General features: G+C 38.8%; 3 protein-coding genes across 3 annotated transcripts; 2 read left to right on the forward strand and 1 right to left on the reverse strand.

Moving 5' to 3' along the window:
* Window positions 1–13,639: 13,639 nt before the first annotated feature.
* Window positions 13,640–33,411, reverse strand: DDIAS (DNA damage induced apoptosis suppressor). The gene is made up of 5 exons (XM_063095910.1): window positions 33,357–33,411; window positions 25,268–25,396; window positions 18,668–18,829; window positions 17,582–17,699; window positions 13,640–16,459 (listed from the first exon to the last, which is right to left on the reverse strand). The coding sequence occupies exons 2-5, from the start codon at window positions 25,378–25,380 to the stop codon at window positions 13,853–13,855; spliced, it is 3,000 nt and encodes a 999-aa protein (XP_062951980.1). The 5' UTR covers window positions 25,381–25,396; window positions 33,357–33,411; the 3' UTR covers window positions 13,640–13,852.
* A 1,302-nt stretch (window positions 33,412–34,713) lies between these two features.
* On the forward strand, window positions 34,714–116,933 carry PRCP (prolylcarboxypeptidase). Its single transcript, XM_063095576.1, has 9 exons — window positions 34,714–34,881; window positions 82,501–82,641; window positions 85,749–85,850; window positions 93,454–93,635; window positions 93,861–94,018; window positions 95,178–95,347; window positions 106,151–106,315; window positions 106,988–107,175; window positions 116,584–116,933. Exons 1-9 carry the CDS (start codon window positions 34,714–34,716, stop codon window positions 116,798–116,800), a joined length of 1,491 nt encoding a protein of 496 aa, XP_062951646.1. The 3' UTR covers window positions 116,801–116,933.
* Window positions 116,934–220,354: 103,421 nt separating this feature from the next.
* On the forward strand, window positions 220,355–221,647 carry FAM181B (family with sequence similarity 181 member B). Its single transcript, XM_063092804.1, has one exon. It carries the CDS (start codon window positions 220,355–220,357, stop codon window positions 221,645–221,647), a length of 1,293 nt encoding a protein of 430 aa, XP_062948874.1.
* The last annotated feature ends 66,711 nt before the right edge of the window (window positions 221,648–288,358 follow it).

The raw sequence follows: 288,358 nt of genomic DNA on the forward strand, positions 1-288,358 counted from the left end.
TTTTATTATTTATTTACTTTTTAACTTTTATTTTGTTGATATACATTGTGGTTGATTATTGTGGCCCATCACCAAAACCTTCCTCCCTCCTCCCTCTCCTCCCTCCCCCCAACAATGTCCTTTCTGTTTGCTTGTCGTATCAACTTCAAGTAATTGTGGTTGTTATATCTTCTCCCCACCCCCATTTTTTTTTTGTGTGTGTGTGTGTGTGAATTGATATATTAATTTTTAGCTCCCACCAATAAGTGAGAACATGTGGTATTTCTCTTTCTGTGCCTGACTCGTTTCACTTAATATAATTCTCTCAAGGTCCATCCATGTTGTTGCAAATGGCAGTATTTCATTCGTTTTTATAGCTGAGTAGTATTCCATTGTGTAGATGTACCACATTTTCCGTATCCACTCATGTGATGATGGACATTTGGGCTGGTTCCAACTCTTGGCTATTGTAAAGAGTGCTGCGATGAACATTGGGGAACAGGAATACCTTCAACTTGATGATTTCCATTCCTCTGGGTATATTCCCAGCAGTGGGATAGCTGGGTCATAAGGTAGATCTATCTGCAACTGTTTGAGGAACCTCCATACCATTTTCCATAGAGGCTGCACCATTTTGCAGTCCCACCAACAATGTATGAGAGTTCCTTTTTCTCCGCAACCTCGCCAGCATTTATCGTTCAGAGTCCTTTGCATTTTAGCCATCCTAACTGGGGTTAGATGGTATCTCAGTGTGGTCTTGATTTGCATTTCCCGGATGCTGAGTGATGTTAAGCATTTTTTCATATGTCTGTTGGCCATTTGTATATCTTCCTTAGAGAAATGCCTACTTAGCTCTTTTGCCCATTTTTTAAATTGGGTTGCTTGTTTTTTTCTTGTAAAGTTGTCAGAGTTTCTTATATATTCTGGATATTAACTCTGTTAATTTTTTCTTTTGTTGTGCAGAAGCTTTTTAGTTTGATATAATCCCATTTGTTTATTTTTCCTTTGGTTGCCTGTGCTTTGGGGGTCGTATTCATGAAGTCTGTGTCTAGTCCTATTTCCTGAAGTGTTTCTCCTATGTTTTCTTTAAGAAGTTTTATTGTTTCAGGGTGTATATTTAAATCCTTAATCCATTTTGAGTTGATTTTAGTATATGGTGAGAGGTATGGGTATAGTTTCATTCTCCTGCATATGGATATCCAGTTATCCCAGCACAATTTGCTGAAGAGGCAGTCCCTTCCCCAATGAATAGGCTTGGTGCCTTTGTCAAAGATCAGATGGCAGTAAGTGTGTGGGTTGATTTCTGGATTCTCTATTCTATTCCATTGATCAGTGTGTCTGTTTTTATGCCAGTACCATACTGTTTTGGTTATTATAGCTTTGTGGTATAGCTTACAGTTGGGTAGTGTTATGCCTCCAGGTTTATTTTTTTTTTGCTCAGCATTGCTTTGGCTACACATGGTCTTTTAGTATTCCATATAAATGTCTGGATAGTTCTTTCCATTTCTGAGAAAAATGTCATTGGAATTTTGATGGGGATTGCATTGAATTTGTATATCACTTTGGGTAGTATGGACATTTTCACTATGTTGATTCTTCCAATCCAAGAGCATGGGATATCTTTCCATCTTCTTGTATCATCTCTAATTTCTCTCAGCAGTGGCTTGTAGTTCTCATTATAGAGATTTTTCACCTCCTTGGTTAACTCAATTCCTAAGTATTTTATTTTTTTGGTGGCTATTGTAAATGGGCAGGCTTTCTTGATTTCTCGTTCTGCATGTTCACTATTGGAGAAAAGAAATGCTACTGATTTTTGTGTGTTGATTTTGTATCCTGCTACTGTGCTGGAATTATTTATTAATTCCAAGAGTTTTTTTGTAGAGGTTTTAGGCTGTTTGATATATAGGATCATGTCATCTGCAAACAGGGACAGTTTGACTTCATCTTTTCCAATCTGGATGCCCTTTATTTCCTTCTCCTCTCTGATTGCTCTGGCTAGTACTTCCAACACTATGTTGAATAGGAGTGGTGAGAGTGGGCATCCTTGTCTAGTTCCTGTTCTTAAAGGAAAAGCTTTCAGCTTTTCCCCATTCAGGGTGATATTGGCAGTGGGTTTGTCAGATATGGCTTTAATTATGTTGAGATAGTTTCCCTCTATACCTAACTTATAGAGGGTCTTTGTCATGAATGAGGGTTGAAGTTTATCAAATGCTCTTTCAGCATCTATAGAGATGATCATATGGTCCTTGTGTTTGACTTTATTAATATGGTGTATCACATTTATTGATTTGCGTATGTTGCGCCAACATTGCATCCCTGGGTTGAATCCCACTTGATCGTGGTGAATAATTTTACGTATATGTTGCTGTATTCTGTGTGCTAGTATTTTATTGAGGATTTTTGCATCTATATTCATCAAGGACATCAGCCTGTAGTTTGTTATTTGGTCATATTTTTACCTGATTTGGTATCAGGATGCTGTTTGCTTCATAGAATGAGTTTGGGAGATTAGCGTCTGTTTCAATCTTTTGGAATAGTTTGTAAAGAATCGGTGTCAATTCCTCTTTGAATGTTTGGTAAAATTCTGCTGTGAATCCATCTGGTCCTGGGCTTTTCTTTGTTGGGAGCCTTCTGATATCAACTTCAATCTCCTTTATTGTTACTGGTCTGTTCAAATTTTCTACGTCTTCATGGTTCAGTTTGGGGAGCTTGTGTGTGTCCAGAAATTTATCCATTTCCTGCAGATTTTCAAATTTGTTGGTGTATAGTTGTTTATAGTAGTCTCGAATGATTCCTTGTATTTCAGATGAATCAGTTGTAAGATAGCCTTTTTCATTTCTAATTTTTGTTATTTGAATCTTCTCTCTTCTTTTTTTTGTTAGCCATGCTAATGGTTTGTCAATTTTATTTATCTTTTCAAAAAACCAACTTTTTGATTCATTGATCTTTTGTATTGTTTTTTTGGGTTTCAATTTCATTCAGTTCTGCTCTGATCTTAATGATTTCTTTCCATCTGCTAACTTTAGGTTTGAATTGTTCTTGTTTTTCTAGTTCTTTAAGGTGAAGTGTTAGGTTGTTCACTTGCCATCTTTCCATTCTTCTGAGGTGAGCATTTAATGCAATAAATTTCCCCCTTAATACTGCTTTTGCAGTATCCCACAGGTTTTGGTATGATGTATCATCATTTTCATTAATTTCAATAAATTTTTTGATTTCCTGCTTGATTTCTTCTTGGACCCATATGTCATTAAGTAGAATGCTGTTTAATTTCCATGTGTTTGTATAGTTTCCAGAGTTTCGTTTGTTATTAATTTCTAGTTTTAATCCATTGTGGTCTGAGAAGATACATGGGATAATTCCAATTTTTTTGAATTTATTGAGACTTGATTTGTGACCTAATATGTGATCTATCCTGGAGAATAATCCATATGCTGATGAGAAGAATGAATAGTCTGAGGTTGTTGGATGGAATGTTCTGTAGATATCTGCCAATTCCAATTGGTCTAGAGTCTTGTTTAGATCTTGTGTTTCTCTACTGATTCTTTGCCTAGATGATCTGTCTAATATTGACAGTGGGTTGTTCAGGTCCCCTGCTATTATGGCATTAGTGTCTATTTCCTTCTTTAGGTCTTTGGGTGAGGTGGGTCTCTTGTAGGCAGCATATAGTTGGGTCCTCCTTTTTAATCCAGTAAGCCAGTCTGTGTCTTTTGATTGGGGAATTTAAGCCTTTTACATTAAGAGTTGTTATTGAAAGGTGTTGATTTATTCCTAGCATTTTATTGGTTGTTTTGTTGTATTAGGTGTCTTTTGCTCCTTGCTTTCTGATTTACTGTTTGGTTTCTGTGTTTGTTGGTTCCTTAGGTTGTAGATAGCATTTTTGATTGTTTGTTTTCTCTTCATGAATACCATTTTTATTGTACTAGTGGATTTTGATTTTTCTTGGGTTTTTATGGCAGTGGTAGTTATTTTTCAGGAACCAAACAAAGTACTCCCTTGAGAATTTCTTGTAAGGGTGGTCGTGTGGTGGTGAACTCCTGCAGTTTTTGTTTGTCTGAGAAATATACTATTTGCCCTTCATTTCAGAAGTATAGCCTTGCAGGGTAGAGTATTCTTGGCTGGCAATCTTTGTCTTTTAGTATTTTGAAAATATCATCCCATTCCTTTCTAGCTTTTAGGGTTTGTGATGAAAAGTCTGATGTTAGCCTGATTGGGGCTCCCTTATAGGTGATTTGATGCTTCTCTCTTGCAGCTTTTAAGATTCTCTCTTTGTCTCTGAGTTTTGTCAATTTGACTATAACATGTCTTGGAGAGGGCCTTTTTGGGTTTGAATACGTTTGGAGATCGCTGAGCTTCCTGGATCTGAAGATCTGTGATTTTTCCTCTACCTGGGAAGTTTTCTGCCACTATTTTGTTGAATGTGTTTTCAATGCAATCTCCATTTTCCTCCCCTTCTGGAATACCCATGACTCGGATATTTGAGCGCTTAAGGTTGTCTGATATCTCTCTCAGATTTTCTTCAATGCCTTTGATTCTTTTTTTATTTCTTTTTTTCTGCTCGTGTTATTTCAAACAGCCCATCTTCAAGTTCTGAGGTTCTCTTTTCAACTTCGACAAGCCTGCTGGTTAAACTCTCTGTTGTGTTTTTTATTTCGTTGAATGAATTCTTCAGTTCGGCAAGTTCTGCTACATTTTTTTTCAGGACATTGATTTCCTTGTACATTTCCTCTTTCAGGTCCTGTATACTTTTCCTCGTTTCATCATGATGTCTAGCTGAGTTTTATTGTATCTCATTCAATTTCCTTAGAATTATCACTCGAAATTCCTTGTCAGTCATTTCAAGGGCTTCTTGTTCTATAGGATCTAGAGTTTGAGATTTATTAACTTTTGGTGGTGTACTTTCTTGATTTTTTGTATTTCTGGTATCTTTTTTTTGATGTTTATTCATTGTGGCAGGGGGTTTCACAGTCCACCGGTTTGAGACTAATGACTAACTAGGATGTTGCTGTGGTTGCCAATTTGGTATGGCTACCTCCGTGACTGCTCAGTTGGCCTGTAGTGCCTTGTGTGTGTGGTTGCCTTGGGTCTTGGGCCTCTCCAGGGATCCACCTCTCTGGTCAGCTTGGACTCTCCTGGGCTGCTCAATCACGGGGCGGTACCGCAGGTTGTGTGGTCTCTGCTGAGCTTCCACTTCCCATGCAGGACTTCTCCCTGTTCCCTGTGCTCTGGCCCAGGGTGTTGGATCATGCAGTGGTGACCCCACAGGGTGTGTGGTTTCTGTCAAGTCTCCCCCTCCCTAGCCGGACATCTCCCCGCTCTGTGTGCACTGGGCTGGGTTGGGACGTGTCTTCTGCAGCCCTCGTCTATCAGCTGGGCCTTCAAGACCCTGCTTGGCACCGCCTTGCCCAGGACGTCTACCAGGTTTCTGCTAGGCACAGACGACCGGTCGCTCTGGGTGCCTTTGTAGTACTGTGTAGATCTTTCTTGGGACTTATCACCTTCCTCCTGGTATCGTGGTTATTTGTGTACTTGTCTTATCTCCCACACCAGAGAGTGAGCTCCTCTGGGGAGGAGCCTGCAGCACACGGTTCACCTTTGAATTCCCCTGGTGCGGACCAAGTCCGGTGTCCGCCCGCAGTCAGCTCTCCGGCAGGTTCAAGCGAACTCGGGAACTCTCCGACCACTCTATTCCTAACCAGAAATTGGTTAGGCGTTTTTCCGAACTAGTGGTCGCAGAGATGGTATCTCCCTCCCAGTTACAGGAAGTTTACTGGGGGCCGGAGCCCAGGGTGTGGTGGAGTGAGTCGGCCCAGCCCATACTTCCTTGCCCTCCCGACACTGGCTGGGGACACCCCATGCCACCAGCCCTGCTAGAGAACCACGTAGGGAGTGGGAGGGGAGGCCGGCCCGCAGGCCCTGGGAAGCCCTGCGCTGGGGCAAGCAAGTGGGAAGGCTCAGTGAGGAGCCGAGCTGGGAGAGGAGGACAGGCTTGCCTGAGCCAGGCCAGAGTCGCCACCACCTGAGAAAATGGAGGCAGCCCCGGGGCCGGTGAGTGGCCCGGTGGGGCAGTCGGAAGCCAGGCTGGCCTCCGCCCCCTGAGCAGGGCCGAGCCGGGTCTCACTCACAGGGCTGTGACGGGTTAGGCGGCTCCCTCTCTGCCTCTGCATCGTCACTGTCCCCGTTCTCGGCCGCCGCCGCCTCGGGCTGCTCACTCGGTCCCCCAGCGTGGCTCGCGCACTCCCAGGAAATTTTCTTTTATGCCGGCCTGAAACCTTGAATCCTGAATAGGGCAGCTGGCCACCTTCAGCGCGGCCCCGGCCTCCGGGATCCTGGCAGCGTCAACAGCAGCTCCGGCACCGTGTTCCCTGTTTAGAGACTCGCTTTTGCAGCTAAGAAACAGTTCTTTTCCTGCTCCACACTTAAAAGCTGTTGCCTGTAAATGAGGCAGCCTCTCCTGCCAAGGGCAAAGTGGCGGTCAGCCCCCACGACCAGCCACCAGCAGCGGCCCTCCCTTAAGAGACGGCAAGAGGAAGGTCCACAAGTTTCCCGGCTGCCTAAGGCCCAGTGGCCACCTTTTCCACCTCAGCTACTCCGCGCCAACCACAGCAGCCACCGCCATCTTAGGATCCACGCCGCTTGAGACATTTTGGTAGTTGAAGAGGGAAGTCTATAGCTTAATGTTAACATTAGCTGAACTCTTCTGCCCAGATGTCTAACAGCAGCCACAGCACCACCAAGCAACTGGTATTGACATCTACTCACATGAAGAACCCTGCAGGAGGGGCAGATTTGGTGGGTGGAATGAACCAGGAGTTTGGTCTAGAACCCATTGAGTTTAAGACGCTTATTAGATATACAAATAGAGATATTGAGTTGGCATTTGGATATGGCATGTCACATTTCAGAAAAGATCAGGCTGGAGATAGAAATTTGGGAGTTGATAGCGTACATATAGTATTAAAAGTCATGAAACTGTTTGACACCACCAAAGAAGTGGATCAAATGAACAAGCAAGAAAACAAGCACGCCAAGAAATAAAAACTGAATTTGTCACTGAGAACTTCAATGTAAGAAATGCTAAAGGACTTATTTCAGGTTGAAGGAAAGTTATGAAATTTCTGAGATGCAAGTTAAATTGAAGAGCAAAGAAAATGTAAACATATGGGTAAATCTATTACCTTTTTTTTTTTTTGCTGCTGGCCAGTAAGAGGATCCAAACCCTTTACAATACATGGGTAAATCTAAACAAACAAACAACTGACTGTAGAAACTAATGTATTAAGGAGTTAAAAAATACAGAAATAAAAATCATGACAATTGAAGAGGAGAATAAGTGGAATAAAAAAATAGATTTGAGGTCTTTGAGAAAGAATTGTTAAGTATTGATTAGCTTTACACTTTAATAAGCTAAATTTGCATTTTATAATTACTAGTGTAACAACAAAAGAAACAGCATTTAGCTTCCAAACCTAGGAGAAAGAAAAACAGGAGTAATAAAAATAATCATCAGAAAAAGAAAAAAAGAAAGGAGAAGAAACATTGAATAGGCAGGACAAATAGAAAGTATGGAATAAGATGATAGATATAAATTCAAATATATTTTAACCATTACATTGTTAATGGACTAAATGTTCCAGTTAGAAGACTAAGATTGTCAAACTGGACAACAAAACAAAACCCAAGTATATGAGGTTTACAAGAAACACATCTAAGACATTAAGATACAGAAAGATTGAAAAAAAAAAGAGAAAAAATTTTTCTTGCAAATAATAACCAAAACAAAGCCACTGTAGTAATAACAATTAGATTTTAGGACAAAGAGCATTAATAGTGATGAAAAGGGACTTTCATGATGAAATCCGGTAGATATGTCAGGAAGGTACAACAAGATTTAATTTGTGCCTAATAACATAGCCTCAAAATAAATAAAAACGGACAGAATAGGAGAAATAAACACATTCACAATCATAGAGGGAGATTTTTAACATACTTCATTCAGTAATTGATAGAGCAGGGCAAAAATTCAGGACAGATATAGATGATTTGAGCAATATGATTAACAAATCTAATATGCACATATAAAATACTCTGACCACAATGTAATTTAGGCAGAAATCATTCACAAAGAGAGAACTAGAAAAAAGTCCTTTATGTTTGGAAATTAGAAACACACTTGTAAATAACTCATGGGTCAAAGAAATCACATGGAAATTATAAAACATTTTGAGCCAAAGGAAACAAAAATACTAACATAAGATTGGTCTCGGGAGAAAGTCTAGATAGAAGAGAGACTTTGGATTAAACAGCCTCTGAGTGGTAACTGCAGATAAGTGGATGAATTCAACTAGGGAGCACATGTAAGTAAAGGGCCAATAATAGAACACTGAGAGGCAGAATCTTTTAAAACACAGGTACACAAGGAGGGAGTCAGGGACAATAAGCAAAGATGATCAGAAAGTACCTCTGAGACCGGAGTGATTGGGGACCCTGTCCCAGCCTCCATGCTCCACCCATGGGCCTCTTGACTATCCTTCCTGGGTGCAGTCAGCATTGAAAGAGATCACAGTCTAGTGCTTTGGAGGGCCTTCCTCAAGATTGTTTAAGTCCTCCTCCAGTGCCTGGGACTAAGCAAGACCAGACCTGGTACTACCGAGGAAGTAGCTGCCAGAAATGCTTCCCTTGATATTTCGTAAGTCTTGCTTTTGTACCTGGGACAGTGCCATTTCTTCTACTTGAAGCCCTCTCTAACCCTCTAGATCATACTTGGTGTGTACCAAATGCCCTGAGAAGCTCTGGGACTTAAGCCTATGGAATCGCCCTGGGTCTCAAGAGTAGATAATTCCCACTAGTTGCAGCACTATCTTTTTCACAATATAGTACAAGGTTGGGCTACCAGAATGGTGCTGACACATCTTAAGTGACTCGCACTTTGGGCACAAGATGAGTTCAGTGTACTGGGCTACCAAAGGTGACCACTGACCTTTGGGATTGAGTTGTGTGTGTAGGCCTGTGCATTGGCTCTCTCGGATCTGTGAGGGTAGTGGAAGTTATTCTTTACCCTGTTTGCCTCCTACCACTGATACCAGTAAGGTCACCCTATCCCCCTCTGCAGGTTCTACATCTATGTCAGATCATCTCTGTCCTCTGAGGCCTTCCAAGACTGTTGTTCCACAGTGCCAAAGTGCCCTTCTAATCAATTTGATACATTCAGCTGGTGTGTTCATAATTATAATAATAATTATTATTGTTTGTTTTCCAGTCCTCATCAGATACCTTGGATACATAATAAAGACAACACAACAAGAACTCCTCACTCTCAAATTACAAAGTAAAAAAGGGGGAGATGGTGCAGTCCACGCCATGGCAGGATCCTGAAGGAGTCAGCTTGGGCTGCCCTCTCCGAGTTGGCAAGGCCGCTGGATGGAGAGCTGCTGGAGGGAGAGCTGCTGGCAAGGCCACAGCTATGAGCACTTGCTACAACCATAAGGGTTCCTGCCTCGGCTTCGTGGCTTTTGCCTTCTCTTTCAATATTTTGGTTAGCATGGCAGTTCTCTGAATTCCCAAAAGATTAAAAAAATAACACAAATAATTATACGGTCATTGAACTAAACATTCCCACAGAGGATCGGAGTAAATTGGACAATTCAAAATTATCCCCTTATGATAAATTGACCACACCAACATATGTTCCAAAAGTACTGCTCATGACTAAATATGAGCTGCAGCGTAATGTAAGTTGGCAAACATCATTTACTGGAGATTATATTAATGGCAAGAGAATGGTTGGTATTAATGGGAAATTATATGATTGGGATAAATTAAGTATATGGGAATGAAACTGTAGAACCCCCTTTACTTGGTGGTGTCCAGTTTTAAACAAATCATTAAGAATTAGATATTGGGATAAAAATATATGCTGTAAAATTATTAAACCTGTAAAATTAGACCTAAGAGGTAAATGTAACTGGTTTTGTGAGGGATGGTGCTGTGCACAATGACACTTCGACATTTAGATCAAGATTACAGGGCCATAGCCAATGCACAACCTTAAAATGTGCATGATAATGCTGCTCAAATATCCACTGTTCTTTTTACATTTGGCTGCCACCCTGTTAAAAGGGTGGATATTAACCACAGCTTGCTACCAGAAAAAGGTCACAAGATAACTTCAAGACAATGAAGGGATGGTTTGAATCTGATAAACCTGATTCCAGGAAAAAGAAGCACAAGTTGATCACCTAAGACGTGCTGACCTCTAAAAAAGTTTCTCCCTGCTTTTTGGACTATTGATTTAAGCTTGCTGATATAATAAAAATAATACCCAAAACTCCCCTGCAGAGAAAAATCTAAATAAAAGGCATTGTTTCATGCTCTACTGGGCTCCAGCTGCAACACGCTGACAGCTCGCAGAGTGAGAACATGCATACTGATGCATTGAGGTCTCTCTGTGTTTTTAATTTTCGCCGGCTTCCTCATCCCTCTTTCAAGGACCCACAACTCGACTGGAGCTGGTCTCTGGCAAATATCCTTTCTTGTTTCCAATTGCTAATGACATTGTGCTCTCAGGTTTGGGCTTAAGCCATTCTGATGGAGGGATGGACATTTCTTGCACAAATAAAACCACTCTTCTTGCTCCACCCATGAGCCTCTTGCCTATACTTCCTGGGTGCAGCCAACATTGAAAGAGATCATAGTCTAGGAATGCAGTAATTACAGGCTAAAAGTTCAAGAGAAGACATGGTTGGAATATGTGTTCAATGTTTATGCTACAAAAGCCCAAATGGTAAATATGTGACTAGAAAATGAATTATTATTCACATTTTCTTGCATACATTGGGTAGGACTTGCATTTTTGGTAAACATTAGTGAAGCAGTTAACAACCTTTGAATCACTGGATCACCATTGTGCCAGTACTCACAGTGGCACAATGGATGCAGCATCATGAATGATGTAACCAGCATTAAATAAATGATTAGGGCATTGCAGAGGCAAGATCTATGTAGACAATACAAATAGGTTCTGAAAATTCTTGGCATTGCGAATACTAACACCATTGCTACTCTTATCGCAGTGGGAGATATGAAATTAGCCAGGGATGGCACATTGCACAAAAAGAACATACAGTATTTCCTAGTCCTGAAGAAGAGATGGTGCTTGTATACTAAGAATCTCTGCACGCACCAACTGGCCAAGAAACACGCACCTTTTCTCTAGTCATTATTCTAAATCTTCACTGATAAACCACTCTACCATACAGGGGCCCATGAATCTTGCAATACATCTTTGGGGAGCTAGTATGGAGATTCGAACATGTGACCTTGGTGTTACAAGGCTGCGCTCTAACTGAGCTCACTGGCCGGCCCTGTAACACATTTTTAAATAATTGTTTATATAGACAAGGGCCCTGCCATTGTCTAAAAAAATTTTTGCCCATAGGTAATTCTGATTCAAAGAATAGAAATTAGGAGAAACCAGAAACCATGAGAGTGGTATGTTAGTAATAGTGGACGTTCAAAGAGATCCAGTTAAATAAGAAAAAAAACAAAAACAAAAACAAAAAGAACAGTCCATTAGATTTGAGTAGAAAACCATTGACATTGTAGCCACTGGAGGTGGGGGATGGGGAACAGATTCAGCAGGTTGAAAGGTAGTGTAAAAGTTGACAATGATTATTTTTAAAGGAGCCTGACTATGATGAAGAAAAGTGGTAGCTAGCAGGGTGGTAACAAGGACTTTTAATTACATGGAGTATCAAAAAGAACAGGTGCAATAGATGAGAAACCATTGAAAAAATAATTCTTGAGTTCATAGTGATAGAGAAAAAAAAAGAAACTCACTGACACCACTGGTGGGTGACTATAATACTGACTCTACTCTTAAAAAGGAAAAAAAGTATCTTTACAATGGAGATCTGGTGGGCATCTTAACCAAGTGGTTTAACTTAGCATCATTAATAGTGAGACAACTCAATATTGTGTCTCCTAGTGTGATACAATATGAAGTACACAACACAAGCCATGAAACATCTCTGCCAAAAACCTGAATCTGATCAAGTCTTATAGGAAATACTGGAGGATAAAGCAAACAGTATCTTTACTGATACTACTAAAAAACCAATATTCAAATCTAGAATGTGGGACATTTTACAAAAGTGGTTTGATTTTTTCATAAAGTTGATACCATGGAAAGCAAGAGGTGAGGTTCTGGAAAAAGAGAACGAAGAAATAACTAAACATTGTCAATAAACCCTGATGAAATTCTGGCTAAATAACATCAACAATTATAATTTGGGGACAAGTAGAAATATTTGAATATGGGCTGAACATTAGATGATACTGGAGAATTACTGTTCTTTCTCTTTGGTGTGATGATATTGTGGCTATGTGGAAAGATGCTCTTCTTTTAAGGAAATTCATGTTGAAGTATTTACGGGTAAAACGTCCTATCTGCAGCTTACCTTTAAATGGCTCAGCAAAGCAAACATATATATATATATATATATATATATATATATATATATATATATATATATATAAAAACACATGAAAGCAAATATGCACATACACAAAAGGCAAAGTGTTAAAAATAAATGAATCTATGTGGTATGTACAGATGCTATATCATTGTACTATTCTTTCAACTTTTCTCTTTGTAAATTTTCAAATAAGAAGTTGGGGAAGGGGAGAGACCCAGTAGAACAAGAAGGTAAAAATACAGGTACAAGATCTCAAAGACGGGTGTAATGAATCAACTGCCCAAATAGATTAGCACAAAGAAGGTGTGCATCATCTCCCAAGACCAGAAGAAAGAAGCTGTGAGTACAGATATAGAAAAGAGGGTACGTAGGGTGCAAAACTTGAGGGAGATCTTAATATTCTTCATGAAGTAGGAGACAAGGAGAATAGTGGTAGGTTGGTGGAATGAAGACAGTAAAGAGTTGTAATAGTTGCTGTGGGGAATTGCGAAGGAAGCTGATGAGTGATGTGTGAAAACTTTCACAGGGTGCAGTGGAGGTACTGCTATGACTTGAATGTTGGGAAATTGCTCCTCATTTTTGCTATTAGCATTCCAAGCTCATCTCCTACCACAGAACTTACCAGATTCCAACTGTCATGAGATTGAGGGAAGAGGCCTGACTTTCATCTTTGAGTTTCCAACACCAAGCATAGTTCCTGGCATGTAGTGAGCATTCAGTGAATACTTATTAAATAATGTAGAGACAGTTTCATATATAACTTCTAAATAGTAGTTTTTATTATCTTTTTTCTTACCCCCAGCCCACTGCTGGGTTAGCTTTTCTTCCATGCTCCCAGAGCAACATAAATATTTGTAATATCCATTACAAATCTTATCATTGCATTTTCTTCATTGTATTGAAATTGTCTGCTTATATTGTCTGTCCTACCCAGCAGACAAAAATCTTTTGAGGTCAGTGATCCTATAGCTTTGTATCACAAGCTCAGCACAGTAGTTGACCCACTACATAGCAGGAATTTTCTGGTCTAAGCTGAACAATTAAGACAGACTTTATGTTTTGGTTTGCAAAGGATTTATTTTTGGATGTACACGTGATTTTAACAAATACCTTTAAAAAGTAAAATTAACAATATTACTAAAGTACAATAAACAATATAACATAAAGTGCCCATTTATCTGAATCATAGTGTTCTGGGTAAAGCACTGTGGAAAACAATGGCTTTACAACATTTTAAAATGTATAGTAGCCCCCAGTGCTATTTTTTACTTTTTATTTTTCTCTTTGCTTCTCTTCAAGTGTTCAAAATGTGAAGAATGCTTTCCATGACACTAGAGGCAAAAGTTTCCAAAGAAATTTACCTTTATTTAAAAGTTCAGGAATTGGGTTTGGGTGGCTTTTTATGAAAACAACTCAGGTGACCATGCAGTTTTAGTTTCAGACACTGATGCTGGGCAATTTTCTGAAAACGGAAGGCAACATTTGACATCTGAACAAGAATCAAGTCCAAGAATTGACTCTTTGGCAATCCAGCCTGAACTTTTACAGTTATATTTAGGAGTTTTCTGTTTTGTAACTCTTGCTGTAAGCATATTGTTTAAATTTAACTCATTAGTTACACATTTATCAGTTCTTTGTCTGACATGTTTCAGTTTTTTTCTTGGTAATTCTTTTTCATTAGGAGAGTTATGGGCAGCAAGGCATTTCCTAAGACCCGTGACTTGGAATCCAGGCATATCTGAAAGAAATACTTTTTTTGTGGTAGGAGGGACCAATTCATCAACATCAGTTTCAAGGCACGCAGCAATAGGACAGTGGTTTAAAGCCTCTGGTTGTGCAATATCAACTTTAATAGGGCTTCTGGATCTCTGGATGGGTGTTTTTATATTTTTTGGACAATTTGGGGTGGCTCGCTTGTCATATTCAGGAGAAATCTTTGTTTTTTTACAGTTAGCATCAAAATCTGAATAAAAGGCAGGTAGTTTTTTGAAAGCTCTGTTCATCCCATGAATTCTTGTTTGGTGGAATCCTGCAACTGGAGTTGACTGTGAACATGGAACAAAGTCTTGGCTATCTTCAAAATCATATTCTGAATCTGACTGAAAATGAGGTGGAGGAGAGCATATTCTTGGAAACCTAGAGACAGATATGCTTTGCAAAGATAATTTTTGTGAAGGCTGGCTGGACTTTTCAGGTGATCTCAGTGAAAAATCAGATTCCACAGGATGACTTTCTGCCAAAGACAAAATATACTGTGATTTTTCTATAATTTCTGTTGTAATGTCCATTTCCTTATCAATATCACCAAAGAGATCAGCAGAAGCATCATAGCTACCTTCATGACCAGTAGAATTGCTCTGTGTTAAGTTATTATTGATAAGTCCACAAGGTACTTCTTTCAATGTATTTGTACTTATATTTGGACTACTGTGAAGAGTTTCTAATGAATACATAAGTTTCCTGCAAATTGTAAAACTTTCACCTTGGTTCTTTGGATACCTATAATATTGTTTGTTTTTTAAGTTGTAATATTGCTTATTTTCTAATGTGTGAATATCAGAAACATCATTATACTTCCTATACCTCAAAGTTGTCAAATTTTCACTCATTTCTGAAAGGGATTTTTCTCCACATCTATTAAAATATTTGATACTGAGACAATAATCACTTGCTGAAGTACTGGGCCTAAGAGAAACTTTATCCCTATGTGATGGGGTTCTGGTAGACTTCTTAAGAGTAACTGTTGTTTCTAAATTTTTTGAAGATGGAAACAGAGTTGACAGATAAGCGTTTGGTAGAAAATATTCGGAAACTTCTCTTCCATTACTACATATAGAGACAGTGTCTGCTGTGTTATCTGATTGTGGCTCCTTTTGAATACTAGAGTTTGGATTTGCTTCACAGTCAGAAAGGAAGTTATTTTTGCTAGAGTTTGCTTTGATTGTTGCTTGTGATGATCTTAAAGCTACAGGTGGTGTATGCAGGTCTCCAGTAATTCTCTGGGAAGTCACAGATAACCTGCTCTGGTCTGCATGGAACTTATCAATGTCATTATCTACATGATGTTTCCTAATATTGTCATCTGTCTGGGTTATAGCAATCTCATTTTCGATAACTGCCAGAAACTTGTTCAGGCTTTCAGAGAGTGGCAGATCATCCCAAATCTCAGGGTCACAATCCTGGGAACCACCAGCTCTCTCTTCAAGTATCAGTGATGAAGGCAGAAAACATGCAGATCTCTCTTGAAGGCTAGGAGGGGTATCTACATTATAATGCTGGTAACATAGTGGTTCACACTGGGAATACCTATTTTTAATTTCCACTGCACTGTGGAAAGATTTTGTATTACTTGACTTAAGGAGCTCTAGCATTTTCAAAGGGAATAAATTAGAGTCAGTAACTCTAACTTCATGATGACTGCTGTGAGTTGCACTCAGCTGACTAGCTTGTAAGGCAACTTCTTCAACCAACTTTTCTGCTGAACTCTTTTTATCCATATATGAAGCAAGGCTCCATGAACTCTGAATGGGATCATGGCAGCTACTGGAACCAGTGGTCTCTGCAAAGGAGATGTACTTTCTGCTCTGGTGAAGAATACCAATGGCCTTGCTTTGGTCTGAAGCTGAAAAAACATCATTATCTGTTAGTTGTGAAACAAAGGAAGTGAGTTCAAGTGATAGCTGCCAGAATCTTGAAAAATTTTCTCTGCCGTAGGACTCGAAAAAATAAGAATTGCTGTCAGGGCCACATATGCTGCTGAGATCACTATCTGAGTGATCTAAAGCAAGTAAGTGACTATTAGGTGTCTGGGAGGCACAGTGAAGTTTCCTAAAATTGGAAGTCTGCAAAAGCTGATGGAAGTAGTCAATGACAGTGAAGCCTGAAGCACTTGGGTTTGGCAGAACAATCTGGCAAGCCACTAAGGCACTGACTTCTCTTTTGTGATAAGGGCACTCCTGTAGGAAGTTACTAAAATCTGAACCTTGTCCATATTGGTTTTCAAAATTCTGTGAAAGAAGTAAATGAATTTAAATGAGAATAAATTGTTCTTCTGACTCAAATATGAAACATGAATTATAAAGGTTAAAGCAGATACAACTATTACCCCTGCCCCTCCAATTTCAATTCCTTTAGTCTTATAGGCAGAGTAGCATATGTAAGAGGCTATAAAACTTGGAATAAAAAGACTTTTCTTCAAATCCTGGTTCCAGCATTTACTAGCAGTGTTGGGACTTTGCCAAGTTATTCAATCTCTCTGAGCCTTAGTTTTCTCATTTATAAAATAAGGATTAAAAATGCAGGATTATTTTTAAGCAATAGCATGAAAAACTGCACAGTGCTTAGCAGATGCTAGTTGTTCCATAAATGGTAGCTACCATTATATTTCTTGTTAGCTTCCATAAACTTTTGAGTGTTTAATGTCCTCACTTGTTAAAGAAAGAAAGAAAGAAAGAAAACAGCTGTCTAAGATTTTAACAAAGTAAAACTCTTTTGATTTCACTTTCCCTTTAGGTTTTTCTTGCTGTTCAGTTGTGAAGTGCTCTATTCTCCTTTTAAAAACTCTGATTTCAGTGTGGACAAAATTTTCATTTGTTTGTTTTAGTATAAGTGAGATAGAAAACTATTACTCTTCCAGAGTTGGTACCTTTTTTTTAACTTCTATAGTCACTTTTGTTATTATCTAAGACATCCTTTTAAATTTATTCTTAGTGTTCTTGTCAATACTCATATTCTTCAACTTCAATGTTATTCCTTCCTCCTATTTTTACAGATGACACAGTTAAAAAGATAGAGACTAGGTGAAATGAAACTTTTAGTACATAATTTGAACAAGATTTGGAGGGTGAAAAAAACATCAAATATCAAAATCAAATATCTAACACTTCTGAATTTCTAATAAATGTATTTTTTAAGCTCTGAGAGTGTTTGAGCTGGGTTCTTCTGACTATAGAAAGAGGAAGCTGTCACACATGGTGTTTTAACAGATCACCTATAGGCTATTTTTACAAAGTTTGAAGTGTTTCTACAGACAGTTACATTTGTATGACTCCTAAAAACTATTCAGAAAAATTCAAATAATTTCATTACAATCTTAACAGACTGCTAAAAAGAAAGCTAGTCTCCCTTACCGTCACTCCAAAAATAAAGCTTTGTCCGACAAAGCAAGTTTCAACTGCTTTAGTTAATAGGCTCTGGGTTGTATCACTGTCTACTGTTTCCGGAATTTTATTAGGATCCTGAATGTACCTTGATTGGAAAAAAAATAAAAAATGTTGAGAGATAAACTTTGAAATTTTAACTTACCCTAAATTCAGAAGAGACAATTAGTTCAAAAATGCAGCTTGAAACTTTTGAGTTACATGTAGAGAAACAAAGTAACTTAAGAGCTAGGCATTTTGCTACCTCTAGTTTCTTACAGTGTAGAATGACAAAAAATCACAATTGATCAAATGTGATAAAGCAGATGCCTGCCTAATCATCAGGTCCAGTAATTACTCAAGAGAAAAATAAAAGGGCAGTAGAAGTAGTGGTGGGATCTCTAGCCCTTCACCACAAAGCAGAAGGAAGTCTTTCTCCTACTTTGGCACTCTTGGCTGTGGTCCCTCTACTGTCCCTTTCTTCAAATCAGTTTGCCTTCAACTACAAGGACATGAACATAGATTTCTTCTGCCAAGTGATTAGGAGAGGAGGGCAGAAGAATGCGGGGAGAAAAGCTTCAGTTGCTTATGTATATCCTGACATCCTCAGGACTACATATTAGTAAATCAAAACATGCAGATGAAGTTGCAATGCAAATGAAAGAAATATCAAAATTTCAATTTCTGATATGCAAATATTCCCTCAAATAGCTTCTCCTGCCTCAGGGGGACCTAACCACTTGAATGCTAACTTCAATTTGAATAATCCTTCAGTTTGAAAAAATTTTACTTTCTTAGTCTGTATTCTCTAACTTGGATTAGTTTTGTAAGTTAATATTCTAATTATAGCTTAGTTGCCCTGAATAAAAGTAGACTGGCTTAACATTATCACAAAATGTATTCAGGAATAAATATCTTTCTCTTTTCTTGCCTGATTATCTTTTAAAGGAACTGATGATCTGTGGTTGAATAATTATCTTTTTATTAAATGCATATTACCTTAAAAACATATATCTTCAAATTCTATGGGCATATTAAAGGAGCAGCCAGGAAAAAGAATGCTTTAAATATTCTTACCTGTGCAAACCAGTGGCAGAAAGACCAAAAAATGTATCTAAGCAGCTTCCAAATACAGTAATGACAAACAATTTATTTGATTCTGCAACTTTTAAGGAAAGTTTATATCTGTAAGTGGCATTTTCAGCGTTGCCAGTAGAGCCACATTTTGGACAATTAGACCTGGAAAAGATGGGGGAAAAGTATAGAAATGTCTATTAAAAATTTTTTTTTAATATGACAAAAATCTAGAAAGGCAAACATTTAAAATAATATTTTGTGTATAAATGCGCCTATACAATTTATACACTTAAACTATTTCAAATAAACCTCTCTTGAATTTCTCTTTTTATAATAGTTGCCTTTACCTGTTTAAATTAAGTATCACTAATTAATAGAAATACATACCAAAATGATAGAAAACTGAAGGAAAAATACTCTCTCTCTCTGTGTGTGTGTGTGTGTGTGTGAGAGAGAGAGAGAGAGAGAGAATAATACATAATCTTGAAATATTTTTTATACACAAGGCACTTTACTTTCATTTTCCTCATCATTATAAAAATAACTTTATTTTCTTTAATTCATTGAAATATGCTAAGAATTTATCAGATAACAAAAATTAGATATGAAAATACATAGATTTTAATTTGTTTTAAAGGCAATATGTAATTTGGCTAAGGGCTTTCTAGTCAAAAAGTACACATCAAGTGTAAATCTATTGCCATGTATTCGCTGATAGTTATTAAATTCCTTAAACTTTGAGTTCCTCATCTGTAAAATCCAGTGCTGAAAAGGATAAAATGAGACAAAATAAATAAGTCTAGTGCAAATCTTGCCAAATTAATAAGTGTTAGTCTGCTTCTCTCTCATAATTATATTAAATACTGTAATGATTATTATTACTTCTACTTAGTGTTTCCCTCTTTTCTAGTTTGTAATAATGTCTTGTACTTTAATTTCCATTTTTCATGTTCTTAATTTAGCAAACAGACCCTTTAAAACATCTTATGGTAATGGCTAATACTAGGACTTTGTTTTTTCTTCATGTTGCTATTGATCTGTCTTAAAAAGAGTGGCAAAATGCAAATAGAAAGTAATGTTAAGACAGTTGTATAAATTTGATTGTTGCCAGACAGCCACTAGGGGGAGTATAAAACTAACGCCTCTCAAAATAACTTTTTTCAACCAAAGTTAACCCATCATATAAGATATTACGGATTCACCATCATTAGCTCTCTGCTAATTATTTTTTTGCCAAACTGAGGATGGATCTGTACCAACCCATTCATATAATCTTACCCAAATCTGCTGAAGTTTGTGCTGTAGTCTGGCCATAGAATAAAGTAAAGGTAATTTACTCACTAGGGGATTGGATAAAACCTCATTAGTACCAAGTTCTAGTGAAATGAACTGTTTTAAATATATATTAGAATTTCTTTAAAAGTTATGTATTAATAGGGTATTCATAATGTAAAATTCCTACCAAATCTTAGAATAAATAATATGTATCCGTGTTTTAGTTTTCAAATGTTTTCAACATACATTATTTCATTCTGATAGGTAAAAAAGGTATTTACCCCATTTACAAATGGAAAAATTGGTTTGGATTTTTGCCCAAGGTGACAAAGTTATTGAATTTATGACCCAAATCCAAATTTATGATACAAATCCAAAGGACATATTATGATAACTATGAGAATAATATGGTTAACAGTTAACTATCTTGCAAATAGAGTATCAATTATAGCCTAACAAAAACTAGGTCTATTAGTGCTAATTCACATACACATTCAATTATATGAAATACTTTTATAAAATGCAAATATATAATGAAGATATTTATACAGCGTCCTTTATCCTTTTGGGAATAAAGTTGGATTGAAATAAATGTTAGTGTTGTATAATATAGATTAGAGCTTCTCAGTGTTTAATATGCATATCACCTGGGGATCTTGTTAAAATGAAGATTCTGATTCAGTAAGTCTAGACATACCCTAAGATTCTGCACTTCCAATAAGCTCCCAGGTGATGCTAATACAAACGTTCCCTAGGCCACACTTTGAGAAGCAAGGGTATAGACAACACATTCAAATCACTGTCCCCTGATTTAACTCCTAGAGGCACCCCTATTTCTAAAATGCCATTTGTTATGAATAGCAGTTTTCAAACGTTTTGGTCTCTGGATCCCTTACACTCTTAAAAAAGTTATTGAGAACACCAAAGAGCTTTTGTTTCTGTGGATAATATCTATCTATCTATATTTTTAATTTAGAAATATTTACTTGATAAAGATGGAATATATTCAAGGTATCCAATATGATGATTTAAAATACATATACACCATGTAATAATTATCACAATAAAATTAACACATCCATTACCATCTATGCTGTACATTAGATGCCCAGAACTTGTTCATCTTTTACATATCTATATTTCTAACTGAAATGAGAAATTAAAACTGAAAAATCTAAAAAATGTTTATGAATTCATTAAAAATAATAAACACATTACATGGTTAACATAAAGAATATCTTTTTATGAACAATAATTATGTGTTCCAACACACACAAAAAAATAGTGAGAAGAGCGGCACTGTTTTACATTTTGCAAATCTCTTTAATGTCTGGCTTAATAAAAACACAGTTGGATTCTCATATCTGCTTCTCTGCTCAGTCTGTTGTGATATAACATGTCCTGTAGCCTCTGGGAAAACTCCACAACGTACTCATGAGAGAATGAGAGTGAAAAAGGCAAATAATGCCTAAGAATTGTTAAGAAAATGGGTTTGAGCTTAAGGAGCTACTGAAAGGATCTATCTGAAATAATAGCTGTAAATTGCTACCTTTTTTGTCTGATTCCAATTAAAACACCAAGTTTCATTTATTTTTCTAGTATGTTTAGCCCAGAAGTAGAAGAATTGAAGAGAGAGCGATCCTTAGTGTTTTTTTGATCTTGAAACCCTTTGAAAACCTGATGAAAGCAATGGACTTACTCTCTTCCCCAGAAAAATGTACATAGGACCAAAGCACACAGTATTTTACATATTTTAGGGACTGGAGGATTCATACATATTTATAACCTATCCAGAGATTCCAGGTTAAGAATTCACAGAGTAGATGATTATATAATGTCCCTTCAAAGCTTACAAACCCCGATTAAACTGAATGTGTATACAAAGCAATAAAAAATATTTTAAAAAGTATCTCTAAGACTTTCACATACCACTTCCCTCCCCAAAAGAAGAAACCTATGATCTTTGTTTATGAAATTCAATTTGACTTGCTTAAGTAAATGACACAAACTTTTTGGGTGCAAACAAAGATGGGATGGGATGAGAGATGGGAGAAAGGATAGGTAAATAGTGTCTGAGCTATGATTCCCATTTTAAGATAGGAAAAGAAAGTTATTAGTTTCGGAGACAGATTTCTAGACTGAAGAGACTATGGGTGTCATTAGGTCACCCAGAAGGGCAAGTTCCATCTGTTTGGGCTGGATAGATAGCTTATTAGGATAAATAAATCCCATGCTCTTATGGGCTGGCCCGTGGCTCACTTGGGAGACTGTGGTGCTGATAACACCAAGGCCATGGGTTTGGATCCCTATATAGGGGTGGCCGGTTAGCTCACTTGGGAGAGCATGATGCTGACAACACCAAGTCAAGGGTTAAGATCCCCATACTGGTCATCTTTAAAAAAAAAAAAAAAAATCCCTTGCTCTTAACTTTTGGGAGAGTACACACACACATACACTACTATATGTGTATGTGTATATGTATATGGTTGATTAGTTAGGTCCTTCATATGACCAACTACACATATACATATATGAGTACACGTTTTTAGTATTTATATGTCCATGTCTATTTCTTTATGTCATGAAACCCCTTTTCAAATGGAATCTAGCCTGGAACCCTAATATAAGGATGAGAATGGAGCTCTTGTTGAAACTAAGGTGGGGGGCCCCATTCCTACCTAATACTCAGCACTATCCACTATTACTACGCTAAACCCTAAGTTCTTCCAGAGGCACTTTCATGGAGTCGTAAGGCTCTACAGAATATAGTTTGAAAACCACCATTGCTCTAATCTTGGAAGTTAAAAAAGGAAAAAAGTTAACTCCATAAAACATAAAACACCCATGAAGAATGTTATTGCTAAGATTTGGGGGTTAAAGAAATCTTTAGGGAGTGGTCTCCTTGCTCTTCAGTGTCCCTAAGATCTGCAAAGGCTAGACTGTAGAACTCCTGTCATAAACCTGCTATGCTATAGCAGTGGGAAAATAAAAGTGAGAAATTTCTGTTTCCTATGTTGGCAGGCAATTGATTCCAAGTAAGAAAAAAAAGGAAAGTAGAAACAACAGTAGAAAAGATAAGCACTGGGAATTATAGGAATAAATTTTTTTGTAGCATTGTCAATGAAATATATAGAGAGAATAAGTCATATTTCTGTAGAATATTATGGGCAAAGACCACATGCTGTAGGTTTTACGTGCCTAAATAGTCCAGTCAGAGCTCCTTTCCCAGGGCATTGTAAGCTCTCAGAAACGGGGTTGGGGGGAAGAGTGTCATTGTGAAGACAAATTCCACTGCTAATTTGGAGGCAATATAGTGATTATGAATGTAGACAGCTGTCCCTAACTAGCTGGCTGTGTGATTTAAGGCAAGTTACTTAACTTTTCTAAGCTTTAGTTGTCTCCTTTGAAGGCTGGCATTAACAATAACATCTAATTCATAGGGCTGTTATATTAAAAGATAAAATGGTTTACAAGCTCCTAGCATAGTGACTAGCAAACAATACACACTCTTTGATGTTATCTATTTGTACTGCCAGCCTAAAGAGGTAACAATGGCATTATTACTTGACCTAAATTTTTGTTGCAGATTTTATTTAAAAGAAACAACTTGACAAAAAAAGTTTAAGGGCCGGCCCGTGGCTAACTTAGGGAGAGTGTGGTGCGATAGCACCAAGGCTATGGGTTTGGATCCCTATATAGGGATGGCCAGTTGACTCACTCAGGAGAGCGTGGTGCTGACAGCACCAAGTCAGGGGTTAAGATTCCCTTACCGGTCATCTTTAAAAAAAAAAAAAAAAAGAAAGAAAAGAAAAAAGTTTAAAAAATATTTTACACCTATATATATTACTGATTATATATCATACAATGTTCTAAGTATGTCTTATATATTAACTCATTTGATTCTTACAAGAACTACAAGGCAGATATTATCTTCCCCATTTTGAGGCTCAGATAATTTAAGTGAATTGCCCAAGGCCACACAGCTGTTAAGTAGCAACGATGGGATTTGATCACAGTCAGTCTGGTTCCAGAGGATTATGCTTCTAATCACCACAATATATTGAAACAGGTAAAATATAAGAGATTTGTAATAATAATAGACTCTATTTTGGAAATCTTAATATATGTCAAGTATTACACTAGGATATTTCTGTGCATTATCTCTAACAATTATCTCACATCGTGAGTATTATTATCCCACTTTACAAATGAGTGATCAGACTCACAGAAGTTAAATGTCTTGTTCTAGGTCACATAATTAATAAGTGTCAGAGCCTATCTGCAGCCCTGTTGTATTCTCTGAAGCTTGAAATTGTTGCATTATACCACACTGCTTCTAAGAATAGATCCTGATAAAAGGCAAATAGCCCATGGGTTTAGTTGTTTCAAATGATAGGCAGGAACCTGAAAATGGGTGAACTTAAGACAACCTAGACACTATCATACTGTCATTTATTCATTCATTTAAGAAACATTTGTTGAGCATTTTCTATGAACTAAGCCCTAGGCTGGATGCCAAGGATTTAATGATTAATAACACAAACAGGATCTTTCTCTGAACTTACAAATGAGTACTTGAGAGTGGCTTAGTAAAGGAACAGTGATAACTACTGTAAGGATGACTTAGAGTATAGCAGTGAGTAAGAACTGCCAATCCCTATTCACCTCCCCATTCGATCCTCACAGATAAAAATAGTTAAGAATATTGCTGGCATACCACTCTTACTTACATACTACTAGGTACTTACTAGATATCCTTATCCTCTCTTCCAGGCAGAAAGTATTCTTGAGGAACTCCAAACTTCATCTCTTACTTTTACTCTATAAAAACCGGAGGGGAATCTTAGGCTGTCAGGGATACTTGGCCTGTATCTGAGTACCACAATAAAGAATTATGTGCCAAGTACCATTCTGGGTGCTAAGTGGTAGCGATTACTAGAACATAGTCCTTGCTCTCAAGTTTATTTATATTAAAAAATAATCTGGGGATCATGCAAAAACAAACAAAAAACCCCTACATTATTACCAGGGATATCCCAGAAGTGGTTGAAGTTTTCACACCAGGATTGGGATTTACTCTCTGAGAGGTTACTTTTCTTCTCTAAGACAGGTATTTAGCACAGACTGGGCAATAACTTGAAACCTTCCTCTATTACTAAAGGACTGCCAGCCAATTCTATTCTGGGATTTACAGAACAACCAACCTCTCGGAGAATCTAATGTCCTGGTATGATGAATTTAATCTTTACTTGCCCTTCAGCTATAGGAAATATACAGTGTACACCTGTTATTTCCTCTCTCATGCTTACAGGCTTTACTTTTTACCTTTTGGAGACCAGGATTATCCGAGAGAAGCACTTTTGACATGATGGATATATAAAACTTGAATTCTGGAGAGCAAGTACTGAGGCAAGAACAAACTTCCTTCTTCTACTCATGCAGTCACACCTTGGCCTGCAAAACAAAACAGCCATTGGGATGAATAGAATATCATGAACTGTATGTGCATATTCACTTCTTAGGAAAACCACTTAATTGTCACTACAAAGGCAATAGATGTCCTTTGTTTCACTTTGAAAGTGAAAGTAATACGTGTCAATGTATTGGAAAATTAATTTTCTTTTTCTGCTTCATTAAAAGAATTAATAGAAATAAGATTTAAAACAAAGTGGCTCAAGCCAATCTTCTATATCTGAATAAATGCACTGTTCCAATAATTCGGGAAAGGTGTCATTAAGCTTCTTTCACACCTTTACAAGAAGATGAAGAACTTGCTTCTACATTAACAGGAAAAAAATTACATGAATCTTTAAAGAACCTAAACTGGTGGGAAATGGTTCTTTTTAGCTGAAAAATCACTTTATTCAATTTCAGTGTGCATTTTACACAACTTGAAGAGAAAAACAAGACTTGAGATTTTTTGAACAGAAAAAGCAAAATGTTACATCATCGAAGGAGAGCTCAGTGTTTTAAGATCCTTGTATAAAACACATCAGAGAAGTAAAACAGTAAAATAGCAATGTTCTCTTCTTTTATAGGTACTTTCTTTTTTAAAAATTTGAATATTGTTTTGTTTACCAAATTTTTTGTTAGCTTACTTATAAAAAAAATGCTCTGAAATAAAGGTCTGTGTATGTGTTTAAGATAGAGCTATATCAATAAACTTTCATTCGTAAACACATGGCAAAAGCCTGCAATTTCTGAAAATGGGTAGAACTGTTTCTGAGACTGGCATAGAAAATTTGGACAAAGTGGAGGTCATAAGTTTAAAAATGATAACAAAATTTTAGGTACAGCTCTTCACTAGGATGATCATAAACATAGAAATGTGGTGACTATAGAAGGGAGATCTTAAAGTGATACTAAATCTGTCCATCAATCAAAACAACATTTCTGTGAAAATAAAATCTTGCCACCTAAGGCAATATGAAGGAAACCTGCAAAGATAAAGGATAAACAATTTACATAAATCACTGATATATGTTACTAAAGGGAGCACAGACAAGAAAAAGCTAATCCTAATATTTTGTTTTAGGACTCTTAACGTATACATGACTAGGAAGGTTCTACCAAAAGCAGATATGTATTCCTAGATTTGGTTGTCACCTTAGGCCGCATGGCAATCTCTAAGGACAACGTATAGTAGATGGATAATAGGATATAAGGGAAAGGCAAAAAAGAAGGGTCAAAGAAAACTGTCATTATTCATGCTAATACCTCAGATTCCTTGCCAATGCAGCAAATAATGAAATTTATGTCAGCAAAGGCATCTTCCCTCTACATCTCTAAAATCCTGTTTCAGGTGGGGTGCAACATGGTGGTATTCCTACCTGTGAGCTAGGGGGGATAAAACAGGGCAAAGCTCTCTCCTACCTGCTTAAAATCTTGTTATTTACGGCCGGCCCGTGGCTCACTCGGGAGAGTGCGGTGCTGATAACACCAAGGCCCCGGGTTTGGATCCCACATAGGGATGGCCGGTTAGCTCACTGGCTGAGCGTGGTGCTGACAACACCAAGCCAAGGGTTAAGATCCCCTTACCGGTCATCTTTAAAAAAAAAAAAAAAAAAAAATCTTGTTATTTAGAATGAAGCCTCAATTCCTTTCAGTGGTCTGTGAGGCCCTGGGTCATCTAGACCTTGCCCACCTTCCTCACTTCATCTTCTACCACTCTCCTTCATAATCATTGCACTTCAAGCCATGCTGGCCATCTTTCTGCTGCTCAAATACACCAGATGATTTTCCTTGTGGAGCTTCTGCGCTTACAGTTCTCCTGTGTATAGATATAATGTTCTTCCTTTAGTTCTTTGATTAGCTGGTTTCCTCTCATCCTTCAACCTTTAACTCTAATATTACCCCCTCGAGAGCCCCACTTTATCTCAAGTAGATACCCCAATTTTCTTAGTTTCTATGACATCACCTGTTTTATCCTCCATGGTAATAATCGTGTTCTGTAATCACCCTAAATATGCATTTGCTTATTTATTTTTGTTTGTTCTACTTCCCACTAGTCTGAAAGTTTCTATAAGACAGGAATCTTGTCTATCTTGTTCACTGTATTCCCAGTGCTTAGAACAGAGCTCAGCACATAGTAAGTTCACAGTAAATATTCACTGAATGAAAAACTGTAAGCAGAATCTTGCAATTTAAGGACAATTTCATAACGGAGTAGGCACATACCATATGGTATTAGGAGTTTCCTCCTTTATCATTTAAGCCCCTCTAAAAATGGATGGCTTTTCTTTTATTTTTCCACATCTTAGATACTACTGTACCTCTAGAGTCCTACCTTTTGTTTTCTTTGTCTATTCTATTATCTATTTGATTTTATTCTCCTTAATGCCTCTTGACTCTCCTCCTTGTTCATTATGTGCTGGTAATTTATGCTAAAGGGAACACAAAAAAGTAATCTGAGTTGTGTTCCTTGCCTCTCTGCTCCCACAGTATGTTTACATTTCCGTGCCTTTCATTCTTCTGGCTGATACTTATTCTTTAAGATCCTTCTCGGGGGTTTTCTCCCCCAGGAAGCTTTCCCAGGTTAAGTGACCCTATTGTTTTTTTTTTTTTTTTTTTTATCACTTACCATATTATATTAAATTTATCTGTTTAAAATGTCTTTTTCTGGAACCAGAGTTAAGATCTTAGAAGGACCGTCTTTTTATATCTTCAGTGCCAATTTCAAAAATTGTCAATCTGAATGTTAGCTGTTATACCTCTTCATAATTTTTAGCTTTCTTCTTCTTAAACCACTTTCCTATAGCATTAAATTTCCTATAGCCATTTTATATGCCATATACCATTAAATATAAAACGCAATTTTACCAAATCATAAAATAATCTTATATTTGCATATAAGTACACAGAATAGTTTCATATACAGTACCTTATTTAATACTTTTTTTAAAAAATACTTATTTTAATCATTATTTACATTTTATTCTCACTTCTAATTTTTTCTTAATTGTGGTTATATAGTGAGCAGAGACTATCTTCTTTAGGGCTCTAAAATAGAATTTTATACATATTGTACCACAACTATATGGACATTCATCAAATCATATTCTTTACACACTTGTAATCAAATTCAAACTTTAGGAAATGGATTAAACCTGTAACATGACTAGGACAGTGTGCTAAGTGTTGTGGGGTAAACAATCAAAAATAAGACACTTCCTGTTCTAAAAAGTTTATTGTTTAACAGACAACTCACCAAAACATTAAAAACTTAAATAAGCAGGAAATTTGGGGATAATTTCTAAATTAATTGTGTGAGCACTAATTGCTTTATTTTTAAAGGAAGATTAGTTAAATTGTCTTTATTTAAGGGTTTATTGCCCTCTAGTGGATCAAGTACGTCTAAAAACCCATAACATACCAGCAAATTTGAGAACTGAAATGAAAAAGGTCAATACAATATTTTTATTCTTTGTGTTTCACCTACTGAACCTCAGCAAATGGCCAAAAGACTTCCTAGTCATTGTCTGTTAAACAGGAATACGTATAAGATCCTTTCAGGCAGTCACTGTTAGTTATTTCTTTTGCTGTTTTCATAGTATTTACTTCATGATACTCGTCATCTGGTTTGTTATCTCTTTCTCTCTCTGCTATTTGACTTGCAGTATGGTGAATGAATGTCTGATGGATAATTGAATGAAGCAGTCAGGAATGAGTAAATACTAAAATTAGGAAACATAATGATAGACTTGGGAACAATCTCCTATACGGTACCTCTTGTAATTCATATTTCTTCTCAATTTTACTGGGAAGGATGATGACATAGTATTACATTTCTTTCAGTTCCATCACAGTTGGCAAGCCATATTCCAATTTAAAAGCTCACTATATTTACTTTTTCATCAGTTACTTATTATGCAGCTGCTAAATGCCAGATGTTGGGAATAGTATAAGTGATGGACAAACAAGATCCCTACCTAGTTACTAGACTTACAATCTAGTGCAAGAGACAAATATTAAACAGATAGATAATCACACAAAAAATTTAACTGCAATTGTGGCACATTCTATAAAGGAAATGTATGTGATACCATGAGAAAATATGACAAGGGGACTGATTTAGTTTTGCTTGGGGGGAGAGAGAGAAAAGGATAGTTAGGAAAATACATAATCCTTTTTTAAAAAGGTATTTTCTCTTAGAGTAGTGGTATTAAAGGTGATTTTTAATTCCTTTATATATTTAAAATATTTCCTAAATGTATCACTTTTATAATTAGAAAAATCAGTAAATATAATAAAAATACTGGGTAGAAAACTTAGCAGTAAAATTCAAAGAAAACATTGGTTCTTCTTAATGTCTCACACTTAAAAGTAGAAATAAGGAGGTTGAGATGGAAAGGAGAAAAGTATAAGTATTAGGGTAGGTTAATGGGAACTAATTAGGTCCTCAGCTGACCTTTGTTTTGAAGGCCCAGAGAGTGCCTAGGTCAATGTCTAGGAATGAAGACTATGATAGATTTACACTCATTAAAATATGTGGAGTCCAGATGGACATTCTATAGCGTGGAATACTTTGGAATACCTGCTTTCTCTTCTACTCAAACCATGTGGGGAGCAAAACCAAAATCCAAAGATGTTTTACTAATTTATCATGAAAAATTACTGTCAAAAGGAAGGGACATACCAGAAGCCCATTTGGGGGGGAGGGTATAACTAAATGTTAAGCCAAATTATAAACAGAAAGATGCTTGAAGATAATATTTAATATTTATGGAATCAGGCTAATGCCTGGTGCAACCATTTTACTATATAGTTTTGTCAATGGGACCAGATGTATAAGCTCACTGAGTATAACCCCTGCATTCCACTTTCATGCTAGCCAAGTAGTTCTCAAACTTTAGTGTGCCTCAAAATCACCTGGAGGGCTTGATAAAACACAGATTGTTAGGCCCCAACTCTAGCATTTAAGTCTGGGATGAGAGGCTGAGAATTTACATTTCTCACAAGTTCCCAAGTAATGGCCACATAAGTTGCCCACACTTGAAAACCACTGGCTTATTAGCCATTGGGACTATGTGATGGTGAAGAATGTTTGTGATGGACATGGTTATAGTTGAATACCAAGGCCTCAGAGCATTTCAAGTCTCTTTCAGATTACTTTGCAATTCTTTGCTCTAATCCATTATCTGGTGACCTTTCAGTTTAACTCCCTCATTACCAAGTTCTTAGAAGGCACCTTAACAGTCTATGCAAAACTATTTCCATTCATTCACACACACCAACACCTTATTTTTTCTTTTGGGCTTGATTAGACCATCTAGAATAATCAGGTTAGATTAGAAAATCTGGAATAATTCTTATTAAATGTTAGATCCTGGAGAAAAAATTAAATTAAGTATTTAGTATTTAAGTATTTAGTGCAAACTGGCATATGGGGATGGTGATAAAAGAGAAGCAGAAGATGCGGATCCATTTTAAAGTTTGTAATCCAGCTGGGTTCATAATTTCTTTTGACTGCTTTACAGTTTGCAAAGTGCTTTCACATCATTATCTGATCCACTCAAAGAAATTAAATAACTAATTAAAGGTCAAGAAGCAAGTGGAGTCAGGTCTGGAACTCATACCTTCCAATGAGTAGTTCACTAGTCTTTCTAGGCCACTACAGTGTGCTAAAGCTTCACATTTAAGAAATGATTGAATTTAAGACTGTGCCCAAAGGAAGAAACTACCCCCTTTAAAAACTAGTCCCCAGTTTTAATGATAGAAGGAAAAGGAGATGACTCACTTTTTTCTTTCTTCATGCCTCCCCAAACTATTCTTATCTTGCAAGAAAATCTTTATCACCTTGTTGCTCTGATTTCACATTTCATATTTTACAGGCCAAGAGGCCTCAGCTATAAGAATGATGGCTGTTTTGAACTGGTTTCTTAACACTACTTAATGGTCTCCTCCAAGGACACATACTTTGTCTAATTTTTCTTTAGGCAGTCACAAGAAGTCCCTAAGAAATAATTTACCAACATTGACTTGAAAATTCTAGAAAGGAAAGAGAGAGGAAGGGAGGAGACTGAAAACTAATCAAACAAAAAACAAAGAGAGAAAACCTTCAGCGAAGAAATAAATATTGGGGAAAAATATTTTAAAAACATTAACCAGGAAAATCAAAAGAGTTTGTCCACTGACTCCATCATTTATGGGGCATTTATGAAAGGGATGGAGAAAGGAGACAGGGTTACAAAGATAGAAAAAACAGGCTGTTGTGTTCAAGGTCTTTATAATTTATTGACTATGTCAGACAATGTATTAACTATCAATTAAGTTATACAAAGGTACAAACAATATATTCAAGTTCCAGACTTCCATATCTCAACTGCTTAACTGACAACCAACTGTATTTGGATGTCTCTTAGACATCTCAAGATTTACTAGGTGAAAAATCTGAATTCTTAGTTTCCTCTCAAACCTCTTTCCCTGCTATTTTTTCCATCTCAGCAAATGGTACTATTCTCTAACCAATAACTCAGGCTAGATACCTAGGAATCATCCTTCATTCCCTCATGTCCCACATCACACCCATCAGTAAGTCCTTGAGTCTATTTCTATATCTAAAAACCATCATTCACTTTTTCTCCATATATTCTCACCACCTTAATCCACAGCACAATTATCTCCTGCTTATGCTGATGCATTAGACTTCTAACTGCGTAATCTGGTCCCTGCCCATCTCTCCAGGCTCATCTCATACAACTGTCCTTTCTGAATATGTTCCAGCAATGCTGGTCTTTTCTTAGGTTCTTAAACACTAAGATGTCAAGCTCTTTCCTGCCTCAGGGCCTTTGCACATTCTATTCACTCTGGAATGTTATTCCTTTCCGCTCTTGCATGGCTGGATCATTCTCATCTTTTAGGCCTCAATTTACATATCAATTCCTCAGAGAGGCCTTTCCAGATCAATCTAACTCATGTAGTTCCCTGTTATTCTCCTTAAGTTCATCCACAAAAGGTAATTGCCATTAGGATAGAAATCTATTTTGTTCACGATTGTAACACAGCACCTAGCAGTTCATGGTGCAGAAAAGGAGGGGCTTATAAACTATCTGCGGAATGAATAAATAATCACAGGGTGCTCTGTCATCCAGTCTTGCCGGGTCAGGAAAGATTTCCTGACTTAAAAGACTTTGCAAACTGAGATCTAAGGAATGAGTAAGAATTAGTCATGTTGGGGACAGGTTTAGAAGAGGCCTGAAGGTGAGAGGGAGGATGGTGCATCTGAGGAACTCAAAAGACATTCTGTATGGCTGGAGCCTAAAGACGGAGCGGTGAGAAACCACTAGCGCTGGAAAGGCAGGCAAAGGCCAGGCAAGAAGGAGCCTGGAAACCACGTTAGGGAGTTTAGACTTAAACCCGAGGGCAAATAGGAGAGATTGAAAGGTTTCAAACGGAAAGTGCCTTGAACTAAAGCAAAGACAGTAAAAGTGGCGAGAAGTGAACGGATTTGAGATATTCAACAGGCTGGTATGTCTGGCCGGATGTGAGAGATGGGAAGGAATCCAGAAAACTTTCAAATTTCTGGTTTAAGCACATCGCTCAGTTAAGCACCTTCCTTCTGGGCCATTAAATCAGCTTGGAAAAGACCCTTTTTCAGCATGTACTACTCTGCAGAGTAGCCAGCTGAATAAGTATTTGCACGTCTCAGAGGTAAGAGTCGCACCTTTTTCTGTTTTTTCGGGTTCTGAAAGCTCACCCCGTGTCTAGGTAGATGGCACAGTCTTTAATAATCTAAACACTAAAATTGACCATTTTACTCTTCTACCTTTATGGCCGCCTTTTTAGAGAGGAGATTGAGTCCTGAAAAACAACAAAAAGTGCAGGGCTCTGACTTTCATTCGTAATGACATTAAGGGCCTCGTTAGGAGCCTCCAGCCCTTGCGCTCCCCGAGAACCTCTTTCCCCAGCTCCTCACCTGAAGCAGAAGGCCCAGAACCAGCCCAGGAGACTCAGTAACTCCGGCCAGCCGGACTGTGCTGCTCGCCAATCGAATCTCCCGCGTCCCTTTCCGCCGGAAGTGACGCTTTGCTGTGCTTCCTCAGTGCCAATCAGAAGACGGTACCTCGGCGTGTGTTGATTAGTCACGTAATCCTGCATGCATTTGGGAGGGACTGCTTTCTTCAAACTGGGGGTAAAGAGCGGGTTTGGGGGATGTTCTTCTCCTACTGGTCTAGCAGGAGTACAGTGCGTAAAGTTGCTTTTGGGACGGCGCTAGGCCCGCTGAGCGTAGGGATCCAGAGAAGGCGTGGGAGCGGGCGGGAGCATCCCTCGGCCTGCGCTCTGGGGGGTGACTGGAAGAGGGAGTGGCATCTGGGTGAAGAGGGTTGACTGAGCCGTGAAGACAGGAGGGGGCGCGGTCGGAGGGGAATGACAAGACCTAGGGCGGAGAGAGGCAGGGGGCGGGGCGTGGGATGGGTACTGGGGGCCTGGAGAAAAAAGACCCGGAGGAATCTGGGGGCGCTGTGTGCCTGGGGCGACCTTCGTAAGGGATGGGTTGAGCCGGCAACATGGAGGTTTGGGGTTACCCGGGGACACAGTGCCATAGTGGGTGTTTAGGCTGGCATAATGGAGGTGGAGTGCAAGGAGCGCAGTCGTTGGAGCGGGACCCAGAGGTCTGTAACGATGTGCTCCACTTCCTGCTCTATGAGTGACCCAGTGCAAGTTCTCGCACCTTTCTGAGCCTGTTTCCTAGTTTATAAGTGGGAATAACAATCGTACAGGACGCACGAGATTGCTGTGATGGTCGAGTTAGATGAGGTGATGTGTGTGCCATCATGCCTAGTGATAGACTGGCATGTAGCCCACAGTCTATACCTTGTCGTGGTAGCCATTATTATTACCATTATGTGGGATTTGCGGAAGGCAGGAGGTGTCACAATGGAATTGAGACGGCCAGGCGGGGTTTGACGGTGACGATAAAGGTGGGCGTACAGGGTGACCTAGAGGAGAGGCGGGCTTGTGGGGCGCTGTAGATAAGGGTGGGATACGGCGGTGAGCTACGATGAGTCCCTGGAATGATAAGAGTAGACTTCGGGTGTACCCGCAATGAAGGTAGGCTCTAAGGAGGAGATGACACGAGAGGGAAGCAGAGTGGAGGCGGCGCCCTCGGGGACTGGGGCAGCGTGGCTGAGAAGCTGGCTGACTTTGGGTTTCCCCCGGGGAGGAGTCGGTCTGCGGCGGGCGGAGCTGGGGGCCGGGCAGGGTTTAGGTTGCGCGCTTCTGCCAGCCTCTCTCCCGCCCTCCCACCCGCATTGCAGCCGCGAGCCTGAGCCATGGACCGCCGAGTCCTCCCGCTCCTGCTCCTGACTTTCTTGGCGCCCAGGGCCGCCATAGCCCTCCAGCCGGCCCTAAGAACCCTTAGCAGCCTGCACTTGTCAACCAGCCCCACATCACAACCTGCTGTAGTCAAGAGCTACTCGGTTTTCTATTTCCGACAGAAGGTAAGGGGGAGGGGGTGCTTCGCTGTCTCAGTCCCAACCGCCAGGACCCCCGTCCCGCAGAGCCCGGGCACTAGAGCCCACCCCCAAATTCAGACTCCCTAATGCCTAGGATCAGTCCGGTCTTGGGCTCACACTTTCTAGACGGTGGCCCCAAATCTCAATTCTTTAAAAAAGAAGAAGAAGAAGAAGAAAAAGATGACCGGTAAGGGGATCTTAACCCTTGACTTGGTGTTGTCAGCACCACGCTCACCCACTGAGCAACTGGCCATCCCTATATGGGATCCGAACCCGTGGCCTTGGTGTTATCAGCACCGCACTCTACCGAGTGAGCCACGGGCCGGCCCAAATCCCAATTCTTTTAAAATTTCTCTTCCCATTACCAGTAATTTAATATCAGTCCTGGCTTCATACTCTTCATTCAGGCTCTTTTGTAATGGGTCACGACAGTCACTTCAACTCCCCCTGCCCCCAGAGGATGCCCCACCCCGAACTCCCTTGACTTTCCCCCAAATTCAAATTATTGAGGTCCAGCTGGCTCCTAGTCCGAGGTGACAGTAATCCTTTGCCCCAAGTCAGCCCCTAAATACAAATTCTAATATATTTCCGTTTGATGATATGTAATACATTTACACAACTTAAAAGCCAGACTTTCGTATCTGGATGAGCTCAAAGTTGATTTTGTAGCCCTTTTATTAAGAATTTTTGATATTCCCTATTCCCCATAAGACTGAACATATGTAGCCTGTGCTTGTTAAGGAAGTTGTAGGACTGTGTCAGCATTTGGGTGGGGCTGGGGGTGAGGGCTAGTGTCTCTATGGTTTGCAATTTGAGTTTAGAGGTTTAAGATAGGCTTGATGCCTTTGTGCTTGGTTGCAGCATGGGACATTCCCCCACAAGTATGGATGGACAGGTACATTCTGTGTGAAATAACAAGAAACCCTTATAATTCTACATTTCTGGGAGCCTGTGTAAAGATAGGCAAAGATCTGAAAAAAGTAGCGGTTAGGAAGAGTGCAAAGGTCCGAGGCTTGGCTTTAGGAGTCAGGTAGACCAGGATTCTACCTTGCTAGCTCTGTGACCTTGGGCAGGTTACAGTACCTCTCTGAGCCTTGTTTCTCCATATCTCGGGGGTTGTGGTGATGGTAAAATGATAGATTACATATCCCTAGCAGAATATCTAGCCTCAAGTAGGCACTTATTAAATGTGTGGTTACAGACCTATGTGAATTTTCAATAGGAATTTGAGATAGAGGGATGTCATGAACTTGTAAAATAACATATAAGAAACATTTTTTTACCCAGAAATTTGAATTCAAATTTATGAGGAAGAGAAAGCATTTTAGTTTTAGCAGAGGTTCCAGAGAATAGGGGTCTTTTTCTCAGGCAGGTCCCTTAAGTTACCTCTCTAGGGCAGTTTTCTCATTTGTAAACTGAGAGGCTGAGACAAAGATCACTGTTTTATGCTTAACTGAGGGAAGTCAAGGGCCCTTTGAGGAGCCATCTCAGAGAGGAGGTGGGTGAAGGCCAAGTTAGGTGCTCTGCTACCCCTTTTCTCCCTGACATCTTTCAACTGGAGCTCTCTCCTTTTACCTGTTTTATATACTGTGATTTTATATTTGATTATTTGCAGAGTTCTATCGCTAAAGTAAAATTGCAGGGAGACCTATTGGAATCAATCTCTAAAATCCCTTTGGGAATGATGAAAAAGGGAGAACTAAAGGGTAGAAGGGAATGAATTATCTGTTCCTAATTTGTGTTCCTTCGTTGCAGATTCCTTTGTTGGCTCTTTCAGTCTTTAGAAATATCATTCAATGCTTTTTAAACAAATTTTATTTTTGATGATTTGCAAAATTTGTTTGGCTTTACATAGCAATCTTTTGCCCACAGGTGTATATTTAGCTTATATTTTAGGATATAGAATCTATATAGGTATTTATTACCATAATAATAACTTTTCTTACATCAACTCCAATTGAGTTTTATTTCTTTTTTTTTCTTTTGGAAAAAACTTCCACATATGTATTTGTTGCATAATTATAGTTATAGTAGTTGCCAATTTTTGGACCATAGATTTTTAGTTGGGACTGATTGTATGTAAACTCAACTTTAGTTTTTTTAGTTAAAGCAGATGAAATACTTTTATGCCTTTTAATAATAAACTTATTATAACTGTAAGGCTCAGTTTGTATTCAAGGTCTAATTTGTATTAAACCTTATGATTTATCTGTGATTATATCCATCCAGGTAACCAAACTAGTCCCGGTTGTCCTTATATGCACATAAACGATGTGGTTTTATGGCATGATCTCTTGGAAAAGGCTTAGCCTTGTCCCTTCCCTGCTTAGAAATCCTTCATAACTCTGATTGATTTCAGGATAAAAGCCAAACTCCTTGTCATGGAATCCATTGTTCCATACTACATAACCCCTGCTGGCTTTTCCAGTTTTATATCATAACTCCCCATCCCTACTGCCACATACCTATAGTTTTAGCAACATAGAACATAGACTCAAGGAGTTTTATTGTCAGAAATTCTATCTGGAATGCCATCCTTCTTCTCTACCAGTTAAACTCATGCTTCTATCACAGCTGATGTGTCACCTCTTCTGTAAAATCTTGACTTCCTTAGAGCAATTTAGTTGGTCTTTTTTTTATCGTGCACACTATTTTGTATGTGTCCCTCAGGCTATATAGCACTCTCCAGTACCTAGAAGAGCCTATAGAAAGTATAAAGCAAAAAAGAAATAGTTGTTGAGGGGGTGAATGAATGACTATCCAAAGAGAGCCTAAGCAAAGGAAAGGCTTCCTTCATTTAATTTGCACAATCATTCTTTATTTTTCTTTTTATCTCTTCCATTCTTCATCAATTATTTTTTCCTTCATTTTCAAAGTCTTCAAATGCTGTTGATTAGTAGGAATATATGATTTTTTTTTTTACCAGAAATAACTGAATCAGGAGACAGAGAAAGGATAGTGCATCACTTGGGCACATCAAGTCTGTGAGTACATGTGTGATATCAGTGTCATAAAGGGCTCCCAGGGATGCATGGGTATGGTTACAGTATTTTATTGCTTATCACCTTCCACCTCTCACCCCAGCCTTTTAGGTTAGAATGTGAATCCTGAGGTCATTTTACCGTGTGATGTAGAGGGGAAGGAGAATGTGTTCTGTCAGGCTGTCATTTTCTTCAATGGTAAAACAGGGAGCAATATCTACTGTATTAGTCAGGGTTCTCTAGAAAAACAGAACCAATAGGGTATGTGTGTGTCTTTCTCTCCATATGTATATATTAAGGAATTGGCTCATGCAATTAATTGTAGAAGCTTAGTAATTTCAAAATCTGCAAAGTAGGATGGCAGGTTGGAGACCCAGGGAAGAGCTGAAATTTGAATCCATAGGCAGTCTGCTGGCAGAATTCCTCCTTCCTTGGGGGATATCAGTCTCTATTCTATTAAAGCCTTAAATTGACTGAATGAGGCCTACCCAAATTATGGAGGGTAATATGCTTGACTCAAAGTCCACTGATTTAAATGTCTCATCCAAAAAACACCTTCACAGAAACATCCAGAATAATGTTTGACCAAATATCTGGGCACCATGGCCTGGCCAAGTTGACACATAAAATTAACCATCCCATCTATCAAGGTTGTTGTCATGGTTAAATGTGACAACACATGAAAGTGCATGTACAGTGCCTGGAACATGTAGGAATTTAAGAACTTAATAGATACTAGTTCTTTCCCAACTCTTTTCTAAAACCACACTCACCATAGTGGTTATACATTTCAGATTGGTCCAAATGCATGACAACTGTGGTAATGCCTCTTCTCGAAACTAGTGATCAGTCTTCTATACCCAACTATTTCTGTTAGAAGTCTGCATCTTGCCCAACATTGACCTCATGGCCACTGACTACTGCAGGGTCTTCCCATGGCTCTTTCTCTGTCTGCTGTGAAGTGATCACATGAGTGAGTGAAACTGTTTCAATTTATATACATCCCTTACAGTTCTGCTTTCAATTCCTGTTCTAGGCTTCCCCCTTTCCCATTTTTGTCACAGTGGCCCTGATGTCTAATAAAATGTCACTGTGTTGGACCCCTTGGAAAGGTATATTGGTGTTGATCTTTCTCCTCATCCTCTTTCTTTTTTACCCCATCTCCTCCTGATGGCCTTCCCTGTAGGTCTGGAATATACTGTCACAAATATTATGTGAATTTTGAACTGATTTCTGTGTTTGGTGACACAGAATCATTTTTGGAAGGGTTCTTAGAGATCGTGTAGCCCACCCCTTAGATATGATGGGTTAATCTTGATCTAAATTATAGAATCAGGAACTTAATAGAACTTGAATGTGGTAGTAGTGAAGAGCACAGCCTTTAGAGACAAACATGTTTGAGAACAAATTCTGTTTCTGCCACTACCTGTGTAGCTTCAGACAAGTTACTCTGAGGCAGCCCCTATTTTCATAATCAGCAAAATGGGGATAATTACACTGCCCATCTTATGGGTTTCTTGTAAAATGAGTAGTATGTGTAAAGTGCTTATTTAGCACAGTACATATCACTTAGTAAACAAGAAGTGGTAAATATTTTTATTTTATCTTGCAGTTTCTTAGTGTATGTGGCTTTAATTTACCCCCTCTCCACTGAGAATAAAATATTTAAATCATTCCATATTATACCTAAAATAGTTATACTGAAAAAATATGAAAATCTGTCTGAATTCTTTTCTGTTACATGAATAATACATATGTGTCGTTTTATCAGTGGGATACAATTTAATAGATCATAGGAATTAACTTCTTTCACTGCTTGAAATTATTTTCTTTCACACAGATTCTGATAAATAAAAAGAAGTATATGAAAGCATTTCTATTTTCTTTTTTTCTATGTGATTTTAAGTTTTGGTAAAATGTGGAGGGAAAATATGGTAGTGAATATATGCTTTTAGGTTTTTGGAAGTACCTTTTCATCTTGATAGTAATACTAAATCTAACAGTGTCTTTCTGATAGCTGAGTTTTTAATGTTTTGCCAGCTAATGCTAAAATGTAATACCAGTAAAAATTAACTTTAGGTTTTTTATTGTCTTTTTTATATTTGTCTGTCAGCATATTGCAGGGACTTTGTGCTTTAGAGGGTTTAGACACTTAAAACATTTTCATAGTTGGGTTCTAGTATCAACCCTGCTACTAATTTGCTTCATGATCTTGGGCAAGTTGCTTAACTCTCTAAATCTCATTGTATTAATTTGTAAGATAAGAGGATTGAATCTATTTCTCTGATGCACATATAATTCTGTTCACTGAATGCCTCCTGTCTATAAGCCGCTGCATTAGAGATAGTGGGGATGTGGGCACAAGTTCTATTTTTTTGCTCTAACATTGATTGCCATTGGTGAATTAAACCTAAACACTTTTTCCCTCTTGACTTTGAATAAGACACAGGCTCATATCATATAAAGACTTTTTAAATTAAAAATTAGTCACCTCTACTACTGACACAATATTTATAACATAGACCATTGTATTTATGTTCGTGATTTTAACGTTTGCTTGGTTGTGGGTGGATCAGAGAAAAAAGAATCCTCATAGGTAAGGAAAAGACCTTGGTGATATCTCTTATTTGTCTTTATTCCTAGTGCCTTTCATAGTGTCTTCTACATGGTAGTTCTTTTTTCAGCTGGCTGAAATCCAAAGCTGTGGATCCAAAACCATGACCTTAGTGTTATGAGTCTGTGCTCTAACCAGCTGAGCTAACCAGCCAGCTGTACATGGTAGTCCTTAGTAAAGATATTTTGAATTGAAAAAATTTGCCATAAATTAAAATGAATAGGGAGTAAGAGGTAGAAGAGTAAAATGAAACATGCAGTGTATGTCTAATGATAATAATCTACTGCCATTTATTGAAAGTTTTAGGTGCCCTATGTACTATGCTAATTATTTAAACATTCATTTATTTAATCCCTGTAACTGTCCTATGGGATAGATGCTATTATTATCCCACTTTATAGGCAGGAGAACTATCATACAGAGAGGTTACGTTACACATCCAAGCTACACTGCTTATCTGTACCATTTATTTTTCTGAAAATAAATTATGAGTTTCTAGTTCTAAAATGAATATCATTACCTTCCTTGTTATACTAATCAGGGTGTGCTAGGTTATACTGCTATAACAAGATTCCAAATTTTCAATGACTTAACCCAACAAAAATTTATGACTCCTATTGTATTTCCAATGGAGTGATCAGGGGGCTGGCTCTGCTCATAACCTTCACTCAGGGACGGAGTGCCTGATGGCTTCCTCTCAACATGTGTTTTTATGATCACTGTAGCAATGGAAAAAGAATATGGAAGGTCTTATATAAATGCTTCAACCTGGAAATGACATGTTATTTCCTCTTACAATTCCTTGGCCAGAACTGGTTAAATGACTACATCTACCACAGGGCGGGAGACAAAGCTATTGGCTTTGGAGTTCCTAGAAGGAGAGACAGCATTAATGACTACCATTCTCAATCACTTACCCACCCACCCACCTACTCAGTGCTCTTCCAATACCTTTTCTATGTCCAGCACTGGGGTTAAGTCCTGGGGGAGGCAGAGATGATTATATCATGAAGGATCTTGACTTGTACTTGTTGACCATTCCATTTACACATACTCAAACTTGTATATGAAAAACACGGAAAAGCACTGAAAAATTTGTAATGTCTTAGCATTCATATGGCTGCAACTCGCAGATTGCTTCAGAAAATATTTCTGAAGTGAGGTAGGTCTATTAATGCTTTCTTGCTCAACTTGTCATCAACATAATAGTTCAGTGACCTGATGCATATGTACATGAAAGCACATGATAAACAGGAACTCATTTTTTCATACCATCATTCAATAATTAAAAATAATTGTATTACCTATCTTTTTTATAGTAAACAAAATTGGTAACAGATTTATATAAAATATCTTAAGTATTTGGTAAGTGTAGAGTTATTGTTTATCAGAAAGGACAATTCTGCATTGATAATTTTTATTACCTATTTAGAAAATATGTATGTGATGGAAGAATTAATCTTTTTTTCTTTCTGGTTCACAATTTAAGAGAAATCCTACTTATTTTTTATGAACAGTGAATGAAAGAACATTAATTGATTACTCTGGGACAAGAATTATGCTAAACACTTTTACACATCTGTTTTGAATTATTACAATCACTTTTTGAGATAGATGATTTAATTGAGGCTCAAAGAGGTTAAGAGCCTTGATGAAGCTATTAAAGGACAATATTGTGAGTTACATTTTAATCTGTTACTTCCGAGATCTATGATCTTTCATTGTCATCATGATGCCTCTGTGTTCTAAGCAATAGTAACAAAACCGATGTCTCTGTATCTATTTATTTTCCACATTTATCTTCAATCCTGTGAGGTAGATATTATTCTCATATTTAGAGGTGAGACTCCTGAGGATCAGGAAGATCAAAAGAAGAAATATCCCAAATATCTCATTTGTAAGTCTCCTGGTTTTTCAATCCCAAATTGTAAATAATTTGTGGTATATTTATAAAATGGAATATTATTAGCCCTTAAAAATTATGGTTTGAGGTATATCTGACAATGTGGGAAAATGTTCATGCATTAATGATAAATGAAAAAAAAAAAATAGAAATCTGAATATAGAGTGTGTTTCCCATTTCATTTACTTGGTTTTTTAATAAGTGCCTACTGTGTGCTAGGCACTATTCTAGGCACTGGGGGAAGAGCATTCTGGGCATGAGGAAGAACATTCTAGGCACAGTGAAGACCAAGTACAAAAACTCTGAGGTAGGTATGTGCCTGGTGGGAGCAACTATAAGAAGGCCAGTATGGCTGGAGGGACATGCCAAGGCGGAGAGTGGGGGAGGAGGAACAGTGGGGGAGGAGAACAGAGAAAAGGTAAAGAGAGCCAGATAGTGTGGAGACATATGGGCCACTGTAAAGAATTTGACCTTTATTCCAAATGAGATGAGAAGCCTGACATATTCTGACTCATGTTTTAACAGAAACAACACTCTGGCTATTGTGCTGAGAATATACTACAGAGGGGAAGGGGGGAAAACAGGGAGACCAGACTATTGAAGAAATTTAGATCGTGGACAATGGTGGCTTGAATTAGTGTGGGAGTAATGTAGGTGTGAGAAGTGTTCAGATTGTGAATATTTTTGAAGGTATAGTTGAATTAGATGTGGGATGTGAGATAAAGAGTTGAGGATGACTCCAAGGATTTTGGCCTTGTAGCTGGAAGGATGGAGTTATCATTTACTAAGATGGGGAAGTTCTGCAGGAGGGGTAGGTATGGGGGAGGAGATGAGGAACTTGTTTTCAGACATGATATCTGAGTCAGGAATTTAGAAGAAAGGTGAGGCAGTACATAAAAATTTGAAGCTGTTAGTATACAGATGGTATGTAAAACCATGAGACTGGAAGAGATTAACAAATGAGTTAGCACAGATGGTCTTTTCTTTTAAAGATGGTCTTCTCAACACTGCTATCAGGAGCCAGTTAAAAAGACTGAGAAGGAACAGTCGGAGGAGGAAAACCACGAGATTGTGTTGCCCTGACTGATTAGCGAAGAAAGCATTTCAAAGAGGAGAGTGTAACCAACAGTGCCAAAATAAGGACTGGGAATTGGTCATTGGATTCAGCAATATGTAGGTTATGGTGACCTGCAGAAGAGCAATTTCTCTAGAGGGATGGGGCGAAAGCCTAGTTGGAGTGGATGCAAGAAAGAGATGGGAGATTAATCGAGACCATGAGTGTAGATAGTCTTTTTAGGAATTATGTTATTATGTTATTAGATGGAGGGGGAAATTGGGGCCCATTTTTAAGATGGGATAAATTACAGAATGTATGCTAAAAGAAATGAGCCAACAGAAAGTGATAAAATGATGATGCAGGAAAGGGGGGAATTGCTGGTGGGATATCCTTGAGTACCAAGAGGAAATGAGATCTAGTGAAAAAAGAACAGTTTGGCCATAGTAATGTAGAGGAAGTCACACTATCTAGGCACAGATGAAGGTAAGAAGGTGGTGTGGTGGTGGGAGCTTGTGCAGCGTTTTTCAGCATGGTCCTATTTTCTCAATGAAATAAGATGGGAGGTCATTAGCCAAGATTGAGGAGAGAAAAAAACTCTTCCAACAGAGAAGGAAAGTAAATGGACCAGGGAAATAGAGTTTGGTTGCAGGTTAGCTTTGAAGTCTGGTGCAAGTTAGGAAGACTACTTGACATTGCTGTAACTGTAGCTACATTCAGTTTCTTGGGTATGGTTGTGGAGTTGGTGGAGAGTTCTTTTTATCCAGGATTGCCCTTTTGCCAAATGAGTACAACAAAGTGAGAGAGAGACATGGGGAGTGAGGGAGTGATTATATTCATCAGCCAAGGTATTTAAGACTAGTAAAGAGGGAAGTGAGGAAGTGAGGGGGGTGAGGGACAGTGAAAAGGTAAATGGGGAGGCCTATCCCATGGCTCACTAGGGAGAGAGCTGCACTTAGACCGCAGGTTCGGATCCTATATAGGGATGGCCGGTGTGCTCACTGGCTAAGCGTGGTGCGGCCAACACCATGCTGAGGGTTGCGATCCCCTTACCGGTCCAAAAGAAAAGGTAAATAGGATTATAGGTCACAGTGAGGCTGAAGGATTTGGGGAACTGTAATGGAGTAGCCAGAAAGATGGGAGGAAGTGGAATTCTTGAAATTGATAGTGTGGCAGGATTACAGTTACTGCGAGTGACAAGATCTAGGGTTTGGCCATGGGTTATTGACCAAAGTAAGTGGAGGACAAGATCATTAGAGGACACGCAAAAAAGCACTAAAGGACCAGGATAATGAAATCAAGAATTTTGAAAAGAGCTATGTTGGAGTGAGAGTATGCAGAGCTGAAATTGTCAAGGAACAAAGGGAAGTGAACAGGGGGTCAGTAGATGATTGTAGCAGGAGGGGTCCTGGGGTGGCGTAGTTTGATGACGATAGGGTACTTCAAAAAGATCATGGAAAAATTGAATTAAAAGATAATATGAATCTTTCCATGACCTTTTTGAAATACCCTTGTATTTTAAGGCAGGTGGTTGGGAGGGAAGGACGGAGAATTAGGAGAAACGCGAATACTTACCCCACCTCCAAGCCCAGATGGAGGCGTTTGAGAGAAAGATCAACCACCACTTGAGAGGGACAGATATGTTGATGAGTATGTTTATATCTGCATGGAGAAAGACCAGCGGAAAATAAACTAAAATATTAACAATGGTGAAAAGGTATGGGTGATGTTTCATTTTATACTTTATACTTTTCTGCACTTTTCAAATTATCTATAATGAATCTGCATCATTTTATAATCCATTAAAAAAATGTTATTAAAAAATGAAACAAACGAAAAAGACAGTTGACCTGTCCTGGTTGACATAGGCGGTATGTGGCAGCATCAGAGCCCAGGCCTTCAGACTCCAGACTCTGTGCACCACCCGGAAACATGCCTTTAGGTAAAGACTTGGACTACTCTTGTTCCTCTTTTGCTGCCTGGCTGTGGCTACTTTTGCTGTCTTTTCCTTACAGTGTCATTTTATTTGTTTATTTTTTTGGTGACTGGTCAATACATGGATTGAACCCTGGACCTTGGTATTATCAGCACCATGCTCTAACCAACTGAGCTGACAGGCCCAATTATTAAAAAAGAAATACTTATTGAGGGTCTAACGTATGAGGGTACTTCAAAAACTTTCTGGAAAAAATAGAATTAAAAGATAATATGAATCTTTCCATTAACTTTTTGAAGATCCTTTTTATATGCCAGGCATGGTTCTGGAGACAACAGATGGACTGCTCATGTGGAGCTTATTTTCTGGTTAAGAAATAAGGTAATAAGCAAATAAACATTAAGTTAATAAGACTATAAATTGTAATGATTGCCTTGAAAGAAATAAGCATGGTGATATGTGTGTGAATATGTGGTATATAGCACATGTAAAATCTTTTATGTCAGGAAGGTTTCTCTGAGGAAGGGACATTGGACCTGAGAGGGTCCCAAAAGTATCAAGTTTCTAAAGCTTGAAATGTTAGTTATATTTAGCTTTTCTTTCTCCTGTACTCCTTGTAATTACCAGGTTGGGTTGATTCCATCCTTAGAGTACATCTGTTTTTTCCATTTGCGTGGCCCTCACCACTGAGCCCCTGTTACTGCCTCCCCCGACTACTGGAAGAGTATCCCAGTTGGTCCTCCTAGCTTCCTGCCGTTCCCTTTCCACTGCAGCCACCATGGGTTGTTACATTAATCATCTCTTCTCCAGTTGAATTACTCTGCTGCTCAGAACCTGAAATGACTCCTTGTTTGCTTTTTCAACAACAAAATTCTGTAGCATTCAAGGCCTCTTACTTCTGGGCCCAACCCACCTTCCCAGTTTGCTAATCTGTTCTTCACATATGCCCATTCCTTTCCTGTCTCTGTACTTTAGCCCACATCGTTCCCTTGCCTGGAATGTCTCTCTCCCATGGCCCTTCCCCCCTTTATCAATCCCATCCATCTTTTAGGCCCCAGACACTGCCTCCTCCAGACCCATTTCTTTTTTCTTTTCTTTTTTTTAACATTTAAAAAAATTGAAACACAATTGTTTATACATATTCATGGGGAACAGAGTTGAATATCAATACCTGTGTGCAATATGTTATGCTCAAATCAAGATAACTAGTATATTCATCATTACAAAATATAATCATTGTGTTCATTAACCAATTTATTGCTAACACCCTCCCCTTCCCCCTTTCCCACCTCTAGTAACCGCAGTTCTGTTCCAGGAGCCATTTCTTAATCTCCTGGAGAGTGTGTGATTGGTCAGATCTTTCTTTGCACTTCTCTTGTGGCACATATCTTATTCTAGCCTTGTGTTATAATCTTTTATCCCCTTCTCTTATTCCCCTTTTAAAGCAGGAAGCTGTCTCATAAACATCCATACTTTTCTGTGACATACTGTACATTGTTTTATCCAGAGTGTTATCTTCACAAATCTGATGAATCTGTATCTTTCACCCTCCCTCCTTCCCACTTCCCTACACATTGAGGTAAGGAAGGTTTGTGTATATGGCAGCTGGGGGGAGGGGGAGAGTGCACAAACTTGGATTCCAACTATCTCACATTCTTTTGGAGAGCAAGGTGGAATGTCAGACAAAAACAGACCTACTTGTTTCCATCCTCTTATTTTGGTGGTCTGGAAGCTGTGGCTAGAAGTTTGTGCTGACCCTTCTCCCAACATATCTACAGAGAAAGGGTTATGGGAGAGAATGCCACTTTCCTGTTTTTTCTTTGTTTTGTGTATGGGTGAGGGCTGGGGGAAGGGTGAATCTATTTCTAGGTTTTATGGTTGGCTTTTAGGGGGAAGGGTTCTAGTTTCTATGACCTGCCTTGGGGAAAAGGAATTCTAGTTTCTGTGGCCTGCCTTAGGAGAAAGAGAAAGAGGAGCAGGAGAAAGAAGGGCAGGAGAAGGTTAGAAAGAGACTTTGCTTGAGGCCCTTCCAATGTTCTTCAGTTCAAAGTACTCAACATTCCAAAGCTCCTCCTTTAGAGTGTCATTTTCTGAGCCCCAACAGATACAATGAAGTATTACTCCATTATAACAGATATAACATCTAACAGTTATATAGTATTGTCCTAAAAAAGAAACTGAGGCCAAACACATATAGCAAGGATTTATTGAGCCAATATGATGACTGCAACTGGGGAGACACATAGATCAGGTAGCACTGAAAAATGTGTTCCAAAAGGGCCAGCAGAGCTTAACATTTTACAATCATAAGAAGGGGGAAGGGTCAAAAGAGAGAGGGAAAGACAGCCCCACCTAATTACTTCATCAGGCTTTCTATTGGTAATACATTGCATTTCCTACATGCAGGGATCTAGGGTAAAGGTTATAAGTATTCTAGGTGGTTTTATGGCTTTTTGGTTCCATATAGCTGCTTCTAAGTAAAATGGTCTTATGATAACACTTTCCAGGACAGGTGCATGTGATTACTGACTTATCCAGATCTCCCAAGGCTCTGTAATCTAGCTGACCTGGTCAGAGCAGATTCTTTTGGTTATCATTTTCTCCTTTTTGATCAAAAACCTTTCATCTAAAAGCATTGATGATCAAATCAGGTAGACATTTTATTTCTTAGTCACTGGGAAGACTCATTCCCTGAAAGTCATGTCCCACATAGGAAGGGAAGTTGGGCTCTGGCCTGTAGGTCTAAATCCGAATTTTAAGCAACATGGGAGTTGGGATGAGACAGTAGTCAGACCCTTTCATTCTTGGCAAACCTGAAAAACTAAATAGTGACATTCGTCGCATATCTGACAGAAAGATAAATTGTGCCCTTGGGCAAAAGAATGTACTCACACCAAAAAACCAAAACAACAACAATAACAAAAAACCAAACAACAGTAAGAGAAAAAAAAATTAGAAAGGGCACTTTTATAAACTTAAACTAGGTAGTAAGTTTAACTTGGCATAGTCCTGGGAAAACGAAAGCCTAAGACTAGAAGAATTCCTCAGAATAAATGTAAATGACCAAAACGCTTAACAACATCAAAAGTTTTAGTGATGTTGATCATGGAGTTGTCATTAGGTTGTGGTGGAGTTTTGGGTAAAACTGCCTGCCGAGATGCCATCTTCTCATCCTGGTTGGAAGAGTGAGGTTTCTGGCTATGGGTTAGCTTCAGTTGAAGATCTTTGTATTAGTCCGTTTTTGTTGCTTATAGCAAAGTACACAGAACTAGGTGATTTATAAAGAAAATGAAATTTATTGCTTACAGTTTCTGAGGCTGAGAAGTCCAAAGTCCATCTGGTGGTGGCGATAGTGACCCAGGGGTCTCACATTGCAAGATGGTGGAAGCAGAGAGAGCAGAGAGAAAGACAGACTCTCCTCTTCTTTTAAAGCCCTCAGAACCACACCCCTGACCACCATTTTAAACCCATTTACTACAGCATGGTCCTACAATCCAATCACCTCTTCAAGGTGCCACCTTTTAATTACCATGATAGGATTTCCCACCCTCTTAACAGTCACGGGGGGGGGGGGGGGGGGAGGGGGAGGGGGGGGGCACAAAGATTCTAATTCATAAACTTGGGGGACACAATTCAAGGAGTTTTGGGGGGACATAATTCAATCCATTACAGTCTTCATTAATGAAGAGGTCCACTCAGGTGAATTTGCCTTTTTAAAATGAAAAAAATGAATCCACGAGTCAGTGCCTTTAAACTTATCTGTATAGGGATTGGTTAATAATACCTGACACGATCCCTTTTAACATGGCTGGAAGGAGTCCTTTTATTTGATGGTATTTTTAATAAATAAAATTTCTGGTTGGAGACCATGGTCTTTGGTATTTTCATCTCCTGGGAACTTGCTGTAGAAGGAATCCTTTATTAATTTAGAATTTTTGGTGAGCTTTATCAGGCCTTGGCAGTAATGAAGACTTACCTTTTAGAAGAGCTGATTCATAAAGTCTTTTACCTAGGCAGAAAAGGTCTACCTATTTTCAAAGGGAGAAAGCTGATACTTTTTAAATGGGGAAGAGCTCAAGTAATACCAGTGGAAGAGCCTTTGGCCATATATTGTAAATGGACCTTATCTCTTGATCACTGTGGAGCCAGAGGGAACTCCCCTGGAAGGGACATTTGTTGAAATTCAGGATTCAATTCAGATAATAAAAACTTAAAAACAATGTGATATGGGAGGAGAAGAGGGTCTGGGGAGGCCTGATGGCAGGCCTTAACCCTCCCTGTCCTCTTACCAGTTTCCTGACTCTGCCACAGTAAAAAATTCAAGAGCAGAATCACAGTGGAAAGTGAAAGCAGGTTGAATGTAACAGATAAGAAACACAGACTTTACAGAGAAAGTGTGGCCTAGCTTCAGAGACTGAGCAGGGCCCACACCAAATTTAATGAAAAAGTAAGAAATACACATTCACAGACAAAGTGCAGGCTGGCTCTAGAGTGAACAGCATCCTGCTAAAGGCAAGCTTGATACAAAAAGAAAGAAATACGCATCTCAGGTGAAGTGCAGGATGGCTCTAGAGAGTGAGCAGCAGCCCTGCCTTCTTCCTGGATTCAGCTTTTATAGTTGGCTATCTATACATATTCATGTTATCTACTGCATATTTAACTAAGGGGGTTGTTCCCAGTTATGTAACCTAATCTTTTACATGCTCGATTGGTCTCTTTTGGAGCATGCTTATTAGTCAAATTCTGTCACATGCACCAAATGCACTTAGAATATTCTGATGCTCCCTAGCATCTATAGTGGGAGGTCATTCAAGGGATAAACTCCTTTTTATGAGCATGCTCAGCCACCAGGATTAGATAATTTTCCCCCTGCAGTCTCAATCTCCACCTGCTGGTGCTGAAAATGGGTACTACAATCCACTGTAGCTCAGGACTTAGGAGTGGAGCTTGAGTCCTAGGGAACTGGCCTGAAACTCAGAGGAGTGGCCTGAAACCCACTCCTGTGGGTTAAGATGAGAGGGGGACTGTGAATCTTTTGTCTCAAATGGATGGGGCTAGAATCTGATAACAGGTGTACTATAGTTTTCTTTTGAAATATTTTTTCTTCTCTCTATAGGTACCTTTATTTTTACTAAAGTTAATCATGGTAAGACCAATTTGTCTGGTTATTTACATAAACCCAGTAGAAACAACTACGTAAACTCTTCTTTAATCTATTTTGCTGGAAATTTTTCAAGGAATATTAAATTAGACTTTTAAAATCTCAATGCTGGGCTGGCCCATGGCTCACTTGGGAGAGTGTGGTGCTGATAACACCAAGGCCATGGGTTTGGATCCCTATATAGGGATGGCCGGTTAGCTCACTTGAAGAGCATGGTGCTGACAACACCAAGTCAAGGCTTAAGATCCCCTTACTGGTCATCTTTAAAAAAAAAAAAAAGACAATGCTAGGAAGCCAAATGAAGGCATACATTAGACTTTGTTGTATTTGACTTCTTGAGGTTCCTGAGCCTGTCAAGAAGTGACAACTTTTTATACATTCACTGCAAGGTTGGAAACCCTTGAAGTCACGCGTTCTATGCACATTTTAAAATATGATGTTCCAGTAAAATCCTTGGTAATATAACCAATGTTTCCAATTGTGTCCCCTTAAAGAGAATAGATTACTATTGAACTTATACAAATAACCATATTTCTATAAAAATAAGAATATTCACAAGTTGCTTCCAAATTCTGGAGGGGTCAGATAGAGAGGAAAAGCAAATTTTTAAAAATTTTTGTTTACACAAGTATATTTTGCCAAATTGCTGTAAGCTATAGATATATGTATTTTTTTGAAATCTGGAAAACATTAAAAGAACCAGCAATGTTTTAAATAAAAAGTTCAAAAAAGTCATTTCAATCCTATTTTACTTTAGTCCCATGTAATTAATTCTTGTTTTTCTTGATGTTAGGTTAGGAATTTTATGAGTCCAGTTTTTCCATTAGAGTTTTGAAATTTTTACCCAATCCAATTAAGTGATTTCAAAGTCATTAGCAGAGGTCTGTATTTCAGAGTTCCTGTTAGAGTATTTTTATCCTTTCCTTAATCTTCCTTGAAGACATAACAATTTTAGGATTTGCAAAGAGCTTTTAGAAAGAAAAGCAAAATAAATAAAGCAAAATAACGCAATTTACTGTAGACAATCAAGACACAATTGACAGAGAAGTTTGGTTATTTCATGGCTTATGACAACCTTATATAATAGCTGTAACTATGACTGATATATACTAAGGTATATCAGAATTCTAGGAATTTCATACAATTTTGGAACATATATTAACAACCTATTCATACAAATATAAAGTTACATATTTTGAGGAAAAAAACTTAAATTTTTAACTCACTTTTCCTAAGTAATCAAAAAGACCTAATAAAGACACAGAATCTGCTTATTTTCTCCCCTCTTTCTTCTTTTTCTTTTTCTTTTTTGCAGTTTACTCGAAAGGTGAACGCAAATTTTTTACCATCTTTTAGCAGTACAGGAAAAATTTTGTTTAAAGGAGAAACCCAAATTTCATTTCTTTACCAGTGTACTATTAATACTGAAGCTAATTTTAATAAACCCGTATAAATAAATCTGTCCAATTTTAGCCAGGTTTGACCATGCAAGACAAGATTTTTATAAACCTTTTATATAACGTTTTACAGTCTTTTAAAACTATATCCATTTAGTTTTGTCTATAACATTTTTTAAAACTTGAAACAGCCATTAAATATCCTCTAAACTTGACAATTTTAAAAAACAAAAACAAAAACCGTGTCCTCATGTCTTTTTTATAAACTTTTTCACCAAAACCATATTTTACTTTTTTTTTACATCCAGTTTTTTATACACTTTCTATACAGTATTGTTTCTCTTATATCTGGTTATTTTAATTACGTATATTAACTACAATCTAGGAAGCAAGCAATTTTGAGCTGTTTTATGTCAATATTTGTAGATCTAAATCTATTTAGTCTTTTTCAACCATAAAATTAAGATGTCAAAGTATATGAACTTAATTCTATGTTTAATAATTAATATTGTAGTATTTTAACTTACTTAGGAATGACTTAAATATCTTATGATTGCCTATTACTTAAAATAGCATGACTTTAAAATTTTATTTTTATTTATTTATTTTTTAATTTTAATTTTAATTTTTTAATTTAATTTCATTTTTTAAAATTTATTTTGTCGATATACATTGTGGCTGATTATTGCTCCCCATCACCAAAACCTCCCTCCCTCCTCTTTCTCCTCCCTCCCCCCCCTCCTCTTTCTCCTCCCTCCCCCCAACAATGTCCTTTCTGTTTGCTTGTCGTATCAACTTCAAGTAATTGTGGTTGTTATATCTTCTCCCCACCCCCGTTTTTTTTTTTTTTGTGTGTGTGTGTGTGTGTGAATTTATATATTAATTTTTAGCTCCCACCAATAAGTGAGAACATGTGGTATTTCTCTTTCTGTGCCTGACTCGTTTCACTTAATATAATTCTCTCAAGGTCCATCCATGTTGTTGCAAATGGCAGTATTTCATTCGTTTTTATAGCTGAGTAGTATTCCATTGTGTAGATGTACCACATTTTCCGTATCCACTCATGTGATGATGGACATTTGGGCTGGTTCCAACTCTTGGCTATTGTAAAGAGTGCTGCGATGAACATTGGGGAACAGGTATACCTTTGACTTGATGATTTCCATTCCTCTGGGTAAATTCCCAGCAGTGGGATAGCTGGGTCGTATGGTAGATTTATCTGCAATTGTTTGAGGAACCTCCATACCATTTTCCATAGAGGCTGCACCATTTTGCAGTCCCACCAACAGTGTATGAGAGTTCCTTTTTCTCTGCAACCTCGCCAGCATTTATCGTTCAGAGTCTTTTGGATTTTAGCCATCCTAACTGGGGTTAGATGGTATCTCAGTGTGGTTTTGATTTGCATTTCCCGGATGCTGAGTGATGTTAAGCATTTTTTCATATGTCTGTTGGCCATTTGTATATCTTCCTTAGAGAAATGCCTACTTAGCTCTTTTGCCCATTTTTTAATTGGGTTGCTTGTTTTCTTCTTGTACAGTTGTTTGAGTTCCTTATATATTCTGGATATTAATCCTTTGTCAGATGTATATTTTGCAAATATTTTCTCCCCCTCTGTCGGTTGTCTTTTAACTCTGTTAATTGTTTCTTTTGCTGTGCAGAAGCTTTTTAGTTTGACATAATTTCATTTGTTTATTTTTCCTTTGGTTGCCCATACATTTGGGGTCATATTCATGAAGTCTGTGCCCAGTCCTATTTCCTGAAGTGTTTCTCCTATGTTTTCTTTAAGAAGTTTTGTTGTTTCAGGGTGTATATTTAAATCCTTAATCCATTTTGAGTTGATTTTAGTATACGGTGAGAGGTATGGATCTAGTTTCATTCTCCTGCATATGGATATCCAGTTATCCCAGCACCATTTGCTGAAGAGGCAGTCCCTTCCCCAGTGAATAGGCTTGGTGCCTTTGTCAAAGATCAGATGGCAGTAAGTGTATGGGTTGATTTCTGGATTCTCTATTCTATTCCATTGATCAGTGTGTCTGTTTTTATGCCTGTACCATACTGTTTTGGTTATTATAGCTTTGTAGTATAGCTTAAAGTCAGGTAGTGTTATGCCTCCAGCTTTATTTTATGACTTTAAAATTTTAAATTATTGAAAAGATTTTTTTTCAAAACCATGACATTTATGCATAAACATTTACCCTAGTCACATTTACCTAATTTACTTATTTTAAATGGATATATTTGAACTGTCTTTTTGGAAAACAAGCTAGCCACTTAAGTTATTTTTGCCTTTTTTGAAAAAAAAAATTTATTTTTTACATTCTAAGATGATGTTGCAGAGAACTTGGGGAGGAGGGGAAGGGAAAGAGGGAGACAAACAGGGTGGGGAGAGGAGGAAGGAGGGCGTGGTTAAGTTGCAAGGCATCCCCCTCGTGCCGTCTTTTTTTTTAAAAGATCCAGTTTGACTAGTTAGCTGCTGATGCTGTACGATCATGACTTTAGATGCTTTTTTTTTTTTTTTTGAGTTTTAGAGAGCTGATTAACTAAATTAACAAGATCATAAGTTTGGGCAATTGCCCAATTAATTTGATATCTTTTAACTAAAGTGATTAGATCCTCATCAAGTCCATTCTGAAAGTTAAGTTTAAAAGTATCATTTTGATGACTTATGAGGCTTTTATCTGTTATACTAGAATATTGCTTAAAAATTTTTTTTCTTTTGAGAAAATAAGATCACGTCAACCAGTCTCCTCTTAACGATGACCTTTGAGATACTGGGTATAGGTACCTTTTCCCATGTTTTCCCCCTTAGCCATCCTGGCTGGCTGTGAATGTCAGGGCCCATTCAGGTCCTGGATTGTCATATCTGGGATGGCTCTCTGTTGCTTTGCCTCCCATTGATTTGTCACCCCTTTTCTCCTGGGTGATGGAGCTGCCAAAGATTATTCAAAGCCCATCTCTTCTGAGCAGTGAGAAGCCCCGAAAAGGGGTTAATCTCCCAGAACCCTCAAGATAGAAGCATTCCTTCCATTCGGGAAATTAACCACGAATTGGGGTTCTCTTCCCACATTTATTCTCCAGACCAGGAAGTTACAGGAAGAGAACACAGGTGGGGTTTTTTTCTAAGTACAGTTTAACAAGTTTAACAATAGAAGCTGGTAACATTCAGTAAGACAGGCAAGGTCACATTCTATAATGCAATTAAGTCATACACCAACAAAAGCTTGATTTTAGCAAACATTCTCTTCTTACAGCAATTTCCCATATCTTTACATATCAATCACTAACCTGTCTGTCTTTGATCCAGCAACCTTGCTGTGTTACAATTCCTTATCTTACAACAGAGACTATAGCCTGGGGATAATTTCCAGTCTTTTGCAAGGTGTATATTTGAAACTGCAAGGCTTTGGAAAACCAGGCCCTGTGAAGTACATTTGCTTTATGCATACTCCACAGATCTCAGCACAGAGGGCAGAACTACAAAGACTTATTCTAGCATGGCCCAGCAGTCAGTTCTTACAGCTTTAGCTTACAAATAAGTCAGCATAAAAAATATAATAGAAACAACAGTTTTATGATTTCTATAATGTCTAGAAGAAAAACAACATAAATTTTAACTGACCAGTAGAGCTAGACAAAATGTCTAAATTAAATTTTGAAAACATTTTTATTTTACCAACAATTTAGAAACTAGTTTTATTTACTAAAGTTTATTAAAATCATGTGAGCTTGAAAAGAATATAGGCTTACAAGCCAATTTGGTACCATGTAGACAATATATAAACTTAGGTATAGACATATATAAATGTAGACATAACATACCATATACATATGTATATGTGTACACATGAAAACACAGAAAAAAATAAAGATCCTATGGTTTTCATTTTTTTTATTTCTTAGTTTTTAAAAAGTTTTATTTCTCACTTAGACTATCAATCTTTTTTTTTTTTTTTTTTTTTTAAGATGACTGGTAAGAAGATCTTAACCCTTGACTTGGTGTTGTCAGCACCACGCTCACCCAGTGAGCAAACCGGCCATCCCTATATGAGATCCGAACCTGTGGCCTTGGTGTTATCAGCACCGCACTCTCCCAAGTGAGCCACAGGCCGGCCCCAGACTATCAATCTTTAATTACCTATTTTATTGTCCTAAGCAATAGTTAGGCCACCCTAAATCTGTATTTTCTTTTTTTTTTTTTTTCAAAAGATGACCGGTGAGGGGATCTTAACCCTTGATTTGGTGTTGTCAGCACCAAGCTCACCCAGTGGGCTAACTGGCCCTCCCTATATGGGATCCGAACCCGTGGCCTTGGTGTTATTAGCACCACACTCTCCCGAGTGAGCCATGGGCCGGCCCGCTAAATCTGTATTTTCAAAGGGAATAACTGCAAAGTGGAACAAAGAAGATCTATATTTCAAGGCACAGAAAATGAATGTAAGTGCTTCCAAGAAAGAGCTTAAGGCATATTGTCTATTAGGTCTGAATGTTTTCAAAGCTTATGTCGGTGGACCAAATATCCATTTCTTTTAAAACTGGATTTGATGGATTTTTTTTTTTTTTTAAGTTGGTCTTGAGGATTTTCTTTGGAAGTGGCTAGAAATTCTAGTTTTGGCCTGACAGATTTATTAGCCTTTTTTTTTAGGAATGCTCTGAGGGGAGGAGAGTTAGGTTTAGGTATGTCATTTAGATAAGACACACAGGAGGACAGATGTTCAGACAATATAACTACATGATTTTACAAGGAAATGCATAGAAAATTAGAAGTCTGTAGAATAACCAGTTGAATGCCAAAAAGTACTATTTCTGGAGACTAATCTAGTTAGACCTTTAATTTAGGTTTTGTTTTTTAACTGAATTATTGAGCTTAAGGTGGAGTTCATTAATGAATGGGCCGAACTTGCTATTCTTGAGGCTCTGAGAGGAAGGCAGTGGGCCTAAAAGGTGGTTATTGGTGCCATTGCCACTTTTCTCATGTGGCCACCCAAAGTTGCCAGAGATCACTGGCAGAATTAGGTCAACAAGAAAAGTAGATAGACTCTCTTAGTAGAGTTTTAAGAAAAGAGTTGACTAAAAAGTCTGCATGGGGAGAAGCAAAATCCAACAGAGAGAAACAGAGGTGCTATATGTATATCTATCTATCTATCTATCTATCTATCTATCTATCTATCTGTCTGTCTGTCTGTCTGTCTGTCTGTCTGTCTGTCTGTCTGTCTGTCTTGAATATCAGTTTTAATTAAGCCAAATTTCCACCAGAGATATTTAAAACCTCTTTTAAATCTATTATCAGATTTCAGCTAGAATAAAACAGCGCATATTTTTGGCCTTTAAAATTTTAAGGTAGCTATCAAGCAGCTCAAATAATACCAAAGAGGTATTAAGAAGCTCTCTTAGGTTCCAGTGCCATTACCCAAAACAAAGCCCTGAGACCTGGCAACAAACAATACTCTAGCCACGATGGTCCTACTTGAAAGGACGAGTCGACACCAGTTGACGATCCACCGGAGAGAGCTCGTTTATTAGGCAGCACACACACACATATATATAGGGCTTTAAGGGAAAGCTGATTGGCTAGAATACAATCCCTACTTAGCATACCGCATGGGGCTCTGGGAAAGCTGATTGGTGTGTGATTCGCGCAGGTGGGAAGGAGAATACGGAAGAGAAGGGCAACCAGCAACATGATGGGGTGTGGCCGAGAAGGGCTTATGTGATCAGGGTGTGATCCCTTGGGGCATTTGGGTTCTTACACTACTTATTTAGCTTAGGAGAGAAAGTAAACAACAAAAGTTTTTAACATATTATAAACCAATTTTAGGTTCAAGATATGTCAGAACAAATAATTCAAAAATCCAAAACAAATAAGAATTTTATACCCTTACATGATCTTGATTATTTTTAATGACAAAGAAGAAAGTTTAGAAGTTTCATTGGCTGTAGAGGAGTATAAACCACGTTTTTGTTTGGCTTAAAAGTTTAATGGTTTCTAGGTTCTCAGCTTCTTAGCTGACAGTCTGTACATAAAGTTCCTGTGTGTCCCTAGAGACAGAAAATCAAAAACCATTGCTAAGATAAACAGGAAATCAAAAGCTGACTATAGGGATAGAAGAAGAAATGTATACTCCAAAAGGTTGAGTCATGATTTTAAAACAACAATTTAAATTAATTTTTATAATTTTTTTCTCCTAAGTTAAAAGAATTTTGTGGCAGGTCTAAAGAACTGTTTTAAATCCAATCTATGTTTGAAAGGCTGTTTCGTTAATTTTTTCCCCCTTATAAGACAGTTGTTTAAGATGAGAGCTCTGTAAGAAGTATATGTATATCTTCAAAATGACCAATTTATTTTAAAGGATCCATGTTTGGTCATTTTAATTTTGAGACCACCTTGAGTTACATGGGGCCATATTTATTTATTTATTTATTTTGACAGCTGGCTGGTATGGGGATCTGAACCCTTGACCTTGGTCTGTTTTCAAGTATTTGGAAAATAAAATACCGTAAGAAACAACTGTTATTTCAAAGCATGATATGCAATTTTCTCTTAGCATTAAAACTGAAATATACCAGTGCCGTATATGCCAGCACTGTGACCCAGTATACTTACCTGGTGATAGAAATTGGAATGACAGAATTCCCCTTTCCCCTGACCTTCTACTCAAAAAACAGAGACATCTGCCAAATTGTAACTTAAGATCTCCCACCGTACAGGGCAAGTGGAAATTAGCAATACCTTTATCTGAAACTCCCATGTATAGAGATGGAAACCCCTGTTCTCAAAGGGAAAAGAGGGAGTTGGAGAAAAAATATAAAACAGCTCGGTACATCCTCTGATCTCAACCAATAAGAGAGAGATCTGGAATCCAGGAGAAACTCACCCCTTTCTCATCAAAGAAGCCCCTGGAGTTGGAGGGCACAATGGACCCCCCACCCCCTCTTTTTTTTTTTTTGCTGGTACTAAAGCTTGAACTCAAGAGGAAACGCTGTATGGTCAGGGAGCTGCTCTGTAGTCCCTTTGTGGTTGCCAAAATGTTGACCCCAAAAAGAAACTGAGGTCAAACACATGTAGCAAGGATTTATTGATCCAATATGACAATTGCAATTGGGGAGACACATAGATCAGGTAGCACTGAAAAATGTGTTCTGATGAGGGCCAGCAGAGCTTAACATTTTATAATCATAAGAAGGGGGAAGGGTCAAAAGAGAGAGAAAGACAGCCCCACCTAATTACTTCATTAGGCTTTCTATTGTAGTACATGACATTTAGATTTGGGATTGTTACTAGGTTACATCCTACATATAGGGATCTGGGTTAAGGGTAATAAGAAATATTCTAGATTATTTTATGACTTTCTCACACCATATGGCTGCTCTTAAGTAAAATGATCTTATGATAATATTTTCCAGGACAGGTGGATGTAAGCACTGTAATCTAGCTGACCTGGTCAGAGCATATTCTTTTGGTTATCAATGGTAAAGCAACACAGTTATATATTCATTCAACAAATATTTATTGAACTCTTCCTATGTGCCACACACTGCATTAATAGCTGGGGATAAGTGGAAAACAAAGGCAGACCTCATGAAACTTATAAAGAAGGTAGTGACAAGTAATTACAAGTGTGACGTGTGCTTTAAGGAAATCCAGGAGATATCTACAGTAGCGTACTAAGTCTGGAGTATTAGAGAATCCTCTAGGTGGCAATAATGTTAAAGCAGAGACCAGAAAGATGTTTAGGAGTTGGCTAGGAGAAGGGAGATGATAAGAGGTTTATGTCCAGGCAGAAGGTACAGGTTAAGTACCCCTTATTTGAAATGCTTGGGCCCAGAAATGCTCTGAATTTTGGATTTTTTCAGATTTTTTTTGGATTTTGGAATATTTGCAGGATATATACTAATGGAGTATCCTTACCCCAAAATCTGAAAATTGAAATGTTTCAATGCACATTTCCTTTGAGCATCATATTGGCACTCAAAAAGTTTTGGATTTTAGAGCATTTCCAATTTTGATTTTTCAGATTAAGGATGCTCAATCTGCATATCACGTACAAGATCTGAAGCTAGGAAAGAATAGGTCATTTTGAAGGAACTGAAGAGAGGTCAGTGAGACTGTGATAGGTGTCAGAGATGATGAGGCTGGAGGTGGGCTCCCAATGCGGAGGTCATTATTGTCATTACTTCCATTTACATACACAATGTATGGGTGTTCCTTCCGTGTAGCTTTCATTGACTTTATGAACATAACTTGATGTTGAAATGGTGTGGGGCAAAACACAGCTGATCAGAGTATCGTGGTTTTGTATTCACTTTGTGACAGACATTGCATAAATGCTCTTAATATATTTATCTTTTACCTTGCAGGGAGGTACTACTTCTATTTTATAGAGGAATAAAGGGCTCAGAGGTGAAGTAATTTATGCATGAACACATAGCTGATAAGTGATAGAACTAGAATTTAAATACAGCTCTGTTGACATCAGAGCCCTTGCACCATGTTGCCTCTGGACAGAAGGTTTATATGTAACTCATGACTGATTTAGAGATAGTAGTTGATGTTAGACAGTAAGAAAGTTGAGGAATAAGAGGAATTCCAATTCTCCTAACACCTGGTTGGGTAATTTTGGAGTGCGAAACAGTCATAATGGAGATTTCAGTGATAGAGAACTTTCTTTCTTCTGACTTTGGCTTTGTGTTATGGAAAGAGGAGCTTTATTTATTTATTTTTAATTTTTTTTTTGTGGCTGGACAGTATGGGGATTCCAAACTCTTTGATCTTGGTGTTGTAATACTATGCTAAAAATTCTTTGTAAACAAAATATCCAAAGCATGTTTTATTTCTGCAATTATTCCATTCCTCAGAGCTCCATAATTATATAGTGATGAATGTGTATTAAAGGTATGTTGCACATGTCACAGTATTGGTGACTGGTAACTGGACAGAAAGTCAAAAAACATGCACATCATATTTGGTGTGTAAGAGGCTCTCACTGCCACCAAGACACTGCTCTGTTGCTGTCATCCATTCCAAGATAGCTTCTTTTTAAAAAAAATTTTTACTTTGCAAGTCATGTTTTTGTTTTTTTTTAAGAGAACACTCAGAACAAGTTGCTGAAGTTTTATATCATAATTTCTTCCTCTTGAGTGGCAATATTAAACAATGATAACGTATTGTGTATGTTTGTGTGTGTGTTTGGCAGTGGTTTTAGACTTAGGAGATGCATGCTAATAATACTTTACAAAATATATTAATTGTATTAGTCCATTCTGTTTCTTATAACGGAATACCTGAAACTGGGTAATTTACAAAGAAATGAAATTTATTTCCTGCCGTTTGGAGGCTGGGAAGTCTGAAGGCCACACATCTGGTAAGGGCCTCGCTCTTGGTGGTGACTCTCCACAGCAACACAGGCTATCACATAGAATGGCTGAGCAAGAGAGAGGTAACCTCCTCACTTGCTCAGTTTTTAAAGCTGTCAGAACCACACCGATCATCACTTATTAAACCATCACTTATTACACCATGAATAGATCAGTCCATTCACGAGGGTACAGTCTTCACAGTCACCTCTTTAAAGTCCCACCTTTCAATTAGCATAATAGGATTTTCCACAGTTATAATGAGGATTAAGTTTCCAACACATGAAACTTTGAGGGATGCATTTACACATAACATTAGTAGTATGTCAGGCCCTCACTTCCTGCAGGCCCTTGCTGGGTACTTGCTCACATGTATGATCCAACTTAATCATCACAAGACCTCCCTGGGATAGGTATTATTTTTTTCATTTTACATGTGAGAAAACAAGCCCAAAGACATGAAGTAACTTGTTCAAGTTCAAATAACTAATAAATGGCATAGCTGGAACTCAAACTCAGATCTGTTTCTACTGCATCACAGAACATTTGTGGTCTTCAGAAGGAAAAAAAGTTTTTAAAGATGCCCTTGGTACTGATTAGATTTTATTAGTGCAAAAGTATGTGCGTGTGTGTTTAAGCTTTGACACAACTGGCATTTTTGATAAGTTTTCCTGATGGCAGATGACTAGCATGTTTGGCCAGTATTGTTGTGATTTAAAAACCTAATTTAAGCAAGGAACTACAACTCAAACAATGGCTCTGATTCAGCAGATAGGAAAGCAAGGAAGTGCTTATTGTCATTTGCCAGTGAATTTTTATTTTTATGCAGTTTGAACTGTGGGTCACACTGCAGACACTGTCCTTTAAAACTGTCGGAAGCCTCTGCTGCTTCCTGAGCACTGATGGCCTCTTCCTTTGAGGGAGCAGCTCATATAACAATTTCAGAAAGCAGTGGTGATGCCTTCCTTCTCCTTGGCGTTGAATGCTTCCTTTCTCTTGAACAATTGGCTTTAGATGACAATGACCAGTGCCGACTAAAACAGGCTTTTGGTTTGTGTTTTTAGTGGTCTAATTTCTAAAAAATGACCATCCTTTAAAAGCAAAGGGAATTCCTATTTACTGAGCTCCTTTCTGTGATCTCCTCAAATGTAGCAATGTTGGGTCTCAGTCATCTGTGGATCTGAGAGGCCTGCTGAGGCACCAAAGCTCATCTTTGCTTACACACATCTAACAAATGCAGGCAACTCGAACTGATGTTGTGGATTCCATGTGCTTCATTTTAAAGTTCCAAACTGACTGACCTCTGTCTCCAAGTATATCTTGATTGCCCATCCCTTGCTCAGCTGGGATGTACATAAAATTTAGGATGAAAACAGAGAAATACATCTGCAAGAAAAAATCTCTAATATTTATTATTTATTATTGGACCCTGTGTACCAGACATTACACATTGTTCATCTCATTGTTTTCATATACACCATGCTGGGATATGGCTTATACAGTGCTGGTATCTCTGCTTGGAATGGTTTGTCTTCCTCCTTTCTCTGCCTGTCAAACTCCTGTTCATCCTTTACTGCTCAGGCCTTTATCACCTTCTCTGTGGAACTGCTTTGCTTCCCTCCCACAGGCTGGGTAATTGAGTGTTATCTGTTATCCCCTTTGTGCCTTCCATTGTATGTTTAGATACTTCTGTGCTGCTACTCTGGATTGCAATGATTTGTTTATATGTTGATGTCCCCATTAGACAGCGAGCAGCCTGAGTGCTGGGACCACATCCAGCAGTGTGTTGTCAGTGTATGCCCTCAACAGCTGTTTGAAGGAATAACTGGCTGAAGCTGAAAAGATTAGTCCACCTTCTGGGGCTGTTAGCACTTGGTTTTATCATATTTTGCATTTTTATCATATACCAATATGGTATAGACACTGCCCAATCAGAACAGAAGCTGGTTATGCAGCTGAGGCCTTCTGTAGTGCCATGGGTTAGTTCTTGAGGTCTGGCAATTTGGAGAAGGCATTGGGCAGTAGAGCAGGTGTGTGTGTGTGTGTGTGTGTGTGTGTGTATGGGGTGGGCACATCATTGAAGGTGCTCAGGTAGTTATTTGTTGACTGGTATGGAAGTATTTCAATATTTTAAGAACTTGCTGAGTATCTGCTTTGGTCCTTCCAGGTAGTGAGAGGCTAAAGAATAGGATACTGCTTATACTGCTGCATGTTCCTCAAATGGATATGTCAGCACAGCTCAGAAGTATAGGTGTCCAAAACAGGTTTAACTTTTATAACAAATATTAATATTATTACATAACACTACTTTCTAAAACTCTTTGGATTTTTTCACATTGCTGTTAAAGGTGCTACTCTCCTGGTCAACCAGGATGGAAAACTTTGGAATCAGATGATTTCCTCACCTTCATATCCACACCAAGATCTAGTCAATCATCAAGACCATTTCAAGATTCTTACAAGTTTCTGTACCTTCTTTACCTTCCCAGTGTCACCACCTTGAACCATATAATTCCATGATAAATTATTATGGTAGCCTCTTCAGTCTCTCTGTTCTCGCAGCTTCAGTTCAGGCCAGCTGGCACCATGTGTTTTTTTTTTTTTCCTCTTCTTTTTTCTAATCCAGGCCTTACTGGGCCCTACTTATATCTCACTTCTTCAGGGAAACCTTCCCCAAATGACTCGGCCCAGTATAAGCTATTCTTCCCCTGGCTCCCCCAGTACTTATTGTCTGCAGCATACGTTTGGCTGTTGACTGTGCTCTACTTTGTGAGATTGCCCAAAGTGTAATTACATCTTGGAGTGTGATTTAGGGTAGTTGTCCCTCAAGTAGAGAGCACTCATGCCCTAGAATTAATACACCCACAGGGACATAGTGGTTCAGGCCACTTAGGTTTTTAAAATTTCTTGATAGAAATAATTTCAAATTCTGTAGCTTTGTTGCTGAACAGCATGTGATTTTATTAAAGAAAAATGCTGACTATGACCCACTAAATTGAGTTTATAACCCACTAATGGATCATAACCTCCATTTTATAAAACACTGATCTAGACCTTATGGGTCTTACAAAGATGAATATTGCTTTCATAGTGGAAAGGTAAGGCCTGGAAGCAAAAGTCTTTACTATGGGGTGAATTTAAAGTATTGCAAGAGAGGTATGTAGCATGAGAATTCAGAGGAAAGAAAATTGCACAGTGAAAATGCCTTCCTCTTATAGGAAGATGATTTTGTTTGGGAAAGAAGGGACTTGGGTATCTCTTAGTTTATAGGTTTCTCTTGATAATTGAATCATTTCTTGTAGAGGCCACCCCTACCAAAGGAAGGGCAAGTGGGAATAATACACATTCATTTCCTCCTCTCTAGTTTTCCTTAGGCTTTTATTTATTCACCATCTTGTTTTCCTTCTCAGTGTTTACGTGCTTGCATAATAGCAGGGCTTATTGTTGAGGTTTCCTTACTTGGACTATTTCTAAACACTAATAAGAGCGAAGCAGAATACCATAGAGAGAAGATTTATTTCCTGTTTAATATTCATCTATTTTGGAGATAACCAAAAAAGACCATTTTAAAAATGGGAAGCTCTAGGGATGGCCAGTTAGCTCACTTCGGGGATCATGTTGCTGTACCACCAAGGTCAAGGGTTCAATCCCTGAACTGGAAAGCCACCAAAAGAAAAAAAAAACAGGAGGAGCTCTGTTAGGTACTAGGCTATGGGATAAAAACACTGTCACTTGCAAATAGTTGTAATTATCTTCTCATTGTAGGGTGCTAAGAGTATAATTTTGAAGGGAGGGAATGACTGGTGGTAAGTAGTGGTGGCAGACTATAATTATTTCTCTGAACCAGTTTCCCTCAGAATGCTGTTTTGTTTTCCATTAATTTTTAAAAATGAAATGTGCCTTTGCGAAAAAGATTTTTCTGGTTACATTCTTTGTGGCAGTTCTTTTCCCTTGCAGGAGATCCTTTATTTAAAGTCTACCTTATATTGTTCTTATTGCCTTAACAAGGACAGGACTATACCTGGGGAAAATGTATCATCAAACTGCTTTTTAGGTTCTCTAGGGTCACATGCCAAATGTGAAAATATACATATGGTTGTAATGTACTTTTGTGTGTTTGTTTTTTAATACCACAATGTAAAATTACCCATGGTTATTGATCATAAGGGGAATTTGTTATTATTCAACAAATTTTGAGCCTTTGCTGTTGCCAGGGACTTGTATACACACTACTTTGAATCCTTGCAACCTTGTAAGGAAGATATTAGAAGCCCTTTTTATAGATGAGGCAACTGAGCTACGGTGTGAAACTGTTTGCTGGAAGTCACCTAGTCGGTAAGTGGCACAATCAGCATTTCAACATGGAACTTTCAGGCTACAAAGCTGAGCTCTTTCCACTGTACTGAGCCAGCCTTCAGAACAATGACAACACAGCATATTCACAGCCTTCAGAACAATGACAACACTGTGCTGGAAGCTGTGATAGAACCAGAGAAGGAGCACTGTAGGAAAAATATAAGAAAATGGTCAGGGCCCTGCAGATGTTCAGAATCTTGCCGAGCATTTGATGTAAATAGGCACGTGCGCCCAGGTGTTCCTTGGCTATTGTCTAATATAATTGCTTATGTGCATGCAGGTGTCCCGGGTTATGGACTTAAGTATAAAGGAAAAGTGGCTCTGATCTACAGGCCCCCCCTCTACCCCCAGGATGCCCCCAGGGGGGCCATGGGGAGGCCACCACCGCTGCTGCTGCTGAGGAAACTGAGGACTGAGGGCTGAGCTCGGGCCATCTGCCAATGGCTCCCAGGATCTTTCCCAATTACGTAGTGTGGACCTGCATGTGAGGGGTCTGGTGACCCACTCTGTACAATGGGTTTGAAGGGTCTGTGGTCCCTAGCCCTGACAATACAAATGGATACTTAGTATAACTAAAATAATGAAACGTTTTGGCTTTAGTTATGTATTGCTTTAACAATACAATTGGCGTAGTCACTTAGCAATACAATTGGCTGTATCGGCAATAGTCCAAGAGTCGGACAGTGACCCCAACCAGACAATTAACATAGCTATTGCCCTAACCCTACACTGCCATAAAAACCACTCTGTTCTCACCCGCATTCATAATGTGCATTTCTTGCATAGGAGTAATGTCTTTGCTTGTCTCCACTAGACTGTGGCCCCTTGAGAGCACAGAGTACGCCTTTTATCTTTGTGTTCTGTATAGCCAGGAGCACAAAGTGGGCACTCAGGAAATAGTGGGAGGGTGAAAGGACCTTGCTGAGGAGGATTGGTATTAGTCATGGTCACCTGTGTGTTTATTACTCTTCCTCACTTTCAAGGTTGAGTTGGATTTTAACTTGATAATTTCAAGTTCAGTTCACATTTCTGGAGGCTAACACACCTCTAATAGAAAGACAACAGAGTCTTGCTGGTGGCCCCAAGAGCCTGGAGCAGACTTAAGAGTTAACCAGTGCAGCCTTAGTCCAGCCTAGGTCACTTGGTCTTCTGGTGTCACATCACACTTCTCACTTCTCCCCAGTTCAACTCAGTAGTCATTGATTGAACAAGACACTGTGATTTGTGCTGTGGGGTACACAGAGTTGAACAAGAAAGGAGGAATCAGTATGGCATGGTGGGAAAAACGCAGCCTCTCCACTTCACAGGGTTCCTATAAAGAACAAATGAGATAATGTACGTATAGCCCTAGAGCAGCCCTTATTGTTCATCTGTAGGTTCCAGCTTTTATTAAATGGGGTACTTTCAGTCTTGTCTTGGAGTTTATAAGAGTACAGCAAATATAAGACATGTATATATAAATAACTTCACTGCAAGTCTGCACTTGAAAAACTTTATAATACAGCTAAAATTACCATGAAAGCACAAAGAAGGCAGGAATGCTTCATGTAGTTATTGGCATTGATAACTCCTGGGACCCTTTACACCATTGAGGGCTGTTGGAATTAAAGGCTTAATTAACTATTGCCTGCTCTAAGACCCTTTCTCTGACCACCCTGTAAAAAGTAGGTCTGCCTCTGTTATTCTCTGTCTGAATAAAACCTGTACAATTACAGTTTCTAACTACTTATTTGTGTGCGTGTTATCTGTTTCTTGTTGTGTGTCACTAGACTATAAGCACTGTGAGGGCAGTGGCCATTCCTAGCTTGTTCACTGTTCACCGTTTTATCTCTAGCACTTATTCCATGGTAGGCACTTCAAGACATAGTTGGTGAGTGCATGAATGTAACCACTGACTGTCATTTCTCTGTACATCCTATTAGCTCTGGGCGGTGGTTATACAGGATGGTGACATAGTGGCAAGAACACCTGAAAGTAATCAAAGGAAGCAACTTGGTCACATTTGAACTTGTTTTTACTGTTCTGAGCTTTTTGATTTCAGCTGAGGATATCCTTTTCCCTTCCTTTATCTTTTTTACAGCGCCATTATCATTCAGACCGGATGAGTGCTCAAAACAATGAATATTCTGTAGAGTGTATTTTTAAGATGATGATATAAAGTCCCTGGAGCCTATTTTATAGTGAAATCAGGACTGAAAATTTGATGTTGGAGTTTCCTAGGAGGAGAAAAACTTAGACATCACTTTCTACGGCTGCTTTCTTTGGTGGATGCTATTCGTATGGGGATTTTGTAAAGTTTAATTTTTCAGAGTGCCTTAAAATCATGTATTTTTCAATGTAGTAAGGACAATTTATTTTAAAGCAGTCTCTAAAATGAGAATGTAGTATGTTTTCTGTTTTTAGTGTTTCTCACTGTGATTCATGGAAGATCCTCCATGGAGGGAGGAGGAGTTGTGTTTTAGCATTATGATGTAGCATTATGCTTGTATGTGCTTTTTCTTTAACAACAACAAGAACAACAAAAAAAGTAGTTTTTTTTTTTTAACTCATTAGAGGTAACCAGGTGAAGATTGTGGCCCCGGGTGCCTTTTGTCTCACCAGGCTAGAATAGGGACTGAAGAGTCTGAGAATGGTTAGATTATCACTTTTTATCAATTTCTTTAGTTTTTGGAGAAAAGGGGTACAATAGAATATGCTTGTTAACTTATAGTAAATGCTAGTGGGAGCCTGATGGCCTCAGAACTCTTTCACCAATTTAGTGGGGCTCTCAGTAGAATGCCCACAGTCAGGGTCAGTGCAGAATCAGTTATAAATTGGTGATAGTGGTAGCTACATCTGTTCCTTTTGTTGATTGCTATTAAATGAATACTGCTGTCATACACTGGGTCCTTTTTTACTGCGACCTTTCTTTGGTATATAGTCATGAGCCACATAATGACATTTCAGTCAACCACTGACTGCATGTATGATGGTGTCCTGGAGATCACAATGGCTATACCATATAGCCTAGGTGTGTAGTAGGCTATACTATCTAGGTTTGTGTAAGTATACTCTGTGATGTTCGTACAATGATGAAATCACCAAATGACAACAGAATATACCTTTAAGTGACACATGACTATATTATGATTTTGGAAAGTAAACATTGTTATATACGTTGTATATGTAGCAATTGAAGAGAGACCTTGGTTTGAAACCAGGTTTATTGTTCTTATAATCATCTCCCATCTGAACCTTTAATAGCCTTCTATTTGCTCTTCTCCCTTTTTTTGTCTCCTCCAGGCCATCTTTCACAGAACAGCCAGCGTGATCTTTTTAGAACAGATCAGAATAAGCCTTAAGACTCTTAAAGGTTTGCCATTGCCCTTAAAATTAAATTCAGACTCCCTACTATAGACTACTCAGCCCTTAGCCTCATCCCATACCACTCTCTCCCTTGTTCACCTCTCTTACACTTCAGATGCTCTGGGCTCATTTCTCTTTCTACAGCATGCCAAGCCCTTTCTAGCCTCTGGGCCTTTGTATTTTCTATTCCTCCTTTCCAGGGTTTGTGGATTGAAATCAAGGCTGTTGAGGTGGAAATAATTTTAGAAAGGCTTATTGAAAGCTAAGCTTGAGGATCGACCTGGGAAACATAAGCCAACAGAATTGGAAAGCGCTCTGAAGTCTACTACAAGCAAAGGCATTTTTAAAGAGAGTTTCAAAATGAGATTTCAAAGGGGAGGGGGAAAGCTCCAAGTACAGTTGTACTTTTGTCACTGAACATAAGAAACCACAATCATTGGTTAATGATTACAACATGGGAAACAAAAGCATCTATGTACAACCTGAAGCAGAAGCTTCACGTGTCAGCTATTCTTAACAATATCTAGATGGCTTATTCAAAACTAGCAGGTTATACATTAATAAATCAGCAGTACTAACCACATACATTGTTGATCTTAAAAACAGAGGTTAACATAGAGTTCATGAAATTTATCACAAGGCAGTGAGTTTTGGAAAACCTGCTCCATTTTGATTATTTCCTTCATCAATTTCTTTCCTTAGCTGGCTCCTTCAGGTTTCAGCTCCAATGCCACCTCTGTGAAGAGTCTTTATTAGTTTCCTAGGGCTGCTGTGACAGAGTACCATAAGCTGGGAGGCTTAAAACAACAGAAATTTATTATCTCAGTTCTGGATGCCGGAAGTCTAAATACAAGGTGTTGGCAGGAGGTTCCTTCTTGGGGGCTCAGAGGGAGAATCTGTTTCATGCCTCTCTCCAAGCTGTTGGTGGTTTTTGGCATTCCTTGGTGTTCCTTGACTTGCATTTGCGTGACTCCAGTCTGCTTCCATTGTCACATGGCCATCTTCCTTTTGTGTATCTGTGTCTTCAAATGGCATTCTCCTTTCTGTGCCTATTTTGTGTGTCTTCTCTTATGAGAACAGCATTCATATTGGATTAAGGGCCCACTCTACTCCAGCATGACTTCATCTTAACTAATTATATCTGCAATGATCATATTGTCAAATAAGATCATGTTCTGAGGTTCCAGGAAGGGCGTGAATTTTGGGAGGATGCTATTGAACCCAGTACACCTTTCTTGACTCTCAATTTAAAGTAGGCTGCGTTAGTGGAGCTATGTCTATAAACATTCTCACCAGTTATTCATTCCTGGCCAATGGTGAGGGAGGCACTTCATTAGACTACATGTCAGGTATTGTGGGCACAGAATCCATAAGAGGGAATGTTAATTGAGCCAGGGTATGAACAGGGTTACAAGGATTTTACAAATAGTGTTATATGGGAAACAGCAAGTACTGGGGTTGCTCAGTTGGAGAAAAGAAGATTTGGGAAATCATCACAGCCCTCTGCAGGAGGAATGGTAATATGCAAGAATGGATTGTAAGTTACACAGATCACAGGTCTGAACTGTGTATGCGCAGCATGGTTTTGTTTTTGGGGGGGTTTTGGGGGAGAGGTGTCTTTATCCTTTCATATTATACCAGATAACAGCCTCCATCTCTTAGAAGATGTGGCATGGTATGAGATTATAATGGTGGCATCAGGAGAATATTTTGTATGCATAGAAACATTCAGAACAATAGCTCATAATGGAAGAAAAACATTAATACTACATCATCTTATATTTAACAAAACAGGAGAATATAAACTTATAAGGCTTTATTTGATAATATGCAGCATTACATAATTTTTATAAGATTATCATTGAAATGTTTAGATATATTCATATGAATTCTGGCAAGATTTTTACTCCTTATAGTGAAATAAATACAACATTGTTTAGATTGCCTTACAAGTCAGCAAGCAGATTATGGCAGCATGTGTATGTGGTAGAGAAGGCATCATAGCTCTGGGTATTCACAGCTGCATGGAGATCAGGAATGACCTCAACTCTCTTGCCCCCTGTACCATCAAAACTAATTTATGAAATTCCCATCATAGTTTTATACAGCCATTAAACTTCTCTGCTTAGCTGGCCGGTTAGCTCAGTTGGTTAGAGCATGGTGCTAATAACCCCAAGGTCCAGATTTTGATCCCTGTACCAGCTAGGCCCCCCCCACCCCCATAAATAAAAATAAACTTCCCTGCTCCTACTCCTAGGCTGTGGATCTCTGCTAAGTAAGCCCACAGTTAGTTAGGCAGGTTGTTGTGCTTGACAATTCAGTCTCCAACCTCAGGGACTCTGTGGAGGCCTAGGCATTAGTTCTTTCTTCCCTGCTACACTTTTACCTCTATCTTCAAATCATTGCCTCACAAGTCTCTCTTTTACTCTCTTTTAATAGACAACCTTGTTCCCTACTTCACTGTTAAAAAACTAAGGCATTGTATGTGAGGCCAGAACCCTTTCAGTTTCCTCCCACTCCACCTAGAAAGGTAAGTCCTTCTGCACCTGTCAACGGAGAAGGGGTTCCTCATCCCACCCAAGTCAAATCCCTCCATCTGGGCTATTGATCCCATCCTCTTCAGGATCTCCCTGCATCACATATCCCACTCTTACTTATAATCTCACCATTCCCTCTAATTAATTTTTGTACTTGGGCATTATACTTCTCCTGTGTTTCTTCCTTCATAAAACTCTTCATAAAAAATATATACATATATATATATTTTACACATTGAGCAAATAAACATTTTGCAGTACGTTTGGTTTCAACAAACACTAGTATGCTGCTGAATGAGCTGTTAAAATATACAGGAAGCTGTTATTCAGGTAACGTTATGTGTTCTGGCTGAGCGTTACAGCTTTAATGTCCTTTCCAGCCTTAAAAATTTTGCCTATGACCCCGTCACATAGTCAGGTATATTTTAGGTAATACATTAACATTTGGTAAAATGCTGATTAGTTGTTCTCCTCCACCCCACCCAGCAATCCCATCCGGACCTTGGGTTCTCTTTTAGGCATATGATTTGACAATGGTCAAAAGGCACATCCACCTACAGTGTTCTGCAACTCTTCCAAAGCCAGTAACAGATACATGCAATAAACAAACCTGCACAAACTTGATCTTCTTGGGAACTTTGCTGTCCATTCTGGTTGTTTTGGGCCATACGTTCTCTCAAGTTGTGTTGGGTCTATTTTTATACCAAATGCAGAGCTAGATGCATGCATGCATTCTTTCATTCTCTATCTATTCATTGATCTTCTACTCTATGCCAGGCATTGTTCTAGTCAGTGGGAACTTAGCAGTGGACAAAACAGAGGAAAGTCCCTACCTTGTTAAGTCTCTATTTTTAGGAGACCTATTTCATTCACTGTCATATTAGAGAAACAATCTCAGTTTTCAGTTAGGGTTCTCTTCAGAGGAAGATATTCATCTAAATCTGGTAGCAGCGCAATGAATCTAATCTCATTTCCTGTCTCTTTTCCTCATGCACCATATTGCTTCTGCCATAAAGCAACAAGAATTCCTGAATTTATGCTTGTTCTGCACAGTTCATCACAGCTTTGCACATGTTGTTGCCCCCTTTGCCTGAAATGCTCTTCTGTCCCTACTGTGGTTAAAAAAATTTCTTGTTATGCTTCTAGGTTCAAGCTGAGATGTCACCTCCTTCGTGAGGCCTGTTATGATTCTCTCAGGCAGGATGGTAACTTTGGCCTCTGAGCACTTTGTATATAGAACTTAACCATACCACTGTGTGATTGTTTACTAGTATGTTCATCACTTTTGTTAGATTCAGAACTTGAGAGATGTAATTATCTCTTCCTCAGTTCTTTTCTTAATGTCTGCCATTTGGTGAGTACTTACTTAATAAGTATTTTTGAGTGAATGAAAAATTTAATATCGATGTGATTTAGCACAATATAATTTACATATGACATAGTGAAATAGACATGTAAATATCATATGTACATTATAAAATAATATATATCTTAAATGTTTATGTGTTTGCTAATTATCTTATTATTACACATATAGAAAAATACACCATCCTAACTCCAGAATGCTCTCATTCTCTTTTAGAACTTCCCCCTGCAATAGTAACCACTATCCTGACTTCTAACAGCATATATTTTTAACCCTGACTTTAAAAAGAAGGGAGATGATTGCCATATTTAAATTATGTGAATAAATCTCTACTTAAAAGAGAAAGATTTAAAATAATTGGCATCTCTGTGTCTGTTTTTTATCCAAATGTTTGGACTTGAGATCTAAGATCTCTTCCTGTGTTAAAATTTTATGACTCTAAAACTTAACATGCTCTCCCACTTTACTATTTATACAACAGTGCCCTCTGATGGTGTAACTTCCTAAATTTACATACAGAATTTAATAATTGCAGCAGCACTTTATCTCTCATTTGAGAGCAAGCTGTGGCCACATAATTCTAGTGGTAAAAAGCTTCCTGAGGGCCGGCCCACGGCTCACTCGGGAGAGTGTGGTGCTGATAACACCAAGGCCACGGGTTCGGATCCTACATAGGGATGGCTGGTTAGCTCACTGGCTGAGCATGGTGCTGACAACACCAAGCCAAGGGTTAAGATCCCCTCACTGGTCATCTTTTTAAAAAAGCTTCCTGAAACCACCGTAAGTTATTGATCATGCGGTGCTCTCACAGCACTGTTTAGCCAATAGGTAATGCCAGAATCTTCCTCTGATGAAATGCTTAACTTCTGTTTGACAAGACATGTTATTTCTTGATTTCCTGGAATGTTTTAGGTGTTCTCAAGGGGCAGGATATCTCTATTTCTGTTTTAGAGGTAGAGCAGAGAGTATTTTTGTTTCATAGTGTTTTGGTAATTTAGAATGTGATTCTCCTTCTGAGGTCCACAGTTCTTGGTTAGGGTAAAGGGAGGTTATTGAGCACTGCAGAGTTATTAGAGAGGGTGTTTACATCCATTTTCCTACCAAGCATATACTAGTTTTTCAAATGTAATTAGATGCTGTTGTGATATTCATTTATACCATTATTGAATTTACAATAGCTTCTTGTATATTTTCTCAAGCACTGGCTACTAAAATATAACACATCTCTAATAATTTCAACATTAACAAGGGGACCTCATACTCAGAAACTTGGGGAACCACTAATTTAGAAGATTTGAACTGCATTCATTTGATAATTATTAATAAAGTGTCTATTTTGTAGTTACGGTGGTAGCTATTGTGTTCTTGCCTTTCGAACTATCCATTTACAAGTACAGGAGCCTGGATCACCAAACCTTTTCCGTGATGGACTCTCCCATTATCACTTCTTTTTTCCCTTCCCCTTTTGCCATAATCTCTTTAAATAAATAATTTAAGAGTTTCCTTTTGAAGATTAAGGGCATGTTACAAAAAAATAATAAAGGAAGGGAATGAAATTCTCTTTTGATTAATATGGACAGTAGGGTATGTGAAGAAGACCAGTGTCTCATTACATAGAAAAATGACTTTATTTGAAGAATATCTCTGAGGAAACTTTCACCTTCTTTGTTAAAATGGAAATGAGACCCTGTTAGGTTGGCAATGAAGAGAGCATCCCTGTGGGAAGGGATGCACAATTACTGTTCTTAGACTTATCTTGCTCTTGGAGGGACTGGTAATCATTTCCCTTGCTACAAAAACACTATCATCAAGGGATGCTGTTTCCCCTTTAGTTCTTTAAGTCAAATTTAGTCTCCAGTACTTTATGATATCCTCATTGTACAGATGAGTGATGGTAGAACATTTAAGCTGGATTTTTGAAAGGCTCTGACATGATAAAGTGGATATAAACAGCAAGTCACCCAATATCCGATGATCTGACTCATAAGATAATGGCTTGCTCTCTGATCTTATCCTAGCTCTGGAGCTACCCCTGTATGAGGGACAACTTAGTAGGACCCCAATCTTAGACAACCACCCTTCTCCAACTATAGACCTAAGCCCTGCCTAAATTCCCCCTTCCTTCCAGGTTTTGGTTCCCTCTTAGAGAACTTGTGTCCTTCCAACATGAAGGTGTCCACCCCTTCTGGGAGTGCCCAGAAATGATGCCAGTTTCCATTTAGAAATTCTGACAGAATGTAATGCCATAATCCCCAAATTAATCAATCCCCAAATTAGTACATGGCACACACATCAAACAGGAGAAAGGGGATCTTGTTTTCATTTCAGCATCTCTGGATTAGAGTTGGAAATCAGAGTGCCCTCCTTCAGGCACTTTGATTTCTTGGAGGTGTGAGTCCATTTTTTCTGGTCCTGTATATCTCTGAGTATACTTTTTGTATCTTTAGTAAAATTTCAGTTAGATCTTGTATACCTGGGTGCCTAAATAAAACCAACTGTATACTGAGTTTTCTAAAATGAAAGCCTGCTTAGAGTCAGTGTTTTTGTTTTTAGCAGTAGCCTAATTAAATGAGTTAAAAATAGTAGTATAATAATGGATATTGAGTCAGGTCAGTGAAAAGACCAACATCTCACATACTCTGTAATTGTTCATAGTGTTACACTAGGCTGCCGGATGTGTTCTTTATTTTGCAAATCTAGGAAAAAGCTACTCTAGTGTACCCTGCTGAAGGTGGAAATTTGTAGTCTGCCCTATCTACAACAGCATGCTATAATGAAGAGCATCCAGATCTGGGTTTTATTGGGCAGAATGGGGAAGGTCTTAAAAGCATGTGAAAAGAATTATATTCGATTTCTACTTATTAGTTATGTTACCTTGAGCAAGTTGTCTGACCTCTCTGAGTCAGCAAGATTGGTGTGATGAAAGTGCCCCCAGAGAGTGACTGGGGGGATGGTGAGGTGATCTGTGTAAAGCAACAGCACAGTGCCAAGCATGTAGGAGGTGTTCTCCGTTATTCTCTTCCATTTCCATCCCTCCCACTCCCAGTGCCCCCAAATTGCCACTCAAACCGAGTCTAACTGATGTAATGTTCTTACTGTTTTTGCTCGATATGGACTTTATTCTTTAGCAGTTCTAAAGTCCAAATAATTATTTTTGTCACAATGAACTTTATTTAAAGGATGTTCTCTTTGTTCCTTCTTGCCTACCCATTCTCAGGAATCCATTTCTCCTTCACAGAGGGAAGGGGGAAGCATCTTTTGAAATTTCTTGTATCATGTTCTGCAAAGAACTGCTTTGCATGACTAGAGGAGTATTTTCTTTTGAGGTCAAGCTTGTGTTGCTTTTAGAGCACTATTATTTATTTTAGTTGTTTCAATAAACTAAATTGCAAAAATAATTTAAAGTTCCAGCTCTGCCTCTGACTTGTGACCTTGGCCAAGTCACTTGACCTATTTAAGCTCAGGTTCTTCAGTTGAACAACACAGATCAAATGGTTTCTAAGGCCCTTGTCACCTTTTTGTGTTGTGATTTATAAAATCTCTATTCAGGAGCCCAGAACTGGAAGGGACATGTGGGTCCCAATTCGCAACAGCAGAGGGCACACTGCCCCTAGTGTGCCTGTCCATTAGGTATTGAAAACTGCATCTGGAAGTTGGTATCCTTGATGATGGGAAGGAGCCAAGAAAATTCTGTAAATTCATGATGTGCAAAGGACATTTCCCTGCATGTTTTCAGTTTAATATTTAGGTGAAACACTCCGAAAATAGATTTTGACAGGCTAAGAGTACATCTTGTAATTCTGTGAAGAGTTCTCCCATCTAAATAGTCTCTGCTTAGGATTGGTGTGCAAATGGGATGGAGAGGGGAACTAACATTTATTGAGCTCTTCTAATATATCAGGAACTGTACCTGGTACTTTAGGTACATTTTCTCTTTTCTCACAGCAATCCTTTGAATTATCATTATTATCCTTATTTTATATAGAAAGATGCTAAGGCTCAGATTGGTTTAGTTACTTGCCTGAGGCCTCACAGCTAATAAGGGATTCAAGTTCAGGTCTGTTAACTCTCAAACCTGCTTTTTTTTTTTTTTTTTAAAGATGACCGGTAAGGGGATCTCAACCCTTGGCTTGGTGTTGTCAGCACCACGCTCAGCCAGTGAGCCAACCGGCCATCCCTATATAGGATCCGAACCTGTGGCCTTGGTGTTATCAGCACCACACTCTCCCAAGTGAGCCATGGGCTGGCCCTCAAACCTGCTTTCTTTCTACTATACCAGGGTTCCTTCATCTTTTCCTCAGTCTTAACAATTAAGGCTGATTACTAGGAGTGGCATACCTTGGGTATGGCCACAGAAGGGAATTTGGCTTTCTTTGGTTCTGAAGTTCTGATGGTCCTTGTAATTCTTCTATTTATTTTATTTTATTTTTATTGATTATACATATTCATGGGGCACAGAGCTGACCGTCAACACCTGTGCCCCAGATGTGGTGAGCAGATCAATACTATCAGCATGCCCACCACCTCAAATTGCAATTATTTCCTGTGTCTTCTACCCAACCTCTTTCCCCAGTCCCCCTCTCCCTCCTCCCAACTGACCTCTGGCAACCCTAGGTCTGTTCTCTCCCCCTTGTAATTCTAGATGGAAACTTTTCTTCTGGCAATAACTTCTTAACATTTACATTTAACATGACATATACAAACATATACCCACGTTTTCAATTTGTAAGCTTTAGACTGGGCTGATTTTAAAAGCTACAATATCTCATTTTACCAGAAGGCTAGGTTCTAAAGTCAGTGGGTAAGGTGAAAATTACGGTACAATTATCTTAGAGAATCTCATGGGAAAGCATCTTTAGAGAGCCATGCACTTCATTTCTTTAAGTGTAACACAACAAGTCCTCCCTTGTTGAAACAGGTCATCCATTTCTCCTGTTCACTCTTTATTCCATTGCTTAGCTCAGTACTTGGTCCAGAATAGTTCAATAGAAGCCTGTTGAATGAGTGATCAAGTAAATTAACGTATATGATGGGAGAGGTTTATAGCACATGGACATTATCTGGTCCACATAAACTGTTTATTTTCATGAAAAGTAGGCTTTAGATTAGAATAACTTATATTTTAGGACTACATATGGTGATGATCATTGTTGGGAAAATATAGGAAAATGGTCAGGGCCCCTCAGATGTTCAGAATCTTGCCGAGCATTTGATGTAAATAGGCACGTGCGCCCAGGTGTTCCTTGGTTATTGTCTGATGTAATTGCACATGTACATCCAGGTGTTCTGGGTAATAGACTTATGTATAAAGGATGAGTGGCTCAGATCTTCACTGCACCCCCTTCCCTGGGATGCCCGGGGGGCTTGGGGAGGCCGCTACTGCTGCTGGAGGCTGTTATTACCAGTGCCTCCAGGATAATCCGAGAGCCCACCACAGCTTCTGGACCTGTAAGCTGCTGCCGCCCTTGCCGAGGACTGAGCTCGTGTCATCTGCCAACGGCTGCTAAGATCTTTCCCCAATTACCTAGCGTGGACCTGCGTGTAAGGGGTCTGGTGGCCCAGTCTGTACAATGGGTTTGAAAGGTCTGAGCCCTAGCCCTGACAATACAAATGGAAACTTAGTATAACCAAAATAACGAAACATTTTGGCTTTAATTATGATTTGCCTTACTCAACAACTGGTGGAGTTGTGTAGCTTTACAATTGGCTACATCGGCAGGATTCTGACATTAGCCCTAGATTTACAATCATAGATATCAGGAAGTATACAGTTCGGTTTAGTTTTGAGACACTTGCATTTCGGGACTTGTGGTATGAATGTGAAGAGTGTGTGTGTGTGTGTGTACATGGAGCTGGGGCAGGGAGTCCCATGTTAGAATGACCTAGGGAAGTCTTGCAGGTTCTGGCTTAGGTCAGAACTGATCCCTGCCCCAGGGAGGCTGGGACGGCACCAGAAGAGCCTATAGTCTGCACCAGACCAGATGTGAATTCTCATTCCTGTCCCTCTAAAGCACTAAGGAATTAATTCAGCTGCCATGATCCCAAAGTCTCAGGGAGGCTCTGTATGGTGGGGTAACTGTTAATTCTGATAGTTGCATAGGAATCTTACCATGTTATAGGATTTGATAATTATATTTTAAAATGGTGAGTTAAAAAAATCTCAAAGGGTAAAAACCCTCAAATATAAAATATGTATATTTAAAGTTCAACTGAAGCTTAAAATTGTTTTGTCAATTTTTTTTTTTTTTTGGGCAGCTGTCCAGTATGGGGATCCAAACCCTTGACTTGATTGACTGTCCCTCAAAATTGACCCCCACTGTGACAGCATTAAGAGGGTGAGAAATCCTATTATGGTAATTGAAAGGTGGGGCCTTGAAAAGGTGATTAGATTGTAGGACCATGCAGTAGTGAATGGATTAAGGCTTTAAAAGGAGACTGCAGGAGGAGCTATTTTATGTCTGTGTTCCTTGGAATTTGAACTTCCCAGCCTCTAAAACTGTAAGCAATAAATTTCATTTTCTTTTTTTTTTTTTTTTTTTTTAAATTTCATTTTCTTATAAACTACCCAGTTCCAGGTATTTTGTTACAAGCAGCAGAAACAGAAACCTTGGTATCATAAGGCTGTCCTCTGTCTAGCAAACCCTGCTGTTCTTTTGTTTTGACATGTTTTATATTATCTGTCTTGCAAAATCTCAGTATCTTCTTGTTGGGCTGAGTCACAGACCCTTCAAACCCAGTGTCAGGCTGACTGGGTCACAGACCCCTCATATGCAGGTCGTGAGCTAGGTAATTGGAAAGATCCTGGGAGCTGTTAGCAAGATTGACATGCTTTATTCAGATGCCAGCTCAGTCCCCCAGTGGACCAGAGGCATTGTCTTTTATACTAGAGTCAGATAACCATGGAACATGTGGGTGTGAGTCAAATAGCCAAGGAACAGCTGGGTGCGAATCAGATAACCAAGGAACACCTGGGCACACACGTACAGTTATATTTACAACAGACATGCTGAGTTATGCTCAACTGAATATGAAGTGAGGGAGCCTGACCAGTCTGTCTCCATTTTCCTCACACTTGTGTTTGTCTCTTTCAATGTAGATTAAACTTTTCTTAAATTCACTTTTTTCTGCTGAAGTATTTAAGTAAATTACAGACGGCATGATGTCCTATCTTCAAATCCTTCAGTGTACATCTGTAAAAAATTTGAAAAATTTTCTGATGTAGAAAATAATATGGTCACTCCTAACTAAATTAACAAGTCTTTAGTATCATCTAATACCTGATTCATATTAAAATTAACCCAGTTGTCCCTAGATTGTTATTTATATCTTGTTTATTGAAAGTAGGATTCAATCCAGGATCATGCATTGCTTCTGGTTATTATGTTCCGTGAAATTCATTTAATCTAAAACTGTTCTTTTTTCATTGTCTTGTAAAACATCCCGCCTTCAGATTTGTCGGATTGCCTCTTCAGAGTGTCAACTTGTTCTTCTACCTTCTGTATTTGCCAGAACCTGGAAATTAGATCTAAAGGCTGAAATAAGATACAAGTTGAACATTTTTGGCAAGATACATCATATGTGATATACGCTTCATATTATGCCACAAGAGGAGATATATAAATACTTGCCTGCCCCACGATTAATGATGCTAACATTGATCACTAGATTCAGGTGATGACAGCCTGATCCTTCCATTGTGAAGTTACATTTTCCCTTTGTGACAGAGTATCCTCTATGATATTACTTTGATACAACATGAATGTTCATTTTTATTTTTTTTATTTTTAATTTTTTTATAAAAAGATGAACGGTAAGGGGATCTCAACCCTTGGCTTGGTGTTGTCAGCACCACACTCAGCCAGTGAGCCAACCGGCCATCCCTATATAGGATCCGAACCTGTGGCCTTGGTGTTATCAGCATTGCACTCTCCTGAGTGAGCCATGGGCCGGCCCTGAATGTTCATTTTTATATTATCCATTCTCCTATTGCTTTTCACACCAACTGGTAATTCTTGCCTGAATCAGTAACTGCATAACTATAATTTTTTAATTCTGCCGTTTCTTCCTCATTGGCTATCATTTGACTAACAGAGTTCTTGTTCATCAGTTGGGACTTTCTGGTACCCTGAAATAATTCTGTTGGAAAGGCAGGTTAAATGCTGAATTTTTACTTTTTAATTTCCAATTTCAAAGTAAGGAATTGATTTAATGGACACCTTAAATGATGGCAAATGAATTTTTTCCTTGCTTTTTTTTTTTAATATCCTTACAGACTAATGGATTTTCATGAATTGAATGAAGGTTTTAATCAAGTACAATCATTATTCTTTTTATGTTGTTTGTTTTATATTCAGTTTATTAAAATGTTAGCCTTCTATTTGTTAAATACAACTCCGTTAATTTTTTAGCACTTCCTTGCTTCCTTGTACAGCAAAATGTGTGAGTTTATCTCACAGCTTCCTTTTCCCAAATGTCAATTAGTCACTTTACTAACAAGCCCTCATTCCTTTTAGTAGGAATCTTATTAGACACCCACATCCTGACACTTGTAATGTCTATTGTGTACTGGGGTGACAATGTTTATAGACCTTTTCAGTGGTCTGTTTAGTTCTTGAATTTTGATATTGAAAGTTTGGATAATGAAAATTCAGTGTATTAGTACATTTTTCTTGCTTATAACAAAATACCTGAAACTGGGTGATTTATAAAGAAAAACAAAATTTATTGCTTACAGTTTCTGAGGCTGGGAAGTCCAAAGTCCATCTGGTAGTAGTGACAGTGACTCAGGGGTCTCACATTGCAAGATGGCGGAAGCAGAGAGAGCAGAGAGAGCGAGACCGACTCGACTTTTCTTTTAAAACCCTCAGAACCATGTCTATAACCACCCTTTTTAATCCATTCAGCACTGCATGGTCCTACAATCTAATCACCCCCTCAAGGCTCCAGTTTTCACTTACCATAATAGGATTTCCCATCCTCTTAACAGTCACAGTGGGGGCTAAGTTTCTAATACATAAAACTTGGGGTACACAATTCAAGATTCAATGAGTTTGGGGGGGACATAATTCAATCCAGTCCATTCAGATAATAAGGGGTATCTCTATTTTGAAAAATAATGGGATGTATTGTAATGAGAGTAGATTTTAAGCGTTCTCACTGCAAAACATAAATATGTGAGGTAATGCATGTTGATTAGCTTGATTTAGCCATTTCACAATGCCAGTTCACAATTACAAAGCATCATGTTCTACACCATAAATACATACAATTTTTATTTGTCAATTAAAAAAATAAGTGAGAAAAAATGGATTCATATTTCTATTTCCAATTTAATGTTTTAAGTAGCTACCTGATTTTATAATGTATCTTTTCTTTTCCATTGAAAATTTTGACTACCAATAACAAACATGGCTTTATCTTACAATAGAAAGAAAACAATTTCAAAATAATATTAATGTTACTATTAAAAAATGAAGTTTAAAATTTCTTATTTTCATAGTATAGGTTGATTTTAATGGAAGAATTAATTTAATTACTTTTATGTAACTTTTATGTAATTACTTTTCTTTGAAATATGTCTTGTCTGTTTTGTTTTTATCATAGGTTGATCATTTTGGATTTAATAATGTGAAAACTTTTAAACAGCGGTACCTAATATCTGATAAATACTGGAAGGAAAATGGTGGATCAATACTTTTCTACACTGGTAATGAAGGGGACATTACCTGGTTTTGCAATAATACGGTATGTGCAGATTTGTGACATTTCAGTGCTCAATTTGCCTTTTATTAGGATAAACTGGAAAAAATGTTTTGCAGCATACGAGTATATGACCAAGCATTATTGTTCTTAATTGTAAAGTTCTTTAAAAAAATAAAAAGGTAAAACTCACTAATAATAAAAAATAACAAAAGTACATGAATAGGCAGTTCACAAAAGAATAAAAACAGATATCCAATAAACCTGCATGTTCAGCCTTAAAGAATTACAAATGAAGAGAATGGAATACTATTTTTGGAAAAATTCAGTTGCAAAAGGTTTTGTTTTTGTTTTGTTTTAATCCCTGCTTATTTCTATAATGAACAAGGATATGAGGGAAGTGGGCATAGGAGTGTTATTACATATAGTTTGTTTTGATTATGGTCAGGAAAGAGCAGGAATTTTTGTAGTTTGTTCAGTGTTATATTCTCAGAAACTAGGACTGTATTAGGCATACAATAGGTGTTTAATAAATATTTGTTGAATGAATGAATAAAATCTAAACAAAGCCAATGCAAATAAGAAAAAGTATATAGGTTTCACTGTCAAATAGGAATTGACTAAGGTAAAATAGTAGCTATCTTTTAGTTTAGTTTTCGTGTTCTACCATTTTTCTTATATGTGCTTGTAAGGGTTAAAAATAGTATAGCTTGTCAGCTTGCTTCCCTGACTATATTTCCTATCACCTTTTATAATAATACCTAAATTCCTTAAAAAAACCTCCTTAATTTAAAAGTATACACGAAAAGAAGACATTCTCTTTTCAGTGGTGAGACTGAAAAATGTCAATTTTCTACCAAAAAGCTAGTCTTAAAGTGGAGACTGAATCATATTATCTCCGATGCCAATGTCTGGCATGGTGCCTGCTGTTGTTCAGGAGGTCTCAGGAAATGTTTGTTGAACTGAATTGAAAGTAAAGATATGAATACAATTAAGCTGTTACTGCATTCTTCATATCTGTGTGTTAGTCGAAACAAAATAATTCCCTTAGAAATTAAATCCTAGGATGACTACGTTTTTTAGGTCAGAGACAAATGAAATCAGTACTTCCTTTCTGTTAGATGCCTGCTCTGTTATTTGGTGAAACAGCAAAAGGTGCCTTGTCTCTTTTCTTTTCCTTGTGTGGTTTCTCTTTTATTCCAAGGCAACAGGGGAACTTCTCCTGTCCAGTGATTTTCCCAGCTCCTTTCTATTCTCTTATAGGCAGATAGTTGTTCCTGCGTTCACCAGACCCCACTGCTCTGACAGGCATTGTGGCAGAACTTAAGGCTTGCCAGGGAATTTCTGTTCTCAGAAGTGGTAGAAAAGAAGGGGATACTCAGTGTAGGAACAGTTATGGAGAACTGACTAGAGGCAGATCCTAGAAGAGCAGATCCTGGCCCTTCCCCAGGTCCAGACACCTTCCTTTACATGTTATAATGTTCCAATTGCACATTCACTTCTGGACATTCATTTATTTAGAGGCAGTGTAACAGAGTGGTCAAGAGTGAAGACTTCAGCCAGACTGATGAGGTTTGAATTTTGGTTTTAACACTTTGCTGTGTGACTCTGGGCAAGTTTCTTATTCTGTACCTCAGTTTTCTCATCTGTTAAATTGGTAGAATAATAACATCTAGTTCATAGAGTTGTCATAAAGACTAAACAAGATTAAGGGACTTGCAGGCAAATAATGTTAATAAATGATAATATATTACATGAACCTCTTTTGAAAGATAAAAACACCCCTGAAATAGATGCAGGCATATAATCACTTATTGCATGTGAATCAGTACAATTAAATTGCTTTCTCTCAAAGCCTGAGGTCAGCTCCAGAGAGGAGTGTTTATTTTTACGGATGGTCGTTACCCTTAAGGCACACACAGTCTGGTGGAGTAAGTAAGACTCACATGCAAGCAAATATTGCAGCACAGTAATAAAGCTCTATACCTGGCACAGTGGTGTTGAGAGGAGGGAGTGATCAGCACTGCCAGGGTGGGGCTCTCAGTGGAGGGCATGCTTGAGTTGGGTGTAGCAGGATCTGTAGATAAATGGCAGGGAATGAATTGGTCTTTAAAGAGAGAAGGTGGGAGGAGGGATTATCAAAACTATCACAGGTAAGCTAAATTCTTCATCCTCATATGCATGCAGCTCTTCTAATTGTTCATTTATTGATCAAAACAAACAAAAACATTTTGAGGTTCTTTGCCCTTGTTAGGGAGTAGCAACTCATTAAAAAGCAACGATGTGCACTAGGAATGACTAATAGTTTTAATCTGTGCTAAATTTAAATGTAATTGGTTGATGTTGACTGCCTAGAATGCTTTGTTCAGTAGGATTTTGAGGCCACAACTGAGGTAAGTGAAAAAATGTGATGATTGATTAATGACCAGCCGTAGGTGTTGGAGCAAGTAGGTCTGACAGCACTTGATGATTGTGCTCTGGAGCCAGACAGCCTGTGTTTGAAACTTGGCTCTGCCATTTACTAGTTGTGTGAATATGGAAGGATATTTAAACTCTTGTGACTCACTGTCTTTGTCTATAAAATGGAGATAATCAAAGTGCCTGTCTCTTACATTGTTGTGATAATTAGGTGAATTAATGCTTATAAAGTATTTTAGAATAGTGTCTGACACATTGTAAGCACTCAGTTAATATTAGTTGTTAGCTATTATTTGTTTTCCAATAAATAAGATTAATATAAAATCCCAAGGGATTATTTCTTCTGTTTTCTCTCTTATGTTGCAAATGCATATGAGTAGCTGGCTAACCTAGATATCTTCAGCTCTTCCGTAGAATATTTGGCACACAGTGCAATTTGAAGACTATTTTAGACATGATGTTTGATTCTAGGGTGAGAGTGTCAGGATAAGAAGAGTTGTAGTGACTAGTGGATGAGCAACCTGAGCTTACTTTTGATTAATATAGTGTGAGATTGATGTGCAACAGTGAAACAGCAATTATGCCATTTATTTGTAGAACAAGCATAAATTGTGCAACTTTTCAGAGAGTTCTTTTTGGTCTGGTTTAACATCTATTTCATATGGTTTGCAAAAAGGGTCAGTGACTTATTTCACGTCCTGATTTTCTCTCGTGACTTTGTAAACTTTTCCTAGGGGTTTATGTGGGATGTGGCTGAGGAACTGAGCGCTATGTTGGTGTTTGCTGAACATCGATACTATGGAGAATCCCTACCATTTGGTGCCAACTCATTCAAGGTAAGTATACTGTTTGTTTTTGTGTGTTTTTTGGCGGCTGATTGGTATGGGGATCTGAACATTTGACCTTGGTGTTATAACACTGTGCTCTAACCACCTGAGTTGACTGGGCAGACTCAAGTTAAGTATACTTTTTACTTTTAAGTTTAGAAGATTTTTTTTTTTTTTTTTTTAAGGTTAGAACACTTTCTAATTACAAGCCCCACTGTGAGATACCTTTAATTTGAACTGCCTAAAATCTCAATAATTTATACTCAAACATTCTTTTTTATATATAATTTGAACAGATTGAGGCTTTTTTTTTGTTGTTGCCATATTATTATCATTTCTAATGTTAATAGTTTTTAACTCAGCCAGGTAAATTTTATTCTATGGCTGTAGAGACAGTGCAGGGAGCTTTTCATTGTTCCAAAAATGTCAGTAAACAATTTTGCTTTATAAACTATACACTTAAATTGTTGGGCCTGCCACTGGAAAAATATAATGAGTACATAGTATTTGTCTAATGTGTTTTTCAATAAAATATAATTAATAAAATAAGGACAAATGAGCTCTATGATTCAGAGGCCACCTGGCCACTTGGATTCCCTTCTGGCCTTTTCTGTTCTCACAGGAGCTTTGGCCTCATCCGTAGATTCTGCACCTGATAAACCAGGACACTTTTTCCTCAACTGAGTTACTTGTGCACTACCCTGTGATTCTGGCTATATTAATTTGCCATTTGTACTATTGTTTACTTAACATTTTTCTATAAACAACTCACTTTTTAAACTTAGAATTATCTTAACCAAAGACTTTATATACTAATTATTTTTTTCTAAATTACATTAAAATAAAAATAATAAATGTTACATTAAAAATGTTTGTACGCTACCGAAGATCATCTTGCATACCACTAGTATACACATATCATGCTTTTGGGGAACTCTCAGCTAGGAGAACTTAAGGTCAGTCATTTTCTAGGCTGCTTGTTTTGTTTTGTTGTTTTTTGTGATTTTCCTCATTCTTCCTGAAAAATATCCCTCCAGTTGTGTTTATTTTAACATAGATTATTTAACCATTCTTTTATTTTTACTTATTTATTTTTATTTGACATGTCTTTATTTAACTCTAATTTTTGGGGGTTTTTATTTTTGGCTTTTTTAATAGTATTTTTTTTTTATTGAAACATAATTGATTACACACATTTTTGACTATCAGTATTTGTGCAGAATATGTAATGATCAAATCAATATTATTAGGATGTTCATTATTACAAATTATAATTATTCTTTGTGTTCCTTACCCGATTTCTCCCTATCCCCCCTCCTCCTCCCCCTTTCCCACCTCTTATAACAATAGGTCTGTTCTCTCCCTCTGAAAGTTCAATATATTATTGTGGCCTGTCTGTCCTTCCTTCCTTCCTTTTTTCCTTCCTTCCTAGCTCCCACTTATGAGTGAGAACATGAAGTGGTATTTCTCTTTCTGTGCCTGGCCTATTTCACTTAACATAATTTTCTCCAAACTCAGCTATGTTGCTGAGAGTGGTAGAATTTCATTATTTTTTATAGCTGAGTAGTATTCCATTGTGTGTATATACCACATTTTTCTTATTGAGTCATCATGGACGTTTAGGTTGGTTCCAGCTCTTGGCTATTGTAAATAGAGCTGTGGTGAACATGGGAGTGCAGGTATCTCTTCAACTTGATAATTTCCATTCCTTTGGGTATATACCTAGAAGTGGGATGGCTGGATTGTATGGTAGTTCTATCTGTAGTTGTTTGAGAAACCTCCATACTGTTTTACATTATGTCTGTACTAATTTACAGTCCCACCCACAGTGTGGAAGTTTCTTTTTCATCATATCCTTGCCAGCATTTCTTATTCTCAGTCTTTTTGGTAATAGCCAGTCTAACTGGGGTGAGATGATATCTCAGTGTGGTTTTGATTTGCATTTCCCTGGTGATTAGTGATGTTTAACATTTTTTCATGTACTTGTTAGCAACTTGTATGACTTCCTTTGAAAAATGTCTGTTGAGCTTCTTTGCCCGTTTTTTAATTGGATTCTTTTTTTTTTTACTGTGATGTTGTTTGAGTTTCTTATATATTCTGGATATTAATCCCTTGTTGGATTTATAGTTTGCAAATATGTTTGCAAATATTTTCTTCCATTCTGTAGGTTGTCTTTTCACTCTGTTGATTGTGCAGAAGTTTTTAGTTTGATATAATCCCATTTGTTTATTTTTTCTTTTGTTGTCTGTGCTGTGGGGTCTTACTCATAAAGTCTATACCCAGTCCTACTTCCTGAAGTGTTTCCCTTATGTTTTCTTTTAGTAGTTTCATAGTTTCAGGTCTTATATTTAAGTCTTTAAATCCATTTTGAGTTGATTTTGGTATATTGTGAGAGGTACAGGTCTAATTTCATTCTTCTGCTTATGGATGTCCAATTATTCCTGCACTGTTGGTTGAAGAGGCAGTCTTTTCCCCAATGTGTGTTCTTGTTGCCTTTGTCAAAGATCAGTTGGCTGTAAGTATGTGGGTTGGTTTCTGGGTTTCTATTCTGTTCTGTTGGTCTGTGTGTCTGTTTTTATGCTAGTACCATGCTGTTTTGGTTACTATAGCTTTATTATAGTATAAATTGAAGTCAGGTAGTATTATGCCTCTGGCTTTATTGTTTGTCAGGATTTCTTTAGCTATTCATGATCTTTCGTTGTTCCATATGAATGTTAGGATTGTTTCTTCTATTTCTGTGAAGAATGTCATTGGTATTTTGATGGGGATTGCACTGAATGTATAGATCACTTTGGGTAGTAAGGACATTTTCACAGTATTCTTCCAATCCAAGAGCATGGAATATCTTTTCCCCTTTCTGTGTTCCTTTTAATTTCTTTCAGCAATGCTTTGTAGTTCTCATTGTAGAGATCTTTCACTTCCTTGGTTAAATTGATTCCTAGATATTTTATTTTTTTTAATGATTATTGTAAACGGGCTTGCTTTTTTGATTTATCTTTCTGCTATTCATTATTGGAGTATTACAATGCTACTGATTTTGGGGTGGCTTTTGCATCCTACAACATTACTGAAATTGTTTATTAGCTCTAAGAGTTTTTTGATAGAGTCGTTAGGTTTTTTTTATATATAGGATCATTTCATCTGCAAACAGGGACAGTCTGACTCTGTTTTTTCCAATCTGGATGCTCTTAATTTCTTTCTCTTGCCTGATTGTTCTGGTTGGAACTTCCAATACTGTGTCAAGTAGGAGTGATGGTAGTGTGTATTCTTGTCTTGTTCCTGTTCTTAAGAGAATAACTTTCAGCTTTTCTCCATTCAGGATGATATTGGCAGTGGTTTGCTATATATGTCTTTTATTGTGTTGAGATACTTCCTTCTATGCCTAATTTGCTGAGAGCCTTTATTATGAAAGGATATTGAATTTTGTCAGATGCTTTTTCTGTGTTTTTTGAGATAATCATATGGTTTTTGTTCTTGATTTTGTGGATGTAGTGTCCGACATTTATTGACTTGCTTATGTTGAACCATCCTTGCATTCCTGGGATGAATCCCACTTGATCATGGTGTATAATTTTTTTGCTGTGTTGCTGTATTCTGATTTTGTTGAAGATTTTTGCATCTATGTTCATCTGAGATATTGGCCTGTACTTGTTTTTTGTGTGTGTGTGTGTGTGTGTGTGTGTGTGTGTGCGCGCGTGTGTTATCTTTGTTTGGTTTTGGTATCAGGGTAGTACTGGCCTCACAGAATGAGTTTGGGAGAATGGCTTCTGTTTCAGTTTTTTGGAATAGTTTGAAGAGAATTGGAATTAATTCCTCTTTAAAGATTTGGTAGAATTCAGCAGTAAAGCTATCCAGTGCTGGGCTTTTCTTTGTTAGGGCACTGCTGATTACTCCTTCAATTTTGTTGCTTGTTATTGGTCTGTTTAGGTTTTCTGTTTCTTTTGGGTTCAATCTTGGTAGTTGTGTGTGTCCAGAAATTTATTCATTTCCTCCAGGTTTTCAAATTTGTTAATGTATGGTTGTTTATGATAGTCTTTAATAATTCTTTTTATTTCTGCGGTCTTGATTTGTAGTGTCTCCTTTTTCATTTCTGACTTTTGTTATTTGGGTCTTCTCTCTTTTTTTGGTTAACCTAGCAAATGATTTGTCTATTTTGTTTATCTTCTCAAAAACCTAACTTTTTGTTTCATTGATCTTTTGTATCAGTTTTTGTGTCTCTATTTCATTTAGTTCTGCTCTGATCTTAATTATTTCTTTCCATCTACTACTTTTAGGATTGGATTGTTCTTGTTTTTCTAGTTCTTTGAGGTGTAATGTTAGATTGTTTATTTGAAGCCTTTCTATTCTTTAAGGTAAGTGTTAATTGCAATAAACTTCCCTCTTAGTATTGCTATTCAAGTATCTCACTGGTTTTGATACGATGTGTCTTTACTTTTGTTAGTTCCAAGAAATTTTTTGATTTCCTGTTTAATTTCTTTATTAATAGATCATTCAGGAGCCTGTTGTTTAATTTCCATGTATTTGTGTAGTTTCCAAAGTTTCGCTTGTTATTGATTTCCAGTTTTAATCCATTGTGGTCTGAAAAGATACTTGAAATGGTTTCTATTTTAAAATATATTTCTCAGACTTAATTTGTGACCTAACATTTGGTCTATCCTGGTGAATGTTCCATGTGCTGATAAGAGTTTCATATTCTGTAGCTGTTGGATGAAATGTTCTGTAGAGATCTGCCAGTTAATTGGTCTAAAGTATAATTTAAATCCTGTGCTTCTCTGTTGATTTGTTGCCCAGAAGATCTGTCCAATGCTGAGAGTGGGATATTCAGGTCCTCCACTATTGTTGTTTTAGGGTCAATCTCTTTCTTTAGTTCTAATGGTGTTTGCTTTATGTACCTGGGTGCTCTAGTGTTTGGTGCATGTATATTTATGATCCCTTTCTCATAGCCTTCTTTGTCTTTTTTTATGGGTTTTGTTAAAGTCTACTTTATCTGGTATAAGAATAGCTACTCCTGCTTGGTTTTAGTTTCCATTTGCTTGGTATATCTTTTTATATCCCTTCACTATTAGTCTGTGTATGTCTTTACAGGCAAGATGAGTCTCTTGAAGACAGCATATAGTTAGGTCGAGCTTTTTAGTCAAGACCATCAATACGTGTCTTTTGAGTGGGGGGTTTAATCCATTTACATTTAGAGTTGTTGTTGAAAGGTATTGTCTTACTCCTGGCATTTTATCACTTTTGTTTAGATGTTTTAAATATCTTTTCTTTCTTTCTTTCCCCTTTTATTATTCATCTTGTTTATTATGTTTGTTGGTTTTTTGAGGTGGTAAGATTTAGTTTCTTTCTCTTTCTTATTTGCATTTGTGTTTTACCAGTGGATTTTGTTCTTTCTTGTGTATTCTTGATAGTGATCATTGTTTTTTGGGTTCCAGATGCAGGACTCCCTTGATAATTTCTTGCAGGGCTGGTTTTGTGGTGATAAACTCCCACAGTTTATGTTTGTCTAGGAAATACACTATTTCTTTCTTGTTTCTGAAGGATAGCCTTACTAGATACTTTTCTTGGCTGGTGGATTTTATCTTTTAGTATTTTGAATATATCATTCCATTTTCTTCTGGCTTTAGAGTTTCAGTTGAGAAGTCTGTTGTTAATCTGATGGGGGCTCCCTTATGTTTTTCTCTTGTTGCTTTTAGAATTCTCTATTTATCTTTGAGCTTTGCCAGTTGGACTATAATGTGTCTCTGAGAGGATCTTTTCAGATTGGATATGTTAGGGGATCTTTGAGCTTCCTGGATCTGAAGTTCTGTGTCTCTTCCTATACCTGGAAGTTTTCCATTATTATTTCATTGAATAGGTTTTCAATGCCTTTTCCTTTCTCCTCTCCTTCTGGAACACCCATGACTTGGAGGTTTGTGTGCTTAAAGTTATCTGCTCGCTCTCTTACATTTACTTCATTTTTAAAAATTCTTTTTTCTTTTTATTTCTCCATCTGAGTTATTTCAAAAAGACCATCTTTGAGATCTGAAATTCTTTCTTCTCCTAGCTCAAACCTGCTGCTTAAGCTCTTGGTTCTGTTTTTTATTTCACTGAATAAATCCTTCATTTCTAGGAGTTGTGCTACATTCTTTTTTAAGGTATTAATCTCTTTGTAAATTTCCTTCTTCATATCTTGTTTTGGTGTGTTCTCTAATTGAGTCTTCTCTTATCTCTTTGAGTTTCATTAAGATTGTTGCTCAGAATTCCTTTTTTTTTACATTTTAAGGATTTCTTGCTCTATGGGGTCTGGTACTTGAGAATCACTGTATTTCTTTGGCGTAGCATATATATATTTTTTATTCATATTTCTAGTATCTCTACATTGATGTCCAGTTATTTGGTAGAGCAGTTACTTTTTCTGTTACTCTTACTCCACTGTTAACTCTTATTGTATTAATGCAGTTGAGTGAGTGGCAGGCTGCCTGCAGAGTGGTTCTGGCTGCTCCTGTGGTGATAAGCTGTCCTCGCAGCAGCAATAGCTGTGGCAGTGGCTGTGGTGGACCACCTATGTAGAAGTAGTATTTGCAGTGCCCTCCTGGGTTTCTGTCTTGGTTCCTTGTTGCAGATTGTGCCTACACTGCTTGTTTTGTAAGGGCCTGTATTTGCTTCTCTAAGGGCCTTACTGAGTGGCTTCATGAGATGGTGGCTTACTTCCCTCAATGTTGGCAGTCCAAGAGAGCAAGGTGGAAGCTGCAGTGCTTTTTTATTACCTAACATTGGTAGTTACATATCGTTACTTCTGCCACATTCTGTTCATTAGGAACAAGTCATTAAGTTCAAAGGCAATGGAATTGGGCTTCACCTTTTAAAGGAGGGAGTGTGAAGAATTTGCACACATATTTTCAAGAAACCTTTTAGCCCCTTCAGCTCAGAAGGACTCTTTTTGAGCTTCACCTTCCTACACTGTGGTTGGGAAATTGGTCTCACAAAGAGAGCTAGACAATCATGGAACTTACTTTATGAGTTTTCCTTCCCTCAGGGATCATTGTCTTGTGTTGACTGTTTTCCAGTGCCTGAAAATAGGATTGTTGTTTTTTTGCCTTTCAATTTTATAGTTGTTTACAAGAGGGAGACTAGTGTGCTTCTGTTGTTAGTGTACATAATCTCTCTGATAAAGAAGGTTAAGTTTTATTTTTATTGATAATTCTTACCTCAGTTGTCCACAGGATTTAGTTTATCTTTGCTTATATGGTAAACATTTTAAATGTGTCAAGATTTGAAATAAAAGTTATGAGTTGTCTGTTAAGCTTAGTTTTATATTCTGTCATATATGCTGTTAAATGTTAGTTATAGTTTATTTCTATTGTTTCTACAACTTCAACAAGATTTTTGGTAAATAGTATGTAATGGTAATTACATTTGAATTCAAAATATGTTCTACAAAGTTAAAATCATTTTTTTCATGAGTTGTTTAAATCAGCACAGCTATTGCTTTAATACTGGGCATTTTAGCTCAATTGCTTAGAAATTCTGTTTGGAGAAAAGCTTATCTGACTCTGGCTCTTTTCTAGATCTATGCTATGCCTAAGCTGCTGTTATGTATATATTTATAACCATGTTCTTTGTTATTTTTCTTTAGGATTCCAGGCACTTGAATTTTCTGACATCAGAACAAGCTCTGGCTGATTTTGCAGAGTTAATCAAACACTTGAAAAGAACAATCCCAGGAGCTGAAAATCAACCTGTCATTGCCATAGGGGGCTCTTATGGTGGCATGCTTGCAGCCTGGTTTAGGATGAAATATCCTCATATGGTAGTTGGGTAAATACATTTATTAGACATGAGCACTTCTTAGTGACTCTCAAGGCAGACTTAGAGATTTGTTTTGGGTAAAACATGCTCCATTCTATTGTATTGAGATTTCTAGTTTCTGTCTGATTATTTTTCTCACCATTTTTGTTTAATCTCGGTTACAATTTTAAAACTTGGATTAGATGAGTTATGTATATTTTTTTCTTTCTCCTTTCTGTTTTCTTTACCATTTAGAGCTCTTGCAGCTTCTGCCCCGATATGGCAATTTGAGGATTTGGTACCTTGTAATGTATTTATGAAGATTGTAACTACAGATTTTAGGAAAAGTGGTCCAAATTGTTCAGAAAGCATCCGCAAGTCCTGGGATGCCATTAATCGTCTCTCAAATACTGGTAAGCTTTAATCAAGAGAATGGAATGAGGTTTTTTTTCTTTTAACCTTTCATTTGTTAAACTTAACACTTCCTACTTTCTAAGTAAATGTTTTATTAAAGTATAACATTGTCTCAGTCTGTTTCTGATGCTTATAATAAAATACGGGGTAATCTATAAAGAAAGTGAAATTTATTGCTTACAGTTTCTGGGGCTTGGAAGTCCACAGTCCAGGGGACACATCTGGTGAGGGTCTTGGTGGTGGCAACAGTGACCCAGGGGCATCACATGGCAGAAAATGGCAGAGCAGAGAGAGACTAACCTCCTCATTCACTCTTTAAAGCCCTCCAAACCATGCCCATGACCACTATTTTAAATCTGTTCACTACAGCATGGTCCTGCAATGTAATCACCTCTTCAAGGCCCCAACCTTCAACTACTATAATAGGATTTCCCACCTTCTTAACACTGTGACAGTGGGGGTCAAATTTTAGGAGGACACTCAATCCAAGGCGAACATACATATAGATAACTACATAAATCAAAATGCATAGCTTGATGAATTTTCACAAAGCAAGTATATAGTGTAGTTAGCATCCAGATCAAGAAACAACATCATCTGCATCTCTCAGTAACTTTGCGCCCCCTTCAGTCTCTACCTTTATACCTACATGGCTAATCACTATCCTCACTTCTACAACCATAGATTAATTTTGCTTGTTCTTGAAGCATGTGGGGGTACTTCAAAAAGTTTGTGAAAAAATGGAATTAAAAGATAATATGAATCTTCCCATGAACTTTTGGGAGACCCCTCATAGTACTTTTTCTTTCCTGCTATCTTTTGCTCAAAAGTGCTGTTTGTTACATACTTTAATTTGTTTTATTTAGGTTGTAGTTTATGCATTCTCATTGTTCTACATTTTATTTATTTATTTCTATAGTATCTTAAAAAGGTGAATACTTTAGAATACTAATTCTGGTAAACTCCTTGAGGATAGGCAACTCGTTTATCATGGGATTATCCAGTTGCTCTAAAAATATTTTAATGAATGTTAAAAAAAATGTTTTTGGAAAAATGACATAAAATATTGAAATACTAAATATTGAAATACTAATAAATGATCTATAAAGCCTGTTGACCAGTGCTTTTTAGATTCCAACAATGTGATTCTATTCCCAGGTGGTGGTTTGCAGTGGCTTACCAAAGCCCTTCATTTATGCAACCCATTAACTTCTCAGGACATTCAAAATTTGAAAGACTGGATCTCTGAAACCTGGGTGAATCTGGCAATGGTGGACTACCCTTATGCATCTAACTTTTTACAGCCTTTGCCTGCTTGGCCTATCCAGGTAACAGGAAAATGTTCTCTCATTATTTTTTAAATTTTTTTAAAAGATGACTGGTAAGGGGATCTTAACCATTGGCTTGGTGTTGTCAGCACCACGCTCTTCCAAGTGAGCTAACTGGCCACCCCTATACAGGGATCTGAACCCTTGGCCTTGGTGTTATCAACATGACACTTTCCCAAGAGAGCCACAGGCTGGCCCTCTCTCATTATTTTTAATAACATACTTCTCATTTTTTTTTTCATATGCTTTCTTTGACTTTCAGCATCAGAGAAAATCCCAATGATATAGGGGATCTGGAGTCAGTCAAACTTGGGCTAGAATCCTGAGTTCTTGCCCTTTCTAATTATGCAATCTTGGATATGTTACCTAACTTTTCTTAACTCTGTTTTCCTCATTTGAAAAATGGAGATAAAATGTATGAATTACAGAGTTGTGTGAATTAGAAATAAGACCAATAGTTGCTGTTGATGGAATAATTACTATGTGCCAATCCCCGGGCCATGCACTTTGCATACATAATTTATTTAATCTTTGTGATATATGTGTAACACCTAGATATATGTAGTACATGGTTGATGCTTAATAAATGGCAGCTGTAATACTACTATGATTTGACTGGCTACTAAGGCATTCTAAGTGCTACACACATCATGAAGGGGTGATCCCCATGAAGCACAGTGGAGAGGAAAGAACACTGACTTGGATCCTGAAGGTGAGGGTTTGGTCCAGAACCGTTGCTTACCAGCTGTGTGATCTTGGGCACAGTGCTCTTCTTCCCAGAACCTCCATGTCTTACTCTGCAGAATGGGATAAAATACTTACACGCTGGATATGGTTGTGCTGAAGATCGAATAAAATTTTGGATGTGAAACCATTCAGGAAAGTGCAAATATACATCACATCATAAATTTTAAGTTTCTTTTTATGTCAAAATTCTTTTGTTGCGTATGCTCTTCCTAAGCATTCCTTTGTAAAGAACTTTCCCCTTAGTTTTAAAAACAAAGGCTAGCCAACTTGATGATTAAGTTTAGAGAATATAACTGACTCTACAACTAGAATGGGTGCTGGAAATGAAAATAGAATTGGTAATATGAGAGTCAGGTTTTAAAAGCATTTTTAATTTAACTGTCCCTTTGAACTATTAAATGCACAACTTGCTTAAAACTTTGAAACTAAAATGGAACAAGTCCACTTGCTGTTAGTTATTTTTCTTCATGTAAAAAGTAGAAGGACCAATGAGTGTCTTGCACATAGCAGGCTGGAGGTAAATATGTATTGAAATAAAGTGAATTTTAACAAAGCCAAGTTATTAAAAAGAGCAGATCTCTTTCATGTTAAGAAAACCTGACTCAAAATAATGAGGAAAAATTAAACCAGTAAAAAAAAAAAAAAAAAAAAGGTAAACCAGTTTCATAAATGTCAACACACTAATAATGCCTTATTATTTTGCTATTGTTATTGTATATATACTATTATTATTATATAATTATATATAATGTTGAACATATTATATATATTATTATTTTACTATTTATGAAGCACTTTCGTATACGCTGTCTCATTTAATCCTCACAAAAATACTGTGGGAAAAAGAGGTATAATCTCAAATCAGTGGAATAGAAATTTTTTTTATTTAAATTTTTTTTTATTGAAACATTATTATACATATATGCAGGGTATAGAGTTGAATATCAATACATGTATGTAATGTATGATGATCAGATCAGAGTGATTAGCATATTCATCATTATAAAACTTAATCATTTTTTTGTGATGAGGACATTTGATCTCTTCTAGCCATTTGATAACATGCAGTAAATTATTGTTAATTATAGATGCCTAGCTTGACAGTCCACCCACAGAACTTATTTTTCCTATCTAGCTGTTATGAGTCCTTTAACTGACTTCCCACTATTCTCCCTCCCTCTCTCCCTTTCCTGCCTGTAGTAACCACATGTATTAGTCAGTCTCTGTTGCTTGTAGTAGAAATACCTGAAATTGGTAATGTATAAAGAAGTAGAATTTATTTCTCACAGTTTCAGAGGCTGGAAAGTCCAAAGTCCAGGGAACACATCTAGTGAGGGCCTTTTCCTGGTGATGACTACAGTGACTCAGGGTATATCACATGGCAAGAAAGGCAGGAGCAGAGAAAGACTAAGCTTCCCAGTTGCTCTCCTTTTAAAGCCATCAGAATCATGCCCATTACTCCATGAGTGGATCGATCCATTCACAAAGGCTTAGTCCTCACAATCTAATCACCTCTTCATGCCCACCTTTTAATTACCGTAATAGGATTTCCCACTCTCTTAACACTGTCTCAGTGGGGATTAAGTTTCAACATGAGCTTTGGGGAGACAAACATATCCAAACTATATCACCACAATTCTGTTCTGTCCTTCTGAATGTCCAACTTATTATTATTACTTGTTTGTTTGTTTGTTTCTTTCTCCCACTTATCAGTGAGAACATGCAGTATTTCTCTTTCTGTGCCTGGCTTATTTCACGTAGCATAATTTTCTCTAAACTCATCCATGTTGCTGCGAATGGCAGAATTTCATTCTTTTTTATGGCTGAGTAGTTTTTCATTGTGTGTGTATAACACATTTTCTTTATCCAGTCATCTGTCAATAGACATTTAGGTTAGTTCCATATCTTGGCTATTATGAATAGAGATGTAGTAAACATGGGAGTGCAGGAATCCCTTGAATATGATGATTTCCAATCCTTTGGTATATGTCGAGTAGTGGGATTGCTAGATCATATGGTAGTTCTATCTGTAGTTGTTTCAGAAAATTCCATGCAATTTTCCATAATGGCTGTACTAATTTACAGTCCCACCAACAGATTTCTTGCCAACATTTGTTATTTTCTGTCTTTTTGATAATAGTCTAGCTGGGGTGAGATGATATCTAACTGTGATTTTGATTTGTATTTCTCTGATGATCAGTGATGTTAAGCATTTTTCATATAACCATTGGTTATTTATATGTCTTCTTTTGAGAAATATCTATTCAGCTCCTTAGCCCATTTTTAAATTGGATTATTTTTATTTTTATTTTTTTACTATTGTTTACGTTTCTTGTATATTCTGGATATTAATCTTGTCAGATGCATAGTTTGCAAATATTATCTCCCATTCTGTAGGTTGTTGTTTTTGCTCTATTGATTGTTTCCTTTCTTGTTTATCAATCTTTTTAGTTTCATATAATCCCATTGTTTATTTTTTATTTTGTTGCCTGTGCTTTTGAGGTCTTATTCATAAAATCTTTGCCCAGTCCTACATCTTGAAGCATTTCTTCTATATTTTCTTTTAGGAGTTTTATAGTTTCAGGGCTTTTATTTAAGTCTTTAATCTAATGTAGTAGAAATTCAAGCTCAATTAAGGGGTGGTGTAAGTGAGATTTGAACTTGGGTCTGCCATCGTTCAAAGCGTATGATCTTCTCCCGCACTGCATTGGATTAGGTGGAGAATTGACTGAAGGTTTGGGTGGATCGCTGCTCACAATGTGACAAATATCAGATTTAGCTCTGTACTCTATCTATGTACAAAGTAAGAATTACATTTGCATCTTTATTTTCACTTGGAGAACAAATGAGTTGTCAGATGATAAAAACATATGGGAATTCTGTTATTATTTAGAACAGAGTTTGGCAAGCTTTATCTATAAAGGGCTGCATTTTAGGCTTGGTAGGCCATATGGTTTCTGTCACAATTGCTGAAATGTGCAGCTGTAGCATGAAAGTCACTGTAGATAATACATATAGCTGTGTCCAATATACTTTATTCATAAAAACAGGCAGTGGGCTGGATTTGGCCTAGGGTTGTAGTTTGTTGACCCCTGATCTGGAAAAAGAGCCAAAGGAATACAGCTGGTTTTCATTATTTGGAACAAGGAACAGTCTAACTTTGGTTTTCTCCCTACTTCTGTAATGTAATATATTTTGCTGTTGAGTTGTAAATGTAAATAAATATTTTATCTTTCACTCTCCTAGATAATTACGTAAAACCGGTGAAGTACATCTCAAATATTTTGTTGTCTATTTTTTATCTAGTATAATCCTTCTTTTATCTTTTGTTATAAAAGTTTATTTTTAAGACAAGATAACTTTGTGTCTTTCTCCCACAATCACCTTTTACTTCTTTTATCCAGGATTAGTTCTTGTCAATATCTTCAGTTATTTTTTACCGTCGTTATCCTTTCTCTTGACATATTAAGGAATTCTTGATTGCTTATAATATATTTATGATTCTGTTTCCTGCCTGCACCCCATCAAAAGTAATTTTCTATATAGGACTGACCGGTGCACTCACTGGCTGAGTGCCGGTCACGAAAAAAAAAAAAAAAAAAAAAAAAAAGTAATTTTCTCTTTTGCTTCTTTCTTGAGAAATTTACATTGCCTCTTTTTTCAATTTCATCCTGTAGCTAGTTATCCATGTGATTTTAGAATTTTTCTACTGCATGTTTCCCTCCCAGACTTTTAGCTTTGGATCACTTTCTTTCACTGTTTATTCTATTTCTCCTTTCTTGACCCCCCTCTCTGTTCTCCCAACCCACTAATCCCTGGAACATTACCCCGTTGGGGACCGCTCTTTCACTTGGATAGTTCCATTTAACCAGGACTCCTCCTCCCTCTGATACACTTCCTCCTTTTTAAAGGCTGACAAACAGCCGTACTTTTCTGAGTCTGTAACTCAGGCTTAGGATGGTGAGATAATATGTAACAGTCGGGTTATGAAAAAAAGCAGGTGATTTCCAATTCTATCTGGACCTTGTACAGTTCTGAAGGATCCATGGGCAGCAACTAAATGCCATTTTCCGTGTCAATTCGAGTAACATTCTTTTTAATTTGTCTTTGGGCTTTGCACACTCAGACTCCATTTGCTTTTGTTTACTGTTAAAAGAAGCTGCAACATTCATGCAGAAATAATCATGGACTTGGCTGGTAGGACACAAGGAAGAAGAGAAAAGGGAAATAGAACCCCTCTGTCATTTGACTGTTCTGTCAGCATAAAAACTACTAGGTTTCTTCTCAGCTTCAAGAGCAGGTTTAAAGCATACTGTAGTTTGTTATGGAATAATTTTTTAGCTGATAACTCATCAAATATTTTAGCTTAGCCTTCTGAGCACGCAGATAGATATAGAGAAATAATAAGACATAAGATAGAAAATCTCTTCCGTTCTTCTTGGTGTTTGATAATGTATGCGACCTCTCTGGGTGGTTTAAGCGGTTTAGGTGCATTCTATGAAAAGGGAGCTTTTAATGACAAAACTAATGTGATTATCTGAGTGAGTGTGAGAGGGGTATTGAAGCCTTAGAGAAAGAAAATCTGTTAGAAAAGCTGAATGTATCTGCTTAATCCTTTCTCTAATGTGGATAGACCAGGCTCTCTGAGAGGAGATTGGTCTTTTTTTTTTTTTTTTAAACCTATCTTCTTTCCTTCCTCTTTTGAAACATTTTCTTTTTTTCTCTTTTCTTATTCAAGTACTTATCCTCATAGGTAAAGACTCTTAAAGCTTTTAAACAAATCATTATCTTTATTTTCTCTGGTATATGTGAGGTCAAAGGGAAGAGCCTAAATATTTGGGTGCAGATCTGATTAGCTTGGTACTAAGGTTGCATGAATATTCTACTTTTTCCATTATTTCTATACTTTTAAAAACCAGAATCATTAAAATGAACTTCTAATACTCTTAAGTGTTTACTGAATGTTCACCTTTATTCTAGGAAATAGAAAGTGAATTAAGTCTATCCATTACAAGTGTTGATTCTTAATGCTCATATTACTCTACTCTTTTATAGTTCTCTTTTTACTGTTGCATGTTTTAGAAGTTTTGTGATTTTATATTGCCACAGAATTCCTTCTAAGTTTTTACCTAAAACAAACAGACTTAGAAAAATATAAGGACACTCTAAGAATCAAAAAATATAAAAGAAAAAAATTAAGCATGAAACTATAGATATATTTAGGCACTGTTAGTGTTATTTTTTTCTCACATTATAACTTGCAAAATTGAGTACTTGTAGTATAGTGGTTACAAATGGAAGCTCCAGGGTGAGTCTGCATTTGAATCTCAGCTCTGCTACTTCCTTGCTGTGTGGCTTTGGGCAAGTTGCTTAACCTCTCTGTGCCTGAGTTTCTTCATTTGCAAAAAGGGGGTAATAGCAATTGTCATGCTAATTAGAATTATTATGAATATTTCACAGAATCTGGTGTACAGTAAGTACTAAATTGATGCTAGTTATATAATAATAACAATAGCTATTATTGTTATTATATAATCAGGAAGGCAGATTATTATACCAGGATTTTGTGGTCAAAGTCTGGGTTCGGAACTTATATTCATAGTTTTTAAATCGTGTATCGATAACCAGAACTTTCTAAGCTTGTTTTCTCCTCTGTGAAATGGGAATGGTCATTACATGTTGCTACCTGGGTCACTGTGGAGAAGGTACCTGGCCTCAAGGAATATTCAGTTGTACTAACATCCTCAGCCCCAGCTGCCCCATTTTAGTGCATTTATGACTAAAGAGGTTTAAAACGCCCCATGTAGAAATTGTTTAGAAGAAGCCATTTGTTAGTGCCTCAAAATAAATATATAGTTTAGAGGCTACCTAGGTGTTGAGTATTTTGGACAGAGGTGGTTGGCAGGGACTCTTTCCTTGTTGTCTGATTAGATCACAGTCCCTAAGTAAACAATCAACAGGCCAAATGCTTACCCTCATCACATGTGTAATATCTGCAAATTATCAGGGTTAAGCTGAAATATTATATGACGTTGAACCAAAATCACCTATATCTGACTGTTTGACCTATAACGTGGCAATTTCATATGGTTCAACTTAATATATTTACGTGTTTTATGGATCCTACAGATCTTTGATAAAAGTATGTGAATATCTCCTTTGGAATTACTATGGTCTTTGAATAAACATGGGAATAATGCTGAGGTCTTGCTAGTATGACTTTGGTATTTTTTTGAAACTTTATTAACTCTGCTACCATACCGAAATTGTTAAGGAAGTACATAGAGATTATGTAGAGATTTTGTTTTTTATGCTAGAGGATGATGTTTGAACTCAAAGAATCTTTGAGTTAGAAAGAAGCTTTAGAACCACCTAAAATAAAATTCCCATAGTAAATTTGCAAATACTTTGCAAAAAAATTTTTCAGTGATATTTTTCAGGCCTTCTATCTAGCATACTGGTAGAATTATAAATTGGTACTTCTTTTCTATAAAGAAGCTTGACAGGATGTACCAAAGGCCTTATGTTTATTTCCTTTGAGCCACTAATTTCTCTATGAGTTTATCTCAAGAAAACAATTAAAGATATGTGTAATGATTTAGCCCTAAGGGTATTTATTGTAGCCTTATTTGTAATGAAAGGTTGGGAGTGATCCAAATGACCAGTTTTAGGATTGCTTCACCTGTTCTTCACCTACCCATTCTTATTGCTTCCCTCTGGATTTTCTCATGTTGGTCTGTGTCCTTCTGAAGGTATGGTGCTTGGAACTGGACCCAGTTCTGCAAGGGTGATCTGACCTCACAAAGGACAGTAGACCCAGGATTTCCCTTAATGTGGACATGGAATTTTTATCAGTGGAGGCCAAATTTCTGACCATGATGATCTCTCTCTGTAACTGGGGCTGCCGAAACCCCAGTATTGTCAGCCAGTGCCAGTCTCCAGCCATGTTTGCGTCTTTTAAGGAGTGACAGTAACTGCTATTTGCAGAGATGGCTATTCATGGTGACTCCTTTTCTTTTCCTGACAGAGGCTCAGTGTTTCTTGCTGTAAGAGGGAATCTGATGCCAGCATGTGAGTCATACTCTCTTGCTACTGTTCTTTTCTAGAGTTTTAGGCCACATGTTATTGCACATCAGTACCTCACTTCCCCCTGACCAGCTTGCATTGTCACCCTGCCTCATCTACCATGCTGTGCTTGAACATAATGCTCTCTGCAATCCATGTGTCTAGTCTTTAGTTTTGTGCTGCTTTTTGAAAGAGCTGAGTCTGCTGTTGGTGTCCAGATTCAGGAAAGAATGCTGATCAACCGCTGGCAATAGATAGTTTACTAAATCCTGTGATTGATTCTTGATTTCCATATTGTGTTGAGTATTTCCTATTGGCATATTTCTTAGTAATATTTTCTGAGAGAAGTGCTGTGCAAATGTTAGGTGTTTTTTTTGACTTACCACAAATAATCAAGAGTTGTCAAAATAGTAAAACACTGACTTAGTTTTTCTTCAACTTACAATGCTTTAGGTTTGATAGGTTTGTGAAGCTCTCAGTTTAGCCCAGTTCTGTTTCTACACATACATCCTAAACCCTGGTATATCTATTCTTATGATCTCACAGTTACTTTTTAAAGGTATATTCAGTTATTTGGACATTTTAATTTGACTTTTCTCACACTTAGCATTTCCAAATACTTATTGGTAATGGTGCACACTTTGTCTTCCTTTTGGAAAGTCACACTGCAGTAGAGCATGTTAAAGACTCTGAGAAATCCTGCAGTGAAGAAAGTTGTTCGCATTTGCTAATACAACATTCCTTAAAAATATTTGACTAATAAACCTTTTTTAACAATGTACCAGCTAACATTTCATAGAAATATTGTTGTGCAGAATATCTTTGGGGAGAGGCATTGAATTTTCTCTACAGTTCATTTCCTCTGTCTTTTTAAGTATCCCTTTTTTTCAAAAGGTGTTACTGGAAGCTTGTTCTAGGCAGAACTGTGATGAGGGACCGGGTTTGCTTGCAGCTTCTTACCTCCTTTCTCAGTCCCCTCCTTTGCTGAGTGGGAGCATGTCTCCAGCCCAGGCTTGGTTCTTCTTCCTGCTGCTCTCTCTCCGAGGTGGCATGACTGGGCTGCTTCTCTCCTGGTTCCTTCTCTGGAATTATTTCTTCTTTTTTGTCAGAACTTGCCTATTGTATATATGTGTTCCATATGAAATGGGAAAGGACCAGATCCTGAATTCATGTCAAAGTATTGATAGAGGATGTGAGCTTAATGTGTTTTCCTTACCACTGGGGCTATTTGTAGTTTTATAGGGGGACACTTACTAAACTGTGAAGCTTGATGGATGAGATGTATATTTTATAATCAGAGACAACTGGGGATGAACCTAGGTCCTACCATTTACTAGCTGGGTGACCTTGAATAAATGATTTAACCTGAGACTATGTTTCTTCTTGTAAAATAGTGGACAATAATCTATCTGATTATTGTCTTTTTTGAAGACTAAATAATATAATGGTTGTAAACCCAGGGCTTAATAATTAGTAGCTATTGTTATTATTGTTATTCAGCTATGATTCCATTGCCTGTCATTTTCCTCCAACATTTTATTATGAAAAATTTAGAACATATAGAAAAGTTAAAATAGTAGGACAGTGAACATACATAAACCTAGCACCTAAATTCTATAAGTAATATGTTGCTATATTTGATTTATCACATACACGTTGAGTATCTCTCATCCAAAATGCTTGGGACCAGAAGTGTTTTGGATTTGGGATATTTTTTGGATTTTGGATTTTTTTTTTTTGGATTTTGGAATATTTGCATTGTACTTACTGGTTCAGTATCTCTAATGTGAAAATCCAAAATCTGAAATGCTCCAGTGAGCATTTCCTTGTTGATGCTCAAAAAGTTTCCAATTCTGGAGCATTTTGGATTTCAGATTTTGAGATTAGGGATGACCAATTTATATATATTCACTTATCCATCTCTTTATTCATCCTTTCATCTGTCTTATTTTTAAAATACATTTCAAGATATGTTACAAATATCTTCACCCTAAATACTTCAGCTTTAATATCATTAACTGGAGTTCAGTATTTGTTAATGGTTCTTTTTCAGGGTGGGTAAAATCTAAATACAGTGAAATGCACTAACTATAAGTGTACCATTTGTTGTGTAATCCAGACCCCTATGAAGATATAGAATAGTTCTGTACCTCAGAAAGTTCCCCATGTCCCTGTCTAGTCAGTCTCTACCTTCACTCTTAACCATGATTATTGACAGTGATTTTTAGAGCTAGAATCTCAGGCACTGATTATAGGCTAGTGATAGTAATATTTGGGAGCTGGTGAGTTGGAGGATGTGATTCTTATCATTCCACAGACTGAAGCTTGGTGTAGCTTTTCTACAAGAAATTTTATAAATTTTACATTTTCATAAAAATATAGTCAGTCATTCAGCAAACATTTAATTTCCAGATACCTTACTAAATGCTGAGGGAGACATTCTGGAATTAAGTGAGTATAGCAGAACATCACAGAGGTTCAGATAAAAGTAGGTACAGGGCATAGTGGAGGTACCAAGAAGGGAGTAGTTTAGTTCTTCCTTACTTGAAAACATAGGTAAGGATGGCCTCAGAGAGGAGGTAATATTTGAACTAAGTATTGTAAAAAATAAGTTTGTGTTTGCCAGGCATTAGTTCTTTGGAGAGTGGGAAAGGGTATTTCAGGGTGAACAGGGGCAAAGAGGAAGGAGGAGCTTTGTGTGGTGGGGAATGGTTTTACTAGGCTGGAGCAAAGACTGCAAAGATGAAGCTAGAGTTGTGGATAGAGAGGACTTTGCATACCATGCAAATGGTTTTGGTTTATTCCTGTTACCTGGGGAGTAATTTAAGAAGTTATTCATTTATGAAGGGTCAAGAGAGAAATTGTCAAGCAATGCAGTTAGATGCTTAAGAATGTTTTATGATCAAATCAAAATCATATTTCTTCTTTATGTTATTAAACTGATTTTATATTTGTATCTTGACTCTTCTATTTATCTCTCCAAAATGACAGGTAGTGTGCCAATATTTGAAAAATCCCAATGAATCTGATTCACTGCTGGTACAGAATATTTTCCTAGCTCTGAACGTGTATTACAATTACTCAGGCCAGGCAAAATGCCTGAATATTTCAAAGACAGCAACTAGCAATCTGGGATCCCTGGGTTGGAGCTATCAGGTAAGTATGTATAATTTCCCCAAGTGGAACTTACTTTTCACTAATAAAGTTGTGCTATAACAGAGAGTACACAAGATCTTGTCACCTAATCTGGATCCAATTCTGGGCTCTGTTACCTTACTTACACTGTGAGACCATGGCAAATATATATTGAATGCTTACCATGTATCAAACACTCTTCTGGGCTTCAAAGATACAAAGATACATAAATAACATATGATCTCATCATCAAATATACTTGGTGACAAGGATAGGTAACTAAACTAATATCGTAGTAGGTCTCGATAAGTTCTATAAAGGAAACATTTTATGGACACAAAATCAGGGGAATCTAATTTGACTGTCTCTAAGCCTCCATTTCTTCATCTATACAATGAGACTAATAATGATACTACTACTTTCCTTTCAGTGTTATTTTGAGAATTAATTATGAAATAAAGCAGTTTACAGAGAAGGAATACATAGTCCTATCTTCTGTGACTTCTCAGCCAAACCTTTCTATGAATAGTGAGAGGTTATATGACATAAAAGTATAGAGTAGGGGCTGTGAAACTAGATTGCCTGAGTTCAAACCCTAGCTTTGCTAGTTATTAGCTGTATGACCTTGGACAATTTACTTAACCTCTTTGTGCCTCATTTTCTCATTAGATCCTCTTCTGGTTTGCTTCTTAGGCCTGCACAGAAATGGTCATGCCCTTTTGTACTAATGGTGTTGATGACATGTTTGAACCTCACATGTGGAACTTGAAGGAATTTTCTGATGACTGTTTGAAACAGTGGGGTGTGAGACCAAGACCCTCCTGGATCACTACTATGTATGGAGGCAAAAACATTAGTTCACACGCGAACATTGTTTTCAGGTGAGTTTTTGTTGGTCCAAAGAGGAACTTTGGTTGATGGAGACATTTGTAGAATAGATGGGAAAATAGAACCAGGAAAATGCTGGACAGTAAAACAATATAGTATATAACAGTGGTACCCATCATGTTTTCCTGTTCCTTGAAAGACAGAGGACACTGAGAACAGATATGATTTTATGCTCTATTACTAATGTGCTTAAAGGCTTAAAAACAGCACCAAATGTAAAACATTAAAAAATTTCTCTAAGCACAAAATGAAGCATCATCAGTTGTTCTCAATTTGTCTTATTTTTATTACTTTTGCTCTTAATGATAATAAAAAATTTTCAGTATTTATTCAATAAACATTCTGTTCCAGGTACTGCATAAGGCACTTTAAATAAATTACCTAGCTGAATCCTCACAATAACCCTGTGAAGTAGTTGTTACAGTCCCTTTTTCACTGAGAAGGAAACTGAAGGTCACTGTGTTTAGATACTTGCCAAACACCACTCAGCTTTGTTCTAGTTACTAACTGATGAAGCAAGATTTCTGCCTCGGCCTGAGTGACTACAAAACTTATGTTTGTTCTTTTATATTACACCACTCCTTAAAAGTCACATATTTAATTCATTCTTTTTTATGGCTGAGTGGTATTCCATTGTGTATATATACCACATTTTCTTATCCAGTCTTTTGTTAAAGGACACTTAGGTTGATTCCATGTCTTGGCTACTGTGAATAATGCTGCAGTAAAATGGAATGCAGGTATCTCTTTGACGTACTAATTTCCTTTCCCTTGGATATATATGCAGTATTGGGATTGCTGGATCATATGGTAGTTCTATTTTTAGTTTTTTAAGGAACCTCCATACAGTTCTTCATAATGGCTGTACTAATTTACATTCTCACCAACAGCATATACAAGTTGCCTTTTCTCCGTATCCTTGCCAGCATTTGTTATTTTTTTTATCTTTTTGTTAATAGCCATTATAACTGGGGTGAGGTGGTATCTCAGTGTGGTTTTGATTTGCATTTCTCTGGTGCTTAGTGATTGCTGTGGATTGTTTGAATTGTGTCCCCCACAGTCCATGTACTAGAAGCTTAATCCCCACTGTGACTGTTAAGAAGGTGGGAAACCCTATTATAGTATAATAGGGTTGAAAGGTGGGGCCTTGAAGAGGTGATTAGATTGTGAGGACCATGCCCTAGTAAATGGATTAATAAATTAATGGTTTAATGGTGGTCATGGGTGTGGTTCTGAGGGCTTTAAAAGGAGAGCACATGAAGAACTCTTTATTTCTCTCTGCTCCATCATTCTTGCTGAATGACATCCTGCATTGCTGTAGTTACCTCACCAGATATGTTCCCTGGCTGTGTACTTTGCAGCCTCTGAAACTATAAGCAATACATTTTATTTCTTTATAAATCACCCAGTTTCAGGTATTTTGTTATAAGCAACAGAAACAGACTATTACAGTGATTTTTTTCACATGCTTGTTGGCATTTACATGTCGTAAATTAAGAAATGTCTATTCAGGTCATTTGTCTATTTTTAATTGGATTATTTGGTTTTTTTGCTTTTGAGTTGTTGAAATCCTGTCATTTGTGGCAACATGGATGAGCCTAGAAGACATTATGTTAAGTGAAATAAGCCAGGTACAGCAAGATAAACACTGCATGTTTTAACACTGATATGTGGAAGCTAAAAAAGTTGATCTTACAGAGAGTAAAATAGTAGTTACTATTGGCTGGGAAGAGTAGGGAGAAGAGGGAAAGAAGAGTTGGGTTAACAGATACAAAATTATAGCTGGATAGGAGGAATAAGTTCTAGTGTCCTACAGCACTGTAGGGTGACTATAGTTAACAATAATTTATTGTATATTTTTAAATAACTAGAAGAAAGGATATTGAATTTTCCCAACATAAAGAAACGATAAATGTTTGAGGTGATGGGTATGTTAATTACCCTGATTTGATCATTACATATTGTACACATGAATTGAAATATCACACCGTACCTCATAAATATATAGAATTATTATTTGTGCAAAAAACATTAATAAAAATGTAAAAAAAATTGACATATTTGATATTGGTTCATGTCAAAGTTAATTGAGTAGACTTAATGCATATCTGACTGTAACTTCAAAACTACCATGATTTGGCTAGAACATTAGGTTGTCAGCTGTTAAGATAGCAACCATTTAATAAAAAATTTCCCCAAATCCACAGAAATAGAAGACATAGTAATACATACCTTTTAAGCTGGGCTATTATTTTAATTGTAAATGTCATTCTTTTATAAGCTCAAATTTGAACAAGAGTCAAATTAGACTTTCATTACATAGCCAATAGCTTTTAGGAGTGAAGAGCACTTTTTCCTGGAGGTGACTCTCTGAGTTTAGGTTTCTGTCTCTGCCCACTTTGCAAAAAGCCTCTGATTTACTGAACACATGCTATTTTCTAACCAGTAGGATACCTGTCCCCAAATAAAAGGTGAGATATATTCACGGAAACCATAAAGATTCTTTTTGTTTAATTTTCTTAAATTGTATTCTTTGTGCTCGGTAGTATTCTTCAAAACTATACTTTTCAGCTCAGTCTTATAAAGTGACAGTTGAAGAAATAAATCTATGTAGGGTGTTTAAGGAAACTGTCAATTTTAGGGTGTTCAAAGTCAGGAAAACGTGAAAGGACTGAGAGTACTGAAAAAGGCTTAAGTGTAAGCATTGGGTCTGTCATAGTCCATTAGTGTTTGTATAACAAAATACCTGAGACTGGGTAATTTATAAATAGCATAAATTAAATTTATTGTTCATGGTTTTGGAGGCTGAGAAGTTCAAGATCAAGGTGCTGACAGTTTCCTGTCTGGTGAGGGTCTGGTCTCTGCTTCCATTCTTTGCTGCCAAGATGGTGCCTTGAAGGCTGCACCCTCACATGGTGGAAGGCAGAAGGGCAAAAAGGGGCATAAGATAGCACTAATTCATTCATAAGGGCAGAGCCTTCATAATTTAATCACTTCTCCAAAGGCCCCACCTCTTAATACCATGACATTGGGCTTTACTTTCAACACATGAATTCGGGGGGCATTCAGACCATAGCAGTCTCCAAGCTCATCTTTGTTCTGTCAAAGGAGGAAGTACGTTGTGCATTTCTTGGTTTTCTTTAGGAGGTTTTCTCCTTTGAGGATTTATAAGGATTTCTCTAGCATTCTGAACTTTAAGCTCATCCATTTTTGCTTTGACCTTACAAAGCTGAAGTTCAAGTTGAATTGCTAAGTTGAGTCTTTAATGTTTGTACGAGGTCTTAATTTGTGAGTTTTGGTCAAATACGATATCCTTTCTTATTGGATTCAACCATTACAGGTAAGTATTTTAGTTATTTATTTGCTCTTTTTATGTTTTTCTCAGGCTACCAAACTAATCATCATCATCATCATCATCATCTTTATCTCACTGGAGGAGGGGGCAGACTTTGTGGGGGAAAATAAAAAGTTTTGAGAATAGAATAGAGGTCAATAGGTGGAAATTATAGCTCAGTATAAGAAACTTTTAGCTCGTTGTAAGAAAGAGTGTTCTAAAAGAGTTGTGCAAAGGTAGACTGAGCTGTCTTAAATAAAATTACTTAAGCTCTTTGATCCTCAATTTTATTTTCTTTGAAATGAGAATAATATATAATACACTTACCCCACAGAGTTCTTGTGATGCTTAAAAGTACTTGACCTAGATCTGGCAAATATATATGCTCAAAAAACATTTGTTGAATGAACGAGGCTAGCTGCTAGTAGTCTCATCTCAGCAATTTTTTTTTATGGCACAGTGGTTTTGTGGGAGGGTTTATTTTTTCCCCCAACCCACAGACATTATTTTTACAAATGGTCATTCTCAGTTTTTTAAACATAAATCTAAAAGGGAGTCCCTGAGGAGCTGGGGAGTTTTACATTATTTCTCAGGCAATTTAATTGTCTCTAGCAACTGAGTGAGGCTCACTGTTGGGAATTTTACTCAGACATCTAGATTCTCTCATGAAAGCAGTATTTTTTTGTAGATTTCCCAGTGATTGGTTAGATTTCACAAGTCTAGGATCAAGAAATTCAAGTCCATGTGCCTCTTAGGTCTCTCAGCAACTCCAAACACTGTTGCTAAGCCACTAGGCTATTTCAGATGACCTTTTAAATCAAATGCAGTTTGCTTATTATGTGGCTATTTGGATAGCTTTTTTGTTTTGCAAATAATGGAGCGTTTCCTATCTGGGTTGGGCCTGTCACATTGGAATAATGATAAAGGCTATTTGTTCACTTAAAAGAATTCAACTCCTTGTATAGTTTACTTTAAAAACTTATCTGGTAGTTGAAAACTAAGGCTCCTATTTTGCGTGGGAGTTTCCCCTTTGTTTTTAATAAAACCAAAAAGGTACATTTTTGGAGTGATTTTTTTCAAGAATGATGTTATAAAGTTGCAATTGAATTAATCCTTTTTTAAAAAAGAGAAGTGTAGTGATAATGGAATATGGAATTAAAAATTGTATTTCAAACACACATATACTTAATGTACCTAAACGTTTATTTTGTCATTTAATTTGTACATTTACCAGAAAAAGTTGATCAAATTAGTATTCTGACCAAATTCTTATAAGAAACACTTTCACATCCATTTTCATGATTCATTTACCTCTCAGAGGTGCTAATACTTCTTATGCTTACAGAATATAATAATTATAATAATACTTATATAATATCTCTGGGAGAGAGGGGCATTATCTTTAAAAAATTTTTTTTCTGTAATACATGAATTGAGGTTCACAGAGGAAGTCAGATAACTTACCCAAAGTTATGCAGCTAGTAGGGATATAAAACTTAGATCTGCTGACTTAGTTCATTGTTCTTTCCACTACTACACACAGCTAAAGGCCAGTCTTTATGTATTTGTATTAATCACTTATATCAACTCTTTCCCATGTAAAAAGTACTGAACTGGTTTTATAACATGTTCATGAACTTGCATATGTGTATACGTGCATATCTCTATGTAGGGTATCCAGTACAAGACCACAGACAACTAGACACTTAATTTCTTTTTTTTATTCATTCAATAAATATTTGTTTGGCTTCTACCATGAGCTGGGCCTGGTTCTAGGAACTGGGGATATAATAATAAACAAAACAGACAAAAATCCCTGCCCTCTTGGAGTTCTAGTTTGATACATAGTTAATAAAACAAGATGGCTCCTATAAACATGTTAGCAGGATATAAGGAGAAGAAAATAAAGCAGGGAAAGGGACTATGAAATGTCAGGAAGAAGGAAAAGTATTGAAATTTTAGATTAGAGTGACCAAGGAAGACCTCACCAAGGAGTGACTTTTGAACAGTGATCTGAAGGAAGTAAAGGAGCTAGCTCTGAGGTTGGTGGGGTAAGAGAGCTCTAAACAAGGAATAAGCAAGGGCAAAGGCCTTGAGAAGTAGGTGTCCCAGTGAGGAAGTCAGTGTGGCTGGAGTGGGGGTAATGAGGGAGGGAGTAGGAGGAGATGAAATCAGAGAGGTAGCAGAGGACCTGGGTCATGTAGACTTGTAGGTTCTAGTAAGGTCTTTGGTTTTTACTTTGAATGAGATGGGAAAAGTTGGAGTGATTTGAGCAGAGGAGAGACATAATCTGATTCAGGTTTTAACAGGATCAGGTTGGCTGCTTTAGTGATGCTAGATGTAGGAGGACAAGAGTAGAAGCAGGAAGATCAGTTAAAAGGCTATTCTAGTAATCCAGGCTAAAGATAATGGTGGCTTGGATCAGGGTGGTGGCAGCGGAGGTGGTATAAAATGGTCACACTCTTGATATATTTGACAATATAGCTGACAGGATTTGTTGACAGATTGAGCATTAAAGAGAAGATTAAAGTGTGACACTAAACTTTCTGGCCTGAGCAGTAGAAGGATAGAGTTGCCATTAACAGAGATTAGGAAGATGGTGGGAAGGGCTGGGTGGGGAGTATCAAGAACTCAGTTTTGGACCTGGTAAGTATGAAATGTCTAATTAGACTTCCGTGTAAAAATGTTAAGTAGACTGTTAAATTTTGGTTCTGAAGTTTAGGGGGAAAGTTCTGGCTGGAGATGTTTTTGGTAGTCATATGTGTATAGATTGCACTCATAGCTGAGAGGTTTTTTTATGATTATGCAAATTATGGGAATAATTTCACATAACTGATAGTGTGACATTGAAGATTTTTAATTTCAGGCTTTGTAAACAATACCAGCAAAATGGAGTATGCGTTAAGCAAATGTCAGAACACACATACAAATAAATATTCTGTAAGCAATTTCAGGTGGTATGTAGATAAAGATATGCCAAGAGATATCATACCAGGGGAAAATGATCTAGTCTTTGCCATGGGCCGGGTGCTTAGGTCCAGGTATTTCAGTGCCAGTTTTATTCTGAGGAATCTGAGTTTTCATGAGTTAGTTTAATGAATGTGAAGCAAACCTGGGACTGGAACCCAGGTGTGTCTAGTGCCCATGCTCTTCTTACTCTGTCCACACAAATCAAGTGTGCTCTTGACTTCCAGCAGCTATCATGTGTCCATGTAAAGTAGTATAAAATTGAGCATTGGACAAGGGTTGTGAGACCTGAGTTTGAATCTTAAATTTGCCAAGCTGAATGATTTGGGCAAGCCTTTTAACCTCTCTGGACATTAGTTTTCTCATCTATAAAAAGGTTGTAATTATACCTATCTCATAGGGCTGTTATAACAATCAAATGTGAAAGGGTTGTAAACTCTAAACCACTCTATGCATGTGTAGAGTTAATAATACTAGGAGATGATTTATTTACAATAGCATCAAGAATAAAATACTTAGGAATAAATTTAACAAAAGAAATGCAAGCCTTATACACTGAAAACTAAAAAACATTGTTGGAAGAAGTTAAAAATCTCCTGCTTTAGATGGAAAGACATCTCATGTTCATGTATTGGAAGAGGTAATACTATTAAGAATGCAATACTCCTCAAATTGATCTACAGATTCAACGCAATCTCTATCAAATCCCAGCTGGCTTTTTTATGGTAATTAACAAACTGATCTTAAAATTCATATAGGAAAGCAAGGGGCTCAGAATAGCCAAGACAATCTTGAAAAGGAAGAACAAATTTGAAGAACTCACACTTCTGATTTGAAGCTTATTACAAAGCCACAGTAATCAATGCAGTGTGATACTAGCATAAGGATAGATATATAGGTCTATATATAGAAGAGTATTCAGTCCAGAAGTCAATCTTTATATGTATGGTTAGTTGATTTTCAACAAGAGTGCCAAGACAATTGAAGAAAGAATAGTTTTTTCAACAAATGATGCTGGGAAAACTGAACATCCACATACAAAAGAATGAAGTTGGATGTCTGTTTTTTACCATACAAAAAAATTTAACTCAAATTAGAACAAAGGCCTAAATATAAGAGCTAAAACTATAAAACTCTGAGAAGAAAACAGAGGAATAAATCTTCATGACCATGAGTTAGACAGTAGTTTCTCAGATACATTATGAAGAACATAAACAACAAAGGAAAAAAATAGATAAATTGGGCTTTGTGAAAAACTTCTGTGCTGCAACTTATACTATCAAGAGTTAAAAGACAGTCTACAGAATGGGAGAAAATATTGGCAAATCATATATTTGATAAGGGACTTGCATCCAGATTATATAATGAGGTCTTACAACTCAAAAAGATCTATAACCCAATTAAAAAACGGTCAAGGATCTGGACAGACATTTTTCCAAAGAAGTATACCAATGGCCAATCGGCATATAAAAAGATCTCCAATGCCATAAGTCTTTTGGGAAATGCAAACTAAAACCACAATGAAGTACCATTTCACACCCAATGGAATGGCTATAATAAAAAAGACAGATATAATAACTGTTGGTGAAATTAAACCCTCATATATTGCTAGTGGGAATGTAAAACGGTGCAGCAACTTTGGAAAGCAGTCTAGCAGTTCATCAAAAGGTTAAGTTATCATTTGTCCCAGAAATTCCATTCCTAGGTATATAGAGAAGTGAAAACATGCATCCACACAAAAACTTGTAGGTGAATGTTCATAGGAACAATGTTCATAATAGCCAAAAAGTGGAAACCGCACAAACATGGTATATTCATATAATGGAATATTATTTGGCAACAAAAAAGAGTGATGTGCTGATTCATGCTACACCGTGGATGAAACTTGAGAACATTATGCCAAGTGAAAGAAGCCAGCCACAAAAGACCACCTGTTACCTAATTCTATTTATGAAATGTCCAGGATAGGTAAAGCTATAGAGACAGAAAGTAGATTAGTGGTTGCCTGGGACTGTGTGTAAGGGGCTATGTGGGGGGGCTATGGGGGGGGTGGGGATGAGGAGTGACTGCTGATGAGCATAGATTTCTTTTTGGGGTGATGAAAATGTTCTAAAATTAATTGTGGTGATGGTTACACAAATCTGAACATACTAAAAACCATTGAATTGTATATTTTAAATGGGTAGATTCTGTGGTAGATGAATTATATCTTAACAAAGCTGTTCAAAAATATTATTAGAGATGCTGTCTGTGGTTGTATTTGTATTTTTATTCAGCTAAACTAAACAGCCTCTTTCAATGACCGATAGTGTTTACATCATTCTAAAATAGGTTGTGTGAAACAGTGAACTAATAACCTAGTAGCATTTCCTTAACTTTAAAGGTACTGTACAATGAGGATCTTTGAGTAATGCCCAAGTTTTCTGATTCCAGATCCTGGGGACTTTTTTCAGTTCTACCACCCTATTTCCCAAAGTACTGTACTATATTGAACAAAAAATGCAGGTTTCTTTCTTTCTCTCTCTTTTTTTAAAGAGAGCTAAGAGATAATTGCTTTTTTAGACACAGAGTTTTTTTTTTTTTTTTTTTAAATCAGTTTGGTAGTTGGGTCCTAGGTAAGAAGAAAAACAGCATTAATTGAGAGACTCATATGTTCCTGACACTTGTGTTTGTTAAATATCTCCACATGCACTATCTGGGTTAATCCTTACAACAATCTGATGAAGTAGGCCTTGTTATCTCTATTTTACAAATGAGAAAACTGAGTCAGGTAATTTGCATCATCTAGCTTTCGAATGATGAAGCTGGGATTGGAATTCAGGCTTCTAAATTCCAAGTCCTAGTATAGTCAAGGTTGATTGATGGTGGGGCTTCACCTTTAGTCTTGTGATCCTATATTTTTTCACCTGGTTGCAGAAATATTGTAAAACTGCAGTATGAATCACATTTCTATACGAAAAATTAGATGCTCAGATCAAGTTCCCCAGATTATAAATTTGTAATTTTAGGTGTTATGCATATTACAGATTTCTCCGTTTTATTTGGGCATAGATATAAAAAACTAACAATCTTACTTTTTTCTTCTTTCCCTCACTTGCAGCAATGGTGAACTAGACCCCTGGTCAGGAGGTGGAGTGACCAAGGACATCACAGACACCTTGGTGGCAGTCACCATCTCAGAGGGGGCCCATCATTTAGATCTTCGAGCCAACAATGCCTTAGATCCCATGTCCGTGCTGTTAGCCCGCTCTTTGGAAGTTAAACACATGAAGAAGTGGATTAGAGAATTCCAAGACAGTGTGAAAAAGCAGCAATGAGTGACTTTTTATCATTTTCAGTTTCTTGTTTTATGTTCTCTCCACCCACATTCCCATTTACTTTGGTTTTTCCATGTAATTACTTTCCTCCGTTTCTCGTTAGATTTGGTGGGGCCCAGGTTGAGATAGAAGAGGGTGACGGTAGTGAGAGCAACCATCCTACATGTGTGGTTTCTGGGGTCCTTGCTGTGTTTGTGCCATCTCCAAGAAGAATCTCTTCATGACAGCTCTCCCACACCATCAATGGCTCTCATAACCGGAGCAGAGTTCCTGACTGCTTTTCATAAGACAGAGAGTTACTTCCTTTGTTTCTCTGCAAGCAGGGATTTCTCTTTGGTTTTGAGGTTGAAGTCTCTTTGGCCCATTTGTAATTCCCCACTCCTACCCTCCAAAAAAGAAAAGCAGAAGATAGATAAGAATGATGAAATTGCAGCTGGTAGGAAGGATGTCCAATGCCAATTCAGGAAATGGCAACCATTTCTTTTGTACTTGATTTAATGACTTTGGACTATGCTATAAATAAAGAATAAGGCTGGACCTTATACCTGTGTGTTGCTTTTGAAACTCACTCCAGCTGTTGGGAATGCAGTGTGTACTGGGCTTGGCTGTTTTTGTAAAGTTTTTAAATTTCCTCTCTTCTACTTGGCACCTTTTCTTAGTTCTGGGATATTTGCCACTGTGGTACTGCCAGTAAGAAATCTGGCCTTTTTCTGCTCTATTTCTCTTTGTTTTTTAGGTCAGTGTAGTGGGAATTTGGTTAAATTCTGCCAATTTAGGAAAATGACTCTTTTGCTTTTTACTCTAAATCTGGACAAGTTTTGTGCTATTGATCACTGATGATTCTTCAGTAAGAAGCCTTTAAAAATTGATGAATCATCTATTCAGAAAGTAGAATATAGTTATACTTGGCTTTAAGAAAAAAAATTTTATTTTCTGGTGGTTGTTAATGCTGTCAGTAAAGCCAGAGTGTGAGGACACTAAGAGGCAGGTGCAAGAGAACTTTTATGTATGACTTGCAAAAGACAAGCTGACTAATTCATGCAGGCAGCATATTTGACATTAATAAATGGCTGAGCCGTTTCTATTTCCAAGGGGTTGGCTTCTTTCAAGCAGTTCTTACACTGAAACCTTTCTTTAGAAGAGCTTTTCTAGGATAACAAATAGGGTTGGATCAAAACCTTTCAGGGACACAGAGAGAGACTAACAGTTTCTCCTCTGTTGAAAGATTTCTTCCTCCTTGTTTCTTTTACTTTCAATAATTTTTTTTTTCCTTCGCCCTGCCTTGGGAACATTTTCTGCTTTTTAAAAACTACCTTGAGCTTGATTACTTCTAAAGCACTTATTTTTTGAAAGTGCAGATATAGAGTTCATTCTTGGGTGGGAGTCTGAAATATTTCTCTTATTTTCCCTGGCATCTGGGAGATACAGGAAAATCTTTGTCTTGTTTTGGAAGCTTTCAGTTCTCATTGTAATGAGTTGTCCATCAAAGTATTTGGTCACTATTTCATTTCAGCATCAGAGAACAGTCTACTGGGGTGGGAATTAAGGGTCAAAATAATACTAGTTTTTATTCTTTGTAAACTAGAAAGTTATGTAATGTAGCGTTTATGGGCTTAATAGAGGATATTCTTACTATTTATTTTAGGATTTTAGGATGTTGTCCTTGAAGCCTTTTTACTTGTTGAGAATCTTTAAAATATTTTGCTATTTCTGATAGTTTGGATGAACTTAATTTTTTTTTTTGAAGAAACTAATTGCTTAAAAAAAGACTATTTTTGCAAGTATAATTTGGTTCTATTACAACATATATATGTATATTTTTTATATATATAGACAGCAGCCTTAACTGAAATCAGCCTAATTACAATATGCTAAAAGTTAGTTTTAATTTGAAAAAGAATAGGAACACCAAGTAAGCCTTATTATTGAAAACATCCCTTTAAGCAATAGACTGTGCTTTTAACAGACAGGGAAAGAGACACATAGAGAATTGGGATATGATTTATTTTCTGTTTGTTACTTTCACTGCTAGGAGTCAATGAGTAGAACTAAAGAAACTTAGGGAACTTTCTTAGGGAATATGTAGAGACAAGAGATTATCCAGAGCCAATGTCTAGGTCAGCATATTAGAGGGCGAAGGTACCTCAGATATCCAGTCCAATCCATCTTTTTCTGTGGCCCAGAGAGAAGGGACTTGGTCTAAGGCCTTGCAGCTCATTTTTGGTAGAACTAGGGCTTGTAGACAGATTCTGTTTGTTTTACTTTACTGGTATAGTTTAATATTTGTTTGGATTCAAGCAACACCCCCCCCCCCCCCCACCAAACCAGCTTTAAGAAAAGAGGGAATTTATGAAACCACGTGAGAATAGTTCTAGGACTTGGGTTACCAGGAATCATGTGGCAATGGAACTGGGGTCTAAAAAGTCATTAAAAGTCAAAACTGCAACATTCTTCTGTTTCTCTCACTTTCAACAGAGGTTACCTGTTGTCGGCCTATGGGTTAGATTTGTTCCTCAGATGTTTATAGTTTGGCCAGCAGTCTAAAGTGTGCATCAGAATTACCCAAAGGGCTTGTAAAAACACTGATTGCTGACCCCATCTCAGAGTTTCTAATATGTTGAGATGAATCTTGGGAATTTGCATTTCTAAGTTCTCAGGTAATGCTGGGGGATCACACATGGAGAACCACTAGTTGAAAGAATTCTGAATTTGAATTTCTTCTGACTAGGCATGCTCCATGAGTTCACATTTCTACTTTTTTCCTGCCCGACCCATTTGAGTATGAGAGCTCTGCATAGGTCTTCTCTTCCCTCTTTCACTCTCTCTCTGCAAACCAGCTTCCTCTTCTCTACACGCACATGACTGTTTTCACTCTCTCTCTGCAAACCAGCTTCCTCTTCTCTACATGCACATGACTGTTTTCACTCTCTCTCTGCAAACCAGCTTCCTCTTCTCTATAGGCCCATTATGACTTCCCAGAATGGTGTCCTCAGCCCCCTCAGAATGCACTGCCTCACAAGTCCACAACTCTCAGGTGGTTAGGGAATGGGAGGGCCATAAAACATGGTTATAGAGATACAGTTGTTAGGAGGGAGGGGGAGTGGTTCAGGGAACTTAATCACACGGTATCATACAGTGTTTTTTGGAACACTTTATGTAGTATACTTTACGTAGTATAAAGGTCCATAATTGAGTGAGTTTGGAAAATGATGGGATAAACAAAGTTAAATAGTTGTTTTGTTTGTTATCTGTAAATATGCATTGTGACCCCCCAAAATGGTAATCAAGAATGCAACTTTTCCTATTTTTACTTAATAGACATCTACTAGGCATAATGCATTGTTCCAGAACTTAGAAAATACAATGGTGAAAAAGCAAACATAGTACCTGTTCTAATAAGGTTTACATTCTTATGGGAGAAAGACATGAACTGTCAAGTTATACAATAAATTTGTACAATTATAAGTGCTGTGAAGAGTTGAGGCTATCAGGTTAGGACATTTAGCAGGGAATCTGAGCTAGTCTGTGGAAATATCAGAATGCTTTTTTGAGATGTAACCTTTTCAGCTGTGATCTAAATGATGAATGGGAGCTATACTAGAAAGAAGAGTGGAGAAAATGGTATGTGCAAAAGCCCTGAGTGTAGTATATTCAAGGAACTGAAAGAAGGCCACTGTAATGGGACAGCACACAACTGTAGAGAAAGTGACATAAGATGAATCTGGAGACATGGGCAAGGGGAATGTTCATTCAAATAGACTATGATACAGAGTCATTATGAGAATGGGAAACCATTGGTGAGCCTTAATCAGGGGAGTGACATGAACTGTTTTTCATTTGAAAGGATCATTTTGGCTATAGAATGGAGTATACATTGCAGGGGGCAAGCAAGTAATGTAGGAGACCACTGTTGCAGTGCAGTTGTCCAGGTAAGAGAAGAGGGTAGCTTTGACTGGAATGTTAGAGATGGAGATGAGAAGTGGATGCATTTGAGATTTAGCAAGGAAAGTAAATGGGATTTGGTGATGGGTTCTACATGAGATATGAGTTGGGCAGGTATCAAGGTTGGTGACTTCTGGTTTGTGCACTTGAATAGATGGTGGTGCCACATACTGGAGAAGGAACATCAGAGAGACTGGGTTTGGCAGAAAGATTGAGTTCAGTTCAATTTTGTCATGGCGAGCTTTACGTACTTTTGAAATAACCAAGTGGAGATAGCTGTGAAGCAGGGCTATTGGATATAAAGATCTGGAACTTAGTCTGGGCTGGAGTGTCATGGTGAGTAGATAATAATCAAAACATGGACTCAAGGAACTAGTGTTTAAGAAACATACTTCAGGAGCTGATACTATACTGTTGCTACCATGATACTTTTAAAAGAAATCCCCAAACATCCTAATTCCCCTACATAGGACTCCACTGATTCAACCCACCACTTGAGCTCTGGTATAGCCTTTACTTCAATTGGAGTCTACCTCTCTGAACTCATTTCTCATTCTTACTGCCACCCTTCACTTTCCTAATACCCTGCACTAAACCTCATCATCCTAAAATACTGCTCTTCTGTCTAAAATTTCTTTCTCAGCACCATCCTCCAATATTTTTTCACTGGAAAGTTTCTGTGCACCTTTTAAAGCCCAGATCAATTTGATGACTTCTCCTGTGAAGTCTTTCCTAGTTTTCCTAAAGGAAGGCATTCCTTCTGCATGCTCTCACAGAACCAGGTTGATACCTAGTGTATCAGCTACAATGGAAACTTCATCAAGGTAGAGATTGTCTGTCTTCATCTCCAGCACCTTAAATAGTACCTGACCATGTTTAACTTAGTATACATTCCCTAAATTGTAATATTTTGCTCAATGTTCTCATCCTTTTTTTAGGAAAACCAAGCTCTATGAGGGCAGGGACTATGTTTTATTCCATCTAGTAATCGGCATTTAGCACAGGTCCTGGCAACCAGGTCTCAATAGGCCCTCTGTAAATGTATATTTAATGAATATGTTACGAGGTGGAAAGACCAGGCTTTCTATTCATCTCTTTCTACAGCCAAGCACCTTTCACTGCCATGATGTGCTGACTTAACCTCCTGCCCTTGGCTTCCCTGGATTTTGGAAAGCAGATCTAGTACTCGGTACCTCTGGAACTTAGACTGTCCGATTTACCCTCACTTCAACTGCATGTGCTCCTGGATCCCTCTCCCACTCCATCAGCCTGGTACTCTTTGTCAAAGGAGATGAATGTAATGCTGCCTTCATGTTAGATGAGAAGAAGACACTGACCAGAAACAGCCATTCAAGAAATCAAGGAAGGGGCTGTTTCCTTAACAATGGGGATGAGAAGATAGAAGCTTACAATAGCAGAGCTGGAAACAATCTTGGGATCATTTAGCTGTATGTGTGTGTTTAACATGGCTAACATCTTTAACAAGACATTCAGACCTGGAGTGTGAAATTTATGTGCAGGGTCATATGGTTCACCATGTTTATTTATTATTCATTTATTTTTGTCACACCTGGTTCTGAATGGATTTCAAGTGATCTAAAGATATACATTAAACACAGCACAAGTGGGACAGAAGAGACTTAAAAGGAATAGAGATGTAAAATGTGTCTAGGAATGCAAACCATAATGCAGCATTTATCAAAAAGGTTCCACAGAATGCTAGTAAGGCCAGATGTTAGTAGGGGTTACAAAAAACGGGAATACCATATTCAAGAATGTTTGAGTATGGTTGAAAACTTTAAACAGGTTCTCTTTACTACAGAATCTCTCAAACCTTCAATATGCTATGTGCATTACGAATCAACAAAAATGCAACATTTCCCGAACTTATTTGATTTGGAACTCTTTTGTTCATGCAACGTTTGAGTAATTATGCTCTGTCAAACTCCTTTTGGGAAATGCTGCCTTGGAATTCTATATGTTTTCTGAAGATGAAGGCCTAGAAAATTTGTCTCTAAGCTTCCTAGCAGAAAACAAAGAGGAAAACAGTTGGTTAAACAGTTACAGTTCACACTGTGCATAACATAAAAACAGAACAATCAATCTGGAGCAACCTATGGAGGAATTTTCTGGAAGAGCCACAGAAAGGGGAAAAGTGTAATGTAATGAATGAGATCTTCAATTTCTCTACATATATTGCTAAGTTTCTCTGTATTTATCCCTATGCAATCCTTCAGTACAGATGAAAGTCATAAAACCGAAGTATAGCAATTATTCTATAATGAACTAGTGAAATATACCACAAATATGCACTTTTTGCTGATCTGGCTTAGTCTAGAAATAGATCTTAGAGTGTCTGAAGGGACACTCTCAGCCAAAATTTTGCTAGATAGATGTTTCTTGGCCAGTTTAAATGCCTTAGTAGATAGTTGAACAGGGGAAGGAATGATGTTTTATAATACAAATGTAGTTTTAAAAAAACAACCTCAGGCTGGCCAATTACTCACTTGGTTTGGGCATGGTATTATAACACCAAGGTCAAGGGTTTGATCTCCATATCAGCCAGCCACCCCCCCCCCTGCAAAGAAAAACTACAAAAAACTGACCTCAGACACCTGAATATACTATCACCCTGCTTGGCTCACAGGTGAACTAAGGGGTCAGAGGTAGCTCACCAGCCATGTGGAAGCAGAGCTGAGACAAACCAGGTTCTTCCTCTACCACAGAGATGTTGTCATCTGTTTCCAAACTTCCTGTACGGCTTTGAGGGAGTGGTTTTAACTGTTTTTCTTTGTTTGGTAGCTCCTGAAATGTGGAGGTACATAGCCAAAGAAAGGTTTACAGAAAACCGTCAGTCAATAACTCCACAATGTTAAACTCTAAATGAAACTTTGTGCTAAGGTGATATGTAATGTGCTATGACACTGAGGGTGTACAATAAATGTACTTGAGTAAGTTCACTGAAGTGTAAGAAACCAGATGACTTGATAAATGACTTCCTTCTCTCATTATCAAAACTCTATCAGATTACTCCTGTGTCAGAAATCTCCCTTAAACAGCTAACAGAAGACATTTTTACATTACTATGATGTCAGTTCGTTTGGCCAATCTACCTGCCTTCAGAATGGAAAGTACAATATAAGCCCGTAATATACCTGTCTGCTTTATCTTTAAGGAACTTATGATATCAGAATTCTACCATCTCTTTTCTCTTCTTTTCTTTTGTCTCCTTTTCTGATGCCACAAAACCCTCACCTGCAGGAGTTTGCTCTTTAGGTCTAAACCAGTGGCTCTCCACTGGTGGCAATTTTGCCCCGCAGGGGACAGATTGCAATGCTGGAGATGTTTTTGGCTGTCACACTGGGGTGAGGGTGTGCCACTGGCATCCTTAGTACAGACGAAGGCTGCTGCTAAACATCCTACAATGCACAGGACAGCCCCCAAATGGCAATAAAGTTGATGTTAACCTAACTTTTCTCCATCACAGTTCAAGGCCTCAATGTTTACCCTGCAGAGGAGATAAAAAACTGATTGCCAATTCAATTCATTCAATAGTCTTACACTTTACCCTCTAAACAGCACAATAGCCAATGTCTAGTGCAGATACTGTCTGCTCTAAAATTTAATAACATTTATTTTGGAGACTTAAGATACTTCTTAAGATCTTATTCTTAAGATACTTCTACGAGTCAAATAACTGCAATTCTTTGGATTGTTTGTTTACTTATTCATTTACTTAAACATTTATTCAAGGGCAGCTCTGTGCATATACAGTGTTAAGGAGTAAGAATTCAAGAGTAAAGCCCAATGTTCTCAAGGAGCTCAAGGTTAATGGGGAGAGACGGTCACAGTGTTAAATGATCAAATACATTGGGCTAAGAATTTGCTTTGGGAGCATGAAAGCAGAAGTGATGAATTCATCTTGATGGTGTGAGTAACATTCAAATTGGGATTTGAGGGATGGGTGTTTGCAGGGTGTTTGGGGACGGGGGGAAAGGCAGTAAGTAAAAGCATTATTTACTGAAAAAAAAAATTATGAAGCATTCATTGTATGCCAGACATTTACATGCCAGAAGACGTTTACATGCCAGAAGTTACATGGCACGAATTACTGTGGAAAAAACAAACAGACATAGCTCCTGTCATTGTGGGGGTTATAAAAAGAGAGCCAAATAAAACCTCCCTCTAATGCTTGGATCATACTTTATAAACCCAGAACTCTTCTGCCTGCCTTTTTTCGTTTGAGTCCCTCAACTATCCAGGGAAGGAAGAAAGAAAGACCATATCTCCATTTTATAGGGGAGGACCATGAGGCCAAGAGAAATGAAGTGATGCCTTTCTTTCTACTCCCAATCATGGCCGCATATATAGAAAGTGGCAGTTATCTGATTTTAAATCCTGTGCTTTTCCACTCTTCCTTGGTTCCAAATGCAATTTCCTGTGGCAGGGAGACAAGCACACCTATTTTTACCCCCTCCCTGCTCTACTGTCTTCATCTCTATCTTAACTCTGTTTTTTTGCCAGCCTCAGTGCTGAAGGAATTTTCCAGTCTTCTTGGTTCTGATTGCAGAGGGACTGCCAAGAAAAGGTTGGAGAGAGGGTTGCTGTCCAGCCACTGACAATTTGCAAAATCATTTCCACCTCGATTTCCCAAATTTTTTGAAGAATAAGGAAAACTGAGATGTGGGACAAAAAATCCCTTTTGTTTGTCTTGGTGTTTGGTAATGTATTCAACCTCTCTGGGTGGTTTAAGCGGTTTAGGTACTTTGTATAAAAGGAATCTTTTAATGACAAAACTAATGTGATTATCTGAGTGAGTGTGAGAGGGGTATTCAGGGCTTAAAGAAAATCTGTTAGAATAGCTGAATGTATCTGCTTAATCCTTTCTCTAATGTGGCTGAACAATGCTCTGGGAAGCCATTGGACTGTTCTTTCTTCTAGAGGTAGGGACTGTTTGCAGCTTTTGATACCCTTATGCTTCACCTTCTCAGCTGCACAAAAGCACAGGAAAAGCCTGGAAGAGTCCAAAGCACTGACAGAAAGCAATGTCTCCTCTGAACGCTGAGGGCAGGACATACTGCACATGGCATGCTTTCTCTAGGGACGCTGAGAAGCGAGGACTGTGGTCACCGTCGGGAATGGCATCTCGAAGGGTCCCGTGCCCAGCATCTGCTTTCATTAGGTGCTGGTTGACAGATCACTTGCTGTTGTTTACTAGGTTTTTTTTGGGGGGGTGGGGGTAGGGGGTGGCAGGCAAGGGAAGCATAAGAAGGAGGAAAGTGATACAGATTTGAGTTCTGAAACCTGCTCTGTTACCTTGGGCCAAAATTAAATCCCTCTGAGCATCTGTTCTCTCATTTGTGAGTTAGAGATAATAATATCCGCCACATAATCTCACTGTGAGAATCAAGGTGAAGATGGGAACATGAAAGTGTCACAGCCAATTTGGAACATTACTACATAACATGTTGTATACTTTTATTTTTATTTTATTTTAATTTTTTAAAAGTTTTCAATTCTTGTTCATTTAAGAACACCCTTCTGGATGTATAATTTAATGCAACAAAGCATGTTTTTGGCTAATTATGTGTTAGTCATGCATAATTCTGGGATACAGATATGAATAAGGCTCTGACCCTTAAAGAGGTCATAACCTGATAGGGAGGCAGACATGTAAAATGCGGCTTGAAAAAATGTATATTAGCCGTGATTAATTCTAATTTGGGGTTATTAATAATGATAGCTAAATGTCTTACCGTGATTATTATTTGCTAGGGGTTGAGTCAAATGCTTTACTTGAGTTGCCTCATCCAATCCCGACAGCCCTAGGAGGTAGGAACTATTATCATCCCATTTCACGGATGAGGAGGCTGAGGCTCAGTCAGACCAAGCAAGTCACTTTTCCATAGTATCATAGCTGGTAAGTGATGGGCTAAATTAGAATCCCGGGTCTGTTTGACTTCATGGTATGAACTCTTACCCGTTGTGCTGTGCTGCATCTCAGGTTAAGGAAGGATTCCTGAAGGAGGTGACCATAGGTAAGTTTCAACACAGAATTGGAAGTCTGCCAGGTGAACACAGGAAAAAGGGCATTCCAAGCAGAGGGCACAGCATAGGTAAAAGCACAATTTGTGATTAGTAGTGGAGTGGGGCAGGTTGGAGGGTAAGCAGGGGCCAGGTTATGATCTTCACTGCATCTTTGTGGGGGAAAAAAGGTAGGCAAATTATTTAATTAATTGCTTTGTTTATATCCTGTTTGTGAAAAAGGGTTTTACCACAAAGTGGGAACTGTTGCCATCTTTATGATTCAGAATCACAAAATATACTTCAAATTTTAGAATCAGAAGGCTTTGATGTTGGAAGGCATTTAAGAGATCATGAACTCATTGTATGTAAATGCATGTAAATGTCTTATTTGAAGTTATAAAGCAGTTTAACTAGCCAAACAAGGAATATTTGTTTTTTAGATGAATTATGGAATTAAGGTGAACATTAAATGAGAATTACAGGATCATCTTCAGATGCATTTATAGAAATTGATAAATTAAAAAGAGGGAGAGAGGCAATTCATAATTCCAGGGAACGGGAATGAGCACTTTGCTGAAGGTGTAGGTTCCCCGTTGGGAATACTCATGACAGCTCTCTTGGGAGACCAGTGTTGGGTGGGTAAGTGGATGCCTTGGCTGGGCTAAAGTTGAGGATCAAGTTTGCCTGGAGGGTAGAGTTTGGAGATATCTTTCTCAGTCTATTTATTAATTTTCACTGGCTATTTTAAATGGGGCCAGGTACAAATGTGGGGTGGTTCTTGTTCTCACCAAGATCAAATCTGAAAGTACAGACAAGAAAATAGCTAATTGCAACAAACTGGGATTAGTCATGTGATATGGGATAGGATGCTATGGCACCCCAGAGTGTATATTGAGGTAACTTGACCGTGTTCTGAGGGTTAGGAAAAGCTTCCCAGGGAGAATGGCGTCTAAGGGAAGACCTGAAAGATGAGGGAGAGTGTGGTAAAGGGGAGGGCAAAGAGTGCTCTGGGCAAAGGGGACAGTTTGTACAAATGCTCCAAGGAGAGAGACACTGCATTTGGGAAAATTAACTTGAAATTTCTATTCCTGTTTGGAATAGCTGGAGCATAGTGCGTGTGTCGGGAGTGATGCGAGAGTTTTTTCTCTGCCATGTCCTTTTCCAATATGCAAGGTTACATATACAGGCAGTTTACTGGACAATTCTGACAACAAAGATTGAAATATGTTTGGGAGCACCACAGAGAGCAGGTGCTGACATGCCAGGGCATACTAAATGACTGTACAAAACAAAAATTCCACTGTTCCTCCTCCCCACGTCACTACAGCCATCCCATTGACCTGAGAACCAGTCTCCTCAAAGGGGCTCCTTCTCACCTCTAAGATGGAAGACAAAAAGGCATGAAATCAAAATCAATACTCTGAACGTAAACTAGACAAATAAATATTAGCGCAGCAGGAGGGGAGAGCAATAAAGTGAGCAGACCTGAGTGATGGTGGTAACCTGCTGGATTCCCAGGTCATGGAGTAATTTACTGGCTGGTCCTAGGCCACTGGATAATTATCCAGACAGCCCCCACTCTGGGGCAAAGCCTCCTGCTGCTCATGTTATTAATACTGGCAGCAACCAGCGGGTGTTAGGGGGAGCAGAGAGGAGCAAACCCAGTCCCCAAGATGTTGAGTGAATGCGGAGGCACCCGCAGGGTCCCTCTGAACTGAACCTCACCAGGAAAACCAGCCAGCTCCAGCATTCAGCTTTTAGCCCAGCTGTTGCACGGGCCCTGGGGAGAGGCTCCCCAGCAATTGCCAAGGGCTTAGGCAAAGGGAGAAAACACCCAAGTGCTGGAGTTTGACCAGCTTGTGCCAAAGACCCTCTGCTCTGTTCCCCCTTGGAGCTGACTGGAAAGTAATTTTGAGGCCTCCCCAGAATAACTTAAATTAATATCCATGGAGCAATGTCAAACACTCCTGTTTGACATGGCGTGGGAATTAGACTTTAGTGCACACAAAAGGGGCCAGGGAAAGTGATGGTGTCTTTTCTAGGGTTTAATCATTTGGGAGATTGACCTCAGGTAACCTTGAAGGGATTTTAGGGGGCAGTTAGGGTGGGTTGGGGCTCTCTTATCTCATACCCCTCTCTAAAACGGGATAACATATGTAAAGTACGCAGCATGCAATAAACATTTTCAGTCAGTGTGAGTGCACTTTCTTCTTCCTCCCCCTATGTCATTATCTGGTGAATGGCCTCCTCCTGATCAATCTTTCATCTTTTCCCTCCAGGACAGCAGTTCTAAACCGGGGATGAAGGGAGCATGCCCCTGGCATTTAATGGGTAGAGGACAGGGATGCTGCTAAACATCCTGCAATGCACAGGACAGCCCCACACAACAAAGAATTTTCTGGCCCGAATATCAACAGTGCCATTGAGGAAACCTGCTCTAGAAGATTCTGCACACTGCAGCCAGAATAATCCTTTAAATACACATTGTAGGTCACTCGCTTGCTTAAAAAGCCCCCAAGGGGTTAGTCATATAAATGCATTCCTAATTATTCACTCAAAATGTATGGAGCATCTGCCCTATAGCAGGCATTGTGTTAGGGTGTGAGATGGCACAGGTATATCTATATAGACCCTGACCTTGAAGAGATGATTACAAAACACTAGCTTCCTGTCATCTCTAGGATAAAGTCCAATCAACTGAAGGTAGAGAGAGGGTGTAGGGGGATGAAAAATGAGAGCTTGATTTTAGGACATGAGGAGTGAATTTGCTGCTGGGGCATCCAGGTAGATTACGCAGAAAGGACAAGAAACGGCACTCTAGATGTAGCAGAACTTTCTACACCTAAAAGTGGGGGTAGGGGGTGCGATATGTATGTTTCTCATTTCTGTAAGTAGAACTCCCAGCGTCTCAGGTTCCAAACCAGAAATCCATAATTTCTTCTTGACCCCTTTCTTTTCTCAGGTTCTCATGTATTCCATGAAGGAAATATGCCCCAGTGGTGTAAAGTATCCAATGTGTGTAATGGATAAATTTCTCTCCACTGTATCTAGAAATGGCACTAGCTATGTACTATCATTTGGAGAATTAAAAAAAAAAAGTCATTCAATATATTTTCTGTAGGATTTAATTTTCTCAGAAGACCCTTATTGAGAAAGGCTGCCAAACTTCACATCTCTATGGCTTGTGTTTTTATTGAGCTCTTAACATTATAATCTTTAAGATATTTTTTCTTTTTAAAAATAACAATCCCTTATCATTAGCATTTCTTGTGGCACATTACCTTGACATTTTTTAAAGATATTAAGGATTATTTTCAAAAGGGTCATAGCAATTCACTCACACATAGACATGTAAAAGGAGACCCATATTCTCACCTCCTCACCAGCCAGAGATTTTACTGCTGTTTATAATTTTAGCCAATTTGATAGTATCTCATTGTTCCCTTAATTTGTATTTTATTGACCACTAGTGAGGTTGAGCAAGGTTTTTATTTATTAATTAGCCACCTGCATTCCTATTCTGTTCATAACTTTTGTCCGTTTTTTAATTTGCTTCTTTTCTTACTAGTATGTTGAAGCACTTTATATCCTTTGTTGTATGTTCTGTAAATATTTTTGTTTCCTCTTTGTCTTTTGGCTTAATACATGGCATTTCTTTTGGTATAAAGTTTTAAATGTTTACCTTAGTTCAAAATAATCCTTTTAGCATGCTAATTATCCCTACAGGGTTTACTGAATAGACTGAATTTTCCCTACTGATTTGAAATGCCACCATTATTATATATCACTAATCTCCCCCATATATAATTGATTTGAGTCTATTTCTAGACTTTCTGCTATTCTATTTATCTATTAATGCCTATTAAATAGAGAATTTTGAATAATTTGTGGTACATCTATATGATGGACTGCTATGTTTTGGGAACTTGATTCACAATCAGAGAACTCCCAAGTTTTCTTTTAGTACAACTGTGGTTGTATTTTTAGTTTAAATACTTGATCCCATGGCTTTAATTTTGGTCAAGAGTGAGGTAGGAATCCAACTTTTTATTTCTAGATAGTCATTCAGTTTATCATATGCCTTGATTATAATACAATTTGCTATATAAAATATTTAATTTAATGGAATAAAATGTGTATCTATTTTCCTTTATTGTTTCTTGTCTTGCTTAAGTTCTCCCCTACACAAAGATAATATGAATATTCTCCTAAAATTTCTCCTAACTTTTCTGTTGGTTTATTTTTTTATTTTAAAAATCTTTAAAATATCAGTATATCTTTAGACAGTGTGAGGTAGGGCTCTACCTTTGCTTCTTTTCCAGGTGTATAGTCAATTAAGCCAGCACCATTTATTGATCAAATCATCCCTTTACCAATGAACTGAAATGCCATCTTTTGTCATTTGAAGTTCCCAGTATACTTTGATCTATTTCTGGACCTTCCCTTCTGTTCTGAAATGGATTCCTGCTCTGCCTTCGGATATTTCGATGGCTGGCCCCTTTTTGCCATTGGGTCTCAGCTCAAAGCCATCTTCCCAGGGATGCATTTGCTGGCCGTCCCATCTTCAGTCATTCTCTATCCTGTAATATCTGCTTATTATCTTTGTTGTCCATTTCATTGTCTATAGTGTCCCTGTTTGTTTACTTATTTGTTTTTGTCTGCTTCCCCTGATTAAAATATAAATTCCACAAAAGTGGAGACGACTTCTGTTTTGCTCATTGTGGTTTCTGCCTAGAATGATGCCTGGCATATGGCAAGAGCTAACACATGTTTGCTTAATGCTGAGTGGATGATTGCTCCACAAATCTATTTTCTGTTCCTATGACAATTTTATACTACTTTATTTTCCATTACAGTAGCATTATAGTAAGTCTGTTCTTCACTAAAATTGAAACAAAATAATTGCAAACTTTCAGGAAAGTTACAGTAAATACATGTTTTTTTAATTTGAACTGTTTGAGAGTAAGTTTCTGACAATGCCCCAGTGCCCCCAAATACTTTAGTGCATACTTCTGACAAACTAGAATATTATCCTTCATTACAACAATATATCATAAAAATCAGGGAATTAAGTATTAATATATGATTACTGTCTAATCCTCAGATCTCATTCAAGTTACCCCAATCGCCCCAATAATATGCTTCATAGCAAAAAGTTCTAGTACAGAGTCAAACCTCGCATTTAGTTGTCATCATTCCTTTAATGTGGACCAGCTCCTCAGATTTTCCGTTCCTTGATTTTTACAATCTTGACACTCTGTCCAGTTGCTGGTCAGTTATTTTGGGGAGTATATTTCTGTTTGGGTCTGCCTGAAGTTTCCTTATGATTAGATTCAAGTTACGCATCTCTGGCAGCAATTTCACAGAAGTGATGCTGTGTTCTTGTAGCATCTTATCAAGTGACAAGATGGAGACTGGGAAGTCCAAGATCAAGAAATCAGCAGATTTCGTGTCTGATAAGGGCCCTGCCTTCTGCTTTGTAGATGACGACTTCTAGCTGTGTCCTCACGTGGTGGAAGGGATGAGCTAGCTTTCTGGGTCTACATAAGGGCACCACTAATCTCATTCCTGAGGGCTCTGCCCTCAAGACCTAATCACCTCCTAACGGCTCTGTCTTCTAATATCATCACTTTGTGGGTTAAGTTTTCAACATATGGGGCCGACTCTGTAGCTCACTGGGGAGAGTGCGGCGCTGGGAGCACAGGGCGCTCTGGCTGTGGGTTCGGATCCTATATAGGGATGGCCGGTGCGCTCACCGGCTGAGCGCGGTGCGGATGACAGCAAGCCAAAGGTTGCGCTCCCCTTACGGGTCACAAAAAAAAAAAAAAAAAAAAAAAAAAAAGTTTTCAACATATGAATTTTGGGGGGATACAAACATTCAGAGTATAGCAACTTCTCCCCCAGTGGACCCTCTTTTCACCCTGCTTGTGTTCTGACGCTTAGTTCTGGAACCATCCCTTGTGGAAGCCCTTCTCATCCTGCTCAGGCTTTGTCTGACACTCTGCATTAGCCCAAACTGTTCCAAAGCAATGCTGAGTTGTAGTGGCAATAGGAGTCAGCCTTTTTTGTTCTTGATTATTATGGAAATGTCTTCAATGTTTGCCTGTTTAATGGGATATATGGTTTTGTTTTTTGATTACTTTATCAAATTTAGGAAGTTAATTTCTCAAAGTTAAAAAACACGTGAATGGCTGCTGAATTAACAAATTCCTTTTTAGCATTCCGAGAATACTGTGTGTGTTTGTGTGTGTGTATTGGTGGGTACTGTCACATGAACCTGATGGTGTCCTTTCTCCTTGCCTGTTTCATTTCAGGTGTGCTACATGTTATTCTTTTTTCATAATTTCCTTCAAAACATCATTTAGAAAAGTCATGTCTAGCATACTTTCAGTAAAGGGTTGGCATAGCAAAAGGGGTTACAGCATAAAATAATACATGTAAGAATTTACAGCTATCACTATTCTAAAAATCCACTAACCCTTTCTTGCTCCATGTATTTCTTGCTAGAAATATTTTCCAGCTCGCTGCTGTGTTTTCTGGCATCCGTTTTCTCTTCATTCTCTTCTCCTTACTTTCTAGCTTTTAGCTTCCATCCTGTATATCCCTGCTACCTACACACAGCAATTCAGTTCTCTCTATACTTTTGTCCTCTCCTTTCTGATCTGTTTTGCATTTAAATATATAATTGTTGTCATTTATCCAGCATATAGATGTTTCTTAAAGTACCTAGTTTATCATACTCTCAGCAGTTGATATCTCTATGTCTTTATCCTTTACATTTTTTAAACACTGCTTTCATGAGGTATAAATTACGTCCTGTAAAATGCACAAACCTTAAGTGAATAGATAGTACATTGTTTACATACATAAAAAGTGTGACCACCGTGCAGAAAAACACTAGAACATTTCCATGACCCCAGAAAGTTTCTTCATGTCTCTTTCTGGTTGATGAAGTCTGATTTATCAATGCTTTTCTTTTATGGCTAGCGTCTTTTGTATCCTAAATAAAATACTTTTGCTTACTTCAAGGTCATAAAGATACTCTTCTATGTTGTCTACTAGGAGCTTTATGGTTTTAGGTTTCACATTTAGGTCTGTGATCCAGATTAAACTACTCTTTTATATGGTGTAAGGTGAGCCTCAGGTTATTTTTTTCTACCTTAAAAAAATTCTATTGTGAAAAATTTCAAACATATGCAAAAGTAGAATAGTATGATGAGCCCCGAGTACCTATCAGCCTGCCTTAATAATTATCATGGCCAATATTATTTGATATATATCCTTACCCACTTTCCCTACCCCCAAACTGTATTATTTGTAAGAAAATTTCCGATATTATACTGTTTCACATATGATTATTTCAGTATATCTCTCTAAAAGATAATTGTTTTTTAAAAAACACAACCACAATACTGTTATTACACCTAAACAATTAACTGTAATTCAAAATTATTAAATATATAATTATTCATATTTCCCTGATTATCTTATACATTTAAAAAATAACTTTGAATCAGGATTTAAATAAAGTTCTTATGTTGATTTGGTTGAAAGTCTCTTGAGTATATTTTAATCTAGTTTAATTTAATAAATATATCATACCTCTTCTTAAAAAAATTATTTGTCAATAAATGTGGACATTTTTTTCTGTAGTTTCCCACACTCTGGACTTTGCTGATTGATAAACCTCTTTGGTGTGGTTTAAAAATCTTCCCTTTCTCCTGTAATTACTGTAAACTGGTAGTAAGATCAGCATTCCCCAAGGTTCTCCAAGACACATACAAATTATTTAGCATCTAAGAACTCACTGGATGTGAGAGATGGCAACAGATTAATCTCCTCTAGACTAATTTTCCCAATTTCTCTTCCTTTTTTGACAAAGCACAAAGGGTAGGCACCTTTCTCATTCCAAGCAGCCCTAGTCTCCCCGGTCACCCCCTTGGTCAGATATTCATTTGTGCCTTTCTTCATCCAGTGCCACATAGTACAAGGAGAACATGAGAAAAAGAAGAGGGGGTACAATGCTAAGAAGCTGTAGTTCATAATCTTGGGTTCTGGAACCACACTGCCTGTTCAAATACAAGCTCTGCCACTTTGTGGCTGTGTGGCATTGAGAAAATTACTAAACTTCTCTGAGCTTCCATTTTTCTCATTTAAGAAAATGGAAAAACTAGAGTTTAACTAGTAGTGTTATTATGAGGACCAAAATAGTTAATTTATGTAACATTCTTAGAACAGTGCATGGCATGTAAGTGTATAAAAAAACTATATTTCACTAAGAAAAATATCAACAATCAGTATATACAATTTATAGAAAAGGAAATACATACTGCTGTTAAGTATATGAAAAAATGATGAACCTCATTCTTAATAAGGTACCATTTTTATCTGTCAGGTTAGAAAAGGTGGAAATGTTTGAAAACGCATTGCACTGGTGAGTATGAGGAAAATTAGGCACTTTAATAAATTGTGAATGGGATTGTTAACCAGAGAGCAATTTGGCAATAACTATAAAAGGTAAAAATGCACATATCCCTTTTCCCTGCAATTCCACTTCTTGAACTTTATTCTACAAACTGTAAAGTGGCCTATGTACCAGAATATTTAACAAAGCATTTTTTTTGTAATGGTAAAATGGTGAAAATGAATGTGATAATTATAAATGGCTCTGTCTATACTGATATGGAACAATGTTTAAGATAAATTGCAAAGTAGGAAAAAAAACCCAAGTACAGATTGTGAGTAAATCATTTGTGTAAATAAGAGGAATTATACTCGTACACATTTCTTAGTAAAAAATATAAGTAAATATATTATGTAAAGATACACAAGAACTGGTAACCTTTCATACCCTTAAATGTTTTACTATGTGCATGTATTTTCTAATCAAGAAATAAGTGATTCAACTGATAAAAAAAACGACTTATAAAAGTCGACTGCAAAAAGTAATTCAATTTTTATATTGACTAGATTTGTCATTGAAAAACAATTTGACTTACTGGTTTCAGGCATTTTTGCAAAATCCAGCAAACTGAATCCCTGGATTTTAACTTAAACACAATCAGTTGTCAATTAATTTCATCAACAGACCTGTACAAGGGTTCTTAAAAAGTTCTCATATTTCAGCTCAAGGCTACTCATTGCTTACTTATCTTCAAACTGATAGCAAGTGCTCTTATCTGCTTTACAGGGTCGCTGGAGGAATCTCTGATGAGGGCTTCACCAGCAATTTATAAAGGTGATGGAATTACAGAAATGGAGTCTGCTAAAATTTGAGGCCACTAGGCCAAAGTTAGCCAAATGTCCTCCCTCTAGTTCACCACTTGTGGAGGTGTAAGAGCATCGAAATTACCCCATTGGTTTGGATTTTTGGATCCAGTCCACCTGCTCTTTTATCTTTATTCTGAATGGGCACCTCTGCCTTATTCCTCGTGAGATTAATTTGGAGCACCACCATCTTCCCCCCACCAAGCCTGCCCTCAGCCACCTCTGATTTCTTCCTCTGCCCTCAACCCCACATCAAATCCATTGCCAAGTTTGGTTGGTTCCATCATCCCAATGTCTCTCTCATCTGTCACTGAATCTCCATAGATAGCTCATAGGAGCAGCTTGATGTGCCTCCCATGGACCCTCTGCCCAAAACGTCCTCCCACTTTGGTAAATTGCTTTTCAATTTTCAACACAAAAATTAAATTGTCTTCTTTGTGAAAGCTGTGCTAGAACATCCCTTTAAGGGTTATTATACTTTTTATACTGTATACTTCTATTTTGTACCCTATACTTTGTACACTTCTCTTGTAGCCTTTGTAACATCACAATGGAATTATGTGTTTTTCACATTTGTTGTTCTCACTAGGTAGGGAGCACTTTCAGGGCAGGGACTGACCACCCCGCCCCCTTCAAACTATCCTTTATTGGCTACCTTCTATGTGCCATGTACTGTAAAATAATTTTACCTATGTTATCTCATTTCATTGCTTCCTCAGCATTCCCTGGAAATAAGTATTATGATCCCCACTTCAGAGGTGAGAATTCAAAGAGCAGAGAGGTTAAGTGACTTGCCATGCTGTGAACTTTTGAACTTTTCTTCTTTCTGGTCAGCTGCATCATCCAGCCCCAGGACCATGCATGTGGCAGGTGTTCAATGTTGAGTAACTTGCTAAAATTACTGAATGTAAACCTTAGTGTAGACAACACCTAGTCTAAGAACCCTGTGTAACCTGTTTCTGCCAATATTGCTTCCTCTTTGTTACACATGAACCTAGCAGAGACGTGTTATCACACTTGTCACACTGACTTTGATTGGGTCAGAATGTCCAGGTCTGCTGAGTGGACTGTGTGGATTACACATACCCAGGATGATCAGGGAGGCAGCCCGCAGAGCCGGCTCTGGAAAAATGCTCCCAGAGCACCCAGGGCTGAGGCAGTTAATATGCCCCAGTGGTGAGGAGGAAATTTCTTGCAAAAGCTAGCTCCCTTAGAACAATGTGGCCTTTTATTTTTTAGCTTTGGAACTGAGCCTAGCTGTCCATGGAGACAAAGAAAGGAGAGAATCACTGAACCAGTCTCGCACATAAAAAACTGACCATGTCTGTCTTTGAAGTCTCCTTTATGTCGTTTAGAAAACTTTGGATTATAGGGTTGTTTTTTCCCTCCTTTTCTTCCTCAGTTCCTCACTCCACCCTATTTTTTTTTTTTTTTTTTGCAGAGAAGAGAGAGAACTGGGTGTAAGGGAGCCTTTCTTTGAGACAGGGCAGAAGTCATTAATTAAGGCTCCCATTCATTCCTGCTGACACTTGCTCATCAATCAGATTTCCTCTTCGCGTTCTGATGACCCGGCTGACCTGGGTCTTCCATACTGTCTGCCAGACAGAAATGAGACTCAGACCACACACCGGAGAAGAGAGAGTGGGCTCTGGCTCCAGGCTTCCTGAGAGTGAGGAGAAGGGGTGTGGGGACAAAGCTGCCTGGTCTGGAGCTCTTCAGGCTTGAGGTGAAGGTGAATAAAGAAGATATTTTCTTTGCGGAAGCAAGTATTGCTCACTTCACAGAAGCAGTGATCTATAGCCCTCCCCTTTCTCCGCCTAGCCCAGGGCCAGCCATGGAGCTCGGAGACCAGCCAACTGAGCCCAGGGAAACGAGGCTAGCAATTCCTTTCTGCCAGCTTGGCACTGCTGAAAGAAGTTGACAGCTCTAGCCTCCTCTCAGAAAAGTACAGGGAACTGATCTGGAGATGGGGGTGTCATCTGTGGGGTGGTCAGCCTGAGACGTGGGACTTCTATTTTATTATTAGTTCATTCATTCATTCATTCACTGGATTGACATTACTTGGCAGCCCCTATGTACTAGGCAAGTTTTATGTTATATACAGTTTATTACAATTTAAAAAGTAGGATTAAGAAATAATGTGTATAGAAACTTTGAAACACAAAAAACATTTGCTACATTATTGGGGTGGTAGGGTTGTGGGTGACTTCTTTACATGCTTGTTGCTATAAGGTGTTAGCAAAAAATAAAAACTTTAAAGAAAAAAATGGACAAAGGACTTGAACAGACTTTTCTCCAAAAAAAAAAAAAGACACACAAATGGCGAATAGGGACATGAAAAGATGTTCAACATTATTAGTCATTAGGGAAATGCAAAGCAAGATCACAAGCAGATACCACTCCACATACACTGAGATGGCTATAACAAAAACAAAAACACTGATGGAAAATAATAAGTGCTAGCAAAGGTGGAGGGAAATTGAAAGTTTTATATGCTGCTGGTGGGAATATGAAATGGCTTTGGAAATACAAAAGAGGGAGAAGAGAATTTCCAGAGTGATGCCTTTGACCGAGAGAGAGAGGGGAAAATGCGGTACAGAAGTGGACAGGTTGCCTTAGTTAGGAGCCAAGACAGTCCGTGCACTTAATGGGAGGGAACACACAGACGTGGGCACAGGCACATGCACGAAGGCAAATGGTGCTGCAGCTTCTGGAAGTTCCACATGATTGTTTCTACTTCCTCAGTGAAAGAGGAAGCAGTGACGGAAGAGGGGAAGGGGGTCTAAAGAGATATAAATGGATGACATACTTAAGAAAGAGGGAGAGTGAACGGATCAAGGAGATGACTCCTGAGCAGCTCTGAGGGCCTGCTTGAGTTCGGGATCACTAATTAAAGTAAGACAAGTCAGCATGGTCGTGTGTTGATCTCTAACCAGGTGCAGCTGCTCAGGTGCAGGCTGGCAGAAGTGAACAGGTGGATCTCACCAAAGTTGGAGTTTTTCAAGAACAGTACCATGAAGCAAGAAAGGAAAAAGAGAGTCGAAGGGGCATGTAAGGGAGAAATTATAATGAGGGATTATAGACTCTAAGCTGGGTGAAGAGGGGAGCAAACCACAGTAGGGTGCAGATTGTGGGGGACGGTGAAAAAAAAGTGGCATCTGTAGATTGTAGGACTCTCTGGGGTCAAAAACTTGTTGGAATTGGGATACTAAAACTGGAAAGATAAGAGGTGGTGGTGATCAGAGACTGGGATGCTTGAAACTGAGATTAGGTAAAAGTGGCAATTATTGGTAATTATTGGTGTAGGATATGACTATGGGAATGAGTGGCTAGGCTGGGATGTGGGAGGATAACGTTGGAGGAGGTGAGGTCAAGGAACACAGAAGCCAGGATATAGGGAGGGGTGTCTATATGATTACTGAAATTATTGAATTATAACTAAATGAGAGTGAAAATGAGGTATAATCTTTAAGAAACAAGGAAGCATGACTTAGAGCAACAAGGAGAGGGTCGTGGGTAGTATGGTCTGGTGACATGATCAAAAACTGAGGGTTTTAGGGAGGAAGGGGTGAGAATGGTCAGGAGGCACCACGGTGGGTGAGCAGGACATTCACCCCACCTCGCTCCATGGTAAAAGGAGTTTAGAGATAAAACAGCAACCACTTGAGAGAGTTGCTGGGGAAGCAGTGTCTTTCTGGGAGAGTCAGATTTCTGGTAGAACAAGAAAATCAAAGGAAAGTCAAGATTGAGGAAATATGGGATTTGCTGACTTCCATGAGGATACAGTGGAAAGGTTTCCTCAGACATGTCCTGAGGTAGGTGGCATAGAAAAGTGGCATAGAGAGCCCAGTGGAGATGAGAGCCCACAGGAGGACGATGCTCCAGACTTCTCTTGGTGTCTGACTTAACAGGTGTAAGGGGCATACGAAATTAACCCTGACGGTCTCAAGGTGGATAAGGGTATAAGACTGTGAGTGTTGGGGGATGGGGAGGGGGAGAGGTGAGGGTCCTGTCAGGAGCACGGGATTCTGAGAGGAGGGGTCTTCTCTGGGTCAACCCAAATTCAGAAGCACTCTTCTTACTTACATAGTGCAAGGTGTTCTGAGGTTTTCTCCTGACTCTCTTGCTGGATTTTTCTGGTGAAACTGGGCTGCAATCACTTGAATAAAACCATTGGTTCACATTATACAATTCAGACCTCCTTTAGCTCCCCTTATAAGTGGTGCCTTGAGAAGTGGCCTGGCTGGTCCACTCCTAAATTTGTCTCTAAGAATACTAAATAACTCAGTTTCATTGAAGATAATCACTGGTTTATTAATAAACCATCTGTGATAGGATATAAGTCAATCAGAACATTTTTGGTTCTGAGATATCTGGCAAAACACTAGAATCCTGGTGTGTTCTTTGGGCCAGGTCTGCTGGTTTTGTACACACTTTTCTAAAAGGTGTACTGGGGATCATACTTTTCAGACTGTTCAGATGAATTTTAATATATTATCAACCATGTTTCCTTGTAGTTCTCCATTCAATGACTCAATATCATTATCTTTCACTGGGAAAGCAGATACCACCTAGAGCAAAGTATCTATTATTCAGTATTCAGTTTCAGGCCTGAGTTCTTTGATGAATCCTCAGTAAGACAACAGTTTTGAGAGTCAGGCATTTTTGAAAGAAAAGATTGATTTTTAGAAGTCTTAAGCTACCTTAACATATCAAAAGCAAAGCTTGGATTTCTTAACATGGACATTTAATTTTAGCCACTGTTTTTCAGACTTTTTGATTGCAATCTGTGGTAAGATATACATTTTTTATTATCATCTAACACACACACACAGATGTACACACACAGAGACACACACACAAAACAGAAAAATGTTAGGAAATATTATTGCCCTTACTTCAGGGGATGCCCCCTAAACTTTCTATTCAGTTCAATTCTATTCTATTTTCTTTCTAAAAATGCTGGTTTTGATCCACTAAATTGATTTTATGACACATTAGTAGCTTATAACTTGTAATTTTAAAAAATGACTATAAACCATAGTGCAGGGAATATTCAGGGTTACACTATAGGGAAAGGGTCTGACTCATGAGACTGGATCCCACCTCTCCTAGCACTGTTAATGCTGGAATGTGAAAGAGCATGGAAGAGGTAGTGTAAGATAAACACCAGGGTTCTCATTTGTCCTCCTTGTATGGGCATTACCGGCAGGGTGTGTGTGTGTGTGTGTGTGTGTGTGTGTGTGTGTGTGTGTGTTTGTGTGTATATGTGTGTATATGTGTGCATATGTATGTACTGTAGAAATCTTAAGACAGATATGAGGAAACTGAGAGCAATGAGCTGGTGGCCTGGGTCCAGGCCTCGGGGTGCTGCAAGTCTCTAGGAGAAGTTGTGCCTTTGGGCTAGCACTAAGCCTACCCAGAGACAGGAGCTGCATAGTGCAAAAGTGGCTGAGAGGTGGTCTAGACAGACAACGTAAGATGCACTGCTTGGGAGGGCCCACAGGGAATTCAGAAGTTTCTGTTTGGCTTGGTTGATGGGGCTCAGATGTTCCGAGGAGACTGGTGACAAGCAGAGCTTGAGATAAAGAAAAGATCACATAGGAATAGGAATTTTGTAATACAGGCAAGTGTACCAAGAATCTCAGCAGCAGCCCTATATGGTATACCTCCCCCCAAAGATCTGATGTAATCAGCAGCACCTCACTGTGTACCGTCATACATAGGAGGGAGCAAGAAGTAATGGGGTGGTAGGATGATAAGTACATTTGGAACCAGACTCCAGAGAGTCTTTAGAAACTTTAGTTTTTTTGAGACAGTTTATTTTTCAGCTGTTGTATGAAGTCTAGAGAAGCAGTCCAGGGCTTTCTGTCACCCTCGGGGTCTCAGGGAGCCAGGCTCCACCTGCCTGCTCTGCCATCCGGGTGTGGACCTCCTTCCTGGAGGTCACCTCTCAGGGTCTGGAATCAGCAGGAAGTAGGGGGAAGAGAGGGGACAGGAAGGCACATTAGGCTGACCTGAAACCTTCACACAGCTCCTGGGCATCACTAGCTTTTTTGTGCCCAGTGTTGCCCGGAACGTAGGCACGTGGCTACACCAGGTACCGGGAAACCCTGATACCAGTACACAACCAGCAGTCTCCACCACAATCACGGAGGGCAGGATCTGTGTCTCTGCAGAGGCAGTCCTCCCCGTGCACTGCCGCATTGTCCACCTGAGTTGGTGAGACCCCCGCCTCACCCAGGAAGCCCCTCAGATACCCACAAGCCAGCAGAAGTGGCAATCCCCTAGTACCTGCCCACACATTCCCCACAGAGTACCTTGAACCTTGGTTGCAGGGATTCAGAAAAGAGAAACAAATGGATGGTTTTCTACTGAGCAAACTCAAATCCCAGATCTGTAGTCCAGGATTCCAGGGGAAGTCAAGATCCCCTGAGTCCTGGGGACCCCAGCCCAGTCTCTGAAAGCAGCTGACAAGACTGAAGCAGGGAGCCCAGCAAGGCTGAGTGAGCCAAGGCAGAAGGCAGGTCCAAGGAGGTCAGTGAGCTGCCTGGGGATGACCAAACACACCAGAAGAGGCAAGAGCTTCCCTTTTCAGTCATTTCCCAGAACACACAGCAGTGGCAACATCCAGAGACCCCAACAGAGTGAAACCTGACACCTGCAGGCCCGGTGCCTGGGGGTGAAAAGGAGGGGGTTCTGCCAGGCCAGCCAGAACTGTTGCCTGCAGCTTCATCTGAGTAACACACTGTCCCAGTCGCTGTTTAGCTCACTTCTGAGGGCCACCAGAGTGCTCATGGCACTAGCAGTCTAGGCCCTCTGGGACCCCTGCTTTCACACAGACCCATCAGTGTGAAAGCCAGTGCCGCCTCTGCTTGTCCAGACCCTGTTGGGCTGCACAAAAGGCCAGAGCCTCCCCTGCAGACAGATGTTCCACCCACTCCCATGTAGAAGAGATGGCCCAACTCTGAAGTCAGGGGCAGGCTGCTCACTTCTCCCTGTAGCTGGGGATGTCCCACCCTCTAGGCACAAGGATCCACTCCCTGAACCCTGGCTCAGATCTGAACCCGAACCTCAGAATGCTGGGCAAACTTTTGTAGCCCTGCCCTTCCCCAAAGGAGCCTGCATGAGAGGGGGCTCAGGGTGGGTGGAGCTGGAGGCTGCCTGAGGAGGCCTCACCCCACTCTCCACCAGCCCAGGCAACTCCCTCACACCCCCAGGAGGCAGCTTGGAAGCAGGGTGGTGCAGGGCCCGAGGCCCCTCCTTGCCTGATGGGCCCATTGTGTCCTAGGTTTCAGGCAGGCAGGAGAGGGGCTGAAGCTGTGGGGTCAGGCCCTAGATACTCTTAATAATTACTCTTATGTATGTAGTGCTTTATAGTTCATAAAGCTCATCACATTTCTTAGTGGACCTTCGCAAACATCTTGAAGCAGGTGTTCATATTATTCCTCCTCTACAGACAAAAGAACTAGGTCTTAGAAGCACCAAGTAAGTTTCTGGAAGACACACAGTGAAGGGTGGAATGGAGACCCTCAGCCAGATCTTTTCATTCCTAGAGAAACACACATCCACAAGCTCTGCCTCCCTATTTAGGTGAAGGACAGGGAGGCAGTGGCAAAACATTCTGTTACGTTCCTGTCTTCTCTCCTGCAAGGGGGTTGCGTCCCCTCAGCTCTCCTTCAGGTCCCTCTTCTTGTCCTCTGGCTAGTGGTTATCCTTGTGTGTCTGGCTGTGCTGTTTAAGACAGTGGAGTCTGAATTTTTGCAGGTGATAGATAAATGGCAATGGTTTTGCTTCCCTCCCTCCAATCTGAGGATTTATAGTGTACAAGCCTGCAGCTGGGGAGCAGCTGCCTGAAGCTGAGGTGTGGTGGGAGAGGGGAAGATGCTCGCTGTGGGCTGATGCAGTTACAGAGGCTCCTGCTTCCACAGCCTTTGAGAGAAGGTCCTGTGTGGACTGAGACCTGTCTTCCCATCTGGTTTTAAGGAGTCCAGAGGGGGCTGAGAGATAAGGGACAAATGTCCCCCTGGTGGCTAGAGACCCAGCTTGGAAGCTTGAATAAACTGACCTCCAAATAAATGAATGAATGAATGAATAAATAACTCTAAATGAATTGTGAACAGAAGAACGAATGTGTCTCTTATCAGTCTGCTGCCTGCAGACTTTGGCTGGGAGATAATCACCATGGTTAACAAGGATCCTGGCAGCCAGTTATTCTTCATTCCTGACAGTTCTCTCCCCCTATTGTTTTGGCATACAAAACCCTGAAAGAATATCAAATTCCCAATGCTCTGCACCATGTGGCTTCTCTTTATAAACCACAACCTCCTCATCCGTTTGCCAGCTCTCCCTGTCTCCTCATGTCCCCCAAACCTTGCCGAGTGCAAGGGACAAGGAGGGGGCTGAGCAGGTGCATTCCGGACCTTACATCTTCACATCCACCAGAGGAGCTCTGCTCCCATCTGCTTTATGAAATGACCAACTGGGCACCCTGTACTCTGAAGGGTTCCTCTGTGAAATGGGAGAAAACCATAAGCTGTTGGATGTTCTTCATCTGCAGCTGCAGGAGCAGACAGGAGTGGGGAAGAGGGTGAGGTGGGTGGATTCAGGCTTCCTGTTTCTCCTCATTGTGTGAGTGATTGCAGGTGCTGATCGTCTGTCCTTTCCCCCAACTATGACTCCAGAAGGAAGGCGAAGAAGTCCGGCACATCCTGTCTATACAGGTGCCTGGCACCTGACGGGCTGCCTTTTCTTTATCAGCCCCAAGGCTATGGAGGTGCCCCTAATTTTCCTTTCAGGGATATGGTGCCTGCCCTGAAGCTGACTCAGGGACCAACGTTTGGTCTCTGGGGAAGGTTTGAAGCCCACAGCTCAGCAGTGTCCATGCAGCTGTGTTCTTTTAACTAACCTGGGTCCACTTACTCCTATCCATGCTGGGAGTATACAAAAGTAGCAGCAGGATTGGCTCTCTATCTTGAGAATTAATTTGAGCATCCCCAAGGGCTTGCTCCAAGCCCCTGTTCCTCACTCCCTGGGGACCTGTTTGACTCTCATCGATCACTTGGCTCTCTTTGGTTGACATCCCATTTTGGATTCATTTTTTTCTGCCAAAACATCAGCCTTTTCCTGTAAGACACTTTAATTTTATTATTAAAATTTTTATCTTATTGTTTTTATATTATTTTTCAGCTTTATTAAGATTTAATTGACAAATAAAAGTTATATATATTTATAGTGTACAGCGTAATGTTTTGGTATATGTATACATTCTTTAAGATATTTTTAAAAAGTTTACTCTGTTAGGGCTGGCTTGTTAGCTCACTCGGTTAGAGTGTGGTGCTGACAACACCAAGGTCAAGGGTTTGGATCCCTGTACCAGCTAGCTGCCAAAAAAAAAAAAAATTTACTTTCTGGATCTAAAAATTCTCCCATTTCTGCGATATTTTTATAGATTAATTCTAAGGCATCCTCCTGACTGAATTTCTTGTTAGGATGAGATAAACAGGAATGTAAACACTTGAAGAAAGTACAGAGGAAACAGCAAAATCTCTGTTAGGATTGAAAGATTGGGTTAGTGCATAAAGTCATTCATTAGGAGGTGCTGGGCCACGTGCTGGAACACAGAGATGGTCAAGATGCAGTCTTTGCCTTTGTGGTGCTTACAGGTGGATGGAGAAGGCAGCTCCCAAAGCAAATATAGTTTGCTAAAGCAAAAATATAGTTTGCTCAGTGTTACAACAGATTACATATCAAAATCCGTAGGAAGGAGAGAGTAATTGCTGGAATGTAAGCTTGTGAGGGCAAGGATCCTGTCTATCCTATTCACCGCTGTTTACCTGGAACATAGCAGAATGCCTGAGGCATAATAGGTATTTAATATATATCTGTTATTTGAAATGGTTCAATTATTCCAGGTATATCCAATGGTTTGACTCATTTAATCTATTTAATTAATTCATTTAACTATTCATTTATTTAGTCATTTATTCCCTCCTTAAATAGTGTTAGCTATTTATAAGTAGTAAGCAACTTATCATCACTTAATCTGAATGTAACATTTTCCTAAATAACAGCAGAGGGAATTTTTATTAAATACAGGTAAAAGAGTTATGACCTTGAACAGATGTTGGGGAATAGCTGCAAAAAACTAGAGCACCTACCCTTTATTGCACAGCCATAGTGTGCCAGTTTCTTCATGAGGCAAAGTGTTCTCTTTCTTATGTAGATAGAAAATAGATGCTTATAGAGCTGAAATAACTTGCCCACCTCATCACTCCGGTTTCTCTTCAGATCGTATAAATCTTTCGCCTTTTACCAGCTCATATAATGGGATTCAAATCCAGGTCTATGCCTGACTTCAAAGCCTACGATCATTCCCTAACCCACACTGCCTCTGCTAGACGCTGTGGAACTTTAAAGTCAGGCCATGGAGATGTGACTGGAGAGATATGGGAGAGCCCGTGCTGGAGGAGCTGTGCTGTCAGTCAGTCTGATCCCTGAGAGGGATGGCCAAGAACCTGACTTGATCCAGGCTGGTATCAGGTGACCAGGATTTTTATGTGGAAAACAGGGCAGGGTATGACATAGCGGCAAAGGTCCCTGACAGTGATGATACTTACACAATTGAGGGTGGGAGTAAGGCAGGTATAGGATTTGAGGTAGGACTAGAGCTAGAAGCAGGTTGGGAGCTGGTGGTGAGAGAGGTGGGATGGGGCCCAGCAAAGGCTGGGAAGGCCTTGGAACACCAGAAACTACCGAATTACATTAAGTGTTGCTTTTTAAGTTATACTTCTCATTTTATACTTTTGCTGATATGTTTACAACATAGCTGCAGTGTGGCGCAGCATAAATAATCTTAAACTTGGGGCTCTTTGCTAGCTTTGAAGATTTTGTCAAGTGGCCTCATCTCTCTGGATTTCATTTTCCTCATCTTAAATGTGAGGATTTTAACACTTGCCTCACTCTGTAGATATGAGAATCACATGAGGCTTTGTATAAAGTACTACAGTGTTTGGATGCTGAGGCTCTGTGACCACTGAAGCCTTATCCTTACGTGCAGTCTCCCATAAATCCTGGGCTTGAAACTGCATCAGTGGACAATGGGCTGGAAGGCAGAAGCTGGTGGAATGGTGCATGCCAGTGATGCTAGGGCAGCGGGGCATCAGTTAAAAATGGGCTGAAACCTTCTTTCGGGGAGGTGGTGGGGCCCAGTTGAAAGTAGCAAGAAATGCTCATAAAACAGCTCTTTATGCAGAGAGGAGCCAGTTTTTGCCTTGTTGCTAAGGTCCCGATTGTTTCCTGGCTGTGTTTTGTGTGTCTGTGTCAGGCCTTTCTGTGGGCCCCTTTCAGAATCTTGGTGATATTGGCCTGCAGATAATTAGATCAGTGTCATCACTTTCACTGTTCCCCTTTTTATTCTGCTGGGACCATTTGCATGAGAATAGAAATGGGTGATATTCCTTTCCCATTAATAAGGCTCAGCTTCTAACTGGGATATAACTTGGGGAGACATCCACACATATGGACTTTGGTAAAAATTCCAGGTCAATGTATGAGTGAGCCTTCTTTAAAGTGGCTTAAAGACCCAAATGTTCAGCCAAACCATCCCCTTCCCAAATTAGCCTTTCAAAAACATCCCCTCATGATATAGAGGATCTTCATCTGGGATGCACCCAGTTCAAGAGAAACTTTGGGAAGGCCTGCATTCTGTAGTGAAATTTATTCTGATGTTAACAAGCATATATATGTTTTTATAGGTCTTCCCTCAGTTTACAGATTACCAAAGAGCTAGAGCTAAGATGCTTGCTCAAGATTGTGCATGGGTTTAACGACTTGGAACTTCCCCTTTCCAAGGCTGAACTACCTATTACCACAACCAAATTCCTTGCCAACAGCAAAGACCAAAGCCAAGCCCTTGACCTGACACTACACCCTGGGAGTACCAACCAGCCACCTGGTAGCAGGTTGGTTTTGTTGTTCCTTCCATCCTTAAACAGTCAACTTTTCTCACTAGAATAGACAGTCATTTTAGATATGGATTAGCTTTTCCTTCCCCATTGCTTCTGCCGGCTCTATGTACTTATAGAAGAAGGCCTTATTCACCATGATAACATCTCATCCTTCATTGCTTTTGTCCAAGAAAATAATTTACAACAAAAGAAGTGAGGATATGGGCTCTACCCCAGGATATCCATTGTTTTTATTGTGCAATCTTGTATCCCATTACCTTGAAATAGCTGGCTTTATAGGACAGTAGAATGGTCCAGTTACAACTGGCCCAGCTGAGAAACACTTTTGGGAGCTGGGTGCTAACCTACAATTTGCAATATATGCTGATCCAGTGACCAATGTACAAGGGTACTACAAAAAGTTCATGGGAAAATAGATTAAAAGATAATATGAATCTTTATATCAACTTTTTGAAGTACCGTCAGATGATGCTGTTTAGAACACAAGTATATAGAGCTGGAAATCAAGGAGTTAAGTGAGAGTTTCTCCTTTCACTTCCCATTTGCAGAATTTTTTCCCCCATCTTTACTATGTATTTGGCCACTGCTGATTTTAGAGGAAATACACAGTGAAAGAATGCTTTTTTTTAAAAAACTTTTATTTTGTCGATATACATTGTGGTTGATGATTGTTGCCCCTTACCAAAACCTCCCTCTCTCCTCCCTCTCCTCCCTCCCTCGTCCATCTCCTCCCTCCCCCCAAACAATGTCCCCTCTGTTTGCTTGTCGTATCAACTTCAAGTAATTGTGGTTGTTATATCTTCTCCCCCCCCAAGTTTTTGTGTGTGTATGTGTGTGTGAATTTATATATTAATTTTTAGCTCCCACCAATAAGTGAGAACATGTGGTATTTCTCTTTCTGTGCCTGACTTGTTTCACTTAATATAATTCTCTCAAGGTCCATCCATGTTGTTGCAAATGGCAGTATTTCATTCGTTTTTATAGCTGAGTAGTATTCCATTGTATAGATGTACCACATTTTCTGTATCCACTCATCTGATGATGGACAGTTGGGCTGGTTCCAACTCTTGGCTATTGTAAAGAGTGCTGTGATGAACACTGGGGAACAGGTATACCTTCGACTTAATGATTTCCATTCCTCTGGGTATATTCCCAACAGTGGGATAGCTGGGTTGTATGGTAGATCTATCTGCAATTGTTTGAGGAACCTCCATACCATTTTCCATAGAGGCTGCACCATTTTGCAGTCCCACCAACAATGTATGAGAGTTCCTTTTTCTCCGCAACCTCGCCAGCATTTATCGTTCAGTCTTTTGGATTTTAGCCATCCTAACTGGGGTGAGATGGTATCTCAATGTGGTTTTGATTTGCATTTCCCGGATGCTGAGTGATGTTGAGCATTTTTTCATATGTCTGTTGGCCATTTGGATATCTTCCTTAGAGAAATGCCTACTTAGCTCTTTTGCCCATTTTTTAATTGGGTGGCTTGTTTTTTTCTTGTAAAGTTGTTTGAGTTCCTTGTATATTCTGGATATTAATCCTTTGTCAGATGTATATTTTGCAAATATTTTCTCCCACTCTGTTGGTTGTCTTTTAACTCTGTTAATTGTTTCTTTTGCTGTGCAGAAGCTTTTAGGTTTGATATAATCCCATTTGTTTATTTTTCCTTTGGTTGCCTGTGCTTTTGGGGTCGTATTCATGAAGTCTGTGTCCAATCCTATTTCCTGAAGTGTTTCTCCTATGTTTTCTTTAAGAAGTTTTATTGTTTCAGGGTGTATATTTAAATCCCTAATCCATTTTGATTTGATTTTAGAATATGGTGAGAGGTATGGGTCTAGTTTCATTCTCCTGCATATGGATATCCAGTTATCCCAGCACCATTTGCTGAAGAGGCAGTCCCTTCCCCAGTGAATAGGCTTGGTTCCCTTGTCAAAGGTCAGATGGCAGTAAGTGTGTGGGTTGATTTCTGGATTCTCTATTCTATTCCATTGGTCAGTGTGTCTGTTTTTATGCCAGTACCATACTGTTTTGGTTATTATAGCTTTGTAGTATTGCTTAAAGTCAGGTAGTGTTATGCCTCCAGCTTTATTTTTTTTGCTCAGCATTGCTTTGGCTATGTGTGGTCTTTTATTATTCCATATAAATGTCTGGATAGTTCTTTCCATTTCTGAGGAAAATGTCTTTGGAATTTTGATGGGGATTGCATTGAATCTGTATATCACTTTGGGTACTATGGACATTATCACTATGTTGATTCTTCCAATCCAAGAGCATGGGATATCTTTCCATTTTCTTGTATCCTCTCTAATTTATCTCAGCAGTGGTTTGTAGTTCTCATTATAGAGATTTTTCACCTCCTTGGTTAACTCAATTCCTAAGTATTTTATTTTTTTGGTGGCTATTGTAAATGGGCAAGCTTTCTTGATTTTTCATTCTGCATGGTCACTATTGGAGAAAAGAAATGCTACTGATTTTTGTGTGTTGATTTTGTATCCTGCTACTGTGCTGAAATCATTTATCAACTCCAAGAGTTTTTTTTTTTAGAGGCTTTAGGCTGTTCAATATATAGGATCATGTCATCTGCAAACAGGGACAGTTTGACTTCCTCTTTTCCAATCTGGATGCCCTTTATTTCCTTCTGTTCTCTGATTGCTCTGGCTAGTACTTCCAACACTATGTTGAATAGGAGTGGTGAGAGTGGGCATCTTGTCTAGTTCCTGTTCTTAAAGGACAAGCTTTCAGCTTTTCCCCATTCAGGATGATATTGGCAGTGGGTTTGTCATATATGGCTTTAATTATGTTGAGATACTTTCCCTCTATAGCTAACATATAGAGGGTCTTTGTCATGAGTGAGTGCTGAATTTTATCAAATGCTTTTTCAGCATCTATAGAGATGATCATATGGTCCTTGTGTTTGAGTTTATTAATATGGTGTATCACATTTATTGATTTGCGTATGTTGAACCAACCTTGCATCCCTGGGATGAATCCCACTTGATCGTGGTGAATAATTTTACGTATGTGTTGCTGTATTCTGTTTGCTAGTATTTTAGTGAGGATTTTTGCATCTATATTCATCAAGGATATCGGCCTTTAGTTTTCTTTTTTGGTTATATCTTTACCTGGTTTTGGAATCAGGTTGATGTTTGCATCATAAAATGAGTTTGGGAGATTTGTATCTGTTTCAATCTTTTGGAATAGTTTGTAAAGAATCGGTGTCAATTCTTCTTTGAATGTTTGGTAAAATTCTGCTGTGAATCCATCTGGTCCTGGGCTTTTCTTTGTTGGGAGCCTTCTGATAACAGCTTCAATCTCCTTTATTGTTATTGGTCTGTTCAAATTTTCTTTGTCTTCATGGTTCAATTTTGGGAGCTTGTGTGTGTCCAGAAATTTATCCATTTCCTCCAGATTTTCAAATTAGTTGGCGTATACTTTTTTTTAGTAATCTCAAATGATTCCTTGTATTTCAGATGAATCAGTTGTAATATCGCCTTTTTCATTTCTAATTTTTGTTATTTGAGTCTTCTGTCTTCTTTTTTTTGTTAGCCATGCTAATGGTTTGTCAATTTTATTTATCTTTTCAAAAAACCAACTTTTTGATTCATTGATCTTTTGTATTGCTTTTTGGGTTTCAATTTATTCAGTTCTGCTCTGATCTTAATGATTTCTTTCCGTCTGCTAACTTTAGGTTTGGATTGTTCTTGTTTTTCTAGTTCTTTAAGGTGAAGTGTTAGGTTGTTCACTTGCCATCTTTCCATTCTTCTGAGGTGAGCATTTAATGCAATAAATTTCCCCCTCAATACTGCTTTTGCAGTATCCCACAGGTTTTGGTATGATGTATCATTATTTTCATTAGTTTCAATAAATTTTTTGATTTCCTGCTTGATTTCTTCTTGGACCCATATGTCATTAAGTAGAATGCTGTTTAATTTCCATGTGTTTGTATAGTTTCCAGAGTTTCATTTATTATTAATTTCTAGTTTTAATCCATTGTGGTCTGAGAAAATACATGGGATAATTCCAATTTTTTTGAATTTATTGAGACTTGATTTGTGACCTAATATGTGATCTATCCTGGAGAGTGATCCATGTGCTGATGAGAAGAATGAATATTCTGAGGTTGTTGGGTGGAATGTTCTGTAGATATCTGCCAATTCCAATTGGTCTAGAGTCTTGTTTAGATCTTGTGTTTCTCTACTGATTCTTTGCCTAGATGATCTGTCTGATATTGACAGTGGGGTGTTCACGTCCTCTGCTATTATGGTATCAGTGTCTATTTCCTTCTTTAGGTCTAATAGAGTTTGTTTTATAAATCTAGCTGCTCCAACATTGGGTGCATACATAGTTATGATTATTATGTCTTCTTGACGCATCTACCCTTTTATCATTAAGTAGTGTCCCTCATTGTCTCTTTTTATGGTTTTTAGTTTAAAGTCTATTTTGTCAGATATAAGAATAGCTACTCCAGCTCGTTTTTCTATTCTGTTTGCATGGTAAATCTTTTTCCATCCTTTCACTCTTAGTCTGTGTGAATCTTTATGGGTGAGGTGGGTCTCTTGTAGGCAGCATATAGTTGGGTCCTCCTTTTAATCCAATCAGCCAGTCGGTTCCTGGTGTTACTCTCTCCCACAGAGTGACCAATTTGCAGCTTTCGAGAAGCAGTGAAGGAGGACCCGAAGTCTGTGCTAGAATAGACAGGATCCTCTCGCCGTGGGACCCCAAGTTAGGTTGCTCCCCATTTCATAGAGAGCCTTGGAGCTTTTGGGCCCACACACCCGAGCCTGCCGGCCAGAGAAGGCAGGCGGGGCCCGGGTGGGACTTCTGGCGCAAGTCGTCCATTCCCTTAGGCAACCTGGGAGGCAGGGGTTCCCCAGCTGGATCTGGATGAGCTGGTGAAGGCTGATGGGGCAGGACTTTCGGCCCAGGCCACCCTGACTCCCTGAGTGACCTGAGAGGCTCTGAGATCCCAAGCCCCAAGCCACATGAGATGGTGAACGCAGGCAGGGTAGGACTTCCAGCACAGGCCACTAGTCTCTGTGAGCGACCTGAGAGGCACAGGCTTCCAAGCCCCAAGCCTGACAAGCCGGTGAAGGCAGGTGGGGCAGAACTTCCGGTCCAGCGTAGGTTCTGATGTCCAGAAGCAGCAGACCCTTCAGGATCCAAGCCAACCATCAGGCTGAAACGAGTGAACTGTGATACCCTTGGCCACAAATACAAAACACCAAAGGAAAGAAACCAGAAATATGAAAAATCAAGAAAATACATCACCACAAAAGGAAATTAATAACTTACAAGTGCTAGCTCCTATAGAACAGGAAGTCTTTGAAATGACAGACAAGGAATTTAGAGTAACTATTCTAAGGAAACTAAATGAGATACAACAAAACTCAGTGAAACAACACAATGAAATGAGAAAAAACATATAGCATCTGAAAGAAGAAAAGTACAAAGAAATCAATGCCTTGAAAAAGAATGTAGCTGAGCTTGTGGAGCTGAAGGATTCATTCAGTGAAATAAAAAATACAGCAGAGAGTTTAACCAGCAGACTTCAACAAGCAGAAGAGAGAATTTCTGACCTTGAAGACAGGCTGTTTGAATTATCACAGGAAGACCAGAAAAAAGAAAAAAGAATTAAAAAAATTGAAGAAAATTTAAGACACAACCGACAACATTAGCGCTCAAATATCCGAATCATGAGTATTCCAGAAGGGGAGGAAAAAGGAAAAGGCATTGAAAACATACTCAAAGAAATAATAGTAGAAAACTTCCCAGGTATAGGGAAAGACACAGATCCCCAGATTCAGGAAGCCCAAAGATCACCAAACACATTCAACCCAAAAAGGTCCTCTCCAAGACATGTGATAATCAAACTGATAAAAATCAAAGACAAAAGAGAGAATCTTAAAAACTGCAAGAGAGAAGCAGCAAGTCACTCATAAGGGAGCCCCAATCAGAATATATCATACTTTTCATTAGAAATTCTAAAAGCAAGAAAAGAATGGGATGATATATTCAAAACACTAAAGTACAAAAATTACTAGCCAAGAATACTTTACCCAACAAGGCCATCCTTCAAAAATGAAGGACAAATAGTATATTTCTCAGACAAACAAAAACTGTGGGAGTTCACTACCACACGACCAGCCCTACAAGAAATTCTCAAGGAAGTACTGGGTTTGATACTACAAAAACAACCATCACTACCATGAATACACAAGAAAGAACAATACCTACCAGCAAAACAATAATGCTAACAAAGGAGAGAAAAAATATTTCATCTATCACCCCAAGAAACCAACCAATACAGAAGATGAACAGAAAATTTGAAAGAAAGGAACAAAAGATATTTAAGACATGTAAACAAAAATCAGTATAATGCTAGGAGTAAATCATCACCTTTCAATAGTAGCTCTGAATATAAAGGGACTAAATTCCCCATTCTAAACACACAGACTGACTAACTGGATTAAAAGGATGGACCCAACAATGTGCTGTCTCCAAGAGACGCACTTGACCTGTAAAGACACACATAGACTAAGAGTGAAAGGATGGAAAAGGATATATCATGAAAGTAGAAATGAAAAACGAGCTGGAGTAGCTATTCTTATATCAGATAAAATAGACTTTAAAGCAAAAACCATTAAAAGAGATAAACATGGCCAATATATAATGATAAAAGGATCAATCCATCAGGAAGACATAATAATCATAACTATATATGCACCCAATGTCAGAGCAGCCAGATTTACAAAGCAAACACTATTAGATCTAAAGGAAGAAATAGACATGAACACTGTAGCAGTGGGGGACCTGAACACCCCACTCTCATCATTGGACAGATCATCTAGGCAAAAAATCAACAGAGAAACACAAGATCTAAAGAATACTTTAGACCAATTGGATTGGGCAGATATCTACAGAACATTCCACCCAACAACCTCAGAATATTCATTCTTCTCATCAGCACATGGAACATTCTCCAGGATAGACCACATGTTAAGTCACAAAGCAAGTCTTAACAAATTCAAAAAACTTGGAATTACTCCATGTATTTTTTCTGATCACAGTGGATTAAAATTAGAAATCAATAATAAATGAAACTCTGAAAACTATAAAAACTCATGGAAATTAAACAACATTCTACTTAATGACATGTGAGTACAAGAAGAAATTAAACAGGAAATCAAAAATTTCTTGAAACTAATGAAAATAATTAAACATCATAATAAAACATGTGGGATACTGCAAAAGCAGTTTTAAGGGGGAAATTTATTGCATTAAATGCTTACTTCAGAAGAATGGAAAGATAGCAAATAAATAACCTAACACTTCACCTTAAAGATCTAGAAAAACAAGAAAAATCCAAACCTAATGTTAGTAGATTGGAAGAAATAATTAATATCAGAGCAGAACTAAATGAAATAGAAACACAAAAAACAATACAAAAGATCAATGAAACGAAAAGTTGGTTCTTAGAAAAGATTTAAAAAATTGATAAACCTTTAGCAAGACTAACTAAGAAAAGAAGAGAGAAGACCCAAATAACAAAAATTAGAAACGAAAAAGGTGATATTACAACTGACACCTCAGAAATACGAGAAATCATTAGAGACTACTCCATACAACTATATGCCAACAAATTTGAAAATCTGGAGGGAATGGATAAATTTCTGGATGCATACAAGCTACCAAAACTGAAGCAAGAAGATATAGAAAATCTGAACAGACCGATGACAATAAAAGAGATTGAAGGTGTTATCAGAAGGCTCCCAACAAAGAAAAGCCCAGGATTGGACTGATTCACTGCAGAGTTCAACCAAATCTTCAAAGATGAAATGATACCAATTCTCTACAAACTGTTCCAAAAGATTGAAACAGAGGCCATTCTCCCAAACTCATTCTATGAGGCAAATATTACCCTGATACCAAAACCAGACAAAGATGCATCAAAAATAGAAAACTACAGGCCTATATCCTTGATGAGTATAGATGCAAAAATCATCAATAAAATACTAGCTAACAGAATACAGCAACATATACAGAAAATTACACACCATGATCAAGTGGTATTCATCTCAGGGGTGCTAGGTTGGTTCAACATAAGCAAATCAATAAATGTGATACACCACGTTAATAAAAGCAAAGGCAAAAACCACATGATCATCTCTATTGATGCTGAAAAAGCATTTGACAAAATTCAACATCCTTTCATGATAAAGACTTTCTACAAGTTAGGCTTAGATGCAAACTATCTCAACATAATTAAAGCCATATATGATAAGCCCACTGCCAATATCATCCTGAATGGGGAAAAGCTTTCAGAAACAGAAGAACAGAAACTAGAGAGGATGCCCACTCTCATCACTCCAACAGTATTGAAAGTACTAGCCAGAGCAGTCAGAGAAGAGAAGGAAATAAACGGCATCCAGATTGGAAAGGATGAAGTCAAGCGGTCCCTTTTTGCAGATGATATGATCCTATATATTGAACAGCCTAAAGCTTCTATAACAAACTTCCTAGGGGCTGAGCCCGTGGCGCACTCGGGAGAGTGCGGTGCTGGGAGCGCAGCGACGCTCTCGCTGCGGGTTCGGATCCTATATAGGACTGGCCAGTGCACTCACTGGCTGAGTACTGGCCACGAAAGACAAAAAAACAAAAAACAAACAAAAAAAAACCTTCCTAGAGTTGATAAACAATTTCAGCAAAGTTGCAGGATATGAAACAACACACAAAAACCAGTATCATTTCTATACTCCAGCAGTGAACATGCAGAAAAAGAAATCAAGAAAGCTAGCCCATTTACAATAGCCACCAAAAAAATAAAATATTTAGGAATAAAGCTGACCAAAGATGTGAAAAATCTCTACAAAGAGAACTACAAACCACTGTTGAGAGAAACTAAAGAGGATGCAAGAAGATGGAAAGATATTCCATGCTCTTGGATTGGAAGAATTAACATTGTGAAAATGTCCATATTACCCAATGTGATTGACAAATTCAATGCAATCCCCATTAAAATTCCAGTGACATTTTTATCTGAGATGGAAAAAGCTATCCAGACATTTATATGGAACAACAAAAGACCACGTGCAGTCCTGAGCAAAAAAAATAAAGCTGGTGGCATAACACTACCTAACTTTAAACTATATTACAAGGTATAAGAACCAAAACAGCACGGTACTGGCATAAAAACAGACACACGGATCAATGGAACAGATTAGAGAACCCAGAAATTAACCCATATGCCTACAGCCATCTGATCTTTGACAAAGGCACAGAGTCTATATACTGGGGAAGAGACTGCCTTTTCAACAAATGGTGCTGGGAAAACTGGATAATCATATGTAGGAGAATGAAACTAGACCCGTATCTGTCATCATATACCAAAATCAACTCAAAATGGATTAAAGAATTAAATATACATCTTGAAACTATAAAACTCCTTAAAGAAAACATTGGGGAAACACTTCAGGAAGTAGGAGTGGGTACAGCATGCATGAATAGGACCCCCAAAGCACAGGCAACTAAAGGTAAAATAAACAAATGGGATTATATCAAACTAAAAAGCTTCTGCACAGCAAAAGAAACAATCAACAGAGTAAAAATACTGCCAACAGACTGGGAGAAAATATTTGCAAAATATACATCTGACAAAGGATTAATATCCAGAATATACAAGAAACTCAAACAACTTTACAATGACAAAACAAATAACCCAATTAAAAGATGGGCAAAGGAGCTGGACAGACATTTCTCAAAGGAAGATATACGAATGGCCAACAGACACATGAAAACGTGCTCAGTATCACTCAACATCCGGGAAATGCAAATCAAACCACACTGAGATACCATCTCACTCAAGGTAGGAAAGCTAACATCCAAAAGACTGAGAATGATAAGTACTGGAGAGGTTGCAGAGGAAAAGGAACTCTCATCCACTGTGGGTGGGGCTGCAAAATGGTGCAGCCTTTATGGATAATGATATGTAGGTTCCTCAAACAATTGCAGATAGACCTACTGCTGGGATACCTGTTCCCCAATGTTCATTGCAGCTCTATATACAATAGCCAAGAGCTGGAACCAGCCCAAATGTCCATCATCTGATGAGTGGATAAGGAAACTGTGGCACATCTACACAATGGATGTTTAAAAAGAATGCTATAAAAAGAATGAAATACTACCATTTGCAACAACATGGATGGACTTAGAGTAAATTATATTAAGTGAAACAAGTCAGGCACAGAAAGAGAAATACCACATGTTCTCACTTATTTGTGGGAGCTAAAATTTAATAAATAAACACAGAAAGAAATAAAGGGTGGGGGGAAGAAGACAGAATAACCACAAAAATTCCTTGAACTATTTAAGCCAAGTGCACAGATATGATGTGGGGGGTGGGGTGGGGGGGGAGGAGGGTGTGGTGAGGAACAGGTAAAGGGGCATGAAAATCAAGTACAATGTATTTTGTGAAGTAAAATTAAATTAAATTAAATTTTAAAAAATGTAATATTTTGTTTTTCTGTGTCTGTCTTATTTCACTTAGCATAATGTCTCCCAAGTCTATTCATGTTATAGTTGCAACAATTTGTTTTAAATTAATAACTTTAATATCTAAGGGAAAAAAAAAGGCAAAACCAACTCTACGGTTTGATGTAATTCCCCTCACTTTTTGACATTTTGTTGTTTCAAGTTATATCTTTTATCTTGCTTATCTCTTATATGGTTGTTGCATTTATTGTTTGTTAGGTTTGTCCTTTAGCCTTCATAGTAAGGATGTAAATGGTTTATTCACCACCCTTACAACACTGGAGATTGTGTGTGTACTTGCTCTTACCAGTGAGTTATGTACCATCAAATGACTTCTTGCTACTTTTTAAATTTAAAAAAAATTTTTTTTATATCTTTTTCGTGACCGGCACTCAGCCAGTGAGTGCACCGGCCATTCCCATATAGGATCCGAACCCGCGGCGGAAGCGTCACTGCACTCCTAGCGCCGCACTCTCCTGAGTGCGCCATGGGCTCGGCCCACTTCTTGCTACTTTTTAACACTGTCTTCTTTTGGTTGAAGAACGCCCTTTAGCATTTCTTGTAAGGCAGGTCAATTACTGATGAATTCTCTTAGCTTTTGTTTGTCTGGGAAAGACTTGATTTCTCCTTCATGTGTGAAGGTTAGTTTGCTGCATACAGAATTCTTGGTTGACTGTTTTTTCCTTCAGCACTTTGAATATATCATCCCATTCTTTTCTGGCCTATAGAGTTTCTACCGAGAATTCTGCTGGGAGATGTAGTGGAGCTCCAATGAATGTTATGTGTTTCTTTTCTCTTGTTGCTTTCAGCATTTTTTCTTTGCTTTTGGTTTTTAATAATTTTATTATGATGTTCCTTGGGGCATTCCTTTTTCGTCTGAATTTGAATAGTAACTTCTGAGATTCTTGTACCTGGATGCTGTAATCTTTCTCCATATTTGGGAAATTTTCAGTCATTATTTCCTTGCATATGCTTTCTAGGTCTCTTCCTGTTTCCTCTCCTTCAGGTATGCTAATTATGCAGAGGTTATTCTGCTTGAGGGAGTCATATAATTACTGCATTTCTACTTATTTTTTTATTCTTTTTTCTTTTTGCTCTTCTGATTTAATAATTTCATACATTCTGTCTTGAGGCTCACTGATTTTTTTCCTCTATTTTGTCAAGTCTGCTGTTGGAACTTTCTATTGAGTTTTTCAATTCAGATAATGTATTCTTTATTTATAGAATTTCTATTTTTTAAAAAATTGATTCGACTCCTTTGTCAAGTTTCTCATTCTGCTCCTGAATTGTTTTCCAGATATCATTTAATTTTCTATCTGTATTTTCTTGTGACTCCCTGAACATCCTTAATAGGGTTATTCTGAATTTGCTGTCAAACATTTCATAAATCCTCTGTTCTTCTGGGTCCGTTGCTAGTGCTTTGTTTGTTTCATTTATTGGTGTTATATTGCCCTGTTTTTTCTCTATCTTTCTATCTTTACATTGATGCCTGGCCATCTGAGGAGACAGCTACCTCATCCAGGTTTTATAGGTGTTCTTTGGTGGTGTTAGACTTTTTCTGGTTAATATCAGAGCTTTGTCTTTGTTTCGTGTTTTTTTTTATTTTATTTTTTCCCCATTCTGTGGTGAATTAATAGCTGCCACCACCACTTAAACTCTGCACTGGAACTAATTTGCTATTCTATAGTTAATTTTTAATTAGGGTAAATTTCCTATGGGGACTGGAACTTCGAGCCATGTGCTTGAGCTAAATTGCCGCTTTGCTGCTGTTGCTGAAACTGGGGAAAGCATTTTATGCTGCTTGGATTTTAATTGTCTGCCTTTTAGTCACTTCTGGGTCTTGTGAGGTCACCACAGACACAACTGGGCTGTGTGAGAATTCCAGCCTGGGACTGAGGCTTTTCAGCAAACTGTGCCGTCTACAGTTCTATCACCCACAGATGGGCTGTCTATACTGGGCCCCAATGTCCGCCTTGTGGGTCACCCTCCCCAGCCCGGCTCTCCAAATGTTTCTCGTGATGCAAACCCTGCAAGAATCCCCAGCAAAGACTCACCCGCCTCTGGGTGTTCTTTCTTCCCATTGGCTGTGGCCCCTATCTCCTATATGGGTCCAGGGGAAGCTTGCTAGTGGCTTTGCTGGCTTGGGAGATGGGGTGGCGCACTCTGAGACACCTTTCGGCCCTGCAGACTCCAAGTAGCCTCACACAAATAGTGCTGCTGAGGCTTCACCTTCTCCTAGTATCTGGCCCATGTTCTGACAGCTGCTCCCTACCTCATACCACATCGGCCGAGAAGCAGCCAGGGCTTGGAATGGTCAGAATGGTCCCTCCTTCATCTCACCATGGCCTTTCATGCCTTCATGAGCTCCACAGGTCTCTCCTTCTTTTCTCTCGAGTCACAGAGATCTCAGGACAGCAGTTTTAGTGTTTTAATGGTTGTAGGTTGATTGGTTGTGGAGGGGGTGACACTGGGTATTGTCTATTCCAACATCCTGATGACATCACTTTCCTTTCCGCTGCTTTTGAATTAGCTTTGTTATCCTATTCTTTCCCTATTTGAGCTCATTAAAATGGTGGCACCTAATTTCTATGTATTTATATGAGAATTAAATTTCTAACATTTTTAAAATTATACTTTGAATCCTGCTCATCCCTTTCCTGTAATCTATCTCTCTTTGTGCTCTCAAAGCATCCTGTGTTTACTCCATACATTGTATTACAACTGATAGTTTTGTTAATTCAAAGGGTACATATTAGATTCCTCCTATGTGCCATGTACAGTGCCAGGGGCTAGTGATGCTGTGGTAAACAAGACAGACACAGCCCCTAAGGATATCTACTCATGTGTTACATGGTCTTCTCCACCCACTAGGGTGTAAGTCCTGTATATAGAGAGACTGTGTCTTAACCATTATGGCATCCTCAGTGTTTAGCATTAGGCTGGCTCACAGAAGGTGATAAATAAGTATATGTGAATAAATGAGTGAATGAACGTGGAACAGTGGAAATGTGGCATTCATGGAACTGAGATGCGCGAGTGTTAGATAAGCTATCTGCTTGAACACTGAAGTCATCTAAGGTGATGATTAGTATTCAGGTGGAGATGGTAGGTATTAGAGTATAGAGGCACACTGCAATCCAGGCGACAAAGTCTTCAGTAAATGAAGGGGAGTGACCAGCATGTGACAAAACCTTAAAAACAGTAAATATTTACGTAATTGGAAAAGGATAAAGGCCTGGAAATGGCCCTGGATCTGAATGCAGTGCAAGGAAAGTGACTTTAGATAAATAAATGCAAGTGAAATATATAATAATACTCATTACCAGATTATGAAAACAACAAGGTACTATGAAGGGGAATAATACCTAAATCTAATTCAGCTGGAGGGGCAGTAAAAGAAAGCCTTTCTAAGGAAGTAATATTTTACCCAAGATTAGAAGAATAAGTAGGAGTGAAGAATAATCCAGGTGAAGAATAGAGAATAACTGAAAAAAATACCATGTGGGAATGGGGTACACTGTCTGAAGAAAATGGTTTCTGGGCTAGTAGACAGAGAGCTTTGGCTTGGAGAGAGTTTGTTGCTCAGCTCCCCCTAGCCTGGATTGACGAATGCCTTAGACAAGTCTAATTCCCTTCCTACAAGTAAGTTTCTCTGACTTTCCCTTTGGAATATATGAGAATATTATAATGGCATATACACAGATCTTTGCACTTTTATTTTTAATCTTCATCTAAGGACCATGGTTACAATTTAAAGATCATTAGTTTGGCTGAGGCCTTCATGGGTTTGCATAGGCAAATTCGGAGGCAGGAGTTAGGGAGAGCTGAATTATCCTTTATAATAGAGAGAAAATAATTCAGAATTGGGGTGCGGGGAGCCACAGTTCGGGAAGGAAGGAACGAGGCAATGAAGAGTGAGTGTGGAGAAGAGGGAGACCAGAGCTAAGGACATGGCAGGAGTCTGTGCTGTGATCCCTTTGTGTCACCCTCTCAAATCATAAATGAATCCAAACAAGTGGAAAGCCAGGACATAGTGTTCCAGTCAGAGATGGCAGCAATTGAAAAGACCGCATGTGAAAAAAAGCTTGGTGCATTTGAGAATTTAGAACTCAGTGAGTGAGCGAGAGGGAGATTAGCTTGGGATAACCTTTGAGAGCTATGGAGAGGAATCATGCAGGGCCTGTGGGCCTTCATCTTGACGCCACTTTCCTCCACCTACATCCATGGCCATTTCTAGACTTGTCATCACCTAGAAGTGCCCCACATCTGACTTAAATTTGAACTTTTAGACTTCCAATATGAATATGGCTACAGAAGTTGATATATTCATTTTCTCTTCTTGGAAATTAAATACCAGTAAAAAAGAACAACAACAAAAAAACTGCAAACATGATTTTTGACAAAACCAGAAGAGAGATACACTTTATAGACTTTAAAGTAGATGTAAAGGCTGCTAGAAGCATCTACGATCAGACAGAAGTCATGTGGGAGAAAGAGAGGCATGGAGAGTGTGAGAAGACCATGCAATGGCAAATGTCAGAAAGTACAAGCAAAAGTGCACTTACTGAAGGTGAGGGCAAAGCCTGAAGGTCACAAGCTAAATGTTTGTTTGTTACAAGGGGTTCAGACACTGGAATGTGCAATCCTAGATCTATTTTTGTTCAGAAAGCCAAAGGGAATGGGATATACAAAGACCCACATATATGAACCATATTTGTAGGAAGAATCCTGTCTCTGAGACAACAGTTAAATTGTGAAAATCACCTATTCTGGAAGACTAGATTAGCATCCCTGCCTCATATGAGACTTTTGGAAATAGCTGCCCCAGGAAAATTCAATGCATGCAATAATGAGTAAGACAAAAACAACTGGCATAACAGCAATACAAAGATTATACATGAAAAAGAAGCAAAAGAATATCAACACTTACTAGAAAAATATTGCCATAGAATAGATGAATCCTGTTTCTAAACATTTAGCTATGAATTTAAAAACTGCTAAAGAAACAATAGTGTCTGTGAAGGAAGACCACAAAGCAGAAATACAAGAACTTATGGAAAGCATGGCAAAAGAACAGGACCTGCAGAAATAAAAAAAGAATGTATGTGGCAAGATATGTCAAAATCATAACTGTCTGTAAACATAAAGTTTGCCTCTGTGTTTAGGCTCATAGTATTTTTGCAACAGGTCATCCAGGTAGACAGAATCTAGCAAAAAGGCCGAGGAGGAAACTTGAAAAGAAGAACTGGAGAGATTGGCATATTGGAGTTCTAGTGAGGAGAAAGTTTGGAAGTGGTTTTTGGTGAGGAGGGCTCAATTTCATGGAGATATTAAGTAGAATGAGGACTGGAAAAATTTGGTCAGGAAAGGAAGAGAGGTGGTAGAAACGAGAGAGAGAAGTTGAGTCCTAGCAGCAAGGCTGGTGAGAGTGTGAAGAGAGCAGAACCAGGAGTTGAGCATATCTGGTGAAGGGGACAAATTTCCCAAAGATCCAGGTTGGAGCTGCCACCTCTACAGAGTGTGGGCCAATACGGGGGGTTGGAGGAGTAGAAATAAGGGGAGAGAGAAAAGTGACCTGCTATGGACCATTGCTCTTCCTTTTCCTGATTCAGTACTAGGTTCCAGACAGAACATATCACATTCTTCTGAGAAGGGTCTCTGAGTAGCAGTGATGTTGACACCTAGAAGTCAACATCCTGGGTCTGAGACTCAGACATGGATGGATTTTTTCTCCCTGAGGGTTCATCCACTAGACATTCAGCTAAGGAAACCAACCTTCTGACTTGGACTCCAATCAGATTTCCCTGGACTCAGTGACCTCCATATGGGAGTGATGATCTGAGCCTAGAAATCCAATTGAATTTTTTCTTATCAATTGTGTCAAGATAACAATGATGCTAGCAAGTTATTTTGTTGATATTGACAGACTGATTCTAAAGTTTATATAGAGAGTCAAAAGACCCAGAGTAGACACAACATTGAAGGAAAAAAACAAAATTGGAGGATTGACACTACCTGACTTCAAGACTTCCTATAAAGCTGTGGTAATCAAGACAGTTTGGTATTGGTGAAAGAACAGTAAGTGGTATGGAATAACTGGATATTCACAGGCAAAAGAATAAAGTTGAACTCTTACCTCATCCATATACAAAAATTAACTGAAATAAATAATAAACCCAAATGTAAGAGCAAAAATTAGAAAAATCTTAGAAGAAAACATAGGAGTAAATATTCATAATCATGGATAATTTTATGGGAATTGATTTTCAGATCCTTACTTCCATATGTATCTTTCCTAGAATGAATCTGCTTGAGAATGTGTCTGTGTTTACAACTTCCTTCTGTTACTTTACAAATCTTGTGTTAAGATATGCTGAATTCAGGTAGGTGAGAAAGGAAAACTGACTTCCTGCCCTTAGCCTAACACTGTTCACGTCTAAGTTCAAATGACTACATCACAAACCACAGCCACCCAAAATCTGCAGCTTGAGGAAAACCAGGAACTTATATCTTATTTCTTAAAGTGGTTAAAGTTCTGCGTAGCACTAGTCCCTATAATAGATGAAACTTTGAATTCACTTCTTCTAAGTTGCTGAGTATCTCTTGGAATACAACTGCATGGCTTGCTTTTCGTAATGCTGAAATTTACAGCACCCCTGCATATATGAGAATCATGATGAGGAGCTATTGTTTTTCTACCAATGAGAATAATGGATAAGCCAACTGTAACTTCACACTTTTTTAAAAAAAATTCAGTGCAAGAGTTCTTTTGAAAGCTGGCCTCTTGCAAGCAACTTCTCTCAACATTCAAATTTGTCTCCAAATCATTCTTTGTTATAGAATGAGGTGGTGAGAATAATGACAATATTTGTCTAATGATTATGTCTTTTTTCTGATTATTAAAAAAGTATATTGCTTTTGAGGGGACTAATAAATTGTCTTTGAGAGGACTTGATGAAAGGAAAGCAAAGTTATAGACTGGTAAGAAATACTAAATGCCAAACAAGCCTTTTTAAAAAAATACATTTAAATATAAAAAATTATTTTTAATCATTCTAAAAGCTTATACCTAGGGATGTGTCATGAGCTGGAAGGAAAAACTTCTCTGAACAGCTGAAGCAGTAGACATTATATGATATAAATTAATGATGCTGATTGCTTTAAATGTAATCAGAATGTTTGCTGAAACTTCCCAAATTTTCAAGCTGCAATGGGTCAAGCCCATGGATAAGGTTTTTATGATCGCTTTCCAATTCAACATGTATAGTATAATAAGGTAGTCAAAACCTATTTTATCAAATTACATCATAAAATATTTATCTTAATTATTGCTAATTTTCATCTTATTTCTCCTTATAGTAGTTTAATATTTTATACTTCATACTGATAAAATTAAGAAAAATTCAAAGTGCGGGAACTATTAGTTTTAGAGGATACACCTATACTTTTTAATATGGTAGCCACTAGCCACACGTGGCTATTGAGCACTTGAAATGTGGATGGTCTGAATTGGAATGTGCTGTATGAGTAAAACATGCACTATATTTTAAAAACGTAGAATAAAAATAATAAAAATATTATTAATATTTTTTTACATTGCATGCTAAAGTAATAATATTTTGGGTACCTTTGTTTAAATAATAGATTTTATTAAAATTGATTTTTCCTGTTTCTTTTTACTTTTTAAAATGTGGCTACAAAACTTTTAAAATGTGGCTTGCATTTGTGGCTTGTATTATACTTCTATTGGATAGTGCTGATATATAATTTTATCTTCCATTAAATGCAGAGGAAATGTTTTTTTTTTTAAATCTAGAACAGAGGTCTTTAAAAGTTTTGCTTGCTTACCCCTAAAGGAGTTTTAAATAGCTATGTACCCCATCACACATTTTTAAGTTGACATCTACAATTTTCATAAAAGGTTAAATATTGCAGAGAATGTAACTTCTGCTACATTAAATATATTGGCTTTTTTTTTTTTAAAGGCGACTATAGTATGAGTGCTTGAAATGAATCCACTCAAATGTTTATAAAAACCATGGTATTTTAATAGTCATCATCATCCATTTAAAAAATAAACGAGCGAGCTCTTTCTCAATGTTTGGAATTTTATTTTTCCTTTTTTTCTTATTTCTTTTCCACCATCTCAACAGAATTTCATCCTTAAGTAAAATATTTTGCAGATCACCCTATTGTAATTCTTTGCAACAAATGTGTGTATTTAAAAATTTCTTGTGACCATAAAGCTTTAAAGTGTCAAAACCTTTCTTTCTGATGTATCATTTTAGTTATTAGTAAAACACTGATCAAAACAACATACATTTTGGAAAATTTGACTAAAGATTATTAAACATAAAAAGTAAAAACATGTTTGGAAATGTGTTTCTTTATGATATGGATGGGAGGTTGGACTTCACGGTGCCTCGATTAAGGGACTTGTCAAATAATCCCTTCATTTTGATGACCTTGAAGTTTTACACTTCAAGGCAATGCAAGATTGGGGATGAATTGTCTCCTTTTTTGTTAATATTATATTATTTATTTTGTAAATCAGAAACTTAAAGTTGTCGGTACAGTACAAAGGTCTTTTTTTCTGAACCATTTGAGAGCAAGTCGTGACATGATGTCTCGTCAGTAATACACCAAATGCTTTAGTGTATCTTTCCTATGAACAAGGCTATTCTGATACATGACCACAGTACAACAGTCAGGAAATTAACACTACGTTATTACTATCTAATCCTCGACCGTATTTGAGTTACACCAATTGTCTGAATTATATTCTGAATCACTCCTTGCATTTAGTTGCCATGTCTCTTTTGTCTTATTTTAGAACAGCTCCTCTGTCTTCCCTTAACTTTCATGACGTTGACAATTTGAAGATTATAGGCCAGCTACTTTGCTGAATGTTCCTTGATGTGGGTTTGTCTGATGTTTTCTTGTGTTAGATTCAGATGATGCATTTTAGGCAGGAATATCTCAGAGATGATTCTGTATTCTTCTCAATGCATCTTATCCCAATGATGTAAGATTTTAATTTGTTCCATTATTGAGGATGTGTAGTTTGATCACTTGATTAAGGTGGTAACTGTCAGGCTTCTCCACTATAAAGTTACTCTTTTTCACTTTATGTATAATACATATTTTGTAGGGAGATGCTTTACAGCTATGTACATATACAGTTTCTTATGAAACGTTTTGATTTATCCATGTATTTATTCACATTTGTTTAGACTCATGGTTTTTAATTTTATCCAATGGCTTATAATCTATTACAATCATTATTTACTTTGATGCTCAAATTTTCTCTATTTGGTTTTTCAAAGTGGCACAAAAAGATGTTCCAGGCTCATCTTGTTTCCCCTTGTCAGTACTAACATCAGCCAGTTATCCAAGGGGCCAAGATCTGAGTGCTAGGTATATCTGGACTGTTGCTGCTCCCAGGCTCTCTCAGTGGACAGAACTAGTGAACACTTGTTTACACACACATTTCTACACCCACCGCCATGTACTGAAAACCATGGTTTCACATCAAAGCCTCTAATTCTAATCCACATGGTTTATTTTAGTTTTTTCAATATTTGTAACTCTCTTCTCTGAAAGTGAGAATCCTAGCTCTTGTTATTCTTAATATAATAATGTTTTGATCTATCCGCCTGTATGAAGCCAAATTCTCATCTCTGTTACTACTCCTTCTACATGAATGAACCCCTTCACCCTCTCCAGCACAATATGCTGGGTCTCTTACACGGATGCCCTGCTTTTCTTGCTTGGGCTCTGACAAATCATGGCATACCCCATTCCTCACTGTGCTCTGGCTCTGACATTCCATAGTGAGCTCTGCACTTCACCCCCCAACAACCCTCCAGCCCATGGACTCTCTCCTCCCCTAAATCAGGTTGCCTCCATGGGTTGATTCCCCTCGTCCTGCTCCGGCTCTGGCATATTACTATGTATATCACAGCTCCCCTCTGCACCTGCCCCATCGCACTGCCAGTACAGATGTCTGCTTTGCTCTGTCTTACCTAAATACTTTAGGACTGGATTGTTCAGGGAAGGGAAGGTAAAGGAAAAAGGAATAGGAGAGGAGAGAAAGAGGAAGGGAAGGGATGTGTCTAGCTTTTTAAAATGAAAAAAAGAAAAAAAGACAATTTCGAGAGCCAGAATGAGAAATAAGCCTCTTTGACCAATTTTGAAAAAGAATACATATAGAATTTAAAGATATGGACATTCACCTTGTTAATACTACCCCTATGTGAGTACTCTTGAAGAGTCTTTTTACACCCTCAGGTGTATTTACATTTTAGTTTGAAGACCACTCATCTAGGGGCCACAGATTAAGTAACTGAACAAAAACATCTAAAAAGACACTTTCTACCTCAGAATCCTGGCAAAAAGTCCCGCAAACCTTTTAATTACCATAATTCCTTTACCATAACCTCTATAATTCTACCCCCATTCCCCACTTCGGTCCTTCCTTCATCCCGCTGCCCTCTCTAGAAGCACAGCTCTCTCCATCCACACCTCCTCTGCACACTAGAACTTCTCACAAAACATTGACTTGGCCCTTTCTTCAACTTCCGTCTCCCCAACTTTGGGACTGACCTCTTTTATAGATGAGGGATCCAGGAGAGACTTACCTTCGCCTTTGCTGTGGGGCTGGGTCTCCAACGATCTATGGCAGCTCTGGTTAGAAATTTTTCTCTCGGGAGGGGGTGGGAGTGGGAGGTTCAGGGCTGGGAGCTGTGTGGTCTGGATTAGAGAAAACATTGCTGTGAAGCCGGAAGGAGATTTTGTCTGAGTCTTTATATGCAGCATATCTAAAAAAGAAACCTGTTTGACAGTACTAAATTCCACACAATATTATTAGATAAGCTTTTTATCACCACCATTTTTATTGAAGATGTGTTCAGTTTACAGTAAAAAAATATTTATCGTTTCAAATTATATAAGACACAAATCACTAAATACAATAAAGATGACAGAAAATACAGTTGAAATTTTCTAAAGATTTTTCTCATTCTGGACATATCAAGTTCAAGAATAAATAAAAACATACAGAATGTTAAATTTTTAACTTTCCTCAAAAGATCTATATCAAAATTTATATCTTATGAATAATAACCATCTTTATAAAAAGTCATGTCATAATTATAAATTTTACTATGTATCAGAAAATTGTAAGTAGTGGTCATTTTAGGATGAGGAACATTTGATGAGGATATGGGTGAAATGTAATCATATTCTACTAATGAGTGTGTGTACTGATACATTTTTCTGGAAGACAAATAGGATCATAGCCATATATGTATATGCACATATGTATGTGTATGTGCGTGTGTATGTGTATGTATAAGTATATACACTTACTTGTATTTATGCCAGAGACATTTATTTATTTATTTTAATTTTTTAAATTTATTTTTTGAATTGAAACATAATTGATGATACATATTTAGGGCATACAGAGTTGACTATCACTATTTGTGTATAGTATGTGATAGATTATAATGGCTTCTCACAGTTTTTCTCTCTGTCCTATCAAAAATAAAATTAGAGCAAGCCAGAAATTTTCTAAAAGTTTATTGGGCGTACAGAAGAACAGCTCACAAACCAGGAGACCGCAAACCAAAGGCAGGAAGCTCTCCTTGTAGCTGTTATACCACAGATATAAGGTACGTTAATCCTTATTGTGATTGGTTATCATAAATCTACATTTCTCTTAGGGCAAGTAGATCTGCATAAGCTCATTGGTCTGTAGTTGATTGCTTTAATATTCATTGGTGGTTGGCCTAGGGTTATATCTAAACGGTGGCCTCCGTTTTCATTTTTCTTTTAACACTTCAAACCTCCTATTTCTTTCCTCACTTCGCTTGTCTCCCCAGCTGCCTCATGTCTTATTACTAAGAGAAGCCATTGGATGGGATCTTTTTCATCTCTTGTGCCTCTTATCTACATGTCTATACCTGTCCTAACTCCATCCCATGAGGCCCAGCCCTGCTACATCTGCTGGTAGTTTCTCCTTTCTGTTTTACTGGAGAAAGTAGCCTTCTAATCATGTGCCCTCGCCCTTCCTATCATTTTGTGAACTCACAATTTGAATATTAAATCCTTTTCTGCTTGAACTATCTTAGAGGTGTTTCTATTTCCTACACTTTATGATAACGGATACACTAAAGTCTCAGTTTTTTCATCCAAATGGGTGTAATTAATACCTACACCCCCTGAGAAAGATGGAAACTTGTCTGAGTTTTGCCCTTTAGAGGTCCCACATATCACAAACACATACAAGAATTCATAAATTAGTGTGTATTTGCAATAGTTTCACAAGGTGACTGAGAAACAGTTTGCAATATTAAACATCAGTTTAGTTTTTTTTCCTTCTAGATGAGATTTACTAAGATACCTGATCATAGAATCACCCCTGCTTCCTGACAGCATTCAATCACAGCATTCAGTCACAAAGCCCTCATTCCTTAAAATCACCCCCCAGTTGCTTAACACAGGCCAAATCCCATAATAAGTCCTGCCCAATACTCTCTTACTGAGATGTGCCATCTTTCCTCATGGCATGAGTTCTCCCTCTTTGAATCTATTAATAAAGCCAGCTTTTCACCTACATGTGTTCCCTTGGTGGACTTTGGCTGGAGGATGTGGATACTTAAAATATAATTGCATTTTATATATTTATATGCACAGTTACTATAAAATATAGAACTAAAATTATATAAAAAATCTTGATTCTAAAAACCAAGGGCAAGAATAGATTTTATGAATTAGATACATAATAATCAACAAATTACATATGTTTCTACCACTCATTTAAACATAGTCAGTTCACCAACAGAACATCTGGACGTGCGCAACAGTAATTAAAATTCAGTTGTCTTTGCTGAATTACTGAGTTTCAGTCATATCAAACTATAGCTTTATATATATTTTTTTGATTTTGAAATTATAAAGGTATAGTTGTAAATGTAGGAGGCTAGACTATATTATATAATTTGATAGATAATTATAATTAAATATTATATATGTTATATATATAATATATACTATATAGAATATAGTATATATAATTTTAAATTAATACAGTGTAGAATTGACTGTTTTTGAGTGTATGGTTCTCTGAACTTTTTTTGTATAATTAAAACAATAGACTTTACTTTTTACAGAAGTTTTAGGTTCCCAGCAAAACTGAGCAGAAAGTATAGAGTACTCATAAACCCTCTGCCTAGCCGCTTCCTCCCCGCCAGCCTTCCTCATTATCAACATCCCACACCAGGGTGGGACTCTTGTTACAGGCGATGAACCTCCATTGACACATCATTATCACTCAAAGTACATAGTTTATGTTAGGGTTCATTCTTGGTGTTATACATTCTATGGGTTTTGATAAATGTCCACAGTCAGCCTCTGTATCTGTGGGTTCCACATCTGTGGATTCAACCAACTGGGGATCAAAAATAATAGAAAAAAAGCAATAAAATAAATAACAGTAAAAAATAATACAGATAAAAAACAATACAGTATAGCAAGTATTTATGTAGCGTTTACATTGTATAGGCATTATAAGTAACCTAGAGGTGATTTAAAGTATATGGGAGAATATGCATAGGTTATATAGAGATACTACATCATTTTATATGACTTGAGCATCCACGGATTTTAATATCTGCAGGGGGTCCTGGAACCCATCCCCTATGGATACCAAGGGACAATTGTAATGACATGTACCATCCATTAGAGTATTATCCAGAACAGTTTTACTGCCCTAAAAGTCCTCTGTGCTCTGCCTATTCGTCCCTGCCTCCCCTCAACCTTTGGCATCAACTGATATTTTTACTGTCTCCACAGTTTTGCATTTCCTGGAATGTCATATTGTTGCAATCATACAGTATGTGGCCTTTCCACATTGGCTTGTTTCACTTAGTAATAGTCATCTAAGTTTTCTCCAGGTCTTTTCATGGCTTGATAGCTCATTTCATTTTAGCACTGAATAGTATCCCATCATCTGGATACTGCAGTTTATTTATCAGTTCACTTACCGAGGGACATCTTGGTTGCTTCCAAGTTTTGGCCATTATGAATAAAGCTGCTATAAACATCCATGTGCAGGTTTCCGTGTGGGCATAAGTTTTCTCTCCCCACCTCAAATTTATTAAGGTAAAATTGATAAAAATTGTATGTATTTATGTTATACAATGTGATATTTTGATATATGTATACATTGTGAAATGACTCAATTAAGCTAATTAAAATATTCATCACCTCACATATTTATTTATTTTTTTGTGGTGAGGACTTTTTTTTTCATTCATTCTTTACTGGAACATAGTTGATTGTACATATCTGTGTGGTACAGCATTGAATATCAATACCTGTGTGCAATATGTGATGCTCAAATCAGGATAATTAGTGTATTCAACATTATACAATATGATCATTGATATAGTTTTATTTTTTATTTTTTTAGCAATTTTGAAGTATACAATACAATTTTATTAACTATAGTCATCATGCTGTATAATTGATCTCCAGAACTTATTCATTCTGACTTTGTACTCTTTGACCAATATCTCCCTATTTTCTCTCCCCCCCGTCCCTCGCAACCATCATTCTATTCTTTGCTTCTATGAGTTCAACTTTTAAAAATTCCACATAAAAGTGAGATCATGTAGTATTTGTCTCTTGTGCTTGGCTTATTTCATTTAGCATATCCTTCAGGTTGATCCATGTTGTTGCAAATGACAGGATTTTTCTTCTTTTTTAAGTCTAAATAGTATTCCGTTGTATACATATAGCAAATTTTCTTTATCCATTCATCTATTGATGGATAATCAGGTAGATTTCATATCTTGGAATTAATTTTCCAAAGTGGCTGTATTAATTTACATTTCTACCAATGGTCGATAGAGGTTCTTTTTTCTCCACATTCTCAGCAACACTTGTCATCTCTTCTCTTTTTGATAATAGCTACTCTAACAGCTGTGAGGTGATATCTCATTGTGGTTTTTATTTGCACGTTTCTGACAATTAGTGATGCTGCGCAGTTTTTCTTGAACCTGTCGGCCATTTGTATATCTTCTTTTGAGAAATGTCTATTCAGGTCCTATTTGCTGTTGTTCTTGTTTTTAAAAAGAAAATTAGTAAGTAATTTTAATTGGTACATAATAATTATATGTATTCATGAAGTGCATGTGATATTTTGATACCTCTGTATAATGTATAGTGATCAAATCAAGGTAATTGGGATATCCATCACCTCAAACATTTATCATTTCTTTGAGCTAAGAACATAACAAATCTTCTCTTGTAGCTATTTTGAAGTATACAATAAATCTGTGTTAACTACAGTCACCCTACTGTGCTATCAAAAACTAGAATGAACACCTTTTATCTAACTGTATTTTTGTACACATTAACCAACCTTTCTCTTTATGTTTTCTTCTAGTAGTTTTACAGTTTCAAGTCTTACATTTAAGTCTTTAATCCATTTGAGTTTATTTTTATATATGGTGTGAGATAAGGGTCTAATTTCATTCTTTTGCATGTGGATATCCAGTTTCCTCAACAACATTTATTAATGTCCTTTCTCCATTGTGTGTTTGTGGCACCTTTGTCAAAGATTAATTGACCATAAATGTATGGATTTATTTCTGGGTTCTCTATTCTCTTCCATTGGCCTTTGTGTCTGTTTTTGTGCCAGCACCATGCTGTTTTGATGATTATAACTTTTAGTATATTTTGAAATCAGGTAGTGTGATGCCTCCAGCTTTGTTCCTTTTGCTCAAAATTGCTTTGGCTATTTTGGGTCTTTTGTGGTTCCATATGAAGTTTAGAACTGTTTATTTCTATGTCTGTGAGATATGTCATTGGAATTTTGAGAGAGATTGCATTGAATCTGTGGATTGCATTGGGTAATATGGACATTTGGGTAGTATGGACATTTAAAAAATATTGATTCTTCCAGTCCATGAATATGGAATTTCTTTTCATTTATTTGCATCTTCATTTTCTTTCATTAGTGTTTATTAATTTTCAGTGTACAGATATTTCACCTCCTTGGTTAAATTTATTCTTAAATATTTTACTTTTTTGATGTTATTGTGAACAGGACTGTTTTCTTGATTTCTTTTTTGGATAGTTTGTTGTTAGTGTATAGAAATGCTACTGATTTTTGTATGTTGATTTTATATCCTGAAACTTTAGTGAAGCCGTTTATTCTAATAGTTTTTATGGAGGTGCCACTAGGGTTTTTTATACATAAGATTATATAATCTGCAAATGGAGACATTTTTACTTCTTTCTTTACAATTTTGATGCCTTTTATTTCCTTTTCTTGCCTAATTGCTCTGGCTAGGGTTTCCAGTACTACACTGAATAGAAATGGCAAGAGTGGGCATCTGTGTTTTGTTCCTGATCTTAGAGGAAAACTTTCAGCTTTTTACCGTTAAATATTATGTGTACATAAGTTTTCAATTCAATTGCATAAATACCAAGGAGAACAATTGCTGGATCATATGGTAAGAGTATGTTTAGTTTTGTAAGAAACTGCCAAATTGTTTTCCAAGCTGGCTGTACCATTTTGCATTTCTACCAGTATCTTCTCCATCACTGGGTATTGTCAGTGTTTTGGATTCTTATCATTCTAATAGGCATGCAGTGGTATCTCATTACTGTTTTAATTTGCAATTCCCTAATGACAGATATTGAGCATCTTTTTATATGCTTATTTGACATCTCATATATCCTCTTTGGTGAGGTGTTAGTTTAGGTCCTTAGTTCATTTTTATTTGGGTTGTTCATTTTCTTATTGTTGAATTTTAAGAGTTCTGTGTGTGTGTGTGTGTGTGTATACATATGTATTTCACATTGCAATTACAATGGAAGAATTTAAACAGCTACTTTTCTGAGTACATTCAAGACATAATTGAGTTTATAAAAAAATGGATTTAACTGCAACTGCCTAGGGGATACAGCTCAGTGCAGGTCTAGGTTCTAATTCCAACTTCATCACCTTGCTACCAGACCTCAGACAAGTCATTTTAGTTCTCTGAGCCTCCTTTTCCTCATCTGAGATCTCTAATGGAGCTCTGTGAAGCAGGATGAGATGTAGGGTCAGAAAACTGGGCTTCCCATCCTGGCTCTACTACTGAAGAAGGGTGACCTTGGCCATCACTTACACTCTCTGGGATGTTAAATGAAAGGACTGAATATATTGGACTCTGAAGTCCCTTCAGATGGAACTGGATTTTCTTTCTCCCCAGAATTTTTGTATATTTGTATATTTTTCAAAGAACCAGTCCTTGGTTCTTCGAATTTTAACACATGTATGTATTCATGTACCAATCAACAATCAGGATACAGAACAGTTCCATCACCTTTTCCCCCCCGTAAAACCCCCTTTTGTATTACACCCTTCCTCAATCCCTAGCTCCTGAAAACTACTGGTATGCTCTCTCACTTTAGTTTAGTCTTTTTAATAATGTCTCATAAATTATGAGTATGCAATGGTTTTGAGACTAGCTTCTTTCACTCAGCATAATGCCTTTAAGATTCACTGCAATTGTTGTATGTATCAATAGTTTGCTATTTTTAAATAAGAAGTAATTACATCCATTGTATGGATGTACACAGTTTCTTTATCCATTTACCCACTGAAAGTCATTTGGGTTGTTTCCAGTTTTTGAAGATTATGATAGAGCTGCTGTAAACATTTACAGATTTTGTTATGAACCTAAGTTTTTATTTCTCTAGAGAAAATTCCTAGTCATATGGTAAGTGGATGTTCATCTTTATAAGCAACTGCCAAACTATTTTTCATATGAGTGTACCATGTTGTATTACCACCAGCAGTGTATGAACATTCCAGTTCCTGCTGCAAGTTTACTTGTCATTACATTAAATTTATAGAACAATCTAGAGGAGAATTGACATATTTACTGTGCTGAGTCTTTCAATCCATGAACATAATATGCTTCTCTATTTATTTACGTCTTCTGGGATTTGTTTCATCAGTATTTTGTAGTCTTCAGTGTATGGATCCTTTACATGTTTTGTTAGGTTTATACTCATGCAATCATTTTTATTTTAGCCATTGTAAATGGCATTTTTATTTTTATTTTCCTGTTACTTATTACTAGGATATAGAAATAAAAACAACATTTTTGTGTTGACCTTGAATTCTGTGACCTTCCTAAACTCATTAATTGGTTCTAGAAGGTTTATTTATTTTTTATTTTAAACTTCTTTATTTATTATTAGCATACACATTCTTACAAATTGTGATATTTCCTTATGCCCTTTGCCCAACCTATCACTTCCCAACCCCCCTCCTTACCTCCCCCATCTCTACTATCCTTAAGTTTGTTCTCTCCTTCTGAAAGTTCAAGGTATTGTTGTGGTCTTTTCTTTCTTTCTTTCCTTCATTCCTTCCTTTTTCCTCCTTCCCTCCCTGTCTCCCTCCCTCACTTCCTAGCAACCCATTATGAGTGAGAACATGTGGTATTTCTGTTTGTCTGGCTTATTTCACTTAATTTTCTCCAAACTCATCCATGTTGCTGCAAATGGCAGAATTTATTCTTTTTTTATGGCTGAGTAGTATTCCATTGTGTATATATACACATTTTCTTTATCCGGTTGTCCATTGATGGACACTTAGGTTGGTTCCATATTTTGGCTATTGTAAATAGAACTGCAATGAACATGGGAATGCAGGTATCCCTTCAACATGATGATTTCCATTCCTTTGGGTATACCCAGTAGTGGGATTGCTGGATGATATGGTAGCTTTATCTGTAGTTGTTTGAGAAACCTCCATACTGTTTTCCATAATGGCTGGGCTAATTTACAGTCCCACCAACAGTGTAGGAGGGTTCTCCTTTCTCTGCATCCTCACCAGCATTTATTATTCTCAGTCTTATTAATAATGGCCAGTCTAACTGGGGTGAGATGATATCTCAGTGTGGTTTTGATTTGCATTTCTCTGATGACTAGTGATGCTGAGCATTTTTTCATGTACCTGTTGGCCATTTATATGTCTTCCTTTGAAAAGTGTCTATTCATCTCCTTTGCCCATTTTTTGATTGGATTATTATTTTTTTTTTTACTGTAGAGTTGTTTGAGTTCTTTGTATATTCTGGATATTAATCCCTTGTCTGATGTATAGTTTGCAAATATTTTCTAATAGGTTGTCTTTCTGCTCTGTTCATTGTTTCCTTTGCTGTGCAGAAGCTTTTTAGTTTGACCTAATTCCATTTATTTACTTTTTCTTTTGTTGCTTGTGTTTTGGGGTCTTATTCATAAAGTCTTTGCCCAGTCCTATTACTTGGAGTGTTTCCCCTATATTTTCCTTTAGTAATTTTATGGTTTCAGGTTTTATATTTAAGTATTTAATCCATTTTGAGTTGATTTTGATATATGGTGAGAGGTACAGGTCCAGTTTCATTTTTCTGTATAGGGATGTCCAATTTCTTAAAATTCATTAAGATTTTCTTTGTGGTTAACCCTGTCATATTCAAATAGGAACAGTTTTATTTCTTCTTTCCCAACTGGCATGGCCTTTATTTCTTTTTCTTACTTTATTGCACTATTTAGGGTTTTCAGTACAATGTTAAATAAGTGTGTCCTTGCCTTGTTCTCAATCTTAGGTAAAAACATTCAGTCTTTCATCATTATTTTGATGTTACCTGTAGATTTTTTTTGTAGATGCCATTCATAAGGTTGAGGAAGTTCCCTTCTATTCTTAATTTGCTGAGAGTTTTTATAATAAATGGTGTAGTGTTCTGTCAAATGCTTTTTATTCATGCATTGACTGATCATGTTTTTTTTTTTTCTTTATTAGACTGTTTACGTGGTAAATTACATGGATTGATTTTCAAATATTAAAACAGTATTGCATTTCTGAGATAAATTTCACTAGGTTATGGCACATTGTTATTATTTTTAATTTTGCTGAATTCAGTTTGTTAGTATTCTATAAGTAGTGTTTGTGTTTATGTTCCTGAAGGACATCAGTCTATTGTTTTCTTTTTTTCTACTATTTTGTCTGGTTTTGGCATCAGAAAAATGCTGACCTAGTGAAATGAGTTCGGATCCTTCATCTTCATTCTGAAAGCATTGTAGAATTAGTGTTATCTCTTCTTTAAATGTTTTATATAATTTACCAGTGAAAAATCTGAGCCTGGAGATTTTTTAAATCAGACTATTTAAAACTATGAATTCAATTTCATTAATAGTTAAAGGACTATTCAAGTTATTTCTTTCTTCTTGAGTGAGTTTTGGCAGTCTGTGGTTTTTGAGGAATTCATTTATATCATCTAAGTTGTTGAGTTTATGAGAATAGAGTTGTTCATAGTATTACACTATCCTTTTAGTGTCTGTGGGATTCGAAGATATATTACGTCTTTTGTTCCTTTTATTGATAATTCGTGTCTTCTCTCTCTTTAATTTGTCAGTATTGCTAGAGGTTTATCAACTTTATTAATATTTTCAAAGGACCAGCTTTCGGTTTCAATGATTTCCTCTCTTGTTCTTCTGTTTTCAATTTCATTGATTTTTTGCTTTTATATTTATTATTTCCTTTTTTCTGCTTGCTTTGCGCTATTTTTGCAGTAAATGTAGGGGCAGGCATGATTGTAAGGATTAATTGAAAGGGAATAAGCAGAGAAAACAGTATGTGTTTGAAAAATGTCTATGAGATATTAGACGCCAAAGAAATAGTATTTATTTATTATCTGATATTTGTATCACTGTTACAAAGTACCTGGGAAGTGGTCTTCTAACTAATGTTAGATTATCTATAGTTCAGGAAACTCACTGCCTCTGAGATGGCTGATCTCATTCTTAGATAGTTCTAACTTTGAAGGATTTCTTCATCATGTTGGACCAAACATTCAAAGAGGAATTGACACCGATTCTTTACAAACTATTCCAAAAGATTGAAACAGTCGCACATCTCCCAAACTCATTCTATGAAGCAAACATCATCCTGATACCAAAACCAGGTAAAGATATAACCAAAAAAGAAAACTACAGGCCGATATCCTTGATGAATATAGATGCAAAAATCCTCACTAAAATACTAGTAAACAGAATACAGCAACACATACGTAAAATTATTCACCACGATCAAGTGGGATTCATCCCAGGGATGCAAGGTTGGTTCAACATACACAAATCAATAAATGTGATACACCATATTAATAAAGTCAAACACAAGGACCATATGATCATCTCTATAGATGCTGAAAAAGCATTTGATAAAATTCAACATTCATTCATGACAAAGACCCTCTATAAGTTAGGTATAGAGGGAAAGTATTTCAACATAATTAAAGCCATATATAATAAATCCACTGCCAATATCATCCTGAATGGGGAAAAGCTGAAAGCTTTTCCTTTAAGAACAGGGACTAGACAAGGATGCCCACTCTCACCACTCCTATTCAACATAGTGTTGGAAGTACTAGCCAGAGCAATCAGAGAACAGAAGGAAATAAAGGGCATCCAGATTGGAAAAGATGAAGTCAAACTATCCCTGTTTGCAGATGAAATGATCCTATATATCAAACAGCCTAAAGCCTCTACAAAAAAAAACTCTTGGAGTTGATAAATGATTTCAGCAGAGTAGCAGGATACAAAATCAACACACAAAAATCAGTAGCATTTCTTTTCTCCAATAGTGAACATGCAGAAAGAGAAATCAAGAAAGCTTGCCCATTTACAATAGCCACCAAGAAAATAAAATACTTAGGAATTGAGTTAACCAAGGAGGTGAAAAATCTCTACAATGAGAACTACAAACCACTGCTGAGAGAAATTAGAGAGGATACAAGAAGATGGAAAGATATTCCATGCTCTTGGATTGGAAGAATCAACATAGTGAAAATGCCCATACTACCCAAAGTGATATACAGATTCAATGCAATCCCCATCAAAATTCCAAAGACATTTTCCTCAGAAATGGAAAGAACTATCCAGACATTTATATAGAATAATAAAATACCACGCATAGCCAAAGCAATGCTGAGCAAAAAAAATAAAGCTGGAGGCATAACACTACCTGACTTTAAACTATACTACAAAGCTATAATACCCAAAACAGTATGGTACTGGCATAAAAACAGACACACTGACCAATGGAATAGAATAGAGAATCCAGAAATCAACCCACACACCTACAATCATCTGATCTTTGACAAAGGCACCAAGCCTATTCACTGGGGAAGGGACTGCCTCTTCAGCAAATGGTGCTGGGATAACTGGATATCCATATGCAGGAGAATGAAACTAGACCCATTTCTCTCACCATATACTAAAATCAACTCAAAATGGATTAAGGATTTAAATGTACACCCTGAAACAATAACACTTCTTAAAGAAAACATAGGAGGAACACTTCAGGAAATAGGACTGGACACACACTTCATGAATACGACCCCAAAAGCATCGGCAACCAAAGGAAAAATAAACAAATGGAATTATATCAAACTAAAAAGCTTCTGCACAGCAAAAGAAACAATTAACCGAGTTAAAAGACAACCAACAGAGTGGGAGAAAATATTTGCAAAATATACATCTGATAAAGGATTAATATCCAGAATATACAAGGAACTCAAACAACTTTACAAGAAAAAAATAAGCGACCCAATTAAAAAATGGGCAAAAGAGCTAAGCAGGCATTTCTCTAAGGAACATATACAAATGGCCAACAGACATATGAAAAAATGCTCAACATCACTCAGCATCTGGGAAATGCAAATCAAAACCACACTGAGATACCATCTAACCCCAGTTAGGATGGCTAAAATCCAAAAGACTCTGAACGATAGATGCTGGCGAGGTTGCGGAGAAAAAGGAACTCTCATACATTGTTGGTGGGACTGCAAAATGGTGCAGCCTCTATGGAAAATGGTATGGAGGTTCCTCAAACAATTGCAGATAGATCTACCATATGACCCAGCTATCCCACTGCTGGGAATATACCCAGAGGAATGGAAATCATCAAGTCGAAGGTATACCTGTTCCCCAATGTTCATCGCAGCACTCTTTACAATAGCCAAGAGTTGGAACCAGCCCAAATGTCCATCATCGGATGAGTGGATATGGAAAATGTGGTACATCTACACAATGGAATACTACTCAGCTATAAAAACAAATGAAGTACTGCCATTTGCAACAACATGGATGGACCTAGAGAGAATCATATTAAGTGAAACGAGTCAGGCACAGAAAGAGAAATACCACATGTTCTCACTTATTGGTGGGAGCTAAAAATTAATATATAAATTCACACAGACACACACACAGACACACACACACACACACACACACACACACACACACACACAAATAAATGGGGATGGGGGGAAGAAGACATAACAACTACAGTTCCTTGAAGTTGATATGACATGCAACCAGAAAGGACATTGTTGGGTGGGAGTGGGGAGAGGGAGGAGGGAGGGGAGGTTTCAGTAATGGGCCACAATAACCAACCACATTGTATATCGACAAAATAAAATTAAAAAAAAAAATAAATAAAATTTCTTTCCTTCTAGCTTTTTGTTCATAGCTCCCAGTAAAGTATTAGCTTTCTAAAAGGATAAATCCAATCTTTTTTTTCAATGAGTTACATTAATTACTTGAAGGAAGTTATGTTGTTTCTAATTTTTTCTGGGCCAATGTTCTCTTTCCATTGTCTCTCATTTCCCTTTTTTCTCCTCTTTTCTTTCCTTTCTTCTTCCCTTTCTTTTACTCGATTTTCAAATACTTATAAAATCTCTTCCTGTCATACTCTCTGTCAGGCACTGAGGATGCCTTCTTTCCTCAGAAAGATCACACGCTTATAGGAAAAAGGGCACTTTCTTTTTTCATTCAGTGGTATAATTAAGGGATTGTTCTGAGCCTTATGGGGGTATCCTTCCTCCCATGGTTGGTTGTGGTCACCATCACCCTCCCAGTCATTTTTCTCTATAGGAGCTGTAACATATCAACATTCTCCTTAACTTGTGGTGTGACTGTGGTGCAATCCGTGCAGATCTGGAAAGTCCTCTTATATCCCATCTTATAAGGCTAAATCTCTTTTGAATACGTTGATGATTGTTTATGTAGGGATAAGTCATGATTAGAAAAGTGAATTTGAATGGCTGCTGCCATGTGTAGAAGTTAGACTGGTGGTATATGTGTTTTCTTAATGACTATTAACCCCACAGCTAAGTGTCAAGCTATAATCAGGTGCACAGAATCAATATGGGGTGCCATAGCCATTCTGGACTTGGTCATTTTTTAAAAAGGGTAAATGTTGCTCTGATGCAGGTGAAGACCCTGGTAACCATCACGGATGGCACTGGGCAAAGTTCCTCCCAGAAGTTGTCACAAGCAGCAATTTTATCATGAACCCAGAATTTCATGGTGTTGAGAGCCCATGATTTACACTGGTCAACCATGACTCATTTGTGATAGGTGGACAAAGGATAAAACAATACTATTTAGTGGATCATCATAGCTACTATTAAAAATGCAGATACACACAGATTTATTATTTTCACTTTCAGGATATTTTCAAGACGACTTTGAATTGTCTGATGTTGCATCCTGAAAATTAAATTGATGGCTTAGAATTCAAAATGAAAAATGAAGTGGTTTCTAGAAAGAGAGCATAAAATTTCCTAGAAGGGAGTTTTGCCTTTTCTGTATAGCTTTGTGTTTGGATTCCTAATGACCCTGAACAACGAGGGGGGAAGTAGGCCTTTATTTTTTTCCCACTGCTTTTCAGATTTCTCCTTAAATTCCTGTGATAAATGACTGTCATTTTTTGATGGTAAAAAATTGCTTAAATATGAAAACCATAAAAGGCCTTGACTAGGGTCATAAAATCTGCAGGACACCCAGCTGCAGACTGTATTTCAAAACAATGAAGAGTAGAGGAGCACGGTAAGAATTCCCAGCTTATGGCAACTCAGCAGAGAAAAGCTAAGATCACTATATGGTTATTTTATCTGCCAAAGCACAGTGGCTTTTGCTTCTTGCTCAGGGAGTTATTGGAAACCATAATATTCAAGCATGTGTTAGTAGAAGTTCTATCTCATCATGCTAAGAAGTCACATAATTCAGAAGTTAAAGAGAAAATCCTTTGGAGCACTTATGCATGCTTCTGAAAATTTCAAATAGAAAGGAAAGGCTAAGTCAGATTTTCGAGCAAAATACACAAACAAATATAGCTCTGAGCTGAAGCATGAGAAAAAAAGAATTGGATTTCCCCAGAGAGAGATTTCTTATGCCTGAAATAGAAAAAGTGCAGATGTTCAAAGAATGAAAGAGAAAGCCTAATCTTAAACAAAATACTTACTTTTAAAATACACAGTTCTTGTAGCATAATGCAGAGTCCCTTCATATTTCCTTCTCAAAATTAGATCATTCCTCTCTACCCTCTAAGAGACCGAGTCTCACTTTGGGAGACTCTGGTGAACAAAAAACAGGCACTATCTCAAACCTGCATTCTGAGCTTTCATGTCTCGTTGCCTGCCACAAGGAAGCTTCCTGGACATTTTAGACTCTTAAAAAAACTGCAATTCAATAAAAATGAAGATTTTCCTTTTAGGTCACCATTTCTTCTGGCAGACTGAGCCTAAAGTGCACTTTATTTCCCTTTAATTTAACAGCTCCAGCAGCTTTTCCAGTTAAATCGACTGTTCATTATTGAGCCCCATTTATGAAGGGGCTGTGCAGTGCAGTTTAATGAATCCTTGGCACAAAGCTCCCTTTCAGGACTGGGGAAGAATAGGGGCTGTTCAGGCCCTGTAGGGCTGTATGTCAAAGCCAGCCCATAATGCCTGTCAGCCAAGGGCAGAAATTCCCACTGATATAAGAATGTGCAAGAGATCAACTTTCACCACTGACGAGCAGATTAAGACATGATCAGGAAATGAGACTGTAGGTTTAGAACAGTGACACCTGTTTGAACAGAGCGATTTTCCCATCCTCTGATCACTGTGGGGCCAGAGTGCTGGGCTGGGAGAAGCTGCAGCACAGCCCAGGCATCAAAGCTCTCCAGGTCTTCAGAGAGGGAGAAAAGGACATTGTGGATGGGACATCTTTGGGCTAGGCCCTGTGCGAAGTGCCTTTATATACTTTTCCTACTTTAATCCTCATAACTGAGCCCATGAAGATTATTTGCCCAGATGGGGAAGGAAACTAAGGCACAGGTGCTTTCACTTCGGGTTCAAGGTTATACTGTTAATTGGCCATAAATGGCAAAGAAGGGATGAAACATAGACCTGTCTGGCTCCAGGATGTTTTGTCTTTTCTAGTGCCTTTGTCATTTCTAGTGGGATTCATTAGATTTGGTCTTTTAGAAATATCCAAACTTGAGTCACTAGGAATACTTTAGAATTTTTAGTTGCCTGGGATATACTTTGAATGTCTGTGCTGGGCACATGTGATATGTATTGGGAACACAGGCACACGAGACATAGCATGATGGTATGAGGAGTGGTAGTTAAGATCCTACCTTTAGTGGTAGACAGCTCTGGGTTTGAATGCCCACTCTGATAATACATAACTTGCATATCTTTTAGACCCTGGGGAACCTGGAAAAAGTTCCTCTTCCTAAGCTTTGGCCGTGCTGCTCTTTCTCCCTGTTCTGCCCAGCCACCCAGAAATCAAGGATGGCAGCTTTGCTTAAACTGGTGTTGCTGAGTGAAGGTCAAAATGGTCCAAAGGGTTTCTAGGGAAGAAGTCCTAGAGCCTTTCCATTACATGAATACAGTGAGATCCTGAGCTCTGAAGATGGGTGTGTGGGGTGGTCTTCTTCCAGTATCATGGAGCTGATCAAGCCTGTTGAAATAAATATATGTTCAAAAAAGTAATACCATGATTCAGGCAAAAATGATAAAACCACATGAAAAAATTTAATTTTACTCATTAATTAGTAAGAGAACCACTAAAATGTTAGGACTGGTTCAAAGAACGTTTGAGAAGCCACGTATATGTATATGTAATGTTAGGATAAGTTTACTGGGTTATATGAAAACTGGACCACAAATATTTGTGGTTATTTGTTCCACAGACAGAAATCATTTGCATAAATACTGGACAAAATTCTACCAGGTAACAGGTAATTTTACTAAATATGAGACTTTCAATCAATTGAAAATAGTGATAAAAATTAAATACATTTCTCTGGACAATCTCTGGTGATCTTTTTTTCTGTATAACATTGAAAAAATATGGGATTTAACTTTCTGTCTTATTTCCAAGTTTTGGATACTTTTTCTGATAACCCCTATATTTTATATGTAAATGTGGACCCACCCAGAGGAAGGAAATTATTTGCATACATTGTAGTAAGTTGGTAGCAAAGCAAGGACTGAAACTCAAGATTCCTGCTCCCTGAAGCTGTTTGCTCCACTTTACTGCTGTGGAACCACATAGCAATCCTGTTTTTTTAATGTGGTGTCTCTACAAGAGACCGGAGAGGATGAGAACTTGCACTTTTTCAATTGTAAAGAGTGAAGGGGTATGCATCTTCCAGGGTAGCTTTTAAATTAACTGTGACTAAATGTGGGATCAATAAATACATGCTAATTGGCCCATGTTAAACTCAGGGTTTACTTCCTACTAATAGCACAGAGGTAATTTGGTTCTATAGATAGGACTTCCTAGAAACAGACCCTGAGATAGAGTTGTATGCAGAAGGCTGATTGAGGTGGGCTCTTAGGGGATACATCTATAGGGAAGTAAGGAGGTGAAGAAAAAGACCAAAGAAAAAGACAACCTGTCATCAGCCTCACCTAATCCCATGGGAAGCTCTGGACTTGGGCTGGACATTCAAACCTGACTCAAGTTGAGGCAAGAGGAGTTAGTTCTTCATACCCCTGCAGCAGCCAGTCTCTGGTGCATATAGGAGAGGGTGTGACCTTGGGGAAGGCAGTTTCCTCCAGCTGTGAGCCATAAGCAGCCAGTAGGCTTAGCAGCGGGGGGATGGGTTCATCAGCCTCCAGAGGGGGTCTGGGCAGAGGGGATCTCTAGTGGCACAGTACCCACCACATTTGGTTTTTATTACAACTGTAACATAAAGATTTCAACTCAAGGGTCAACACTGATAGATTAGTAGTGAGTAGCAGGAGCACTATGTTGAGAAGCGTTCTAGGCTCATGTGGGCTCAGTGGAAAGAGTGTGGGGATTGATAAGTGAAGTCCGTACGAGAGGGTGGGAAGTGAGGCCACATTTCTTCTTGGATTTAATGGTGGCATAGGGTGAACACAAAACACAGTTAGCCAGGGACCGTCCTGGTTTATGTCTGTGCTTCCAGGGTAATTATTAATAAAGTTACCTTCTATTCTTAAAAATGTCCTTTTTCAGAAGATCGATTTTATGCTCATCCTAAGTAAGGGGCTCTTCTCAGTCTTGCTAAGCCTGCCTCTCTCTTCTGAAAGTTGCTCTCTTCTGAAAGGTTCTCCCTTCTCTCTGGAACCTGGTGGGACAGGTAGCCTAGTATCCTCAGTGCATTTCGGATTTCAAAGAAGACTGTCAGAGAGGGGTTTCTTCAGCAGCTTCTGCCTCAAGCTTGGCAACACAGACTTCTCTTGAAGCAGAGGTGTAAACATTCCTGGCAACCTTTCTCTAATGGGCAAGGAGGAGGTGAAATGTGGAAATGTGAGGCAAAGTACAGGGAGAATAAAACTCAGATTACAAACACAAAAAATTATTCTGCCACATGGTAAAAGCAGAACTTTGCAGATATAGCCATCTTCTAGCCTGGTTGAAGGCCTGTTGACCCTGCACTTAAAATCAGAGACTGTTAAGGCCGGAGGGAATATAGGGATCCTTTATTCATTTTATAGATAGGACACAGGCCGAGGTTATATTCCAGGTACTCATAGAGCAAGGATTAGGACCCTGGTTTCTTAAAGCCATCAGGTTAGTGCTTCTTTCACTGGACCAGCCCTTATTTGACTTCTGTTCTCCTAAGAGAAATTAGCAAGATGTGTAGGAGTGACAACAACAATTTGGCCTCAGTCAAAAGAGAAAGATTGCTCACAGACCTGGGATGACTTGGCAGAGGGGCTGGCAATAAAATTGCTATATGCAAAAGCTCAGGAAATTATTTTTTCCTGTGTAAACAGTGCATGGCATCAGGTTGGGGGCCAGAGTCCTATCTTGTGCCAGGAAAATGACAAATGCTAAAAATGTGCTACCAAGAACAAGGCAGTGTGCCATGCACCATGGAATACAAAGATAAATAAGCTCCTCTGCTCAGAAATCTCTAAAAGCTCTCTATTTTTAGAAGATCAAGCCTAAGTTCCTTTGCCTCCAGCATCTGAGGATGCTTCCCAGTCTTACCTCCCTGCACTTCCTGCCTCACACCCCACATTCTGGCCACATACTACTGTTTAAACTACCCTGATGCTTCCCTGCAATTTTTTTTGAAGATTTTATTATTTTTTTTTTCAGCAGTTTTAGGTTTACAGCACAATTAATAGGAAGTTCCAGAGAATTCCTATATACCTTCTGCCCCTACACATGCATAGACTCCGCCATTATCAACACACCTCACCAAAGTGGTACATTTGTTACAATTGATGAACCTACACTGACATATCATAATCACCCAAAGTCCATAGTATACATTAGAGTTTACTCTTGGTATTGTACATTTTATGGGCTTAATGACATGTATCCATCATTATAGAAGGATCCGGAGTATTTCCACTGCCCTAAAAAACCCCTATGCTTTAACTCTGCATCCCTTCCTGCCCTCCAACACCTGACACCACTGATCTTTTTACTGTCTCTATAGTTTTACCTTTTCTAGAATGTCATACAGTCGGAATCATACAGTATGTAGCCTTTTCAGATTGCCTTCTTTCACTTGGTAATATTCATGTAAGGTTCCTTCATGTCTTTTCGTGGCTTGATAATTCATTTCATTTTAGTATTGAAAAATAATCCTTTGTCTGGATCTGCCACTGTTTATTTATCAGTTCACCATCTTGGTTGCTTCCAAGTTTTGGCAATTATGAATAAAGCTGCTACAAACACCTATGTACAGGTTTTCACATGTTCATAGGTTTTCAACTCCTTTGGATAAATACCAAGGTGTGCAGTTGCTGGATTGTATGGTAAGATTATATTTAGTTTTCTAAGAAACCACCAAACTGTCTTTCCAAGTGGCTGTACAGTTTTGCATTCCCACCAGCAATGAATGATTTCCTGCTGTTCCACATCCTCATCAGCACTTGGTGTTGTCAGTGTTCTGGATTGTGGCCATTCTAATAGGTGGGTAATGGTATCTTATTTTAATTTGCATTTCCCTGATGACATATGATGTTGAGCATCTTTTTCATATGCTTATTTGCCATCTGCTTATCTTCATTGGTGAAATGTCTCTTCAGTTCTTTTGCTCATTTTTTAAGTGGGTTAATTTTTTTTTGTTGAGTTTTAAGAGTTCTTTGTGTATTTTGGATAACAGTTCTTCATCAGATTGTCTTTTGCAAATGTTTTCTCCCAATGTATGGCTTGTCTTGTTCTTTTGACCTTGGCTTTCACAGAGCAGATTTTAATTTTAATGATGTCTAGCTTATCAATTATTTATCTCATGGATCACGAGTTTGGTGTTGTATTTAAAAAGTCATCTTCATACCCAAGGTCATCTAGGTTTATTCCTATGTTATCTTCCAGGATTCTTTTAGCTTTGCATTTTGCATTTATGTCTACAATCCATTTTGAACTAATTTTTGTGAAGGGTGTAAGATTTGTGTCTAGATTCATGTGGATATCCAGTTGTTCCAGGACCATTTGTTGAAAAGACTATCTTTGCTTCATTGCATTGCCTTTGCTCCTTTGTCAAAGGCAAGTTGACTATATTTGCTTGGGTCTATTTCTGGGTTCTCCATTCTGTTCCATTAAAATATTCATCTGTTCTTTTACCAGTACCACACTGTGTTGATTACTGCAGCTTTATAGTCTTAAGGTTGGATCGTGTCAGTTCTCCAACTTTGCTCTTCTCCTTCAGTAATGTGTTGCTACCCTACAATTTTAAACCTCCATATTCAGGCTCATGTGGATGCTTTCTAGGATGTCCCTCCCCCCACTTTTTTTAATCTACAAAACTCTTCTTATCCTTTAAGGCCCCAACTATTGGCATCTCCTTATGAAGTCTTCTCATAATTTCCCGTACACAGTGAATTACTCCCTCTTGTTTGCTCTAGTGATAATTTGCTTGTGTCTGTATAAAATACTGCCTTGAGGGCAGGAAGCATATCTATGCCATTCTCCATGTCTAGTGCATGCTGTATCTAGGATGTAGTAGGTGCTCAGTAAATTTCTGCTGAATGAATAAATTACATGACAAATAGATCATAGGGAATATACCTGTCTTCTTAGAACCAGATCTTAATCATGTGTGTATCCTTGGTGTTTAGGATTGTGCACCTAGCACATAGTTAGACCCCCCCCCCATAGTTATTTAATAGGCGATAAAGATAAACAAGTACACAAATAGCTGATATAAGGCAGATTTGGCCTGGGGGTAGAGGATTTGGGTTTGAGGCGAAATACTATTGCTTCCAGCTGTTTTTGACCTTTGGCAAGCTGCCTACGCTGTATGAGTTTAGGTTTCTTCAGTAAAATGAGGATATTACCCACCTGAAAGGGTTATTGTGTGGATTAAAGAATAGTACATGCAAGTGCTGAACACTGTTTCAAACAAAAAGTGGAAACTGAATAAATGCTTGATAAGTGAAGGGATGGATGAATAAAGAAGCGAGATAAGAGAAATAAAGGTAAAATATCAAGGAAGCATGAGGGATGGGGATGTGACAGCCTGAGCTGGTGGTAATGAGGACTTTGGAGGATTTTTGAAAGAGGTTGGCATTTAATATGGATTTTAAAAGCAGGATAGGATCCTCAGAAGGTGCAGTCGAATTAGTGATTCCTTGGCTCAGCCTTCTAGAAATATATTTTCTGCTGTTCCAAATGAAAGTCAATTTAATAATGATGGGAAAAGACCAAGCATAGTAGAGTGAAACTAGCCATAGGCAGAGAGTCTAAATTCAGATTCTCTTTTCATGAAAGTGATTTTGAGGGGTTGGGGGAGGGGGATTGAAATGTAGGTGTGGAATCCTAAGACATAAAAGTGCTCCCTTAACTCATTTCCTCCCTTGATGCTATCAGGAAGTGCTTTCTGGAAAGAATAGTTTAATGCAATTATGTGCTTTCGGTCCTCCCCAGCTTGATGATGCTGGGCAGCTGCAGCTGGCCCTACACAAGAGAACGCAAACTTCAGCTGCCCTTTGGGCCATTGTTTTAGCACTCTGCAGAGAAGTGTTCCAGTGGCTGATTGAAGCTGCTTAAGCTCTTTAATTGAACAAATTCAACCTCATATAATAGGATCTAGGTCTTTAAACATTTCTGTCTGTTGCAATGGATATTGGGCTGCTCGGCTGCTCAAGTTACTCAGCCTCACTAAGGCCCTGTGTCTTTCTGGTGTCCACACTTGTCACATTTCAGTGTAAACCTCTGTGGGCTCAAAGCAGCCTTCTGCTTTGCTCTGATGGATGATACACACATTGACTCAGCTTGTGTCTAGTGTCTCTGAGAGGGGTGAGCTATCAGGTATTTCAATGAAGTCTGAGTGAAAAAGATTCCATGGGGAGGAATTTGTGTCATTTTCCTTCTTTCTAGGAAGGGGGGGGGCATATTCACTATTTGGAAATCAAGACTCCAGCTCTGTCTTGGCCTCATCTGTTTGATGAAGCATTCCTTGAATGAATTATAATGAGAGAGAGAGAGAGAGAGAGAGAGAGAGAGAGAGAGAAACAATTGAAAGGCAGGTTGATCTTCCTCAGCTTTACTCTCTGTCAATCTGTCCTTCATACTGATGCCTGAGTGAGATTTCATGTTTTTTTTAATGTGTAATTTACAAACACAGACCTTACAGATCTTACATGTATAGTTCCATGAATGTTGACAAATGCACACACCCCAACACCCCAAGTGAGAAGATATACAACATTTCTATCACCACAGAAAGTTCCCTTGTGCCCCGTTTCAGTCAATCCCATTCCCAAAGGTAACCACTATTCTGATTTCCAGTACCATAAATTAGTTTTTCTGTTCCAGAATTTCATGTCTCAAACTTTTGACATCTGGGAACCTCTAAATGGGAACTCGGCACACATGTAGACTACCACTTTTTTTTAGGTATAATCTACATATCACAAAATCCACCCTTTTAAAGTGTGCAATCAGTGCTTTTTAAAAGTATATTCACAAAATTGTGTGACCATAACCACTAATTCCAGAACATTTTTTACCACCTTCAAAGGAAACCCCATATCCATTAGTACAGATCCCCAATTTTAGGCAAATAAAATAAAATTTAGAAAATTAATCACAGAATATAGAGAATTCAGCTTTAAAAAGTAATAAAAATATTTCCTATCAGTTAGAGGGATGAAATCATATGCAGCCTTTTACCAAGGTGACTATATCCAGATTAATAACAGATTGCTTTGCTATAGATCAGATTCTGTAACTAGGCATTTTTTTTTTAATTCCTTATGCTCACTAGACTAAATTAAAAGTTGTAACTGTCTATTATAGGTTGTTGAGAATGACAGTAAATGTCTGGTGGTTCTGTTAGACAGTTCTGGATATTTGGGTCAAGCAAGGCATCTTGTTCACCCAACTGTCATCCTTCCCCTTTTCTTCCTGCAAGCAGTGAGTAGAACACTGATCAACTTAGGTGTTGGGCAGAGATCCCTCTCAGAGGGGTAGATGCCTACCCAGCTCCAGGTGGTAAATTATGATTAGTCTAAATAAATCATGGTAATCTCATTTCCTATGGTCATTGAGTGGTTTAAGGGTACTCATATAATCCAGTTATGGTTAATGAAATGTTTTCCTGGGGAGACCATCTGCTTCTGTATGAAATCATAAACCCTCCTGAGAAAATGGCCTTTTCCCTTTTGGAATAGGGGTGTGATGTCTGGAAGCACATCAACCATCTTTCAACCATGAGGCACCTACATAAAGATGAAAACTAACACATGAAGAAAGATGGAGCAGAAAAATAAGAGTCCGGGCTCATGGTGGTATCAACGAGCAAATGAACTAATGCCAGAATTTGCTCTTATTAGGACTTCTCTATTCTCTTTTTCTCCAGCTATCTACTGGTTTTTTGTGATCACTGGCCAAATTATAGACCCAGAAATTATAAAGTGATTTCTAACTCAACATCCCATTAGATGTTAATTTTGCAAACATAGCATGCATGAATATTTTAATTTGGAGAGGGTGGTGTATGGACTTTCAGTTGTATATTTGGCTGCATTTGGTTCTAGAAAGTAATTTTTAATACTCCATTGCAGTATGTTGATATAGTTTTAAAATATTTTTCAATAAATATCTAGTGGTCTGCAGTAGTGCTAGGTGTCTATAATTAACAATAATTTATTTTATGTTCTCAAAAGACTAGAAGAGAGGAGCTCAAATGCTCTTATGATAAAGAAATTATACATTTTTGCAATGATGAATATGCTAACTACCCTGATTTGATCATCACACATTCTGTACATGTATTGAAATATAACTCTGTACTACATAAATATGTACAATCAATACATGTCAGTTGAAAAATAAGAAAAGAAAAAAGGAAAACACTATCATGTCTTTAATTTCTTTCTTGGATAAGTGAAGAAAAAATCATCATCTAAAGGGAAAAAACCTCAAACCTTAGGTGATCAAGCTACTTTTACCACAGTGCTATTTCTAAAAATCCTGTTATCTTATCCAAAACATAAAGCAGTATTGATATTTTAGCTTTAGACTGATTAGTCCTGGTTATTCAGGATACTGAATATGTTGCTAAGATAAAGCACTTGAGAAATACTCTATTTTTATTTTTATATATTTTTTATTTTTTAAAATTTAATTTAATTTTATTTTACTTCTCAAAATACGTAGTACTTGATTTTCATGCCCCTTTATCTGTTCCTCTCCAGCCTCACCCCTCTACCCCCACATCGTATCTGTGCACTCGGCATAAATAGTTGAAGGAATTTTTATGGTTATTTTGTCTTGTTCCCCCCACCCTTTATTTCGTTGTGTGTTTATTTATTTATTAAATTTTAGCTCCCGCAAATAAGTGAGAACATGTGGTAATTCTCTTTCTGTGCCTGACTGGTTTCACTTAATATAATTTACTCTAAGTCCATCCATGTTGTTGCAAATGGTAGTATTTCATTCTATTTTATAGCAGGGTAGTATTCCATTGTGTAGAAGTACCACATTTTCCTTATCCACTCATCGGATGATGGACATTTGGGCTGGTTCCAGCTCTTGGCTATTGTATACAGAGCTGCAATGAACATTGGGGAACAGGTATCCCTTTGGCATGATAATTTCCATTCCTCTGGGTATATTCCCAGCAGTGGGATAGCTGGGTCATATGGTCGATCTATCTGTAATTGTTTGAGGAACCTCCATATCACTTTCCATAAAGGCTGCACCATTTTGCAGCCCCACTAACAGTGGATGAGAGTTCCTTTTCCTCTGCAACCTCTCCAGTACTTATCATTCTCAGTCTTTTGGATGTTAGCTTTCCTGCCTTGAGTGAGATGGTATCTCAGTGTGGTTTTGATTTGCATTTCCTGGATGTTGAGTGATATTGTGCACGTTTTCATGTATCTGTTGGCCATTCGTATATCTTCCTTTGAGAAATGTCTGTTCAGGTCCTTTGTCCATCTTTTAATTGGGTTATTTGTTTTCTCATTGTAAAGTTGTTTGAGTTTCTTGTGTATTCTGGATATTAATACTTTGTCAGATGCATATTTTGCAAATATTTTCTCCCACTCTGTTGGCGGTTTTTTACTCTGTTGATTGTTTCTTTTGCTGTGCAGAAGCTTTTTAGTTTGATACAATCCCATTTGTTTATTTTACCTTTAGTTGCCTGTGCTTTTGGGTCCTATTCATGAATACTGTATTCTCTTCTACTTCCTGGAGTGTTTCCCCTATGTTTTCTTTAAGGAGTTTTATTGTTTCAAGATGTATATTTAATTCTTTAATCCATTTTGAGTTGATTTTAGTACATGGTGAGAGGTATGGGTCTAGTTTCATTCTCCTACATGTGATTATCCAGTTTTCCCAGCACCATTTGTTGAAAAGGCAGTCTCTTCCCCAGTATGTAGACTCTCTGCCTTTGTCAAAGATCAGATGGCTGTAGGCATATGGGTTAATTTCTAGGTTTTCTATTCTGTTCCATTTCCGTTTGTCTGTTTTTATCCCAGTACCATGCTGTTTTGGTTATTGTTGATTTGTAGTATAGTTTAAAGTCAGGTAGTGTTATGCCATTTGCTTTATTTTTTTTTGCTCAGGATTGCTTTGGCTATGTGTGGTCTTTTGTTGTTCCATATAAATGTCTGGATAGTTTTTTCCATCTCAGAGAAAAATGTCATTGGAATTTTGATGGGGATTGCATTGAATTTGTAGATCACTTTGGGTAATATGGACATTTTCACAATGTTAATTCTTCCAATCCAAGAGCATGGAATATCTTTCCATCTTCTTGCATCCCCTTTAATTCCTCTCAACCAGTGGTTTATAGTTCTCTTTGTAGAGATTTTTCACTTCTTTGGTCAGCTTTATTCCAAAATATATATATATATATTTGGTGGCTATTGTAAATGGGCTAGCTTTCTTGATTTCTTTTGCTGCTTGTTCACTGGTGGAGTATAGAAATGCTACTGATTTTTGTGTGTTGATATTGTACCCTGCAACTTTGCTGAAATTGTTTATCAACTCTAGGAGGTTTTTTATAGAAGCTTTAGGCTGTTCAATATATAGGATCATATCATCTGCAAAAAGGGACAGCTTGACTTCATCCTTTCCAATGTGGATGGCCTTTATTTCCTTCTCTTCTCTGATTGCTTTGGCTAGTACTTCCAACACTATGTTGAATAGGAGTGGTGAGAGTGGGCATCCATTCAGGATGATATTGGCAGTGTGCTTATCATGTATGGCTTTAATTATGTTGAGATACTTTCCATCTATGCCTAACTTGTAGATAGAAAGTCTTTATCATGAAAGGATGTTGAATTTTGTCAAATGTTTTTTCAGCATCAATAGAGTTGATCATGTCATTTTTGCCTTTGCTTTTATTAACATGGTGTATCACACTTATTGATTTGCTTATGTTGAAACAATCTTGCATCCCTGAGATGAATCCCACTTGATCATGGTGTATAATTTTCTGTATGTGTTGCTGTATTCTGTTAGCCAGTATTTTATCAAGGATTTTTGCATCTATACTCATTAAGGATATTGGCCGGTAGTTTTCTATTTTTGATGCATCTTTGTCTGGTTTTGGTATCAGGGTGATATTTGCCTCATAGAATGAGTTTGGGAGAATGGCCTCTGTTTCAATCTTTTGGAACAGCTTGTAGAGAATTGGAATCAGTTCATCTTTGAAGATTTGGTAGAATTCTGCAGTGAAACTGTCCGATCCTGGGCTGTTCTTTGTTGGGAGCCTTCTGATAACACCTTCAATCTCTTTTATTGTTATTGGTCTGTTCAGATTTTCTATATCTTCTTGCTTCAGATTTGGTAGCTTGTATGCATCCAGAAATTTATCCATTTCCTCCAGATTTTCGAATTTGTTGGCATATCGTTGTATGGAGTAGTCTCTAATGATTTCTTGTATTTCTGAGGTGTCAATTGTAATATCACGTTTTTCATCTCTAATTTTTGTTATTTGTGTCTTATCTCTTCTTTTCTTATTTAGTCTTGCTAAAGGTTTGTTGATTTTATTAATCTTTTCAAAGAACCAACTTTTCATTTCATTGATCTTTTGTATTGTTTTTTTGTGTTTCTGTTTCATTTAGTTCTGCTCTGATCTTAATTATTTCTTCCCATCGGCTAACTTTAGGTTTGGATTGTTCTTGTTTTTCTAGATCTTTAAGGTGAAGTGTTTGGTTATCTATTTGCCATCTTTCCATTCTTCTGAAGTAAGCATTTAATGCAATAAATTTCCCCCTTAAAACTGCTTTTGTAGTATCCCACAGGTTTTGTTATGATGTGTCCTTATTTTCATTAGTTTCAAGAAATTTTTTGATTTCCTGTTTAATTTCTTCTTGGACCCACATGTCATTAAGTAGAATGTTGTTTAATTTCCATAAGTTTGTATACTTTTCAGAGTTTTGTTTATTATTGATTTCTAATTTTAATCCATTGTGATCAGAAAAAATACATGGAATAATTCCAATTTTTTTGAATTTGTTAATACTTGCTTTGTGACCTAACATGTGGTCTATCCTGGAGAATGTTCCATGTGCTGATGAGAAGAATGAATATTCTGAGGTTGTTGGGTGGAATGTTCTGTAGATATCTGCCCAATCCAATCGGTCTAAAGTATTGTTTAGATCTTGTGTTTCTCTGTTGATATTTTGCCTAGATGATCTGTCCAATGATGAGAGTGGGGTGTTCACTGCTACAGTGTTAGTGTCTATTTCTTCCTTTAGATCCTTTAGCTTTGTAAATCAGGCTGCTCCAACATTGGGTGCATATATATTTATGATTGTTATGTCTGCTTGATGGATAGATCCTTTTATCATTATATATTGGCCATGTTTATCTCTTCTAATGGTTTTTGCTTTAAAGTCTATTTTATCTGATATAAGAATAGCTACTCCAGCTCATTTTTCATTTTTACTTTCATGATATATCTTTTTCCATCCTTTCACTCTTAGTCTATGTGTGTCTTTACAGGTCAAGTGAGTCTCTTGGAGACAGCACATTGTTGGGTACATCTTTTTAATCCAGTCAGTCAGTCTGTGTCTTTTGAATGGGGAATTTAGTCCCTTTATATTCAGAGCTACTATTGAAAGGTGATGATTTACTCCTAGCATTGTACTGATATTTGTTTAGATGTCTTAAGTATCTTTTGTTCCTTTCTTTCAAATTTTCTGTTTGTCTTCTGTATTTGTTGGTTTCTTGGGGTGATAGATGAAATATTTTTTATCTCCTTTGTTAGCATTATTGTTTTGCTGGTAGGTATTGTTCTTTCTTGTGTATTCATGGTAGTGATGGTTGTTTCTGTGGTATCAAACCCAGTACTTCCTTGAGAATTTCTTGTAGGGCTGGTCGTGTGGTAGTGAACTCCCACAGTTTTTGTTTGTCTGAGAAATATACTATTATGTCCTTCATTTTGGAAGAATAGCCTTGTTGGGTAAAGTATTCTTGGCTAGTAATTTTTGTACTTTAGTGTTTTGAATATATCATCCAGTTCTTTTCTTGCTTTTAGAATTTCTAATGAAAAGTCGGATGTATTCTGATTGGGGCTCCCTTACAAGTGACTTGCTTCTTCTCTCTTGCAGCTTTTAAGATTCTCTCTTCTTTGTCTTTGATTTTTATCAGTTTGATTATCACATGTCTTGGAAAGGACCTTTTTGGGTTGAATGTGTTTGGTGATCTTTGGGCTTCCTGAATCTGGGGATCTGTGACTTTCCCTATACCTGGGAAATTTTCTGCTATTACTTCATTGAGTATGTTTTCAATGCCTTTTCCTTTTCCTCCCCTTCTGGAATACCCATGATTCAGATATTTGAGCGCTTAAGGTTGTCAGTTGTCTCCTCTTAAATTTTCTTCAGTTTTTTTGATTCTCTTTTCTTTTTTCTGGTCTGCCTGTGATAATTCAAACAGCCTGTCTTCAAGGTCAGAAATTCTCTCTTCTGCTTGTTGAAGTCTGCTGGTTAAACTCTCTGCTGTATTTTTATTTCACTGAATGAATCTTTCAGCTCCCCAGGCTCAGCTACATTCTTTTTCAAGGCATTGATTTCTTTGTACATTTCTTCTTTCACATGCTATATGTTTTTTCTCATTTCACTGTGTTGTTTCACTGAGTTTTCTTGTATCTCTTTTAGTTTCCTTAGAATAGTTACTCTAAATTCCTTGTCTGTCATTTCAAAGACTTCCTGTTCTATAGGATCTAGCCCTTGTAAGTTATTAATTTCCTTTGGTGGTGATGTATTTTCTTGATTTTTCATATTTCTGGTTTCTTTCCTTTGGTGTTTTGTCATTGTGGCCAAGGGTATCATAGTTCACTTGTTTCACCCTGATATCTGGCTTGGATCCTGAAGGGTCTGCTGCTTCTGGACTGCAGAAACTAGCCTGGACAGGATGTCCCACCTGCCTTCACTGGCTGGTCTGGTGGGGTGGGAGTCCAGAGCCTCTCAAGTTGCTCATGAGACAGACAGCCTGGGCCAGAAGTCTAGCTCCACCTGTGTTCACCATCTCGTCTGGCTTGGGGCTTGGGATCTCAGAGGCTCTCAGGTCACTCTGGGAGACAGGGTGGTCTGGGCCAAAAGTCCTGCCCCATCAGCCTTCACCAGCCCATCCAGTTAGGGGCTAGGGAACCTGTGCCTCCCAGGTCGCCTACGGGGATGGACGGCCTGCGCCAGAAGTCCCACCCTGGTCCCACCTGCCTTCTCTGGCCAGCAGGCTCTCGAGGTGTGTGGGCCCAAAAGCTCCAAAGTGTCTCTTTGAAATGGGGAGCAACCTGAACTGGGGTCCCACGGTGGGCGGCTCCTGTCTGTTCCAGCACAGACTTCGGGTCCTCTTTCACTGCTCCTCAAAAGCTGCAAATTGGTCGCTCTGTGGGAGAGAGCGACACCAGGAACCGACTACTCCACTATCTTGACCCCTCCCTTGAGAAATACTCTTGACATTGTTACAAATATCCTAATAATAAGGATAGGACAGAGTAACTATTCATAGAATAGTGTAACTATGAACTAAGTGACAATCTCCATTAGACTGTTCTTTTAAGTTTAAATTGTTTATTTGTTATTAAATTAAATACATGCATGGTTTAGAAAAGAAAATAATGTTACAGTCCTTGCAATAAAGAAACAACAATTTTCCTCCCCATTATTCCTGTTTCTCACTCTTACTCTCACTTTAAAAAATGTAAAACTATTTCTTCTTTCTATTTTTACCTATGTATTTCAAAATAATCTTATGGGGCAGACATAGAGATGCACTGCTCAGATCCCTGTTCAAGAAAAGACACATTGCCCCGCTGCAGGGAGTATGATTAGCTGACAGCCTCCAGCTGTAACTCATCCAGGATTCGCTCTTCTAAGCTGAGACCACGCTCTTCTCAAGGTGACCCCATCCAGTGTCTGGGTAAGGTAGTGATACAAAGGCCTAGCCATTTCTGAGTAGCATGGTACTACTTTCATTAGTAGTCTTTGCTCCAGAGTTCCCCTTTGGGCTTGTAGAGACTTTTGTCAGATCTACATCACTGTGTGAGGCTCTTTGTGCCAGATTTGGCTCCTCTTTCCCTCCCTTTCACAGGTCTCAGATCTGCATTACAGTCTGAAGGCTTTCCCTATCCAATTCTGCTTTCCCTACCTTTTATCTTTCATAAGTATTACTCCTCAAAAACTGCTTGCCCTGAAAACCTATTACTTATAGGTAATACCTTCTTACACCCTCTCCTCCTGTGGAGTACCCCCCTCTTCTCTTCCCCTGGTCTCCCAATATAGTTATAGCAGAGACATTGGTTAAATTAATATTGATTTAATGATTATTTTATTATTATGTATAGATTTTTCACAGTTCACCTATATTTTTACTGAAATTTCTTGTTCAGCTTTTCATTTTGCCTGAAGTTAAAAATTGCATTGCTTGGGGGGAGGGGGGGAGAGTCAGTTTTTATACACTTCACTGATTCTTCCTTAAATTTAACACAACACCTTCTTATAGAATTTAGAATAATTTTGATTGCAAGTAGCATAACATCCAAGTAAAAGTAGCCTAAACAAAATAGGTTTTAAAGAAGATTTCTTCACTCTTAAAGAAGTCTATAGTTAGGGTGTTCTGGGGTTGGACAATTCACTGACATGGTAATGTCATTGAGAATCCAGGTGCTTTTCCCATTTCTGCTCTGTCAACCTCAGCATGATGATTTTTGTTGTCAGGCTTTATCCCTCATGGTCAAAAGATGGCTACCACAGCCCCAAGTATTATTTGCATACCCAACAAGCAGGAAGAGGAAATTTCTTCCTCTCTCTACCCTTTCTATCTCTTGTTTTATATGTAGGTAAGGGGTTTTCCTAGAATCCTAAGAACAGACTTTTTTTAACGTCCCATTGGCCAAGATTAGGTCTCATGCCCATGCTCGAGTTAAAACATAGGTGCAATTGTCTGTCATTTTCAGCCTCCACAGAGGGAAGTAGGCTCTGTCAGTAAGAATAAGAATGGGATAGTTGTGGGTAAGCAGAAGAGCCTCTGCCACCTCTGATCATTATGGTCAAATACAGAAGGGAATCTATCACTTCCATTTATTTTTCTGGTAGACACCCCGTCCTCGAGTACTACATTCTCCTGTTAGACTGATCATTAGTAGTTATGGCATATGGCTAGTGTCCTGATACATCTCTTGATCACTATCAGAGGAATCTCTTTGCTCCTTTCCCATAACAGATCCCGTGTTGTCTGGATACCCTTTTCTTCTATTTTCTTCATGGAACACATCATTCAGTGGCTCCCTGAGAAAATTTTCTTGAGAGGCAATTTTATAATATATTGCATGTCTTAAAGGACCTGAACAGACATTTCTCAAAAGAAGACATATGAATGGCCAACAGGCACATGAAAAAATGCTCAACATCACTAATCATCAGGGAAATGCAAATTAAAACCTCATTGAGCTATCTTACTCCAGTTAGAATGACTTATCACAAAGGTAGAAAATAACAAATGCTGATGAGGATGGAGAGAAAAGGGAACTCTCCTACATTATTGGTAGGAATGTAAATTGGTACAGCCATTGTGGAAAATAGTAGTTCCTCAGAGAACTAAAAATTGAACTACCTTTTGGCTGAGCAATCCTGCTACTGGGTATATACCCAAATGAAATGTAATCAATATTTCAAAGAGACACCTGCACTCCCATGTTTGTTGCAACACTATTCACAATAGCAAGAGATGAAATCAACCTGAATGCCCATCAATGGATGAATGGATAAAAAAAACTGTGGTATGCATACACAATGGGATAATATTCAGCTAAAAAAATGAAATAAAAAAAATGAAATACTGTCATTTTCAGCAAAATGGATGGAACTGGAGACCATCATGTCTAGTGAAGTAAGACAGGCACAGAAAGACAAGTAGTGCATGATCTTGCTCATACATGGAATCTAAAAAAAATAAATAAATAAAAAGTGGTTCTCATTGAAGCAGGGAGTGGAATAATGGTTATCTGAGGCCTGGAGGGGACAGGGAAGGGAAGTGGTAGATTAATGGGTACAAAGCTATGCTATTTACCATAAGTGAATCAATGTATAGTATATGTATAGATTAAAACAACACACTACATCTCACAAATATGTACAAATAAACATTAAAAATATATTGCATGTCTTAAAATTTTATTCTTTTCTCCTGCTTGATTGATCTTTTGATTTATTATAAAATTCTAAGTAAAAAGTAATTTTCTCTCATATCTCTAAGGACATCATTCCTTTGTTTTCCAAGTTCCAGCATTGTTAACGAGAAGTCTGATACTATTTCGATTCCTTTTTATTTTGTTTTTAATTTTTGTACATGTCATTTATTTCTGTGATTTTTTTTTTGATGTTCCAAAAATCATAATAATTGCTTTGTTATAAGTCGGTCTTTCTTCACTAAGTTTGCTAGGCATTTAGTGGGTTCATTTAATCTTTTAAATGCATATCCTTCAGTTCTACAAAATTTTCTTGCTTTATTTCTACAACAATGCTTTCTCCTCCATTTGACCTATTCTCTTTTTTGGAATTCCTATAAGCTTAATGTTAAACATCTCTTTGACTTTTTGCTCTTTCTGGGAAGTTTCTTTATCTTTCAATTCTTCTGTTGACTTTTAAAGATGTATTATCACAAACTTCTAAGAGCTCTTTCTTGTTTTTGATTGTCACTCTTTGTTTTAAAAAATTCCTTTTTATTGAAACATAATTGATTATACATATTTGGGGGGTACAGAGTTGACTATCAGTATTTGTGAACAATATGTGATGATAAAATCAGGGTATTGACATATTCATCATTAAAACATGTAAAATGTAGCTTTTAAAAAAATTTTGCCACAAAAAATCTTAATACATTTAAAAAGACCAAGACCATAGAAAATATGTTTTCTGACCACAATAACAGAAGAAAATTTAGAAAAATCACAAATGTGTGGAAATTAAACAACACTGTCCTAATAAAATAACAGGTAAAAAGAAAAATCACAGGGAAATTAGAGAGTACTTTGAGATAAACATCAAAGTGTAACATACCTAAATTTATAGGATGCAGTGCTCATGCAGTGCTTAGAGGAAAATTTATACTTGTAAACACCTGTATTACAAATGAAAGGGCTTCCAGTCAAGATGGCAGAATAGATGGTACCCAGTGTCACTCTCTCCCACAAATCAACCAATTTACAACTATAAAAAAGCAATAACAGTCAAGCTGGGGCTGCTAGAGCTCAGGGGAAGAGTAAGAGAGAACTATGGACTGCATGAAGGCAGGAGAAGCCATGATGAGAGAAAGAAAAAACTGCTCTGACTATTGCAAGCCCCATCTGCTTCCAGGCTGGAGCTGCTGAGCACATGGAACAGGAGCTGGCAGAAGCTGCAGCTGTGCCCTTCAGAGGAAGTTGCTTGAAGACAGCAGGGGAGAAGAGGGTCTTGGTGGCCCCCAGGCCAGCAAGACTACTAATAGGGTTCCTGTGGACTCACAGAGAAGCAAGGAGCCACAGCAACTGAATAAAAGGAGCCACTCAGAGGCCGATGAATCATCACAAGGGACCAGTGCCTGGCCCATTCCATGGGAAGTGTTTGCAGCATGGGTGGTGGGGGAGATGGGCCCACCAGGAGAACTCTGGGGCACAGCAAGGACAGCTGCTCTGCACCCCAATCAGCAAAGGACCACTCACAGGAGACTGGCCAATAACATAGAATTGCATGGGGTGCAGTTTGATGAAAAGACTCAGGCCCAGACCAGAGTTTCTACACAACCCAGGTGCACCAGGTCTCTCAAGAGCCAGAAGTACCTAAAAAGTCAACCATTAAAACCTGAGCTGCACAGAAAGCTTTCCCTAGGTAATCAACAGCAAAGCAGCAATTTAGCTCAACCACAGAGCACAAGTACTGGTCCCCACAGGAAGTTCCCCCATTTTAGAAGTAAGCAAAGGACAACAAATTAGTTCCAACACAGAGCTTAAATGGTGGGAACAGCAAATAATCTAACGCAGAAATGAAAGATAAAACAAAGTACCCACAACCAGAGACAAAGTTTCATATTCGCTAGTAAAGGTCTCATTTCACTAAAGATCACCTATAACTCCTAGGAGGACTGGAAGTCCCCTGGGCTACCAATCCAGAAAGCAGGGAGGGCCAGGGGCCTCAACATGCCTCCCAACACCTGCAACCAATCTTGAGGGTGGGGATGAGGGACGTGGCTGCTCCCCGCAGCATTGGCAGCCAGCCAGGCGGTGGCCACTGAACTGCTGCAGGAAGTGCCCCAGAATCTCCCAACCTGAAGTGGTGAGGGGCCTGGGGCCTCAGTCACAACCCCCTGACACCCGCAGCCAGCCCAATGGTGACCACTGAGCTGCTGCAGGAAATGACCTGGGCTCTCCCAGCTGGGGTTCGGGGGGGCCTTGGGCTTTGGCCACACTTCCCTGACATGTGCAACCAGCCCAGTGATGACCACCAAGCTGCAGCAAGAAGGGCCCTGGGTTCCCAAGGTGGGACAGTGGTGGCTGAGGGCTTTTGCCGACCCCCTGACATCTGCACCCTGCCCGGCAATGATCAAGCCACTACTGGAAGCCCCCTGGTATCCCCTGTGGGTATGAGGGGATGCCACAGGCCTCAATCCCACCCCTCCTCCTTCCTCCTTCTTCCATCCCATTTCCTTCCCCTTTCCTCTCACCCCCTCCCTCCCAACTGCTCTGCAACAGTATCCTAGAATGTAAAAAATAATATTAGTAAAATTACATTTTCTTTAAAATAAAAAAATGAGAAAAATCTCAAATCAGTAATGTAAACTTCTACCTTAAGAAAATAGAAAAAGAAGAGCAAACTAACTAAACCAATAGCAAATGTAACTAGGAAATAACAAAGAGTACAACAGAAATATATGAAAAAGGGAATTAAAAAACAATAGAGAAAATCAACAAAACCAAAACTTGATTCTTTAAAAATATCGACAAACTGTGCAAACCTTCATTTAGACTGACCAAGAAGAGAAAAAGAGAGAACAATGAGATCAGAAAAGCAGAGGCATTATTACATTGTCATTATGTTTTTTCGTGGTGGTAAGATTTAGTTTCTTTCTCTTTCTCATTTGCATTTTTGTTCTGCCAGTAGGTTTTGTTCTTCCTTTGTGTTTGTGGTAGTTGATTATCATTTATTGGATTCTACATTTTTTTTTTTTTTTTTTTTTTTGTCTTTTTTGTGACCGGCCGCACTGTGCTCAGCCAGTGAGCGCACTGGCCATCCCCATATAGGATCCGAACCCATGGCGGGAGCGCTGCTGCGCTCCCAGCACTGCACTTTCCTAAGTGCGCCATGGGGTCGGCCCATTTTTTGGATTCTAGATGCAGGTCTTCCTTGAGGATTTCTCCTAGGGCTGGTCATGTGGTGGTGACCCCCCACAGTTTTTGTTTGTCTGGAAAATACACTATTTTTTCCTCATTTCTGAAGGATAGCCTTGTTGCATATAGTATTCTTGACTAGCTGTTTTTTTCTTCTAGTATTTTGAACATAACATCCCATTTTCTTCTGGCGTATAGAGTTTCTGTTGAGATGTTTGCTGTTAGTCTCATAAGAGCTCCGTTATAGGTGACTTGACACTTTTCTCTTGCTTTTAAAAAGATTCTCTTCGTCTTTGAGCTTTGCCAGTTTGACTATAATGTGTCTTGGAAAGGATCTTTTTCGGTTGAGTCTGTTTGGGGATCTATGAGTTTCCTGGATCTGAAGGTCCATGCCTTTTCCTATATGTGGGAAGTTTTCTGTTATTATTTTGTTGAATAGGTTTTCCATGCACTTTCCTTTCTGCTTCTCTTCTGGAACACCCATGATTTGAACAGTTTTGCATTTAATGTGTCTGCTAGCTCTCTTAGATATTTTTCATTTAAAAAAATTGTCTTCCTTTTTTTTGTCCACCTGGGTCATTTCAAAAAGACTATCCTCAAAAATCAGAACTTCTTTCTTCTGCCTGTTCTAGCCTGCTGCTCAGGTTATCAGTTATGTTTTGTATTTTGTTGAGTGAATCTTTCAGTTCCATGAGTTCTGTTATGTTCCTTTTTAAGGTATTAATCTCTTTGTAAATTTCCTCCTTCATATCATGGATTATTTTCTCATTTCATTACGTTGTCTAACAGTCTTCTTATGTCTCCGTGAGTTTCCTTAAGATTGTTGCTCAGAGTTCCTTTTCAGTCATTTCAAGGGTTTTCTGCTCTATAGGGTGTGGTATTTGAGAATAACTGTACTCTTTTGGTGGTGGTATATTTTCTTGGGTTTTCATATTTCTAGTATCTCTATGTTGATGTCTGGTCATCTGATAAAGTAGTTGCTTCTATTACTCTGCAGTGGGCTTTGAGGAGAGAGATGTCCTCTTCCTTTTCTGTTCTCTGCTGGTCACTCTCCTTGTGTCAGTGCAGTCTGGTGGGCTAGCTGCACAGTGGCTATGGCTACTGCTGTGGCATTGAGCCACTTTTACAGCAGCTGTGGCTGTGGTGGGCCACCTGTGCAGAAGCGGTGTTTTAAGAGTGTTCTCTTGCTTGCTTCCAGGCAGGGAGTACTTCCCTCAGCTCCTGCCTAGGTCCCCAGGGTGCTGCTCTTTTGCCTGCTTCTGGGTGGAGGGAGCAGCCTGCCCTTTCCTCCTCTGGTCACCACTCTTTTTTTGGTGGCACTTAATTCTTGTTTCATGTTGCATTATCTTCTCTTATCTGTTTAATCTTTAATTCTCTTTTATCTCTTTCAATTGTAGTTCATTTGGAAGTTTTCTTTTGCTTTCTGCATTGTTAGGTTTCTCTCTCCCTACTTTGTGTTTTGTCTCTGTTATCCATATTGGAGACATTGACAAAATATTTGATGAACATTGGATGCCAATTTGTATTTAATAATGTGTAACTGAAAAGCTTATTGGTGGTCCACCCAATTTTTTCTCTTGTGCTATTAACCCTTCCGAGAAGGCTTTTCTATTTTCCTGATTTGGGAGTATGTGACTTGCTGTAAACATTTTAGAAAATGAATGGACAGAAGAGGTTGAGGGTCATTGTTCATAATGCAGAATCTCATTTAATCCCCTTGGTTTCAGTACAATGTCTCATTGCTCACTCTCCATCGTACATGGAATCACCTAGACTGGAATCATCTGGTTCAGTTCCATAGAAAATAAACATCTTGTTTTCAATCAGAGTGGGAGAAAGGTCCTTATGTAGCTGCATAGGATAGGGGAAGGGACTTTAGAATCTAATTGCGTCTCACCCCGGCTTTCAACCAATTCTCCTATTTTCAGTCCTTCTCTTCATTCTTGCCTTCCCAAGTACTGATGCTTTCTTGGGTTCTGTGGCCCAAATTATCTAGTTTCCAAATTTCTCCTTCTTTTTTCAGTACTTGTACAAGATTGTTATATTTGCAGATGCATTTACACCAACACATACATTTTATAGTCTCATTTGTCTCTTTTACTGTATATAGATGTTTTTATATTTTACTTAGTAATTTTGTACTGCAAACAACCTGCTTTGAAGTCATTGTCCTCTTTTCTTAAATGTGAGATACAGATGGAATATATTAGTAATAGAGAATGTAAAAATTTAATTGATAAAATCTATAATGTGTAAATTACCTAAAAATGAGGTGAAAACCACATTTATGAACTGAACAGTCATACAATTTAGCTAGGACAAACATATTCAGTCCTCATAATACATGTACAACCATTAAGATGTGATTATTAAGAACAAATTGTGATTTCTGTGAAAGCCATAACTAATTTTTCATTTCTAATTTATGAAATATATATATAAAATAGTTTCAGTCCTTTTTGCTTTGAAAACACCAAGTTACTTGGGGGTCATCTGAGTGATCACTGATGACAACTAGGGGATGGGGAGCACAGTTTAGGGACCACTGACTTTGTGATTGTCCAGAGTAAGGAGAATGCTGCATTGTTTTTATGCATGTGCTGCTTCCTGCCCTGATTTAACAACATTCTGGAAAGCCCATAGCTTTTTTTTTTTTTAATTGAATGAACAGCGAATGTTAAGATGTTTTCCATTTTGCAAACTGCTTTCATATCCTTTGTCTCAGTTGAAGTGGGCAGGGCAAGAATCATCTTGCTTGATAAATATTTCCAAAGTTTTCAGTTAGAAAAAGCCTTTCTATTCAGTTGCTTTTGATGAATTTATTGGAGTGTGGTGTTGTTCTTCTACAGTTACGGCTATTATTTTAAAAATACCCATATGAAATTCATTGCATAAAAAACCACATCAAAACTTATTGGCTTAAAAAAATTTTATTATTTCACATGTTTCTATGAGTTGGCAATCTGAGTGGTTGTTCTGCTGGTCTTGCCTGAGACCACTTATGTGGCTTCACTTATCTGGTGATTTGACTGGGTTTACAGGGTCCAAGATGACCTTCCTGGCATGTCTGGCAGTTAATGCTGGCTGGCTGTCAGCAGGGGCACCTTGATTCCACCTCCCACATGGCCTCACATTCTCCAATGCGCTAGACAGGAACTGTTCATAGCATGGGGTCCCGGTATTGCAAGAGTGTGAAAGTGGAAGACCAAAGCCTCTTACATTGCAAAGTTGCAAAGACAGATTTGCTCACTGTCCTCAGCATAGATTAAAAAATGTGAAGAAGTAGACTCCAGCTCTTGATGGGAGGACTGGCAATGTCATATTGCAAAAGGGGCTTGGACCTAGGGAGCAGTGATTCATTGGAGACCATTATTATAATGATCTACCACAGCTGTTGTGTATAAAGATTGTTCACTCCATTTTGTATTTCCTTCTTCATGAGTACCCTTGAGAGAAATACCTGACTGTCTCTATTACCAATCTTTAATTTTGTTTGATAATTAAAAAAAAAAATTTACATGTTTTCAAAGTCAAAACTACACCACAAGGCATATTCAGGAAGGGCTAACTTCGATCCTGTTCCCCTCCACTGTTTACTACCCACTTCCAACAGCTAATCATTGTGGTTTTGTTTTGTTTGGGTTCAGGCTTATAATTTGAGAGATAAATCATATTTTTATTATGAGTACTTTCTTTTAACTTGCTTTTTTCACATAACAACAATATGTCTTCTTTTCTTTTTCTTTTTCTTTTTACAATTGTGTAGTGTTCCAATGAATGGATCTACCATAGTTTATTCAACAAGTCCTGTTTTGCTAAACTTTCTTGGGGGATTTCTAGACCTTTTATATGACAAATAGTTCTGCAATGAATAGCTTCAATATAAAATCAAGATCTACTAACTCGTGCTCTGTCACTCCTTTTATAATGTCGATGTAGTTATGACAATAAGGCATATACTAATTCATATTTCCTTCTTTCATGTATTTTACAAACATTCATTTTTAAACATTTTATTTATTTTCTTTTTATGTCTTCTTCCCTCCCCTCCCCCTGGTTGTTTGTGTATTTATTTATTTATTTTTAGCTCTTACAAAGAAGTGAGAACATGTGATATTTCTCTTTCTGTGCCTGACTTGTTTCACTTAATATAATTCTCTCAAGGTCCATCCATATCATTGCAAATGGCAGTATTTCATTCTTTTTTTATAGCAGAGTAGTATTCCATTGTGTAGATATACCACATTTTCCATATCCGCTCATCTGATGACGGACATTTGGATAGGTTCCAACTCTTGGCTATTGTAAAGAGTGCTGCAATGAACATTGGAGAACAGGTATACCTTCAACTTGATGATTTCCATTCCTCTGGGTAAATTCCCAGCAGTGGGATAGCTAGGTTATATGGTAGATCAATCTGCAATTGTTTGAGGAACCTCCATACCCTTTTCCATAGAGGCTACACCATATTGCAGTCCCACCAGCAATGTATGAGGGTTCCTTTTTCACCACAACCTCACCAGCATTTATCATTCACAGTCTTTTGGATATTAGCCATCCTAACTGGGTTGAGATGGTATCTCAGTGTGGTTTTGATATGCATTTCCCGAATGCTGAGTGATGTTGAGCACTTTTTCATGTGTCTGTTGGCCATTCATATATCTTTCTTAGAGAAATGCCTATTTAGCTCTTTTGCCCATTTTTTAATTGGGTTACTTGCTTTTTTCTTGTAAAGTTGTTTCAGTTCCTTGTATATTCTGGATATTAATCCTTTGTCAGATATATATTTTGCAAATATTTTCTCCCACTCTGTTGGTGGTCTTTTAACTCTGTTAATTGTTTCTTTTGCTGTGCAGAAGCTTTTTAGTTTGATATAATCCCATTTGTTTATTTTTCCTTTGGTTGCCCATGCTTTTGGGATCGTATTCATGAAGTCTGTGTCCAGTCCTACTTCCTGAAGTGTCTCTCCTATGTTTTCTTTAAGAAGTTTTATTGTTTCAGGGTATATATTTAATTCTTTAATCCATTTTGAGTTGATTTTAGTATATGGTGAGAGGAATGGGTCTAGTTTCATTCTCCTGCATATGGATATTCAGCTATCCCAGCACCACTTGCTGAAGAGGCAGTCTCTTCCCCAGTGTATAGGATTGGTGCCTTCATCAAAGATCAGATGGTTGTAGGTGTGTGGGTTGATTTCTGGATTCTCTATTCTATTCCATTGATCAGTGTGTCTGTTTATATGCCAGTACCATGCTGTTTTGGTTATTATAGCTTTGTAGTATTGCTTAAAGTCAGGTAGTGTTATGCCTCCAGCTTTGTTTTTTTTGCTCAGCATTGCTATGCATGGTCTTTTGTTATTCCATATAAATGTCTGGATATTTTTTTCCATTTCTGATAAAAATGTCATTGGAATTTTGATGGGGATTGCATTGAATTTGTTTATCACTTTGGGTAGTTTGGACATTTTTACAATGTTGATTCTTCCAATCCAAGAGCATGAGATATCTTTCCATCTTCTATCTTCTCTAATTTCTTTCTGCAGTGGTTTGTAGTTCTCATTATAGAGATTGTTCACATCCTTGGTTAACTCCATTCCTAAGTATTTTATTTTCTTGGTGGCTATTATAAATGGGCAAGCTTTCTTGATTTCTCTTTCTGCATTTTCACTATTGGAGAATAGAAATGCTACTGATTTTTGTGTGTTGATTTTGTATCCTGCTACTTTGCTAAAATCATTTATCAACACCAAGAGCTTTTTTTGTAGAGGCTTTAGGCTGTTTGATATATAGGATCATTTCATCTGCAAACAGGGATAGTTTGACTTCATCTTTTCCAATCTGGATGCTCTTTATTTCCTTCTGTTCTCTGATTGCTCTGGCTAGTACTTCCAACACTATGTTGAATAGGAGTGGTGAGAGTGGGCATCCTTGTCTAGTTCCTGTTCTTAAAGAAAAAGCTTTCAGCTTTTCCCCATTCAGGATGATATTGGCAGTGGGTTTATCATATATGGCTTTAATTATGTTGAGATACTTTCCCTCTATACCTAACTTATAGAGGGTCTTTGTCATGAATGAATGTTGAATTTTATCAAATGCTTTTTCAGCATCTAAAGAGATGATCATATGGTCCTTGTGTTTGAGTTTATTGATATGGTGTATCACATTTATTGATTTGTGTATGTTGAACCAACCTTGCATCCCTGGGATGAATCCCACTTGATCATGGTGTATAATTTTGCGTATGTGTTGCTGTACTCTGTTAGCTAGTATTTTAGTGAGTATTTTTGCATCTATATTCATCAAGGATATTGGCCTGTAATTTTCTGTTTTAGTTGTATCTTTACCTGGTTTTGGTATCAGGGTGATGTTTGCTTCATAGAATGAATTTGATAGAATTGCCTCTGTTTCAATCTTTTGGAATAGTTTGTAGCGAATTGGTGTCAATTCCTATTTGAATGTCTGGTAAAATTCTGCTGTGAATCCATCTGGTCCTGGGCAATTCTTTGTTGGGAGCCTTCTGATAACAGCTTCAATCTCTTTTGTTATTTGTCTGTTCAGATTTTCTACATCTTCTTGGCTCAGTTTTGATAGCTTGTGTGTGTCCAGAAATTTATCCATTTCCTCCAGATTTTCAAATTTGTTGGCATATAGTTGTTTATAGTAGTCTCAAATGATTCCTAGTATTTCCAGTGTATCAGTTGTACTATCACCTTTTTCATTTCTGATTTTTGTTATTTCGATCTTTTCTCTTCTTTTTTTAGTTAGCCATGCTAATGGTTTGTCAATTTTATTTATCTTTTCAAAAAACCAACTTTTTCATTCATTGATCTTTTGTATTGTTTTTTGGTTTTCAATTTCATTCAGTTCTGCTCTGATGTTAATGATTTCTTTCCATTTGCTAATTTTGGGTTTGGATTGTCCTTGTTTTTCTAATTCTTTAAGGTGAAGTGTTAGGTTGTTCACTTGCCATCTTTCCATTCTTCTGAAGTGAGCATTTAATGCAATAAATTTCCCCCTTAATACTGCTTTTGCAGAATCCCACAGGTTTTGGTATGATGTATCGTTATTTTCATTAGTTTCAATAATTTTTTTAATTTTCTGCTTGATTTCTTCTTGGACCCATATGTCATTAAGTAGAATGCTGTTTAATTTCCATGTGTTTGTATAGTTTCCAGAGTTTCGTTTGTTATTAATTTCTAGTTTTAATCCATTGTGGTCTGAGAAAATACATGGGATAATTCCAATTTTTTTGTATTTGTTGAGACTTGATTTGTGGCCTAATATGTGATCTATCCTGGAGAATGATCCATGTGCTGATGAGAAGAATGAATATTCTGAGTTTGTTGGATGGAATGTTCTGTAGATATCTGCCAAGTCCAACTGGCCTAGAATTTTGTTTAGATCTTGTGTTTCTCTGCTGATTCTTTGCCTAGGTGATCTCTCCAATATTGACAGTGGCGTGTTCAGGTCCCCTGCCATTATGGTATTAGTGTCTATTTTCTTCTTTAGGTCTAATAGAGTTTGCTTTATAAATCTGGCTGCTCCAACATTGGGTCCGTATATATTTATGATTGTTATGTCTTCCTGATGGATCATTCCTTTTATCATTATATAGTGGTGCATACAATCTCTTTTTATGGTTTTTAGTTTAAAGTATATTTTATCAGATATAAGACAGCTACTCCAGCTTGTTTTTCATTTCTGTTTGCAGGGTAAATCTTTTTCCATCTTTTCACTCTTAGTCTATGTGAGTCTTTATCGGTGAGGTGGGTGTCTTGAAGGCAGCATATAGTTGGGTCCTCCTTTTTAATCCAGTCAGTCAGTCTGTGTCTTTTGATTGGGGAATTTAATCCTTTCACATTAAGAATTGTTTTTGAAAAGTGTTGATTTAATCCTAGCCGTTTATTGATTTTTGTTTGGATGTCTTGAGTGTCTTTTGTTCCTTTCTTTTTGATTTACTGTTTGTTTTCTGTATTTGTTGGTTTCTTGGGTTGCAGATAGCCTTTTTTTTGTTTTCTCTTCATTGATGGCAATTTTATTATATTAGTGGGTTTTGATTTTTCTTGTTTTTTTTATGACAGTAGTAGTTGTTTTTCAGGTACCAAACCCAGTACTCCCTTGGGAATTTCTTGTCAGGGTGGTCGTGTGGTAGTGAACTCCTGCAGTTTTTGTTTGTCTGAGAAATATGCTGTTTGCCCTTCATTTCAGAAGGATAGCCTTGCAGGGTAGAGTATTCTTGCCTGGCAATCTCTGTCTTTTAGTATTTTGAATATATCATCCCATTCCTTTCTGGCTTTTAGGGTTTGTGATGAAAAGTGTGATGTTAGTCTGATTGGGGCTCCCTTATAGGTGATGTGATGCTGCTCTCTTGCAGCTTTTAAGATTCTGTCTTTGTCTTTGAGTTTTTCCAATTTGACTATAACATGTCTTGGGGAAGACCTTTTGGGTTGAATACGTTTGGGGATCTTTGAGCTTCCTGAATCTGAAGATCTGTGTCTTTTCCAATAAGACATGTTTTCAACACAATCTCCTTTTTCCTCCCCTTCTGGAATACCCATGATTCGGATGTTTGAGTACTTAGGGTTGTCTGATATGTCTCTTAGATTTTCTTCAATGGTTTTAATTCTTTTTTCTTTTCTTTCTTTTTTTTTTTTTTTTTTGTCTACCTGTGTTATTTCAAATAGCCTATCTTTAAGGTCAGAAGTTCTCTCTTCTACTTCTGCAAGCCTGCTGGTTAAACTCTCTTTTGTGTTTTGTATTTCACTGAATGAATTCTTCAGCTTGGCAAGCTCTGCTACCTTCTTTTTCAGGGCATTGATTTCCTTGTTCATTTCTTCTTTCAGGTCTTGTATACTTTTCCTCATTTCATCATGTTGTCTAGCTGAGTTTTCTTGTATCTCATTTAGTTTCCTTAGAATTATCACTCAAAATTCCTTGTCAGACATTTCAAGGGCTTCTTCTTCTATAGGATCTAAGCTTGAGAGTTATTACCCTTTCGTGGTGTGCTTTCTTGATTTTTCATAATTCTGGTATCTTTCCTTTGTTGTTTAGTCATTGTGGCAGGGGATTTCACAGTCTATTTGTTTGACCCTATTGTCTGGCTAGGATGTTGCTGGGGCTGCCAATTTGGTATGGCTGCCTCAGTGTCTGCTCAGTTGGCCACTATTGGGTGTGTGGTTGCCTCGGGGGGTCTTGGACCTCTACAGGGAGCCACCTTTCTGGTCAGCGCACACTTGGCTGGGCTGAGGATGGAGTTGGGTGGCGGCGGCAAGGCCTACCTACTGGGTCGCATGCTGGCACCACAGGGTATGTGGTCTCTGCCGAGCTTCTGCCTCCCCTGCTGGACATCTCCCTGCTCCTCACACACTCGGCCAGGCCGGGGATGGAGTTGGGCAGTCGTGGTGAGGCCTACCTGCTGAGTCCAAACATTTATTGAGCACAGAATATGTGTCAGGAAGTGACACATATGATTTTGGGGGGACACAGATGCATGAAGCAGAGTTCTAACCTCAAGGAATTTATGACCTAGTAGTCGATGCAGACACATTCAACAGAGTGCAAAGCCGTATAAAATAAGGTGTGAATGAATCACTGTGAGTTCAATAGAAAGAGAAATCCACTCAGGTCAAGGAAATTGGAAAGAAGGCAAGAATAATATAACATTTGAGTAGAGCTTTAAAGGAAGAGACGACTTCTCCAAAGTACGTATAGACAATATAAATAAGACCCACAGGCCACATAGAGACTTAGCTATAATGTTGGTCCTTAGTTAGGATGTTTTAATTTTTACAAGGGGATCAATTCATATATTACTTATTTACATATATTAAATATTTTGTTAAAAATATTAGTTTTTAAATGAGTATGTACAGCATTTTCAGAAAGTACTGAGTACTTCAGTGTTTCTGGATGTGTATAGGAAATAGTAAGGGATGATGCTAACTGGGCTGGAATTATTAAATATACTGAATGCCAAGACAAGAGGCAATGTGTAATGAACACTAAACTCTGTAGTACATCTCTGCCATTCTCTATCTCTTGAGATATCTTGGGGTTGGTTTTTGCCGATGGAAAATAAGACCTGGAGAAAAGATATGGATTTAAGTTTTAAATCTACTTTAAAAAATATATCTTGTTTATTTATTTTATTTTGCTTTATTTCAGAAAGGTTTTAAAAACAGGATTACTACTCAGTGCCTAAATATTGGTTCCTAATACCACTCTCCAATAAAAATGCCTAGTAAAATATATTTTAAGAACAAAGAATGGCAAAAAAAAGAAAAAAGAAAACAATATCATTTTTTGGTGGTAATTGTACTGTTAGTATTAGCATTGTTATTCCAAAACTATTATATGTAGTGTTGCATATATACATACTGTATATCTATGTTATAGAATAAAGAAGAACACAAATCTGATCAAGCCTCTACATCTACTTTCCATTTATGGTAAACACACAGGCCACATAAACATGTTAAATGACACCATGATGATGGATGCAACCAACCAAGTCCAGAATGTGGGAAAGTTGATAAGGCAATAATCCAGTTTCTTCAACAAACCAATTGTAAAGAGAACAAAAAAGGGCAGGTGGCTATAGATTAAAAGAAATTTAAAAGACGTATTAAACAAATTCTTTGCTATTTCTTCCACTGAGGGGTAGATTATAATTTCCCTCCCTTTGGATCTGAGCTGGCCTTACTTATTTCCTCCACCAATAGAATGTAGTGAAAGTGACATTCTGGCGATTCCTGGACTAGGCCATCAGAAGTCTGGCAGGTGCTGCATGGGCCTCTTAGAGCACTCTCCTGAGATTCCTCATCTGAGTACTTGTAGACCAGCATGTTGGAGAGACCAGTGTGTGTAGGCACAGGTGCGTTGTGTGAATGATGCCATTTTGGATCCTCCAGGCCAGTCACTGTCAACGTCACACGGACCAGAAAGATCACCTAGCCAGCTGCTGCTCAAATTACTGACCCATAATATTGTGAGATATAATAAAATGGTAGTTGGCTTAAGCCACTAAGTTTTGGAGTAATTTGTAACTATAAATAACCAGAATAATATCTAATATTTTAAGATGGAAATTAAGATCTAGTGTTAGTAGAATCTGGTTTGCAGGGAGAAAGGTTGAGAAAGAAAACAAGAGACATTTTTGAGGGTGCACAATTTGTAAGGTAACAATCTATTATGATGATAATGATACTTTATATAATCGTTTGGCAAAATTGAGGAATTAATTTGCTTTGAGATTTCAAAAGCAGTGAATGACAGGAAATTGGTTTGGGGGCAGAGAGAGAGAAAAAAATGATGCGTAATTATTTCTTTCATTATGAATGTGCATTCCTGACATCCCTGAGGACTAAAATTGTCCTGCAGGGAATATGATTAAAGTTACAAAGAGGAAAACAAAATAAGTAAGTCAGCTTTTGATCCTGCTGCTATATTTACCCACAAGAAAGGAGGCAGCTCTCAGGTGGGCTTTTGTCTAAGTAATGTCCTGAAATCCAAGTGTAAAAGAACAATATGAAATCTCAATTCTCCCAAACGGTTTGGGGCGAGTTCAGCCCTTGAACTCCTGGGGGGCTTGGTTCCCAAGGAGACTAATCCCACTTGCTCAGCATTAGGCATCACTGGGGCAAAAGAGCTCTAGTTTGGAGTTCTGCATAAAGCCCCTAGTGCGGGCTTGAGCCGGGTCCCTCTGCTCCATAGGAAGTGAAATGTATTGATGTCAAAGCCACTCAAGTGAATGTGCTCACTCAGGGTGTAGGAGGAGGGGCCAATGGGCCTGGCAGAAGCTGGTCACTGACTTTGCTGAAACCAATTTCATCCCAGATAGAGCTCTTGCCTAAAGGAAAGAAGATCAAGAGGGAAAAGCTCCTGAGACCAAGAGGTGGGGTCTACATGGAGAATTTAGTTGGATAGCATAAGCTCTAAGGATTTATTTTTGTCTCAGTATAGGATTATTTCAAGCAGAAGTTGTTCTTTGTTGCCTTATTGCCTAAATTTTTCCATAAACACCATTGCTTTCATTTAGCCATGCCTCTGCCCAGGCTGTTTTCTCTATCAGAGATACTGCTTGTTTGCTTGATACACTCAAGTGCATCATTTAAGTCTTAGCTAAAATGCTAGCGGTCTATGAAGGCTTCCCTGACACAGACCTCTGGGCAGTCTTGAGGGTCCTTTTATTCATCAAGTATTGTACCTTTAATTTACTTTCACTGAGACATGTATCACATTATATCACAAAGGCTTGTTTAGTTGTCTGTTTTTCCACCACAAAGGATAGGAATCATGGCTTCTCATCTCAGTATCCCCAGTACCAGCACAGTGCTGAGCACATAGTGGGTGTCAATATCTTCCTGTTAAGTGGATAAGTGACTAGATAGATATTTATTTGTAAGGATTAATTTTGTGAATCAGGCTATAGAACTTGTAAGCCATATACATCTTATATTTGTTTATAGAGCTTTTTGGTTGATAAAGAACTTCCATTTCCATTATCTTATTGATTTTCTATTAGCTAGGCTCACATTATTATTTCCATTTTATAGATGGAAACATTGAGGTCCAGAAGGCTAAGTGACTTAGTTTCTATAATCAGTCAGATAATAAAAGGTAGGATTGGGCTCCAGTCTCTGTCTCTGGCTCCAGTTTCAACACTCCTACTATATTACCCTGCTGTTTTCTATGTTTCTACAACTCACAAGTAAGGCTGCTCTCTTGCATTTGAATAGTCATTCACTTTGACAGGCAAAGGACAATGATGCTGATTTTATAGGGTGATGTGTTGGTAAGGCATGGGTGGGGCCTAAGAAATCAAGAACATGGACATTTGTTGAGTCACTATTTTGTGCCAGGTTCTTTCATATACACCATTGCACAACAACCTTGAGGAACTGAGATACTCATTTACAGATGAGAAAAATAAGACTCAAAGGTATTATTTGCCTGTTATGTCATGAAATTCTCAAAAAAACCCCGAGAACAGTTATGATCATTCCTATTTCAGATGAGGAGTCTGAGCCTTAGGAAGATGAACTGACTTGTCCAAGGACACTCACCCAGCAATAGGCCAGGCCAGAATTTGAACCTGTTCTTATCTAACTTCAACTCAACTTTACTGCTTAAAACTCCAATTATCTGGAAATGAAGAAAGATTTTTACACGTGAGTCTTCTCATTCCATTTATTTTGAATAGGACTTAGATTTTTTCAGACTAAAGAGTCAGTTAAATGTAGAGCTCTGTGCAGTCTGTGTCTGGGGACTTATAAGAGCTGCTCAGCTGAAAGAAGGTGGAGAAAAAAAAAGAAAAGAGTTAGTACTCTTGGCTACCAGATCCAGAGACCTATGGAATGGTCTTGTATGAAAGGGGAAGGGCAGTGCTGACATCCATATCTCGGGGGTGAGAAGCACAAATCAGTGACAGGCTCACACAAATTTCTGAATGCAAATGTCACCAAGAATGAAATAGTCCAGTCATAGAGGACACAATCCTGTGTGTAACTCAAATGAAAGGTACATAATAACTGAGCCAACCCAAATTAAAAGATAAAAAATTTTTATTTAGCTACATGGCTTGGGAAAGGGCTTCTTCATCTCCTAAACGGAGAGGGTTCATCTGGCCTTTCTTCTTTGGTAAGGCTGTGCCTTTAGGGTACTCAAACATGGTTTCACGACATCTGAAAAATGAGGCTTAAAGAAGTATTTTGAAAGAGACGGTCTCTATTTCCCCCATGTAGACACTGCCCCTAAACTATAATAACTTATTTGGAGAACACTTTATCATGCACACAGTGTTTTCATATATGTGATCTCATTTAATTCTCATGAACACCCTGTGATACAGAAGACACGTAAGGGAATATAGTCACCCTTCTCTGTTTCAGATAAGTAAGGATGAATACTCATTCAGGCTATTGAACAGCCAACAGACAAAGATTTTCACAGAATGTTTCCTTCAAATATCACAAGTGCCCTGTGAGGTGGCATTTAACATAAGTAAGCTAAGCAGAACACTGTGGGCTGGTTCCTCCATGTACTCAGCAGAGCAAGGATTTCAACCTAAGTCACAGGGCTATTCAGTGGTGAGACTAAGACCAGAACCCAAGTCTTCTCAATCCCCTTCCATGTTCTATCATATTGCTCATTTTCTCTATTCCAAGAGGATGGCCCAGGTGAAATTTGATCTAAGTCACCTTCAAGGTGAGCCTTGAAATGCAAAGGAAGTTTCAAAAAGACAACGTAAATGTCATGACAGGGAGGGGAGAGGTTCCAATCCATCTTTCTCCTTCTCCCTTGTCTCCTGCTGTCCACATGTTAATAAAAGACGGACCGAGTGCTGATCTCAATTTACTATAAGTTAATTGTTACTTCTACAACCAAGGGGTAGAAGAAAGAGGACTGGACTTGAGAGTCCTGGGGAAACTCGGGTTAAAATCCTTGGACTAGGGCTGGAGCTGGAAGAAACCCTGGTTTCCTTCTCCTATTTTATAGATGAGAAAAGCGAGGCCAGAGAGAACCCAAATTCAGTCAGGGCTTAGGAAAGGCTTTGGAGTCAGATTGGACTGGATCTGGCCTTCGCCAACTCACTGAAGCTCTCTGAGGCGCGGTTTCCTCATTTGTTGAATGGGGATAATAATATGTAATTCACAGGGTGTTCAAGGATTAAATGAGATAATGTATGGACAGCGCCTGGCATAAGCAAGCGCCCAGTACCTGGTGGCTATTACCGTTACCAGCGCTGGGACGGAAACCCCACGTCTCTGCATTACTGCCTTCTCTGCCTTGGGGACAGTCTCTCGCTCTAGGGCGTGCTTCTACAGGAGGTGAGCTGGACTTTAAGGACGGGCCATCCCTTCTGTCGCCGCTGGAGGTTGGAGCTAGCCAAAAGAAAGGCCGCGGGGCGAAGAGAAACGAAGGGGTTAAGGCGATGAGCTTGAGAAAGCCCAGAGCACTAGAGAAGTGACCCTCCGCCCCACCGAGGCTGGCTAAGCCCCTCCCCCCGCCACCGGGGCGGTCGCCGCGCGCTCCCTCCCTCCGCCCCTTGCTTACAAGACCTAATGAGCTCCCCCGGGAGGCCGAGCATCGAGCCCGGCCCGGAGCAAGAAGGCTGCGCCGCGCGCGCCGCGCTGGGGCTGGAGCCAACCGGGGGCGCACGGGCCGCGCTGCGAGCCGCCCCGGAGCTGCGGCGATGGCGGTGCAGGCGGCGCTCCTCAGCACGCACCCCTTCGTGCCCTTCGGCTTCGGGGGCTCCCCGGACGGGCTGGGGGGCGCCTTCGGAGCTCTGGACAAGGGCTGCTGTTTCGAGGACGATGAGACGGGATCGCCGGCGGGCGCGCTGCTGTCGGGAACCGAGGGCGGGGACGTGCGCGAGGCCACACGCGACCTGCTCAGTTTCATCGACTCGGCGTCCAGCAACATCAAGCTGGCGCTGGACAAGCCGGGCAAGTCGAAGCGGAAGGTGAACCACCGCAAGTACCTGCAGAAGCAGATCAAGCGCTGCAGCGGCCTCATGGGCGCCGCGCCCCCGGGCCCGCCCTCCCCCGGCGCCGCCGACACCCCAGCCAAGCGGCCGCTCGCCGTCCCCAGCGCCCCGACCGTCGCAGCCCCGGCCCATGGCAAGGCCGCCCCCCGGCGGGAGGCATCTCAGGCGGCGGCGGCCGCTAGTCTGCAGAGCCGGAGTCTGGCCGCACTCTTCGACTCGCTGCGCCACGTCCCCAGGGGCTCCGAACCGGCTAGGGCTGCGGTGGCGGCGCGGGCGGTCGGGGCGGTCGGGCTCAGCGGCGCGGGCGCTGGGGGCGCCGGAGGGGACGCGGCCGGCCCCGCGGGGGGCACAGCGGTCCCGGGCGCCAGGAAGGTCCCACTGCGGGCCCGCAACCTGCCTCCGTCCTTCTTCACAGAGCCGTCCCGGGCGGGCGGCGGCGGCGCGTGCGGCCCGTCGGGGCCCGGCGTGAGCGCGGGCGACCTGGAAAAAGGGGCGGAGGCCGTGGAGTTCTTCGAGCTGCTGGGGCCCGACTACGGCGCCGGCACGGAGGCGGGCGTCTTGCTCGCCGCCGAGCCTCTCGACGTGTTCCCCGCCGGAGCCGCCGTCTTGCGGGGACCTCCGGAGCTGGAGCCCGGCCTCTTTGAGCCGCCGCCAGCGGTGGGAGGAAATCTACTGTACCCCGAGCCCTGGAGCGCCCCGAGCTGCCCCCCGACCAAGAAGCTGCCTCTGGTTGCTCCCCGCGGCGGCTTGACCTTGGACGAGCCCTTGCGTGCCCTGTACCCCGTCGCTGCCGCAGACTCTACCGGCGGGGAGGACGAGCCGGGCCATTTGGCCTCTTTCGCCCCCTTCTTCCCAGACTGCGCCCTGCCCCCGCCGCCGCCGCATCAGGTGTCCTACGATTTCAGCGCGGCCTACAGCCGCACGGCTTATTCCAGCCTCTGGAGACCGGACGGGGTTTGGGAAGGGGCGCCGGGGGAGGAGGGGGCGCACCCGGACTGACTGCGAGGTGCCTTCCCTCCCATCAGAGCCCGCTGTGGGGAGGGCCCTCCTCCGGGTCTCCCCTGAGCCTAAAGAACGATGGGAAAATGCATGTGGAGATGAAACGGGCTTTAAAAAAATCACTTAATAAAAGAAACATCAGAAAAAGAGAAGAAGAGGAGTTAGGGATTGTTTTAATCAGAGCCTCAAGTGTTTTTAAGAACAAGCCGTCGGTAGGTTCTTACTGGATCAGATGAGCCAGAAAACCAAGAGGGGGGTTTGGGGAAAAATGGGGTGGAGATGGCAAGACGAAGGGGCAAGAGGTGGCTTCTGTAGCCACATGTCTCTTCTTCAACTTTTCAGCAAAGGTCAGTGTATTTAGTGTAATTGCCCCTTCTAAACAGTGCCCTGGTCCCTCCCTTCTCTTCCCCTTGAGTGCATTATGAATTAAAGCCTATATTGAAAAGAACGGAGCAGAGATATGTTGTTATTGATTTGAGTGTTTTCTTAGGGGATGGATTTCCGTGTGGTCTCTTAGCCTTGCTGGGCGAGAGCGCTGCTGGGGACACGAGGCCCGTGGCGCGCGGTCCAGTGCTGACCTCCGGTGTGCTGGTCCCTAGGTACTTACGCATGGTTCTCTTCTCTGTCTCTCTTCCTCTCCCCGCCCCCCTGCTCTCTTCCTTCTGTCTCTCTTCCACTTTTATTAGTGCCATTGTTTACTTCCCTTCTCTTTCTCTCTCTGGCCTCTCATTACTTTCTCTGATATTTCTTTCTGTGGGCTTTTCTTGCAAATCTCTGATGTAAGAGACTTAAGTTTGGCAAACCTGGGGTCCGTATTTTTTTCTTTCCTCTTCCCATTTTCCAACCACTTTGGGAGGGGGAGACGGGCAAGTTGTAACTTCTTTGCATCTAAGTTTCTTATCTGAGAGGGTGGGAATGACAATATTCCTCCACTCTTCACTGCACAGCTTGTTGGATAGCTCAGAAGGGAAATACATAAAATGCCTTGGGGCTGCAGCAGTGCTTTGTTGGTTCTGCAGGTATATGTGTTTTATGTGAATATACAAATGGTTACTACACACGGAAGCCATTAGGAATATGAGTTCCATGCTCTTTCTTGGCCCATCTATTTGCCTCATAGTTGTCCTTTCCCTTGCAAACTGTACAACCTCTTTACACCTTTCCTCCTGTTCTGTTCCTCCTCCCCCACCTTGCACCCCCACCACTGAGGCTGGGTTCTGCCTCCTTGTGCTTCCTCACTCTCTCTACAGATACTCTCCCCATGGAAGGGAATAGTAAAGGGTGTGAAGTTTCCAAAAGATTCCCTGAATAGCAGGTTTGATGAGTGGAATCTGAAGGGGCCCTGGAGGGAGGAGTCTGATCTGTTGTCTGAGGGAGATTTGGGAAAAAAATCAGAGAAATATTTTAACTGGCCATGAATGCAGTAGAGAGGACACATGGCACCATCAGGATGGTTGAGGGGCAGATGAGGAAAGACTGGGTGTGAAGTGAGCAGCTGGGGGGAAAAGAGGGACCCCCTCAGTACAGACCTGCCAGTGAATGCATGAAGAGACCAGTGCCCTGAAAGTATAGGGGAGATGTTGCCATCTGATTGCCTGTGTTGCAAAGGAGAGCTACCGCTGTACAAGGCAGCCAAGATGGATTGTAAGAATACCTAGATGTAAGAAAATTGAAACCCCAGTGTTGTGCAACCAATTTTAAAATCCAAGTCAATGTTTACACAAATCAAAAGTACCATGATAGTTTTAGAAAGGAATTTGTGAAAAAACAAATAGGTATCAAACAATGGTAGACACAACTTTAAATGCCATAACTAAATCACTTTCTTCTGAATAAAACTTTTCTTAAGAAAGCACCACAGGAAATGTAGCAACGAGTCTTGTTAATGTTGAAAAGAACTTTCGTAACTCCAGAAACGTAGTGTCTATTGAATTTCTTTTAAAGTGGTAAAAAGTGATTAATTCTATTGTGCTAAGAGAATATTACTCAATCATTATTTATCTAAACTACGTTATGATGAGGAATATCTAGGATAGAATTGAACAGCAGGAAAACATTAATAACCATGTGACTATTACTAAGCCTATAGTACCATTGTAATATTCATTTCTTAATTTTCCTCTTCCTTCTAACCTAGTTTAGTAAAACAAGGTCTCTCTCTCTCAATATCTTGCTTGCCATTCCTTTCATTAATAAAAATAACACTGTGTGTTTCCGTGTGCCAGGCATCAAGCTAAGCACCAACTCAGAGCCTCTTAACAGTCCCAAGAGGTAGATGCTGCTATTATCTCTATTTGAAAACAGGCTAAGACAGGTTAAATAACTTGTTGAAAGCAAGTAGTGGATCCAAGATCCAGATCTGTGAGTGTCCTAACACCAAGGCCTGCCTGTTATTTGTGAGGCTCTCCTGTTCTCTTTAAGTGTGTATAGTTCCCAGTCCTCTGCAGTATGCTGCTAACGGGGTTTCTTGACCTCAGCGCTATTGTCATTTTGAGCCCTATATGTGGGGGCTGTTCTGTGCAGAGTAGAATGTTTAGCAGCATTCCTGGCCTCTACCCATTAGATGCCAATAGCACTCCCCTAGTTGAGACAATCCAAAATATCCCCATTACCACATGTTCCCTGGGAGGCAAAATTACTGTCAGTTGAGAACCACCACTATGCTAGACAAATATATATGCTAGACAAATATAAGTGTCTGTGGGGTGCCTGGCACTTTCACATACATTCTTTCATTTGATTTTTACAGAGACCTGTGCTTAGGTGTTGTTAGTACTCTCATTATTATAGGTGAAAAATAAGAAAAGCTGAGTGCAGGGGTTAAATCAGTCCACTAGATCAGGTACATCTCATCTCTGCTAATTTACCAGCTATGGACCTGTTATGTAACTATATTGAAATGTAGTTTTCACTTTGGTGAATTGGATAACAATCTATCACAAAGGGTTATTGAGGAGATTTAGCCTAAGAGATATATACCTGCCAACCAAGAGGTAGGGAGCAGTAGTTGGTACCAGGCAGCCAAGGCTTGGCATTATGTCAAGGTCCCAAACCATCTTGTTATCCAGGATGTTAAGAATATGTGCAGTATGTGCTAGACCGTTATGTAGCCCCCGAATTGCCTCATCCCTGATTCCTCTTTTCCCCATATTGCTTTCCAGTCTGAGCACATCTGCATCTGACCAGGCCACGTAGTGTAGTATGGTAAGTAGTGCCTACTAATAATAGTCCTGCCAAGGGCTGACATATTGTATCTTCCTCTCTTATGTCATTTTCTACCTATTAGAAAGTGTTTTTATCTCTTGTTTAGCCACATCATAGAGAACTCTTTTTAAGGTGCATGGTTGACGTATTTCAAGACCAGAAGTATGTTATATATGCTTTGTGATTGAATGGTTTTGGAAAGGCTGAAGATCCTAGCCTGGTTGGTAATAATGATCATACCTATATGCTGCATATTCGTGATCCCCCAACTCAGCTGGGCATTTCTGGGTGCCTGGAATGTCTTTTAGTGTCTTCCTACATCCTCTGAATGTCCCTGGCCTTTGCCCATCTCCATTCAAGCCTCCACTCTGCCCCTCCCCTCGCTCCAGGGCCTGACAAGGTGGAGACCACCTGTTGTAATCTCCTTTTCCCACCTCCTTTCACACAGGACTTTCTCCAGCTGGCAGGACCTTCTCCTGCCATCATGGCTCAGGATCCTGCCCTCCTTTTTCATGATGGCCAGATGTTGCTCCATCTATCATCCTTACTCTCCGTGTCTTCAGCTGCACCCCTACGTTTCCCTCTCATTCTAGAAATTTCCCTCATTCTATAGCACAATTTTAAAAAAAAAAAAAAAAAGAGGAAATAAAAAAATGAAAAACTCTCTCAGCTCTGTGTCCTCTAGGTGTTACTCTATCTTTTCTCTAGAGTCAGGTCTCTCAGAAAAGCAATCTACGCTTTCTTCCTCTACCTCACCTGCTATTTATTTACTTTTTATTTATTTTGCTTTTCTCACCTGCTATTTAAACCTCAACAATTTTGATTCCTGAGGTGACCAACCATTCCAGTTTGCCTGGGACTGTCCCAGTTTTAGCACTGAAAGTTCCACATACAAAGAAACCTCTCTGTCCCGGGCAAACTCCGCTTCTGCCCCACTATGCCCGAGGAACTGCTCTCACTGAAGCCGTGGGTCCCATGCATGGGGTCTTCAGAGTTCAGTGTTCTTGACCTCTGTGCTGCATCTGAACAGTTGGGCTCCATCTTCCTAAAACTCTCCTCTTTGGATTTTTGGGATCTCATTTTCTTCTGGTGTTCCTTCTGACTTTCTGGCCACCCTTTCTTCCTTTCCTTGCTGGAGCCCTTATCTGTGGGTGCGCCCCAGGGTTCCCTTACTTCTGCCCTTTGCTCTTCGTACTCCACGCATTCTTTCTGGGTGATATCAGCTCTTCCCAAGGCTTCGTTTGTTCTTAATGTACCGATGTGGCTTCTTTCTTCCATCCCCGACCCATTACCTATTTCCTAGACAGGGTCTCCTGGCAGGTTCATAAATTACTTGAACTTTAAGTTCAAAATTGAACACACACACAAAGTGATTAGCCACAGTCAGCCTAGCCACACTCTTTCTTGTAGCCTCTCCCATCCTGTCCAAATGGTTACCAAGGCCTATTCCATAACTACCTTCTAAGTAAGTATGTTTCAAATATTTTTATTCATGACCTTCAGAAAAACTTCATTAGACATTATGCCCCAATATCTCCATAGTCACATGTAAACAAATTCATATTTGTACAAACATCCCCATATTTAATAATTGATTATTATCTATATTAATATGCAATTCTCTATTTCAGTAGATAATTGAAATTGTTTTTTTACAAAGCCTAGATTTTTGCTAAGGACCTATGTGATTCACAGATATTTTCTTCTCTAGTTCTTAATAAAACCTGACAGTTATCCATTAAGCTGATTTCATGACTCTCTAAGGGATTGAGACTGAATTTTTAAAAACACTTTACTAAGCAAATCTTGTCTGTTTCCTCCACTCGTTTGCTAATGCTACTTCCGCAGAGGATCTTTACCTCCCCTTACCTAAGCAAGTGCAATGATCTCCTAATGACCTCTTTGTCTCTGTGCTCACAATCTTCTAATCTATCTTCCCCATTGCTTGCTGAAGTGATATATCTAAAAGTAACTCTACTGTTTTCATTCCTTTCCTTATAATCCTTCAATGGCTCCCTGTCATTTGCAGGGTAAAGTTTAAAGTCTTCACTTAGAGTTGTGGCTTCTGCCAGACTCTCAAGGCTTACCTACCACTCTTCTTATTTTTCTTTTCTTTTCTACCACTCTTCTAAGAGTAGCTGTGTTCCAGAAGTTTAGTGCTAATTGTAGGTGTTGAATGCTCCATATCCATTTACCTCCAGGAATTTACTCCTGCTCTATATGTGCCTGGAATGTACTTCCCCATTTCCCTGCTTGCTAATGTCTGCTTGGCCTGCTATTCTCAGCTTAAGTGTCATTATCTTTTTTTAACTTCCCTGCTCTGGAATCTTCTATTATACTCCAAGACCCCAGGCTCATCTTCTTATAGCAGTTAATTACACTGTTGTAATAGTTGGTGGTTCTCTACCTCCTTTATTGGAGGCAGCTACTTGCCTCTACATTACTGTCACTTTTTGGAATCTAAGAATAATAATGTGTAATCCATGATTACTGGATGAATTTTATGGGGCTTTACAGTTGAAAAAGGGACTACCCACTTATCCTCTCACTTAAGCTTCACCCCAAACTTTGGCTGTGTAATCATGTACTACTATTTGTTAAGGACTTACTGTTCAAAGAGTCCCTTTTTTGTCTGTGCCCTAATTGTGGTAGAAATTGTGCGTATGGCAATAACAACCATTCTAGTATTTTTATCTAACCAAAGGGTAGAGTTATTTTGCCTGGAGCAGTGCATTTTGTAAAAGGCATAAAGAATATTGGGACATGCTTCTATCATTTATTCTGTCCATAGTGTGACCAAAACTTTCCTCTGTGAAATGAACAGTAACTAGAAGCCCTTCCCTCAATCAGTCTAAAGTTGAGTTGGCCAGTTAAGATACAGATACATGAAGTATTTAATGTCAATATAGGAGGGAAGAAACAATATAAGAAAATAATCTAAGAAATGTCACAAAGTCCAGAGAGTTTAATTGCTAAATTAATGGTATGGGCATTTCCCCTGCCCTGCCCCCCTGCTCTTTCAAAAGGTGATGTTCCTAGAAACATATTCCAAGTTGAAAAAATCATATTTATCTCCCCATAGAATGTTATGGAGGGGGAAGGGGAGGAGAGAGAGAGAGACACAGAGAGAGAGAGAGAGAGAGAGAGAGAGAGAGAGAGAGAGAGAATGATAAATACGAGGGTACTTTCAAAATTTTGTGGAAAAGCAAAATGAAATGACAATACAAATCTTTCCATGAACTTTTTGAAGACCCCTTGTATGTGGCTAGATTCCTGGCGAAGGGCTAAGGATCCATTTATTACCTGTAATAAATGTTGTGGGTTAACTGCATCCCACAAAAAATATGTTGAAGTCCTAACTCCCAGTACCTCAGAATATGACCTTATTTGGAAATAGGACCTTTACAGAGGTTACTGAGTTAAAACGAAGTCATTAGGATATGAGCTAATCCTGACATTATGACTGGCATTCTTATAAACAGGGGAAATTTGAAGAGATGTACAAAGGGAAGACAACACGAAGACACACGGGAAGAGGATGGACATGTGACTGGAGTGATGCATCTACAAGCCAGAGAACACCAAGATAGTCAGCGAACACCAGAAGCTAGAAGAGCCATGGAAGGACTCTCCTCTGGTCCTGCTGACACTGTGGTTTCAAATTTGTAGCCTCCAGAACTCCAAGACAATACCTTTCTGTTGTTTTAAGCCACCGAGTTTTTGATATGTTGTTACAGCAGCCTAAGAAACCAAAAATACAGCATATAATGAAGACCATGACGAGTAAAAATTAATCCTATTTATTGTGCCATCCAAAGTTCCTTAGGCTTAAAAAAAAATCTGTGTAACCATACCATATACATTTAATTTTTATTTCAGATAATATTAAGAAAGGGGCTCTTTGCAACTGTGACAAAACCTTTAGAGGTAGTCTACAATTTGAGGGATGGGCTCTTGGCAGCAAAGAATGCTAGAGAGCAGACTGAGCAGCTCAGTTCATGCCCAGGCTTGGGTCATAATCAGGTGCTTCTGGCAGAGCTGGAAGCTGACTGCTTGCTAAGCACTCATGCTATTGTGAAACCTCATCACTCCCAGCTCCACTCAGCTGTGAATACTCAGCGTCTATCCTGACAGTGCATGGGGAGACTGCTCCTCATCAAGGAGTGGTTCTAATGGCCACTGTTAGTCCATTTTTGTGTTGATGTAACAGAATACCTGAGACTGGGTAAATTTATAAAGAAAAGAGGCTTATTTGGCTCATGATTCTCAGACAGCTGCCTCTGGCACAGGCCTCACAGACTGCTTCTACACATGGTGGAAAATGGCAGGACAGCTGGTGGGTGCAAGGAGATCACATGGCAAGAGGAAGCAAAAGAGAGAGGCAGGGGAGGTGCCAGGGTACATTAAACAACTAGCCGTTGTGGGAACTAAGAGAGAGAGAACTCACTCACTAACTCTCACCCCAGGGAGAGCATTAATCTGTTCGTGAGGAATCTGCCCCCATTAACCAAACACCTCCCAACACTGCCACACTGCAGATCAAACTTCAACATGAGCTTTTTTTCAACATATTCAAACTATACCAGCTGTGTTGGTCTCCATTGTGGTGGTGGGGAAACTGGCAAGCATCTGTGTGCTCGAGATGGTCCAGCCTTTCCCCTGCCCCCCTTGATGTGGGATCTGTATGGCACTGTTTCTGTCTTGGTTCCCATTCAAGTTTGGCTGGGTCTGGAACTCCATCAGGATGCCCAGTCAACTTAGCTGGGGCCTGGCCCCCTTCCTCTTCACTAGACTTCAAGCTTGTTGGGGCAGGCACTGTGTGCATCCCACTCATTGTTGTAGCCCCAGGGACTACCTATGCCTAACATACAGGGCTTCAGATATTTATCATGACAATGAATTGACAGCCCTCTTTGCTGTTGGTAAGACCCTGTTCTTTCTTGCTACCAAATTCACTGCAAGCTCTGGCTACTGCTTCAAGGGAATCAAAGACACCTTGGAACTAGAATGCTGCCTCTCATGTGACTCCCTTTCATGGGGTCTAACAACTCTGAATGTCTCACCTGCCCCTTGTGCCCTTCTCCCTTGCAAATGCATGTTGCAGTCCAGCTTAAAACAAGCCCAAGTCCCACTTGCCTTTAGGACCTCATGACTAATCAGCTTCTCTGACTCCCAGCCCTAATCATGTCTCTAGCCCTGCTTCAGTTTCTTTCTAACATCCAACCCACGAAAGACCTCATCTTTCATTTCCCAGAAGGAGAAGTTTTTGTTGAAGTCAGAAATTGGTGGAATTGTTAAAAACACACAAAATTACTATGTAAGTCATGGTTCTATTTGTTTGGCAACAGTGCAAAAATAACCATTTTTCTCAAGGAAGAAAATAGTAATAAAGAAATATCAGGCTATATGGAAAGACCTCTCGATAAAACTAAATAATATGTGTGCCCACCTGCTCTTATCATCATGTGCTTGTGGCCAAGGCTGCTGGGTTATGACATGTAAAGTCAGACTGTATTTTCTGGTGGGAGCAGGGACTTGAGGGATGTGCAGCATTTGGAGAACAACCTGGAGAGAGCCATATCTGGTGAGGGAAACTTCCTGAATGAAGGGACTCATTCATATAACAGTAATTTGGTCACTCATTCAAACACCATTTATTTTATTTTATGCCCATTATGTATTATGAAGATGCAGAGAAGAATATAACACAGGTCCTAACTTCAAGAAGCCCATCACCTACTGGGACAGATGGGCAACCAACACGTAATTACAGCACTGTGTGATGGGTGCTGGAGCTAAAGTACAAATGAGGTCCTCTGAGAAAAAAGAGAACGTCACCCCTCTGCTGAGATGTATCACAGAAAGCTCCAATGAGCTGTACTGTCTTTTATTTCACACATTTTTATTAAGCCACTTCCTGAGGGCAGGTACTGTGCTTAGTGCCGGGGATATGATGATGGGAAGGATGGATGAGGAGACATATGTGTGTGGTGAAAGTGCAAGAGTGGGCATGTGTGCTGCAGCGAAGAGAGGGAAGGCTGTAACAGGCATTTGCAGAAATTTGATGTGGTCTAGGATTGGCAAACGTGTGGCTGGAATGACTCCTCACTTCTGTAGTCATGCCAGACATTCCTAATTCAACAGGGTACTCTTGCCTCCTCACTGTGAATTAAGCTCTATTTACTACCATCTGCCCAGGTTAAAATCCAACTTCCATCTGGCATTTATTTAGTCAATGCTGCAGAACTGGTCCAATGCTGGAGGACTGACCCATGCTGGCCGAAGGCACAAAGTTTCCAGTATATAAACCGTAAGTCCTCTTGCTAATATGTGCTGAGAAACATAAACATAAATCAGTTCATGCCTACCAGGAAAATCACCAGGATCTACCTACAGAGAAGAAATACAGATTAGAACAGCATTCAGTGAGCTTTGCCATTCAAGTGAGTCTAGAATTGGGGTCTGGTAAGTCTGCCCCTGTTATTGTTTGTCATGCAACACAGGATCGCACAGATTGTACACTGTGCAAGCTGGCGTGCATGGCCAAGGAGAGGAGTGGAAACTAAAATACAGCCCATGCTTACTCTAGTGCCACCAGCTATGTACCCAGGAAAGGGGGATCCTTAAAAAAAAATTATTTGCACAAAGGCAATGTATAGCTAGTGGTGGACCTGAGGGTCACCACTGAAAACTGGTCCTGCCCAGAGAACAGACCTGTGGTGCCAGTGGCTCACGTTTGCTGCAGAGGCCCCAAGCACATTGTGGGATGATGATCTCTTTCCTGGGGGCTGGGTTCCAGGAACACTGGGTCAGGACTGGTTCTGGCACCTGGCACAACCAGAACTCCTGTTGTCTTACTGAAATCGACTTGGACCATTAGCTTTTCCTTTAAACCCTTTCCTGCCCCATCGAGCTGCTTGATCCTAAGGGAAGCTCCCTCAGTGTTCGCAGTTTGTTTACTGTCCCTGCCTATCTGAGTCTAGCTGGTAACTTTTCTTACCAAACAGGAGCTCCATATTCTCTGGTAGTGGCACTGGGGCTGGGTCCTGGCTACATTAATAAAGAGGTCTGAATGTTGGTGGTGGTGGGGTATCTTTGGTGTCACTAGAGTCAGACAGAGTGGAATATTAGTTCCTGCATTTGTCTTTTAGCTATGTGCCCTTGGAAAGGTTACTAAACCAGAGCTTCAATTTCCTCTTCTGTCAAATGGCAGTAATGATACCACACAGGGCTGTGGCTGCTGCATTAGGTGACATAGATAAAGCCCTCAGTGTTATATAAACACCCTCTTTACATGGGAACTATTAATGGTACTATTAGTGCCCAAAGAAGCCTCAACAGAGAGCTGAAAATGAGCCTTGAACTTCCTGGTCCCTCCCCTCTCCACATCCAGTGAGGAAGAACTCTGGGTGCCCTGGGATTTTCATGTCAGGATTTAAAAGGTCGCTGGAAGCTCTGGCACTGAAAACATCCCATCCTCCACAATGACTTGGAATCCGTGACTAACCGGCCCCTTCAGATGAGCTGGTTCGTAAAGGAGCCATGGTGGAGTGAGCCTTTACCCCAGAAGACAAAACAAAATTCCTCACAAAGGACTCTCAGCAGCCGGACAGAAGTGGTGCATCTTCCCAGCGTGCTCAGAGTCTGGTCCTTCTCCTGGAGAAGAGCAGGCCTCCCGCTGAGGGCCCAGTCAATGTTGGGTGGTCAGCTTTGTGCTCAGCAAGTCCCAAGACTCCTGAGTTCTGGGTGCTGAGTGTTGCTCAGAATCCGATCTCTTAATCAATTCTGCCCATGACAACAGAATTTCAATGCATGGCAGGAGATAAAGTGGCCCAGAGAAACTCGGGACATATTTGAACCGTAGCCCAGAACTTGGACAGAATTTGAATTGCATTGGCACAGGCCCGGGTCATGGGTTGCTGCCAGAACATTGTAAGAGAAGCCGTTCTTGTCTACACAATGGCATGAGGAACAGGAAGCACTGCAGTGTGACTTTAATATTATCCTCTCTCCGAGCAGGGCCACGCTTCAGCTGGGAGGACCTTACCGTTGCTCCTGTGGAGTCACCTGCTGCTGACAGAGGGTTGGGCAACAGTGGAAGTTGGTGAAACAACAGCTACAACCACAGCAGTAACAGCAGCCCTGGCCCTGGACGTGCCACACTGCAGTGGGCATGGACCCACGTTGACCTGCTATGAATTTCACTCTGCCTTTTCCTACTGGTGCCATTTGGTTGAGTTACCGAACCACTTTAACCATCAATTTTCTCATTTGGAAAGTGGGAAAAACAATATTCCCTGCTTTTTGGGGTTGACATGAAGATTAAAAATCATTTTTGTGGCTATTTCCAAGGGCTAGGCACGTAGCAGACTCCCAGACATTGGAAGACAGTTATTTCTAAGGCTTGGATGTAACCAACTCTGCTATTCACTAGCACTGGGTAGGCCAGTCACTCAACCATTTCTGTATTAGTGTTCATGGACGGTGTCTCCACATGGGGATTGTGAAGATAAAATAACACATAAACAGCCTCCAGCAACATGTTTGCTGTGTGAAAAACTCTAGTAAACATCAATGACATCTGAAAATCCCATAGGTGGAGAATGAAGTCCCCCCTTTAGCTGTGAATTTATTTCCATTTCATCTGGACTCAGAGGAAGATCCAAGTCCTGTTATGTCTTCAACTGTATCTGACTCTATGCTAATACTTGTAGCTGACTTTTGAATTGCTTTGATTCTTTCTTCTGAGTGAGATTTTCATTTTCCTTTGGCTAAGGCAAAAGTTTCAAACACAAGAGCAAACCATGGACTTTTAGAGCTGGATCTTACCGTGGTGAACAGAATGGCCCTCGGTCCTGGCTGTGCATCCAGGTCACCCTGGTGTGTGTGTGGAAAGGTGGGTGGGTAGAGGGGGACTTGAAAAATAGCCCCATCTCCACCCAAGACTCGCCGATGTGGCTGGTGCTGCTGGGTCATGGTGCAGCACAATTTCAAAACTACTGCCCTGTTTCAGATTCTTCCTACAGAGGCTTGCTCTTTAACCTACATTAACACCTTTCTCTTACGTTTCTGTTTTCTTTATTCATGTAGTTGGCAAAATGTACAAGTACAGCATGTAAAAGATAGAGCTGATCTTGACATTGGGCCATAATTATAGGATCATGTTTAAAGGGAGAGAGGAAAAAGTTCTTTTCTATACATTTAAACATAATTTAAATATCTGCACTCTGTAAGTGACCATAAGTGGAGTAAATAACCCCTTTTGTCCAATACAAGTGGTTGATGTTAAGATGAAAAAGTTAATTTTTAATAGTAAATCTGAAAATGTGAATTACAGCCAGTGTTTCTGCTTCCAGTGGATGTCCCCATGCCTTGTTAAACAGCACTGACTTCTCTTTTCTCTTGGTTGCCTATTTTCCTGAGGCAGACAGACCCAGACCCATTCTTTGGGTGAGGCTGGGAAGAATAGGGCCATTTACATCTCTGTTCAGATGACTGTAAAATCCTTTTATCCTGCTTCACTGAAAAGCATCTGAGAGCAAAACTTGGGAAATCCAAAGCCCTAAAGAGTCATCTAGTGGTCATACATGAAAATGATTCCCTCTTATGTCGGTATTTTAACGGCATAGAGGTAACAAGAATGGATTTGTTTTCTTCTTTTGATAAATTTGTGTCATCCCTCAACGACCCTAAACAGAGATTGATGTAACTGACCACCTTCTCTGCTTATGACGCCGGACTACAGAGTGACGCTGGAGGAAAACTGGGAAGCTCTGCAGACCTGAGCTGCTACAAAGCCACGGTTTCTGCCTTTATCTCCTGACTTGCAGTTTGATGTGTCCATGTGACTGAGTTTTAAGTGATAGAATATGAGTGGAAGTGATACTCTTCTCTTGTGGGTCTGGCCCATAAAGCTTTTCACATGCAACTCTTCAAGGTCTTTCTCCTTTGGTGGTTTGACACGGACGGGCATGGTAGTGTTAGAATTCATGTGTCGAAGGTGGAGCCACAAAATGGGAGGAATCTGGGTCTCCAGGTCACCACTTGAAGGAGAGGTGCCTGTCAGTGAAGGACACTTCTTTTGGACTTTACATAGCAAGAGATAAATCTCTATTGTCTTTGAGCCATTAGGCATCTTTGTGTGTGTGTGCTATAGCAGTTAAGGCTGCCTTAACTAATACAGGCTTGCGTGCTGATTTTGGCAAATCATTGGGAATCAGGGACAGGTTTGCCATGAAGCCAATCAAGCTCTGTCTTCAGAGACCCTCACTTGAACAGGCCCCTTCCAAGGCTTGAGGAGTGTGTTTGTGTGTGTGTGTTTGTGTACGCACTCACATGTGTGGTCATATGGTTATATTTTATAATGTGTTCATATAGTTATGTTTTTGTGAAATATGCAAAAGTGAGATTTTTTTTCACTGCATGAAGTTGGTTAGGACCTCTGTCCTCTTCCTCTTCATCTTCCTCTCCATCAAACTTTATTTTGTGTGGGAGAGGATATGGGTATTTTGAGGATTTAGCTAATGGGAGGTTGAGAGGGATATGTTTGGTTTGAGTTTAGTTGTTTTATGTGGTTTTCTATTTCTTCCATGCAGAGTTAAGTTATTGCTAGCTGTTCTGGTGCAGGAATGGTTTCTAGGAATTTTCCTACCCCACTGTGTAGTTGTGAACAGAAGATGCATAGTCAGAAGTTGTATTGCAGTAGAATCAGTTCTACAGTGACTTGTCCAGGGCAAATGTGAGCAGGAGAGAAGAAATAAGTTTGGAAATGTATGGAGTCAGAAGGTAGTCTGTAGACATTTCTCCTAATCCTTTAGATGTATAAAGTTATAAGCAGAAGATTTAGTTTTCATTCATACTTTGTCAAGATTGAATTCTTTCCTGTTAGGAATGTACGTGGTAATTTTTTAAAAGCATATAAATTCTAAATACACTTGACAATTTTCCTTTCTTTTGATGGGAATAGCTTAGTTGATAAATCTTGAAAACATTATTTAAACTGCATTTCCAAAAGATATTTTGGAACATTTCAACAAAAATAAAGGGGAATCTATAGACGTTTAAAATATTCTTACTTCAAGCGGTGAGGTATAACAAAAAATTCTTCAGATCATACCCAAAGCAGTATTTCATTAGAGGAGGAAATGTTTCAAATGGAAGTAACTAGTAGGCTCTCTTGGATTATTTGGTATTTACTGAAGAGGAGTGAATCATATGAACACATCAGAAATGACTTAAATTTCTTCCTGATTTGACACAGAATTCTGATATTGAAAAAAGTAACATAAAACTTGTAATACTCCACTATTGTAAGAACATTGACAGCAAATTGCTTAATGAATGTAATCAATTCAAGGATGGTTTAAGACTAGCCACTGCACACGAAATCTTGAAATACACTGAAATCTTACAGTTCAAACATGAAAGAAAACTGATAGAGGTTTTTCTACACATAATAGCAATTCTAAAAGTATGCATGGCACAACCAATGACAAGTCTTGAAGATGAAAAATTTTCTTAAACTGAGGGAAAAAATTGATCATCTATACTACAGAAAAGACTGAATTAATTTTCTATTCTCTCTACAGAACACAGTATTACAAAACCGTTGTCATATGAAGGGCAGTTGAGGTAACATAGCCAAAAGTGTAGGAAAAAATCATTTTAAGAGCAATTAATTAATACAAATATTAATTTAATTTTCAGAATTTTGTGTTGTGTGTGGCATTTGATAGATTTTATAATTTGTTGTGATTTCTTTTTTCATTTTCAATAAATATTTGCTTTTGTAATTAATTTTGTACTTAAAAATTTTTTAAAAGTTGAAACATAATAGCTTGTACATATCTGTGGGGTACAGCGTTGAATATCAAAACCTGTGTGCAATATGTGATGCTCAGATCAGGATAATTAGTATATTCAACATTACAATGTAATCATTTTTTGTGTCCCTTTTCCAATTTCTTGCTAACACTTCCCCTTTCCTCCTCTGACCTCAGTTTTGTTCTCTCCTTTTGAAAATTCAATGAATTATTGTGATAATTATTTCTTCCTTTTGTTTATTTGTTTATTATTTTAGCTCCCACTTATGAGTGAGGACATGTAGTATTTCTCTTTCTGTGCCTGGCTTGTTTCACTTAATGTAATTTTCTCTAAGTTCATCCATGATGCTGCAAATGGCAGAATTTCATCCTTTTTTATGGAAGAGTAGTATTCTATTGTGCATATATACCACGTTTTTCTTATCCAGTTGTCTGTCAACGGACATTTAAGTTGGTTCTGACTCTTGTCTCTTGTAAATAGAGCTGTGATAGACATGGGATTGCAGGTATCCCTTCAACATGTTGATTTCCATTTTGTTAGGTATATATTCTGGATATTAGCCTATTGTCAGATACATAGTTTGCAGTTATTTTCTCCTGTAGGTTGTCTTTTCGGTCTGTTAATTATTTCTTTTGCTGTGCAGAAGCTTTTTAGTTTGATATAATCCCATTTATTTATTTTTGTTGTTGTTTTTTTGCCTGTGCTTTTGGGGTCTTATTCATAAAGTTTTTCCCCAGTCCTACTTCCTAAAGTGTTTCCCCTATGTTTTCTTTTGGGAGTTTTACAGTTTCTGGTCTTATATTTAAATCTTTAATCCATTTTGAGTTGATTTTGGTATATGGTGAGAGGTGTGGGTCTAGTTTCATTCTTCTACATCTGGATGTCCAGTTTTCCCAGCACCATTTATTGAAGAGGCAGTCTTTTCCCCAATATTCTTGGTGCCTTTGTATATTTGTATATTCTCGGTGCCTTTGTCAAAGATCAGTGGTTTATAGGTATGTGGGTTGATTTCTGGGTTCTCTATTGCATTGGTCCAAGTATTTTTATGCCAGTACCATGCTGTTTTGGTTAATATAGCTTTGCAGTATAATTTGAAGTCAGGTAGTATAATGACTCCAGCTTTGCTGTTTTTGCTCAGGATTGCTTTGGTTATTCATGGTCTCTTGTTGTTCTATATGAATGTTAGTATTGTTTCTTCTATTTCAGTGAAGAATGTCCATGGTATTTTGATGGGGATTGCACTGAATCTGTAGATCACTTTGGGTAGTATGGACATTTTCACAGTGTTAATTCTTTCGATCCAAGAGCATGGAATGTCCTTCTGTCTTTTTGTGTCCTCTTTAATTTCCTTCACAAGTGATTTGTAGTTCTTGTTGTGGAGATCTTTCACCTCCCTGGTTCAATTGATTCCTAAGTATTTTATTTTTTGGTGACTAGTGCAAATAGGCTAACTTTGTTGATTTCTTTTTCTACTAGTCTGTTGTCAGACTATAAAAATGCTTATTTTTGCATGTTGATTTGTATCCTGCAACTTTACTGAAATCATTTATCATCTCTAAGAATTTTTTGGTAGAATCTTTAGTTTTTTCTCTATATAGGATCATGTCATCTGCAAACAGGGGCAGTTTGACTTCATCTTTTCCAATCTGGATGCACTTTATTTCTTTCTCTTGCCTGATTGCTATGGCTAGTACTTCCAGTACTATGTTAAATAGGAGTGGTGAGAATGGGCATACTTGTCTTGTTCCTGCTCTTAAGGGGGAAGCTTTCAGCTTTTCCCCATTTAGGATGATATTGGTGGTGGGTTTGCCATATATGGCTTTTATTGTGTTGAGATATTTTCCTTCTCTATGTAATTTGCTAAGAGTCTTTGTCATGAAGTGATGTTGAATTTTGTCAAATGCTTTTTCAATGTCTATTGAGATAATCATATGGTTTTTGTCTTTGATTTTGTTGATGTGATATATCACATTTATTGACTTGCATGTATTGACCTATACTTGCATCCCTGGGATGAATGCCACTTGATCATGGTGTATAATTTTTTTGAGTGTTGCTGTATTCTGATTGCTAATATTTTGTTGAGGACCTTTGCATCTATGTTCATCAGAGATATTGGCCTGTAGTTTTCTCTTTTTGTTGTATCTTTGATTTTGGTATTGGAGTGATGCTGGCTTCATAGAATGAATTTGGGAGAATGGCTACTGTTTAAATTTTTTAGAATAGTTTGAAGACAATTGTTTAATTGTTTCAGAGCAATTTAATCATTTCAAAACAAAAAACAACTTTTTGTTTCATTGATCTTTTGTATAATTTTTTTGGTCTCCATTTCATTTAGTTCTGCTCTGGTCTTAATAATTTCTTTCTGTCTACTAATTTTGGGATTAGATGGTTCTTGTTTTTCTTGTTTTTGAGATGTAGCATTAGGTTGTTTTTTTGAAATTGTACTTTTTTGGTACTGTGTTTTTCCTTGAGACGACCCCTTAAGTTGTATAAACTTCATGTCCACAAAATCCAAACTCACTCCTGGGGCTTATAGTGGATTGAATTATGTCCCCCCAAAACTTGCTGAAGATTGAATTGTGTCCCCCAAGTTGTATGTATTAGAAACTTAGCCCCCACTGTGACTGTTAAGAGGGTGGGAAATCCTATTATGGTAATTGAAAGGTGAAGCCTTAAAGAGGTGATTGGATTGTAGGGCCGTGCAGTAATGAATGGAAATGGTGGTCAGGGGCATGGTTCTGAGGGCTTTAAAAGAAGAGGAGAGTCTGTCTTTCACTCTGTCTGCTCTCTCTGCTTCCACCATGTTGCAATGTGAGACGTTTGGTTCATTGTTGCCACTACCAGATGGACTTTGGACTTCCCAGCCTCAGAAACTGTAAGCAATAAATGTCATTTTTCTTTATAAATCACTCAGTTTCAGGTATTCTGTTATATGCAAGATAAACAGTCCTGAAGCATATCCATGAATTTTAGTGAGGCTGAATGGCCTGGGAGACTGGCTTCAGTGGCTAATATCAGTGGCCTGACTAATGGGTGGCCCTGACAGGAAGATGGAGGGCAGGAGAATAGAGAGGTCGAATGTGTATTTTTCTGCCTCCTGGTGCTGGTCTCTGGTTCTGGCAGTGGCTGTGTCCTCTTTGGCTATATATTGTTTTTTCATTGCTGCCCTAACAAATCAGCAAATTTAGTGGCCTCAAACAACAGCTATTTATTAGTTTACAGTCTGTAGGTCAGATGTACTGATAGGCTCACCTGTTTCTCCGCTCAGGATCTGAGAAGCCTGAAATTAAGTTGTTGACTGAGCTGGGTTCTTATCTGCAGGCTCAGAGTGGGGTTGCAGATCCACCTCCAAGATCATTCAGGATGGCAGAATCCCAGTCTTGCAGTTGGAGGACTGAGATCCCCACTTCCTGCATGGCTGTCAGCCCCTGCTTCTAGGAACTGTCTGTGTTCCTGCTTGCGTGGCTCCCTCCATCCTTAGTGGACCAGCAATATCATGTCAAGTCTGTCTCACAATTTGAATCTTTCTGGCTTTTCTTCCTACTTTCCTCATCTGTTACCAGCTGGAGAAAGTTCTTTGTTTTTAAATGCTCATGTCATTGAATTGGTCCACTTGGATAATCTCCCTTTTTAAGGTCATTGGTACGATATAACATAACACAATCCCCAAAGTGATATCTCATCACATTCAAAGGTTCCAGGGATTATGGCGTTGACTCTTGGGGCCATTCCCAGAACTTCTGCCTACCACAGGCTGCATTTCCTGTGTGGTGGCCCTCCTCTGTGGCTCCAGCTCTGTCCAGTTTCTGCTAACACAGTTTCTTCCCTGGTTTCCTCAGGCCTAGGGGTGGTAAAGGATTCCTGCTGTTGCTAGTGCCTGGGTCTCCACTATCCATCATTGATTTCCCTACCTCTACCTACACATCTGCAAGTAGTATTTTTGTAAATGTCTTTAGTTTCTCCTTTTGAGCAGGTCATCTGTTTTTTGCTAAGACTCTGACTGATAGAGCTGGGAAAACATTTTGGTGAGAAGCCACAATTTTCGTATTCTGTTTATACTCTGAGAGGATGTTCGATCCTTAGGCCTGAGGCACCCATAAGGGAAAGGAATGGATTTTGTAGCTGTGGCATGTGAGAATGAGAATGTCTTATTTGAAAGGTGCCGAGGATGGAATGTGGTAATTATTTTAATGTGATTTAGACAGAGAACCAACCAGGTGTGGACTCAGATTTCTTATGGTCAAAACCCGATTCCCTCATTTATCATTTATGTGAATTTGGACAAAATGCTTAACCTCTGTAAGCTTTAGTTTCCTCATCTGAAAAATAGAGGTAATAAAAATATTTCCTTTATTGGGAGGAGTAAACGAGTTAATCCATGATAGCACTTCACAGTGACCAGCACGTGGTTAGCACACAGTGAGTCATGTTTTATTGCTAAGATTCAATGATGAGGGTGCCTGGAGGCAGAGTTGATCTCTCATGGCTCTTCTTTGCCAGTGCCAGGCTTGGTTAAGACAAAATTATGATAGCTTGAGTTGATTTTATCTCTATGCTGTTCGCTCTCCCTTGTTCTTGCTCTTCATGTGTTTTGATCACCATATCCATAGTCTGAAATCCCAGAAGGTAATCCCACCTTAACAAAGGGATATTTTGTATTATTTCATTCTTCCGTATTTATTCGTGGAGGGTTAGAAATCTTGATTCTCATTTGATTTTAGAATAGGTTCTTTTTTTTTAATCCTTTATTTATTTACTTATTTAAATTTTATTTTGTCGATATACAATGTGGTTGATTATTGTGGTCCATTACCGAAACCTCCCTCCCTCCTCCCTCTCCTCCCTCCCACTGAACAATGTCCTTTCTGTTTGCTTGTCATATCAACTTCAAGGAATTGTAGTTGTTATGTCTTCTTCCACCACCACCACCACCCAGGTTATTTGTGTATTTATTTATTTACTTTTAGCTCCCACCAATAAGTGAGAATATGTGGTATTTCTCTTTCTGTGCCTGACTTGTTTCACTTAATATAACTCTCTCAAGGTCCATCCATGTTGTTGCAAATGGCAGTATTTTACTCGTTTTTATAGCTGAGTAGTATTCCATTGTGTAGATATACCACATTTTCCGTATCCACTCATCCGATGATGGACATCTGGGCTGGTTCCAACTCTTGGCTATTGTAAAGAGTGCTGTGATGAACATTGGGGAACAGGTATACCTTCGACTTGATGATTTCCATTCCTCTGGGTATATTCCCAGCAGTGGGATAGCTGGGTCATATGGTAGATCTATCTGCAATTGTTTGAGGAACCTCCATACCATTTTCCATAGAGACTGCACCATTTTGCAGTCCCACCAACAAAATATGAGAGTTCCTTTTTTTCCGCAACCTCACCAGCATTTATCGTTCACAGTCTTTTGGATATTAGGCATCCTAACTGGGGTTAGATGGTATCTCAGTGTGGTTTTGATTTGCATTTCCCAAATGCTGAGTGATGCCGAGCATTTTTTCATATGTCTGTTGGCCATTTGTATATCTTCCTTAGAGAAATGCCTACTTAGCTCTTTTGCCCATTTTTTAATTGGGTGGCTTGTTTTTTTCTTGTAAAGTTGTTTGAGTTCCTTGTATATTCTGGATACTAATCCTTTGTCCAGATGTATATTTTGCAAATATTTTCTCCCACTCTGTTGGTTGTCTTTTAACTCTGTTAATTGTTTCTTTTGCTGTGCAGAAGCTTTTAGGTTTGATATAATTCCATTTGTTTATTTTTCCTTTGGTTGCCCATGCTTTTGGGGTCGTATTCATGAAGTCTGTGTCCAGTCCTATTTCCTGAAGTGTCTCTCCTAAGTTTTCTTAAAGAAGTTTTATTGTTTTAAGGTGTATATTTAAATCCTTAATCCATTTTGAGTTGATTTTAGTATATGGTGAGAGTTATGGGTCTAGTTTCATTCTCCTGCATATGGATATCCAGTTATCCCAGCACCATTTGCTGAAGAAGCAGTCTCTTCCCCAGTTTATAGGCTTGGTGCCTTTGTCAAAGATCAGATGGCAGTAAGTGTGTGGGTTGATTTCTGGATTCTCTATTCTATTCCATTGATCAGTGTGTCTGTTTTTATACCAGTACCATACTGTTTTGGTTATTATAGCTTTGTAGTATAGCTTAAAGTAGGGTAGTGTTATGCCTCCAGCTTTATATTTTTGCTCAGCATTGCTTTGGCTATGCATGGTCTTTTATTATTCCATATAAATGTCTGGATAGTTTTTTCCATTTCTGATAAAAATGTCATTGGAATTTTGATGGGGATTGCATTGAATCTGTATATCACTTTGGGTAGTATGGACATTTTCACTATGGTGATTCTTCCAATCCAAGAGCATGGAATATCTTTCATGCTTCCATCTTCTTGTATCCTCTCTAATTCTCTCAGCAGTGGTTTGTAGTTCTCCTTATAGAGATTTTTCACCTCCTTGGTTAACTCAATTCCTAAGTATTTTATTTTCTTGGTGGCTATTGTAAATGGGCAAGCTTTCTTGATTTCTCTTTCTACATGTTCACTACTGGAGAAAAGAAATGCTACTGATTTTTGTGTGTTGATTTTGTATCCTGCTACTGTGCTGAAATCATTTATCAACTCCAAGAGTTTTTTTGTAGAGGTTTTGGGCTGTTCGATATATAGGATCATGTCATCTGCAAACAGGGACAGTTTGACTTCATCTTTTCCAATCTGGATGCCCTTTATTTCCTTCTCTTCTCTGATTGCTCTGGCTAGTACTTCCAACACTATGTTGAATAGGAGTGGTGAGAGTGGGCATCCTTGTCTAGTTCCTGTTCTTAAAGGAAAAGCTTTCATCTTTTCCCCATTGAGGATGATATTGGCAGTGGGTTTCCCATATATGGCTTTAATTATGTTGAGATACTTTCCCTCTATACCTAACTTATAGAGGGTCTTTGTCATGAATGAGTGCTGAACTTTATCAAATGCTTTTTCAGCATCTATAGAGATGATCAAATGGTCCTTGTGTTTGAGTTTATTAATATGGTGTATCACATTTATTGATTTGCGTATGTTGAACCAACTTTGCATCCTTGGGATGAATCCCACTTGATCGTGGTGAATAATGTTACGTATGTGTTGCTGTATTCTGTTTGCTAGTATTTTAGTGAGGATTTTTGCATCTATATTCATCAAGGATATCGGCCTGTAGTTTTCGTTTTTGGTTATAGCTTTACCTTGTTTTGGTATCATCATGATGTTTGCTTCATAGAATGAGTTTGGGAGATGTGCGTCTGTTTCAATCTTTTGGAATAGTTTGTAAAGAATCGGTGTCAATTCTTTGAATGTTTGGTAAAATTCTGCTGTGAATCCATCTGGTCCTGGGCTTTTCTTTGTTGGGAGCCTTCTGATAACAGCTTCAATCTCCTTTATTGTTATTGGTCTGTTTAGATTTTCTACATCTTCTTGACTCAGTTTTGGTAGCTTGTGTGTGTCCTGAAATTTATCAATTTCCTCCAGATTTTCAAATTTGTTTGCATATAGTTGTTTATAGTAGTCTCGAATGATTCCTTATATTTCAGATGAATCAGTTGTAATATCACCTTTTTCATTTCTATTTTTTGTTATTTGAGTCTTCTCTCTTCTTTTTTTTGTTAGCCATGCTAATGTTTTGTCAAATTTATTTATCTTTTCATAAAACCAACTCTTTGATTCATTGATCTTTTTTATTGTTTTTTTCGGTTTCAATTTCATTCAGTTCTGCTCTGATGTTAATGATTTCTTTCCGTCTGCTAACTTTAGGTTTGGATTGTTCTTGTTTTCTAGTTCTTTAAGCTGAAGTGTTAGGTTGTTCACTTGCCATCCTTCCATTCTTCTGAGGTGAGCATTTAATGCAATAAATTTCCCCCTTAATACTGTTTTTGCAGTATCCCACAGGTTTTGGTATGATGTATCATTATTTCATTAGTTTCAATAAACTTTTTGATTTCCTGGTTGATTTCTTCTTGGACCCATATGTCGTTAAGTGGAATGCTGTTTAATTTCCATGTGTTTGTATAGTTTCCGGAGTTTTGTTTGTTATTGATTTCTGGTTTTAATCCATTGTGGTCTGAGAAAATACATGGGATAATTCCAATTATTTTGAATTTGTTGAGACTTGATTTGTGACCTAATATGTGATCTATCCTGGAGAATGATCCATGTGCTGATGAGAAGATTGAATATTCTGAGGTTTTTGGATGGAATGTTCTGCAGATATTTGCCAAGTCCAATTGGTCTAGAGTATTATTTAGATCTTGTTTTTCTCTGCTGATTTTTTGCCTAGATGATCTGTCTAATATTGACATTGGGGTGTTCAGGTCCCCTGCTATTATGGTATTAGTGTCTATTTCCTTCTTTAGGTTTAATAGAGTTTGTTTTATAAATCTGGCTGCTCCAAAATTGGGTGCATACATATTTATGATTGTTATATTTTCTTGATGCATCAGTCCTCTTATCATTAAGTAGTGTCCCTCATTGTCTCTTTTTATGGTTTTTAGTTTAAAGTCTATTTTGTCAGATATAAGAATAGCTACTCCAGCTCATTTTTCTTTTCTGTTTGCATGGTAAATCTTTTTCCATCCTTTCACTCTTAGTCTATGTGAGTCTTTATGGGTGAGGTGGGTCTCTTGTAGGCGGCATATAGTTGGGTCTTCCTTTTTGATCCAGTCAGGCAGTCTGTGTCTTTTGATTGGGGAATTTAAGCCTTTTACATTAAGAGTTGTTATTGAAAGGTGTTGATTTATTCCTAGCATTTTATTGATTGTTTGGTTGTCTTAGGTGTCTTTTGTTCCTTGCTTTCTGGTTTACTGTTTGTTTTCTGTGTTTGTTGGTTCCTTAGGTTGTAGATAGCTTTTTTGTTTGTTTGTTTTCTCTTCATGAATGCCATTTTTATTGTAGTAGTGGGTTTTGACTTTTCTTGGGTTTTTATGGCAGTGGTAGTTATTTTTCAGGAACCAAACCCAGTACTCCCTTGAGAATTTCTTGTAAGGGTGGTTATGTGGTGGTGAACTCCCACAGTTTTTGTTTGTCTGAGAAATATACTATTTGTCTTTCATTTCAGAAGGATAGCCTAGCAGGGTATTGTTGTCTGGCAATCTCTGTCTTTTAGTATCTTGAATATATGATTCCATTCCTTTCTAGCTTTTAGGGTTTGTGATGAAAAGTCTGATGTTAGCCCGACGTGGGCTCCTTTATAGGTGATTTGACGCTTCTCTCTTGCAGCTTTTAAGATTCTGTCTTTGTCTTTGAGTTTTGTCAATTTGACTATAACATGTCTTGGAGAAGATATTTTTGGGTTGAATACATTTGGAGATCGTTGAGCTTCCTGGTTCTGAAGATCTGTGATTTTTCCTATACCTGGGAAGTTTTCTGCCACTATTTTGCTGAATATGTTTTCAATGCAATCTCCTTTTTCCTCCCCTTCTGGAATACCCATGACTCGGATATTCGAGCGCTTAAGGTTGTCTGATATCTCTCTCAGATTTTCTTCAATGTCTTTGATTCTTTTCCCTTTTTTTTTGGTCTGCTTGTGTTATTTCAAACAGCCCATCTTCAAGTTCAGAGGTTCTCTCTTCAACTTCCGCAAGCCTGCTGGTTAAATTCTCCGTTGTGTTTTTTATTTTGCTGAATAACTTCTTCAGTTCGGCAAGTTCTGCTACATTTTTTTTCAGGACATTGATTTCCTTGTACATTTCCTCTTTCAGGTCCTGTATACTTTTCTCATTTCATCATGATGTCTAGTTGAGTTTTCTTGTATCTCATTCAGTTTCCTTAGAATTATCACTCGAAATTCCTTGTCAGTTATTTCAAGGGCTTCTTGTTCTATAGGATCTAGAGTTTGAGATTTATTAACTTTTGGTGGTGTACTTTCTTGATTTTTTGTATTTCTGGTATCTTTTTTTTGATGTTTATTCATTGTGGCAGGGGGTTTCACAGTCCACAGGTTTGACACTATTGACTAACTAAGATGTTGCTGTGGTTGTCATTTTGGTATGGCTCCCTCCGTGACTGCTCAGTTGGCCTCTAGTGCCTTGTGTGTGTGGTTGCATCGGGTCTTGGGCCTCTCTGGGGAGCTACCTCTCTGGTCAGCTTGGACTCTGCCAGGCTGCTGGATCATGGGGGCGGGGTACCGCAGGGTGTGTGGTCTCTGCCTAGCTTCCACCTCCCATGCAGGACTTCTCCCTGTTCCATGCGCTCTGGCCCAGGCTGCTGCTGGATCAGGCAGTGGTGGCCCCACAGGGTGTGTAGTTTCTGCCTAGTCTCTGCCTCCCTTGCCAGATGTCTCCCCACTCTGTTCGCACTGGGCTGGGCTGCTGGATCACGCAGTGGCGGCCCCACAGGGTGTGTGGTTTCTGCCGAGTCTCTGCCTCCCTTGCCGGACGTCTCCCTGCTCTGTGCACACCAGATACTCGTAGTCCGATAGGGCTAGATGCTCTGGACTCAGCATTCTTTGACCAGGGCAGCTTCAAAGACAATTATGGAGGCTGCAAGAGAAACATCTGCAGGGTGGGTCGACAGCCTGGAGACCCAGGGAAAAGCTCATGTTGTAGTTTGTGTCTGAAGGTTATCTCCCGGTTCAATTTAATCCTTGGTGAAATCAAGAAGTATTGAGCCTTGAGGAAGGAAATAATCAAAATTCAGCAGGTTTTCCAAAACTCACTGCCTTGTGATAAGTTTCACGAACTTGATGTCAACCTCTTGTTTGATACTGAGATGTATGTACTTGCACTTCCACCCTCTTTCCAATTGGTGTGGTTAACAAATTAGAGGTGGTGTCCTCAAAGATTTCTTCTAGTTATCCTACTTTCTTCTTGTGGGCTCTTGGCATTTTGTGAAGTAAGCCACTCCTTTATTTCTCTTGGGTAAGTTACCCAACTGATCAAGGCACTCTTGTCACTTTAATAATGAAGATAATTTTCAGCCTGAAACAAGTCCCTTGACACCTATCTTGGTACAGTGGAGAACACAGAAGAGTCAGACATCAGAAGGTTTTGAATTTTTCTCACCCCTGCCCTTTACCATGATGAGGAAATTATTTAAACTTAGGTGAATTTCCCTGAAATCTCTGATCTCTCTCAATCCATACTTGGTTTAGGTAATTGACTCTTCAGCCTTTCTTTATAACATAGCAAAGAGGGAAAAATCTCCAGTGGAGCCACCTGGAGCTTCTATAGTTGTTTTATATGCAATTACAGTTTCAGAGGCTGGGAAGTCCAAAGTCCAGGGAACACATCTGGTGAGGGTCTTCTTTCGTGATGGCTTTACAGCAGTGTATAGGTCTCACATGGCAGAAGATGGCAGAGCGGAGCTAGAATAGGGTTTTTAAGTAAATGCATGTATGGGGCAAAAGCCCTTGGGTAGAAGACCACAGTCTACAGATAGAGGGCGACAGCCCATCTAATCAATTCTCAATAAATAATGTTTATTCTCATTTGATTTTTAGAATAGGGTTTTTAGGTAAATACATATATGGGGCAAAAGCCCTTGAGTAGGAGGCCACAGCTTATAGCCAGGGGGAGACAGCCCTTCTAATCAACTCTAATCAACACTGCTTAGGTATGGGATTGTGTACTTTAATGATTTTAGAGCTAACAGGTAGTTGTCATACCAATTCTGTTAAGAGATTTTAAGAATTGCTGGAGGAAAAGATGTGAAAAAAATGTTTGCTAGGGGCAAACTGTCTGTTGGGGGAAACTTTAGACATAATTACACTAAGATTTTATCATAAGAATGTAACTTTTGCTTAAGGACAGGTTATACTTTAGATAATGAACCAGTTTGACCAACTTAGCTTTTCACAAATTGTACTTTGGAATGGCACATTGTTAATTTTACTGATATTACTAGTTTCTGTTGTTTAAGCTATACTTAGACATAGATAACTTTTGTAACACTGCCCATGTCCTTGTGTCCTTTTGTAATGATTGAATCAACTGAATTTTCTTGTGAAACTTCCTTGTCTTTACAATAAAAAACAGAAACTAACTTTGAATCAGGGCTGTACTCAGTCTTCTCTTTCTAACAGGGGAGATGCTGGGGTACAGACCCTTCGACCTTCTCATCACATTCATAGTGCTTTGAGTGATCCTTTTTTCATCTCCGTTGCACAGTGAGAAGTGTGACATTTATTTATTTATTTATCTATGGAGGCTGGTTGGTATGGGGATCTGATGCTATTTTTGATGGTACAGAAACACTTGTCTACTTCAATCCAATGTAATAAACACCTTTTAAGACAAATTAAGGTAGAGAGGGAAAATACTTGAAGATGACTTATGATTCAAAGAAGCTGCACTCCATGAAGACAGTTCCTAATGAGTAGTGTTGTCAGTCTAAGACTAATATAATCCTTTAGGACCATGGTTTTCAAAGTTTGGTCCCTGACCAGCAGCATCAACTTCACCAGGGAATTTTTAAAAAATGATTTCTGATCAAATGAATTAGAAATTCTGAAGTGGGGCCAAGTCTGTGTTTTAACAAGCCCTCCAGGTGATTCAAATGCACCCAGAGTTTGCAAACCAGAGCATTGACAGGAGGCTGATCCTTTCACGTACCTGAAACTACCTTGCCCTTAGGAAAAATCAAATGCTATAACCCCCATCTGGCCACTCTTACATTCTCCTTTGAATGCCCGGTCCTCAAAAATTTTTCCTTTTTTAGTTTGTACCTTCAATGCTGAGGGTTGAAGTAGTTTTATTTGTTAGTTTATAGCACATTGTTATCATTGGTCTCTGCTAGTCTCCTCTCGTGTGTATGTATGTGTGTATACATACATTTATCCATTCATTCACTTATTCAATCCATTTTCATTCTTCATTCTCCATCCCACCATGCATGGTATTACAGATCTTGTTTCATCCTCTTTTTTTTTTTCCCCACTCATCACTATATGTTGTAGACCCATTTGTGTTGCTCTGTGCTCATCTTGTCTACATTTCTAAGTGCTCTACTTCAAGGTAGGCACATACCGTATTTTACCTGGCGGACACCTAGGTTCCCTCCAACTCCCTGACTTCATAAACAATGCTGTGATGAACTTCCAGCCTGAGGAACACCAGCCTGAAGTAGTCTGAGAAGCCACAACTGTCTGCTGACCTGGAGGACCTGGCTCAACAGAAGTCTATTTGTTCAAGGGGCTGAGGAGCCTCATAAAAGACACTGCCCCAAGGGAAAAAGGAGCCAGGCTGGATAAACTTGATCCAGTAAGGAGGTCTGGGTAGTGTCTGCTATTTCACTTTGTCTCTTCATCCAGTCCCCACTGACTCTGGGTCTGTGTTCCTTAAGAAGGAGAGAAGTGGGGTGAGAAGAGGAGAGAGACTGTGGACCCTATGTACTAGCTGCCTGGCTTTGGACCTGAGCACAGGTGAGACATGCTCTAGGGATTCCTACAAAGAGTCAGCAGTTATTTTGCAGGAAATGAGGTTTGCATGCACAGGTGGAGGTAAGAAAAAGTGGAATTTGGATTTTGACTGTTATCGTGACCCTAACCTTGCTCACAGATAGTGTTTGAAGCTTGGGACAATGTGCTACCCATGCAAAAAACCTGAAACCCTTTCAAGTATATTCTTGCATTGCCTGGAGCAATTGTAGACTCTGCATTATATCACAACATACCAGACACTGAGTTGTTAATATTATGTGACACAGCTTGAGCCTTGCTCATAATCTGGAAGGAGATACATGGAACTCCGGTGCAATGCTGACTTTGAACATTAATTTTATTAGGGCATTCAGAGTCCCACTGACACAGTTTTGCAACATTAAAAAGAGCAATCTCTGTAATTATTAATATGGCTTAATTATGGCAGGAAAGATCCAGTGAAAGCTATTCTTATGTACTTGGACTAAAATGATTAAGAAATGAATTGCTGCAGCCATCTTCCTGCTAAAAAGGAGGGCAGAGGATGCTTGGCATACCTTTTTATTTATTTATTTTTTTGTGTGCACTGTGATCTCCATGTAGTTTTGACAGACACAATTCCATTTTGGAATATACTTCAATGGGCTTTTAATCTCCTAATTAAATCACTCTTTTGGATTATCCAAATACATGTTCTGGGATGAAATGTTTTACAAGATTTTCCTTTAATAAATCCCATTGGGATCCAAATGAAGCCTAATTAGTCCCTTTAATTGGTATGTTCTATATGAGGAAGTTCAAGCCAGCTGCTGATACTGGGATGTCCTCACTCTTCTAAGAGCTTCAGCCTCTAGTTTTTGGCACTTATTATTTACCCAGACAGATGGTGAATGGGCTCATCACTCCAATGACTTGGGTACCTGGGAGAAGAAGAAAAATGCATGCTCAAAGAAAGAATATTAATTAGCTCCCCAGAAAGTGGCTTTATAAGTTAAACAGGTTTTGTTTTCAACTTTGTAGCCACCATGATATAAAGTGGGGTAACTTATGCAAAGCTTAATTTGCATTAGACTGTGGATGTCTGTGGGACACCTTATGCTGCCTGTGATACTTAATTTTCACATCCTACTCATTATCTCAGCCCCATTCAAATACCAGTCCCCCGTCAAACCATCTTGACCTCCACTACAAGGGGTAACATGGGGTTGCAGAAAGACTACAGGTTTTGAAGTGGCACTTAAATTTGTATCCCATTTCCACTAACAGTTAGCTTTGTGTTGTGCAAGTTTCTGAACTTTTTTGAACCTCAGCCTTCTGAGCTATACAAGAGAGATAAAATATACTCAGCAATGTTATTAGGAGGATAAATTTTGATGTGCTACACAATAAATGTTAAGTAGAAAGTAGAATTTTTCATCTGTACTCTTCCCAATCATATGACTTGTATCTCTATCTAGCATGTATTTCATTCTGCCTCGTATTTCAGTCAGTTTTGAAATTAGTTTGTGTAGGCTAGACTCTGGTAACAAAAAGATTCATGCATATAATGGTTCAACACAAGAGAAGTTTATTTTTCTCTTTTATGACAGTTCAGAAGTCCATGGAAGAGAATCTTTTGTATGCAACTGAAGAGATATGGCTGAGAAAGTTTGGATTATAAGGCACATAAAAGTTTCTTCATTAAATAAAGGGATGTTAAGCAAATACCAGATTAAGCGTGTTATTTTTCCACGAGGACATTTTTTTTCCCAGATGGCTTCAAGGTAGCTGCCCTCATCTTGAAAGAGAGAGGGAGAGAGAAACATGGGAATTAGTAAGGAAAGAAATAAAAGACTTCAGAACCATGTCTAGAAAGGAAATTAGGTTGTGGTAACTGAATGAAGGCAAATCATATCCAGCCCAGTTGGGTATTTTCCTGTCTCTTTTGCTAGAATACAAGTTCTTTGTGAGCAGGGACGTTGCTTAATATTCCCTTCATCTCCCGTTAGTACCTGATGCTTTATAAATGCAGAATTGAAGTCGACTGAGGCTCTCATCTCCTTTGAATGAGGAATATATCAGTATTGGACAGTGCCAGGAGGGAGGGGTCACTGCAACAGCCTCAAGACCAGTGATGAAAAATGGGTCAATGTAGAGTCCCAGAGCTGCCACCACCAAGGAGGATGGGCCATTTATTAAATGTGCCCACAGAAATTATTTTGCTGCTTACATATTCACATACACTTCCAAGGAGGACAGGCATGTTGAAATGGCAAGTCCTTTGCTCCTTTTAGTGACTCGATGCCTTTGGTATTATAGTTTTGGGTGTAGAGGGGAAAATACGGACTTCCTGGCACAGGGGATGAGGGGGGAACAACTGGGAAGGCGAGGTAAGGGACAAGGAAAGCAGGAAGGAGAGGTTTGCGTAAGAGAAGCTGGGAGGTGGGCAGGTGGGCTGAAGGGGCAGGAGGCTTTGTGGTGCAGGTCCTGAAGGAGGAGGTGAGAGAGGACGCCACCATTCCACTGCTTCTGTGTGTGATGTGATTTCCCTTCCACTCCCCCATGAACTCCTCCACCAGGAATATCAGCTTCCACATGCACTTGTGAGGGGAGACATTCTTGTGGAGTTCAAAGAAGAGGAGAGATTCACATCTGGGAAAAATGCTGTAAACCAGAGAGATGTATGGAAAAGCGGGTACCTAGAAGGTAGAGGAGAGGAGATGGAAGCCCCCACCTCTCTATTTCCAGAACTTGTGCTTTCACAGTTCTTGGCATTGGGCTCATTTTACCTGGATCTCCAAGGGCTGGTGGCTCCAGCTGGTGTCTCTTCCTCTGAGGAGGGGTCCAGGATTTGAATCTCTGACCAGTGCTTGCTGTGACTGTAGTCACTTTTTCTATGTCCCAGAGGGTGACTGGACCATTTTAGTTACTACATGGTTGTGTTTCACAAACCCCTTTGTGGGTTCTACCTGAGTGGGGTCGAACCACTTATGAGCAAGACCTTATTTTGGCCAGATGAGAGGCAGGTCTGAGCAGCCTACCCTGTGATTTCTTTCTTCTTGCCCAACCCGTGATGCCATCTTAGAGGGACCTAAGCTATCAGACACCAGGCCCTTATATCACACCTGCTACCTGGGAAATTGGTAGAGATTGAGGTGGAGGGAGAGAAACAGACAGATAGAACCCAAGTCATAAAGAGATATGGAAGAGGCCAAGAAAGACCTTATCCAGTCCCACCAGACAAAATCTCCCAGCTTAGTGGCCTGATTTTATTATTTCCTGAAGTCTCTGTTCTTCCCTTGATCCATTTGGAGAACTCTTTCCCTTCTTTGGGAGAGTGACAGTTAGGGGCTGTGGACAGAGAGAAAGCCTGGAGCTGTGCCAGTGTTAACAATTGTGCCATGTTGGGAGTGGGAGGCCTCTTTTTAGCTTGGACCCTCATGAGAAAATTTCTCTTTCCATTGAAAGGAGCAAAGTTCAGTGCCTCGTCCCTGTGCTTACAGCACACAGTTCTCAGCATGGAAAGGGTAAGGAGGCTGTGGTCACTCCATCCTCAGGTTTCTCAGGGAGACTTTGCATCCCTGTGCACATTCTGAATTGTGATGTTTCTGTGTACCTGGGTGTCCCCATCACTAGGCTGTGAACTCCTCAGAGACAGGACCGTGCTTTTTCTATCTTTCTATCCTACCCTGCCAACTTGCACAGGGTTTGTTGCATGTGTGTCAGGAGACACACAGAGCAGAGTGGAGTGGAAACTGGAGTCAGAATCAGCAGAAACCAGGAATCAGCAGGGGCAAATAAGATAGGACAAAATGAGGATGGGAAGTATGACATAGGGTGACTGTCATCTTAATGACCTGAGTCTAGGACTTTCCCCAGCACACTGGGTGCCAGGCATAAGGCAGCAAGAGCAACTCCAGAGGGCAGAGGTCACCACACGCTGCCCAGTTTCTCGGCATCAGCTCAGGAACTGGCAATGTCTGAACCTGTCCTCTGAAGGTCCTCTGGGCCTGCAGCTGAACAGGGCAGGGAAAATAAGCATTCATCATCTGTCGAGTTTTCATTAGATGTCAGGCTTTATCATAGGAATTCTAGTACCATTAATCCTTAAAGCAACTTTACAGTAAGGTACTATTGTACTATTATTTATTATACATATACCTTCATCTATTAATCCAAGTATTTTTTGTGCACATACAGTGTGTCCAATATTGTTCTAAGTGCTGGGGAATACAACATTCAGCAAGCCACGGTCCCTGTCCTTACAGAGCTTACAGCCTAGCTGGGAATACAGACAAGGAAAAAAGCAGCTAAACACATAAGGTCAAAGGAGGCAGCAGCTGGACAACTCTTCCAGTCACCATCCCTTTATTCATGCAATACATGCATTTTTGATGTCTAAGATGTTCTAGGACCTAGACTAGGTGCTGCGGACACTCTGGGAGCAAAACAGATGTGGTCTCCACACTGCTTTCATGCAGCTGTCAGCCTAGGGAGGGGCCACACATTAATCCAGTGATCACAGAAATATTTAATTTCAAACTGTGATAAATGCTATGAATATTACTTAAAACTGAAGAGAGATGAATGGCTGAATTACAGGTATTATGAAAGGCTGGTGTGAAAGAGAATTAATTGCAGACAGAAGATTTTAGGACCTATTGAATCATTCCCAGGTAGGCAGTTTCTCTTTCTGCTACACAATATCTAGCATACAAATGTTTAGCCAAATGGCTTTGCGGATGGAACTCACTTTTGAAGCCAGGTAGATTGGAATTCAAATTCTGATTCTGCTTCCTACTAGCTGGGCCACATTGGGTAAGTTCCTTAGTCTCTCTGTGCCTCAGTTTCAAATGGTTAAATTACATTGATGATGATGATGATGATGATGACGATTATAGGACAGTTCTTTGGATGGCCTTGGACCCACTCAGTTCTCTCCCCTTGCTTGCTTGTAGTTCTCAAGAATACCTGTGCTGGGAATGTAACATCCTGAGGTAAGGAAGAGCTGGCTGGAGCAGCCCAGGCTTTGTTCTGGTCACCCCCAGAATAGGAGGAGGTCCTTCAATGCTTTAGCTCAGAGAATCATGTTTGCCTGGGACATAAAACTCAGGGCTCACTGTTTTCCAGGATCCCTTAGCTGTGGTGCAAGTGGGGGCATGTGAAGATGAGACTCCATTTGCCCCGGGCAGCTTTCCTGGGCTTGGAGGATCAGTTTGCAATAAATCCTAGGATTCTGTTGTCCATTGCTGCTATGTATAAGTAATAAATCCACTTCATGTAACTTGTGTATGTGTGTGTTTTGTCTTACGGGACTCAGGCAAGTAGTAAAAGTGCAGCCCAGGATGCAGTGGGCTGAAGTGGTAACCAGTGCACAGTGACCCTGCTTTGCAATGATGAGGATGATGATTAACATTTTTTGAGGCCTGACTATGTGCTTGATAATGTCCTGATTATATTAACTCATTTAACAGTTGATTGTTGGGGGAATTAAGTGGGTTGATATATCTAAAGGGCATGGCATGATTTGTGGCGCAAAGCAGGAATCTGTAAACAGCAGCACAACAGTGATATATCAAGGGTGGGGCGGTGGGAGTGTTCTGCTGCTTGTATGAGCAATAAGGGGGTACATTTTTGTTTAGAATTTATAAACAGTAATAAAATTGTCTAGAAATCAGCTTGCATTTTATCATCACCATAGACTAGCAATTCGAAACAATGTCAGTTACAAGTACTTGTCCTTGAAATAAAAAGACTTTTGCTTTGAGTACTGTGGAGCTTGAAGAATTTTAATGTGCACAGACATATCTGTTTCATACTTGTTGGGCTGCAACCGCTCCACTTAATTGCTAGGGCAAAAGGAGGCCACACCAAACGGTGGCTGTTTAAGTTCCCCACCAGCAGGGTCCACACAAGATGGCGCCTAGAGGAAGCAAAGGGGGAGTGTTACTTTTAGTTCCGCAAAAATTTTTATTGGTAGTTGCGCTTTTCCATGCTTGTGATCAGTGCATGATCAGAAGGCTAAGCGTAGGAAAGTAAGGCACATGCACATGTGACCTTTCCAGTGACTGGCTCTCAGTGTGGAAATCCCACTTGCTTAGATATAAATACAAGTGCTTAAAAGACGATAAACGAAACTTCTTGACAGAACCCCCCGTTGCGTCTGAGTGTTCTTTTGCGGGCTGAATAGGCGGGCAGTGAACTCACCCACCTTCGGGGATCCTTCTTCGGCTTACGCTGCAGAGGGCAACTTATCTGGTCCTGCCTGGGGGGGATAGGCAGTCTGCCGGGGCATACTCGGTGGCCACGGCCAGGGAAATCCGGAGCCTGGGCCTGGCTGACCAAGAGAGCACCCCGACACATACTAGCATATTTTTGTTACTTGCCCTTTATTAAAAATTATAATTTACATGGCAGTTAATTAGGAGAAATTCCTGTTATTCAGTCAGCCTCAGACACATGCAGACTCAGCTACATGTGTGTTTGGAGAGTAGATCCATAATGGTGTGCAGAAGTTCCAGTTCATTTGGGCACACTTCCCTGTGTCCCCAGTCCCTGTAGCACTATAAACAGCAGATTCAAAATAAAAATTGATAGCACTGTGATTCAAAGGTGAAGTAACAGAACTTGAGTTACTTCAGTTTTGTGATTCCCTGTGTAAATCATCCTTGGAACATTGCCAAGTTCACTCTCTTGGAAGCATTTCTTCATGTGTATCAAACTCTGCTTTAAAAAAAACCCACTAGTTAATGTAATTATAAAGTGTTAGCCTATTACTTCCTCCCTTTGGTGCTTTAATATTTATTTCAGTTTTTCTTTTTAGTTTGTATTGTCATGAATAAATATACGTGGTGCAAAAGATTTTCACCACTTTCATCCCTTGTCTGATCATCCATTAAATACCTTCTGGCATTTAATTTATTATTTGTTTTATTTTATAATTATTACAAAAAATAAATTTATTTTATAGAGGAGAGAAGTATTAAAAATGGAATCAAATCAGGTATCAAATATGCTAGGTATGGACTATTAATATTAGTTTACTCGCTGTTCTTATTTCTTAGGTCAGTTAAAAGAAGCTTCATCCTCTTGATTGTATAAACTCATCAACAAAATACTATTGTTCTGGGCTTTGCTGCTTCAGTTTTGCCTTGGAAGAAGATCGAGGTGGGGATGAGGGATGATTCATTGGCTTTCCTGGGACCACGTAAGAGATTCCTGAAACTCAGGCAATTAGTTACTGAGGAACAGATCATTTATTTTAAAAGTAGTAATCATGGGAGCAAAGGAGTGTGATGAAAACACATGAGGGCCTGTCACCTCTTACCTGAGGTGAAGGAATCAAGGGTGTTCACTGAATTGAAGAGACAGAGTGACAGGGGAGCGATTCTCAGCAGTGCTTGGTCTAAGTAACCCCTGAAATTGCCTTGTGGTCAAAATCTTTCTGAGAGGTGTTCTGAGAGGATGCACCATCTCTTCCATATTCATTTTAGATTAACAATTTTACTGACAGATTTGAATAGGTGATAGTGATGAGCTGCGTTGTGCAAGTTTTTATTGTCCCAGTTTTCACTAAACGGTTACTATTCCACTTCAGTTCCATTCTCTTCTAGCATTATTGAGCACCTCTTATGTGCAGGCACTGAGCTGGGAGAGACTTTCACATATGCCCTTTCAAAAAACTTCTGCAATGGAATTAAGAGATGGCAGTGTGTATGGTCAAGAGGAAGGGCTTTGGAACTGTACAAACCTGGGTTCAAGTATGAATTCTGCCAGTTCCCAGCCGGGTGTGGGTAAGTTACTTAGCCTTTCTGAGCCTCCACTTCCTCATATGTAAAATGGGAATACATACTAACTGCCTTGCTGAGTAGTAGAGAGAAGTAAGGTAAGGTGGAAGTCAAGCCCAGGCACAGCAAGTGACACATAGCAGACTTGCTAGGACGTCAAATGGCTACTATTACCTATCTCTCTCTCTCTCTTTTTTTCCTGTGTGTGTCAGGCCAGTGTGGGGATCCGAATCCTTGACCTTGGTGTTACCAACACCACACTCTAACTAACTGAATTAACTGGCCAGCCCGATATCTCTTGTTGCAAACAAAGAAGGCCCAGAGAGGTGAGTGACCTGTTTGAGTGCAGCAAATACAGCCCCTGCTACTTTAAATGTTTATTACTTATCAGGCTGCACTCCGCTGTGGATGTCCTGCAGGAGCTGGCAAAGTCATGCTTATCTTGTCAGGTGGGGTCTCTCTGAAATGGCAGTGCTGATGGAGGTGATGGATCATGTACAGACATAACAACACTGGCAGTTACAGCAGCGGGAGAACATGTCCCAGAAGAAGGAACTGATGTGTTCCAGATGTGGAAGGGACCGGGTGAGGTTCAGACAGAACAATGGGTGTCTATTCCTGGTGTTACAACTCTAGAAGTTCTGCATTTTGTTAGCTATTCTGAGCTGCTAGTGACAACATACATGCTCTTTGGATGCCTGGCTTTCTCTTTCCCCCAGGTGATATGTACAGGCTGTTCAATATTGGTATTTGTGAAGCTGGCTATGAGTGAGGATGCTTTGGTGCCATCCTATTGAAAGGCATAATGCAAGACGTGAAGAGCTCACGTTTGAAAGCTAGGTAGGACCTCCCAGGATCTACATCTCCGAATCAAGCGTCAAGGTTTTGGTGGTGGCCAATTCGTACCCGAAAATGCCCTTAGTTGCTGTGGTGATGAAAAAGAGCTAAAAGCAGGAAAAGGTTATGAAATGTTGCCACGGGAAAAGTTTTTTTCCTCATCTATCTTAAATAAACATGTTCAAAATGTACTCTTTGAATCCACATGGGTAACGTTCATACTCTTTTCCCCATAAATGGCACATCACGACATTTATATAATCTAAGGTTATGTGGTCCAGATGTTCTATTTCTTGAAGTTACTCCAAGACGTCATAGAGGGTTTTGGTACTATTAACTGATTCATCTGCTTTATTGTAGTTACCGCCGACTGTAAACCAGCTGACAGGATCAAGAGTTCCATTTACACTAGTTTGGGCTCCAGATTACAGATCTTCTGTCTAGTTTGTTCTTTTAATACATACTCAATAAATCTTCTTGAGTAGGTGAATAAACAGAGACACTTCCACACATCAGAGGCAGTATTGCAGAAGCAGATTCTGAGATGGAGTTTGGTGTGCAGAATGGTTATTAAGGTGTGCCCTTAGGGTTGACACCCGTGGAAGAGAGGAATGGAAGTAGAATTAGGCAGAGAGAGAAGCTGAGCTACAACACAGGCCCAACGACAGCCCCAGCTGACCCTGTGGGGAGCTCTGGATCGAGAACAGCCCTTCCTTTATTTATTTATTTTTAAAAGTTGATTTATCTATTAATATTATTATTTTTTTACATTCTATGATGTTGTTGGGGAGCAGCCTAGGGGCAGGGGGAGAGGAGAAAGGGAAAGGAAATAGGGTGGGAGAAGGAGAAAGGAAGAGGGGCAGAGTCGACGCCTGTGGCACCCCCTCATTCTTGCTTGGGAGACCAGGGGCCTTTCAGGGTTGGCCGGGTCATTGCTGAGCTTGGTGCAGATGTCAGAGGGGTGTGGCTGAAGCCCTCGCCCTCCCACCACGCCAGCTCGGGAGAGCCTGGGGCGCTAACTGCAGCAGCTCAGTGGTCCTTGTTGGGCTGATTGCGGGTGTCGGGGGGCGTGGCCAAGGCCCTCTGTCCCCCACTGCGAGAATGACCCTTCAGAGGCGTCTCGAGTTGGGCCAAGATGGCCAGGCTTTTATAGCATTGCATCGATTAGTCGTTGTATTTGGGCCACCCTGGGAAGGGCATGGCCTTGGGTTAGGCAGCTCTCTGTAGCAGAGGCGATTCACTGACACCTGAAGTCCATCTGTGCTGTACGTTCCCTGCGGCAAGTCCTTCACTGAAGTGGAATGCAGACAGTGGGTGGGGTTCACGAGACAGCGTGTGTGTGTGATCATTAAATCTCATCAGACTGAAAAAAAGAGACTTACTCCGACCCTCTTTGCACGGTTCAATTTGAATGGCATAATGTCCTTTGAACAAAAGATGGTGCTGTCGTGTCAGTTTTGAAGTGCTTCGATGCAGTTAGGTATTCTGGCAGAAAGAAAGTAGGGCCATCCTATTCTGTTCATACAGAAAAAAACATAGGAAAGAGGATGAGATGCTATTTTTAAGTTGTTTTTCTCCTGACAACTGAAATACTTGAACGAGGTGAGGTCCATGATGCGTGCGAGCAGGTGTGTGTGTGTGTGTGTGTGTGTGTGCGCGGCGCGCACGTGCATGTGCATGCGTGCTGGCAGTGACGAAAGGGGTGGGGGATGGCAGAGATATTCCTCCCTGCCTGTCTCCCTCCTTTTCTTCTTTTCTTCCTTTCTTCAGAAAATACCTGAGTGCCAGCTCCTGGGTTCTGGGCTCTGGGGTGATCACCAGGGTAACAGAAATGAGCAATACCTAAACTCCCCTTTGGGAAGATTTGAGGAAACAAGGAAAGGGCACCTGTATGTACCATATGAAACATAAACTTCATGGGTGCTACATTCTTAGGTCATAGCTTAGGGAGTGATCAGGGAGGCTGGAGAGCACTTAGACCACACCTTGAACTGTGGCACTTAGCTCTCCATTCCAGAGGCAGATGCAGCACAAGGCTTGAGCCATGGTTTTGGGGTAACATACCTGGTTCTATAACTGAGCCTTACTGCCTTCTAGCTGTGTAAACTTTGGCAAATGACTTAAAATGGCTGGAAAAGGGGATACTAATAGTTCCTACATCATAGGGCTGCTGTGAGGATTGAGAGCTAATAAATTTAAAGGGTTAAGATTAGTGCATGGCATAGGATGGGGCTTAAAAGATGGGGCTTAAAAGATGCTAGCTATTATTTTTAATATCCTGTGTCAGTTTCCAAAAATTCTTGGACATCTACACTGTGCTGGGTCCTATGCTAGTTACCTGGGAAGCAAAGATGAACACGATTTAAAATTAAGACAATTAAATGAAGGTGTGAAGTCCTAGTACTGAGAGGCAGGCAGGATTTGTAGGAGTAGGAGAAGGGGCACCAAAGTCACCCTTGATGGCAGTGAGGAGCTTGGGGAAGGCTGCCTGGCTGAGGGGCTTTTAGAACTGAGCCACTAAAAGATGATTAAAGTTCAGCACGTGAGGGTGGGAGCAGATGGCTGGATGAGAGCAATCCAGGAAGAGGGCACAGATATTTGTGAGCAGGGAATGACTAAGTCCTGGCTAGCTTCATGAGTTTCCCTTGGTTACATAACCTCCCTACACCTGTTTTCTTACATATAAAGTGGACAATCACCCCACAGGGCTGTCATGAGGATTAAATGATTTATTATACTTAGACAGTGCCTGTCATATAGTGTTTGTTATTTTTATAGATAATCTTTTAAGAAATGATAAAGGAGCATATTTTAATACAGTGTGCTTTTTCTCACCTACTAAAGAATCTTGCACATCTTTCCACATCAGTAAACATTAATCCTACCTCATTGCTTTCAATGCTGTATGGCTCAGTGTGTCATGCATAGACTGTAATTTACTTTACCACTCTCATATTTATGGACATTTAGGTTGTGTCCATTTTTCGTTCTTACAAACAATGCTATAATGGTTGTCTTTGTGCACTTGTTCAAATATTTTTGTCAGATAAATTCCTACAAATCACATTGCTGGTATAAGGGAGAGCCCTACCATAGAGTAACTGTTTTCTTCTTCTTCAGTAAAAGCAGCTGCCAACTGCTCTCATTCAAAGCGCCCCTCGAGGACACGTCTTAAATCCGCAGATGTGCACCAGGCTTGGACCCCGTCCTAGATAAACAGTACAGTGGATTCACTGGGAAGCTGGAGGGAGGGCCCTCTGGAAGGCAGGGAGTTCTACTTCACCCACCTTTCCTTCCTGCACTCATCTTCCCCCTGAGATTCAGAGTTGGGGAGAGCGTTTGGGGTAGACGTTTCTGGCCCTAAGTATGCCTAATGGGTGTCCAGAACCCAGCCCCCTTGCTCGCTAGGGAAGTGGACCTGAGAGAGCTGAGAGAACAGCTTAGCCTGCAGCAGTTGAGGGGAAACTTCTGTTCTGGCTGTAACACTGAGCTCACAGATGGTCCAAGAACCACTGGTCTCTGGAAAGGGTCCAACACCAGACACTCTGGTAGGGGCCAGATTTATCACCACATTTGGGATACTGCCTCTCCCTCTCCCGAGACCTCTGGGGCATGTTTCCACTGGAGCCAGAAGCCCCACAACACCCAGCCTGTGAAGAACAGACCCTGAACCTGCATCTCTGCCACTGTGGGGGCCCATCTATGGAAATGCAATGTCTGTGTGAAGAAAACATAGGAGTTTTGACCTCGAGGACCCAGTGTGACGAGGAGCCCTCTTCACTGAGCTGACACTTGGAGGTGGGCCTCTTATGCTCTTTGAGAATCCCAATGACTGAAGTAGGAATTGTAAAGGCATCTGCAACAGTTGGCAAGAATCATCTAAGGAACATTCCAGAAATAGTCTTCAGTGATTCAGGGCAGTGGTAAATGAGAAACATGAGAGCACCAGACACAACCCATTTTCCATTTCTCTTTTTGCTGGAAGTTGTGAGCAGGGCTGACACCCACCCTTACGTTCTGACTGAGGATCTCCTGGACTTTTATAAAGTTGGGGCAGGCTCTCAGAAGGATATTCTGGGACCTCCACGTGAGAGCATGTGTCTTAGTATGATTGTGCTGCTATGGCAAAATACCTAGCTAGGTAATTTATCTTTTTTTATTGTTAAATTTTTTTCCTGATTTCATTCATACCTGGGAAATCCTTGGTCCTATGCCACTCCGAGATTATAAACATCTGACCTACAGTTTCTACTATTTTGTAATAATATAGCTATTTGTATTTAAATTTCAGTCTGAAATCTATTTTGGAGTAAGATGTTAAGAAAGAATGTTACTCTCTTCTCCCCTATGCCACCCAAATGTTTAGTCAAGACTCCCAGCACTATTTATTTATTTAAAATTTTTTTAATTGAAACGTATTGTTTGTACATATTTATGGGGTACAGAGTCATATTTCAATACGTGTATACAATATAATTTACAAATAACAGAGATGTATTTCCTCACGGTTTTGGAAGCTAGGAAGTCTAAGATCAAGGCACTGGCAGGTTCTGTGTCTGGTCAGGGCCCTGGTCTCTGCTTCCAAAGGGCACCTTGAACACTGTGTCCTAAATGGCAGAAGAGCAGAAGAGAGCAAACCTACTCCCTTAAGCCCTTTAAATAAGGGCCCTAATCCCATCCGTGAGGGTCTTGTTCTCATGACTTAATCACTTTCTAAAATCTGCACCTCCTAATACTATTGCTTGGGTGATTAAGTTTCCACATATGAACTTTGGGGGACACATTCAGACCATAGCAGTATAAAAACTGAGTATAAAAACAAAAAAGATGCTGGTATTTGTACTTGAATTTGGGAAGTAGACGTTCCCAAGTTGTTCTTTTCGAACTTGGACCAATTTATACACCGGCAGCGGATGTAAGTGCCTATTTGCCCTCACTTTAGACAACAGTGAATATCATTAAACTTTAAATATTTTGCCAAGCTGATAGGGATGTAAAGTGGCTTCCCGATATTGATTTAATTTGTATTTTCTTAATTATAAATGTAATGAAGTGTATTAAAATCTATTTATTGGACATTAGCATTTCTTTTGGGTTGTGTGACTTGCTTTATTGATTCTTAAAAGCTCATTTTATAGTAAAGAAGTTAGCCCTTTGTCTAGCAAACGTGTAGCCAATATTCTCCTAAGTGTTTTGTGTTCTTTTGACTTTGTTTTCCTGTGCAGAAGTATAAACGTTTCGTGTATTCAGATTTCTCATTTTCCTTTAGGGCTTTTGGGTTTTATGTCATACTTAGAAAGATGTTTCGCACTCCAAGATTATAAAACTATTAACCCATTCTTTTCTGGCATTTCTATGGTATCATTCCTTTAATTTTGTATGTAAATTAAAAATAATTTTGTGAAATCATATTTGTTTAAAACAGAAAAAGATAAAGGAGAAAACAAAATAACTCACTCATTATCCCAACACCCAGAGAAACTGTATGTTAACATAGGTTAACATAGTTAAGAAAAAATTATACATGCCAAAGGTTTTAAAAACATTAACAGTTGAGAATATATTAAACAATGTCTTTCTCACTTGTATGATGTCCCCTCACCATCTCTCTCCCAAGAGGTTTAGCTATCACCAATTTCTCATATCCTTTCAAAGAAAAAAATTTAAATTTATGGTGCACATATATATAATTGGAAAATGCATATGCCATGCTGTCACTCTATATCTTCCCTTAAAAATACAATTAATAATTATTAAAAATACAATTAATAATTACGAATTTTCTGGAATTTGTTTTAGTATAGGAAGTGAGGTAGACATCCAGCTTAATTTCCTTTTCTGAAATGGCCGGCCAATTATCCCAGTGCTATTTATTGACTAGTCCATCGTTTCCCTGCTGTTTTGAAGTGCCTCCTTTTTCATGTATTGAAGGGTCTCACTCTCTTTACTTAGGAGATCTGAGTGTTGTCAATTTTTATGTGATCTGTTAAAAATCCTCATTTTCTTCGGGCCTTGGTTTACTCCTGTGTAAAATGAAGGACTGAGAGGGATGAGGTTTAAGTTTTCCTCTAGCCTTAATACTGAATGTTGATGCCACAATTCCATCGTGATGTCAGATCCTCTTCCCTCTTGGGTCTTTTCAACCCATTGTGGGGACAGGCTCACCCAGCACCCAGTGCCTGGGGTCTGATTTCAGGGCTGTGCCTGCATCACTGTTTTTCATTACCCTTTTCTTCACGAAATCATTATGTTGAAACTTTGAAAGATTAAGCCGTCTCTTACATAAATTCTTGTGTGGCTTGTCATGCTGAGATAGAAGGAACTAAAAGGGTCTTAAAAAGTATTTTCAACTTGGATCTCTGGGACCTCTGAGGGGACAGAGGATTATGAAGACAGTAACAACTGGTGGTCTTTAAACACTTGAAAAGCTTTACAAAAATGAGGATTCTTGGGTCTAATTTCAACATTAACCTCTCTGCTTTGGGTAAGAAGCCTAACTACACAACAAGCTTATACTAGTCATGCTTGTCAGGGGAGAAGTGGGCAAATGTTGATTAAGTTCCAGATGTTCTACATATAGTGACTGATTTAATTCTCTTCACGATCTTGCCAGATCAGCACAATTATCTCCATTTTTAAGATGTGGAACTGAGCGGTAACTTGCCCCAGGCCACTAAGAAGGTCAGTAGGTTTTAAAACCTAGGATTCAAATTCAGGTCCACACAACAAAGCTGTTGCCCTGTACTTCCCACGCTTCAGTTCCCCAGTGGTGGAAATCTTATTGGTGTGAATATGTTCTTGATTAATTCAAAAAAGGGGGTAGTGGATTTATTTCCCTTGGTAGACTGTCATGGTACAAACCTGTAAAAATCCCTGGTGGAAATGCTGAGCTCCAGTACCCGGAGGGTTAGATTTTGACCCAGGGATTAAAGTAGCTGTCGTGGCACAGAATTCCCACCAGGTGGCACTGGGAACACAGCAAGTCTTTCAGCAGCATCACCTGGAGCCCACAGGCGCCTCTGGGGACCTGGGCGCAGATTTGGCATCTCCCCAGAGATGGAGTTTCCCTTTCTGTTTACTCTAAACTCTGCCAGGTGGGACACAGCTTATTGGGTTAAAGAGTGCCCCAAGTGATCCCTCTGCTTTTCATGACCTGGAGTTGGTACAGGGTCTGTCTTCTCAGCAATTAGATGGCCCAGGATTGGGCTCCTGTGCTGTTGGGTGGTCGCACCTCCAGTTGTAACAGGTGGTGGACTTCAGGTTGGGGGAGATCCTTCTGCCACTGCTTTTGCTGTGGTGCAGACAGGAGCATTTACTAAATGTGGATTGAAAGGTCCTGCGTTGAAGCACAGAGTAAGTTATAAACCATTAGAACGTGCTGTGGTAGGACTGAGCAGCAAGGAGGAAACAGAGTAAGAGAAGGGAAATGTACTTCAGTGAGTGCCTACTTTGTGCCAGGCACTGGGAGAGTAGCTTTATCCTATTTAGTGCTCACAATAATCCTGTGACTTAGCTACTATTATTGCTCCCATTTTATAGATGAAGAAACTAAGCCTTGCAGAGATGAAGGGACTTGACCAAAGTCACAGAGCAGGTCAACTTTGGAGCCAGGATTTTGTCCTAGTCCAAGTTCCCGGGACCTGATCCCAATGATCTGAGAAGAAGAAATAAGAAGAGAAGGTTTAAAATCTGTCATTTAGTAGTGCAGCCAACACCAACATTTCTCTTACCTTCTTGAAACTTTGGTTCCTGCAAGTGTTCAAAAGGCTTTTTGTAAAAAAGGGGTAGGCAGTATTAGCACCTCATTATAGATGAGGAAACTGATCAGAGGGGTTATACAGCTTGCTCAAGGTCTCACGCAATGGTAAGTGGCACAGCCAGGATTTAAAAATAATAATCTACGTGACTCAGAACGTTTGCTCTTTTGAAAATGCAAATATAATTGGAGTATGAGTACTCACTCATTTATTCTCTCAACAAAAACTGATCAGGCAGTACGGTATCTGAGCTTCAAACTTGATTGCAGCTACTTTCACTTTCAATACTAGTTCTTTTCACCTTTCAAGATTAGTTCTATCTAAATATTCTTTAGTCTTCCAGATTCATCCCTGTATCGCCTATCCTAGACAGTGCCCTGCCACCATAGACAGTCAATAAAAGCTAATTGAATGGAATTGAATTGAATTGAACTGATTAGATACAGCTGTAGTGCCTGAGGTGGTTGAGCTCTTTGGACTTTCCAAGTCTTCTGGAAGCAAATGATTGAAACTATTCAACATGATTCAGTATGGCCAACACTTATTCAGTGCCTGCTCTTTTATTCCTTTATTATTTAGCTAAGTTTGGCCATACTACCCAGCCTGTTGCCAAAATTAGACCATATGCTGAAATATAAAGCTACAATAATATCTAACATAAGGTCAGGAGACTATGAGCCTCATACTGGTGGGAAGGTGGAAGAGAAAAATATGAAACTTTAGGCTATTGGAAGGTAGCATTTTGTTTAGGAGAGCTGTATTTGAAGTTTGGTTATCCTGTTAACTAGTGTGTGAACTTGAGCAGGCAACATAACATTTCTGAGCATCAGTTTTTTCCTTTATAAGATTCATTTCTCATCTTATTGAATCGTCACCAACATAAGCTCTTTGAGGGCATGGCCTGAGTGCTTAGTGTCATATTTTCAGTGTCTGATGGAAGGCCTGGCACATAGTAGGTGCTCAATGAATATTGAAAGAAGAAAACTGTTCTTTAAAGTAGGTAATGCAAATTCAGTTATTCCAGTTTTATAGATAGGGAAACAGATTTAGGGCATTTGTTGAATGATATAATTATTTGAAACTTGTTCAAAGTCACTCATCTGAAAGTTGTAGAAGCCAAGTTTTCTGAATCCTGACCTTATAGTGTACTGGGTCTGAGTTTTCCTATCTGTGAAAATGACCTCGTAAGGGACTTCTGTGGTTCTTTGGAACCCAAATATCCTATACATTTAGGTCATTCAATCTGGTAAGTGGTGAAAAATATGATTTAATACCATCAACAATGACCAGGATTAGGATGGATATTTGGGAAATTTCATTCATTCATTCATTCATTCTTCCACTCATTCACTGGTGCAATAATTATTCTTTGAGCACTTGCTCTGTTCCAGACCCTGTACTATATTTTGAGGGCCAATATAAAGAGGAAACACAGTCCCTGGCCTCATTGAACTTGCAGCCTTGTAGAGAGTGCAGAAAGCAGCATTACAAAACAGGAAGTTGGTGCTATGACAGGAGAAGTAGAAAGTGCTGTGGGAGCAAGAGGGGAGGAAAGAATGGTTAGAGGAGGCTTCCTTAAAGATGTTTCATGTCGTAAGCTGGGAACTTACATAGGAGTAGAAGTCAGCCAGGACAAGAGTTAGAAGAAAGAGACCTGGTAGCTTTGGGATGGGGCAGGTAGATTGTCTCTTCTGGAAGAAGGATGAGGGAAGAGCACTCCCTGAGATGAAGTATAGAAACGTTCTATTTCTCCGCAGACCGTTTGGCTCTGAGAGTATTGGGGATAATATTTTAAAAATACTTCTTGATGTACTTTTTTTTCCTTCAGCACATGCTTATTTGGCCACATTATCTCTGGGCATTCACGCTGAAACAGGACTATCTCTACTGAATCCTATTTCCAGGTTGCTGGAAATTGCTGTGGTATTTCAGACCTCCAGCCAAGGATTTAAATGCAATGAGTTCATTGGAAGGTTGTAGGATCATGGGAAATGAGGGTGGGGGAAGTGATATGAGGCAGAGCAGTCAGCCTCAAAAGGGTGAGTTATTAATCCAGTTTTCATAGTAGTCAATTGTTGCTTGATTCCACAGAGAAATTCTGGAAAACATTGCAGTGTTCTCCCAGTCACTGGTTAAAGGCTGCCTTGTGTTAAATCCTGAGTATTTCCAGCCTGTGCAGGAGAAAGCCACGTGGGTTCTGTGGGCCTGAGCGTAGCTCTCTAAGACAACACAGGTGCTGGCAAGAATGTAAATAGTGAGGGCACCTGAGGGGCTGCCGGGAAGAACACTGACAGCGTCCGCTACACTCGGGGCCTTAGCTTCATGTTATGCTATGTTATGCCTTGTGCTATTGTATGAGTGATGATTCTAACAGATGTCATTGTAGCTTTTCAGGGGTCAGATTCCTTCTAGTTCCAGCCCATAGCCCTTTAGATGATAAAAAGATGAATACATAAACTCGGGACAGGGAGCATGGTCATGGAGACTTATCTGGAGAGTTTTGGGCTTATTCTAAACTCCACAGAAACCCATCTATAAATCTCTTCTTTTCAAAGTGGTTGGGCTACACAAAAATAGACACATCATAGTTACAACACCCAGTTCCATCTAGAAGCATGCTTCTCCAGTGACAGGGAGGGTCTGGACTATAGGGCTCCTCTTTATCGATCTACAGGGACCCATAACCTTAACAGACATATATGTCTGACTATATATGTGGAGCATATTCCCTGTGCCAGATACTGTGTGAAAAAGTGAGATATATGACTCCTCACCTCCAGGAGCTAATAGACTAGAAATTGATGACACAGACAAAAGTTATTAACCATGCCAGACTAAATGCAGATTGTTCCAAAATGGCAGTCCAGATACTAACAGCAATGATTTTCCTAAAGGGAAGAATTGATATGGGCCTAATTGGCAGGAGTAATGGAAGGAGAGAAGGGTTTGAGATAGATTTTGGAGGACCTGAGCACTCTGAAGAAGAAGGCACTCGCTGGAGAGGAGTGACAGAGCCTTTCAAGAGGTTTTTGGAACTAGGTTTTGAAGGGCCTTAGAATTCAGTTTTAATCCTGCAAGTGAGTGGTTTTTGAGGCATTTCCCATGGAGTCTGCTACCCCTCCTCAAAGAGCATTGCTAGAGGAGAGTGAGGGAAGACCAGTGGTAGGGCTCCCTGCCACTGCAACCAGCGCAGCTCTGCTTCATTGGCTTTGCACTCTGGGTTTTCAAATGAGTATTCATTTTAACAAAGGTTTCTATGGGTAAAAAACAAAAACAAAAACATAGAAAATCATGGTAGTAGTGACAGCAGAGTCATTAGTTTTAAATCAGTGAAGAATTGCTTAATGAAATTCAAACATCATTATCGGGTGCTTGCCATACCTTTTGCCGGGTGGGGGGATGTGCAAATGAGTACGGCAGTGGTGTGTGAGATGACACTCAATGGCAGTGTGCAGCACAAATTGTGGGGGAGGAAATCTGGAAGCATGGGGACAGCCTAGTAGCAGGTTCTAGTCATCCCGATGCGAAGTGATGACATTGGAACAATCACCATGGAGCAGCATTTCAACTCTTTCCTCCACACCTTCTGGGCTTTCGCATTCACTTTGCGCAGTGTGCTAAACTTCCCTCTGATAACTACACACTAAACTAAAGATTTATTTTCTTCTTTGGGAGTGCCTATGACTCTACAGGTAGATTTTCCAGCAGTGCATTTCTATATCTACAGGAACGGTGAGTGCAGCAGTCAAGAATGAGGCAATTAGGGGTTGGAGGATCATGATGACCTGCCCAGCTCTTGCTAGGCCATTTAGACATTCAAAGTCAATTAGAGAAACAAACAAACAAACAAACAAACAAACAAAAAACTATGAGTGGACCAAACAATACACATCTGTAAGCTGGCTCCATATATTCTTGCTCAGTCATTGAGACTCATGTTGTACAGTGCATGACTTTTCTTTGTATTTGTATAGACCTGCAACTTTCTGTCCCTTTCCTGACTGCTCTCTGATTGTTGACTCTATGTCTTGCCTGCTGCCAGTGCTATAGGTGCAGGCAGAATTTTAGAAGCCCAATCCTCCATAGAAAAAATGGTGTGCAGAGATGTGCACACACTAATGTCATGTTAGACAGATCTAAAAAAAGATTCTATTACGAAAAAAATTACAAGTAGAGTTGTTGAAGAGCACATACCACACTCTCTTTACTCCACAGAGAGATGTGCTCAGGCTGGGCATAGCTGAGCCATGCACCATGGCTAGAGTTCCTGTACAGGGGTCCTCCCTTCACCCCTTCTCCAAATGCTCCATATGTTGAGAGACTAGGGAGCCAGGAGACATTCATATGACTGTTACAGTAGAAGGTCCCTGGTTGATAGGGTGACCAACCATCCTGGTTTGCCTGGGACTGCTGTCCATACATTAGCACCCCATATTCTGCATCCTGGGGAACCCCTCCATCTTATGCAAGCTGGGAAGATTGAGAAAATGACATCATTAGAAGAAAGAATGCTTCAGAAGAGCTCAGGAACTGGTCACAGCATGTTTGTTTGCTGAGTTAACCCAGATCTACTAAGCGAGTGCTCTATAAGTTACCCAAAGTGGAAAAGAAGTAAACCTACAATCAGGCTTGGTCTTTCATTATTCTGTTGCCTGCCCTTGGAGACTTATGAAATTCTCTCTATTGACTCCAGCCGATTCTATGTCAATGTTTAGAAGGTGGGTGTCAATAAGGCCTCCTACAGCTAGGTTTGGTAAGGAGTTGTATATCCAACATAATGATGAGTTTGCATTTCAAGCTAGTGTTTAGGATTCTCAGGGAGTGCTCTTTGACCAAAATAAGAATAGAGCAAGTTATTTATCCTCTGAACCATCAATTGAGGCAGAGCCATTATCCCTCTTTGAGGATGAAACAGAATTTATCCCTTTAAACCCCAGGGTGCAGAAGCAAACTCCAGGGCCACTGCACATTTGTCCAATTGTAGGGGCCTGCCTATATCAAAACATCCAGCATTTTCTGGATGAAAAGCATATTTCCTGGAGTTCTCCCCTGATGCACTCAGTTCTTGTATAACCATGCCAGTAGAGCAGGCTATCTTAGAATGGCGACAGCCTTGCATTCTCCAGTTACATCCACTGCTGCTGGGAAAACTCCTAGATGGGGTGTGTATAGACAATGCCACCAAGTACCCAGCTCAAGACAAGAATGCTTTCCCCATTATTCTAAGTCAACCCTAAGAATTCATTTAATGGTCACTCCATAACAGGCCATTCAGGTTTATTCATCAGTGCTGGTGGCATACCCCTTTGTGCAAACCAACCCTTCAAACGTTTGTTTTTTTTTAAAAGGTGACCTGTAAGGGAATCTTAACCCTTGATTTGGTGTTATCAGTACCACACCCTCCCAAGTGAGCCATGGGATGGCCCTCTGTTCAAACATTTAAAGATTTCTCTTGCTTGAAGACTTATGATAGGCATCCTGAAAGCAGTCTAGTTCTAGTTTTGTACACTGACATTCTTGCTCCTGCTGATGTTTTCCTTAGGCCTCTATTGAATGTGCTATATGCTGTGGGCTGAATGTGTCTCCCCCAAATTCATGTGTTGGAAACTTAATCTCCAGTGCAACAGTGTTGGTAGGTGTTACCTAATGGGAGGTGTCTAGGCCATGAAAGCTCCACCCTCGTGAATGGATTAACACCATTATTAAAAGGGCTGTGGAATGGGTTTGCTGTCTTCTGCTCTTCTGCCATGTATGGACATAGCATTCATCCCCCTTTTGCCCTTTTGTCCCTTCCACCACGTGAGGAGGCAGCAAGAAGACTTTTACCAGATGCTGGTACTTTGATCTTGGACTTTTCAGCCTCCAGAACTGTGGGAAAACAAATTCCTACTCTCAGTTATTCTGTTATAGCAGCACAAAATGGACCAAGGCCCACTGGAATGAATGAATCCATACTGGATGCCACTTTGTGCATGGTGCGTGGTAACCTATGCTGAGATTGACTTACAAGCAGAGGAGTAGCAGGGTGCACAGGATCCTTGTAGCCCCCACAGTTGTTGTAAAGTAAGTTGTGGTTGGGCTACAAAGCTGGACCATGCAGTGAAAGCACTCTGGTGGAAGTTTGTTGTTAACTGCTTTACACATTTATAGGCAAGGCCAGAGGAATGGGGGTGACATCTGGTTTTCCATGTAGCACAGGAGCTTTTGATCTAGGAGGTAACCCTGAGAAGCCTCCTGAGTTAAGTCAGGGAGTTTGTGTACCAGTCTTGCTGTCAGGGGAACCCTCCCTATCTTTCTTTCTAGCTGAACTAACTCATTGTGAAGATATCAGGAAATGAAGAGGAAAAGAATGTTCTTGGCCATTGGCAACTAAAAGTTTGTCTTCTCTTATGTCTAGATTCTGGTTTAGCAGTAATAAATTTTTCCTGTTGAGCTACAAATCCTCCTTGATTCTTGCAGCTTTGGGGCTGTACTTTTAAACCATTTCGCTCTCACTGTCTTGGGCTACACAAAAAAGGACTTAAAATCAGAAGATGTGGGTTGGAGTACATGCTCGGCCTTTTGCTAGCTGTGTGGTCTTGGTAAGTCATGAATCTTTCTGAATCCATTTTCTTATCAGTAAAATATCTAACTCTTGGGGCTTCTCTAAGAGTCAGATAAAACAATAAATGTCAAGGCCTTTTGCAGTCTGTAAGAGTTTGCTATGATTATTATAGCTACCTGCGGAACTATAGGGAAACTGATAATATGTAAATGACACTGTTTGGCTCACCTTGCAGCAGCTGTTCTGGTTCTATTTACCACACATGGGTGAACAGTTTACTCCAAGGGAATAGTTTACTCATTACAGAGTTGTAACTGTTACAAATAGTACAGGGTGCCTCCCTGCTAATGTAAAACACGATCTGTGCCATCCCAAGAGCCAGCCAGATGCCAGATGCCACACTATGTGTGCAATAGAGAGTATCTGGGCCTGCTGTCTTGTAAAAATATAACGGCAGGTATCTAATGTGATTAAAGATTGTGTGAACAAGCCTGGCTCATTGACATGTTGTTCTGAATCCCACTAGAGACATTCTTGGACAGCAAACTCTTATTTTTCACCTGATTGCCCATATGAGTTTCCTTAAATTTGGCTGAGCCTTTGATTCGCTCTTCATTTTAAACAATATGGTACAGTGGGATGAGCATTTGCTTCGGAGAGACAAATTTGGGTTCAAATCTCAGCTCTGCTTCTTAAAAACTGAATGGCTTTTGGTGAGTCACCATAACTCCCTGAGCCTTGGTTTTCTTACCTACAAAATGGGGACAATAATATCCACCTAGTAGGGTTGGTAGGTGGATTAAGTAAGATAGTGTATGTGAAGCACCCAGTCTAGTATCAAGTGAGTTGTATATAAATCACAAATGTCAACTGTCCAACAAATGGCCATTGAGCCATCTGCAGCTCATTTGGCCCAGGGTCAGGTTCACTTAGGATTTGTTGTTATGTATGTTCTAGTGCTTTTCACGTTTCAATATGCCTATAAAGCAGCAGAAATCTTGTTAAAATGCAGGCTAAGGTCAAGTAGGTCTGGAATGGGGCTTGAGAGTCTGCGTTTCTAACGAGCTCCCAGGTGATGCTGATGCTACTACTCAGGAGCCATACTTTGAGTAGTGAATTTTTTAACCTTATCTATTACATCGAGTACATTGGTTATTAGTAAACCAATAGGGCCCAGCCACTGGTCCTCTACTCTTCCTGCTTAACTCAGAAGTTCTCAAGCATCAGTTGGCTAACTGTTTCTGCCTGTGGAAGAATCAACTGCAGAAGAATCAATTGTAAAAATACAGATTCCTGAATCCACCTCAGGAGATTCTATTTCTGTAGGTGAGAGGCGGGACTTTGAATCTGTATTTTTAAAAGGCATCCCTAGAGATTCTGATGAGAACCAGCTATGTAATGACTGCTGCCAGGTGTCGGGACAGCATGTTGAGATCCACTAGTCATTATACTTGAAGCTGAGCATGACTTGCCATCACTATTTTTGTAATGCCTTCCAAACTGGCTGCCCTGGTACTACTCTTGCCCACCATGGTTTGTTCTCAGTATATTAACCTGAATGATTGTGTTAAAATGCAAGTCATATGTCACTCCTCTGATTGAATCCTCTGATAGCTCCCCATTTTTCTCAGAATAAAAACCAAAGTTCTTACAATAGTTTTTTAAAAGACCTATATGATCAGATTCCCTATTACCTCTCTGACCTCATTCCTGACTACTCTCTTTGGCACGCTACTGTGGAAACAGAAGCAGCCTTAATTTTTGCCGAACATGTTAAGTAAGCACCAACCTTTAGTTCTTTGCTCTGAATTTATTCTTTATCCTGAGATGCTCTTCTCCCAGATAACAGCACCATCAACTCCCTTCTCCTCCAAGACTTTGCTCAGATGCCCTGGTGATGCTTACCCTAGGCCAACCTATTTAAAATCTCTCTGTCTCTGTCTCCATATCCAGGACCTCCTTTATTCAATTTTATTTTTCCTTTCATTTTCTAATATACCATATTTGTTCATTGTCTGTCTTGCTCCATAAGAATGTCAGCTCCATGAGGGCAGGGCATTGTTTTCTCCTCTGATGTTTTCCATCTACTTAGCACGTACCAACATTTGTTACACAGTGGATGCTCAATACATATTTTTAAAATAAGTGACTGATGCATGTAAAGTGTCAATCACCATGCCTGACACATAGACAGTATTGAGTAAATGGTAGTTTTTATTATTTTTGAAACATCTGAAAAGATATTCCTGTCTTGGGTGCCCCCATCTAAAGCTCTGCATAGCACATGTTTGCCCCTCAGTGAGTCAATGCCTCACCATAGCCCTGTGAGGTGAGTGAGGCTGGGATTCCCCCCTCGTTCTGAGATAAGCCAATAGGCTCACTATGGCTAAGTGATTCATGTAACTAGTATGTAATAGAACCAGTGCTAAATTGATTCCAGGTCTCTCAGTTTGTAACCCAGGTGTCTTTCTATGCTGCCATGGAAATTAGAAAGGAGAGATGACTTTTTTATCAAGTTCTTAACTTTTCGAAGCCCAGATATGTGTTAATCAAATATCCAAAGTGCTCATGTGCACAAGTGCCAAGATAATGTCAATAGTCTATCATGAGCCTCATTCATCTACATTACCCTGAAACAAAGATGAGCTGTAAATTTGGGCAGCATAGAACTGAATGACAAAGAACAATTACAAGAACTTTCACACAGTGGATTAAAAAAAATCACTGATTTCCCAAAGGGATTGTAAATATCTTGTCTTTTTTTGTTATTTGAATAAAGAAACCCAGTTGGGAGTAATGCTAAACTCTAATTAAAATAAGTTATATTATAATCGGTGTACTGGAAATTTAAAAATATAGAAAAACCTGTCTGTAATACTGTCACCCTTACAAATCAATAGTTGTCACTTTAATGTTCTCTTCCATACTTTGCTTATATGCCATGGTATTTTTGCATGAAATAGCAATTTCTTCTTTTTAAATTTTATATACCCTAAACTTTTTAGCTAACTGTCTGGTGTTTAGAAATATTATAGTTTGCAAGTTATATAACATACCATCCGGTTGGTGTGCCACGGTTCATTGAACAATACCCCTATTGTTGAATTTGTAGATTATTTTCAGCGTTTCACTGTTTAAATGCATTGTAATGAATGTCTTTTCTTATGCATCTTTTCCTTTACAGATTCCTCCTCCCCCTGTCTTAATTCCCCAAAGTGTTACTACTAGATTAATTGTTTTTTTATTACTCAAAAAATAAGGTTCGTATTTCGCTCCTGTTTATGGCCTGGGATGATTTCAGGAAGTGGCTAGTATAAATTTTATAGATAGGAAATTAGAAAACAATTGATCACTATCCCTTGCTTGTTAATTTTGTTATCAGGACACCAACTTCAGTGATAGCCCCGTCCTGGAGATGATACTGTTGGGATTGTTTTATTCTCTGGGAATTTACTCAGTAATAAGGAGGTTTCTCTTTTCAGAGGTCCTCTGGGCTGAATGTTTGTGTCCCACCAAAATTCATATGTTGAAATCCTAATCCCCAAGGTGATGGTGTTGAGATATGGGGTTCTTTGGAGGGTTAGATCATGAAGGAGGAGCCCTCATGAATGGGATTAGTGTCCTTATAAAAGAGACCCCATAGAGCTAGCTAGCCCCTTCCACCATGTGAAGAAGCAGTGAGAAGTTGCTGCCATCTAAGAGGAAACAGCCCTCACCAGACACCAAATCTTCAGAGTGCCTTGATCCTGGACTTCCCAGTCTCTAGAACTGTGAGAAATAAATTTCTGTTGTTCATAATCTACCCAGTCTATGTATTTTGTTATAACAGCCCAAACAGGCTAAGGCAAAAACACTATGTTGTCATCCTTCAGATACTGACCCCTGATTAAAATTCTCTTAAGATAGGCTCTGCCAGGAACAGGACTAAGCTTGGAATCAGAAAACTTGGACTTAAATCTTAACTATTTATAAAAATGCTTTGTAAAGCTCTTTACATATCAAGGTGTTGTTATCTGTTTATTATGGAGAAGGAAAAAATAATTCAATTATTCAAATCGACTCCTAAATTCTCAAAAGATATCTTGAGGGTTTAGATCTGTGCTTTGGCTTTTAGATCTGACTCATTGGAAAGGTATATCCTGTGGTGCGTGTAAAATTGTGTGTTTTCTAGTGTATTGATTGTGTGAGGTAGAAAGATAGACCTGGATTTGACTCTAGCTCCATTATTTACAAGCTGGATGATTGAGGAAAAATTTGACAACGTCTCTGAAATGGGAATAATAATAGGGCAAAAAGGGGGAAATAAACAAGACAGCACACATCAAATGTCTAGCAGAGTGCCTGGCATTCAGGCATCAGTAGTATTAGTCCCCCCAACCCCCTACTCCAATACACCAGGAGAGGTTAATAGGTATTTTCACAGATTATTTTCAAAAGCTTCAAGAGAGTAAGACTTTACTTTAGCATCAATGTATTTTAGTTTGGGTTCCATAAAACATTTAGGAGTATTTTAAGATGAGTTTCTTATTTCAAGGGCATCTTAAATTATTTCTGGAGCTAGGCTGGCTCAGTTGGCTATATTCAGTAAGTGATAGCTGACACTTAATCTATTTATTTCAGTATATTTGCTATCCACTGTCTTTCCTGTTGGTCCAGATAGAATGGATTTATTTTCAAGTCAAGATGAATGCTTATGTCCAAAGCTAGAGTTCGGATGCAGAAGTGCATGCATTGGTAGTTGAAGAGCATAAATACTGTCACAACTTGTCCATGAGATGAAAAGTAGTAACTTCTCTCATCCATTGCAATCCTACCTAAAAAGGTCTTTGTTTTACTATTCAAAAAATCTAATGATTCTTTCCATTTCTACATCACTCTGCTATCATTCTTCAGGCATTCTGCCAGGCATACTGGCATGGAAAGCAGCACATACTTGTCTGAGGCACTGTCAAGAGTAAGCTGGTAGAAGCTTGAACAGAACTTCATTCTATCCATTTCTATATCATTTTATGTAACATGTTCACATTAATTACTTTCACTAAATCTAACTTTATTCCCCTGAGGGATTCACATTGCAAAAGCATTTATCATTAAACACTCATTATGTGTTGGATTTGTCTATAAGGCACTTCTACACAACTTTCTCATGTAATCTTCACTTTCAGCACTTGATGAAGACAGGTAATTGGAAAGCACAGTGACTAGGATTCAAATCCAGGTCTTGAACTCCCAGTCTAGTGCCTTTTTTTTTTTTTTTTTTGCAGCGATCTTATTTCTCAAGAAGATGGTGTGATGCTGTAGAAAGGGCACCAGCCTGAGTGGGGGAACTGGGGTCCTAATCTTAGTGAGCAGCTCATGATGAAGCCTTGGGGGAGTCATGTCTTCTCTCTGGGTCTCAAGCATCTTACTGGTGAAATGAGGAGCTTAGACATGATTACATCTTTGATCTCTCTCTAGCCTGACAATTCACGTGCCTATGAAACACACTACTAAATGAGGATGTGCTTTCATTGAACAGCTGTCCACATTTGGAAAGAAGTTTATGAGACAAATTTTAGGTTTGTAATAATCTGGTCACCTGACTCTACAGGCCTCATTCCAGCAGTCCTTACTTTTAATGCTCACATGCAGCTGCCCAGGGTAAACAAGAAGTTTGGAGCTTGATCTGATCCTACTTCCCTGTGTAACAGAGACAGAAGATTTTCTCCCCCATTCTCAAGGAAGACAAGAAAAAAGAAAATGGAAAGAAGAATTGTGATCTGTTTTTATAATAGCCTCAAATGCATAGATCGTTACTGCTGGAAGGGACCTTGGAGAGAATTTGTTTCAACTCAATAATTTTAAATACTAGGAAACTGAAGCCCAGAGTAAGGGAGTGCAGGAAAGCCCACAGTCTCACAGTGAGTTAGAGGAAATCAGGACTAGAACCCAGGGTTCCTGGCTCACAGGCCAGTGTACTTATACTCAATGACTGAGAGCTTGGAGCACTGCTCAGTTTTAGGTTCATGCTAGCCAGCTAGTACATAAAACTGTGAGTTGGTTGATGCAATCTTAGATTGCTTTAGTGGAATCAGCAGAAATACAGCATGGGATACTGTTGAGGACTTGGGCTTTGGAGCCACGCAGGCTGGGGTTACTAGTTTGTAAACGTGGGCAAATCACTTTGAGAACAAGTAAGTATTGTGGTCTGATTGAAGTGTGGGGGGTGTGGAGGAGTGTGGTGGCAGGTGAGACTGAAGAGGCAAGTGGGAGATAACACCACGGAAGGGTTTTTAATTATAAATGTTGTATCTGGATAATCAGCCTTCTATTTTTTCACTTTTTTCCTACTTGGGGAATAGAAAGAGAAGAGGATCTAGAATGGAAGACCAGATTTGAGTATCACCTGTATCACTTTTCAATTTGTGTCACCTTGTGCAAGAAAATCTCTATAAATCTTAGTTCCTTTCCCTTTATAGGATCCTCTTGGGCACTTATAGCCTCACATTCTCCTGGTCTCTTCTCTATTCTAGCTATTGTAGCTACTGTAACAGTTTTGTTCAAGCTTCTACCAGCTTTACTCTCGACAGTGCCTCAGTCAAGTGTGTGCTGCTTTCCATACCAATATGCCTACAGGAGCCCGCACAACACTCACACACATGCAATATGGATGTGCATGAGAGTTAGTGACCCAAGAACATTTCCCAACCAATGGGAAATAGAATTGGGGGCTCCTCAGAAAGGAAGGCAAGATGAGCACCACAATGGAGGCCAATTGAATAATGCCTTCTTGAGTTGGCTTTCTCTCTTCCCTCCATCCATCACTTCTGCTGATTGGCAACACTTCTCAATCTACAGCTACAAGCCTTATCTCAGGTTCTGCTTTCAGATGCAAGCCAGGCTAAGACATCATTTGTAAACTGGAGGTCATAAAATAATACCTTCCTGTGGGTTGTTAAATGAGGTATGTATGCAATAACATAATAAAGATTAAATGAGATATGTACATAAATGTGCCTGTAAAATACATAGCCTGGTCCTTAGTGCAGAATCAATGCTCAGGAAGTTATTATGTATTATGATTTGGTTACTGCTTCTGTCAATGGGCTTACATTATCAATTATGGTATTTATATCATGCATCTTATTTGTGAAATTATAGGCTGAGTTTTAATGTAGTAATGTGATTTTTGTTTTCCAGGTCATTTCAGTAAAATGTTAAAAAACATAATAAAATGATTATTTTTGGATCCATTCCACCTACAATTGAGGAACTTCCAGTTTTACCCCTTGATGTTTCCAGGATCAGACTTTTATGCACTTTTTACTACTGGGAGGTGTCTAGCGTTTTCTTTTTATTTTCCCCTGCTGCATATTTGAAGACAGTGTTTTCTACCTATTTTGCAGATGTGGACATTGAAACTTAGGTGTTTTCTCAACTTTATGAAAGTCATGCAACTAGTAAGTGGTACTCCCTGTAATTGAATTGGTCTCATTTCGGAACCGAAGTTCAAACCCAGTTGGTTTCTTTTCAGCTTTTCCATATCATTCCTCATGATTTCATTATAGTCACTCCTGTATAGAGGGAGCATAGATGATTTTAATTTTCTTTTTTTCCAGTGGCAAGAACAACTTTATCAGATCGAAACACCCTAGACAAAGGAGCCCAGGGAAGCAAAACTCATCAGAAAAATAGAGGAAGTTTTCATGGAGTTTCCATGAGTCAGAAAATTTAATGAAGCCAGTTATATTGTTTACCAAGTTAAGATCCTCTCAGATGTCAGGAGATAGATGCCTCGATGTCAGCTCATAATATATAGCTCTGGTGTGATAACAGAAAAATGAGAGGCTGGAATCCCTCCGTGCTAAGAGATAATGAAGGAGGCCAGAGATAAGTTTGAAGAAACACTGGTTACCAAGAGGGATAGCAATTGTTTTATGTTAAATCAAATATTTATGAGGCTGGAATTTGATTACCCATGGTTTAACAATTCAAAGGAAAGATAATTTTCTAGAGATGCCCAAGGTGTTAGAGTAATTCAAATAACTATACCTTGTATGAAAATAATTAATTGCTAGGATTCGGAATGCATGCAAATTGTGATGAGAATATAAAAGATATTTTGCAGCGTTAAGGCACGACGGTGAAATCTGTTGGAAGTATTAAAATACATCCTGTTGTCATAGACACCACTTCATCCCTTGTCAATACAGAATATTTGGTTTTGAGTTTGGATTTTACTGACATTTATTGAATGCTTACCATGTGTTAGACACTTTTATACTGGCTTTAAAAATTTTAATGATCACAAAACCCATTAAGGTATATATTTTTATTTTATTTTATGGATAAGAAAACTGACATCCAGAGAGGCTAAATGGTGCTCAGAGACACAGAGTTCGTAAAGTGAAAGTTGGGCTTGATGCTCAGGTCTGTATGACACCAAAATCCGTGATCTTTCCCTTACATCATTCTGCCATTCAGGCATTCCTAACAAAAATTTCTGGCTCAAAAGGGGGTTATGGAGACTTGGCATGAGGTCTGCTGTCTTGGTGGAGCAAAACAAGCAATACATTATTCTGAGTGGGAAGAAAATAAACGAGGTCAAGATCATTCATCAAGTGTGCCCACTGATTTATTGCTGGAAAAGTCTCTCTTTACCTTTGATAAGAAATGAACCTAAGTCTGTGAGAGCTAAGGGAGGCTGGCAGTCGTGTGGCTCAATGTCCTCCTTTTATAGATGAGGACCCTGGGGTCCATAAGGGGGAAGTGATTTGTCTAAGGTTGTTATGTGATGAATCAGTGTCTGAGCTTACTTACCAGAGTCCTAGTTCTCTATAGTACAATCTTGGGCCTGTCCTCAGGAAATACGTGAAAAAAGATTGACCACATTTGCTTAAACCTCAGAAGCAATTAACTCTCCAGTAGTGTGGAAAACAGGTTTTGAGCTATATTTATCGATGCATAGATTTCACAGAGCTGTGATATTTGAAGACAAATGGCTGTGTCCATAATTAAGACTGCTGAGGAATTGGCATGTGTGATATGATGATGGAAGACTCAGATAAAGGACAAGGGAGAAATACTGGTCAGGAAGATACAGTCACTATGACCTTGATGCCCTCTTCCTGTTCATTGATTTCCCAATTAAATATAACCTCTGATTCAGTCAGTTCCTATATATTGCAAGTTATTGATGCTCTGCTGTAGGAAGCAAAGATGACCTACAGATGAAACTGCAGAAGAGGACGATCTCACTTTATATTTTTATTCAATATAACAGAGTGATGAAGAGATTCTCCATTAATAATCTTTTCTATTAAGACTATTTCATTGTGTGATAAAAGTCATAGAGTAAGCAGCAGTCAAAATTGTCAAGAAACCTGATTTTGGACTGAGTTTGAGTTCTGACTCCATCACATTTAAATGTTTTATTTCATTTAATCCACACAAAAACTTTATAAGGTATTGTGACCCCCATATTAGAGATGGGGAAAATGAGTCTTAGGAAAGTTAATATGACTCTTAAAATCACACATTAAATGGTGGAGTCATTTAGAATAAAAAATGTTTCTAGAGAAATAAGAACACATATTCTTATTTGTTTTATTTAAGTGTCAGTCTGATGAGCTATGCTAATAATTAAGGATTGAATGGCTCTCCATCTCCTGCAATGTAAAGTCCAAGGTCACTGATGTGGTATGGACGGCCCTCAGTGTTCTGGCCCTCAGTGTTCTGGCTTCCATCTGCCTCCCTGGCCTCACTTTCCTCCCTTTCTGCTTCATGCATTGTGTTCCAACCACAGGAAATGCTTGAGGTTCCCAGTGCACACAGCTTTTTTCTTGTCTTTGCTTTTGCTCATGCCATTCTCTCGGTCTAGAATGCCCACTCCCCATACTTCTCACTAACTCCTACTCATTGTTCAGTACTCACCCAACATACTCTAATAAAATGTTCAAATAAAATAAGAATACTCTTGAACTGCTTTATTCATGTAAATTTCCTTGAACTCTGCAAGTTGGGTTAGGGACCTCTTTGATACACAACTATAGTATTCTGCATATCCTAATATTGTATTCATCACATTACATTATAATTATTTCTTCCTTTCTGTGTTTTCAACTAATCTGTAAACTCTTTCAAGGAAGGATCATGCCTTTGTAACTTGAGAGTAAAGCAGAGTGTCTGCCACTTTGTAGTTACTCAGTGAGTACTTGCTAAATGAAAGATGCTGACACATATCTACTTAAGTCAATTTATGATGCCATTTTGACAGACTCAGTAGGTACAATTAATAGGTTCACGTGTCAGAGGGATTTGAGTTGGGGGTAGGGCTCAGGAGGCTGGGCTCTTCTCTAGCACAGCTAGGATGCATGTGCAAAATGTTTTCAGCCTCCAGGCTCATTCCCTCTTGGGTGTGAGGTGATGAGCACCAAGTTTGTTGCAGTGCTGAAATTTCCCTAAGTGCACGTGGAGTTTGAACTTTGTCTTGTTGTCCTCTTCTTGGTATATTTCGTACTTAGAATAAGACTTGGGAATGGGCACGTCTATTGTATGTTTGCCTTTTCTTCAACATCGTGTATGTACACTTAGGCTTTAAGACTATCTCTCTCCTTAAGAATATTTCGCTCCTTAAGAATAGTTACGTCCCATGTATTTCCTTACACCCTCAAGAAAGCAAATCATTAGATCTCTAACCCTTGACAACTCCTATGGTTTGAGGTTAAATTCAAACTCCCTACTCATAAAACTGAGCTTCAACCTAGATATAGACCAGACAAATACACACAGTGAATATCATGAATGACCACAGGCTCCTGCAGCTATGTCCCTTCCATGAAATCAGACCCTTCTCCTACAATGCTAGCCTGGATTACACCTGTTTTCCAAGCCCCTTTGATGAGAATTCTTTGGACTTTAAGGCTTACTCCAGTCTTTTTGGATCACATTAAGGTCAAGCATGTCTTGTGACCAATGTCTTTCTATTATGATAGAGCGATAGGAAAGGTGGGACAGGCCTACAAGTTTTCAAGATTTGAATAGCTCCATCTGTATGAAAACAAAACAAAGACAAATTCTGATCATAAGTGTAATGCTTTATGCTCTTCAGAGAGATAGACATGTCAACACAATAGTGAAGAAGAAATTGAACCATTCAAGAAATTGAGATACCCAGTAGTTTTGAATAGGTCAGCCATTCTCACTGTTCTTTTGGACAGCTGCAGGGTCATGTCTTCTTATGGGAATTTTAGAACTCTGAAAACTCACTCACTGGAATGGCTTTAATTAGACTGCAGCCATTTCCTCTCCTGTTTCCTTGTCAGATGTAGTCCCTACAGCACATAAGTCGTCATGCAGGTTTTTATGCATAGTCTGAACACATTGGTGATAGAGGGTCCTTGAGATGCTTGAGAAGATTGCCTTATGACTTTGCTCTCAGCAAGCCGACCTTCACAAACTGGAGGCATCACCTTCACAAGGGCAGCTTCAGTGTCTCCTTTGAAAAAGTAATTTTCTTTTGTGAGTAACATGCTGTGTCATGGTTTATAACAATGGGAGGAACTGAACGCTTTAGAACCCAGGAGTCAAAAAGAGCTGTCTGTCTAAGGAGTAACAAGAACTGATTTTATTCTCTGCTATGCAATGATGAAAAGGCATCTTGTAAAAGCTTTTAGTTGGTTTTCTTTTCTTCTAATCATGGTCAGGAATGCATCTAATGCATTTTGTGCCTTTGAAAGAAAAAAGAAGAACCATTTTAAAGAAGAATTACCTTCATCTAAAAAGATTTTATCTGACTAGAATTGGGGACATGGGCTCTTTATGAAGTATACAAGTTAACACTGGGCTGTAGGAACAGAGAAGAGTTAGTGTGAACTCTGTTTGGGAATCTGAGAAGGTTACATAGGGGGTGACATTTCAACTGGCCCTTAAAGGATGTATAGGAGATTTCTAGGTGAAGAAAGGAAAGGGGCATACTAAACAAGGGAAAAAACATGAGCAAAGGCACAAAAGCCCTTCCAAAAATCTCTACATAATTTTTTTTGGTAAGCTCTCAGACTTCTTTTTCTCCTGCAGTCAGTATAAGAAATGCTGCTTAGGTTTCCAGAATATCCCCAAATTTTATTTTAGGAATCATGCACCTAAAATATCAAATTAACAGTACAATTTCAACTGTATTATTTCATTAAAAAATACTTATTGAGCACCTAGTATTGTTTTAGTTGTATACCAGCCAGGTGATACAGCAATGAACAAACTGTCAAAAATCCCTTCCCTGATTGTGCTTAGGGGATTCAGAATGCTATGTATAATAATTCTGAGAGTTTTGATTTGAGGATGCTGTAAAAGCAGCTCCCTCCTCTCTCTCTCAGTATTAGTACTTTTGTGCTGTTATAACAGGAGTTAGCTTAGTTTCAGGGATGGCAGATACAGGCACATGTTGTCTTACTCTCTGCGCTTGTTACTCTCTCAGATAAAGCTAATTAACTATGTCTTGGTTTCTAATTAACTTGGATCTAGCCCCAGAATCCTTCTCAAGAGAGTATACCAAGTAGCCATTTTCAACTAATCAGAACTTGCTTGTAAAATAAAGCCCCAGGTCAATTACTCTATGTAGTTCTAAATTTTGGAGGATAAAAACGGTGTTCAGAGGGCTCTACCCTGGATGTGGGAGTCAGTCCATACTGGCTGCAAATGATACATGCTTAGTCTTCTAGTTACTTCAGTTCAACCCAGAAATTTCTTGCGCACATAATATGTTCTAGCATAAGTTATGCTTCTTTCTATTAAGGAACTTAAAGTCCAGTTAGTGAGGGCGACAGATATGTTAGTTACTACTTGCAGTATGGATTAATAAGTATGATAGAAATTAGGATAAAGCATGCAGGGAAGTAAAGGAGAGGGTGATCCATTCTACGGAGGGGATGGGGAAAGGATCATGAAAGATTCAGAGGACATGATAGTTCAAGTTTATATGTGTATGTATCTATATTTGCTTTTCAGCTTTAATGAGGTATAATTGACAAATAAAATTGTACATGTTGAAGGTGTACAATAGTTTTGATATACATATACATTATGAAATGGTTGCCATAATCAAGCTGATTAACATATCTATCACCTCACATTGTTGCCTTTCTTTTTGTGTGGGCTACAGTACTTAAGATCAACTCTTAGCAAATTTCAGGTACACGATACACTGCTATTAACCATGTTGTACAAGTCTCCAGAACTTATTTATCTTACAACTGCGAGTGTGTACCCTTTGATCAACATCTCCCATTTTCTCAATCCCAACCACTGGTAACCATTTTACACTGTTTCTATGAGTATGATGTTTTTAGATTCCACATATAGTGAGATCATGTGGTATTTGCTTTTCTGTGTCTGGCTTGCTTCACTCAGTATCCATCTAGGTTCATCCATGTTGTTGCAAATGGCAGAATTTCCTTCTTTTTAAAGGCTGAATAATATTCCACTATGTATATATCATATGTTTCTACACACTACATTTTCTTTTCCATTATTCTATCTATTCTGAATAATGCTGCCATGAACATGGTAGTGCAGATATCTCTTTGACATACTGATTTCATTTCCTTTGGATACATACCCAGAAGTGGGATTGCTAGATCATATGGTAGTTCTATTTTTAATTATTTGAGGAGACTCCAAGCTGTTTTCCTTGATGGAATGTACCAATTTACAATCCCACCAACAAAGTATAACAGTTTCCTTTTCACCAAAGGTTCACCAACACTTCTTATCTTTGCCTTTTTGATAATAGCCATACTAACAGGTATGAGATGATATTTCATTGTGATTTTGATTTACATTTCCATGATGATTAGTAATGTTGAATGTTTTTCCATATACCTGTTGGCCATTTATATGTCTTCTTGGAAAAGAAAATGCCTATTTAGATTCTCTGCCCTTTTAAAAATAAGGTAAATTGTTTTCTTTTTGCTATTGAGTTGTATGAATTCCTTGAATATTTTGAACATTAGCCCCTTGTCAAATATAGGGTCTGCAAGTATTTTATCCCATTCCATGGGTTGCTTTTTCACTTTGTTGATTGTTTCTTTTGCTGTGCAGAAACTTAGTTTGATGTTCCAATTGTTTATTTTTGATTTTATTTCCAGCACTTTTGGTGTCATTTCCAAAAAAATCACTGTCCAGACCAATGTCAAGGAGTTTTTCCAAAAATTTTCTTTGACGAGTTTTATGATTTAAGTTCTTACTTTTAAGTCTTTAATCAATTTTGAGTTATGATAAGAATCCAATTGCATTTTTTGTGCATGTGGATATCCAGTTTCCCAACACATTTATTAAAGAGACTATCCTTTCCCCATTGTGTATTCTTGACACCTTCATTGAAGATCAGTTGACTGTATATGTGTGGGTTTATTTATGGCTTTCCGTTTTGTTCCATTGATCTATGGGTATGTTTTTATGCCAGTAACACTGTTTTGATTACTATAGCTTTGTAATATAATTTGAAATCAGGAAGTGTTTGGCCTCCAGCTTTGTTCTCTTGGTAAAGATTGTTTTAGTCGTTCATGGTGTTCTGTAGTTCAATATGAACTTTAGGGTTTTTTTTTTTTGTAAAAAATATTATTGGAATTTTGACAGGGATTGCATTGAATCTGTAAATTCAGTAGTATGAAAATTTTAATATTAATTCTTTCAATCTATGACATGGGATATCTTTCTATTTATTGGCATCGTTCTCAATTTCTTTTGTCAGTGTGTTATAATTTTTAGTGTAGAGATCTTTCATTTCATTGGTTAAATTTATTACTAAGTATTTTACTCTTTTTGATGCTATTGTATATGGCATTGTCTTCTTAATTTCTTTTTTGGGTAATTTGTTGAATTAAATGATTTGTACATGTCTCTTAGGTCAATTTGGCTTCTATTGTTTAATTTGCTGTTCTTTATTGACTTATTTTATGATCTGTTTTTTGTTGAAAGTGGGGTGTTGAAGTTCCCTACTATTATGGTATTGCAGTCTATTTCTTCCTTCAGCTCTGTTAATATTTGCTTTATTTATGTAGGTACTCCAGTGTTGGTTGCATATATTTACAGTTGTTATATTCTCTGATGAATTGACCCCTTTATCATTATATAATGACCTTCCTTATCTTGTTTCAGATTTTGACTGAAAGTCTATTTTGTCTGATATATGTATAGCCATTCCTGTTCTCTTTTGGTTTTCACTTGCATGAAATATCTTTTTCCTTTACTTTCAATCTGTTTGTGTTGTTTAGGCTAATGTGACTCTCTTGTAGGTAGCATATTGTTGAATCTTGTTTATTTATTCATTCAGCCACTCTGTGTTTTTTGATTGGAGAATTTAATTTATTTAAATATATATTAATTATTGATATATAAGGAGT

The sequence above is a fragment of the Cynocephalus volans genome, chromosome 4 (assembly GCF_027409185.1).
Source record: "Cynocephalus volans isolate mCynVol1 chromosome 4, mCynVol1.pri, whole genome shotgun sequence".
NCBI classification, from domain to species: domain Eukaryota; kingdom Metazoa; phylum Chordata; class Mammalia; order Dermoptera; family Cynocephalidae; genus Cynocephalus; species Cynocephalus volans.

Excerpts from the sequence above, each read along its gene's own strand:
- DDIAS (XM_063095910.1), bottom strand. The coding sequence starts at position 25,380 with ATGAGTAGAAGAAGGAAGTTTGTTCTTGCCTCAGTACTTGCTCTCCAG. Across the intron at positions 18,830-25,267 it reads ATAATCCTGGTCTCCAAAAG|GTCTAATTGTCCAAAATGTG; the intron begins GTAAAAAGTAAA and ends CATCTTTTCCAG. Across the intron at positions 16,460-17,581 it reads GCTTTATTTTTGGAGTGACG|AATTTTGAAAACCAATATGG; the intron begins GTAAGGGAGACT and ends CTTCTTTCACAG.
- FAM181B (XM_063092804.1), top strand. The coding sequence starts at position 220,355 with ATGGCGGTGCAGGCGGCGCTCCTCAGCACGCACCCCTTCGTGCCCTTC.
- PRCP (XM_063095576.1), top strand. The coding sequence starts at position 34,714 with ATGGACCGCCGAGTCCTCCCGCTCCTGCTCCTGACTTTCTTGGCGCCC. Across the intron at positions 85,851-93,453 it reads TTGGTGCCAACTCATTCAAG|GATTCCAGGCACTTGAATTT; the intron begins GTAAGTATACTG and ends ATTTTTCTTTAG. Across the intron at positions 106,316-106,987 it reads CCCTGGGTTGGAGCTATCAG|GCCTGCACAGAAATGGTCAT; the intron begins GTAAGTATGTAT and ends TTTGCTTCTTAG.